The 284823-nt window shown below is 48.0% G+C and overlaps 4 protein-coding genes, 1 long non-coding RNA gene and 1 other non-coding gene across 16 annotated transcripts; 3 read left to right on the top strand and 3 right to left on the bottom strand.

Annotated features, from left to right (window-relative positions):
* The first annotated feature begins 1837 nt into the window (after positions 1-1837).
* Camkk2 (calcium/calmodulin dependent protein kinase kinase 2) lies at positions 1838-57692 on the top strand. Of its 6 annotated transcripts, none has more exons than XM_028885880.2 (17): positions 1839-1957; positions 18139-18664; positions 23675-23722; positions 25581-25634; positions 26264-26315; positions 29074-29207; positions 33783-33819; positions 37372-37393; positions 37530-37618; positions 39525-39724; positions 40629-40682; positions 42644-42717; positions 42836-42923; positions 44387-44515; positions 50757-50857; positions 51295-51337; positions 54468-54861. In XM_028885880.2, exons 2-17 carry the CDS (start codon positions 18197-18199, stop codon positions 54639-54641), a joined length of 1767 nt encoding a protein of 588 aa, XP_028741713.1. In that variant the 5' UTR covers positions 1839-1957; positions 18139-18196; the 3' UTR covers positions 54642-54861. The 6 variants fall into 6 exon arrangements, with proteins under 6 accessions (XP_037054589.1, XP_028741713.1, XP_037054590.1 ...); XM_028885883.2 differs by lacking the exon at positions 54468-54861 and adding an exon at positions 54943-57692 and having other exon boundaries at positions 1840-1957; XM_028885881.2 differs by lacking the exon at positions 1839-1957 and adding an exon at positions 2148-2278.
* Positions 57693-60915: 3223 nt separating this feature from the next.
* On the bottom strand, positions 60916-78767 carry P2rx4 (purinergic receptor P2X 4). 3 transcript variants are annotated; one of them, XM_028885884.2, is made up of 12 exons: positions 78534-78761; positions 73162-73309; positions 70644-70715; positions 70453-70525; positions 69800-69896; positions 65798-65878; positions 65552-65693; positions 65322-65458; positions 62473-62566; positions 62306-62371; positions 61918-62013; positions 60916-61148 (listed from the first exon to the last, which is right to left on the bottom strand). In XM_028885884.2, exons 1-12 carry the CDS (start codon positions 78665-78667, stop codon positions 61122-61124), a joined length of 1167 nt encoding a protein of 388 aa, XP_028741717.1. In that variant the 5' UTR covers positions 78668-78761; the 3' UTR covers positions 60916-61121. The 3 variants fall into 3 exon arrangements, with proteins under 3 accessions (XP_028741717.1, XP_037054592.1, XP_037054591.1); XM_037198697.1 differs by lacking the exon at positions 60916-61148 and having other exon boundaries at positions 61720-62013; positions 78534-78764; XM_037198696.1 differs by lacking the exons at positions 60916-61148; positions 61918-62013; positions 62306-62371; positions 62473-62566 and adding an exon at positions 65012-65215 and having other exon boundaries at positions 78534-78767.
* Positions 78768-103390: 24623 nt separating this feature from the next.
* Positions 103391-140957, bottom strand: P2rx7 (purinergic receptor P2X 7). Of its 2 annotated transcripts, none has more exons than XM_028885885.2 (13): positions 140663-140957; positions 129231-129399; positions 127911-127979; positions 124837-124909; positions 123086-123191; positions 121469-121549; positions 120665-120794; positions 119797-119933; positions 113964-114054; positions 112425-112490; positions 111867-112016; positions 108974-109075; positions 103391-104328 (listed from the first exon to the last, which is right to left on the bottom strand). In XM_028885885.2, exons 1-13 carry the CDS (start codon positions 140785-140787, stop codon positions 103831-103833), a joined length of 1797 nt encoding a protein of 598 aa, XP_028741718.1. In that variant the 5' UTR covers positions 140788-140957; the 3' UTR covers positions 103391-103830. The 2 variants fall into 2 exon arrangements, with proteins under 2 accessions (XP_028741718.1, XP_028741720.1); XM_028885887.2 differs by lacking the exon at positions 140663-140957 and adding an exon at positions 131897-133485.
* A 20749-nt stretch (positions 140958-161706) lies between these two features.
* On the top strand, positions 161707-163431 carry LOC119086558. Its single transcript, XR_005089864.1, has 2 exons — positions 161707-162387; positions 163331-163431. It is a non-coding gene; the product is annotated as an uncharacterized LOC119086558 (long non-coding RNA).
* Positions 163432-169927: 6496 nt separating this feature from the next.
* On the top strand, positions 169928-241277 carry Ift81 (intraflagellar transport 81). Of its 3 annotated transcripts, XM_037198693.1 has the most exons (20): positions 169938-170036; positions 171237-171330; positions 173537-173702; positions 174583-174686; positions 175391-175571; positions 178986-179075; positions 182752-182817; positions 183125-183235; positions 184894-184978; positions 190604-190767; positions 192011-192106; positions 194613-194759; positions 217931-218080; positions 221842-221970; positions 223842-223931; positions 229856-229942; positions 231504-231575; positions 232059-232144; positions 236593-236638; positions 240573-240755. In XM_037198693.1, the coding sequence occupies exons 3-20, from the start codon at positions 173559-173561 to the stop codon at positions 240753-240755; spliced, it is 2031 nt and encodes a 676-aa protein (XP_037054588.1). In that variant the 5' UTR covers positions 169938-170036; positions 171237-171330; positions 173537-173558. The 3 variants fall into 3 exon arrangements, with proteins under 3 accessions (XP_028741721.1, XP_037054588.1, XP_028741722.1); XM_028885888.1 differs by lacking the exon at positions 171237-171330 and having other exon boundaries at positions 169928-170036; positions 240573-241277; XM_028885889.2 differs by lacking the exons at positions 169938-170036; positions 171237-171330 and adding an exon at positions 170162-170313.
* Positions 241278-281035: 39758 nt separating this feature from the next.
* Positions 281036-281142, bottom strand: LOC114704574. The gene has a single exon (XR_003736291.1). It is a non-coding gene; the product is annotated as a U6 spliceosomal RNA (small nuclear RNA).
* Positions 281143-284823: the final 3681 nt, after the last annotated feature.

Here is a 284823-nt window from a genome sequence, read left to right as displayed (position 1 = left end):
AATGTCTGTCTGTGTGCCACATGCATGGACTGCCTAAGGCCAGAAGAGGGCGTCAGATCCCTGGGAACTGGAGTTCCAAAGGGTCACCACCTGTCATGTGGGTGCTTGGAATTGAACCCAGGTCCTCTGCAAGAGCAGCTGGTGCTCTTAACTACTGAGCCACCTCTCCAGCCCCCTCCCTTTATTTTTATACCATGCTGGTTGGTACCTCCTACATGTTAGGCAAGTGCTTTACCTCTGAGCTGCACCCTAGCTGCCTACTTCCTTCTTGGTGTCAGACTGTCATGAATCTAACATGAACCAACCCTCTCCGACTTTTATATCTTTTTGCATAAGCATGCGTCCATAAGCATACACCGTGTGGGCATCACAGAACATGCTGCTACCCTCTTGAAATCAGAGCGGCTTGTGCTTGCCTCTGCAAGAGCCCCTCACAACCCCCAGGCTATTATTAGACCTTCACCTGAGATTACAGTCACCCACTCCTTCCCTCTGGTGCCCGCCCCAAGCCGCACATGGCCCTGGGCGGTGCTAGAGTCTACAGGAGGGGGAGGCAAACGAAGGAGAACTCCATCCATGTCGCTTTTGGCAGGTCACCATCCATGCTGGAGATGAGTAAGCCCAATAAACTCATTGGTCCACCAAGCCGGGCTTGGACGGAACTGTGTCTTTGATCTGTTGTTGGCGTCCTATTTTGGGTGAATAGACGTTTGTTCATGTCTCCCCAGGCAGTCACTCAAGAGTGGGGCTTAAAAATACACACTGTGCGTGATACTGTATTTATCCCGCAGCTTGCTCTTTTACTCTACATGTCTCTGTGCTCTTTTCTTGTGGGTACAAGTAGATCTAACACAGCCCTTTTAACTATTGTGTACTATTCCACCACGTCTCGCTCTGTTTGCTATGACTAACAAATAAATGTGAGCGCATTGAGCAATATCAGGGGTGGCCATCTCATTAGAACGGTCATTGAGTTTATTTGTCCGGTCCCTGGAATTGTTTGTGAATGCCCCTGCCGCCTAGAAACACTGGAATAATTTACTAACGAGGGCTGGAAGTTGACAAAGAGCTTTGAATCCTCAGCGAGCTTGACGTCTCAACTCCGATTCCCTTTTGGCTGCTGGCAGGGACATAAGCGGACAGCCACTGGTGAACATCCAAGTCTGAGTTCAGTGACCCTCACTCACCCCGAAAGGCCACCGGGTCAGCGAGCCCTTGAAGTACCCTTTTCCGTCTCCGTTGTTAGCCAAATGGGAGACTAAAGGAGCTTAAGGCTCCTGCAAAGTAAAACGCCAAAAAGGGGAAGAGTGTTTGGCCAGAACAGGATGTATTTCATCACACGCATCTCAACAACCTTGTGGGGAGACCCAGAACTTCACTGGGCCGTACCGAGTAGATGCATTTCAGGGCGAGCCTGCAGCAGTGGTCAGCGGGGAGGCGGCTGCGGAAAGGGCTTCCCCATAAATGGGCGTTGCCCCGAAATCCAGGGAGGGAACCGCCAGACAGGCTCCTGGGTTTCCCGCCGCCTCGGGGGAACTTCCCCACGCTCAGCAACAAAGCGGCGTGGAGCAGCCGGCCGTGAACCGAGACCCACCCGCAAACTTGCGGCCTGGGCGCCCCTGTGCGGGCACCGGCCTCGCTTTCCTGCCGCCGATCGCCTCCTTCCCGTCCCGTCCCCCCCGACCTCGCCTCCGCCCCGGTGCTACTTAAGTCTCCGCGGGACCCGGCGCGCGGCCGAGGCTGCGGCGGGCACGCGCGCTCCACGCCGGGTGCCTGGCCAATCAGCGCGGAGCCCGAGGCGCCGCCGCCACCGCCGCCGCCGCCGCCGCCGCCGCCGCCGCCGCGCGCGAGCCGAAGCCCGGGCGGCTCCTCCCGCGGAGAGCCGAACCGGACCGAGCGGAGCCGAGCGGAGCCGAGCCGGGGCGCAGAGCGCGGGAGGTGGCGGCGCGGAGCCCAGGTGAGCTGGCCGGACGCGGGCCGGGGCTGAGCCGGGGTGTCGGGGGGGACACGCAAGCGCCCCGTGGGTCTCCGGGTCCCGGGGCGCGCGCGGCGCCGGCAGCCGACACAGCCCAGAGGCGGCCCCGAGGGGACCCCACGTGCGCCGCCCCGCGCCCCGCCACGTGGAGGGCTGCGCCCCCTTCCCCCGGGGCCTCCGGAGCGGGGCGGTGCTCGGGCCCGGGCGGTGATAGGGGCCGGCCTGGAGTTCCGCACGGAGATCGGCCGGCAGGGGCGGTCCCGGGTCCCCGCGAGGGCCTAGGCCACCGCTGGCGCTTGACAGGTGCGAAACCTGAGCGCGCGGGAGCGTCCCACCCCCGCAGCCTGCAGGGCACGGGGCGACCCCGGCCCTAAGGGTTTGGATACAGGTGCCAGGACCCCGAGTCTGCCCTCTGACCACCCGGACCTCGCAGGCCGGCTTGATCCTTTTGACCTAAATTTACCTCCGGGCTGCAGCGCGCGCCGTGCATGAAGGGTGCATGCTCCGGCCCTCCCCTGGCTCAGCCCTGGGGCTGGTGCCCCTGGGTCACCCGTGTTTTACCAAGGTTCTCCCCACCCCCTGGCTGCCCAGTTTAGGGGAACGGGGTGTTTTCACAGCTCTGCCAGCCTCCTTCCCGGGCTGCTCTCACTTGGAGATGAAGAGGTGGCACTTTGCAGAGGGATGGAGCTGGGGGTGGAGAACGTCGGAGGTGCCATGGGCAAAGAAGCAGCCTTCTGATCTGGGGGTGGGTCATGCCGCGCATTCATTACCCTAGATGCAACTTCCACCTTCCTCAGCCTGCGCTCTGATTTCTCCCAGTCCTGGAGTAGAAACTTCAGGTGCCCTGGGGCATTAACCATGTCTTTTGACTCCTTCCAACTCTGCCCCCACAGGACTGAGAGAGAGGAGGATGGCTCTGTGTGTGTCCCCACAGCTCCTTTGTTCTTTGGAAGTGGCAGGGGATGCGCTGTTCCCAAGCCGCCCCGCAGAAACCGTGCACTTTCAGAATAGGTGGTGCGGAAGCAGTTCAGTTCGCCACATCTTCCTTCTGTACGTTCAGCTGCTCTTAACCAGGGCGTCAAAGCGATCATTTGATGAACCCCTGCCTTGGGTGATCGTAGTGACTCTTTCCAGCCATGCGGGGGGGGGGGGGGATAGAACCCAGTGGCAGGAACATGCCAAGCGCACCCTCTACCACTGAACCACACTCCCACCCCCTAATGAACATTTATTGAGCTCTTGCTATGTGGCAGATACTGTTTTGTTGCCTGAGTTATCTCATTTAAGGCTTAGCCCCCAAATCCTGTGTGTCGGGGAGTTTTCTCACTATGGTCGAGGAGAGGAGGTTGAGGTTCCTAACACTCCTCAGTATTGAAAGACTCAGAGAGGTTGGTTAGCTCATCTGGGATCACGCAGACCAGCAAGGCTTCCCTCACCTTCTTGGGGGGAGCCCAGGCCTGTTTACTAAGCAGCGTATGAGGACACAGATCTAAGGAGGCCCCGCGGTCCTGTCTGAACCCAGGCCTGTCTTTAAAACCCCCCAGTTGTCGGTGGGCTAATAAGGATGCCGTCGTTCTCAGGGGGGCAGTCCCACCCTCCTGGCGGGCATTTGGAAACGTGTGGGAGTGACTTTTGGTTTGTCAAAATGAGACAAAACACTCTTGGCGTTTAGTGGGCAGGAGCTAGCGAGTGCCAATGGTCCTGTAAGAATGTCTCTACCCTAAATGCCAGTAGGGACTCGATGAGAAAAATGCCATAAGCCTCGAGTGCTGGGGAAATGGAGAGATACCCACCAGGGGCATTCTGGAGAATCTGTTCTGATGCAAGTGTACCCCAGAGGCTTCCTGAAGGGGGCATCGTTTGTGCCAAGCCTTTGAAGACGGCTGGAGAGGGGAAGGGGTAGGTAGAGGGAATGGAAGGGGGCCCAACTCCACAGAGGGAGCTTGTGCATTGGATGTAGACAGTGCCTAGGGCTGCTGTCTGGGAAGGGACAGCTGGGTGGGGCAGGCCACACTTCTGCTCCAGGTCTTCCCGCTCGGAACCTAGCGTGGCCAGTCACCCTCCTGCGGAAGGACTTGGACCGGCAGCTACTCAGCCACTCGGGAGCTCTTTTCCTTGACATGCCTCCTTCTGGTGGCTCCAGGGTCTTGTGGATCTCGTTTCTTCCCACTATCCTGGGGATTGGGGCACATGCTCTATCACATTGCTCCTTTGAGTCGGAGTCTTGGATTAGTAGGCAAGAGAGCCCCAAGGTGGCTTCATGCGGGTGGCTTTCCGATCACAACCGTGCGTCTTCCTTGGAAGGTGAGGGATTTCTCTTTGAAAATTGACTTCTCAGACGGGATGTGGCTCGCTCGGTGCTTGCCTGGTACCCATGAAACCCTTGGATCGGTCCCTGGCGGTCGGTCTAGAAGCTGGGTGTGGTGGTGCCTGCCTGTGATCCCAGCACTCGCGAGGCAGAATGGAAGCTAGATCAGAAGTTCAAGGTCGGGCTCGCCTGCATAGCAAGTTGGAGGTCTGCCTGGGCTACGTGAGACCCTGTCTCAAGATAAATTAAGTGAATAAATGATAGACTTCAGATGGTTTGTTGATAGGCATTGGTAAGGGTTTTGTTTTTTGCATTGCTAGCAAGCCCTCCACAAGTTACATCCCCAACCCTTAAAAAAAAAATCAAAGTGGAGTTCCCTCCTGCAGCGTTTAGGACACTGATGGTGGGTGGTGGGCATCTCTCTCCTCCACCTAGTTTCAGAGCACTTGCATTGCCTCAAAAGGAAGTCCTGTATCTAATAAACAGTCACTCCCTCCCTGTTCCCAGTATTCCTCCCTCCAGGCTCGGGCTCCGCACATCTGCCGTCCCTAGGATTAGTGTGCTGTGACTGCGTCCTGTGAGTTGCATCTTATGGAACAGGTGGTCTTTTGTGTACGGCTTCACTCAGTGTCAGGTCTTCTAGGCTTCATCCCTTTTTATGGCTGAATAATATTCCATGGTCTGAGTGGACTACATTCGGTTCATTTACCTAACGATGGACGTTTGTGGTGTTTCTAGTATAAGACTTCTCTGTCTTTCCTCTTTCTGGGAGACGGGGTCTCATTAGGTAGCCCAGTCGGGTCTTCATCTCTTGGTCTTCCTGTCTCTGCCTCCTGCATGTGCACACCACCAGACCTAGCTGATGAACATTTTAAGCAGAGAGAAATGCCTTAGTTTTGTTTTGTTTCGTTCGTTTGGACTGGCTTGTATTTCTGAAGGCAGGAAGGAGGCCCTGGGCGTGACAGGAACTGGTCAGGGTGCTGCCCTTTACTCAGCCTGGCTCTGCAACCTCCATCCCCCGTTTGGGGGCTCTGGGAACAGAGGTTGTACTCTGGGGAGCTGAGGGGCGCTGGGCCTGGCTGCCTATGGGAGCCTCTGAGCTGCTGGGGAGTCCTGTGGAACAGATGAACTCGATTCCAGCATACGTCTCCCTTTTGGAAAGGGAGGGAAGGAAAAAGAGAAGATTCTGTTGTGCCCCCACACCCACCCCATCCTGAAAGCTGCACAGGGACTATTTTTGTGTGCCTCTTTTTATCCTGGTGGCTGTAAATAGTTGAGAGATGGCGGTTACAGAGATAAAAATGCTAATTCCAACCTGGAAAGGAAAGATGGATGATCCCACAGGAAGTAGGGGTGAGGAGGGGAGGCCAGGATCTTGCCCTCTGCCCTGAGAGGCTTGCACAGGAGGTGGAGCGGAGGGAAGGTCAAAGTGCTTCTGTTAGGAAACACTTGAGGGAGTGGTTAGTAAGGGGGCAAGGCCGGGGCACCTTCCCGTCCCTGGTTTGTTTTTTGATTGTTTGTTTTGTTTGTTTTTTTTTGAGCACGGTTTCTTGGCATAGCCCTGGCTGTCCAGGAGCTCACTCTGTAGCCCAGGCTGACCTCCGACTCAGAGATCCGCCTGCCTCTGCCTCCCGAGTGCTGGCATTTAGCTGCCTCCCTGCCCAGCTCTGTTATGTTTTTAAATGTACACCGGAACAAGCTAGTGGTGGCACACGCCTTAATCCCAGCACTCCGGAGGCAGAGGCAGGCGGATCTCTGTGAGTTCAAGGCCAGCCTGGTCTACAGAGTGAGTTCCGGGAGAGCCAGGACTGTTTCACAGAGAAACATTGTCTTGAAAAACCAAAATAATAATAATAATAACAATAATAATAATAAAGTACATTGGAAATATTACCTTCAAAGCATCTGACAAAGAGAGATTGCCTTTAGGTTCATCTCAGACCTCGATACCCATTCTGGGTCCAGGTGTGAGGGACAGGTGGCCCTATACACCTGGTTTCCAGCCTTGTCCCTGCTTGGTGGGGGGGCATGTCTACTGGAGGAGGCTGGAGAGGATCGGAGGTGGATTAAACTGTCTCTAGACAAGCAGGGATGAGGGAGGGAGAGAGGTGTGGGTGGGTGAAACAGGGATGCCTGGGGTGCCAAGCTGGGGCTCCCACCCCTGCTTGGTCAGGCTGTGCATCCATGGAGCGGATCTCTTCCTTCCCCTGACAGATTGAAATTCGCCTCAGTGGAAGACCAGAAGGGAGTCAGTCGGAAAAGGAATAAGAGCTTCTCACCTCAAGTTCTGCTTCCCCGAGACACTCACCATAGTACTCCCTCACGTGTTTGTCCTTTCCTGTCTCTTCAAGGCCTTCAAAGCCTGACCACAGATAGGACTGTCCTGTTCTCTCAATGATATGTGACCCATCAGATCCCTAAAAGTGGCCCAGCAGGGACTCAGAAACTCCTTGGTCATTCAGGGTCTCGGTCCCTGGGCTGCAAAGGTCTGGACCTCTGGCTCTAGTCTGTGCCCAGCCACGGAGCTTGCTGGCCTGTCTTGACTCACCCGCTCTGGCTTTTAGCATCCTTACCTGCAGACACCACCCCCCTCCCACCACCCCCGGCCACTGAAGCAGGGGGCAGTGAGTAAACTCCTACAATATGTCAGTTTGGATATGAAATTATATTCACCTTTTTTTTTTTTTTTTAAATTTAGTAACAAATGATGCCTTGGACTACAGCTAACGTGGAAGGTGGAAAAAGTTTTAGTTATGGTGAGATTAGAAATTCTGATTTGAAGCCTTAGTGGTGGTGGCGCATGCCTTTAATCTCAGCATTCAGGAGGCAGAGGCAGGCAGATCCCTGTGAGTTCGAGGCCAGCCTGGTCTACAGAGTGAGTTCCAGGACAGCCAGGGCTACACAGAGAAACCCTGTCTTGAAACAAACAAACAAAATGAATGAAGTTCAACTTCGAGGCTGATTGTGGTGGTGCACGTCTTTAATCTCAGCACTCGGGAGGGAGGCAGAGGCAGAGGCAGGTGGATCTCTGACTTCAAGGACAACCTGGTCTACAGAGTGAGTTCCAGGACATCTAGGGCTATGTGAAGAGACCTTGTCTCAAAAGACCAAAAAAAGAAAGAAAGAAAAGAAAAATTCAAATTTGTTTTTAGTACAAGTTAAACCCTGTCAAGGAGTTTTTGTTTTCCTTTCTTTTTTTTTTTGGGGGGGGGGGTGGTAGTGGTGGTATTTCAATGTGTCAAGACAAGTTTTTTCTGTGTGGCCCTGGCTGTCTTGGACTCTCTCTGTAGACCAAAGATTAACCTGCCTCTGCCTCCCACACGGGGCTGAAAGGTGTATGCCACCACTGCCTGGCTTTTATTGTCTTAATTTGTGTGTATGTTTGCGTGGATAAATGCCATCTGTATGCCAGTGCCCACCGAGGCCAGAAGAGAACGCCGAATGCCCTGGAGCTGCCATGTGGGTGCTGGGATCAGAACCCAGGTCCTCTGTAAGAGCAGCCAGTGCTCTTAACTGCCGAGACATCTGTCTCTCTAGTCCGCAGTCAGGGAGTCTGGCTGCGTGGCCGCGGAAGAAGCCTTGCTTTGATTTTGTTTAGTTTTGCGTTCCCACTCGCGCCCTCCCTAAAACCCCCTAGCTCTGTAATTGTGGGCAAGTCAGTGAGACTCTCCGCACCTCAGTCTCCTCACTGGTGAAGTAGGGAATTATAAGGTTATCATGACTACTCATGAGTTGACATAGGCTTAGTAGGGATGCCAAGCAGCCCAGACAGCTCATCTCAGGAATCGCCGCAGCAGCAGCTCTTACGGCTGTGGCGATTGGGATGAGAGTCTGCAGCAGGCTTCTTCCAAGTTAGCCAGCTCCTCAGGTCTTCTCCATCGCCGAGGTTTTCTTTCTCTCTCTAAGGTGTTTTCTGCCCGCATCAGCGGGAAGGCTGCCTGGGTTACGAGGGACCGGGCAGCTGCGGAGCAGTCTGGCCTGCACGGGTGTGAGGAGCTGAACTTGGCGGAGGAGCTGTCCCGGCCGTCTGTTCTCTGTCCGAGTCTTTGGGAAGGGATGCGCTCTGTTGGCTCAGGTCGTCGAAAACGCTGGGGGACGTGGGCTGCAGGCACGGGTGGATCTGGGTGCCAAATCGGTTTTCCATCCTTCGTTCTTCTTTCTTGATGGACTTCATTCTTTGGCAGGGTTCTCCCCACACCCTCGCCGTGGATATTCTCACAGCCCTAAATTCGACAGAAAGAACCTTGCCCCCCCTTTTAACACTTAAACAAAATGGCAAAGTAAGACCCATAGACTGCATTGGGTCACGTATGTTCTCTTGAATCCATCACTTGACCAGAGTAGTTGATGCCTGAGTCGTGGACGAGGCCCTGAAAGTGGCGGTAGGGTCGGCCCCACGGGGGTGTCTCACGTGGAAGGAGGTGTTCCCAGACTGGAGGACTGCCCTTCTCAGCCTAAAGGAATGCAGACTCCAGGCCAGCCGAAGGCAGCATCTGACCTTCTGACTGGCCTTGGGATGTTTGAAATAGACAACCTCCAGCTTACATTTGTTGAATGCCAGCTGTCTTCTAGAAAGTTCTAGGCCCGAGAATTCAGTGGTGACTTCAAAGCCTCACTCTCCAGTTAGTCGAGCTGTGTTGTTCTGCCGAGTCTGGGCGTTTGTTCCTGGTACAGTTGGAGGCCGCCGCCTTTGGTCTCCCCTCGTACGGTTCCCAGGAAGGCAGCGACTTGGCCTGTGCACGCCTCTTTGAGAAGCTTTTGACCCGGCCTGTATTTTACTCAGGACTCAGTTTGTGACCTCTGCAAGGCTGTGCCCGTAACTTTTAGGTTTTGTTTGGTTTTGTTTTCTTGGAAAATGCAGACCAGGGCTGTTGGCTGTGGCACCATGGTTAAGTACTTGTTCTGCATGTACAGGGGCCCTGAGCTCCACCTCAGGCACGTTGGCAAAACAAAACAAAACAAAACTGGACCATCTTAGCTCTGCTTGAAACTACTGTGTGATTCTAGGTAAATCAGCAATTTTTAAAAAAATATGTATTTGTTGCCGGTTGGTTGGTGGTGGCGCACACCTTTAATCCCAGCACTCGGGAGGCAGAGGCAGGCGGATCTCTATGAGTTCGAGGCCAGCCTGGTCTACAGAGTGAGTTCCAGGACAGTCAAGGCTACACAGAGAAACCCTGTCTCGAAACAAACAAAATACACGTGTGTGTGTGCTCACGTGCTCATACCACAGTGTGAGTGTGGAAGTTAAAGGACAACTTGGGAGTTGGTTCTCTCCTTCTTCCATACGGGTTCTAGGAATCAAACTCAGGCCATCAGACTTGGCAGCAGGTCCCTACCCACTGAGCCATCATGCCATCTAAGCCTTTGTTTTCTGTTGGTAAAGTGAAGAATTAGGGCGGATGACCATGGAGGCGTGTGCCTAGACCGCAAACATCGCTCAACTCTTAACGCTGGGGTTGTAGGCTCAGACCCTTGGAATGGTGAAGCAGGTTGTGAAGTGAGTGAGGGATGTGGGGAAAGGAAGGTCATGGAACGTGGCCTGCAGCTTGACCTTGGCTGTTCACTGGTAACTGTTTCTCTTGACCAAAACCTCTGTGAGTTATTGCCTGGGTAATTTTGTTACCTTGTGTGTGTGTGTGTGTGTGTCTGTGTGTGTGTGTGTTTGTGTGTGTGTGTGTGTGTCTGTGTGTGTGTGTGTGTTTGTGTGTGTGTGTGTGTCTGTGTGTGTGTGTGTTTGTGTCTCTGTGTGTGTGTCTGTGTGTGTATGTGTCTGTGTGTATGTGTATGTGTGTGTGTGTATGTGTGTATGTGTCTGTGTGTGTGTATGTGTCTGTGTGTATGTGTCTGTGTGTATGTGTCTGTGTGTGTGTCTATAACCCAGAGGTTGACAGCGATGTCTTGGTCACTCTTCACCCTGATCATTTGAGACAGGGTCTTGGCAGTCACACCAGGCTTTATTTGTTTGTTTTTGATTTTTCGAGACAGGGTTTCTCTGTGTAGCTTTGCACCTTTCCTGGATCTCGCTCTGTAGCCCAGGCTGTCCTTGAACTCACAGAGATCCGCCTGGCTCTGCCTCCCAAGTGCTGGGATTAAAAGCGTGTGCCACCGCCACCTGGTTTCACACCAGGCTTTTTTTTAGGAGAGTGCTGTGGGGCTGACCTCTAGGTCTTCATGCTTGCACAGCAGGCATGGTACCGAGGGAGCCATCTCCCTAGTCTCCTCCTGTTTTTGTTTGTTTGCTTGATAGGATGGTTGTTGACTATCTGTGGTGGCACATGCCTATAATCCTAACAGTCAGGAGGCTGAGGCAGGAGGATCACAAATGTAGCCTGTGCCACACAGTGCCACATACTCGGTCTCATTTTTTTTTTTTTAATTTTAATTAAAAGGAAAAGGGAGCTGGGCGGTGGTGGTGGTGGTGGCGGCGGCGGCGGCGGCGGCCCACGCGTTTGATCCCCACACTGGCAGGTGGATCTCTGAGTTCAAGGCCAGCCTGGTCTACAAAGCGAGTTCCAGGACAGCCAGAGAAACCCTGTCTTGTAAAAACTGCTCCCCTCTCCAAAAAGAAATTTATTATGTAGCTGAGAATGAACCTTGAGATCTTGAACAGTTTCTAATGCTCCTGCCTCTACCTCCTGAGTATCACAGTGTGCACCACGATACCAGAGTATAGTGAGAATGTCTCTCATGCCCCTGCCTCTACCTCCAGAGCATCACCGCGTGCACCATGATTTGGCCGTGCTGGGGCCTGAACCCAGGACTTCTTGCATGCCTGGTCTGCATTTGAGCCTCAGCCCTAATTGCTTGTTACAAGAACAAATGAATGAATTTCCTTTAAGGGCCTTGGGCCTCAGTTTCCCCAGGGGAGAAGATGTGGCTGTTTAGGTCCTTTCCTGATTCCAGGGATGACATCATTCCTGGTCTCGGTAGGATCTGTGGAGCTTACTTGGTCCTTTTTTTATGTCCTGGAGTGCCAGGGAAGAAAGAGGGCCTGTAAGGACCCTGAGGGACTCAGAGGAAGATGTGTCCCTGATTTCGAGGCTCACCCGCTGCGTTGTCCTACAGCCCCATAGTGGCTCAGCTCAGCTCAGCATTTGGCAGGCAGTAGTTGCTGATTGGAAACGGCCCCCAGGAAATGGACATGGCCAGGCATTTCCTGTAGGCCTGTGCCGCTTGGCTTTTCTGGCACAGGAAGGAACATTCCTCTCATCCTGGCCCCACACGAGCTCCATCTGCTCCAGGAAGGGTCTGGTGGCTCCGCTGGGTGCCCTGGAGTGAGGAGGGCCTCCTGGGCGGGGCAGTGCTTGCGATCCATGGGGAACTGCGGGGCTAGGCCAGCCCAGCCCAGCCCAGGACTGCTGGCATGTTGTCAAACCGAGGCAGCGCCGTAAGAAGGTCCTCTTCCATCCTGTGTTCCGGTCCTGCCCCTCCTTGCAGAGGGCTTGTCCTGCGAGAATTACACAACCGAGCGGAGTTACTCCGTGCCTCGAGCTTGCTGGGCTTAGAGCAATTTCAGCACCGTCTTTTTATGCTAACCCACTGTCTCTACGTTCAGTTTTCTGCTGGAGACGTGTTGGTAGCTTCATTAGATCCTCCTAGGGTCCCTGGCCCCTAAACAATTCAGAACACTGGCTGAGATGGTAGGGACAGGGCAGGATCCTTCTACACAGCCCTCCTGGCCTTCCTTGGCCTCTTCCCTAGACCTGGACCCGCCTGTCTGCCCAGGCGGCCCTAGCCTGGGTCTGGGTGTTTCTCTTCTCCTCCTCCCTTCAGACCTTGAAGGCCAAGCCTGCGTCAGAGGCGGTGGCGAGGGAGGCCCGGGCCAGACACCGGCTGGCCAAGGAGACTTGATTAAAAGCAGCTTGGTTGGGGGTGGACGGCTTGGTGTCCTTGGCCTGGAGTAGAGATCGATAAGCAATTGTTTTTCTGTTGGCAAGGAAAAAATAAAAAAAAGCTCCATTGATTCTCACAGGCCCTGCCAAGTCTGGTTTTCTTTTCAGGAACACTTGTAACCCCAACAGAGGTGGTTCTGACAGGAAGGACTGTCTGTCCTCAGGGTGGCGGAATCCACACAAGAGCAGCTGGACTCACTGGGACAGTAGTCGCTCCGGAACGTTCTGGAACGCAGCCCCACTGTCCGTAGGCATTGTATTGAAGGGGCATAGCTTTTTACCACTTCAGGCGTGTGTTCTGACTGCAGGGCTCATCTGCTCCCCATGACCCATCTGGACGGTGTCCATCTTAAAGGTCAGAAGACTGAGGACAAGGGTAGGCCCAGGTCTTAAAGGTCAGGAGACTGAGGACAAGGGTAGCCCTAGGCAGGCCGTGTGGACTTGCAGCCAGGAAGAGGAGCGTCACAAAAGGATACGTAAAATAACAGCAGCCAGGCTGCCGAGAGTGTGGGACTCGGGTGGACTCGTCCGTCCATCGACAGGGACGCCAGGGCAGGGCCCCAGCTACTGGTGGCCTCTGTGTGCAGTTCGCTGTGGCATACCCTGTCTCTGCCCTGGCAGTGCTGGGGCTGCAGGTGCCCTGAGGTGACACCCAGCCCTTAAGGGGTGTGCTGGCATTGGAGTTTGGGCCCTCAGGCTGCGCTGCAGATACCTACCCACTGAACCACCCGCTCAGATCCTTGTTGGGGATTCTTTCTTTCTTAATGATAAATTCCATACAATCTATTTTTGTCAAACCGAGGCAGTGCCATAGGTTTTTTTTTTTTTAATCCCAGCGCTGGCAGGTGGATCTCTGAGTTCAAGGCCAGCCTGGTCTATAAAGTGAGTTCCAGGACAGCCAGAGAAACCCTGTCTTGTAAAAAAAAAAAAAAAAAAAAATTCCCCCCTCCCTCAATTCCTCCCAGGTCATCCCTGCCCACCTCCATGCTCTTTTTCTCTCTTAAAACAAATAAACAGCTGGGTGGTGGTGGCGCACACCTTTAATCCCAGCACTTGGGAGGCAGAGGCAGGCGGATCTCTGAGTTTTGAGGCCAGCCTGGCATACAGAGCGAGTTCCAGGACAGCCAGGGCTACACAGAGAAACGTCTTGAAAAAACAATAGATAGATAGATAGATAGATAGATAGATAGATAGATAGATAGATAGATAGATAGATGATAGATAAATAAGTATAAATAAAGCAAACAAACAAGAAAAACCCACCACTTTTTTTTTTTTTTTAAATCACGAGTGGGCACATGTCAGGCCTGGGAATGCCAAGGCTCTTCTGATTGGAGGATTCCCAGCCACCTTGCCTGACACAATAGATGTTTTGCAAGTAATTCTGAATGGATGGTTTCAAGAGGGCCAGGCAACGTTATCATGTCTCGGTGTGATCCTTGAGGGACCCCTGAGTGCGCGCCACTTTTACACCTTCCTCTCGAGGTTCTCTTCTACCCGGGTGACCCAGGAGGCCACTCTCTTCCCTCACATCTCTGCCAGCACCCACTGTTCGCACAGCACCCAGAGAGCGCCTCCTTGATTAGCACGCAGCTGCCGGCCCATCTGTGGATGCCCTTACTCAGCTCCAGCAGTGCCTGTGACATTTGTCCACCAGAATTTGTCAAACACACACGCGCCAAAGGTTAATATTCTGTCCCCGCACGCGTGATGCTGAGGATTGACAACCTGAAGCTGTGTGTCGGTCTCTCTCTCAAAGTGATATAAAAGTTCATGCGACATAAAATTGACTTTTTGCGGGGAGGAGGCACAGTGCTGGGGGTAGAGATCTTCTCAAATCCTGTCAAGCTGCAAGCTGCACCCCAGCCCTCTAATTAACCCCCCCTTTTTTTTCCTTTTAAATTTTGAGACGGTTCTCACTGTGTAGACCAGAATGGCCTGGAACTCCCAAAGTTCCTCCTGCCTCTGTCTCTGGAATGCCGGGAATCAAGGTATGCGCTACCCTGCCCGGCAGACGAACCCTCTTGAGATCAGCAGCTCAGTGCATTTCGTCCATGCATGGGGTAGTGAGATCACCACTTCCGTCTGGTTCCGAGACATCTTCACCAGGATGAAAACCTCCACCGCCTGGCCCCCGGAGCGCTCCGTCGTCTCCTCCCTGGATTTGCCTAGTATGGAAATTTCATTTCCACGGAATTAGGCAACACACAAGGGCCTCTTGGGACTGGCCTTGCCCTTGGCATGATGTGTTCAGCTTTGATGGGTGTTGCGGTCCCGGTCGGTGCTTCTGGCCCTTTTATGGCTTCGGAGTTTTCCATTGTATGGACCTCTCTTCATCTGCTGACTTCCTTCTCTGAGCTACAGTGACTAGTGCTGTTTGGGTGTGCTCTTAGGGATGGACCAGGTGGAAAGTTTCTTAACTTTTTGAGGACCCGCCCACAGGCAGGCAGCCATCTTGGTTTTTTAGGTGGTGCTGGGGATTTGAACTCAGGTTCTAGGGCTTGTAGGACAGTCGCACTTACCACTGAGCCGTCTCCTCAGCCTGTTTGTTTTGAGACAGAGTCTCAGTCTACAGCCTGAGCTGGCCTGGAGCCCCCACCCACTTACAGTACAGAGGTCTGATAGCACATCCGTGATGCTGTTTGTGACATCTCACTAGGCCGAGGGAGACGTCTGCCTCAGTCATGGAACAGTGCAGCATGGCAGATACAGGTGGAAAGGTTCATTTAGCCCATCTAGCATGTAAAAAATAGTCCAGATAATTGCTAATTCAAAAGACTGTGTGTGTGTGTGTGTGTGTGTGTGTGTAGCATGAATCTTAAAGAGTCTTATTAATAAAAACAAACTCAGGGCCAGGTATTGGGGTGAACGCTGGAAGATCAGAGAGGCAGAACAAGCCACAGCTACCTCACCTTGCCAATTCCTCAGCTGATCTTGTTTCCTCAGACAGAAAGCCTCTGAGTCCTCATCCCAATGGCTCTCAGCTGAACTGTGCTGCTTGAAAGCCTGAATGCTTAACCAGCCAAATGCTTCTAGTTTCTGGTCCTCACACCTTATATACCTTTCTGCTTTCTACCATCACTCCCTGGGATTAAAGGTTCGCTTTCTGGGATTAAAGGCATGAATCACCATGCTTGACTGTATCCTTGAACACATGGATTTCTGCCTCTGGAATGCTAGAATTAAAGGTGTGAGTGCCACCATTTTCTAGCCTTTGTATCTAGTGGCTGTTCTGTCTCTGACCCCAGATAAGTTTATTAGGGTGTACAATATTTTGGGGAACACAATACCACCGTGTGTGTGTGTGTGTGTGTGTGTGTGTGTGTGTGTGTGTGTGTGTGTGTGTGTGTCTTGTACCTGTGGCAGCCAGAGGCATCAAATCCCTTGGAACTGGAGTTAGAGACGTGGGTGCCGGGGAATCGAACCCGGGTCCTCTGCAGGAGCAGTAGGTGCTCTTAACTGCTGAGCCACCTCCTCAGCACCAGATAATTTTACTAGTGAAAGAGAAGTCAACAGGAGCTTTAGAGATACCGCAGTCAGCGATCCGAGCTTGAGCCCAAGACTCAGGGCAGCACATGCTCACAAGCCCGGAGCAGGGGAGACGGAGATCGGCTGGCTGGCTTTCAGGTTTTGCTCACCAGCCAGCCTGGTCTAATTGGAGACCCCAGGTTCTACTGAGAAACCGTGTTTCCAAAAACAAGGTTGGAGGGCTGGAGAGATGGCTCGTTGGTTAAGATGACCTGGCTGGGTTCAGTTCCCAGCAGTCACATGGTACCTCACAACCACCCATAATTCCAGTGCCTGTGATTTTAGTGCCCTTCTTTGGTCTCTTGGGAACCCATCAGACATGTGGTGCACATACAAATATATGCAAAACAGCCGTACACATAAAATAATTTAAAGCCAGGCGGTGGTGGCGCTATGCCTTTAATCCCAGTACTCGAGTAGAGGCAGGCAGATCTCGGTGAGGTTGAGGCCAGCCTGGTGTACAGATGGAGATCCAGGACAGCCAGGGCAACACAGAGACACCCAGACCCTGTCTCAAAAAACCAATAATAATAATCACAATGATTATTATTATTATTTTAAAAATTAAAAATTACCATCTCTACTACCAACAAAAAAAAAAAAAAACCAAGGTGGAGAGGTTTTTTCTTTGTTTATTTGGTTTCTTTTCTTTTCGAGACAGGTTTTCTCTGGGTGCTGGGATTAAAGGTGTGTGCCACACCACTGGCTAGGTAGAAAGGTTCTTTGACAACTGAGGTTGACCTCTGACCTCTGAACATACACGTATGCACATGTGAACTCATACACATTCCTACACATATCAAAGTATCAAGAGACCTCACTTAATATTCTCTCTCTCCTGAGACAGGATCTCTCTATGGCCTTGGCTGTCCTGGGACTTGCTGTGTAGACCAGTCTGGCTTCACACTCAGAGATCTGCCTGCCTCTGCCTCTGGAATTAAAGGTGTGAGCCACCATGCCTGGCTGTCTCTGTCTGTCTGTCTGTCTCTCTCTCTCTCTCTCTCTCTCTCAATGACAGAGTCTCATGTATTTCAAGCTGACCTAAAATTTCATTATGTAGTTTAAGTACAATGACATTGAATTTCTGATCTCCTGCCTCCACTTCCAAGTGCTGGAATTACAGGCTGTACCACCATGCTATTGTACGTGGTCCACCATGCTGTTGTACGTGGTCCACCATGCTGTTGTACGTGGTCCACCATGCTATTGTGTGTGGTCCACCATGCTGTTGTACGTGGTCCACCATGCTATTGTGTGTGGTCCACCATGCTATTGTGTGTGGTCCACCATGCTATTGTGTGTGGTCCACCATGCTATTGTGTGTGGTCCACCATGCTATTGTGTGTGGTCCACCATGCTATTGTGGGTGGTCCACCATGCTATTGTGTGTGGTCCACCATGCTGTTGTACGTGGTCCACCATGCTGTTGTACGTGGTCCACCATGCTGTTGTATGTGGTCCACCATGCTGTTGTACGTGGTGCTGGGGATCAAACCCAGGGGTTTGTGTATGCAAGGCCAGCTTGCCGCCACTGACTGAGCTACTGTTCAGCCCCTGTGGATTCTTGCTTGATGGAAAGTGGGGGGTGGGGAGCCAGGCAGCGGTAGACCCAGACCCCCGCTGAGCGGCACTTCAGGTAGCTGCCAATCCTACAAGGACCCATAGGGAATCTCTTGGGGCTCCTTATACTTGTTTCCTATGGGGAATTGAATTTGGGTTCCTTGTCATGGTGTGTGAGAAGGAATGCAAAGAGTACATTGCTTTTTTTTTTTTTTTTTTTTTTAATGTGTGTGAGTGCTTTTGCCTGCATATATGTCTGTACACCGTGTGTGTGCCTGATGTCCTTGGAGATCAGAAGAGGGTATCAGTTCCCCATGGAACTGGAGTTACCGAGTTTATAAGCCACCATATGGGTGTAGTATTGGGAACCAAACCCAGGTCTTCTCGAAGAGTAGCAAGTGTTCTTAATTCTTAATCATGGAACATTCTCTCCAACCTTCAAAGAACACATTTTTTTTTTTTTTTTTTTGCATGGACTGGGAGACCATATCACATTCTATTTTGCAATAGTTTCTTTTTTCAAACACAGCTCTTGTTGTATAGTCCAGGCAGATCTTGAACTCCTCTTCTCCTCCTCTTCTCACTTTCTGGGGGCTGGGATTATAGGAATGTACCACCACAACTGGCTGCACATTTATTTTTTTTTATTTTGAGACAGAGTCTTGCTCTGTAGCTCAGGCTAGCCTGGAGCATACTGTGTAGCCCAGGCTGGTCTTTAATTCCTGGTGGTATCCCTGCCTCAGCTTCCTAAGTGTTATACGGCCATGCTGGGCTGCCAGTTTCGAGGAGACACAAAGCAGACACTAGCCTGGTCCAGAGGAGTGACTCGCTTTCCTGTCCCTGCCAGGCTGACGCTTTCTCTCTTTCTACAGCAGCCGTTGCTGCCCATGGAAGTGCCCCGGCCTGGCGGATGAAGTCGGTACACACACCATGTCATCATGTGTCTCTAGCCAGCCCACCAGCGACCGGGCGGCCCCCCAGGATGAACTGGGAAGCGGGGGTCTCAGCCAGGAAAGCCAGAAGCCCTGCGAGGCCCTGCGAGGACTCTCGTCCTTAAGCATCCACTTGGGCATGGAATCCTTCATTGTGGTCACCGAGTGTGAGCCAGGCCAGGGTGTGGACCTCAGCCTGGCCCGGGATCAGCCTCTGGAGGCTGAGGGCCAGGAACTGCCCCTGGATGCCTCGGAAGCCGAGGCACGGCCCCTACTTTCCGGTCGCAAGATGTCCCTGCAGGAGCCGTCCCAGGGTGGGCCAGCCTCCGGCAGCAGCCTGGACATGAATGGACGCTGCGTCTGCCCATCCGTGTCCTACTCGCCAGCCACCTCCCCACAGTCCTCCCCCCGGATGCCCCGGCGGCCCACGGTGGAGTCTCACCACGTCTCCATCACAGGTTTGCAGGTCCGTGAGCTGTGATGGGGGGGAGGGGGGGATGGGAGGATGAGCTGAAGGGCAGTGGGGGCCACAGACCGGCATGGAGCCTCAAAAGAAACGGAACACACAACCCCTTCACATTTCAGCCTCGCAAACTGATTTTTCTCTTTGACCACTCCTGGGTAAGCTCCCCGCGGTCCAGGCCGAGGGAGGGTGTCTCCTGTAGGCTGAGGGAGGGGCCACCCTTCACTGTGATCTCACTATGTAGCCCAGGCTGGCTCCGAAATTTCCATGACCCTCTGTCCTCAGCCTCTCGAATGCTGAGGTTGTACAGGTGTGTGCCGCTACGCCTGGCATTCGGAGCCGCTTTTTTTTTTTTTTTTTTTAAATAATGTTTTAGATGAGCCGGGCGGTGGTGGCGCACGCCTTTAATTCCAGCACTCGGGAGGCAGAGGCAGGCGGATCTCTGTGAGTTCGAGGCCAGCCTGGTCTCCAAAGCGAGTTCCAGGAAAGGCGCAAAGCTACACAGAAAAACCCTGTCTCGAAAAACCAAAAAAAAAAAAATAATAATAATGTTTTAGATTAGTTTGCAAGTTCTAGGATTTTATGTCAGCAGGTTCATTGCCGGAGCGCTTTTTTTTTTTTTTTTTTTTTTTCTTTTTTTTTTTTAGCTCAGTTTTCTTCTCTGGCAAAATGATTTTGAGATTAATCCGTGCCATTGGGTATGCTCTTGGCCCCGATAGCTACAGATCCAGCCAACCTTGAAAATATTCAGAAGAAAAAAAAAATTGCAACTCTATGAGCCTGCGCGGGCTATTTCTTCTTGTCATTAAATGATAATTTAAATAGTTGCTGCCTCCGAGGCCTAGAAGCGAATGCCTTACATAACACTGACATTGCATTAAATGTATAAGTAACTTGGAAGTGGTTCAGAGTGTTTGGGAGCAGGAGAGATGATGGCTGCCCCTACAGAGGACCCGAGTTCTAGTCCCAGCACCCACATGGAGGCTCACAGTCACCTTTAACTCCGGAGGATCTGATGCCCTTTCCTGACCTGTGGGGACATCCTCCACAGACACACACAAACACAGATAAAATGGAAGAGTTAAGATGTCAGGGGAGAGGGCTGGGTGTGGTGGTGGGGTACACCTGTCATCCCAGAACTCCGGAGGCAGAGACAGGAGGATCATTGCAAGTTCAAGGCCAGCTTAATCTAGATCGTGAGCTCCAGGCCAGGAGGGCTGTCTCAACCTAATGCCTAATTGTAAGCGAGAGAGGCTGCATCAAGGTTCTCTTCTGTGCTCACACGGTGCCATGCCCTTGTCTCGAAGGGATTTGAGCTCTCGCGTGCCTGGTGTCTTCAGGGTTGTGCAGCCAGCCCCTACAGACGCCGAGGGACGTGTATTAGTGGTTGATTTATTTCACTTATTTATTTAAAAAATTTTTTTTGAGATGAGATCTCACTGTATCCCGGCTGGCCTCCGCCTCACCAGCCTCTGCCTCCTGCAGCCTAGATTAAAGGCTCATCCAGCATGCCTTGCTCTTATCAGCTCCTTTTTTTTTTTTTCATTTATTTATTTATTATGTATACAGAACAGGGTGCCAGATCTCATTACAGATGGTTGTGAGCCACCATGTGGTTGCTGGGAATTGAACTCAGGACCTCTGGAAGAGCAGTCGGTGCTCTTAACCTCTGAGCCATCTCTCCAGCCCCCCGTCAGTTCCTTCTTATGCCCAATCATTTTCATTTCTCGTGGGTAGTCCTAGGAGCAGAATGGCGGCTCCCGTGGAAGGTGTCTGTTAAGAAACAGCTGGTAGGCTGTGGCTCACTTGGCAGGGTACTCCCTTAGCGTGGGTGGGCAAAGCCCGGCGTTCAGCCTCTAGCACCTCACGGTGATGGACTTCTGTAATCCCAGGAGATGGAGGCAGGAGGACCAGCAGTTCAAGGTCAGCCCAGCCAAGTATCAGTCTGGTTTTTCTTTTTAAACTTATGCTTATTTTATGTTCATTAGTGTTCTGCGTACATGTATGTCTGTGTGAGGGTGCTGGATCCCCCGGAACTGGAGTTACAGACAGTTGTGAGCCACCATGTGGTTGCTGGGAATTGAACCTGGGGACCTCTGGAAGAACAGCCACTGCTCTTAACTGCTGAGCCATCTCTCCAGCCCGGTGTCAGATTTTTCTAACAGGATGTCTTTTATTTAATCTTTAACAGTTTCATACATGTCAACGTTGTATCTTAATCCTATCCACCCACTGTCCCCTCCCATTCCTTCCATACGTTCTCAACACATCCCCATCCCCTTCATCTCTCTCTCCTCTCTCTCTCTCTCGTAACCCATTAAGTCCCGTTAGTGATGCCATTTGGAATATTGACTGACCTTATTGGTTGGCTCTTGTGCAGCTACCCATACGTGCAAAGAGTTCATGAATACACGAATTCACATCCTGAAGACAGCATTTCGAAGTGGCCCTCTCTACCCTCCGGCTGTTCCATTGTTTTCTTTTTTAATTTTATTTATTTATATTTTATGTATGGGTGCTCTGCATGTGTCCCTGCAGGCCAGAAGAGGGCGCCAGATCTCATTACAGATGGTTGTGAGCCACCACCCTGTGGTTGCTGGGAATTGAACTCAGGACCTCTGGAAGAGCAGCCAGCGCTCTTAACCGCTGAGCCGCCTCTCCAGCCCCGTTCCATTGTTTTCTGTCCCCTTCCGAGACTTTCTCAGAGCCTTGGTGGAGAGGCCCGACGTGGAGGTCCCATTTAGGGCTGAGCTCTCATTCACTCAGTCTGGGCGCCGGACCAGTTATGAGTCTTTGCATTCGCTGCTGCCCACTGCAGGGAGAAGCGTCTCGGGCGGGCCAAGGCCGAGAACAGCGCTAACGTACAGGTAGAAACACAAGTATCAGGCAGCAGTTTGACAATGTGTCAAGGGAACAGCAGGAGTGGATCCCCTCATAGGGCTCATGACCTCCACCGCAGTGAGCTTTGGGCCGGCTTTACAGTCCGAAGCTTGAATTCCCTCCCATGGAGTGGGCCTCAGATCCAGTCAGAAAGCATCTGTGTCCTTCCTAACTTCGGTGCCGCTCTTGTGCCAATGGGCATGCCTTGCCAGACAGACAGCATTTTTGTTTTTGTTTTTGTTTATTTATTTTTTTTCCGAGACAGGGTTTCTCTGTGTAGTTTTGGCGCCTGTCCTGGATCTCACACTCAAGACCAGGCTGGCCTTGAACTCACAGAGCTCCGCCTGGCTTTGCCTCCCGAGTGCTGGGATTAAAGGTGTGCGCCGGTGCCGCCGCCGCCGCCTGGCGACAGTCAGTATTACAGCATGCAGGGTTGGTTTGCTGTTGGGTGACATCCTTGATGACGGTTCTCCCCCAGAGGCCTGCATGGCACCTTCAGGTGCTGCGAAAGCTAGCCAGTAGGGAGGAAGTTTCAGCTTGGTTTCTCTGGTTTTAACCAAGGTGGGCTGTGTCTTCAGCGGCAGTTTGCTGTATACTCATGGTGGGCAGTGGTGATGATAGCCCATGTTGTCTCAGGGGCCTGTGAGGCCTGGCCTCTCCGACCTGTAACTTGTAGGGAGGTAGCACTGAGCGTTCCATTCAATAATAACCCATGACTTCCGGGGTAAGTGTTGCCCACCAGGCAAGGCTACTTGTGTTCAAACTCTTTTTTGGAGGCAGGGTCTATGCATCTGTGTAGCGCTGACCGCCCTGGAGCTCTGTATGTAGCCCAGGCTGGCCTGGAACTCACAGAGATCCGCCTGCCTCTGCCTCCCGAGCGCTGGGATTAAAGGTGTGCGCCGCCACATTCTGGCACTAAATATCAGCTTTGAGGCCAGCCTGGCACACAGGAGACGCTGCCCACTCGCCCACTTTCCGTTCTGGCAGCCATGTGGGAGGTTGTGTGTGCCCTGCTTCTCCCCAGTGCCTGTCTTGATTAGCCGGCCTGGCGTGGCTTTCACATGCTTTTCCTCAGTGACTCTTCATACTTGTTGGCCGTTTATCCATCTTTAAGGAAACTTCTGTGCAGATCTTTTGCTCAATCTTGAATCATAACCTTTTGTGTTGTGAAATTATATCACGTCCCCCTTCCCTTCCCTCTCTCTAACCCCTCTCATGTACCCCCCCACCTTGTTCTCTCTCCAATTCATGGCTCTTTTTCTTTGGTTATTGTTACATATATACATATTCATAATTACATAAATACAACCTGCTCAGTCTGTGTAATATGTAATTTCTGAGTCTCCCCTCTCTCCTGTCCTCCCTCCCTCCCTCCCTCCTTCTCTCGCTCTCCCCCTCCCTCTCTCTCTCCCTCTGACACAGGACCTTAGCTGTGTAGCCCAGGGTGCAATTTAGTGGTAAAGTATTTGTCTAGCATGCACAAGGCCCTGGGTTTGATCCCTAGCGTGCCCTTATGATAACAAAAATAAAACATATATGTGTATACACACACACATACACACACACTCTTCATATGTTGGTGCTCATGTGTGCACTGGTGCGCGTGTGTGGGAATGCACGTGGAGACCAGAGATCACCTCCTGTAAAGTTACAGATGAGGGCCGTCTTGTTTTGTTAGTTAGGTTGGCTGGCCGTGAGCCCCGGGAATCCTCCTGTCTCCACCTCCCGACGGCTGGGACCGCAGACGTGTCTCACTATACCTGCCTTTTTTATGCCGGTTCTCGGGATCCGGTTCAGGGCCTCTTGCTTGTCTGGCAAGCACTGTACCACCTGGGCCGTCTCCCCCATTCCAATACGAACGAAGTTTTGGGCGGGAGCGTGGGGGTGTTTCTTGATTGTGTAGTCACTGCTCTTTTGGTTTTTGAAACAGGGTCTCGTATAGCTCAGGTCACCTTCAGGCTTGCTAAGTAGCCAACGCTGGCCTTGAAGTCTGGATTCTCCTGCCTCTGCCTCCCAACTCCTGGGACTCTCTGTGGACTCCGAGTCCTGGTTACATGTGTCCCTTTATTTGTGACACAGGCATCTTCAGCTCCTGTGAGAGTCACCTCACCTGTGCCCTGTCTTGTTTTCCAGGACTGTGTGCAGCTGAATCAGTATACGCTGAAGGATGAAATTGGAAAGGTAAGTGGCCCAGGAGTTGCGCTGCCTTTGTACCTTGACCAGGGGTGTCCCTGACACTCCAGAGGGAACCAGGAGGGCTGGGTAAGAAGAGGAGAGGGACCTTTGGAGGCAAGGTTGGTGGGGTGAAAGGGATTACAGTTCATGGTCTTGTGTGTGTGTGTGTGTGTGTGTGTGTGTGTGTGTGTGTGTGTGTGTATGCATGCGAGTGTGCATATGTGTGCATGTGTATGGGTGTGTGTGCATGTGTGTGTGTATGTGAGTGTGTGTGTGTGCATGTATGTGTGTGTATATGCATGCAAGTGTGCATGTGTGTGCATGTGTGTGTGTGCATGTATGTGTGTGTGTGCATGCGAATATGGGTGTATGTGCGTGTGTGTGTGTGTTTGTGAGTGTGTGTGTGCATGGGTGTGTGTGTGTGTGTATGTGTATAGGCTAAAGGTTGATGTCAGCATGTCTTTCCTCAGTATCTCTCCACCTTATTCTTTGAGACACGGTCTCTCACTGAACCTGATGCTCATAGATTGGGCAAGACTAGCTGGCCATCAGGTCCCAGATACTCTTCTGTGGTTACCCACTCCCCACCCAGCACTGGGATGATAGGTGTGCAATACCACACCTTGTTTTTTATGTCAGTGCTGGGATTTGAAGTCACGTTTGTGTGGCCAGCTTTTTAACTAGTGAGCCGTCTCACCAGCCTTATTTTAAAAAATACCTTTTTCGAGACATGGTCTCACTATGTAGTCCTGGCTACATTAGGACTTACTATGTAGACCAGGCTGGCCTCAGACTCACAGAGATCCACATGCCTCTACTTCCCAAGAGCTAGGACTAAAAGTGTGTACCACCACGCCAAACCTCATTTATTCACTTATTTTAAATTTAATGTTAAAATTAGATGTGTTTCTGCAAAAGTTCAGAAAACTTCCAGAGAAATCCTAAATTACCATGGTGACAGTGCCAGTCCCGTTAATGGTGCTCCCCTTCTCCCCCTCATCGAGAGACCTTACCATCTGTTTTTCGTTTATTTTTGTTAGCATTATTGCAGGGGCTAACATCTGAAGTGCTAACAGAGGATAAGTTAGTAATATCACTGGCCAAGGTAGACTGACCGTAGACCATAGGGAGTCGTAGTAAAGGCTGAAGCTAACTGCTAGGCTGTGGAGTGAGGTTCTGTGAGTGAAGCAGGCTGGATCTGAGAGCGGGGTGGCGTGATGAGTCTGTGATAAACTGTTTTTGTATGGAAATGAGGTCTGTGTTTGGCCACTTTCCCACTTTCCCAGGTCTGTCTGTCTTTCTCTCTCTCTCTTTTTTTTTTTTTTTTTTTTTTGGTTTTTTTTGAGACAGGGTTTCTCTGTGTAGCTTTGCGCCTTTCCTGGAACTCACTTGGTAGCCCAGGCTGGCCTCGAACTCACAGAGATCCGCCTGGCTCTGCTTCCCGAGTGCTGGGATTAAAGGCATGCACCACCACTGCCCGGCTCTTTTTCTTTCTTACTTAACAGGGTTTCTCTGTGTAGCCCTGGCTGTCCTGGGTCTCACTCTGTCGACCAGGTTGGCCTCAAACTCAGAGATCGCCTGGCTCTGCCTCCCAAGTGCTGGGATTAAAGGCGTGCGCCTCCACTGCCTGGGTATTTTGTTTTTCTTTTTCTTTCTTTCCCCCAGGTTTTTCAAACCTGGGTTTTTACATTAGTTCCTTCCATTTAAATGTTAGCAGCCGATTTAGACTGCAGAAATGGAAAGTCCGACAGAAGGCAGTCTCAGGGTCCCCTGGCCCAGGGAGCTGCAGTCTGTAGCCTGTCAGAGTCCTCAGGTCACAGAGCGCTGCTCTGGCTTCAGTGTCACAGGCCTCTCCTTTCTCCAGGGCTCCTATGGTGTGGTCAAGCTGGCTTACAATGAGAACGACAATACTTACTACGTGAGTATCCCCGTCCCCATCCGAGGCACAGCTCCGAGCGCGGTTAGGGTACGCATTCGCCCATTCTACTCAGGGCCTTTAGAAGGGAGCGATGCCCCCATTTTACAGATGGAGAAACGGGGCAGGGAAGGGATTGGCTGAGCAGGTGTCTTTCATGCCCTTGCTCTGAGCTGCCCTTTCTGCCTCTTCCATAGCCCCAAGAACAAGGCCGTCGATGGACATAGTGCCCTTGTAGCTGAGGCTAGTCCAGTGTAGGTTCAAACCCTGGTTCTAACATGCATTAACCATATGACTTTGGGCAAGCAGCCATCATAGCCCTTCTCGGCCCATCGCTCCGGCTCAGTTGTCTGACTCAGTGGCAGGAGTCATGAAGTTTAGGGGTTCCCAGCTGGGTCTGCTCACCAGGAACCTCCAGGGTTGGCCCTGGCACAACTCCAGGAGTCTTGTCTCCGCATAGCCCGGGACCAGCTTGCTCCGCTGGTCACTAGGCTCTCACTGCCTCGTCCTGAGGCCCCGAACCCTGGGGACTCAGTGGGAGGCTGGAGGAGGAGAGAGCCTCGTCGTCCTCGTCTCCCTCCCTGCTCCCTTTAACTGGACTTGGGGGGCGGGGGGGGTCTGTCCTTCTGCAGGCAATGAAAGTGCTGTCCAAAAAGAAGCTGATCCGACAGGCTGGCTTTCCACGTGAGTGTTGTGGGCTGTGTCCCAAGGTGTGGGGGGCTGAGATGAGATTGGACAGAGCGGGGTGAATGTGATGTCCCGCAGAGACACGACATCCCACACAGAGCTTCCCCCGAGAGAGAGCAGTGCTGAACTTCTTGCCGTGGGTCCTAATTCATTTTTATTTAAGAGTTTAAAAGGTGAATTTGAGGTCTAGAGAGGTGGCTCATCAGTAAAGGCCCTTGCCACCAAGCCTGATGACCGATCTGAGTTTAAATCCCAAGGGATCACAGGGTAGGAGAGAAGCGACACCTGCAAGGTGCCCTCTGACCTCCACGTTCATTCTGTGGCATATACATGCCAAAACAAGCAAATAAATAAATAAGCTGAGCATGGACATGAACAAAATAAATAAATAAAAAGCTTACCATGTCTTAGTTTCTTTTCCTGATGTTCTGATAAAAGGCCAACAAAACCAGCTTTAGGATGAAATCCTTCACTTTGGCTCATTCTTGGGATGGGAGCCTGAGGCAGCTGGTTACATTGTATCTACAGTCAGGAAGCAGAGAAGAATGAAGGGCAGTGTTTGGCTCCTTTTCTCCACTAACATAGCGCAGGATCCCAGCCAGGGATTGGTGCCACCCACAGTGGATCCGCCTTCCCACCTCATTAATGTAGTCAAGATAATCCTCCAGGGGCCATCTCTCAGCGGCTTCTAGACTCTTTCTAGTTAACAACGTTAATCATCACACTTTCGGACCCAGCCACTTCTCCATAGTATCCAAGAGAGAGAAAAAGAGACAAAAGCTTGTGCGTTCACGTGGCTAGCAGCGCTATTCACAATATCCGTTCAGGGGAAACATCCCTGGTGGCCCTGAACCGGATGAGTAAGTAAAATGTATGTGCATCTGGTGGGTTAGTATTCAGCCACCATAGGGCACTAATTTCTGATGTTACTTGGTTGAAAGCATATTAAGTGAAGGAGGCCAGACACAGACAGTCACTTACAATATAATGCCATTTCTATAAAATACCGGGATGCAAATCCATGAGAACAAAAGTAGATCAGCAAGAGGAGGGATGAGATTTTTGGAAAGAGCAACAAAAAATGTTCTGCAGTTATCTAGTGGTGATGGTCCTAAAAACTGCCAAAATAATCAGCACGCACGGAGCACGTGCCTGTAACCTAGCTCTCGGGAACTGGAGGGGGAGGATCGGGAATGCAGGGCGAGCCGCAGCTACATGGGACCCTGTTTCATAAAAGCACACCCATGAGAAAGAAGAATAATTTAAAAAAAAAGAAAGAAAGAAAGAAAGAAAAGAAAACCAGTTGAGCAATGGTCATGCACACCTTTTAATCCCAGCACTCAGGAGGCAGAGGCAGGTGGATCTCTGTGAGTTCGAGGCCAGCCTGGTCTACAGAGTGAGTTCCAGGACAGCCAGGGCTGTACAGAGAAATCTTGTCTCAAAAAACCAACCAACCAAACAGGGCCTCACACATTTAAAATGTTGATTTTTTTTTTTAATACATATTGGGCCTGACATGGTAGTGTACTTCTTTAAACCCAGCACTTGGCAGGCAGAAGTAGGTGGGACTGTGATTTCAAGGCTAGCCTGGTCTACATTAACAAGCTTCAGGAGAGCAAGACTCGCCTCAAAAATAAATAAATAAAATAATACCAGGAGTTGGGGAGATGGCTCAGTGGATAAAGAGCTTGCCATGTAAGCGTTAATATGGTGTTCGGATTCCCAGAACTCACGTAAAAGCCAGGCTGCAGGTGGGCGTGGCAGTCACCTGTAATCCCAGCTGCCACCATGTCTGGCCCTCACCTTTGTTTTTTGAGACAAGGCTGGTCACAGCCCGTGGATCCTCCAGCTCAGCCCCCGGAGTGATGGCTGACAGGTGTGGTACTACTCCGGCCCCCCGCTGTGGTTGGTCGCTTTACAGGCCGAGGCTTACCTCAGCTCCCTTCCTTACACACCCTTCCTTGCACACTCTTCCTTGCACACTCTTCCTTGCACACTCTTCCTTACACACCCCTTTCAACGGCCGGATCTGCACCTTGTCCTGGCCCAGGCTGGGTCACAGCTGCGTTCTGGGCCGCCTTAGCCCTACAGGCTTCCTCACACAGGATGTGGGGTACAGCGGTTTTCACAGTTGGGTTTCACATTCTTACAACTTACTGACTGAGTAACACGCCATCCTGGCAGAGCTGTCCTCACTTTTCTCTCATCGACTCATGTGTTTTTTGTTTTTTCTTCTCTCTGGCTTTCTGGTACATCTGTACCATTTTCTGCCTTGAGGAGAGGGATCGTGTTTACGTCTCTTTTATCCCAAAGAGGAGAAGTGATTGATTTACAGGAGGATTTGTTTTTGGTTTTTTGTTTGTTTGTTTTGTTTTGAGACAGCATCTGGAGTAACTCAGACTGGCCTTGTACTGTGTGTGTAGTCAAGGGTGACCTTGAACGTCTGGTCTTCTCGCCTCTCCCTCCCAAGTGCTAAGATTTCAGGGGTGCCTCACCACATCCTGGTTTATGCAGTCCTGGGATGTAGCTGAACCGAACTAGTGAGCCTTGGTCCTTTTGGGTTGGGCGTGTGACCAGAAAAAGGGATCGACGGGGTGAACAGGAGGAGGGCCGGGACTCCCCTCTCCCTGATTTCTAGTAGCGGGGGAAGCGTGAAGAGAAGGCTGCTCCCAGCTCCCAGAAGTCCTTTGCCCTTTGTCCCCTTAGCAGCTGCCCTCTGCAGAAGGTCTCTACCCTAACTCTGTGCTTCCTGCAGGCCGCCCCCCACCCCGAGGGACTCGCCCAGCTCCAGGGGGCTGTATCCAGCCCAGGGGCCCCATCGAGCAGGTGTACCAGGAAATCGCCATCCTCAAGAAGCTGGACCACCCCAACGTGGTGAAGCTGGTGGAGGTGAGGAGGGAGGGTGAGGCTGATGGCCTAGCCCCACCCACCCAGCTTTGTTACTATCTAAACACCTCATTGCTAAGATCCGTAGAGAGTCAGGGCACAGTAGACGGCTGCCTCAGAGAGGCTGAGGACCTTGTTGCCTCACATACCCTCACACTGTTGCTTCATGCTGCTGTCACTTCCTCCAGACTGCTTATCGCTCCCATTTTACAGATGTGAAGGTTGAGGCTGAGAGTTCCGAGGCTTGCTCTTTACCGACTTCTTTCTCTTTGAAGCTGGTGGGTTTTTCTACTAGATGCACAGGTAGTTGGAACACAGAAGTAGCTCCACATACAAACAAGTGAAACCCTGTGAGACCGCTCAGTGGGCCTCAGAGGCCCTTGATGCCTGATGAAGAAAGAAAGCCTGGTGATCTGAGTTCCAGCCCCGGAACCCACATAAAGGTGGAAGGAGAGAACTTTCTCCACAAAGTTGTCCTCCGATTCCCACGTCTGCACTGTGGTGGTATAAACACACACAGGACATAAATTAAACAGTAACAGTAATAACTTAAACAAAGCAAAACATCAGTGCTGGGTGTAGTGGAGCACACCTTTAATCCCAGCACTCAGAAGGCAGAGGATCAGATCTCTGTGAGTTCGAGGTCAACCCAGTAGAGAGAATGAATTCCAGGCCAGCCAGGGCTACATAGCTTGAGCCTGCCGCAAAAACAAACAAACAAACCATAAGAAGTCATGACTGTGCTCCAGTAAACCTTCGTTTATAAACACTGGAGGAGCTGAGTTCAGCCCTTACTATATTTAGTCAACCTCTCCTTCAGCTTAGCAGTTCTCATGATGGTTTTTTTTTTTGGTCTCAGGATGGCTCGATGCACTTTAAATTCTGGAAAACTTGTTGTTAGCTTTTAGTCACTGTAGCAAATACCTGGAAAAGAACTTCATAGGAAGAAAGGTTGATTTCAGCTCAAGGCTGTTTACAGTTCATGTTATTCCTGTGTCATTGTGTTGAGGCTGACGCAGAGCAGAAACATAGGAAGGAGATAGATGGATGGATGGATGGATGGATGGATGGATGGATGGATGGATGGATGGATGGATGGATGATAGAGATGGAGATAAATAAGAGATATAGATAGATAGATAGATAGATAGATAGATAGATAGATAGATACACACAGAGAGAGACAGACAGACAGACAGACAGACAGGGGGAAGCTATCTTTAAAGATGCATGCCTTTGAATTCACCTAGCTCTACCGCTACCCAGAACAATGTACCAGTTGGGGACTGGACCTTCCACACATGAGCCTGTAAGGGACATACTGGTTTTGACCTCAGCAGACTTCAGTGTGCTGCTGTTCATTGGTTACACTTATTCATATGTATCCCATTAAAATAGAAACCAGAGCTGGACACGGTGGTGCATACCTGTAATCCCAATGCTTGAGGTGGAGGCAAGAAAATCAGACATTCAAGGTCAGCCCGTGTTACAGACCCTGTCAAACAAACAAACAAAACCAAAAAACAAAAATGTAAATTGTCAAAATTTTATTCATTGAAAAGTAATAACCCGGGAGCGGGAGGAGGGATGAGAGTGAGATCTGTGGTTGGTATATAAAATGAATAAGGGGCTGGAGAGATGGCTCAGCGGTTAAGAGCACCGACTGCTCTTCCAGAGGTCCTGAGTTCAATTCCCAGTACCCACATGGTGACTCACAACCATCTCTAAGGGGATCTGATGCCCTCTTCTGGCATACAAGTATACATGCAAACAGAGCACTATATTAAAATTAAAATTAAAAAAAAAATGAATAAGAAAAAAAAATTAAATACAAAAAAAGAAAAATAATATATGTTATAAAGAATAATTTTGTTTTTTGTTTTTCGAGACAGAGTTTCACTGTGTAGCCCTGGCTGTCCTAGAACTCTCTCTGTAGACCAGGCTGGCCTCAAACTCAGAGATCTGCCTGCCTCTGCCTCCTGAGTGCTGGGATTAAAGGCGTGCACCACCACTGCCCAGCAAGAGTAATACATCTTTTATGAATAGTAACTATTTTGTTTGTGTGTGTGCATGAGCGTATGTATGTAGGTGAGTGTACGTGTGTGCATGCACGTGGAGATCAGAAGTCAGTCTTGGATGTCTGTTCTCAGGCAGTGCTGTCCACCTTGTTTATTTGAGGCAGGGCCTCTCACTAGCCTGGAGTTTGCCAACGAGGCTGTCTGGCCAGCAAGCCCCAGGCATCCACCTGTCTCTGTCCTCAGCACTGGAAATATAAGCATGTGCCACTGTGCTTCACTTTTTAAAAAAGACTTATTATTTTATTTTATTTATTTATTTTTGGTTTTTCGAGACAGGGTTTCTCTGTGTAGCTTTGCGCCTTTCCTGGAACTCACTCTGTAGCTCAGGCTGGCCTCGAACTCACAGAGATCCGCCTGCCTCTGCCTCCGAGTGCTGGGATTAAAGGCGTGCGCCACCACCGCCTGGCTTTTATTATTTTGTTTTTGATTATGTGTATGTGGTAGGATATGTGCACATGCTTGCTGGTGCCAGAGGTGTCAGAGCCCCTGGAACTGGAATTCGAGGTGGTTGTGAGCTGTATGATGTGGGTGCTGGGACCGGAGCTCCATCTTCTGCAAGAACCTTGTGTGCCCTTAATCCCTGTGCCATCCCTCTAGCCCTCACCAGCTTTCCTACATGGGCTCCGGGGACTGGAGTGACGTCCTTGTTTTTGTAAAGCAAGCACTTTACTGACTGAGTGGTCTGTTCTCGGAAACAAACAAAACAAAACATGAAGAAGAATTATTTTTACACTTTACTGCTGCTGGTTGTTATTATTCTTTCTTTCTTTCTCTCTCTCTCTCTCTTTCTTTCTTTCTTTTTTAACCATTTGGCTTACTAAAAGGCATCTGGATTCTAGGTCTGCTTTGGCCCTCAGCCCTCTGTGATACTATTTTGTGCCTTCTGGACACTGGATGCAAGTAGAGAAAGAGAGTGGGAAAAGCCCATGTTGTCTTAGTCTTTTTTTTTTTTTTTTAAATTTTAGTACTTATTATGTATACAGTGTTCTGTGTGTATGTAGACCTACATTCCAGAAGAAGGTACCAGATCTCATTATAGATGGTGTGGGTGCTGGGAATTGAACTCTCCTCTCAGGACCTTTGGAAGAGCAGCCAGTGCTCCTAACTACTGAGCCATCTCTCCAGCCCTGTAGTCTTAAAGTATAAATAGTTTCCATTTGATAGCCTCCCTGGAGGTGATTTGGGGATCTCCAAGAGGGGCAGATCCAGTCTGGAGCACCTCCGGCCCAGCTTGTCACTGACCCGGAAAAGGATGGTCTTGGCTCTCTGAATGGGGCTTGGAAGACGTGGTGGAGAAAGTGATCTTGAAAGTGGCCTCAGCCATTTCCTGGTCAGCAGAGACAACAGAGAAGGACATTGCAGGGAAAGGAACATCGTGTGTCAGGGCCCAGAGCCTCAATATTTGGGGAACGTATCTCTGCCTTTGGGAGATGGCCGATGCTGTTGCCAATCCTTGCCCAGGGCCCATGGCTCCAGAACTCTAGGTGGACCCAGGGTCTAACTTTCCCTTGAGATGGATTGCTCAGCTGTACCTGCAGTCTGGTGCATCTTGGGTAGCTGGGGAAGGTGAAGTCGTGTGGAAGAGATTGGAGGCCTAGTCTAGCCAGGGGTCCTGCCCAGGCCTCTCCTCAAAAGAGAGAGGGTGTTACCCTCTTTCCTGATGCCATTTCTGATCTCGATTCTCCGATGCTGGAGCTGGCCATCTTAGCAGAAGCCCCGGAGTGCATGGTCCGCAGGTAGCCCCGAGTCCTAGTGGATTTTTCTCCCCAGTACCCCATGCATCCGATCTTTCCACCCAGCTTAGCAAGACCAAGCAGCCATTCTGTTTGTTTATATATCAGGTGTTTCTTCGGTACCTACTATGTGCCCAGCATGTATGAGACATCACCAAGACAGTCAAGGTGGACATCTTGGGACCTGCCCATCAGACAGAGGCAGGAGCAGGCATGGAGACATGTCCTGCTAAGGTGGGGAGGTATGGGTCCACTTCATGGAGGGGCTGCTTGAGTTCAAGTAGGGTTGAGCTTTTTTTTGTTTTTGTTTTTTTTTGAGACGGAGTTTCTCTGTGTTGTTTTGGTACCTGTCCTGGATCTCACTCTGTAGACCAGGCTGGCCTCGAACTCACAGAGATCCGCCTGCCTCTGCCTCCCGAGTGCTGGGATTAAAGGCATGTGTCACCATCTCCCGGCAGGGTTGAACTTTTACCCCGAAACCAGGACCTGTTCCTTGGAGATGGGCTGGATTGGCATCCAGGTGTGGGACGTTTTGGGGAGGACTTCCTCCTTCCCGTTGTTCTTCTCTTCAGGGTGTTCCAGACCTTGAGGCTAGGTGGACTTGGCTATGACACTTCTGGGAATTTCTGTCTTCCTCGCTGACGAGGAAGAAGGATGGGAAGTGTGTGCCCCCTGTGGGCACACACCATCATACACTTCCACTTCCTCTTGCTCATGTCTATGTTCTTTCTCTCCTTGTTCCCGTCACTGGCCGGCTGTGCCATCAGGTCCTGGATGACCCCAACGAGGACCATCTGTACATGGGTAAGACTGCTTTCCTCCATCCACACTTGAGGTCGCTGCATTTGCTGATGCCCGGGTGTCCCCTCCACATAGCTGCAGCCCCGGAACCACCAAGGACAGGTGCCTCGTTCCTGGTCCAGCTGGTCCCCACAGGAGCCCGCCTACCTGGCTTAAAGCAGGGCCTGGGAGGGAGCTCTTGCTGGGACTTTGAACATCTGGATCTCCCGTGTCTTCATTTACAGCCCTTTCTCGAGCACCTGTTTTGTGTTCAGAACTGTTGCAGGCCCTGAGGATAGATAGCGTGATAAGAAAGAGACCTGTACGGCTGATATCCCAGACAGGAAAGACAGTGTTAATGAATACATGAGAACTTTAGATATTTTAAGGGTGATTAATTAAGGTGATGTCAGGGAAAGTGGACAGACCACTTCATACAGGAGATGACCATTTAATACCTGAATGTCAGGGTTTTGGCCGTGGTACATCTGGGGTAAGGCCTTGAGGCAGAGGGAAGAGCAGGTGGAAAGGCCCCAAGGCTTTAAGAACTCAAGGGGGGGGGCACTAGATAAGTAGGGGAGAGGACTCAGGGGTAAGAATGGTGAGTTCGGGAAGCCATGGAGGGGCGCCTGGAGCCTGGGGGGACACTCAGAGATCTGGGTACTGCCCACAGACAGAAGCTCAGGTGTATCTTCAGAGACCTCATTCATAAGTGGTGAGGACATCAGGAACAATGGCACGTGTCTTTAGTCCTAGCACTCAGGAGGCAGAGGCGGGAGGACCTATCTCTGTGATTTCCGGGCCAGCCTGGTCTACAGAGCAAGTGTCAGGTCAGCCAGAGGCTGTGTTGTGAGACCCTGTCTCAAAAAGGAAGGGACGGGGGAAAGAATTAGACACTTGAGTCAATTTAAAGGAAAACATGAGGCTAGCTCAGAGGCAGTGTGTTTGCCTCGGATGTGCAAGGTCTGGATATTCTGGATTCAGTTCCCAACAGCCCCCACCCCCGGGGTGTGTGTGGGTGTGGGTGTGGGTGTGTGTGGACGGGTGGGGTGCTGGGTTTGGAAATATGAAAATACTTAAAAAAGAAAACATTAAATAAATGCTAATTTGCATGGTTTGTAGATAGAGCCAAATCAAAGACATGGTCAGCAAGCAAGTGAAATCTAATGAAGTACAGCAGAAATCAGAAAATTCAAAAAGCTGTTTGGCCCCGCACTCAGGAGGCAGAGGCAGGCGGATCTCTGTGAGTTCGAGGCCAGCCTGGTCTACAGAGTGAGTTCCAGGAAAGGCGCAAAGCTACACAGAGAAACCCTGTCTCGAAAAACCAAAAAAAAAAAAAAAAAAAAAAAAAGTTATTTGGGCCCAGAATGGTACTCCTAGAGCAATTTTAAGGCTGTGCCCGAGCAGGTTGTTCACTTAACAAACCCTGCTGTATCCATGCCCCTTCTAGGTTTCTCAGGAAACATCTCGAAACATTCTCAGAGTAGCCCCCTAAGTGTACTGCAAAGGTGTTGGCGTATCAGCGCTGCACAAAAAGAAAATAAAAGTAATAGACCTCTCATGGCGAGAGAAGCTGGAGCTCTGGACTGGTGGAACAGGATGGCGAATCTGTACACTTTGCTGCCACAGCCGTGTGCTAAGGACAGAGAGGACTGGGAGGGTCAGCAAGAGTCTTCAAGAGCAGGCCAGCTGCTCCAGGGGTAGAGACGTCTCTATTCTAGAAATGAAAAACAGGTGCTAGAGACATGGCTCAGTCACAGGACCCAACTTGGGTCCTCAGTACTCATATCCGGTGGTGCACAAGTGCCTGGAAACTCCAGTTTCCTGTGATCTGATGCCTTCTGCCCTCCACAGGCTCCTACACATACACAGTGCACATCATCTCAGGTAGGGCCGGGCGGCAGTGGTGCACACCTTTAATCCCAGCACTCGGGAGGCAGAGGCAGGCGGATCTCTGTGAGTTCGAGGCCAGCCTGGGCTACAGAGTGAGATGATCCAGGACAGGCACCAAAACAACACAGAGAAACCCTGTCTCAAAAAAACCAAAATAACAATAATAATAATTAGCTGAAGCTCAGAGCACTTGGGTGGCATGTACGAGGCCAAAGTTCAGTTCCTAGTCACAAAAAACTAACAAATTTCCACCACCACTCAACTCCAAGAATGGCTGAACTGTCAGTGACTGAAATATAGACCCGTTTGAATAGGCCAGCTGCCTCCAGGGCTGGCGATTTATGGTGCTTGGGTGGGGAGAAGCAAGGTAGAGAAAATTTTAAGTTGCAAGCTAAGATATAAATAACCAAGGCAAGAAAAGCCAGTACTTGTAACCACAGCAAGAGCAGATCTGCTTGGGTCCTGGTGTGACTAGAGGGCTATATTAGTCAGGGGTCTCTAGAAGAATGGAATCCATAGACTGTGTGTGTGTGTGTGTGTGTGTACGTGTACACACACACATATACATGCATACATACATACATATCAATGGTAGATTTATCTATACTGTCAATGGCTTTCACACTGGAGAGGACCGTATAGTTGCTCAGCCTGTGAGGCTGGGTTCCTCAGCAGTACCAGTCTGACACCCACGGCCTGGGGGATTCCCGTAGGTCAGCTGGTCTTCCGTCTGTGTTGGAAGCCTGAAAAAGTTGGTTCTGATACCAGCAGAGGAATCAGCAGTGGCAGCGACAGGTAGATGAACTCACCATCAAGACTGTAAGCCAGGCCAGCAGAAGCGCGTAGCTCTCCTTCCTCTGTGTCCTGGTACCAAAAGTGCTGGCCACATTTAGGTCGGGTCTTCCCGTATCAATTAAAGCAGCCAAGACAGCGGGCCCCAGAAATGCCCACAGACCAGCTGGCTATAGGCAGCTCCTCACTGAGGTTCTCTCCCGGAGATTCTAGGCCAAGTCGAGCGCTAACTCATCACAAGGACATAGCTTAGCATCAGTCCTCTCCGGGTATGAGTGGCAGAGGAGAGGAGAGCCCAGGATCCAGCCTTCTTTCCTTCCCCCTGGCTTTATTTTCCTTCTTGCACCCTTGGCTGTGTGTGTATGTGTGTGTGTGTGTGTGTGTGTGTGTGTGTGTATGCATGCATGCGTGCGCACACATGAGTGTATGCATATGTGGTCATTCATTCCTGGGGCTCAAACCCAGGGCCTCATGTATGCTAGGCAAGTACTGTATCATTGAGCTATGTCCCCAGCCCCCCTTTTACTTTTTGAGGCAGGAGCTCACAGAGTTGGCCAGGCTAGTCTTGAACTTGCTCCGTAGCCCAGGCTGGCCTTGACTTTGTGAGCCTCCTGTAACAGTGGGGATTCCAAGCCTGTGCCACCAGGTACAGCTTCCCTTGGCTGTTTTGAGTTCTAGAAATAAAGTCCGGGTGTAGGGTCCTGTGGCTCTCGGGAGGTCCTTTGCCTCCTCAGCAGCACCTAGGTAGATTGTGTCTGTCTCCTCAGCCCCTCCCAGGATCCATTTCTGTGCTTGGAATGTGGCTGGAGCGGGGCATGGATGTGGAGGAGGGAGGCGGATTTTCAGTGTCTCGCTCGATATGACAGTTTTACCTCCTTCTCTTCCCCACAGTGTTCGAATTGGTCAACCAAGGGTGAGTGTTTATCTCCCAGGCACAATGCCAGGCTTCACCTTCAAGCTGAGTGAGGGGAGCTGGGCTCTGAGGGAGCGGGGGAGCCAGGGCTAGCTGGATCTGGTTTATGTTGTTTACCCGCGTGTCAACCTTTCAGGCCTGTGATGGAGGTGCCCACGCTCAAGCCACTCTCTGAAGACCAGGCCCGATTCTACTTCCAGGATCTGATCAAAGGCATTGAGTACTGTAAGCCAGGCCTGTGGGGGAGCTGCTCACCTCTGGGGTAGTTAGCGTCCCAGTTAGTGGGCCGTAAATGGAAAGTATTGCATTTCCCGCTAGAGCGGAGGAGGTGCCTGGGAACGCGGGAGTGTGTGAGCTGCAGAGGTCTCTCCCGCACGGTCCAGGGAATTGACGGGCTGTGCTTTGGCAATGGAAGCCCTTCTCCCTGCTGCAGAGAAAAATGAAGAACAGTGACATAGTGAGGTTTTGTAGATGCGGGCACACGTGTGCTCATGCGCGTGGAGGCCAGAGGACCTCAGTGTCTTCCCTCGGGAGCGCTCTACCTTGTTTCAACTTTTTTTTTTTTGGTTTTATCGAGACAGGGTTTCTCTGTGTAGCTTTGCACCTTTCCTGGAACTCACTTTGGAGACCAGGCTGGCCTCGAACTCACAGAGATCCGCCTGCCTCTGCCTCCCAAGTGCTGGGATCAAAGGCGTGCGCCACCACTGCCCAGCATTCTAACATTTTTTATTTGTTTTTATGATGAGGACAGCCCTTTTTATTAATACATTGTAATAGACTACAGAGACAGACAAAAAATAGTATCTTTTTTTTTTTTTTGAGACAGTCTTTCTTTGGTCTGGACCTCACCAAGAGGCCACGCTGGCTGGCCAGTTAGGCCTAGGGATTCACTCATTTCTGCTTCTCCATCTCTGGGATTATAAATGCATACCACCATGCCCAGCTTCCTTTTTTTCCCCAATTGGTGCCGGGGACCAAACTCACATCCTGGTGCCTGGGAGCGCACTTTACTGACGAGCTATCTCCCCAGACCAGTAGTGAGCATTAAAAATCCAGCGAAGGCTCTATTGGCTTCAACAGCCCGGGGTGGGGGATCCTCCTTCCTCCTGGCACCCTGGCTTCCTCATCTGTGACATAAAGTATCTCCCCAGGGATCAACCTGTAGCCGTCAGTGGCTCTGATGGGCGCCTGTTGGCCACTGTGACTTTTACCCGCTACCTATCTCGGGTGATGGTTGTGACAGTTAATTGGGAGAAATGAGAAACACATTTAACACAGAGTGAAGCCCTGAACTATTAGTCTTCTTTTTCTTTTTTCTTTTCCTTTTGGTTTTTCGAGACAGGGTTTCTCTGTGTAGTTTTGGAGCCTGTCCTGGATCTCGCTCAGTGACCAGGCTGGCCTCGAACTCACAAAGTTCTGCTTGGCTCTGCCTCCTGAGTGCTGGGATCAAAGGCGTGCGCCACCACCGCCTGGCCTCTATTAGTCTTTTTACACCACTAAGTTCATCATTACCCCAGAATCGGCACTTGGGACTTCCAGACCATAGGATTGTCTGCTTCTTATATCCCCTGAGAAGCCAAGTCCCTCCTTCTGCTTTGTGGTTCAAACTCCAGATGAGCCTGCTCTGGCTTGGTTGGCTTGCTGACCATGATGACCATTGGTAAATGAAACTGTGTTTGACGGTCACAAGTCTCAGTGTGCCTGGCTGGAAACCAGATTCAACAGAAATAGGCTGTGACAGACAGGTGGTTAAAAATTGCTGTTGGCCGGGCGGTGGTGGCGCACGCCTTTAATCCCAGCACTCGGGAGGCAGAGCCAGGCGGATCTCTGTGAGTTCGAGGCCAGCCTGGTTTACCAAGTGAGCTCCAGGAAAGGTGCAAAGCTACACAGAGAAACCCTGTCTCGGAAAAAAAAAAAAAAAAATTGCTGTAGACGGTTGGTGTTTTGAGACTAGTGTAGATGTCCTTAAACACACTTTCCCCTTATTTCCCAGAGTGTGTTTGGGGGGGGGGGCGGTATCTGGGGCTGGGGAGGTGAGGCATCAGGGGCATGCTGGGCTGAGTGGCCAAGCAGAGATTCTCATGGGCTTTTCCTGCCCGGTCTCTTCCATTGGTTGCCCCCCTCCATCTAGTACACTACCAGAAAATCATCCACCGGGACATCAAACCTTCCAACCTCCTGGTGGGGGAGGACGGGCACATCAAGATAGCAGACTTCGGCGTGAGCAATGAGTTCAAAGGCAGCGACGCCCTGCTCTCCAACACCGTAGGCACGCCTGCCTTCATGGCACCCGAGTCGCTCTCAGAGACCCGCAAGATCTTCTCGGGGAAGGTGAGTTTGGATCTGCTGAGTTCTGTCTGCCTCCATATCAGGGTCCTTCGGTTCTAAGTAGGAAAACCCAGTGCATGAGAGGTACAGAGAGCATGCCCACTGGGTCACGTGGCTGGTGAAGCTCATCAGGCAGATGCAGGAACTCAAACAAGGGTCGGTATCTCCCCATCTTTGTCTCTGTTCTCCTGAACTGGTTTCCCTGCAGGTAGGTTCAGGCACCAGTACCTCCAGGCTGCTTTCCATCCGGTAATCAGCTTCAGTAGCTAGACTTCCCGCTCTGAATAGCAACTGCAAATAAACTGACCATCCACTGTGGCTGGGGGAAGTTATGATTTCATTGGCTGTGCCAGTGTGTCGTGTCCCAACCGAGGAGGCTAGGAGACAGGGCATGCTTCACAAGAGTGTGGATTAAGAAAAGATGATTTAGCCTTTATTCCCAGCACTTTAGAGGCAGAGGCAGGCAGATCTCTGCATTCGAGGCCACCCTGGTCTACAAAGCAAGTTCCAGGACAGCTAGAGTGGTTATACAGAAACACCCTGTCTTGAAAAACTAATAAACGAACCAAAAAAGAGGGCTAGAGAGATGGCTCAGTGGTTAAGAGCACTGGCTGTTCTTCCAGACGTCCTGAGTTCAATACCCAGCAACCACATCATGGCTCACAACCAAATCTGTAGCGAGATCTGGCACCTTCTTCTGGCCTGCAGGTAGATGTGCAGACAGAGCACTGTATACATAGTAAATAAAAATTAAGGAGGAGGAGGAGGAGGAGGAGGAGGAGGAGGAGGAGGAGAAGAAGAAGAAGAAGAAGAAGAAGAAAAGGTGGTTCCCAAGGAGGTTGGAGACTTAGTTATCGGACCTGCAAAATCATGTTGTGTATCACACTGATCTCTCTTTTTCTTGCAGGCCTTGGATGTTTGGGCCATGGGTGTGACATTGTACTGCTTTGTCTTTGGCCAGGTAAGAGGGTGGCATGCCCTATCTTATGACTGCTGTGGGTGGCTGGTCCCCTTGCAAGGAGATAGTTTTATTTACAAATTGTATCTCCACAGCTGAATGAACAGCTAAAAACAGTCCTTTGTGATATCCATATCTGTGATGATGTTCTCATCGATATAAAAATGTTTGAATGAAACAGAAAGATCAACAGAGACTATGGAGACTCTAGAGAGTTGTTGAATTTAGGGCACAGACAACAAGCGCTCTACCTCTTTCCATTCCTGTGCCTGAGGCAGACAGCACTAATCAATCACTGCATTCTTTGCAGCCTTGCTTAGTACTGGTGTGATGTTCTTTCCATCAGAGTGTTCCTGGCCACTATTGCTGGGGATAGAATGGGAATGGGAATCATAGTTCGTAGGGCATTATTGATTAGGGAGTGGTGTTTTCTCTGCTTGTTGTGGTTCTTTTTTCTACCGTCTCAACATTATTCATGTTCAGAGGCAGCTCTTTTTTCTTGTGTCGTGTGTGTGTGTGTGTGTGTGTGTGTGTGTGTGTGTGTGTGTGTGTTTCCTAGACAGGGTTTCTCTGTGTAGCTCTGGTTGTCCTGGAACTCACTCTGTAGACCAGGCTGGCCTCAAACTCACAGAGATCCACCTGCCTCTGTCTGTGTCTGGTTTTGAAACAAGATTCTCACAGGATCAAACTCCAGTTGCAGGGAATCTTACTCCCTCTACTGGTCTCCAAGGGCACTGCATGCAAGTGACACATACTTACATGCAGATACATATATATAAAATACGATAAAGATATATCTTTAGAACAATTTTCAGTTCAGTATAAAGTTGAGGGAATTCTATGGCAAAACTCAGAACACTGCCACCTGGAATCTACCATTATAGTATCCATATATCTATTTATCATCATGCCCTGACCCCTTCAGCTAGCAGTCAAACCCAGGGCCTTGTACATACCAAACACCATTTGTACCACTGGACTGCACCCCCCAGTTCAATACTTACGTTTTACAATCCCTGAGAAGATAGACAGAACCAATTTCAGTTTTCCTTAGTTCAGCGGATCTTTACTGTGCCAAAGACATTCTAGGAATGCCAGCCAGGAAGCCCAGAGCTGGTGTTGAGGCTCCAGTAGAAAGGAGTTACCAATCAATGACTGTAAAGTCAGGATTAAGTGCCCAGCTGGGGGATGGTGTGCTTGGCAAGGAGGAGGTAGGTCTGCTGCAGGGAAGCCCAGGGGGGCCACTCAGGTAGATTTGGTCAGACGTGACTGGAGAGAACAAGCCATGCAGTTGATGATGGGGAGGGAGGTCATTCCCAGGTAGGGTACCATGGATTGGATGTCTAGTCACAGAGAGTCTCCTGTGGGACCTGTGCCAGGCTAAACTCTGATAATCACTTGCACGTATGCATACATGTACGCACGCACACATGTACGCATGCACACACGTATGCACGCACACATGTACGCACGCACGCACAAAGGCACGCACGCACACACGTACGCACGCACACATGTATGCATGCACACATGTACGCATGCACACACGTACGGACGCACACATGTACGCACGCACACATGTATGCATGTACACACATATGCATGCACACACGTACTCATGCACACACACATGCACGCACACATGTACGTACGCACACACACACACACACATGTACGCACGCACGCACACATGTATTCGTGCACACATGTACACATGCAACTTCCTTACTGCTCTCTGGGTAGGAAACCGCAGCTCAGCAACAGAGCAGGCCAGTGGTGCAGTTGGTAAGGGCTGGAGACCAGCTCGACATTCCTGTTACTTCACGGATTTGGGGATGGGGTGAAGGGCAGTTGGTTCCTGCTCCCTCTCTATTTGGGCCACTGCTCTTCGTTTCTCTGCTGTGGTCCCTGAGGAGGATGCAGGTGGCGGCCACTGACCACCACACTCCCTGGCCTCTCCGCAGTGCCCTTTCATGGATGAGCGGATCATGTGTTTGCACAGTAAGATCAAGAGCCAGGCCCTGGAGTTTCCAGACCAGTGAGTAGAGCCTGTCTGTCCACCATCTTCTGAATCCTTCTGAATCCTCAGCGGTCCGGTCCCTGAGTTTTCTGTGACCTACCCATGATGTGTCTCCACCCTCCCCCACCCCCCCCAGGCCTGATATAGCCGAAGACTTGAAAGATCTGATCACCCGAATGCTGGACAAGAACCCAGAGTCCAGGATTGTGGTGCCTGAAATCAAGGTACTTGACTGCTGCTGGCTATGAAGGGCTAGTACTTGAGGCCTGTGGCCTGTGCTTGGAAACGTTTGGCTCCGCCCTGTCCACAGTACCACACCCTCCTGGCATGGCTGCCTTCCCATGTCCTGGAGCCTCTGGGCTGCTGAGGGCTGCTGGGAGCAGGGACTAATGGCTGCTTCCACTGTGGGATCCGTGACCCATCACCTGGGCTGCCTGTGCTTCCTCCCAGTAGCTTGGACTGATGGCGTCCACCCTGAAAGCGTGGTCCGCCCGGGGCCTCTGTGTGCTCCATGTTCCGGCGGCTGAACCTCAAGTCCTTTCTTTAATATATATATTTTTAACTTTATTTTATGTGCATTGGGGTAAAGGGTGTCAGATCCCCTAGAACTGGAATTACAGACAGTTGTGAGCCGCCCTGTGGGTGCTGGGAATTGAACCCGGGTCCTCTGGAAGAGCAGCCAGTGCTCTTAACCGCTGGGCCATCTCTCTAGCCCCCTCTGGCCCTATCAAAGATGTAGGCCGGTCTCTATGAGGACCTGCAGAGAGGGCGGGAGGAAGTTATTGGGCAGTTCAACCTCCATCTGCTGAATTCTGCTCTGTAGTAGAAAGTGCTTCCAGCAAAAGAAGCCTTGTCCATCACTCCACACTCCCCTGTCAATGCCAAGTACACAACACATCTGGCCCTTAAAAAAAAAAAAAAAAATTCCCAAGATGGGCTGGGGATGTCATTCAGTTGGTAGAATCATTGACTGGCATGCATGAAGCCCCGGGGTTCAGTCACAGCATGTGTGGGGTGCGGAGGCAGGATCAGGTTTAAGGTCATCCTTGGTGACACACTGAGTTAGAGGCCAGCCCGAGAGATGTGAGACCGTGTCTTGAAAAAGAAAGAAAGACATCTCGAGATATGCTCCAGGGCTTCTGAGGTGCCTGGCTCGCTTGACCTGGAAGGGTGTCTTTAAGAGGGTCCAAAAGTCACAGAGAAGGACTTGGACCCCAGAGGGGGGGGCCGGGTGCTATTCGGAGTGTGCCCTTCCATCTGGGCCGCCCCGTAACTCCTTGTTTCCTGTCCCGTGGGATGGGAAAACGTGCTTGTTCGGAGCACGGCCTCTGTTGTCAGGGAGAGTTGCTGGCGACCAGCGGGTGTTCCTGGGGCAGCCGGGCAAGGCTGATGCCAGACTCTGGTCGTTGCTGCCGTGGCCAGGGACCAGATGGCGATCTGCCTCTGCACATAGCACAGCTCTGCAGCACCCCGCCCCACCCCCCATTCTCTGCCTCTGCTTTTCCTCATTTCCTCTCACCTCACCCACCCTCCCCCGCCTGGATCACCAGCTCTCCCGCATGCCTGACCCAGGCCCCGGCCTCTCCTTCCCGCATGCCCCCTTCCTGGCACTGCTCGCTGGCAGGGCCTTGTGGGAACCAGCGGCACCCCGTCTGTCCCTCACCCCTGCCGCTGTCATTCGTTGAAGCTGCACCCTTGGGTCACGAGGCACGGGGCCGAGCCGTTGCCGTCGGAGGACGAGAACTGCACTCTGGTGGAGGTGACCGAAGAGGAGGTCGAGAACTCAGTCAAACACATTCCCAGCCTGGCGACTGTGGTAAGGCGGGAAGGTCCCACTGACCCAGCGCAGGAACTGAGAGAGCCTGGGGCCGGGCTAGAGAGGGCCGGGCTGGGCACACGCCGCCGGATGCCCGGGAAGCGAGCAGACGTGGGAGCTGAGGATCAGCAGCCTGTTGGGAGTTACTCCTGAATCACAGCCCCTCTTTGGGCCCAGGTAGCCCTGGGGCCCCCAGGTTTCTATAGAGATGGGTAGCCCCCTGCGGGCATCGTCCGGCTCGCTCTTTTAGAAATCCTACTTTCAGAGCATGTTAGGGGAGAGGAGACAGGGAGATGGGGACGACCAGGCCAGAGTCAGCAGTGGACCTGGAGCCTCAGCGTCCGAGACAGGGTTCCCAGCTGGTAAGGGACTCCAGAGCGCCTACCTTGGCTGTCTCACATCCGCCACGCAGGTAGTTAGTTCTCAGTGCCAGGGGCTCCTACCTCACCCTACAGAAAGCTCTTCCCAGGATTTCGCTGGGGAGACACTGAGCTCCTTTTTGTGGCCTTGACTCTGGGTCCTGGCTCAGGGAGAAGGCAGCTTGAGGGAGCAGTCTTCAAGCCTCAGCTGGGAGACTGTAGGAGCCGTCCCATCGCCAGCCCCCTAGGAGGGTGTCTGGTTCCAGGAGGGAGACCCAGGGAGGCCCAGGGTTCAGGCTCTAAGCATCCATAGCCTTCTCAGAAGCCCCGGTTCTGTTTGGCCGGCCCCAGCCCCAGCGGACAAGCAGGCCCCAGGCTCTACAAAGCTAGCACCAGCCTCAGCAGTCCCTTCGGGGAGTCTGGGAATTGTCCCTTGCTCTTTTTACTCGCCTGCTTTACTCTTGCTTATCCCGCGCTGTGCCTCCTTCAGAACTTGGGCTCCCGGGCCGGGCACCCCTCCATGTTTCTTCTTCTCCCACCTGGGGCTCTGCATGACCTCTCTAGACTCACCCATACCCACTCACCTCCCCTAGTCCACCCTTCACCCACTCACCTCGTTCTGTGCCTCTAGTGGGAGAGGAAGCTGGGTCCGACTCTGTGCCACTGTCTTGAGGGAAAGCATCTGGCCTGGGGGGTCTGGGGTAGGTATATGTCACTGGAGTGATGCTTCCTGAACCATTTGTAACCATTTGTGCTCGGCCATGAGCACAACCCACGTGTTCTCTGCCTTCACCGGGAGGCAGGTGGTCATGCTGAGGAGTGCATGTCGGGTGTAATAACGGGACTGAAGGGGAAGTACCTGATAGAGGGACACTAGACCCTGTGATGGGTCCCAGGGGGCTTCCCTTAAGACGTGGATAAAGGGGCTGGAGAGAGGGCTCAGTGATTAAGAGCAACTGCTCTTCTTCCAGGGGACCCAGATTGGAGTCCCAGTAGTCAGAGCTTACAGCTGTCTGTAACTCCAGTTCCAGGGCATCTGCAACCTCTTGGCCTCTGCAGGTACCAGGCACGCAAGTGGTGCGCAGATATACATGTAGGCGAAACACTCAATCATGTAATATAAAAATTAGAGAAAAAAAAAAGAAATGGATGAACACAGAGTGGCAGGATATAACCTGCTGAGAGGAAGCAAAGGGGTAGACAGCTGAGCAAGAGGAACAGTACAGGCAACATCAAACAAGAAACTTCCAGGGGCTGGAGAGATGGCTCAGTGGTTAAGAGCACTGGCTACTCTTCCAGAGGTCCTGAGTTCAATTCCCAGCAACCACATGGGGGCTCACAACCATCTGTAATGAGACCTGGTGCCCTCTTCTGGCCTGCAGGGACACATGCGGGCAGAACACTGTATACATAATAAATAAATCTTTTTTTTTTTTTTTTTTGGTTTTTTTGAGACAGGGTTTCTCTGTGTAGCTTTGCGTCTTTCCTGGATCTTGCTCTGTAGCCCAGGCTGGCCTCGAACTCACCAAGATCTGCCTGGCTCTGCCTCCCGAGTGCTGGGATTAAAGGCATGTGCCACCACCGCCTGGCTATAAATCTTTTTTTTTTTAAAAAAAGTTTGAAACAAACAAAAAGGAAACTTCCAGAAAGCCCACATTGCTGAAGCGTAAGGAAAGTAGAGGTTTAAATCTCGACCCCAAGAGCACAGGAAGAGCCTGCAGGGTTGAGATTCTGGGAACGGGAGCAGCGGGGAGGGGCAGGTGCTGGGAAACAAGTGTCCGTGTGGGAGGTATGAGGTCTAAGCCCCTCTGCGTACCTTGTCATTCAGCAAATATTGAGTGCCATGCCGATCTTGAGATGACAGAGATGAGCTGGTATCGGTTCTCAGGGCTCCAACCTTTTGAGAAAGATGGACCCAGAGAGCAACCTTCCCATGGGATCAGAGGCCAGTGCAGGGCATAGGAGGACACCTACCAAAGCCCAGAGGAAAGGGGCTGTCAGTCACTGTAAACTCCCGGGGGACGTGGCTTTTATTCTCAAGTGGCTTTCCTGGCCTTTGACCATTTCAAAGGAAATGGACTGTTCATTGGCATTTGGGACATTTTCAGTGCTGTACAGTCATCTCCCTGCTGATGAGATGTTTTCATCACATCAGAAGAAACCCCGACTTCCCACCCCCCACCCCCAACGTAGGTGATCTGCCTTCTGCCTCTGTTGATCTGTGCCAGACACTCGGTGTCAGTGGACTCCTGCACTCTGTGGCCTTTTGTGTCTGGCTTCTGGCACTAGTGTCTCGTTTCCCGGGCTCACCCATGTGGAAGCGATAGCGTTGCTTCATTCCTTTGGTGACGAATACTCAGCTATACAGATGTGCTACCATTTTTACATTTTCCAGCCGATGGACATTTGAGTAGTTCTACCTTTTTCTAAGTCAGTGCTTATTTTTCCCCTAACATTTGAAGATTTTGAAAGAATCCTACGTATATGTGTGTGCGTGCAGGTGTGATTCTATGTAGATGCACATTCATGCACACGTGGAGGCCAGAAGAGGGCATCAGAACCCTCAGAGCTGGAGTTAGAGGCATGCTTGGAATGCCACATAAGCCCAGCAGCCAGAGTTCAGAGCCTCAGAACCCATGTAAAATGTCAGACTAATATCAGCACACCCTTACGAGGAGACGTGAGGCAGACAGGAGAATCCTCTGGAAGCTCCCTTGCCAGCTAGCCTGGCACACACAGCAGCGAACAGCTCGAGAGGTGGGAGGCGAGGCCCAACAGCAGGGGTTGACCTCTACCTCCGCACATGTGCACCCCCATATCCACACACCGCAAATAAAAACTCTTTAGGGGCTAGAAAGATGGCTCAGTCATCCACGCCCACATGTCAGCTCACAATTGTAACTCTAGTTCCAAGGAATCCACCGCCCTCTTCTGGTTTCTGCAGGCAAAACATCTATACATATATTTTAAAAACAAACTTCTTAAGGGGCTGGAGAGATGGCTCAGTGGTTAGGAATGCTTACTGCTCTTGCAGAGGGCCCCAGCACCCACGTGGCAGTCTACATTTATCCATAACTTCATTTCCATAGGAACTGGCACACTCTTCTCACCTCCAGGCATGTACACAGTGTACCTACTTATGTAGGCAGAGTTTCTCTGTGTCTCGGCAGCCGCTCCCAAATAACCATTCAGGGACTTCTTATTAATTATAAATGCTCAGCCAATAGCTTAGGCTTGTTACTAGCTAACTCTTTTTTTCCCCCTGAGACAGGGTTTCTCTGTGTAGTTTTGGTACCTGTCCTGGATCTCACTCTGTAGACCAGGCTGGCCTCGAATTCACAGAGATCCGCCTGGCTCTGCCGAGTGCTAGGATTAAGGGCATGAACCACTGCCACCCAGCTAGCTAACTCTTATATTTTAAATTAACCCATATTTCTTATCTACCCTCTGCCACATGGCGGTACCTTCTTTTAGCACGGCATGTTCATCTTGCTTCTCAATGCCTCTGCTCACGCTCCCAAGACTCCACCCTTCTTCCCAGCATTCTCTTTGCCCTGAAAATCCTACGTAGCTATCAGCCAATCAGCTTTTTATAAACAATGATAGTAACACATTTTCACAGTGTACAGAAGGATTATTCCATAACATTTCCCCCTTTTTGTCTAACTAAAAAAGTTTTAACTTTAACATAGTAAAATTATATATAACAAAAACCGTTATCAAGTATGAATTACAGTTACAAAAGCCGGTCCATTTGTATTTGGCAAAATTAGAGAAAATACTATCTATCTAATCTTTGTGAATCTAAAGTTTTATACCTAATTTACTTTCTTATGATTTCCTTAGTTCTGATACTAAGGAAAACTATAAGTTTAATTATTTAGTATTTAACTCCATCAATGACCCCTGAAGAGTGTAATGTTACCTAACGACAGGGACATCAGCTGCCTAGACAGTTGTCCAAAGTTCTTCTGTAACGTTGGGGCATCCAACTTTGGCCTACAGGCCTAGTATATCTGACAGACATTTCTAAGAAGCAGGGAATTTTGAAGGACTACCCTACCTTGTCTTGGCAAAGTTTGGCAGTCAATTTTTTGTGTCCTGCTGGTCCAGTTTGGACAGTATACTGTCAGTAATTGAGGCAAGGGCAGTTTCTTTGCCCAAATGACTAGCTTTTGCCATAAACAAATGAACCCCATATGGGGTTTCTTTGATGTCCATTATCTTCTCTAAATTAGATTGGTGCTGTCAGGAGCAGACATATCTCATTGTCATGAAAAGCCTTAGGTTATTAGACGTATTAAATGTCATATTCTGTAGGTCTTTGAAGTGTTTGAAGACCATATGTCTATCTAAATAGATCTGTGTATGATCTTTAAACATACCTAACGTGACTATAAGTTTGACTATTGTAGATGACTATTAATCTATATTTCTTTTTTTTTTTTTTTTTTTTTTTTGGTTTTTTTCGAGACAGGGTTTCTCTGTGTAGCTTTGCGCCTTTCCTGGAACTCGCTTTGGAGACCAGGCTGGCCTCGAACTCACAGAGATCCGCCTGGCTCTGCCTCCCGAGTGCTGGGATTAAAGGCGTGCGCCACCACCGCCCGGCTGTATTTCTTAATTATACATTATATTTTTTAAATGAGCTGCATAAACACAACACCCTAAACAAGAGTAGAAACATACATGCAGTATAACAAAATTAACTTTAAATTTCTATCAATAAACTAAATGCAAGGCAATATAAAACGTTTTGAGATTAATAGCTATTTTTTGGATTAAAGTATATTCAGTAATCTACTCTTTTATTTCATCATTTCTGTATCATATCCCCTTTTTTCCTTTACAAAGAGATCTTTGAATTTGACTGTTTACCTTTTTTTTTTCTGACTATGACCAATAACATACATGCACGCAGGTAAAGCATTCAAACACGTGACAATGTTTTAAAAACTGAATTTAGAAACAGTTAGACACAAAAGACTTGTAACATTATGGTTCTATTTACAGGAAGTACCCAGAATAGGGAAATCTATACAGACAGGGAGACTGGTGGTTGCTAAGGGCTGTGGGGGAAACAATGTGGGGTGACTACTGACAGGTATGGGGTCCTCTTTAGGGTAATGAAAACCTGAAACTGGACCCAGGTGATGTGGATATACTAAAAACCACTCCGCCGTATACAGTTGGTCTCCACATCTATAAACTCAACCAACCACTGATCAAAAATACATGAAAAAAGAAAATTGGTCTTGCACCAGACGTGTAAACCTGACTTGTCATGCCCTAACAGATTAGATTATGTTCTGTGTTCTAAGTTAGCTTGAGGTGGTTTCAGGTACACCGGGGAGCATGCAGATATTATATACAAATACCGAACGCCTTCCTCTAAGAGGCTTGAACATCCGTAGGTTTCGGTAGCCTCGGAGATTCTGGGTTCTTAAAATGGTGAGTTTAACTTGCGTGAACTTGGTTTCAATTTTGAAAACGTATCATCTCTTACCTAAGAATTATGATATAAATCGCTCATTTCTTGTTGGGATGGAGTAGAGTGGTCTCAGGTGACTTCCAGCAATGGCTCAGGGGACGCACAGCCAGCTCCTGAGGAGCACAGGATCTTGGGGCTGGGTAGGCTGGAACTGGATCACGATGAGCCACACATCTGAGCCTGGCTGGCTGGACCTTAGGGCAGCCAGGGAGTGGGATGCTTGAAGCTAGCTGCCCCCAGGCTCAGAATGGCTCTGGCTCGTGGCTCCTGGGTAGGAAGGGCCTGTGATAGTCATGAGCCCGGGGAGCTGGCGGGGACCAGAGAGGAAAAGTGGGTGCCTGGAAGCTCCCTCTGTGGCCCAGCCATGACGGCCCCCTTCCTTCTCCCTCCTCAGATCCTAGTAAAGACCATGATTCGGAAACGCTCCTTCGGGAACCCATTTGAGGGCAGCCGGCGGGAGGAACGTTCCTTGTCGGCACCTGGAAACCTGCTCACGTGAGTGACCCCTGCCTTCCTTCCAGTCCCCGGGGTGGTATACTAGAAACTAGGCCTGGGCCATCCCAGGAGAGACACACTGGGGACATCAGTAGGCCTTGGCTTGCTCAAGTAGCATCCTCAGCTCAGCCAGCATCCATCTTGTTGGCAGTACCCCCACCCTGAAGTTCTACATTCCTCTGAGGACTTACTCTTTCGATGGAGGATTCTGGGTGTATCCATCTGTGGCCCCAGAAACCAGGGGCATTGTGATGGATCAGTCACGTGGTCTTGCTCTGGGACTCCCTGTGCGAACATGCGTCCATTCACCGCCTCAAAAAGACCACCCTGGTTCGGGCTCTGTGTGGCAGATGCGGGTGTCTGCTGTCTCTGGGGTGTGGGGGGCATCCCCAGAGGTCCCTTCTCACTTCCCTTTTCCCTTCCTCTGGCCATTCCAGCAAAAAACCAACCAGGGAGTGGGAGCCCTTGTCTGAGCCCAAGGTAATGCCTGCCTGCCTGCCTGTGCCTTCCGCCTCCCCTCTGCTGGGACCTGGGGGCGGGCATCTGCAGAGCACGCGGCGGGCATCTTCCACCAGGCGGATGTGCCCTCGGCCTGAGCTGCTCTGCCTGGCTCCTGGAGGGCCTCTGGGTCTACAGTGAGGGCGCATCCAGGGGCTTGGCTCCATGGCGTGTCATGCATGTGAGCTGGGCTGCGTGCGGTGCATGGCGCTCCACCCGGAATGCCTTGTGGGCTCACCCGGGTCTTCAGAAGGCTGCGTACCATGCACCACGGCAGTGGCGCTGAAGGTCTCTCGTGCCCCCTCCCCCGGGGGGCTGTGCTGTAAGTGTGCACACAGCACGGATCGGGCCGGCTGCATTCTGTGGCTCTTCACTAGGGCTTCCTCTGCCACTCTGGTGGCTTAAAAAAAAAACCTAGACCTGAGTCCCGTTCTGTCTGTTGACCTTAGCGGGTTGGGGGCTTTCTCCCTCCTGCCTGCCCATGTCGGCCAGTGTTACTTACAACTCCCAGGGCAGATGAACACTTTTGTTGGGTGGACCTGTTTGGTAACCCTGCCCCCCTGGAGTGCCTGCATCAGGGCACTGACCCTGGTGAGGCTGCCGAACTCTGTTGGGATCTCCTGTCAGCCTCTTCTCTTGTTAAAAATGGCTTTTGTTTGTTTGTTTTGTTGTGTTTTTTGAGACAGGGTTTCTTTGTGTAGCACTGTGGCTATCCTGGATCTTACCCCAGGCTGGCCTTGAACTCACAGAGAGTTCCTCTGCCTCCCGAGTGCTGGGATTAAAGGCGCGTGCCACCACCACTCGGCCTCCTAAAAATAGCTTTATTGGGGCCAGATAGATCATTCAGTTGTTAAAGTTTTCCACACAAGCGCGAGTTCCATTTCCCAGGACCCATGTAAACGCCAGGGGAGGTAGTGTGAGTTTTCTGGGGAGGCAGAGACAAGCGGATCCCTAGACCTCACTGTCCAGTCAGCCTGGCTTCAAAAATCAAAGTGGCTGGTACCTGAGGAGAAGGCCTAGAGTTGACCTCTGGCTTCTGCACATGTGTGACCGTGTACATAAAACACACACGGTAACTTTATCCAAGGCTCAGGCTGTAGCTCTTTGGTAGAGTGCTTGCCTCGCATCCCCAGAGCTGTGGGTTCCATCCTCCCCAGCACTGCAAACAAATGAAATGCTCAGTTTTACTGGTAAGATAATTAACCCCCCATAGTTCCTCGTTGTAAAGTGTGCGGTAAAGTCAGTCACTTACACAGCCATCAGCACAGTTTCAGCCTTCAGAAGGAACCTTCCTCCTCCTCCTCTTCTGAGCTGTCTCCAGTCAGATCTCTCAGTTTCCAGCATCCACTGATGTCTGTTCAGTTTTCTACAGATTTGTCCATTCTGGAGGGTTTCTGTAAATGGGATAGTACGGTACCAGGCCTTTCATGTCTGGCTTCTGTCTCTCCGCATATATTTTCAAGGCTGATCCACAGCATAGCATGTGTTAGGACTTCCTTCCTGTTCATAACCAAGTATATTTAGATGGACAGTAATATTTGGATCCATTGATGGAAGGAATTTCTCTCTTGGCTGTCACAAACGAATGAGGCCGCTGTGAACATTTGTATGCAAGTGGGAACTATTTTCTCTTCACTGGGAATTGGTCTATACGAGGATGTTCGTTGGCCACCTGTATCCTCGGAGCCAGGGGCTCGTGGGATGTAAGAGAAGACCTGGGGGTTAGGGATTTAGCTCAGTGGTAGATCACTTGCCTAGCAAGCGCAAGGCCCTGGGTTCGGTCCTCAGCTCCGGAAAAAAAAAGGAAGAAAAAAAAAGAGAGAGAGAGAGACCTGTTGTTTGGGCACGGTGTTTTTGAGAGGAGAGCCAGGGAGGTGTGTCCAAATTAGCAGTTAGACGGTTGGCCACCTTGTTCCCAGATGACCTGTATCCTCACGTTTGTGTCATGAGAAATGGAAGCCTTTTGTGGGCCTTCTCTTTTCTCTGTGGTAAGGCCTACCAAAACCAAGGCTGCCTCCCGACTCTGAGCAGAGTCTGTTCTTTATTTCTCTTCTGTTTGTGTGTTTTCGGTGAGATCAAAACGGCAAGATACCGGCAGATGTAAGATTGCCTCCGTGCTAGATGCGCCTTTATTCCCTAGTCCGCGGACACAGCCTCACCCTAGGGCTCCCTGCCAGGGCTGGGACTTTGTAGAGCTTATTCATGGGAGCTCCTGGGCTGAGGCCTGGCTGCAGTGAGACCCAGCCCGCACCGGTCGGCAGCTTTGAGGGCAGGCCTCCTTTCCAGGAACCTCACCTCTGGAATATAAAAATAAAAGAGCAGAGAACGTCATTCCCAAACATAGGTGTTTCTTCCTGAGGGACACAACAGTTTACCTTCCCGGTGTGGGGACAGAGGCCCCTGTTTAGGTGGAGCCCAGGGATCATTGTTGAGGGTTAGAAAGTAGCCTTGAGTAGCGAGGCCAGTGGCTTCCTACAAGGGGACTCTGCTTGAAAGAAGCGTGGGGCTGGGTCCTCTCCTTAGAACTCGCCTTTCCATCTGCTGAAACTCCATCCGGGGCTGGCACACCAGGCAGGTTTAGTGGGGTATGAGGGGCTCTTCTGAGAAGGTAGTGGTCTTCCCTTCCCTCCTGGGTGGTGAGGATGGGCTGGCTGGCTGTTGCAGGCTTTTCCTGAAGGCTCCACGTGCCAGGCCGATTCATACAGGTCCAGCCACTGCCCCAGGGGCTCCCTGGGGAATGACCAAGGAAAAGTGTCCCAGCATCTGCCTTACAGGCACTTATAACCTAGAGCATAAAGATGGGCGCACAGTAGACCTCAGAGAGCACACCCCGCTTTGGGGTGTTCCATAAGTAGTCCGGTCCCCGTTTTATAGTTCCTCGCTCTTTGGGGGGTCCATCTTGCTTCTCCATTTACAGGGGAGGCAAAGTCGGCTTTGAAATATTTTAAGTGAGCAAGTAGAAATGGGGAGCACGTCTAAAAGAGGGGACGTGACCCACGGGAGCAGGAGTGAGCAGGAGCGTGCAGGAGCGTGCGGAGGTGGGAGACCGGCCAGGGCGCCGCCATCATTTATTCCTCCAAGCCTTAATGCTGGTTTTCTGTCCGGTGAGCAGGAAACAAGGCAGCGAAGACAGCCTCCGGGGCCCCGAGCCAGCCCCCGTGGGGGAGGAGGAAGCGCTCTTGTGAAAGGTGGTCCCTGCGTGGAAAGTTGGGGAGTTCCGGCCCCCGCCTCCCCCCCACGCATGCCTCCGCTGCAGCCCGAGGAGGAGGCGATGGAGCCGGAGTAACTGCCTGGACCGCCCGACCTCCTCGCATGCCTGGCTGCGTGGCCCTGGCCCTGCACGGGGCTGCTGCACCCTGCGTTTCCATAGCAGCATGTCCTACGGAAACCAAGCACGTGTGTACAGCCTTGACTGCCATCTCTGGTTACCTGGGTTTTTGTTTATTTGTTTTGGGATTTTTTTTTTCCTTTTTCTTTTTTTCTTTTTTGGTGTGTGTGTGTGTGTGTGTGTGTGTGTGTGTGTGTGTGTGTGTGTGTGTGTGTGTGTGGTTTTTCTTTTTTCTTTTTTTTTCCCTTTGTTGTCTAAGGGGACAAAGAAAAAAAAAAGGACTTGACTTCCATGACGTCGTCGACTTTGGCTGCTGGCTGGCCGGACCGGCGCGGGTGAGGAGTTGCAAACCCAAACCGGCATGCATTTTGGGACAATTGCTTTTTAAAACATTTCTATGCCAAAACAAAACAAAACAAAAACACCGTCATTGTGAATTCGGAACCATGCCAGATGAACCAAGTAAATGTGTGTGGGGTCTGAGCTGCGCCGAGAACCAAGTGGAGAAATTCCCGCTGTCTGGGGCTGCACTTCAGAGGGAAGGACAAGGTTCAGTGTGACCCGAATAAACTGAAGCCGGGGCACCTTCCAGAACCGTGGAAGGACAGGGCTAGCCCTCCGTAGCTGCAGGGAACTTCAGTGTATTTATTTGTAATGAGGACTTTTTAAACTTTTTTTTTTTTTTTTTAATGGGTAAAATTATAGTCTGGAAAACTAAAAGGGCTTGCAGTTGAAATGCTTGAGGGGCACTTTGCAACTTCCCGAAAGCATTCAGCAGCTGTTGGTGGCAAAGGCTTGTCTGGAGCGCCGAACACATTTTCTTCACGTGAGCTGCTCCGAGTGGGTCTCTGAGGTCACCCGCCAAGCTACTTCCCGTTGTCAAATGGCCAACGCCTCAGGGGGAGAGCCCACGCGTTCATGTACATTACATGGCTTAAGACTCGGCAGATGTTCCCAAAGTCTCTCACTAGCCTGGACTCGGGAGGAATTCAGAGGTCACAGAGCGGAGCTCCCGGGATCTGTCACAGCTTCCACCGAGATGGGGACTGAGCGCCCACGACACCGGGGCCTGTATATTAGCAGCTTTGCTTGCCCGCTGTTACCTGTGCATTCTAGAGGCTGTAAGGTTTCTTTCCTCTTAAGTACTGTCTGGTTGATAGCGTCAATGAAACACCACCTTCCTCGTGGGCCACTTCCCTGTGGGTAATACCGTCACTCAGCTTAGGCGCCATTGGCGATCCTTAGGAGCAAAGCTTTGGTGGGAACCCACACAGTGATATCAGGGTGCCATTGTAGAGAAAAGCAACAAAACCCAGGACGTTCCTCAGGGCAAAAGACCTTCTTGTTTTGTTTTGTTTTTCATAGCCAGGGGCCTAGAGAGCAAATGTGGACCTTTTTTTTTTTTGACTTCCAACCACTATTGGAACTTGGGGAGAGGTGTGAGTACCCAGGGCCACAGAGGAAAACATGAAGTTCAAGACTTCCAGACTCGGCTTTCCAGGGCTTTGGAATGACCTGGTCATGACTGTCTTGTCAGGAACGGAGCTCAGAAGGCTGCGTTCTGTAGTCTCTTGTCTGGTGATCCTCCATGTAGGGTCTTCCTGCAGAGACGGGCGTGAGGCCTGTTCCCCAGGGCCTGGCCGCATGCAGAGTCCGGGCGCTCCTGGCTTCCATAGGGTTTCTTAAGGCTCCTGACTGCATTTTAGCCAGACTTTTCCCTGCTGTCCCCTAAGCAATTAGAATTAGGGCAAAGACGCCAATGTGTGTGTGGGTCCCCTCACCTGCCTGCATTGTCTCTGTGACCAAGGACTTCCGGTCACTTTTCCCCTCTTAAACCGAAGCAGAAATAACCCAGTAGCTCTAACCCTTCTGGCCACAGATGCGGTTTTGGCTAGTTCGCAATAAGCACCTTGTGGTGGTTGAAGCCAACAGGTCCCGAGGCTCAGCCCCAGTCCGTCTGCCTGGCCCCTGGCCCGCCTGAGGAGGGCAGGCATTGGGCCGGGGCTCTGCAGAACTCTTCTTGTGTTTACACAACTCTACCGGGCAAGGCCCTTTCTCCCCACCACGGAACTTTCCAGCCAAGATGTCTGAAGTGGGTTGCCAAACCATCAGGTAGCACCTCGGGGGGGGGGGGGGGGTTGAGAGGTCCACATGGGTGACTTTTTTTTTTCTTAAACCATGAAACACCAAAGAAAGCTGTGGAAAGGAGCGACCCCTCTCTCCCATCCCGCCCGGCTGCCGTGGAAAGTGTGAGAGGTCCGGCCAAGACCGGGGCATTAGAGCACAAACAGTTTTCAAAAGCATCGTCAGGCCGGCCGGCTCGGCAGCGTCTCTGTGCGGGCCAACAGGATGCCCGCAGTCCCTTCCTGCTGGCTCATCCACGATCAACTAAGGGCAGCCTCGGCCTCACCTTGAAGGAAGCACAAGCCCCGCCCTCTTTTCCTCTGTCTTTTCTGCCTCCTCCCGAACATCCCACAGGCTACCGGTGGTCCCCAGGCACCTTACAGAGCCCCTCATTGTCACTTGGGGCTCCAGAGGCCACCCACTACTGGTCTGGCCTTTCCCGTGGGACAGAGCTCCTGTCCCCGGACCTTCCTAGAATTAGGAGAACCTCTGTACAAGTTGACACCAGGTTATGCCCGCAGCCCTCGTCCATCTTCCCGAGGGCATGCTTCACATTGCCAGTACAGAACCAGAACCTCCATTTGCTCCCAAGGTGCTAGGGAAGATTGCCGGTTTCCCCTCCTCTCCAGCCTCGTGGGCCCAGTTTCGTGGGACTTTGGACTTTTCTATTTGGTGACCGATGCCCTCTGCTTCTGTCTTATTGCCCCTCATCCTCTCTACTATGCATTTTCCTTTTATCGGGTGTACAGAGTTAAATACTGTGTATTTATCACTTACGAGTCCGTGAACCGAAGAGCAAAAGATAAGCTTGCGGTTGCTTTCTTTCCCACAGGTGGATAAGCTTCTCTGTAAACTTGAAATAAACAGACAGCAAAATGGTGCAAAGCCTGGGCCTCTTGGGGGTTCTTCTGTCTGTCTGTCCGTCCGTCCGTCCGTAGCTGTTCTTTTGTGATGTTTCTGCTTACGTTGGTCGTCCTTCCCTTAGGCTGACAGCGAGTCAGATGCCTAAGTCACAGTTAATGCAGCTGACAGATCCCCTGAAGTAGGCCATGTCCTACGGTGTCACTACTCAGCGTGATTCTGAGACCAGCCGTATGCACAGTTCTTGGAAGCAGGGCAGAATGCATATTCCAGGGCCCCATGTAAACTCCCAGGTTGAGCGTCTGGGAGGTCCAAGTCTGCAGGTGAGGGTAGGATTCTGCGAGGTTGGACAGGTGAGCAGCTATGAGACATGTCCTGTGGCTAGGCATTGTTTTCTTGGCTTTGAACTTCCCTTTGAAAAAGTCCCATCTCGTGCTACAGAAATACGGGCTGTTATCCCCATCCTCAGGAGGCCAAGGGCAGGAGAATTCCAAGTTCAAGGCCAGTCTGGGCTGCATAGTGAGAGTCTATCTAAAAGTAAGGCATAAAGGCTCTTGAGTCAAGAGGAGGTTCCTGGTTTTTTTTTTTTTTTTTTTAAAGCCACTGAGAATCTGAGGCTGTGGGAAAGCCGTTCTTCAGGGTTCGTCACTATGCAGATTTCAGGGAGTCCTGGAAACCCACTCATGCGTGTAAGGTGGAAGGATCCTGTTCCCAGCTCCCACTGAAGAGGTAGCGCCAGGGTGTGCCAGTGAGAAGAGATGCAGCTGAATGCAGGATGCTGCAGGTGAGTGGAGGAGTGTCCCAAACATCCACCCTCACACCCTAACCTGAGGAGGGAGCGTCACTGCGTAGCCTTTGGGATAGTGAACACAAACATTTGTTTTAGTCTGAGTATGTTGCTGGAGCAGAGCGCCCCCAAACTGCCTAATTTGCAAATAGAAATGCCCCAAATTTCCGGAGGCAGGGAAGTCCACGATCACCATTCCAGCAGATTCTGGGTCTGGTGAGGACCTGATCTACCAGGATGGTGTTCAGAACATGGGAAGAGCACCAAGATGTCAAGGCCTTTTGATGAGGGACTTCATCCCATCCATGATGGAAGGAGTGCTCCAGGAGGCCCTGCCTCCTCATCCTCACGTCAGGGATCCAGTTTCTAAAACATGAATTTGAGGGGGACATACTCTAACCATGTCACCATCCCTAAACCTTCCAGTTCCGTCTGATCTGTGTTTAAGTAGCACCTAAGAAATCATTCTTACGTGTGTCTCTATATGCACATGTCATGTGATTGCCTGTAAAGGAGAGAGGCTGATGTCAGCTCCTCCAGAGCTGGAGTTACAATCAGCTGTGACCCTCCCGATGTGGGTGCTGGAAGCTGAACTCAGGTCCTCCGCAAGGGCAGCAAAGGCTCTTAACCACCCAGCCATCTCCAGCCCTGATGCGAGCACTTAAAAAAAAAAAAAGCCACACAAGCCAGAGTTTTGTGAAAACCATTTCATAAATCTTATTTCTACCCCCTCTCCAAAGCAAAAACCCAGGTTGGCCATTTATGCAGGAGAAATAGAACGTTCCTAACCTGTCATACCCCTGAGTACTTGGAAGTGAATTGATTAGTGGCAAAGGGGAGGGACGAGCCACTTTTCACAGTACGGGAGGGGGCCAGTGTGAGGCTGTGAAAGCTGTGGGTCTGGAAATAGCCCCACTTTGTACCCGTAGGAAGACAGATGGACGCAGCTCTGCTTCAAGGTGCGAGTTTAGAAACTAATGAGGAGGGCGAGGGTAAGTCACGTCCCGGAAATTGTGTTCCCTATAGAACAGTAGTCATTTTATGATGATGGTAGCCGTTTTATGTGAACATATCAGCTATGGGAAAAATACGTAACACAACCTAAGGAGTTGTGTCAATGAGTTAATCACAGTCCTTAGGCAAAAGCAAGGCCTGGAGTTATAGCTCTGTAGACCCAGAGGCTAGTTCCTAGCACCGCAAAAAAAAATCCCAAAACTTGCCAGAAGCAAGCTGAGCCCTCTCCTGAGCGCGGGGCAACTGGCCCACAGAAGAATTCACTGTGCAGACTGTCCCCGTCAGAGGCCCAGGGGGCCTCTCCAAAGAAGAGTGTTTATTCAGAGATGGCGGAGGGCACAGTGCAGGGTGAGTGCTCTGAGGGCCAGGGCAGGATAGAGGTGGCATGTGTGGGGACAGGCAAGAAGGCTGAGGTCAGGGCTGTTGTGATGCGCATGCCCTTTGATCCCAGGTCTGCCATGGGCGGCGACCAAAGGGTGATTAGGAACTCTGGCTGCTCCTGGAGGTGACCTTTGCTGCAAGGTTGTGCTTAGGCATAAGCTTATTAGCGGGCAGCTACCACATGAGGACCTCCCACCCCAGCCCGACCCCTTCTCGTTTGGGGGCTCCATTTGGATGTTGACAACTTTCATAAATGTGAGCTCCAGCTCACATGCTGAGAGACCGCACGGACAAGGGTTTTAAAAAGCCATTTCTTTTAATGGTTGGTCCTCGGTCCTTTCAACATAGCCCTTCTGGAAGGGAAAGCCAGTTCTGTCTTGGTTACCAGGGACAAAGTCTCTAGGTCCAGGGAAGAGGGACAGTGGCCCAGGCCCGCTGGCAGCCTCTGGAGAACTCCTTTATAAAGTGCGTGGACAGAGCTGCTGGGCCGGTCCTGAGGGTCTAGAGACTGGGACTTCCAAGGGAGCCAGTCCTGGAGACCCTGGAGACCCTGGAGAAGACGGCGGTCCCACAGGCCACAGCGGTGTCTCTGTTCTCAGACTGTCACATTACCTCAGTAGGCTCACACTGTATAACACACGACAGGTGACCCGGCCAACACCACACCAGGAACCCACCGTGTGCGGCGAGCAAATGCACTCCTCACAAAAGGCGAGGTTAAAGGCTGTCTAGCGAGGAGGAATGTCTTGAGTTTGATGCCAGCCTGAGCTACATAGGGTGAAACTCTGTAAAATGTAAAAGGTTAAAAAAAAAAAAAATGCCCAAACCCACAAGGAGACGTGCTGTGGTGTTCCTCTGTTATCCCAGCACTTCTGGGGACGGAAGCAAGAAGATTCTGGGACTGAAGCCCGGCTGAGCTACGGAGCACAACCCAGGCTCAGAAACGACAAAACTGCTGGGCACACGCCTTTAATCCCAGCACTCGGGAGGCAGAGGCAGGTGGATCTCTGTGAGTTCGAGGCCAGCCTGGGCTACAGAGTGAGTTCCAGGACAGGCACCAAAACTACACAGAGAAACCCTGTCTCGAAAAAAACAAAAAAAAAAAAAAAAAAGAAAGACAAAACTAAAACAAGACCCGCTGGGCAACCCTGAGTGTTTGTGGAGTGGAGGAGACGGAATGAAACTCTGGGACCTTCTCTAGAGAGATGCGGCCGCCATTTCTCCCTTCTCACGGCTTCGGTGAGGGCGCTGTGGGGTTGAAGGGTCGGGCATCAGTGGTCCATCTCACCGGCGAGACCCTGCAAAGGAGGGGTAAACTTGTAGCCAGCCAGTGTGTGTTGCCACCACGAGTGACCCAGCCACCCAGAGCAGGAGGAGATCGGCGCTTCTCCTGAGGGTTTCTTAACAATGCAGACAGACGCCTCAAGTTGGTTCTGGAGGGGTCTCACGGTATGGCACAAAACCCTCATTCCGCAAGATTCCGTAAGTACCACGTGGGTGTAGGTACTGGCCTGCTGTCTTATCACAATCAAGGTTTGACTGATTAAAATAAAGCTGGGCTAGCCAGGTGTTGGTGGCACAAGCCTCTAATCCCAGCCCTCGGGAGGCAGAGGCAGGTGGATCTCTCCGAGTTCGAGGCCAGCCTGGTCTACGGAGCGAGTTCCAAGACATCCAGGGCTATACAGAGAAACCCTGTCTTGAAAAACAAAAATAGGGGCTGGAGAGGTGGCTCGGCGGTTAAGAGCACTTAGCTGCTCTTCCGGAGGTCCTGCGTTCCATTCCCAGCACCCACATGGTGGCTCACAACCATCTGTAGTGAGATCCGGCGCCCCCTTCTGGCCTGCAGACACACATGCAGGCAGAACACAGTATACGTAATAAATAAATAAATCTTAAAAAAAATAAATAAATAACAGCTGGGTTTTAAAGAGGGAGTCCATCTGAAGAAAAGTTGGAAATCAATGCTGCCACGGGTGGTCGGAGGGGCCTTGCCTGGTGTTCCCCACTGGGACAAGAGACGAGACAAGGTGCACAGACTTCTCGCCTGCCGGGCGCACAGCTGCCTACCTGCTCGTAGTCTTCCACATACTTGTATTTCTTGTCCCGGTAGTAGTATCTTTTCTTCATGCAGTAGAGGACTATGACGTCACAGAGCACAGTCGCCTGGTTTAGCACAGAACGAACCGGGATGCTTTGAGCTGCTGCGTTGTGCAGACCCCCTTCCTTTGGAACCCAATCTACCGAGGAGGAAAGGCACCTCCATGCCTCTGAATCAGACCACACCCCGACCAAGGGGCTTGGTCTCAAGAGGTGGGATGCCTAGGCCTTCCTTCCCTCGCCCCTAGACGCATCCAGCCTAGAGACAAGTTTGAGGCCCGGGGAAGGACAGCGTTCACTAAGATCTGCTTGCTAGCGGGAAAGGTCCAGTTCCCCAAAGGAACACCTTGCCACTTACCACCCCTAACAGCGCCAAGCCGGAGCCAACGTTGATCATGGTAGGGATGATGTCAAACTTCCCAGCCTGCGTCAGATCGGAAGAGAAAAGACATTCTGACGGGGGAAAGCGGAAAACAGGACGTTGGGAGGGCTCCCTCTCCCAGGGAGGTTCAACGGAGGGCCAACCTTTCCAAACACAATGATGTCAAAGCGGATGCCATATGCCTTGATGAGCGTACGCTGCTCGTTGCCAGTGAGGTCCCTGTAGTACTTGGCAAACCTGAAGGAGAAGGGGGTGGGTTAGGGAATTAGTGCAGATTCGGGATGCCAGGAGAAAGCTGCTAGGGAGGGACCCGAGTCCCCGGGCACAGCTGGTCTTGACTAGTGAGTTGCTCTGTGGGCTAAGCAGACACTCAGCACCCCGGGTCAGCCTCCCAGCTCAAGTGAGGCAGGTGGCAGGAGGGGCCAGGACCCCTCCTGGGGGAACAGAGTGACTGTCATCACCATCTCCCACGGGATGGCAGACGCCTCTCGCTCTGAATGGCCTTCCTGATACAGCCAAGACACCTGCCTCCCTCCAGGGGACCCTGGCTGCCAACAGAGAACTTGGGAGCTAGCAGGGATCCGCAAGGCTGCAATGCAGGCTGGGGGCCAAGCCAGCCAAGGCACTCGCCTCAGCCAGAGAGCTTGGCTGCGGGTGGGATATGCCACGCCTCAGTGGCTCTTCCTGCCCACCATCTGCTTTTTTTGTTGTTGTTGCTGTTATTGTTGTTTATATGGCTGGGTTGAGATAATACCATTGAGCTGAAATACAACCACACCGCTCACCCACCAAACTACAGAATTCAAGCCAGGAAGTCTGCAATCCCAGAGCTCCAGAAATTTAAAAGGTCAATCGGTTATTCTTAGGTATACAACCAGTCAATTTTAGAGTGTTAGCACCTCCAAAGGAAACCCTGCCTTTATCACTGTCCTACCAGACCCCGGCCTTAGCATCCTACCGGGATCTTAAGCCTGGGACGTATCTGGTCCACAATTTCTATGCTGTGGTCCAGGCTTGGGACTCTCACGTGAGATTGGTGTTGGCAGAAGGCAGGAGCTGGGTGTCCCGTGGGATCCATCGACTTCTCAGCTCTAGGATGCCAACTCAAGCTTGAGGTCTCTACAATGGTCTCTCTGTTTTTGTTTTGGTTTTTGTTTCTCTGTGTTTCTTTGGAGCCTGTCCTGGATCTCGCTCTGTAGACCAGGCTGGCCTCGAACTCACAGAGATCCACCTGGCTCTGCCTCCCGGGTGCTGGGATTAAAGGCGTGCACCACCACTGCCCGGCAATGGTCTCAATAAGAACTGTGCAGTAATAGAAACGGAATAATAGAAATCTGATTCCCAGGGGAGCGTTCAAATACCTGCCTAGTCTCAGTAAGCCTTAACAACCCAACACAAATTTGATACCACAAATTACCACTAGAGGGAGTCGAGGGCAACTTTTTAAAGACCCACCCAGCAAAGGCACTTTCAATGTGCACAGGATTTTGCGGCTTTAAGAAAATGGCAAAGGAGTTTCCAGGCCTCTCGTCAGATTCCCAGGTATCCTGGATTTAATGGTGCCCCCTCCCTAAGCTCATGTCCACCTCGGGCCTGCAAATGTGACGTTATTTGGAAATAAGGCTTTGCAGATGTACTTTAAAATGAGGTCATACGGGATTAAGGTCCTCCCTAAATCTAATGTTCAAGAAGAGGAGGAGAAACCGGGTCAGGTGTGGTGGTGCGTGCCTTTAAACCCAACCCTCAAGAGGCTAAGGCAGCCCTATTTCTGGAGGTCGAGACCGGCCTGGTCTACACAGCAAGTTCCCAGCTTGTCTTAAAAAAAAGGGAGAAGGTGGGTGTGATGGCGCACACCTCTAATCCCAGCACTTGGGGTCTGGCAGGGGGGTCAGGAGTTCCGGATCACCCTCAGCTGCACAGAGAAGAGAGATGCAGAGGGAAGAAAACCATATGACCACAGAGGTGCTGGCACACGCACAAGCTCAGGATTGCTGGGAGCCACCGAATGCTTGGAGAGGCCAAGACGAATCCGGCCACGGAGCTTGCGGCAGCGCAACCTGGCAGACACCCTGTTTTTAGACTTCTGGTTTCAGAACTACCCAAGGATAAAATTCTCCTTTTGAACCGTTCCGTTTTGTTAACCAGAGCCCAGGGAGGCCGAGATACCAGCATTTTCAGATCTGAGTGTGGCCCTTTCTTTTATTTTATTGAGACAGGCTCTCGAGATGCCGCTCAGGCTTGCCTCAAATTTGCGCTTCTCCGGCTGTGATCCCCCAGGTTCTGGGATTACAGATGTGTGTCACTCCGCCTGACTTGATCACGGGCCTCTCTTGAGTCTGTACCCCTGTAACCTCTGGGTGCTGGGGCAGGATCAATTGCTGAAAAACCAATTCCTGGACCAGATCCCATTGGCCTTGAACAGAGTCCACAGGCTCATCCGTTCCTCCCAATAGTGAGCAGGGATGTGGCAGAAGATGGCCCTCGGGAGCCTAAGCTACCAGTGCCTCTCCTCTACCCTGCAAACCTCAACACAATATATAAAAAAAAAAAAACAGATTTTATTTTTCTTTTATGAGTAAGAGTGTTTTGCCTACATGTAAGCGCACCATGTACATGCAGTGCCCAAGGAAGCCAGAAGAGGGTGTTGGATGCCTTGGATCGAGAGTTATGGACAGTTGTAAACTGCCAGGTGGGTGCTGGGAACCAAACCCTGGTCCTCCGTAAGAGCAACAAATGCTCTTAACTGCTCAGCACTTGTAGCACGAAAGAGGAGAGCTCTGGTGGGCCTGGAATCACATGAGCAAGGCCCTGCTGGGAGGATCCTCCCAGGTGCCGGGCCTTCTTGCCTCGAACCGGTGATACACAGCCTGGCCCATGGGCACTGGTCTTTGGGAGGGGTTGGGGGAGATATGAATAACCCCATAGGCATCTACAGTCACCAACCCCACCCCACCCCCACGACAGGTGAGGGGCAGGGCCCAGGCTCACATACCTGAAATTGTAGCCAGGAGACACATTGTGTTCCAGGTCCCGGGTGTCGAGGCGCCGGAAGGAATATCTGGGCAGGCAGAGGGAGGCCGCTCTGTCAAGGTTACAGTCCCACTTGATCTGGATGCCCATGATGCCTCCCTGTGGGGAAGCAAGAGAGACCCAGCCAGGCTTTTCAGAACTCGGGTCCGTGCTGAGGCCAAGGAGGTGTGAGAAAAGCCGTCAGGCACCCACCTCCACCGCCATCTCCTGGAAGCTGTGCCCGGCGTCCTCCACAATCCTGCCGAGACGGAATATGGGGCAGAAGGGATCCGTCCGAGCATCATAAACGCACGATTTGAGATAGGAAGTGGTGATGTTGGGGAGGATGTTCCTCCTGAAGTCAGGGAGGAAGCACAAAGTCTGAGCGAGGGGGACCTCGGGGAGAGCCAGAGGTTCTTTAAGAGGCTTGTGAACGCGCATGCCTGGGCCCCCACTTACTTGCTGAAATTAAACTTGGGGTACCAGATGTTGTTCTTTACCAAGAGGGTGAAGTTCTCCGCGGACTTTAAAAAAGCTGGCCTGGAAGAGAATTAACGGTTACTAAACACACACACACACACACACACACACACACACACACACACACACACACACACACGGCTCTGCAGCCTTTTTAACAGTTTGCCGTGTCTCTCTCGAGGAGAAAGGGGAGCATCTGGTATTTTCTACCCCCTTCTGTATTAACACTAGGTCATCAGGTCTTCTAATCTTTCCTCAGAAAAGGCGGGACTGCCTGCCCCAAGCACCAGGCAGTGAAGAACCTGAGCCTTGGCTGAGGCGGATGCTGGCTGTGGCCGCCATGATTCCTTAGCCATCTGCTGGCCTCAGGTTTGCCTTTTTGGGTGTTCATAGAGAATGGATCCATAGATGTGGTTTATTCGTTAGCGCACAGGGGCGTTCGCCTGCAGGTACATCCTGGCCTGGCTGAAAAGGGAGCCATACCGCCAGAGGGCTCTGAAAGGCGCCACGTCAACTTTTGGCTGAGCGTACGAGGTCTGTCCCCAAGGGGACTCATTTCTGGAGTGGATTTTTCTCAGTGAGAATCCAGAAATGCAGGGCTGACCCTCTTGTGGAGGAGGCCTCCCCCGAGGCAGACAAGACCTTTGAAGTTATAAGGGGAGTCACTCAGCCTTAACAGCAAAGCCGCTAGGACCACATGGGGGGGGCGCTGAACCCATCCCCTCTGCTGCTAAGTAAAGGCCTGGAGCTCTTTCAAGCTCAAGTCTCCAATCCTAATCAAGAGGACGGGATTATAAAGAATGGGGTTCCCCATTTTTATCATTTGCTGAGTATCACACGCCAATAACCTGTACACCCTATAGGCAATACTTTCCTTCAAGATTAGCTCACTGTTCTTTTCTTTCAAAAAAAAAAAAATGGCCGGGCGGTGGTGGCGCACGCCTTTGATCCCAGCACTCGGGAGGCAGAGGCAGGCGGATCTCTGAGTTTGAGGCCAGCCTGGTCTACACTGCAAGTTCCAGGATAGCCAGGGCGATTCAGAGAAACCCTGTCTTGAAAAATCAAAACAAACAAAAAACGTGTAGTCGATAATATTGTCTGTCCAGGGTGTGTGGTCTGGGGCTTGTTCTTTGTAAGAAATAACAAATCAGCAAGTGATAACCAACACACCCCAAGTCAGGGTTTCCTCCTTGATTTAAAGGGAGGGACTGAATAAGGTAATATCCATTTTCAGTGCCTGTGTGTGCATACAGATGTTGTGCCTGTGTGCACACCTGGAGTACAGCCGTAGGTGTCTTCCTCATGAACAGAGTCCACCTCCTCTGACACAAGGTCTCTTACTAGCCTGGAGTGAGCCCTGGAGATCCCTGTGTACACCTCCACAGCACAGGGATTACAAGCACGTGCCACATAACCCAACATTATCATGTGAATTTTCAGTGTAGATCAGGTCCTTGGGTTTCATCAACAGAGGCATCCCCCCCTACACCCCACCTCTGGCTCCAGCTGCAGGAATACCTTTCTCACTATGTGACCCAATGGTATGTTCTAGACCAGGGCCCCACCAGCTTAGACCCACAACAGTGCTGACTGATAGCAATACGTTGTCAAATATAGCTTTAGCCACGCTGTGGTTGACTTTGTTGACTCTGCAGATACAGTCTCCATCTATAACGCAGACTGCTCTGGGAGCCACCCTCCTCCTGCCCATGCTTCCTGAGTGCTAGGGATCACAGGTGTAACATCACTGTACGTAAGTTTTTACATTAAAGACGTCAATGCATGTGCACGCACAGAGGTCAGACGACCATGGGCAAGCCAGTTCTTTCCTTCCATCATGGGGGTTTTAGGGACAGAATGCAAGTGTTATTTTCTGCTGAACCATCTTACTGGCCTGGCAGCCACATTTAAAAGTCAAAGAAGGTGAACACTAAAATGACTGAGCATCTTGTATTGCTGTGGGATGTTCTGTATGTTAAATGTGTTGCTCTGATTGGTTACTAAAGAAAACACTGATGGGCCAGTAGCCAAGCAAGAAGTATAGGCGGGACAAGGAGAGAGGAGAATTCTGGAAAGTGGAAGGCTGAGGCAGAGAGATGCTGCCAGCCTCCGTGATGGGAAGCAACAGGTTAAGATGCCAGTAAGCCACGAGCCACATGGCAACTTATAGATGAATAGAAATGGGTTAATTTAAGATATAGGAACAGCTAGCTGGAAGCTAGAAGCCTGCCATGGCCATACAGTTTGTTTACTCTGTTGGGTCTGAGCGGCTGCAGGACTGGCAGGTAAGCGAGATTTGTCCTGACCATGGCCCAGGCAGGAAAAATCTAGTGTGTGTAATAACACAGAAAAGCAAAACATGAAGTCAAGAATTTGAGAAACAGTAGGGGTGAGGTTATATAGGCAGAGCCGGAGGGAAGGAGGGAAACGGTGTAATTATATTTTCATTTGAAAAACTTTTTTTTTTTTTTTAAATAAAAGGAGAGGGTGGGAGACAGCTGAGCTCAGCAGTAGAGGGGCTTTTTCACCTTAGGAAGGGTGGATCACAACTGCCTGTAACTCCCGCTCCAGAGGATCCAGCGCCCTCGACTGGCCTCATGGCAGACACTCGATGGACCTAAACATGTATTTATTTTTAATCTTTAAGAAATTTAAGAGGCAGGCAGATCTCTGTGAGTTCAAGGCCAGCCTGATCTACAAAGTGAGTTCCAGGAAAGGCGCAAAGCTACACAGAGAAACCCGGTCTCAAAAAACCACACTCAAAAAAATTAATTGATTAACTACTTGGGGTTTTTAATTAATTTTATATACATTGGTATTTTGCCTGCAGGTATGTCTGGGTGAGTGTGTCAGGTCCCCTGGAACTGGAATTACAGACAGATGTGAGCCAATATGTGGGTGCTGGGAATTGAACCTGGGTCCTCTGGTCGAGCAATCAGTGCTCTTTACCACTGAACCATCTCTCTATCCCTTTAATTTTTCTTTTTTTTGAGGCAAGGTTTCTCTAGATAGCCCTGGCTGTCCTGGAATTCACTATGTAAACCAGGCTGGCCTCGAACTCACAGAGATCCACCTGCCTCTGCCTCCCGAGTGCTGGGATTAAAGGATGCGCCACCATGCCTGGCTGCTTAGTCTTGTTTGTTTGTGGGACATGAAATATACTGATTGTGTGTGTGTTGAGGGTGGGTGTGCGTGTGCATGGTACTGTAGCCACCAAAGGCCAGGTACAATAGCTTATGCTGGTATCTCCCGATACTCGGAAAGCCGAAGCAGGAGGCCGGGAGGCCAGGGCTGGTGCCAGGGCTTTAGTGGGTCAAGGCACTCTCTGTATTACCTGAGGATTTGAGTCCCATTCCTGGGTCCCAAACAGTAGAAAGAGAGAGCTGACTCACAAGTTGTTTTCCAAGCTTCACGTGTGCCGTGGCACACTTACACACTTACACACACACAAATGTAATTAAAAATCGCTTAACAACAACAACAAAAAGAGTTTGGGCTATGGAACAGCATTAATTTAATGTGCCAGAAGTTATCAGAGGCAAGAATAACTCAATAGAACCTGCCAGAATGATTGTCAATGAACTTTTGGAAACGCTTAAACTTCAGCGCTCCTCATGAAACTGAGGGAAGAAAATGAAAATAGAGATATGGAATGAAAAAAAAAAAGAGTTCGGAGCCATCCCTGGCCACATAATGAGTCTCTTTCGAGGAAATCAAGACCAAAACCCAAGAACCGTTTCCCGTTGGTTACATGCAACAGACAGTGCTCGGTCACCCGTAAGTCACCTGACCCTTATCACAAGTGGCAACCCCTTGTGGTCTCCCTGCTCTGTGGCTGACAGCCACTCTGCCAGGGTACAGTGGCCCCACTCATTGACCAAGAGCGCACCAAAACATCGCCACACCCGAGCTCACCTCACCCTCTCTGTCACCTCCCTCCAGGCTGAAAACCAAGGCTAGGGGACCGTGGGTAGGACTCACGTTGGCACACCAGCGTCATTCTCCACTGGGCACCAAGCTGCCACCTCGCAGGTCTTCACGGACTCATTGAATGGTACACATTTTCCGGTCCCGATCCCTGGGAAGAGAGAATAGGTCCAGATCCATGAGGGGCTTGTCGCTAATCTTTTGCCTTTGCATAGTACCGTATGAGAGCCCTGAGGAGCCTGGGCAGCCCGTCTTTCGTAAATTATGGGATATAGACGGTGTCTAGAGGATGGAGGAAGGCTGCCTCGGAGTCGGCCACGTATCTGCCAACTTGATACTAAGTCACAGGGTGGGGCGACCTCTGAGGTGTCTGCCGCAACACAGGTGAATGCTAAGAGGGTCTCGGTTCTGCTATTATATGAGGTTCCCCTAGGTTCATGTAGCATTGGGACGGGGTGGGGGGGTGTCTTCTCTGATGATGGACTAGAACTGAACCCAGGTTCATCCAAGCCAAGCCTGTGTTCTACCATCGAGCAGTAACCCAGGTTGTGGGGGGGGAGGGGAGGCGGAAGGCAGATTTTTAGTTCTGCAATGTCTCTATCTCAGACGCGCCGCCACAGGAAGTGTGATGTCACCAGAAGCCACTTTCCCCAGGCTTAGCGCCGCCCCGCTGAGAGGTCCCCAGCTGCTCAGTCACTCCCTCCTACCGTTGCTGTGGGTGCCTGCTGAGCCAACGGTACAGTCCGAGTCCGAGTTACAAACGGTGGTCTGATCGGGAATCTGGAAAAGGAATGAATAGAAACCCGTTCCATGGGGTCTAACCCCCTCCCCGTCCTCCCCTCCCACAGTTTTCCAGGAGCGGATGTGAGTGTAAAGCCTGAGGGGCTTCCCCACCTACTTCTGGACAGGTGCTCTGCGTCTGGTTCACAGTGATGATCATGTTGGTCATGATGAAGAGCGAGTTTTCCTCCTGAGGAGGGGAGAGAACCCTGTTGAGTCACCCTCAGAAGAGGTGAGTGGGGCCGCAGAGAAAGCCAGATGGGGCTGGAGAGATGGCTCAGTGGTGGAGAGAACTGGCTGCTCTTCCAGAGAATCTGGGTTCAGTTCCCAGCACCTACATGGATGGTGACAATCATCTGCACCACCAGTTCCAGGGGATCTGATGCCCTCTTCTGACGACTGCTGGTACTGCATGCATGTGGTACACATACATTCTGCTGCACACATAGACACATAAATTTTTTTTTTTTTCTTTTCTGGAGTTGAGGGCCAAACCCAGGACCTCATGCTTGCTAGGCAAGTGCTCTACCACTGAGCTAAATCCCCAACCCTATTTTTTTTTAAAGCATGCTAAAGGCTGGATATGATAGCACATGCCCTTAATCCCAGTACATGAGAAACAGAGACAGAAGGATCCTTGTGAGTTCAAGGCCAATCTGGTTACATAGCAAGATCCAGGTCAATCAGGGCAGCATAGTGAGACTGTCTCACAAACAAACAAACAAACAAACAAACTAACCAACTAACTAAATGAATAACTATTCTAGGGAAGAGTCTGTCAGCCAGTAACAGACATTTCTCTCTTTGAAGTGGTTTTGTTTTCTCCTCATAGATACAAAGGTGCCAACCCAGAGTCTCTTAGAAAGCAATTCTCTGTTGATAGGAGAGAGGAATTGCTAATGATGACCCCCTCATACAAGGAATGACAGACAATGACCCCAGGAGATTCTAATTATATATCCCACCCCCAACCTCCACTGGGTGCATGGAATTTTAAAGAGCTACTAGAAGCTTCCAGCATTTCATACGTCCTCCCCCAAAAAGCAGAGTCAGCTCTGGGAGGCATTTTGGGGATCAGGTCTCTGTAGGCATCCCCACCCCAGCTCTGACAGGTGGTGAATGCTCTGGAAACAGCTGGAACAAACTATGCTGGGAGACAGGCCACAAGGGAGGTGCAGCAGGAGTCTCTCTCCTGACACCATGCCAACCTTCCAGCTTTTAACAGATGGACAACCCCTCAGCTGGTGTCAACATACGTCTTGCTTCTGAGTCCCACTCGCTTGCTCGAGTTAGGCGTGTCCAGCTCATGGTCGCCTACTTTCCTGTTGCTTATCTCTTTCATGGAGGGAAATGTCCATCTAGAGATGCATCACACCGATGTGGTGGTTATGTTCCAGTCATGGAGACGGCTCAGGAAGACAGAACACAGCGGCTGGCTGGCTGGTCCCTCCCGTTCAGTCCCAGGAGCAGGGCTTATGCCCTTCCTTGGCTGCAGCGGGTACGCTGGGTGTGACAGTCCCAAGCTTGTTAGGATGGGGCTGGAAGCCACCACCACTCAGCTGAGACTGGTACGTACCAAAAGAACACTCAGTCGCAACCACTTGCTCCAACTGGTTTAATTTTTTTTTTTTTTTAAGACAGGGTTTCGCTGCGTAGCTCTGAATGGCTTGGAACTCACTAACTCACTACATACACTAGGCATGTAGACAGAGATCTGCTGGGATTAAAGGCACGCACCCCCATGCCTGGCAGTCCATTTTATTTTTCTGTCTCTTTAGCTCTGGCTTTTCTCCCACCAAGTCCTTCTTCTCCGGAGAAGGCCAGGGAAATGAACACCCTGAAAGAGAGTATCTGAATCCTTGCTTTCTCTCTCCTAGCTCCAAGTCAAGTGCTCACAGCTTAACTAATTTGGCCACCAGACACACCCAGCCAGCACATCAACCATCTGGAGGAGAAGCTAGGCCAGAGTTTGGCCAAGGGGCACATAGCTGAAGAGTCAATGTTTAACTTGCAGCTTTGGGGCTGGAGGTTTGGCTCCACAGCAGAGCGTGAGCCTGGCATGCGTGAGCCCCTAGGCTCCATCTCCATGTCTAGAAAAAGAGACCCAAATGTCAACTTGCGTCTGTGTGCATTAACAGACAGTAGGTAGGTTAGGACGCGCCATGCAGCAATTTCTTCCTCTTTGTTCCGGATGGAATCTGACCATTTCCTTTTAGTTTGGGTGTGTGGTCTCTAACTGCTGCTGGTGTGTGTGTGTGTGTGTGTGTGTGTGTGTGTGTGTGTTTAATATGCCCTCTGATGAGCTTTACCTTGTGGGTGTAAGACAGGAAAGCAAACACAGAACGCGGAAGGTACTATTTCCAGCCCCACTCTGTCCAAGACCAAAGAAAGACCTTTGCTTTCTCACCCTCCAGAGCTTGGAGAGGTGGAGGTGTGGGAAAAGAGAGTCTGGGCTGCAGCCAGCCACACTTTAGAGCAGTTAGGAGAGCTCTCGAGGGCTCTCTGTTGGAAATGACATCTCAGAGATCTGGCTGCATTGCTGTGTCAGGCTAAAACAGCCTGGGCAGGGAGGTGGCGACCTCTGCGCGCGAAAGCAGGAAAGGGCTTCTTGTGCATGGAAGTCACGGGGCACATACCTGAGCTGGAATCACATAGTCCGCCACATCCCAGATCCGGAATCCAAGTTCAGAAGTGTTGGTCACAGCCACCCCTTTGGCCTTGGTTGTCACCGAGCTGACCACAGAGTCAGTTTCCTGGTAACCCTTTTCCCACACAAACACCCACCTAAAAAAAATACAGCAGGTGGTAGGAGTCAGTAAATTTGAACTGACACCAGGGAGTCTCCGAGAGCCCCCCCCCCCCCCCGAAGTGTGGCATTAACTAATCATGTGACTTGCAAAAGCTGCTCGACTACTACACTCCAGTGTGTAAAATGGGCAGAGTAGCCCCACTGATTCTTTTTTTCTGAGAACTAAACGATGTGGGTCGGCTAGCACAGTCATCAGCGCACAGGGAAGGAAGGCCCAGCAAATGCTGTCGTGATTACTGGATGTTTGAGGAGGCTCAAGACACTGTGATCTGTGGGAATCGCCAATAATAGGTTATTATAACAATAGCTTCCATTTGATTTCCATATAGTGACCATTTAATTCACGAGGCACACAGCATTCTTTTTACCCACAATTTACAGAGATAGGAATAGAGACAAAGAGTGGTTAAGTCACATACCCAAGGCTAGCAAGTGGTAGACTAGGGATTTGAACTCAAGCCAGAAGCCTTTGAAGCCTCTGATCTCTAGCCAAGAGAATCCTATCTTTTAGGCAACTTTGTCTCTTTAAGACTGGCTTTTACTACGTAGCCCTGGCTGGTCTGGTACGGGCTATGTAGCTCAGGCTGGGCTCCAATTCTGAGGTGACAATCCTCCCACTTCAGATTCCCAAGTGCTGGGATGATAGGTGTATGAGACACTACACCCAGCTGATGTGTGTGCGCTCATATGTGTGTATGCGTGAGATATTGTGTTTGTGTGTGTAAGTGTGGGCTCACATGTAAAAGCCAGAGGATAACTTTTAGAAGTTGGTTTTCTCCATCATAGACTCTGGGGTCAGATTCAAGCTGTTATGCTTACATAGCAAGCATTTTGTTGTTGTTGTTGCTGTTTTCGAGACAGGGCTCTCTGTGTAGCCTTAGCTGTTCTGGAACTCACTCTGTAAACCAGGCTGGCCTCAAACTCAGAGATCCGCCTCCCTCTGCCTCCTGAAGGCTGGGATAAAGGTGTGTGCCCCCACACCTGGCTAGCATACACTTTTGGAGACTCAGTCTTGCTATGTAGCTCCAGCTGGCATTCAATACGGAGCCCAGGCTGACCTTGAACTTAAGATGATGGCCTGCCTCATCCTCCCAAGCATTATGATCACAGGCATGCACCATGTTCTGCTCAGGGAATTCACGTTTGTGTTCTTGTGTGTATGTTTGCATATGAAGGCCAGAGGGCAGCCTCAGGGACCTTCCTCAGAAGACATCCATTTGGTTTGCTTTTGATACATGGTCTCACCATGGAGCCATGACTGACCTGGAACTTACTATGTAGACCAGGCTGGCCTTGAACTCAGAGATAGATCTACCTGCCTCTGCTTCCTAAATGCTGGGATTAAGGATGTATGTGTGCCACCCCCATGGCTGGCTCCCACCTCGTTTTTCTGAGACAGGATCTCACTGACCTGGGGCGAGATGATTAGGCTGGTCAGTGAGCTCCAGAGACCTACCCGAGTCTGCCCTCCCAGTGCTGGGATTACAATTATGTGATACTGCACCTAGTTCTGGGTCTCGAACTCTGGTCCTTGTGCATTGAGTACTTCACCTGCTATGTTCTCAGCCCCTCGGGGAAACTTTCTACAGTACTGTCTTACTTTTTCCTAGGAATTCGGGTCATCGAATTGCGCCTCTCCTTCTGAAGTAAGGGTGTTACTGCTGGGCTAAATAGTTACAGATCTAAAGACATCTGTGTGCTGGATACCGAACATGAACTGGAATGCTCAGTCCCTTTTCCTACCTTTCCATTGGAACAAAAGCAGAATGCCACAGGATTGCAGCAAGATAAAATAATAAGGCCAGAGCAATGTCCTAAGCACCACACAGCAGTCAGAACCCTGTCCCCAAGAGCTGCTGTTAAATTTCCAGAGGACACCAGTCTGCGGTCGCTGCAGCATCAAGAAATGCTAAGATCCATCTCTTTAGGAGACACCCCTCCTGACAAGACTTCAGTTCAGAAATTGGTGTTTTCCATTACTTTTTCATGCGTTTGTTTGATATGAACCATCTCCAAATCCTCCGCCCGTCCCAAATATGGGTTTCTCTCCCACCAAGTCCTCTTCTGCGGGGCTTCTAGGAACCCACTGGCACTAATGCTCCCTGTAATCCACTTTGACACAGAGCTTAGGGCAGACAGTCTAGGAGTTTTATGAGCCGGAACATTGAGTTGCTAAATTGAGGGGAGGGAGGGGGGAGATATGGTATCATCATCACATGAATAAGATCACTGGGGATTCTGAGGTCAGTGTTATTTTGAGGAAAGATCTGCTTTATGGAGAAAGAGATTACACTTTCACTAAGATTAATGAAGTCAGGAAGCTAACAAGGAAGTTGAAAACCAGGATGTGATGAATCGTCTTTATAATCCCAGCACTCAGGAAGCTAAGGCATGAAGATCGCTTGCAAATTCCTCTGCCAGCCTGGACTATGTAGCCAGTGAAAGGTTACCATGGGCTGCATAGTAAGGCCCTGTCTCAAACAAGGACAAAAGTTAAAACAAGTCCTGAATTTATATCCTAGGTTGATTTGGATCACAGTACGATGGGTGAGAGCAAAGCATTGTTTTTTGGTTTTTTGTTTGTTTTTTAAGAAATGATTGGGGCAGACATTTACTATATAAGGAGACTCCATCACTATGCTGCCCAATAGAAACAGAAGACAGTAGGGATGGCGAAGAGCAGTTTAGTGGTAAGACTCCATGATTAGACATACAGTGTAAGCCAGGCGTGGTGGTGCATGCCTTTACCTTTAGCATGTGGGAGGCAGAGCTCTATGAGTTCAAGACCAGCCTGAGTTACAGGCCAGATAGAGATCTTGTCTCATAAGAAAAAAAAATAGCACAGGAAAAATTAATGACATATTTTTATGTGGTCCAATATGGATAAACTATTTTAACATCGTCAGTGTCTAAGGCATCAGCCTGGGAACTGGACACGGTAGCGTACATCTGTCATCCCAGCACCTGGGAGGGAGAGGCAGGTTTGGGAGCCCAAAGTCATCATCCTTGGCCGCAGAGTGAACAGGACAGCCTGGGTTACACGAGACCCTGTCTAACCTAAGTCCCCCAACCCCCTCCCCAAATAAAGGCTTGTGAGGTGGTTCAGCAGGTAAAGGTGATTTCTGAGCAAGCCCAAGACCCTGAGTGTCATCCCCAGAACGGCCCGTGGAAAGAGAGAACTGACTCCCAAAAGTTGTCCTCTGACCTCATGGGCTATGGCATGTGTGTACCCACACTCATACACAGACACACACACACCAATAAATAAAATCAACATTTAAACAAAGGATCCAGCCCAATAGCACAAGTTTGCCTCGTATGCGTAAGGCCTTCGGTTTGATCTCGGGAAAAGGTACTGTTGTGATATTTTACTTTTTTTAAAAATACAATATCTAAAATATTTTCAAAATCTAGCATGCATTTTTCGGTTTGCGTGCGTTTTAATTTAGAAACAAGCTCGCGAAGTCGGTGGCTGCAGGTGGCCCTCTTAGGATGACAAGAGCCACAGACCCCTTCATAGTACATAACCTGAGCAGTGAACAGATGACCCCAGCAAAGCAAGAGCCAAGAGCCCAAAGCTCCGTAAGAGCTCCAGATTCCAGGTGTTTCTAACCCAAGCTACTTAGTCAGCTAGCAGCATGTCTGGGCACTGAGGAGTCCATGGTGAACACTGGAACACCTTTCACAAGTTCAAACCTGGATATGGACAAGGTGTTCTTCAGGCACTGTGGCGGAATCCAAGGCCTCGTGCATGCTAAACACACATCATATAAAAACTTTTCTGGAGACAGGGTCTCGTGTGGCCCAGACTGCCTTTCAACTCAATGTCCTCCGGTGTCAGCCTCCTGAATATTGGGATGGCAGACGTATTCATTACGACCACACCAGGCTTCGGCAAGTTACCTCTAGTGCCTGCTGCTTCTGGGCTGACATATGTGGGAAAGGAAACCTGCAATCTTGTGAATTCCCTTAGGCAGTCTGAACAGATTCCAAACTACACACCAAAGCAGGAGACCTGCTGCTTTGTTATTTACTTTATTTTTGAGACAGGATCTCACTTTAGAGGTCTGGCTGTCCTGAAACTCACTATGCACACCAGGCTGGCCTCAAACTCACAGAGATCCGCCTGCCTCTCCCTCCCCAGTGCTGGGATTAAAGGCTGTGCCTCAGGCCTTCTTCTTAACTACTGGGCTAGCTCTCCGCCACCTGTGTGCCTATTTTATTATATACCTGGGGTGGGGAGGTGTCCCAAAAATTTCTCAGCTAAGTATGGTCAGGCGCAGAAAGTTTAGCAAGCCCTGCTTTATGGCGCTATGCTATAAACGGAATCATCGGTCAGCTTGTGAACTGGCAATCAGTATTTTCCTAAGGCTTCCTAAATGGTTCCAAGGTGTAGATGAGGAATCCTTGCTGTAGGCCCTTTAGTCGGAACCAGAAAGCCGATCCACCTGCCAGACCAGCAGCTGTTGAAGCTAGAATACCTCGCAAGTGGGCCCACGAGGCAAGGTGACTCCCACCGGCTCTCCTGGGGTGTATGAAATTCTTACGGGTGCATTCAATTAAAATGAAACATTTAATAATACCTAGCGATGGCAGGGTGTATCTCAGCAGTCAACAGGGAGCAGAGGTTAGAATCCGAATAAGGCAGGTACCATATTGCAAACAACCCAACAACTCAAAGGAAGCGACCTTAGGGCACTTTTGGGAAGCGTGACATCTCCAGGGCACTGGGTTATCAGGAGGTTCTCAGAGGACGGGAAACCACAGACCCAGAAAGTACCGAGAAGATCACAAGCCTTGGTTTTGTTGTTGTTGTTGTTAGCAGATTTTGAAATGGAAACGACGAGAGAAGACTGTGACCTTTAGAGCAAAACCCTCCCTTGCCCAGTGTCTCCACCAAGTCAAAGGGCATCACGGAGCAAGCTGGAAGGTAAAAGGGCAAGAAAAGTGGGGTGGCAGTCTAGCCAAGGCTTAGCTCGCGGGACACCCCAGTGTCCCCCGTGTCCTGCACAAGCCGGTTCCAGGTGGCTAGAGCCCGCGGAGGGCGTGTCGCCGCCCCTTGGACTTGGGGTGGAGGTCCGGCTTAGCAGGTACCCCAGGCCCCGGAGGGGGGGGCGGGAGCTGGTGAGCCAGGGGCGCTGCCAAGTCCCGACCGTCCGGGTACCCCCAGCCGCGGCCCCCGCCCCCAGGCCCGCTCACCCGATGACGTAAGCCAGGATGAGCAGCTGCACCACGCGGTTCATGAGCCCCACTTTACGGCTGCGGATGAGCACGATGCGCGGCGTGTCGTACTCGAACAAGAAGGCCCCGAGCGCGGAGCAGCAGCCGGCCATGGCTCCGCGGGGTCGAGCACGCCGGGGTCGCCTCGTCGCCTCCTGCTGGGTCCCGGCCGCAGCCCCGCCCAGCAGCTCGGGCAGGCCCCGCGGCGGCGGCGGCGGCGGCGGCGACGCCCGGAAATAGGCGGCGCGCGGCCTGGGGTGCGCGTCTCCTCCCCGCCCTCCTAGCAACCCGAGGTCTCCAACGGGGAGGCTCGAACCCGTGAACCCCTCAAGGCGCTAGAGTTTGCAGAGTTTGCAGACAGTGGCTTTGCCCCGCAGGGATGAATCACCCCCCGGAGCGGGACAGGGGAGCACTGTCAACTTGAAAGTGACCAGGGTAATGACGCCCTCAGGCCTAGGCGGAGTGAAAGGCAGAGAGATGGGTTCCTCCACCTTGCAAAGGGCTGCTCAGCGAGGATGCAGGATAATGAGCCACTCCCCTGGGGGAACTTAGGTCAGAGTCGCAATCCGAGAGGACCTGAGCGTGGAGGAGAATAGCTACCCCTGAGGGAGCTGAACTTGCTCCACCAAGCTGCTTTCTGAACCTGTAGGGTGGGGTGGGTAGTGAGGGGTGGGTGTAAACATCTGGGGTCCTGGGATGTCTGTAGGAGTCAGCCACATGTGCCATCATATAATTGATGCCGTCCTAGAATTGAAGTCGGGCCATGTCCCTGCCCCATAACTGTGGAAGTTTGCATCTGGGAGGAGGTAGCAGGCAGCCAGGACCAGGAAGATGTTCCTGTAGCCATCGGGCCATTGAGAATGTCTTATCACAGGCTTAGGGAGAACTGGAAAAAATATAGCCATTTCCTTCAGCCATGTTTTCATAGGTGTTTTATATTTAGTGTAACCAATGCACCCAAGAAGTGTTAATGCGTACCTTCCTTACGCCAGGTGTCCAGTGAACACAGCCTTGTGCAGTGTAAATATGGCAGCTAATTTATACAAGATTTCAGGTTCTAATCCTACTCAATGGTTCTTTTCGTTTTCCCGCTTCACATTTTCTTTTATTCCATGTGCGTTAGCTTTCGGGCACTGTGACAGAAACCCGAGAGGAAACAAAAATCAAGAAAGACGTATGTGGGCTCACGGTTTCAGAGGTTTCCATGGTAGTCACTGGGCTCCGTGGATTTGTCTTGAGATGAGGCAAGACATCTTAGCAGAGAGGGCATGATTGGAGTAGACCTTCTCAGTCCATAGCAGCTGGGAACCAGATGTGGGAAGGCATGGGGACAAGATGTGTCTTTCCGGGACTAGCTCCCGATGAATGACTTATTTCAATTAGGCTTCACCTTCTACTTCCTACAACCTCCCAATATTGTGATTGGCTGTTGATGAGCTAGGTCCCTCAGGATGTTCCTGTCACCTCTCAGTGATGATGTCTACACTTTGGCTAAGACTCCATCAATACACAAATTGCAATGCCATATTACCACAGACTCGTGTTATCACCAAGTCGTAATCTGTGAACTGTTCTCAAAACATGACGGCCTGGTGTGGTGGCGCATGCCTAGACTGCCGGCACTCTGAAGGCAGAGCTGGGAGGATTGTTTAAAACCAGCCTGGTCTACATACCTAGTTCTAGTCCCACCTGGGCTAGTGAGTCAGATCCTGTTTCATTCTGTAGTCAGGGAGTAAGGTACTTGCTGCCAGATTTGACAACCGGAGTTCAATCCCTGGAACCCACATGGAGGAAGAAGAGAACAGACCCGCACAATTGTCTTTTGACCTCTCCACGTGCCACAGCAAATGCGTGCACTCCTTCCAATCAACTGTTAAAAAAAAATATAAAACACAGCTGGGCAGTGGTGGCGGGCAGTGATGGCACACTCGGATCTCTGTGAGTTCGAGGCCAGCCTGGTCTACAGAGTAAGATCCAGGACAGGGTCCAAAACTACACAGAGAAACCCTGTCTTGGAAAAACAAACAAATTCTAAAACACAAGAATAAATATAAGCAATGTGACTTTTCCTTGATTCCTCTTGTCTATTGTCTGTGTCTCCCTGGGTTTTAGATCCTGGGTTTCTCACATGCAGGACAAATGCCGAGTTACATCCCTGTTGCTTCTTATTTTGTCATACCTATTTGGTCTTTTTTTAAATTTTTTATTCATTTTTAAAGATTTTTTAAATTATAGGTACTTGTGTGAGTATGGAGTGTGTTATGAGCATGTGCAGGTAGGTGGACATTGGATCCTGTGGAACTGGAGCTCTACTTGATGTGGGTGCTGGAAACCAAACTTGGGACCTCAGGAAGAGCGGTCCACACTCTTAACTGCTAAGCCACCTTCTCCAGCCCGTTATTATTATTGTTGTTGTGCATGGTTGGGGTGTGGGGGGGAGCTTTGTGCATGTGCATACAGATGAGGCCAGATGAGGATGTCCGATCCCTAGGAGCTGGAATGTTGTGAGTCACCTGACCTGAGCGCTGGAACTGAACTTTGGTCCTCTGCATGAGCAGTGCTGGATCAACCCCTGAGCCATCTCTTCAGCCCTATAAACAGTCTTCCTTAACAGAACGTCTTAGTTTATTTCCTGGCTGTGAGATTCCTGAGATATACGACCTTGATTTCTCAAACAACAAAATGCTAGCTGAGCGTGATGGTCCACACCTTTAATCCCAGCTGAGGCAGAGACCGGCCAGCCCAGTCTACTTAGCAAGTTCCAGGTTAGCCAAGGTCTCAGCAGACCCTGTTTAAAAAAGAAATTCAGTAAGAAAATCTGCATCTGCCTCTAGAGATAGAATGAAGTCAGGAGGAGGAATAGCCCAGGAAAAGGAAGTGGTGTGTGTGGGGTGGTCTTACTCACGTGATGGGTATCTACTGAGGCCCGGCCTGCAGTGTTGTTGATGCTGGGGGGTGTGGGGGCTAGAGATAGGCCAGACAGAGCTCTGCTGAGATGCAGGCATTTGCAATTGGGAGGAAAGAATAGAAAAGAAAGCCCATAGGCCTTTTTGGATGTAACTTACAAATGCTTTTCCTGGAGAATGACAGTACATGTCCAGCCCTGGTTAACACTACCCCACCGTAATGAGTTAGCCCAGCCTTAGGAAGTCCTGAATGTCCACAATCTGCTCATGTTTTCTTGTTTTGTTTTGAGAGGGTTTCTCTGTGTAGCCCTGGCTGTCCTGGAACTTGCTCTGTAGACCAGGCTGGCCTCAAACTCACAGAGATCCGCCTGCCTCTGCTTCCCGAGGGCTGGGATTAAAGGCATGCACTATGCTGGTACGCTGCTCCTGTTTTCTATAAGAGCAGTTAAGAGCAGACCCAATCAGAGAAGCTAATTCTGAAAAATGATTAGGAAAAGAAAGTTTTGCATCTATGTTCTTGCCCTTAGTTGATCTTTCTTTCTGTAGACCAGGCTGGCCTTGAACTCAAAGAGATTCTCCTGACTATGGCTCCTGAGCGCTGAGACTAAAGGCATGAGCCACCATTGCCCAGGTTTATTTGACCTTTCTAAAACCAGCTTTAGGAGCTAGGGATGAACCCTGCGGAGGAGAGTGTGCTCCACGTGCACAAAACCCTGAGTTTGACCCCCAGTGTCATAAGGACAGATGTTACTGAGGGTGTATGTGTGTGCGGGTGTTTGCTTGACATGGTCTCTATGTAGTTGAGGTTGGCCTCAAATTTACCATCCAACTGCCTCAGCTCCTCGAGATACAAAGATACAGCACAGACTGCACCCGGCTCACATCTCAGATCTTAATCGAGTTCAGCTGCTTCCTGTGTCATGTGCTTGACTGGGTGTGGTTGGTATTGCGCAACCTGGGGACCTCAGTAAGGCTGTTGTTAAGGACAGGCGCCCACACAATCCAATGAGGGAAGGGTAGGGCTTCCAAAAATGACATGGGAGCCACGTGCAAAAGAATGAAGCTGAACAACGGCCGCTGCCAGGTATAAATTTTGTCTAGCAACTATAAAAGGCATAAATATCTGAGCTCAAATTACAGACCTCTTCAATAGAGTCCTAGGTACAGAGCTTTGAACCTTGAATTAGGTAGTAATTTTTTTTTTCAGATTTAATTTAAACACAGAAAACAAAAGGAAGAAAGTACTTGTACTTTGTCACAATTTTAAGTTTTGTCCTTTAAAGAAGCAGGTCTGTATAAAGACCCCCCCACAAAGTAGGGGAAGTGCTCACAAGTCACGTATCTCATAAAAGCCCAGAACCTGGAATATCTCAAGTACTGTTACTTAAAATGACAGCACAATATAGAAATAGGCAAAGGAAAACATTCAATAAGTTTTTCTTTTTTCTTTTTTGGTTTTTCGAGACAGGGTTTCTCTGTGTAGCTTTGCACCTTTCCTGGGACTCACTTGGTAGCCCAGGCTGGCCTCGAACTCACAGAGATCCGCCTGGCTCTGCCTCCCGAGTGCTGGGATTAAAGGCATGTAACACCACTGCCCAGCAAATAAGTTTTTCTTTATCCAGGTATGTATACCTGTAGTCTGAGCACTTGGAAAGTGGAGGCAGGAGGATCAGGAGGTCATCTTTGGCTATGTAGCAAGCTTGAGTCCAGCCAGGGTTACATGAGACCTCATCTCAGACCAAAATGGGGGGAGCACATTTTTTGAAACTATGTAAATGGTTAGTAAGGATCTGAAAAGATATCCAATGTGATTAGTTACTAGAGAGATAAAAACTTAGACTCAGTATCACAAAATGAGATACCATTTCATTCACATTAGCAAGACTCATGACAAAGATAATCGGGCTGGAGAGTTGGCTCAGCAGCAGATAGGAACATTGGCCACTTTGATTCCCAAGGCTACATAAGCATCTGTAACTCCAGTCCCACTGTATCTGACATCCTCTTCCAACCTCAGTGGGCACCAGGCATGCATGTGGCACACACATATAAAGGCAAAGCATTCAAACACATAATAAAATTTAATTTAAAAAAAAAATGGACAATAGCTGGGCAGTGTTGGCACACACCTTTAATCCCAGCACTCAGGAGCAGAGCCAGGCGGATCTCTGTGAGTTCAAGGCCAGCCTGGTCTACAGAGCAAGATCCAGGACAGCGAGGGTTACACAGAAAAACCTTATCTCCAAAAACTACACACACATATATGGATCTATAGTGTTAAACAGAATTACCATGGGACCCAACAAATTCAGTCCTAAGTATGTATTTCAGAGACATTTTGTTGTTTTGAAACTAGAATTCACACTAGAACTCCCAGACAGGCCTGGGATTTTCAGTAATCTTCCTCCTACACTTCCTGAGCACTGGGATTACAGATGCCACACCCTGCATCTCAGAGATTTAAAAAAAAAAAAAAAGATTGCTTGTAAAAGTCAGGAAGAAGATGACCTAAATGTCTCCCAAGAACTGAATAGAGTGGCTTCTACTGGAACCCACCTCCCTGCCACCACTGACTGATCCCTCTGCTCTGCATCCACCTCTCCACCCAGCCGGCTCTCTCACATCCTTCTCCAGGGTCGAACCCAGTGGATGTATGTAACTATGGAAGATCACACTGACTGAGGTAGGCTAGTCCCAGAAAGATAAGCATCACAAGTTCTCTATCAGCTGAGGCTTCTAGTTCCAAATCTTCAGATGTGAGTATATATTCACATGCCTCATCAAGGAATCTTCTCTTTGCAATGGACGGAGACCTTTATAGAAAGCCACAACCAACCAAAATGCAGAGCTCAAAAAAAAAAAAAAAAAAAAAAAAAAAGCCCAGTCGTCATGGATACATCTATAAAACAACCCCTGCACCCAAGACTCGGGGACATTGTAAGTGACAGGGCAGAAAGATTGTAAGAGCCAGACGATGGGGGAGTCTCTTGGTAATGTCAGAAGCTACCCATAAAGTCTCACCAACATGACTGCCCAAACATGAACTGAAAAAGTACAACAATAATAGACAGTGGAAATGGACAGGGGAAAGACCACGAGGCCTCAACCCTACACAAAGGAATGCAGGCAACTAAGGGATGTTGAGTGAGGGTGGGAGGAAAAGTCTTCCCTAGGAGGGATCACACCAATGGCCTATCCAGTAACAGATGGCTAGCCCTGAAAACGCACATATGAGTAACATTATACAGACTGACTAGGTTATATTTCAGAATATATATATTATTACATATGTACATATAATATACACATATTTCTCATTGTTATATTCATATATGTGTATATATATTGTGTGTGTGTGTGTGCGCGCGCGTGCGTGCATGTAACAGTGAGAAAAGAGGCCATGAAAGTCAGGCGGTGGTATCACACCACTTTAATCCCAGCACTCGGGAGGCAGAGGCAGGTAGATCTCTGTGAGTTCGAGGCGAGCCTGGGCTACAGAGTGAGTTCCAGGAAAGGCTCCAAAGCTACACACAGAAACCCTGTCTTGAAAAAAAAAAAGCCATGACCTTGAAAGATCTTGAGGAGGAGCATATGGGAAGGTTTGAAGGGAAGAAAGAAAAAGGGGCTACGATATAATTATACCACAATATCAAATACTAATAAAAAAGAAATTAATAGATAAAATTGAGTATATCCAGCCATGCACGGTGGCTCATGCTTTTAATTCCAGCACTCAGGAGGCAAAAGCAGGCAGATCTCTGTGAGTTCAAGGCTAGCCTAGTCTACAATGTGAGCTCCAGGTCAGCCAGGGCTACATCTGAAAAAAAAAGTGGCCTACCTACCTACCTATTAGGATAGTGCTCAGCTACAAAAGGATTGAACTACAGATGCATGGTACGCTGTGGATAATACTGGCAATAATTGAAGTAATCTAGATTCAAGCTCCAAATCATATAGTTCTCTTTATAAGTAGTCCCGGGCTAGGCTAAAGTATAGAAACTGGAAGTGGATTGTCGGTTGCCAGAGGCCAGGAGGAAGGAAGGACGGGCAGGGACTACTGCTGAGTAGAAAGTTTCCCTTTGGAGAGATGTAAATAGTCAGGAAACGAACTGGTGATGATGCTGAGTTGAACATTTGCTGGGTTTGATCGTGCCGGACTGTAATCCCAGCTCTTGGGAGGCTGGGGCAGGAGGATTACAAGTTATGGGACGTGTGTGTGTGTGTGTGTGTGTATGTGTGTGTTTAATACATGTCTGTACATTGTGTGTTTATACCAGTACTTGTATGTATATGTAGAAACCAGAAATCACCCCCAGGAGCCGTCCAGTTTATTTATTTATTTCAAGGCAGGGTTTCACTATGTAGCCCTGGCTGTCCTGGAACTCACTATGTAGACCAGGCTGACCTCAAACTTACACAGACATGCCTGCCTCTGCCTCTCAAGTACTGGGATTAAAAGCATGCGCCCCTACTCCAGGCTACTCCACTTTCGTGGTTTTTTTTTTGTTGTTGGTTTGGTTTGGTTTTGGTTTGGTTTTGAAATGAGGTCCTTTACTAGGACTAGAGGATTGCCAGTTTGGCTAAGCTAGCGGGCCAGTGAAGCCCGGAGACTCCCGCTGCCTCCATCTCTCAGTGCTAGCATGGGTGCATGCTGCCACATCTAATTTGCTATGTGTGCTCTGGGGACCAAACTCAGGTCCTTATGTTTTTCAGAGCAGCTACTTTACAAACTGAGCTCTCTCTCTCTCTCCCTCCAAAATAATTGTTCTCAAGGTCAATATTCCGTTTGAGACAGGATCTCACGTAGCCCAGGCTGGCCTTAAACTTGCTATATAGCTGAGGATGACTTTGACTTTCTGATCTTTCTGTCTCCACCTCCCACGTGTCAGGATTACGGGTACACACACCACCACCTTTGGCCCCGTGGTACACTTTAAAAGATCAAATGTCATGGCATTGGGTTATATCTGCCTAATAATAACAAAGGAATCGGGAGTAAACAGTCAAGACCTGAAGAAAAACAAAAGCAGGTAACAGAACTCTTGTTTGTTCACAGGGAGCACCCCGAAGGCCTCACATAGACTGTATTTATTTTAGATAAAAACAGTTGAAATAGTGTGATTACCTGGTTTCTATGTCAGTTGCTAAGCCGTTTCTTCCCTCCCTTTTCCCGTCTGTCCCTCTCCCATGGGTGGCCCAGCAGCCATTTTCACGCTGTTTGACCTCATTCCCCCAGCCACAGCTGATCGGACCCCAGATGGGGACCCCAGATGGCAGCCTGTCCCAGGCCTGACTAGGCTGAGTCCCTCCAGTATTGGGCATTGTGTCTAGGCAGCTCTTTGCTTTCTCCAGGCAACTGGAACCCAGTTGACATAAGCACCATCCACTTACGACGCTAGGCTAGAAAGGTCGATTACAGGGGCCAAAATGAACCGGATTAGCCAAGGAGCGGGAGGCTGAGAACAGGGTTTCCTCGGCTGAGGTGCTGCTTCCTGGCCATGAACTCTAGGTTCACTTTTGTCCTGCAGAGGATCTGCTTAGGGGCTGGAGAGATGACTCATAGATTAAGAGCAGGGACTGCTCTTCAGAGGACCTGGGTTCAATTCCCAGCACCCGCATGGTGGCTCACAGCTTCCAAGATCTGGCACCCTCACTCGGACATACATGTAGGCAAGACACAATGCACATAAAAGAAAATTAAGACTCTACTTATAGCCTTACAGCAAATGTTCCTGCTAAGTATCAAACCCAGGCACTGGCATGCTGAGCAAGCGGCACTCTACTGTTGAATATTTGTTTCTAAACCTAAACAAGAAGTCTTCTAAAATCTGGGATTGCGACAACATGGTGCTGTCCATTGTGGCACACATCTATGACCCTGACACTTAGGAGATAGAGGCAGGAGGGTCAGGAGTTCAGGGTCAGCCTTAGCTACATACAAAGTCTGAGGCTATATGAAACCTTGTCTCAAAAACAAACAAAAAACAGAAAAACCTGGCTGTGGTGCTAGGATTCAACAGATTGAACATGTCACCAGCGATGTAAGTGTTAGAACAAATGTTTGTACGAATGCAGAAAATTAGAGAGAAGTGGGAGGCATAGCCTGAGGCAGCTAATACGAAGTGGCAATAAATATGTTAGCAGTCCATAAAAAGAAATGAGTGTCTATAAAAAGCAGAGCCAAGAGCTCCAAAGAGCTCGTCAGTCTGGGATCATTTAGTCAGGAGACCAGCAGTGGCACACCCGGGTGTGCCTTAGGGTGTCGTTTGGTTATAGAGCGTGATAAGGCTGGCATTCACCGCAGTGGTATTCAGTCACAAGGGCCCATCAAATGAGATAATAGTCTTTGTCTGGAAGTATCTCTCACAAAATAATATCTAAATGTCTAGGCATTTAAAGATACAAGGTTCACTCACTTGGCACCAAGATGTTACATACATCGTCTCTGTGTGACACCAGACTGGTATTTGCGGTGTCGATGTGTGTCTGTGTACACACTCAGGACATCTAAACAAAGGCTAAGCTGAGAGCAAGGAGGAATACTCTACAATTTTGCTGTCTCTTCCCCCACGCAGTTGAAATTCAATCTCTAGTGAAACAAGCAAACCATGGCTCTTCTGTAATCCTAGTCTTGGTGGGGGTGGGGTGTGGCTCAGGGAGAAGATGGTGAGTTGGAGGATACCCTGGGCTACATAACAAGATCCTGGTCTCAAAGAGACCACAAAGAAAACAACTTAAAATGTCTGAGTCTTATTATACTGGCTATAGATAACTCTGTGTGTCACTGCCCCTCAACCTCTAATATCCGTTTAGTTGCCCTGAAGTAAATTAACATAACATAAACTACCAGTGCTTAGATATGTATGTGTGCACATGTTTGATTTGCATTTTCATAATGAATGGTGACATCATAGGACAGACACACATGGGGCTTCTTTTCATGTGCTGACTGGTCATGTGTACATGGTGGAAACATATGTTCAGATCTTTTGTTTATTTAAAAACCAGGTTGTCTTTTTGTGATGTAAAAGTCCCCTGTATACTGGAATCAGCCCTTGGATTTCTAATCTGCCAGTGTCCTCCTGTCTGGTAGGGGGGAATTACAGATGACAGTTCTGGAAAAAATGAAGCTCAGAGAGGGAGCAGCCCAGAGACAAAGGCCAAAAACCACAGAGACTCACCTTGAAAAGGTAGACTGCCAGTCCCGCTCAGCCTGCCGCTGTTGTGTGAAGTATAGCTGCAAGGGAGGCACGCACATTCTTGATAGCTGCAAGGGAGGCACGCACGTTCTTGGGTGATGAGCAGTCCAGTTTCCCCTGGGCTTGGGGGGTTTCTAGTGCCAGCAACTGGAGAGGCCAAGGACGAGGCAGGTGTGTGGTGTGTGCCTACAGTTCCAGGAACTTGCAGGCCGAGATTGGGAGTCAAAAGAAAACCTGAATGTAATGGGATTAATCGCTGATTTTTTTACTTAATCTAGCCAACGTCAGGAGAGCGCCTGGAAGCATGTGTGTTCTTTTTTGAGGGAGATAGGGGTTAAAGTCCAGGGTTTGGGGGGCTGGGGAGATGGCTTGGTAAAGTGCTTGTCTCAAAAAGATGACATCTTGCCGGGCGGTGGTGGCGCACGCCTTTAATCCTAGCACTCGGGAGGCAGAGGCAGGCGAATCTCTGTGAGTTCGAGGCCAGCCTGGGCTACCAAGTGAGTTCCAGGAAAGGCGCAAAGCTACACAGAGAAACCCTGTCTCGAAAAACCAAAAAAAAAAAAAAAAAAAGATGACATCTTGAGTTCAGGTCCCTAGCACTCATGTGTAAAGCCAAGCATGGGGCATGTCTGTAACCCCAGCTCTGGGAAGGCAGAGACAGGGGGACCCCTGGAGCTCACCAGCCACCCAAAGCAGCTCAGTGAGAGACCTGTGTCAAAAAATAAGGAGAGCAACTGAAGAGGACCCTCTGGCTTACACACATACACACACACACACACATACACACACACACACACACACACGCACACACACACATATACACAAACACATACATACACAAGCACACACAATACACAGAACCTAGGACTTTGTGCACTCACACATGCTAGGCAACCGCTCAGTCAACTGGGTGAGAAGCATGTATACTGAGCCAGTGTCCCACAGGCCCATGACACCCACCCCACCTCCTGCTTTTCCCTTCCCAAGCATTTGCATTTCCTGCCTTCCTTCTGGAAAGGGCAGCTAAACAGGGACCACTTAAAGGACTAGACTGCTGGAAATGAATGGCTGTTGGCAGGAAGCCACAGGAGATGGAGGCCCTAAAGCCAAACTGCTTGGGCTCTTTCTTGTACTGGACAACCTTAAACTTAGTGGGAGATTTGAATAAAAAAAGCAAAACAAGCCTGTCAGAGGTGTGCCTCTGTCACGGTTCATCTCCTTATAAAAACCCATTTGTTTTTTATCTGAAGACAAATAGAAATAGAGACTGTGATGTGTGACCTTTCGTGTTTGTCTTTTCATTCAACACCGTGTTTTGAGATTTATCCACAATTTAGCATGAGTTGATATTCTGCCCTTTTCATGGCTGAATAATATTCCAGTGGGTGGCTACATCACATGCTGTTTATCTGTTCATTCACCAGTAGACACTGGCCTGTTTTCCCCTTTGTGAGTAATGCTGCTATGAACACATCAGACAGGATCCCTTCAGTCTCTTTTCTGTTCTTTCCAGTATCTGCCTAGGCATATATTTACTGGATTATATGGTAATTTAGTGTTTAAACTTTTTCAGAATCCTATTTTCCTTCTTTTCTGACCTATGATATGTGCAGTTCTGGCACTCTCAGCCAGGCATTCAGAGTTCTTTGAGTGGCTCCACGCAATAACCAAGTTTGGTGACAAGGAGCCATTGATACCTCTGATCCCTTGACCTTTCCCAGGATCTGCTCTCTGTTCCAGCTGGGTAGAGCTGCCAGAAACAAACAGAAGCCTCTCCTTTAGGAAGAGCCTCCCCAGCTTCACTGTGTCAGCTCAGTAGAGACGGGCACACATGCATCCAGCGAACACACAGCAGAGGTCTGTGCTAGCTGTCTCTGGGGCCAAGGAAACAAAAGCCCTTGTCTTAGTGAGCTTGCACTCAAGTGCCAAGAGGCAGAGAGTGAACAATGCAGATAAGTCAGAGTAGCCAGGGGAAAACCATGAGTGTGTAATAGTCTTGGTACTTTAAAAATCTCCTGTGCGACTATACGTGGTTTTTTTCCTAGACACATCTCTACAAGCCTTCCATCTTAATAATCTTTTTATAAGACAGCCTTTAGTTTTGTTTTCTCAATTTTTCATTTCACTGATTTCTACCCTAGTATTTCCCTTTTATGTCTTATAGTTGGTCTTGTTATTCTCCAGTGTGTTAAGTTGAACATTTAGATCATTTTTTCATCTTTCTAGTTTCCTGGTGAATCATTTAGGGCTGTGCGTTTCTTTCTGTCTGAAGTATCGCTTTAGTGGTGTCTACCTGCTTTGACTTGTAGTGTTTTCATTATCTTTGATTCTGTAAGTTTCCAGGAATCATTTAGCAACCATTTATAGGGGTTCCAAGTAGTTGTTGAAACGCATCTTTTGAAAATTCATTTTGAGTTTTACTGAAATGTGCTTGAAGAAACTGTTCTGTGCTGTACTGAGCACTGGGGTGTAGATGGCCTGATGCATGTCTGCCTATTACTATAAATGTTCCATGGACCTCCTAGAAGAGAAAGTGCATTCTTGGCAGAGTGTCGAATTCTCTGTGTATCTGTTATCAGGGAAGAAGCGGGTTTGAGTCATTTATTCTGATAATCGTGTGCGTGCGTGCGTGCGTGCGTGCGTGCGTGCGTGCGTGTGTATAGGGGTGATATCCTAGGCAAAGAGAACAGCAAGAATGAAGGCCATGCGTAGGGATGAGCTTGCTATCCATGTCCCAGGGACACAGAGAGAATGAATTTGGCAGAATGGACTAGGAGGGAAGCGGTGGAGTTCAGGCTCTGGGGCGTCATCAGCGGCCAGAGGAGGTAGGGCCTTTGAAGCCATGGTGTGGACTTTTGCTGGCACAGCGGATTCTTGACCATTTACCAGGTGGTGTGCTGAGCACTTTGCATACACTTAATGTCAACTATAAATTGAAATTCATCTTATACAATGGAGAGAGCATTTTGAGATTAAGAGTACCCAAGAGGTCCTAGTCAGCCTAGTTGTTTCCTTTGCAAATAGGAAAACTAAGATGAATTCTGGACAAGTTTCTGTAGTTCAGAGCAGAGTTCTGGATACCCACCCCCTGTCTTTGAAGGAGTATTATAAGTTCAAGACCAGCCTGGACTACATAGCAAATTCCAGTCCAATCTGGGTTACATGGCAAGACCTTGTCTCAAAGGAAGGAAAAAGAAGAGTCAGTGTCCATAATTTTATTCACATGCTGTTGAAAGGGATCTGTCTCATGAACCCCATTGTAAAACAAAACCCACTCACCCATCCAGGTATTTATATTTTATAAATGTAAGTTTTTGTGCTGGCCAGTGGTGGTGCATGCCTTTGATCCCAGCACTCAGGAGGCAGAGCCAGGTGGATCTCTGTGAGTTCGAGCCAGCCTGATCTAAAAATCGAGATCCAGGACAGGCACTAAAACTACATAGAGAAATCCTGTCTCAAAAAACAAAACAACACACACACACACACACACACACACACACACACACACACACACACACACACAAAATGTAGTTTTTTGCAGATCCAAGTTAGTTTAAGTCAACTTCCCCAAAAGTATTCCCTTTCTTCTAAAATGTTCTGCTTGCTCTAATTTCACCCCTTTCTGCTTCATTTCCACGCGTGGGTCTGTTTCTGTGAGAGAGCCGCTTCAGCCTTCCCTGCGTTCCCCGAGGCACCACTTTGATTTTCAGGACAGCTTATCCCAGCCCTTTTTTAATGGGGCCTCTGTGCCCCATTCAGAAGTCTTCGAACCCACGGCACTGACGGCTGTGGCAGTTTTCCCAACCTGCCAAGACAGCATGCCAGGCGGGTGCCTGCAGGGGCCGCCTCTGGTGTTAAAGCACCTTCAAAGGAGTCTTTCCTATATCTCAGCTAAGACTTTCTCCCAGGGCCAGAGAGATGGGTCAGCGGGTAAAGGCACTTGTCACCAAGCCGGGCCACCGAGTTCTGCTCCCAGAACCAGCATGGTGGAAGTAGAGAGCTGGTCAGTGTGTTGTCTTCTGACCTCTGTATGTGTGTGTGCATTCACACCCAGTCACACACACACACACACACACACACACACACACACACACACACACACACACGCATGGGGGGGGGGAGAGAGAGAGAGAGAGAGAGAGAGAGAGAGAGAGAGAGAGAGAGAAAGAGAGTAAAATAAAACATGTTTAAAAACAAGCAAATCACCAAGAGGCCTCAGTAGTTAACAGAACATGCCGCTCTTCAGAGAACCCAGGTTTGGGTCCCAGCACCCACAAAGTGGCTGGAACTCCAGTTAGAGGGAATCCAGCCATGCTACTTCTGGACGCCCATTCTGCTTCCACAGGCGCCTGGCATGCACAAGGTGCATGGATATGCATGCAAAGCAAAATCCCTGCTTACGTTTAAAAAAAGTACAGGAGAACAAAAGCAGCAAAACCAAAAACAAGGCTAAATGGTTGAGAACACTTGCTATTTTTGCAGAGGACCTGGGTTCGGTTCCTAGCAACCACATGGTAGTTTACAACCATCTGTAACTCCAATTCCAGGACACCTGACCCCTTCTTCTGACATCTTATGACACCAGGTGTACACACACACACACACACACACACACACACACACACACACACACACAGGTGCAGGGAAAACAGTCATATATACAATATGAAGCAAACCAACCAACAACTTTGTGCTAGGCCAGAGCATGGCCAGAGGCATGTCTGTCCATCACTTTGATCTTTTACACGGGTTCTCCATGACATTGAAGCAAGTACACCCTAAAATCCTTCAACTGTCTTTTCTTTTTAAAATTACGACCTTACACTGAGCATCCTCAAGAAAGTACTCCTTAACTCAGCGTGCTCAGGAACAGACTCCTTAAGGGAGCATGCTCAGACATGGGCCCGACCAACCCTGTGTGAATGTGTATAAACCTCATGTTCTCTTTGCTCCGCAAGGTTATCGTTTTGGAAATGACCCTGTGGTCTCCTTGCCATCTTTCCTGCCTGGGCTGGGTTGGCTTGACTTGGCACTCACTCACTTGGGACTCCGTTAGGGTTGGTTACAGAGCCATTTTGCCCTTGTGGTGACACTGTGGCCAGGGCAGGTGAACCTGAGCAAGCCAATTTCTCCCGATGACACACAGGAGTCCTGGACGCTGCAGTGGGGACAGGGCCCGCCTGACACCTGCCTCCCGTTCAGGGAGCTGAACCCGGTGGACTTTACCCTCAGTGCCTTATTGGAGGAAGTGCTGGATGAAGACCAAATGGATGCTTCAGGCGAGGTCCAGCCTGTGATTCCACACCAACAAAGCCAAAAGGAAGAAAGAGTAGGGGGGAGGGTGGGAAGAGGAGGAGGAGGAGGCAGCAGTGACCTGTGAGTTGGGGGCCAGCCTGGGCTACATAGAGACACCCTGTCTCAACAAAAAGCAAATTCCCTCATCTGCAGAGTTTTTGTTTTTGTTTTGTTACCCCCCCCCACAAAGACAGGGTTTCTCTGTGTAGCTCTGGCTGTTCTGGAACTCACTCTGTAGACCAGGCTGGCCTTGAACTCAGAGATCCACCTGCCTCTGCTGGGATTAAAGGCGTTCACCACCACCGCCCTGCCAGGTTGTTTTTACTTAAAAAAAAAATTTTTTTTTTGTATTTATTCTGTGAGGACTTTATACAATATAAGATCATATTCTTTCCCTCCCCCCAACCCCTCCCAGATCCTGTTTGTTTTTAAGGATATTGCTGCTTCAAATGGTCATGAGTGCCCACCCGCCCACCTTCAACCCAGAGGGTGTGTACCGAGAAGCAGAACTGATGACTCATAAGATAATTCCATTTTCACTTCTTTAAGGAACTATTAAACACAAGCATTAGATTTTTGTATCCAGAATTATTTGTCACACCACATGATGGCACATGTCTGGAATCCCAACATTCAGGAGGCTGAGTCAGGAGGAGCCTGAATTCAAGGCTAGCCTGTGCTACCTAGCAAAACCTTGTCTCAAAAGGCTAAGGATTCAGGGCTGGAGAGATGGCCCAGCAGTTAAGAACACCGACTGCTCTTGCAGAGGTCCTGAGTTCAATCCCCAGCACCCACATGGCAGCTCACAACTGTCTGTAATTAATTCCAGTTCCAAGGGATGTGGCACCCTCAAACAAACATGCAGGCCAAAACACCAATGCACATAAAATAAAAATAAATAAGTCTTAAAAACAAAACAAACAAGGGCTGGAGAGATGGCTCAGAGGTTAAGAGCCCTGGCTGTTCTTCCAGAGGTCCTGAGTTCAATCCCCAGCAACCACATGGCGGCTCACAACCATCTGTAATGAGATCTGGCGCCCTCTTCTGGCCTACAGACACACATGCAGGCAGAATATTGTATATATAGTAAAAAAATAAATCTCAAAAACAAACAAACAAACAAAACCTACAAAGGACTGGGCACTGGGGGAAATGGCTCAGCAGCTCTGGGCTCTTTCTGAGCAAGTCTGAGCAAGTGTGAAGACCCGAGCTCCAATCTCCAAACCCATGTAAATAGCCAGGCTGTGGGTGTGGAGAGGAGGATCGCTGGGGTTGCTGGTAGCCAGCCTAAGTCTAGGCTCCCTGAGATACCCTGTCTCAAGGGACTACGGTGAAGAGATAGATGCCATGTCCTCACATAGCATCAGTCCTCTGGGCGCCACATACATGTACACCATACACATAAACACACACACAGAAAAACAACTGTGGGCTAAGGATGTAGCTCAGGAATAGAAGGCTTGCTCAGCACAAATCCATATAGGAAAACTTGAAAGAGAGCCTTTGCTTGATTTCTGGATACAAGAATCTACTAACCTTTTCTGGAATCTCTCAGTGATTGGATTTGTTCTTATCCACGATACATTCATATTCCAACGAAGAGCTAGGCTATTCTTTATCTACTTAAATGTGTATTCAGTGTTGTATTAGTCAAGGTTCTCTACAGTAACAGGACTTATAGAATGACTGTTTTATATATACATATATGTGTGTGTATATAATGAATATATATGTATATATAAATGAACGTGTGTGTGTGTGTGTGTGTGTGTATACATATGGGATTTATTAAAACGACTTACATGCTATGGGTCCAGCTAATCAACAATGGCTGGCTGTGAATGGAAAGTCCGAGAATCTAGTAGTTGCTCAGCTCATGAGGCTGGAAGTCTCAGCTGGCTTGTCAGTAGACACTGGAATCCCAAAGAGGTACACTGTACTGCCGGTGGAGGAATAGACTTGCTGGCAAGGTGAGGGCAAACAAGCAAAGAGCAAAAACCTCCTTCCATGTCCTTACAGAGGCTTCCAGTAGAACGTGTAGCCCAGATTGATTGACTGGCCTGGAGAGATGGAGAGCACTGGCTGCTGGAAATCCTGAGTTCAGTTTCCAGCAACCACATGGTGGCTCACAACTATCGATAATGAGATCTGGTGGACTCATCTGGGCTGCAGTCATACATGCAGGCAGAACACTGTATACAAAATAAATTAATAAATCTAAAAAAAAGAAGATTTGACCGATTGATTTCTCTTTGTTTTGTTTCTTTTTTTCTTTTTTTTTTTTTTTTTTTTTTTTTTTTTTGTTGTTGTTGTTGTTGTTGTTGAGAAAGGGCCTTATCCTTATTGCTTACTTTGTAGCTCTGGCCGTCTGAACTCACAGAGATCCACCTGCCTGGGCTGGGATTAAAGGTGTGCCCCGCCATGCCCAGCAAGAAATATTTTGAAAGTACTTTCAGATTCTTCTCTTTCTTTCTGTCGGGAGCACCAGGTGGCTTCTGGGTCATCCCATACGATCCCAGAGTTCTGAGTGATGTCTCCTCCCCAGGGTCCCCCCTTCTGCTAGTGTCTCCAGGGCTGTTATCTGCAGCGCCGCCAATTGAACTCAGGCCTTTGCACGTGGTAAGGATTTTCCCTCTCTTTCTCTTCCACTGAGCTACATCCCCGACCCAAGAGTGCTCTTGCCCCTCCCCCATCATTTATGTGTGTCTGTGTATTTTTGCACATTTGCATGTTTGTCAGCATGTGAGGGCATGTTCAAGCACAGGGAGGCCCAGGGTTGAAGTCAGGAATCATCCTTGATTTCTCTTCCATCTTAATTCACCGAGGCAGGGCCTCTCAGTCAAACCCAGAGCTCACTGGTAGAGTCTTTCCAGCCAGTTTGCTGTGGGGACCCGCGGTCCCTGCTTGCCGAGGCTGGAATCACAGACATCCCAGTCACCACCCTCCCCTTTCCCCTTGAGACAGGTCTACCTATGTACCTCAGGCTAGCCTTAAAGTCGAGATCCTCTGCCTGAGCCTCCTCGCACGCCTGGACTGCAGGGCTGTGCTACGGTACCTCACCCAAGGACACGTCAGTCACAGCTCTCGTGATCAGACAGCCCAGGAGTGGCTCTCGGTAGCTTTACAACTTGGTCAACAACCTCAGCCCTTTCTGTTTGAAGATTTTTCTCAGCTCATCCCCCCATGTGATCGTCGATTACTTTCTTCTCAGTCTGGGGGACGAGACAGGCAGGGCTCTGTGGGATCTCAGCCTGGCTCACACCGTGGGATCGATGGGAACGACTTTGTTTCTCCCAGGATGTGTCACTTTGCTTCAGCTGGTGAGGCCTCCTGCCCACATCTCACGGGTCTGTCAAGCTCTTAGGACGACATCTGAATCTACGTTGTCTGCCTCTCTTTGAGCTTCTGTTTTTGTGAAATGGGATCACATGGTCTGTGAGGTAAAACAGCCACACAACCCCGAGCGCTAAACAGCTAAGATCAGCAACAGTTTATTCCCCACAGCTCTGGAAAGGACAGCTCGCTTGCCACCAGAGCCGCTTCCAGCAGGTGAGCGAGAGGCTGGCTTTGCAGGGTCCGGAGGGTGAAGAGCTGTACCAGCTTCCTTTTCTTTTCTTTTTTTTTAAGATGTATTATGTATACAGTGTTCTGTCTGCATGTATCCCTGTAAGCCAGAAGAGGGCGCCAGATCTCACTACAGATGGTTGTGAGCCACCCTGTGGTTGCTGGGAATTGAACCCAGGACCTCTGGAAGAGCAGCCAGTGCTCTTAACCACTGAGCTTCATTCTTTTGCTGTGATAAAAACACTCTTGACTCAAAGTGGCTTGGGGAGGAAAGTGCTTATTTGGCTTACGCGTCCAGGTTGTGATCTGTCAAAAAGGGATGTCAGAGAAGAAACCTGAGCAGAATCCACGGAGGAACACTGGTCACTGACTTCTTATGTGGCTCACACATTCACAGGTGCATGCTTAGTTAACTTTCTTGTACAGCCCGGGACCACCTGCCTAGGGATGGTGCCGCCCACAGTGGCCTGGGCCCTCCTATATCAATTAGTAATCCAGACAATCCCCAAAGACATCCCCACAAACCAGTCTGATCTAGTCCGTTCCTAGACTGAGGCTTTCCTCTCAGGTGACTTTATGCCAGCTTGACAATTGGTGCTTCACTAGAACAGGACCCAATTCTGAAGGAGAATGAGATCGGCTTCTCTGGCCAATTCCATCAGTAAACAGGAAGTAGAGCTGATCTCTTGCATGAGGGAAGGTGTCTAACCAGACCTTTCCAAGGAGGGGCTGAGGAGGACCAGTGGTCAGGTCATTCTCAGGTACCTGACTTCCACCTTTGACCTTGTGACACAATGGCATCACCTATGAAATCCACTCTTGAGGACCACGCGATGGAATTACAATAAATAAATCCTCCAAAGCCTCACTGTTTGAAGTAGGTTTACAGTTAGGTGTAGGACCACATTCAGAGCTGTTCTGGGGCGCAGAGAGGCCATGGGCACTGTTGGAAGACTGCTTCAGACCGTCCATCACAGGAACTCGTCGGTGGGTTCTGATGACTGCTTTCCATTTCTCCATTTGATGCACACGTCTGTCCCTGGTCTAACACTCAGCATCCTCTGTTGCTGGAGGGCTTCTCTCCAGGTTCCCCAAGCCCCGCAGTCCCACAATCCACGTATAAAATAATCACTCAGGCATTTATATTGAAAGAACCCCCAGCGGAGATCTTCTTTCAGGAGAGACCCCAAACCCAAGGAACACACCGAAACCACCGATCAGATGCAAAAGCAAGAGGGTTTATTAGATACACAGGTACCTGGGGCGAAGTCTCTAGGAGGACTTGCGCCCCTTCCTAGGGCAAGGGGGACTTTTTATGGGATCCCAGGGGCAGAGGCGCGGTTACAGAAGCAAGAAGCATAGTTACAGGGTCCCTATTGGTTGTTTCAAAGAAGGCCAGGGTGAACTTGGGGTCGTATGTGTGTGGCTGATTTGGCCTTGCCCAGGGTATAGTGGGTGTTTTTCCAGCCCAGCTGCTTATTCCTCAAGGCCAGGGGGCCAGTCATAAAATATCCTGATTTGACTCAACTGTTTTTCTCTCAAGGCCGCCGACCACAGTTATCTCTCTCCCAAGGCTGGATGGCTGGCCATAGTTATCTCTCTCAAGGCCGGGTGGCTGGCTACGGCTGTGAACTCCTGTTTTTCTGATTCCTTCAGAATGGCGTTTCTTAGGCTAAGTTATTGGGACCGGGGAGGGGGGGGCATTTCATCGGCCCAACGCCCCATGTCCTCATAATGGAGCAGGGGTCTTTCAATATCACTTATAAACTGTATGGCCGTGGCAGGCTTCTTGCTAACTGTTCTTTTATCTTAAATTAACCCATTTTTATAAATCTATACCTTGCCACGGGGCTGGTGGCTTACCGGCGTCTTTACAGGCTGCTTATCCTGGCGGTGGCTGCAGTGTCTCTCCTCAGCCTTCCGCTTCCCAGAATTCTCCTCTCTCCTTGTCCCATCTACTTCCTGCCTGGCAACCTACTTCCTGCCTGGTCACTGGCCATCAGTGTTTTATTTATATAGGGCAATATCCACAGCAATCCTCCCCAGCCTGGGCTGGGGATGTTTCTAAAATCAAAGCACCCCAGAGCTGTTCCTCCTTGTCTCTCACTGCTTGTCTTTCTGTGACTCTGAGAGGAGGAAGGTAAGAGGAGAAAGAAGTTTCATAGCAGGAAAAGGTTGAAATTTAAAACCATATCTACCATCATCCATATTTTCTACATAGTGATTTTTTTTTTCTTTTTCAGTACTAAGTCTCGAACCTGGGGCCCCATACACACAAGTTTACCAGTGAGGTCTAGCCTCAGAATGACCCTTTTTTCCTTTCTTTCCTTCCTTTCTTTTCTTTCTCTCTCTCTCTCTCTCTCTCTCTCTCTCTCTCTCTCTCTCTCTCTCTCTCTCTTTCTCTGTTAAGATAGGGTTTCACTATATCCCCCTGGCTGCTCCAGCATTTTCTATGTAGACCAGGCTGGCCTCAAACTCAGAGATCGGCCTGCCTCTGTCTCTAACTGCTGGAAGCTGTGTGCCGCCATGCCTGGCTCAGAGTGACTTTTCCAATATTAAATGTGATCTTACCAGACTCCTGATTAAAACCCTTCATGGCTGCCTGTCTACTGATTTCAACATAAGAATATTCTCTTTATTAGATCTGTGACAACCCCCCTTCCCCTACCCCACCCCCCTACCTTACCGCCACCCCCCCACCCCCCCGCCCATGCAGGACACATGTTATAAGCACTACTTGGAATGCTCTACCCTGCCCCATTTAGAATTCTAGTTAACTAAGAGTTCCTCTGCATTTTTTTTTTAGCTTAATTGTTCCTTCCCCAGGTAGAACGCCTCTGATCTCTGCACATAGGTCAAATTCTCCCATTAAGGGACCTCAGAGCATCATTTGCCTTCAACATGATATATACCGCAGGTTGCAAGTTTTCATTGCTCAAATCATTTGATCCCTGTCTATGCTCATATATCTTTTTGAGAGGAATAACTTCATCTACTGGGAAAATGAATGAATTTATTGAGACTCAGGACTCTTCTGGGGGAAAAAAAATCAAAGAGAAGACTTAAATAAATGAATTTAAATCCATTTTTATTATTAAAATAGTTAAGAAAACTTACATTGCCAACCTGAAATTAGGAAATGTTTAGAAGATGGTTCCCGTTAAAGAGAGAAGTGAATCAATCCACCCTGAGTGCTGCATGAAGTCGGTCACCTGCATCAGGAAGCGTCTCTCCCTTCTCACTGAGGAAGCCATGAATACCGGGTAATGGACAGAACAGAATGTGGCTAACAGCAAAGAACTGATCCTGTACACTGGGCTGTTTACGACCTGGACCATGGCAATACCCACGCAGGAAGGATGCACAGACCACTGCAGCTGCAGAATAGCATGTCACCCTCACCACAGCACCAGTGACCAAGGCAAAAGAAAACACTAGAAGGATCCAGTGATCATTCACTATGTGAGGCCGCAACATGGAAATGTAAGCACACTAGGAAGGAGGCATCGAGATGAAGTTTCAAAGATTCTGAGGCCACAGGACAGGAAGCCTGTAGCTCTTACAAAGAATCCTTAGACTAAAAAGTTCAACTCTGAGGCCAAATACAGACCACTTAAAAAAAAAAATATCTCCAACCGGGCAGTGGTGGTGCACACTTTTAATCCCAGTACTCGGGAGGCAAAGCCAGGCAGATCTCTGTGAGTTCGAGGCCGGCTTGCTATAGAGAATGAGATCCAGGACAGACACCAAAACTGTACAGAGAAACCCTGTCTTGGAAAAAAAAAATCTCCAAAAAGATAGGAAAAAATAAAAATCAAAGCTGGTGCAACTAGTGTGATTCCTGAGTTTAAAGCTAGATAAAACTCTGGGCTTAAAAAAAAAATAGGTTTTATCCATGCTGTTTTCTATCACTACAGTAGAAGTCTCTGTTTATAAAAATGTATGATATTACATCATGTACTGGGGGCGGCCAGTGCTTGCGTGTGGAAGTCAGAGGACGCCTTGGGGAGTCGGCTCTCTCTTCCCATCATGTGGGTCAGGCCAGGCCATCCAGCCTGTCAGCATGCACTTTTCCATTAAGCCATCTCGGCCCCACCCTTCCAATCTATAGTTATGGCTTCTGGCTCTTAAAAGTCTCAAAATGGCAAGTCTCAGAGTAGATCATCAGTCACAGTAATACTCACAGTCTCTATTCTGCGGAAGAGTCTTTTAGAAACAAGCGGCCATGTCTAATGAAAAAAACCGTAAAAAGGAAATCTTGAGGCGGGACCCCCAACCTGTGACTGTCCACTCTTAGTGCTTAGCAGTTGCAGAAGACAGTGAAGGGTACTGGCTTTTTCTTTAAAAATTAAATTATTTTATTTATTATCAGTGTGCACGTATGGTGTATGGTGTGTGTGTGGGGGGGAGGGCACATGTGGAGGTCAGAGAACAACTTTTAGGAGCTGGTTCTCCACTTCCCCCCCAGATTTCAGGGGTTGAACTCAGGTCATGAGAATGGGTGGCAGGCTCCTTCACCCTCTGAACCAGCTCTTTATGTGGATGCTGTGATCCAAACTCAGGCCCTCTTGCTTGTGCAGAAAACGCCATTGCCCTCTGAACCATCTCTCTTCCCCCTTTTTTAATTATTATGATTATGATTGTTTTCTTTTCTTTGGTTTTTCGAGACAGGGTTTCTCTGTGTAGCTTTGCGCCTTTCCTGGAACTCACTTGGTAGCCCAGGCTGGCCTCGAACTCACAGAGATCCGCCTGCCTCTGCCTCCCGAGTGCTGGGATTAAAGGCGTGCACCACCACTGCCCGGCTGTGATTATTTTTCTTAAGGACATGGTTTTGAAGCTGGAGAGGTGGCTCAGTGGTTAAGGCCACTTGTTGCTCTTGCGGAGGACTCAGGTTCGGTTCCCAGCACCCACATGGTGGCTCACGACCATGTGCAACTCCAGGGCTCTGATACCCTCTTCCGACCCCCACAGGCACCAGGCATGCGTGGTGCACAGACATACATGCAGGCCAAACACTCCACCTTCCTGCCTCGGCCTTCTGGGCACTGGGATGGCTCTGCACCTGGCAGTTTGGGCTGCCTTTTAAAGTAGCACCCAGGTCCCTGGTTCGATCCTGGGTTTTGGCACCAAAAAAAAAAAAAAAAAAAAAAAAAAAAAAAAATTAAATAAAAAATAAAAAAAATTAAAAATTAAAAAAAAAAAATAAAGTAGCACTCAGATTGCCTCCACACTCATTGGCGGTAAAGTCCAGGATGTTAAAGGCACAGAGGTGGCTTTTACCAGTTTCTGACAATAGTCACTTAGAACCATAGGCTAGCAATGAGGACCAGACTCTATCTTGTATATGTTAGATGTCATGGCTTCTAGGCTGGGTTAAGGAATCCTCTTACAACTGCCCAGTAGAGTGTTACATTTTGCGGTGACCCCAGGCCTCCATGTCCACCTCTTGTCCCAGTTACCTATTGCTGTGTGCCAGCCCCTTTCCCCCAAATGTAATGACTTAGGACAGGAGGGCAGACCTCTGGATGGACTGGGCAGTTCGAGCTTTGGCCTGACTCCTGCAGTTCCAGTCACGTGTTAGTAGGGGCCAGAATCACCCAAGGCAGCCTCTCTCCCTGTGTGGTGACTGGGCTTCAAGGCGATGAGCTGGCAGCAGGTTGGGTACTTCTCCGTGGGGCTGCTCAGGCTTCCTTACAACAGAGAAGCCTCCTAGAGTCAGACTCTGAACTTGGGCTGGCTTCCCCTCAGCAAGAGTTCCAAGGACAGGAAGTGGAAGCCGTTAGCCTCTTAAAACACGGTCCTGAAATAGATGCAATGTCACATCCACTACTGGATAAAGCCACCAGAGCTGCCCATAATGGGGAGGGGGGAACAAATGTTTTTGGGTCTTGAGGGCTGTGGGGGTGGGTGTCAAAGAATCTGTGGCCATCTTTAATCTCTCAGGGCATTCTCAAATGCCAAAGGTTTCGTTTTCAGGGTTGGACCTTTGCATCCATGGAGCGATGTAAACATTTACAAGAGATCGCCTACACCATCTCAATCTGCTCTCAAGCTAATTCAGAGAAAGCAGGCTGGGAAATGAGGACCCTCTGTACACATTCAAGGTTGAGGGTGGCAGGCTCGGACTCCAGGCTCAGATCTGCATCTGGTTCTCATTCACGTGGCGAGGGCTGGTGCGCCTGTGGGTTGGTCTAATCAGGTCCTCAACACACAAAAGAGAGGGAAGCTAAGTTCCCTTTGTCTGAAAACGTGGCTCTAGGTCTTTACGAGGGAGGCTGTCCGAGGAGCCACCATAATGTGCCAGCTGTACCGTCAGTAGGGACACTTGAAGCCACTGTACTGCCCCTCAGTCTTGGGGAACTCCTTCCGGATCCGCCAGCGACAGCAGCTGGGCAGGATGGCAAAGTCAGCCATGTCCTGGGAGCCGAAGCGCCAGAGGGCATAGCACCCGTACGCGCAGTGCCGCAGCCTGCGGTTGCCGACCTCTTCCTCCAGCCCCAGCAAGGGCTCCTGGTAGAGCAGGAGGAGCTGCAGGGTCTGCCTGGACAGCACGAGCTTCCGGAAGAGCGCCGAGGTGGTGATGCAGGGGCCCCACTTCCTCCGGCAGCACAGCTCTTCCAGGGCCCTGCGATTCTCCGGTAGACGAGACGGGAGGCAGTTTCCACACTGGCACCAGCCTGGGCTGTCCCCGGACCTGGGGGCCACCTCTTCCCGGAGCAGCTGCATTTCCTCAGGTTGTCCGGGAACGGGAGGCGAGTCGTGGAGAGACAGGGACAGCCTAGACAGGCTCGTGATGTCCATCCGAGGCCTCTGAAAAAGTCAAGTTTCCAGACCCTTCATTTGGGATTTAGGCTCAGTAGCTGCATCAACCTATGTGATCACATGTAATTATTAGGCGAATGGAACAGCTATCACCTTTTTATCTGTATTGGGGTGGGGCAGCTGTTCTGCCATCAAGTTACGAACCTCTTGTAATGCAAATGCCTGTCTCCGCTGTACGTATTGGAAAATGAAATTCAGAAAAGCCAGGTATCAACGGGGACATGGCCTCTTGCCCTGGCTGCCTCCTCCTGGATGAGTCTCCCATCACATCAAGACAGTAGACTGCCCTCTTCATGGGGCTGACCTCTCAGGGAGGATCTTACTAGGTAATATGTTTCTTTGGTGACTGTTGTCTTTTAAGGGAGAGCAGCAACTATGTTTATTTGCTCCATATCTTGGTGCCTGGGGCAGTGCCCAGTACACAGCAGACGGTAGGCATTTGTTGACTCGTTCCTAATATTGCCGTGCCTGCCAGACTCTCTCTATTGGCATATCCATTTGTTATCTTCCTAAGTTGCCAGAATTGCCACGCCTAGTCTATGTGACATATGCCTTTATTCACTGCGTGAAGAGTATGTGAATGGTGCGCTATTTATGAAAGGCTGAACCACCCCAGGATCCCCCGACTAGTGGGTGGATGAACAACAGCTGACCTATCCAGGCAGTCTGTCTATCCACGAAGACTACTGAGCCATAAAACAGACCGGAACAGTGGCGGACCGAAACACAGAGCAACATAGATGAGCCTTGAAAACATGATGCTAAGTGAAAGAAACAAGACAGAAGGATCCCAAAGTGTATGACCCATCTTATGCAAATTTCTAGAGTAGACGGACCAATCGGAAGTCAGTGAATAGTTACCAGGGGCAACTGGAAATGGGAAGTGACGGCGTGATGGATTGGGGTTTCTTTTTGAGAAGGCACAAGAGTTCTGGAGTCGGTGGCATTGACTGAATAGCATTGTGACATATGAAACGTCACTGAATTATATGCCTTAAAATGGTAAATGTACACACTCTCAAATACTATATATATTTTTTGAGACAGAGTTTCTTATAGCCCAGGACGACCCCAAACATACTTTATAAGGCTGGTCTTGAACTCCTGATATCCCTGCCTGTACCAACGCACTCAGCTAAATAGTTCACTTCCCACCCAAATTCTGCAAGGACATTATAAGAAAGGAAAATTTTCATCAGTTTCTCCCAAGATGAGATAAAAAAGTTTTAAATATTAACCAAATCCATGAATAAACGCAAAGAACAGCACATCATAGTAAATTGGAAAGTTGTAAGATAAGGAAGTGGTTCAGCTGGCCAAGTACCTATCACTCGAGGATAAGGACCTGTGTCAGGTCCCTCCCACTCAGGTAAGAAGCCGAGCATGGTGCACCTCAAGTCCCAGTGCCAAGGACACAGAGACAGGAGGATTCCGGAGCTCACTGGCCAGCCAGTCATCAGAATTAGGGAGCTCCAGGTTCTGTGAGAGACTCTGTCTTGAAACAATAATGGAAGGTAGAGAGTGATTGGGGAAGACGAGTGATCTCAACTTCCGGTGTCCATACACACTTGCACACACATGCATTCACATGGACAAACATGCACACAAGCCTACACACATGCCTAGCTGTTGTGGAGTATTAGCTTAAGATGTGTTACATTTGTTTATGCTGTGGAATATTTGTTTAATGATGCAAAGATGTGTCGCCTTCTTTTATGTTGCATTTGTTTAACTCTGTGAAGCTGTGATACTTTGCCTGTCTAAAACACCTGATGGTCTAATAAAGAACTGGCCAATAGCAAGGCAGGAGAAAGGATAGGTGGGGCTGGCAGGCAGAGAGAATAAATAGGAGAAATCTGGGAAAGGAGATCTAGGAGCAAGAGAGAGAGAGGAGGAAAGGAGAACTCCAGGGGCCAGCCACCTAGCTACACAGCTAGCCACAGAGTAAGAAGTAAAGAAAGGTGCTGGGCGGTGGTGGTGCATGCCTTTAATCCCAGCACTCTGGAGGCAGAGCCAGGCGGATCTCTGTGAGTTCGAGGCCAGCCTGGGCTACCAAGTGAGCACCAGGAAAGGCACAAAGCTACGCAGAGAAACCCTGTCTCGAAAAAAAAAAAAAAACAAAAAACAAAAAAAACAAAAACAAAACAAAACAAAACACAAAGAAGTAAAGAAAGGTATAAGGTATACAGAAATAGAGAAAGATAAAAGGCAGAGGCAAAAAGTAGATGGGATAATTTAAGAAAAGCTGGCAAGAAACAAGCCAAGCTGAGGCCGGGCATTCATAAGAAAGAATAAGCCTGTGTGTGTGTGTGTGTGTGTGTGTGTGTGTGTGTATTTGGGAGCTGGGTAGCGGGCCCCCAAAAAGTAAAAGAGTAAAACAACAATACCCAGCCTTTGTAAATCAGTAAGTTCCAGCAGCTTGGAAGGCTGAGGATCATCCCTGGCAATTCACCAAGACTTTGTCCTGAAATAACACAGGGGTGTAGTACTCAGTAGTACTATATTTCCCTAGATATTCAAGGACCTCAGTGCAAGCCCTAGTATTCCCCAACTTAGACAAATCATTGAAATTCACCTCATAACAGGAAAAAGAAAACCTCACAGATTATTTAAAAAGTAGAAAAATTTTTTAAATTCCATATTCATTCATGATATATATATCACAAAAGAGAAATTCCTTGAATCTGATACCACATTTTTTTTTCTTTTTTAAGATTTATTTATTTATTATGTATACAGTGAGTGTTTAGCCTGCAGGCCAGAAGAGGGCACCAGATCTCGTTACAGATGGTTGTGAGCCACCATATGGTTGCTGGGAATTGAACTCAGGACCACTGGAAGAACAGCCAGTGCTCTTAACCTCTGAGCCATCTCTCCAGCCCTGATACCATATTCTTAAAAGCTCACCAAAAACCTCTGGCAGAGAATGAACTAGCCAAGCTGTCTGCTGAGAAGGGAAATGAGGTAGAAGCCTGTGCTTTCTACACTGGTGTGGAAGCCTGCTGGGGCCCAGCCGGTGGCAGGAGGATTCTTCCCTGAAGCCTCCAGGGGGATCCAGTGCCCTGCTGAGACCTTTAACCTCAGCCGGTTAGGTCCTGACTGGAGTGTAAACCTGCTGTTGAAGCCGTCTAGTTTGTGGTCGCTGGTTATGGCCACAGGAAATCAATACATCTAGTGCCAGCGGCCGGAACTGTGGGGAACACACATGATCCCAGCCACCTCGTAGCTGTTTGTTGGTGTCTTTTAACACAAAACATATGCTGGCCGTTACTCTCGGGAGTGACAGAATGCCATATGTTTGCCATCATGGCATGACTGACATTTGCCCCCATACTAGAAACTCCCCAAATGAACTTCCATGCTGAGTGGGTAAACAAAATGAATGTTTACAAAGCAGAAGTTATACAAAAATGAGCATGAACTATCACCATATGCAATGTCGGATAACTCACTAAAATAATGGATGATAGGAGTCAGACTTTTTGTTTTGTTTTTGATTTTTCAAGACAGGGTTTCTCTGTGCAGCTTTGCGCCTGTCCTGGAACTCACTCTGTAGCCCAGGCTGGTCTCGAACTCACAAGAGATCCACCTGCCTCTGCCTCCCGAGTGCTGGGATGAAAGGCATGCGCCACTTTCAACAGAGTGTGTTTTATGACAACGTCTCACTGGGTTTCCCAGCCTGGTCTGAACTCCTGGGTCCAAGCGATCTCCCTGCCTCAACCTTTCAAGTACTGGAGTTACAGGTCTAGACAGCTGTACCCAGCTTGTACAGTTCTTTTATACAATTCTAGAATCAAAACTAATCCTTAACCTCGGTGGTGGTAGCGCATGCCTTTAATCCCAGCCCTCGGGATCCAGAAGCAGGTCAATCTCTATGAATTCCAGGCCAACCTGGTCTCCATTAAAGTTCCAGTCCATCCAAGGCAGCATAATGAGACCTTGTCTCAAAAGAACAACAAAAACTAGATCCTAAGCCTTAGATGCAGGAAGACTATTTTTTAAGAGAAGATGGCAATTCAGGAGAGGCATAAAAAGAACTTCTGGAATATTCAGTTTCTTTCTGTCTTTCCTCCTCTGGATAAGTACTCTACTATTAAATCCCAGCACTTGAGAGGCAGAGGCAGGCGGATCTCTGTGAGTTCGAGGCCAGCCTGGTCTACAGAGCGAGTTCCAGCACAGCCAGGGCTACACAGAGAAACCCTGTCTCAAAAAACCAAAACCAAAAACCAAAAACAAACGAACAAAACCCCCAAACTCTACTATGAGCTATACAAAACATCTCATTTTATTAGATTTATTTGCACGTACATTTGTGTGTGTGTGTGTGTGCATTTGTGTGTGTGTGTGCACATGTATCATAGGAGATCAGAAGCTAACTTGCTGGAATTGGTTCTTTCCTTCCCCATGTGGATCCCAGGGATCCAACTCAGGTCATCAGCTTTGGCAGGCAAACACCTCCACCCTCTGAACACCCCATCAGCCCCGGAGCAGCTCATTTTTCAATCTGGGTGCTGGTCCCATGCGTATGTTTACTTGGCTAAAATTCATCAACTGTGATTTATATAAATATCTCCAAGTGTTTATATTTAAGAGCGACATCTCCTAAAAAAGAAGACTAAATGTTTTCACTTACTGGAACTTCTTGGCCTTTGACAACTTGCAGACTCTTCCCGAGCAGCTGCTGGTCCACCATCCGAATGTAGGGTTCGTCCACAAAGGACACATACTTTAATGTCTAGAAAAAGAAGGACAAAAGTCTGCTCTGGGGCTGGGCAGTGGTGGCGCACGCCTTAATCCCAGCACTCGGGAGGCAGAGGCAGGCAGATCTCTGTGAGTTCGAGGCCAGCCTGGTCTACAGAGTGAGATCCAGGACAGGCACCAAAACTACACAGAGAAACCCTGTCTAAAAAAAAAAAAAAAAGTCTGCTCTGTACGGAAGTTACAAGAATCTCCTGTTCACACGCATGTGAACTCCTCTGCTAATCGCACTGACCACACGACAAAGCAAGCTAGCCAAGACCTAAAGGGAAGTCAGACATGGAACCCCGCGCACCCTAACTGGGAGAGCCATCCTGGCCACAGTCCAGCGAGGCCCCAGCACAGTGTAATGGCCTGTGCTGAGTCTCCTGAGTCCAGTGTCCATGGGTGTAGTCTCTGGGGGGCTGTGGTGTTGTCCTTTATTTGTTTACATGTTTGTTAAATTTCACTCATCTGGGAGGGGCCATGTTGAGCTTTAGTTACAAAGGTGAACTAATCTTCCTCTTCCCCTCCCTCCCCCCTCCCCCCTCCCTCCGTCCCTTCCTCCATCCCTCTCCTTCCTCTCCCCTCTCTGTTCTTCTTCTCTCCTTATTTTCTTTTTTGAGTCGGGGTCTTATTCTCCAATCTGGACTAGCCTCAGATTCGACATCCTCCTGCCTCAGTCTACCTCCTGCTGGGACTGCAGGCCAGTGGCACCACACTGAGCTTGGCTGAACTTTCATTTCCGTCACCAGCACAAAGACAATAGACAATAAACAATGAACTGTGCTTTGGCCCCTGGGAAAGGGCAGTGATGTTCCCAGGGCAAAACAAAGTAACCCTCTTTGTGTTCAAGGAGCCAGAGGTTTCTCTGTGGGGAGCATGAAAGTGAGTGGAGTAGACCTGCCTCAGGGAGTCCAAAGTAGTAAAATCAAAACAGTGCAGGTACCTACCCTCCTGCCTTAGGCTCTTTGTCAGAAGCTACCAGCAACCACTGGTGTCAACACTCTCGTGTGGGTCCAGGACATACATATGCATATATACATGTACATTTGTGAAATGCATGTATAGAGAATGCATAGAAGTAGATTGTGTGTGTAGTTGCCTTTCGAACCTATAAATGGTGATATATAGTTCTCTTATTTACCTTTTTCCTCTCAACAAAACATCTTGGCTATTTGCTCAAGTTATCACCTGAACCTAAGTGGTTATAGCAGATTCTGAGGCCAGCTAGCCTCAGGTGGAATCCCAGCCCTGCCGTTTACTGTCTCTGTGACTGACACAGGAGTAGTTAATCTCTCTCTTCCCTCCCCCATCTCTGCTTCTCACTCCAGACCTATGAGGGTTTTTTTGTTTTGTTTTGTTTTGTTTTGTTTTGTTTTGTTTTGTTTGAGACAATGTCTTATTCTGTAGCCTAGACTAGCCTTGCACTCAAGGCAGTCCACCTGCCTTAGTATCTCCAGTGCCAGGATTATAGACATGAGGCTCCACATCCAACTTTCTGGGTTTATTTGTTGTTGTTGTTGTTGTTGTTTCAGGTTGATCTGGAACTCACATTCTTCTTGCCTCAGACTACTATGTAAGGGCCGGCATGTGCAAACATACCTGGTCCATCTACCTCATTCTAGTGAGTGGGGTGTGTGTGTGTGTGTGTGTGTGTGTGTGTGTGTGTGTGTGTGTAGCTAAAGGCTTTATTTTCTTTCTTGCTAATAATACTGACCTGAGTGGTAACTGGTATTGTTTACCATGGGTTTATCATGGCGTCTTTTGCCATTCACCCAGTAGACATTTGGATAGATGTTGTTTCTTCCTATTATTTATTCATTTATTTTGCAATACTGGGGATCGAACCCAGGCCTCACACATGCTGAGCAAATGTTGCATTACTAAACTATTGCTTGGCTATTAGTAATTTTTTTTTTTTTTTTTGGTTTTTCGAGACAGGGTTTCTCTGTGTAGCTTTGTGCCTTTCCTAGAACTCACTTGGTAGCCCAGGCTGGCCTCAAACTCACAGAGATCCGCCTGGCTCTGCCTCCCCAGTGCTGGGATTAAAGGCATGCGCCACCACTGCCCGGCTCGGCTATTAGTAATTTAACAAGCAGTGTTAATAATTTAACAGAATTTAGTGACCATCCTAAACACTGTATACATCTGCGTAAAGGTTTCTCTAGAAAGGTATGGAGAAATGGAAAAACCAGGACAAAACACTCCCATTGAAATATTATTAGTCACTGCCTTATGATTTGTTCTTGGAGGCCATTGTACTATATGGGGTCAGGGAGGGACTGTACCGATTTAATAAATGACCAAATCTGGACCGGAACGTAAAAATTCATCTTCCCGGACCGGCGGTGGTTGTGCACGCCTTTAATCCCAGCACTCGGGAGGCAGAGGCAGGCGGATCTCTGTGAGTTCGAGGCCCGTCTGGGCCACAGAGTGAGTTCCAGGAAAGGCACAAAGCTACACAGAGAAACCCTGTCTCAAAAAAAAAAACAACAACAAAAAAGTCTTCCTGTCTATGTTGCTTCTCCATTTTTGCTTCTTTTCTTTCTCAAAATCGAAGGATTCATCAGAGAGACAGTTGTTTCGGGTTGTCAAGGAACTGGCCCACTTAGAGATGAACCTGTGATTATGGCCTATTTCCACACACACACACACACACACACACACACACACACACACACACACTTTTTAGCCACCTAGAAGAATCTGTGTGTGTGTGTGTGTGTGTGTGTGTGTGTGTGTGTGTGTGTGTGTTGGGGGGATCTGACAGGGACAGCATGCCTTACCCGCTTCGGCTCCACCACCGACTCACACTTTTTCCTGTAGTAGTACTCGTTGACTGCACAAGGTTCGCAGCATGTACAATAGGGGTAAACGCTGGACCTGCAGAAGGCACTGGAGTAGGTGTTGATGAGCAAGTCAATGAAAACAGTGGCCTGTGGAAAAGCAGACACCGTGCCGGTGAGACGTCCCCTGCCACATCATGTCCTTCGGTGTTTTTGTGGCTGTTGTTTTTTCAAGCCTGGGTCTCACCATGGACACCGGGCTAGCCTCAAGCTCACAGAGATCCGCCTGCCTCTGTCTCCCGAGTGCTGGGGTTAAAGGCGTGCGCCACCGACACCCAGCCTGAATCACTTTCTTTCTTTCTTTTTTTTTGGTTTTTCGAGACAGGGTTTCTCTGTGTAGCTTTGCGCCTTTCCTGAAACTCACTTGGTAGCCCAGGCTGCCCTCGAACTCACAGCAATCCGCCTGGCTCTGCCTCCCAAGTGCTGGGGTTAAAGGCGTGCGCCACCACCGCCCGGCCTGAATCACTTTCTTAAATGGTGGGGAAGAGACTCTCTTACCAAGCCAAAGTAGGACAGTGTGGATCCAATGTACACAACCAGCTGGATGATGTCAAATTTTCCTCCCTGAAACAGAGCGGGGAGCATCACTCAGCTGAACTCTAAGTGGCGCCTTTTGTTTCTTGCCAACTTGCAGTTGCTGCATCTAGCATGTGCAGAAGCCGGCGATAGCATTGAGGCACACACCCGAGTACTCAACTGTCACAGAGACCGGGAGACATCATGCTTCCCCTTTCCGCCATCTAGAATGTTTTAGAGAGATGTGGTCGGTCCGTAAGGGGAGGACCTCTGAGACGAGGGTTTCTGACAAGCTCTCCCATAGTGTAGGATGACTGGGGGAGCAGACATGTCTACATCCATCTGCCTTTTTTTTTTTTTTTTTTTTTTTTTTTTTTGGTTTTTTGAGACAGGGTTTCTCCGTGTAGCCTTGGCTGTCCTGGAATTCAATCTTTAGACCAGGCTGGGCTTGAACTCACAGAGATCCGCCTGCCTCTGTCTCCCGGGAGCTGGGATTAAAGGCGTGAGCCACCACCACCCAGCCCATCTGTCTTCTTATTGGTCTCTTCAAGGTCTGCTCTCAGTGACCTTTCCATTCACTTATTTTATGGGTTCTTTTCTCTTCCTTCCTATTTATTTAACTTGAGACAGAGTCTTACTGGCCTGGAATTTGGTGTGTAGATCATGCTGCCCCAAACTCATAGATCATGTGCCTCTGCCTTCAGATTAAAAGTGTGTACCACCACACCTGACTTTGCATATGATTGATTCTTTTGTTACAATGTGGCATCAATCACATGCCGCCAAGCATGGTGTGCTTTACGTGGTGGAGATCAGACCCAGGCCTTCTTATCTCCCGTAGGCACACATTCTACCTGCTGAGCTACACCCCAGCTCAGTTTGAGATGCGGTTTATTTATTTATTTATTGTGCACTATCTGTTCCATGTGCGTGTGTATGTGTACAGGTGTGCTTGCCCATGCATACCTGTAGAGGAGGTTGATTTTGGAACATCTGCCCTCAATCTGTGTGATTGCTTTTGAGATGAGTTTCTCAGTGAACCTGGCTGGCCAGTGAGTCCCCGGAATCCTCCTATCTCTCCCTCCAGTGTTGGGTTCTGGGGGTCCGAACCCAGGTCCTCATGCCTGTCGGTAAACACTTTATTTACCCTCTGAGCCAGCTCTCCAGCTCCCCATTAAAGTATCTGAAAAGCTGAATATTAGAGCTAGGTGTATGGGGGCACACCTATAATCCCAGCCCTGAGAAGGATGAGGCAGGAGGATTGGGAATTCAAGGCCAGCTTGGCTACGGAGCAAAAGCCTGTCCCAGAAAAATAAAACAAAGGTTGGATATTTGGATTTTTTCCCCTCAGTCACATTTCATGTTCTTCAGATGGTTTGTTCATTGAACAGAGGCCCCAATACATCTCTCCCTCGTCTCATTCCGCAAGTGAATCGCACAGAGCCAGCTACTGAGTCCGGCCACCAGCAGTCACTCCTCGCTACGTTCATAATTAGACAGCCACAGGAAAGAGAGACTTACGGTGCCGAACACCAGGATGTCAAAACGGATCCCATAGGCTTTGATCAGAGTCCGCTTTTCCACGTTGTTTTCCTTGTAGTACTTGGCGTACCTGTGGGAGAAGAGCAGCCACATTTACAACACTCTCTCTGGAAGTGCTGCTGTCTTGTGGCGAGAAAGAGCAAACCAGTCGCCAGTCCAGTCTTTCTCACTGGCTTCTGATGCCTGCCACAGCTGGCAGAGGGAAGAGTACAGGTCCACCCCTCTGATTCCTCTCTGCCCGAAGAGTGACCCCAAGTTACCTCACCTGCTTCCATCATCCCTGAGTAACAGAAAGTTGGCTTTTAGTTTCCTATTAAAACATCTAACGTTTGCCAGGAGGTGGTGGCGCACGCCTTTAATCCCAGCACTCGAGAGGCAGAGGCAGGAGGATCTCTGTGAGTTCGAGGCCAGCCTGGTCTACAGAGCGAGTTTCAGGAAAGGCGCAAAGCTACACAGAGAAACAAACAAACAAACAAAAATCCAACATTTAAGGCAATATAAAGTCAACAATAAGCAAAGAAACTTTAAAGATCCCCAGCTGTCCTGGAATTCACTCTGTAGACCAGGCTGGCCTTGAACTCAGAAATCTGCCTGCCTCTGCCTCCTGAGTGCTAACAGGCATGGCTTCTAGAACAAAGCAGGGAAGGACAACGTGAGTCTCAGCTCTCTGTTGTCCACTGGGGGCAGCTGAAGGATCTGTCATAACTGTGCTTTCTCAGATTCTGCATGCATCTCTCTGCCAACCGTTAGCCCCAGAGCCGAACCAAAGGTCGGTCACCTTGTGGACAGCAGCCTGAAATTCATCTTTTGTGAGCCTGTGAAAGTCACGTTCCAAACCTTCAGGCCAGTTCTGGATACCCTGCCACCACCTCCTCTAATTCTCAGATCTGGCCAGAATTTCTCTATTCTCAGGCACACAGAGGCAGGTAGGGCCAGGGCCAGACATATAATTCATGAATGTCGGGGTGGAGGATTTAGCTCAGTGGTAGAACGCTAGGCCCTGGGTTCGGTCCTCAGCCCCGGAAAAAAAAAAATTCATGAATGTTCTTGTAGCACAGTGCCCTCTGGGGAGAGGGCAGCTCTCAGCCCTCTCCCCAGCCTGCCTCACCTTTCCTCACAATGCGGGCCTCACCCTCCCCTTGCTCTGTCTCTGACCAAAGCAGTGCTTCTCTTGAGCCCTGGGTGGGCTAGCCTGCTTCCATCCTCTGGGATATGTAGGCTTTAGGTTTAAGTCCAGTGATGTTGACTTCTCCATGTTATCATCCAACCACCTTTATGAAGTAACCTGACACAAAATCACAGCCACCCCAAACAGGTGCAACGGTTAAGTGTGTGTGTGTGTGTGTGTGTGTGTAACTTTATTTTTCATAAATAGTCAGGAAGACGTAAACCACATATGTTTAGCAGGGTATGGGACTATACACCTGTTATCTTGGCACTTGGAAGGCTGAAGCAGGAGGATTGCCTTGAGTTTAAGGATAGCCTGGGCTGCAGTAAGTTCAAGGCTAGCTTGGACTCTATGGTCAGACCCTGCCTCACAAAAGCAAACAAAACTGCCACCAAACAATGCAGTCCAATGCAGCACAAGACCACAAACCTCGTGAGGCTTTGGCACGATTCTCTCTACCCTCTGCGGGTTGTTTTTACATAAAAACATGGATTTTCTTTCTGAGTCGTTCACAGTCTATTTCCAGGTGAAGGAAGAGAAGAAAACAGAAGACAGATGCTCTGCCAGAATATCACCTGGAATAGTCCGGATCCTTTCTGTAAAAAGCCCTCAAATCCTGAGACTGAAGCCAGGCGGCGGCGGCGCACGCCTTTAATCCCAGCACTCGGGAGGCAGAGGCAATGTGGATCTCTGTGAGTTTTAGGCCAGCCTGGTCTACAGAGTGAGTTCCAGGAAAACCCTGTCTCAAAAAACCAAACCAATTAAACCAACCAAACAAGAAAAACAAAAAACCCTGAGACTGAATCAGGCAGTCTCTGGCACTTCAGTGTTTGGTTTTAGCCAGAGGGGTTCCCATTGCCTTGACTCTGTTTCATTCTGAGACAGTTCTCTCCTTCCCGCTCTGGCGAATGTTTCACCTTCTGGCACACAAGGCGGCATGCATCAGTACTCCACGCTTGTGGTTGGCTTGCCTGGGAAAATTAGTTTTGTAAGTACTTGAATTTCTGCTTCTGGGCTCTTGCAGTTCTAGGAGTCATCTCAGTACAGGCAGGTAGGGAGTGAGTCACTGAGGGACACTGGACCAGGATGCTTTTCTGACATAATGGATTAAATAGTGGACCCCAGAGATGACAGGTCCAAGTACTTAACCCCAGGCCAGCACAGTGATTATGACCTTATTTGGAAACATAGTTCTGCAAATGTATATAAGCATCTCACGGTGAGCGTCCCCTGACTTCCTGGCAGTCCTACATCCCATGATTAGCAGGCATCCTTATAAGCTAAAGGGGATGGGAATTTAGACTGGAGGACCATAGCGAAGCCACTCGGGACAAAAGCAGAGATTGGCCTGGTTCAGCCCCGAGGCAAGAGATTCCTGGAGCGGACAGAAGTAGGAGAGGCAAGAGAAGAAGACCCCCTCCCTAAGCCTTCAGAGAGAGCACGGCCCTCGGGTCTCAGACCTCCTGTCTCTATGAGAGAATTCACGTAGCAAGCATCCACTGTTCATGACAATCGCCTTAAGCCGTTTGTGGTCATCTGTTACAGTAGCCACAGGGAACTCATACTTATCCATACACGATCTGGACCCGAGAAATGCATCTTATACCCCAGTATCACACACATAAATCAGTGAGGTTAGGGTTAAGCTCACCAGAGGAGGACAGTCTTGCGTTGTCTTTATTTTCGTGTGTGTGTGTGTGTGTGTGTGTGTGTGTGTGTGTGTGTAGACAGGGGGTGGAGTGTCCACACCAGATAATCCTTCCCCATCACTCCCTGTCTTATTTTGTCAGACATGGTCTCTCCCTGAACCTGCCGCTCACTAGTTTGTCTGGACTGCCCAGCCAGCAAGTCCCATGGATCCCTGTCTCTGCTTGCCCGGCACTGGGATTCTAGGCACACACCACTAGGTCTGGCTTTTTACATGGATGCTAGGGAGCCGAGCTCATGGCCTCCTTGCTTACCCAGCAAGCTCCTTTCTGACTGAGCCATCTCTCCAGCCCCCATAGATCTTTTTCTTGAGGACCAAGTTACATAATGTGAACTTTTTAACTTCCTGTAAAAAGAGAAAGCTCTATTTCCCCAAATACCTCATGGAGCCTGTAATTTCCTTCTCTTTTGTGACGCTGTTTGAAAAGAACTTGTTCTCTTGCCTATCAGATCTCCACAATTTATTTTTGGCCAAAGAGTTCTCCTGGTGCTCATTCAACAACAAATCTGCTAACGCTTTAGTCTAAAAGAATACTGACGTCATAACCCCTCCTGGCTTCTAGAGAGTTCAGTCCCACCAGGAGCGGATGTTCTTAGGTTCAACTCAGAGAACAGGAGGCCGTTGGCCAGTGTCTGCGTGGTACATTACCCTGCATGCTTTGGCTGACTGCTAAATAAAAAATGCCCAGGAGAGTCAGGGGACCATTCTTCATGTCCTCTCTTTCTTGCTAACGGCCACAGCCTCTTCAGCACATCACCCTATTCAGTAAGGGTGATCACAAAGTTACCGGAGCTAAGAGCCTCTTCCTGAGCCAGGGATGAAACTCCACTGACCCAGAGGAGGCAAAAGGCCTCGGTCAGCTTGATGCTGAGTCAAGAGTCTCCAGCTCAGATCTCCACAGGGGCCAGGCATAAAGGATGCAGGTCACAGAGAAGGACATAAAGAGCTCGGCCAATGGGAGTGGATGGGGTGGGGGTGGGGGTGGGGTGAGGGGAGTGTGGTTGGTATGTAAAGTGAAAAAAAAAATTGAAATAAAATTGAGGGAGACCCGCTCCCTCTTATTCCCTTAGGGTACTTTTGATTAGGGAGAAAAAAGGAATTTGGAGATAGAAAGATATATGTAGAGAAAGAGACAGAAAACACAAGATAGTCTTGGGAGGGCCTGGGTCCAAATCCACCAGTCGCTTCTGTCTCTACTAAAGGGCTTTTTAAAGAAATGCCAAGGGGTGGAGCAAAAGACCTCCCCCAGCACAGTCAAGTGCAGACCATCCCAGACACCTGGTGACCTGGCACGTGGTCCAGCCATCCCCTAATGCAGCCCTGCTGTGTAAAGCAAGCTCAGATCTCACTAGGAAACGTCTGTGGGCTCCCACATAAATAAAATGTTAAAAAAAAAAAAAAAAAAGGACATGAAGAAGCGGTAAGAACAGTGTCAACGTACAAGCTATGTGCTCTTTCTCCAGGGCTCACACCCAACTCCAGCCAGAGCTGTCCTAGGGCATCTATCTAGGCCCAGTGTTACTTAAAGTGTATAAACTCTTCGTCAAGCACATTAGCTTTTCAGGAAAAAGAGGAAGCCCAAGTCTGTGTGTAGACTATCACAAGGTTTAAAACATTCCACAGGTGCAAAGGACTAAATGGAGTCTCCAGGGCTGGGTCCTATGCAGGTGTTTGCTAAGTCGGGGGTGGGGAGGTACTGTGTGTGATGCTCCGCACCATAGCAGGCACCCAGGTGAGGCCTCTGACCCAGGTTCCGGGATGGAGCTCTGAGGAGAGGCGTCTGCACCAAGCAGGGTTCAAATTCAAGGGAACATCAGAACCCCATGGAGACTTGTGAAAATGTAGATCACAGGCCCACCTCTGTACAGTCTGAACCAGGAGGTCTAGGCCGGGCCCAGGAATGCGCATTTTCGAGTCACTGTGTGATGCTGCTGCTGAGTGCTGCATTTTGAGAGTTGCTAGTCTAGACGGGATGTGAAAGGGATTCACAGACGTGACTTGGTTTCCCGAGTTCCCTCTCAGAGCCCAGGTTCCAGTCCTCCCTCATAACTAGAAAAGGGAGCCAGACCTGCAGGGCCCCCACCTCCTGCTTGGAGAGGCTTCCCTGGCCACATCTTCCCATCACATTATCTTGCTTGATTTCCTTCAGAGAACTTTACCATCATCAGAAATGCCCTAGTTAGATCTGTCTGTTGGTTCTATAGAGATATCATTTGCATGACTTACAATGCATAAGTCTCGGTTCAGCTTTTATCTTTTGTTTGTTTGTTTGTTTTGAGGTAAGGTTTCTCTAAATAGCTCTGGCTAGCTTGGGACTTGCTGTGTAGACCAGGCTGTCCTCAAACTCACTGAGATCCACCGGCCTGTGCTTCTGGCATGCTGGGATTAAAGAAACACACCACCATGCCTAGTCATGGGTGTTGACAAATGAATACCTTGTGTTTGCATCAAAATCCCAAAAACTCAGAGCACTGCATTTTCTCAGAAAAATTTTTCCCAGCCCACAACCCATTATTCTGTCTTCTCTCACCAAAGACGAGGCTTGCCTACTTTCTAAAAAAGAAATTATTTAGTGTGTGTGTGTGTGTGTATGTGTGTACATGCACACTCATGGCCTACATGTGGAGGTCAGAGGACAACTTGTGAGAGCCAGTTGTACCCTTCCACTGTGTGTTCTGAGGATCCAACTCAGGTCTCTGTGCTTAGCCGCAAGCACCCTTACCCAATGAGCCATTTCCGTGGCCCTACAATTTCATCTTAGTGTGGTTTTAATTTGCATTTCCCTAATGACTAGTAATGTTGATGAGCTGTAACGTTTTATTTGCTTACATTTTTGTCTATGTGTCCCTTATCAGAATACAGCAGCAACCATGACGTCGCAACCTTGTCTTTTCTGTTTGCTGACTCTGCCCCATTGGCACATTCTAAACTGGTACCTGAAGTTGTAGCCAGGGACCAAGGACTCGTTGGTGTACTTGTCATCCAGGCGGCGGAAGCTGTATCTGGGATAACAGTGATGGGACCAGCTGTCCAAGTTGCAGTCCCAGTAGATCTCAATGCCCATGATTCCTCCCTTGGGGGACAGTCAACAAGAAAAGTCACTGAAGTCTGTTGGGTGTGGGTCATGCACCATTATATCATTAGTAATGATATTGTAATATTATTGCGGGAAGGTTTTCTCTCTGCGGGGGGGGAAATGCTCATTAAAAGGTTTCAGTGCGCTGGGTGGTGGTGGCACATGCCTTTAATTCCAACCCTTGGGAAGCAGAGGCAGGCGGATCTCTGTGAGTTCGAGGCCAGCCTGTTCTACAGAGCGAGTTCCAGGACAGCCAGGGCTACACAGAGAAACCCCGTCTCAAAAAAAAGAGAGAGAGAGAAAGAAAAAAGAAAAAAAAAGATGGAGGAAGGGATGGCCAACTAACAAATAAACACCAGGAGCACAGCGGGGAGGTAAAGCAGACATGCATTCTCCCCTGGAGCCTCCAGAGGGCGTGCGCTGCTGTTGACACCTGAGCTCAGCTCAGATTCTGGTCTGCTACTCCAGGCACAGAAGAAAACATTAAGCCGCACATCAGTGGTGATTTGTTACTGCAACCACAGGAAAAAATACACCAAGTAACTCACTCAGGATTGTGGGAGTCCCTGAAGGAATGCAGGCAAAACCCTTGGCACTGGGTATGATTTACCAAATGCAAACAAATGTGAGCCAGGATGCGAGCCTCTACCATCAGACACTGCCATATGACATTTGACATCCTCTACCTCCCGACACGTATACAACCGCTGTGCAAAAACCCCACCAACCTGGACTGCCACCTCTGAAAAGTTCTCTCCTGCTTCCTGGAAGATGTCCCCGAGTCGGAAAATGGGACACTGAGGGTTGTGAATCTTATGAAAGGTGCAAAGGATGCCGGTATCTGGCAAGATGTTTCTCCTGTGAAGAAATGCAAACGAACAGATGTTTTACCAACCATCTCTCTAAAGGGAAAACCGGCCTGATTACCGTGGTGTAAATGCTCCCACCACCAATGGGACATTGTTGAACTTGACGTTGATCTGCTACAAACAGATCCATCGCTCATTGGTGTGAGCTGGGTGGCAGCTCCCTTGTCTCCTCAGGACCCTTGTAGCATGCCCTCTTACATTGTGCTAGGAACAGTCTTTGTGACCAACAGCACATTGCAGAACTGGTTGGGTATCACGCCCAGAGATTGGGGCTTCCATCTCAGCGACCCTTGCTCATCTGCGGTGCAGACTGCTTGCTCTGGTGAAGCAGCTACCGCATCCTAAGGAGACTCAAACAGTCCTTGGGTGAGAGGAGGAACTTAGCCCTGCTGCCTCAGGCACATGGGTAAGGCTGGAAAAGGACTCAGCTCTGACCAAACCTAGAGCTAACAGAAGCTCTGACTGACAGCTCTGGAAAGAGCATGAGCCAGAGACACCCAGCAAAGACATTTCTGGATTCCTGATCCACAGATGAGAGAGAGAGAGAAAAAAAAAAGCTCCTGTTAATTTTTAGGCTCCCTAGGTTTGGGATCATTCGTTCCACGGCCTTGATAACTGATGCATACAAACTGACCCACGCAGCCCGGCATCTGAGATGCTTACGTCGTATAGTTGTGGCCGGGGAAGTCGATGTTGTTCTTGATGAGTACAGTGAAGTTTTCAGCACTCCTCAGGAGTGCAGGCCTGGGAGAGGGAAAGGAGAGGAAAACCAGGATCAGTGACCTCAGGGACCAAGAGTTCACGGGACCAGAGGGTGATGGCTTTGAGTGAAGAGAAATGAATACAGCCACTTCCCAGCGTTCTCCACAAGGCCTGTAGCTCCTCCCAGAGGCCTTCTACCTTCTCAAGACCCCCATGGCGAGGACAATGTCACGTCCAACCCTGATACAATTGCATGCTTGGCTGTAGTGCGGGGATGTGTTAACATCTGACAACTAGCTCTCCAAGGGACAGACAGGAAAGAGCCTCTCAGGTAGCACTTGCTGATGACCATGCTGTAAGTCTTCCCACCGCGGCTGGAGTCAAGCCCCCATCCACCAGCAAACCTGAAACTGAGGCAGACTAAGCATAATTAGCTTTGAGCCAGCGCCCGTTAGCACTTGAGCAGCCATGTTTGAGGCTTCCTGGATAGGCTTGAAGTCCCTGCCAGGCTGAATGATAATTTTATTTTGGTATGTATGCCCAGCCTTTATCACAGGACCACAGACAGAATTGTCTATCATTCATTCATTCATTCATTCTTCCATCAGAGGCTCTGGGTAGCATGTAGTTCTATACTGAGTTAGAGGAATCAAAATTCCAGGCCGCAGGAAGGCCACCTACCCACTAGCCAGCCAGCCAGCCACTCATTAGCAAATAATTATGGTACGGGACGTAGAGCCGGGGCACCGGGGTACGGTGATGAACAAGACCATTAGCAGTTGATAATCTATGAAAGATGGAGTCTGGCTGAAGGTTAAAATGCCGAGTGGTGGTGGCACACGCCTTTAATCCCAACACTCGGGAGGCAGAGGCAGGTGGATCTGAGTTATAGACCAGCCTGTTCTACAGAGCAAGATCCAGGATCCAAGATCTGTGTGTGTGTGTGTGTGTGTGTGTGTGTGTGTGTGTGTGTGTGTGTGTGTGTGATGCATGTGTATACAGGTGTGCAGGCCTCAGAATGCTCACTTGTGGAGGCTAGCAGTTGGTATCAGATATCTTCCTCCATCACCTTACATTTTCGAAGCAGTGTCTCTCACTGAACCTAGAGCTCACCTATTTGGTGAGCTAGACTGGCTGGCCAGCAGCCCCTGCCTGGCTCTGCAGCCATCTGCTGCCACACTTGGCTATTCACGTCAGTACTTGGGATGCAAAGCCAGGTCCCCAGGCTGGCTGGGCAGGCCCTTCACTTACTGAGCCACCTCCACAGTCCTGCTTCCTCATATTCTTTGTCATTTAATGAGCACGGATGGATCAGAGGCAACCCTGCTCTTCCAGAGCAGCCATGATAGGCAGGGTCACCTAAGGGTGGTCACGGCTACATGCCAGCTGGTTCAGGACTTCTATAATATGTTAAGAGCAGGCAGGGCCTTCCTAGAGATGGCTAGAGGTCTCCAAACCAGCACTTTGCAGCCAGGACTATGCTGATCAGATAAGCTCAGGAGCCAGGGAAAGGCCTCACCGGGCGCTGCCAAGACCATTGTTTGTGCCCCCCCAACACACACACACCACGCGACTCACCGGGGGGCTTCTTTCCCCTCCTCAGTGGGACACCAGGCAAAGACTTCACAGGTCTTCTCCTTCTTGTTCTTATCGTCATAGGGTATACACTTGCCAGTCTGGATTCCTACAAGTTTTAAGGGGTTGAAGAACCACAGATGTGATTGTACTCGAAGAGGAATATCTCTAAGGGGCACCATGTACTCAGCCCACACAGACATGATACTACACTCTTGTTTGTTTGTTTGTTTGTTTTGTTTGTTTTTTGTTTGTTTGTTTTGGTTTTTCGAGACAGGGTTTCTCTGTGTGTTTTGGTGCCTTTCTTGGAACTCGCTCTGTAGACCAGGCTGGCCTCGAACTCACAGAAATCCACCTGCCTCTGCCTCCTGAGTGCTGGGATTAAAGGCATGCACCACCACCACTTGGCTCACTCTTTTTTTTTTTTTAAGTTTGTTTATTTATGATGTATACAGTGTTCTGTCTGCATGAATGCCTGCAGGCCAGAAGAGGGCACCAGATCTCATTGTAGATGGTTGTGAGCCACCATGTGGTTGCTGGGAATTGAACTCAGGACCTCTGGAAGAGCAGCCAGTGCTCTTAACCTCTGAGCCATCTCTCCAGCCCTGATGCCTCACTCTTAAACCCAAGCAGCTCCCCTCTTCCATGAACCCCACCCTCCTCACATATGCACTCCAAGCCAAACAGAACACTTGACAAGACATCTTTACAAAGGCCCGGAGATGATAGCACAGGGAGATGCTGGAGTTTTGTTAATTTTTTTTTTTTTTCAGAGCTGAGGACTAAACCCAGGGCCTTGGGCACTGAGCTAATCACACAGCCCTTGTTTGTTAAATTTTTGCAGGGAGAGATGCCTGCGGAGAGTTCTGTATACAATGTATCCTATCCATGGACTGAAGTATGGCTTTTCATGTGGCATCTGAGTGCCTCCATAGGTACACAGCTCATCTGGGAATGTGTGAAGCCACATGATGAACTTGGGGAGCATCTTTCTGAAGTGTCAGGAAGGGAGAGAACTGATAAAAGGCCAGCCACATTACAATGATCTCCCTGGCAACTCCGGTACACATGTTGTGGAATGGACGGCAGCACTCAGGTGCTTTTCTGTGAGCATGAGTATGTACACTGTAACCACTGGTGGCTCTTACTTCCTTGTTTTGAGACAGGGTCTCTCTATTTAAGCTCCGGCTGGCCTGGAACTTGCTATGTAGACAAGGCTGGCCTTGAACTCACAGAGATCCACCTGCCTCTACCTCTGCCCCAGGAATGCTGGGATTAAAGACTTGCACTACCACACGAGAGTCTTACGCCTTTTAAAGTTAAAACATGAGGCAATGTCTTTTTGCAAGGTTGGGACTATAACTCAGTGGTAGAGTGCTTACCCAGCCTGCAAGAAGCCCTGGAAAGAGAAGAAAAGGAAAAAAGGAGGGAGGGAGGGAGGGAGGGAAGGAAGGAAAAATAAAATTAAAAGGCTAAACTCCCAGGTTTGGAGGTTCAAGTCCCTCCACCCTTGGGGAAGTTCTCCAACAATTAGACCCTGAACCTACATCTCTCCCCAGGGCACTCAAGCCACGCTTACAGGCTTCAGCTGGTCTATTGGGGACAAATCAGGGGACAGACAGCCTGACCTGTGATCTGGTGGAAGAAAAGGCAACTGAAAGGCGGAGGCTGAGGACTGGAAGCTGGACATCAGGAATCACAGAGACGCCAGACCGCCCCGCCTCAGCAGTTCAGGGAAAGGCAGAGAAAAGTACCTTTACTTTGCGGGTCCATCCACCCCTCTCTACAGTCCTTGTTAGAATCACACTGCACACCTCGGCGGGGATACTGCAGGAAGGAGGGCAGGAGAACAGAGAGTGAGCACTGTACCCCCAAGACCCCACAAACCCCTGCTCACCACTGTTCACTACAGCCACTGCGCCCAGTGGTCAGAAAGTGAAAACGGACCAAATCATCGGGGTGAGACAGGACAAATTAAAGGGGGTTCATCCATAAGTGGAGCGAGTGCGTGCGTGTGTGCGTGTATGTGCGTGCATGCACGTACGCGTATAAGCCAGAGGTCAATGTCAGGTGCCTTTCTGTCACTCTCCACCTTATTTTCTGAGACAAGGCCTCCCATCATAAGACGGTCGCTCACCGATTTGGCTGCGCTGGCTAGCCTCCCATCAAGCCCTGGGGATCCACCTGTCTGCCCACCTAGCAATACGATCACAAGTGAGTACAGCTACATGGATGCAGAGAATCAAACTCAGATCCTCCTGTGCGAATGGCAAGTACTTTAATGGCTGGCCCATTTTTTCAGCCCCACACGTGGAGGCTTGTTCAGCCAGGTCCTGACACATGCTATGTCACGGACTGACTTCAAAACAGGATGCCATGTGAAAGGGGACAGACACAGGAGGCCACATCCTGTATGGGTCTGTGTATAGGAAACGGCCTGGACAGCCAAATCCACAGAGGGAGAGCAGATGGGTTGTCAATGGCTGTGGAGACAGGGAAGAGATTGGTCACTAGTGGGGACAATTTGTTTGGGGAGTCAAAGTTTCCTGGGGAGGGGGTGTGGAAAATTTTCTGGAATTAGGTCATTATGGTGATGGTTTACCTGATGTTGAAAAAAAAAAAAATCACCAAATTGTGTACTTGGAAGTCAGAGGTTTTTAAAGTGTATGAATTATATCTCAAAAATAAAAATGTAAACAGCAGGTGTCAGGGCAGCCAGGAGGCACTTTCAGGGATGGCCTTTGGGGTAGAGAGCAGGTGGCGAGGTTGAGGTTGTAGTGGCCGCCACTGGACGGAGAAGCTGCCAGGTACCAAGGCACAGCAGATCAGGTGGGAAGAAAGGACATCGCCAGCACCCTCCTGGCCGGAGAGGATGGGTCGGCTGTGTCCGGGGCTGAAGGATGGAGCAAGGGAAGAGAAAAGAGGGGGATTGGTGGATGTTTGACTTCATGCAGCAGGTCCAATGGCCAGTCTCAGGAGAGACAGAAGAAACACAGATGTGCAATAACCTCTGCTCAGGGTCACCTGGGCACTTGGTGGGTTTTTGTTTGTTTGTTTTTTGAGACAGGGTTTCTCTGTGTAGCCCTGGCTGTCCTGGAACTCACTCTGTAGACCAGGCTGGCCTCGAACTCACAGAGATCCGGCTGCCTCTGCCTCCCAAGTGCTGGGATTGAAGGCGTGCGCCACCACCGCCCAGCTCATTTGTGTCTTTTTATGAGATCAGGGCAAGGATCTAGGCCTTGAGTCCAGGTACTCCTGTGTTCTGTGAGAGTACCTTCCTCCGTGGGTTGTGTTACCTTGGCCAAGTCATTTCACTTCCTCTAGGCTGTGTTTGACTCATCTGCTAGAGGAGGGTAAAGCGCTTTGACTTGTAGGGATGCTCTGAAGATGGAAGTAATTTTGGAAAGAGGGCTTAGCATGTAGTCCTTGCTCAATAAATAGTTCTATGTTTTCAGACTCATTTTCTCTTTACTACCTGGATTGCTTTCTTTCTATGGCCCACCAGGTCCCTGGGTTCTCCTCTTGGTAACCCCTAAATTCAACTATGAATCTTTTACCTGTAAAGCCTTGGTCACATCTCTATAGCCTAACTACCTGCCCGACTCATAACAGGTCTTGATCATTGTAGTGGGAATGAATGAATGAGTGAATGAATGAATGATTATATACTATGGCTTTTGGGCAGTTGTGATTTTCATTATCAACTATAAGGAACTCCTGAGAAAAAAAGATACACTAATTCTGTTCTTGTCTGTAAAAGAAACTCTAACATTAGTTTTGTGTTGGTTGCATGGGTTGGAGAGAGTCCCGGTCACTCTCCTGACCGATAGATCAAGTATTTCCCTCCCTTTGGAACTGGGCCTGTGTGTGATCACAGAACTCACAGAACTAACGCGGTGCCGGCTCCAGGCTTAGACCTTCCTCGGCCCTTCTTGGCTACTCTTGTGGAGGAAGCATGTGGAAAGACTCCAAAAGAGAAAAGCCCTCGAGAGTCCCCGGAAGTGAAGAGGTGCCCAGCACTTTAGCTGCCAAATGATGCTTAAGGGCAGCGGCTTTGCAACCACAGCTCTGTGAGAGACTCTGTGAGAGACTCTGTGAGAGACTCTGTGAGAGACTCTGTGAGAGACTCTGTGAGAGACTCTGTGAGAGACAACGAGCCAAACCAACAGAAAGCCAGTCACCCAGCTGAGCCCAGCCCACGACGGAACTGAGACTAAACCAAGCTGTGTGAACCCCTTCAGGTGCACACGAGTTTGAAGAGCTGGAAGAAGCCATACATGTTCAGGTGTACATTAGGGCCTGGCCGCGTTTATTGAGATGACCAGAGACAGTGTGAATACTGACAAGCAAAGAGAAGAGGCACATGTCCAGGTGGAATGACCCAGGCCAGACTGCAGGTCGGCTAAACTCCCCTCCCCAGAGTCATGTGGTACCCTCCAGGCTGGCAGTACCACACACACACCCACACCACACCCCCCCCACCCCCCCCCCCCCCCCCCCGTGGAGGGAGGCCTTGGGTTTCATCTGCTCTGGGTGATTATTTTTGTTCCACAAGCAGCACATTTTCTGAGGTCTTGTAGTGTACCATGAAATGTTTTAAGTGTTTTCTTGTGTAAAACAGGACCTAGGAGTTATCCTCCTGAATTTGTGAGGCTCTGAGGAAATGTGAAATAACACACATGCCTGGAGTCATGTTGTTGTGAGCTGCACAGAGAGCCTGGGAAGGTAAGAGCTGGTGTTCACACAGGCCCCTAGACTAAGGAGAGCAAAGATCTCTTTCCCAGAATGCATCTCCCTCTCGGCCTCTCTGAGAGGGTTCCCTACTTACCTCAGGACACCGCTTTTGTTCTTGGCCTTCTGACTTGAGAAAATTGGTCATTACGAAGAACGAGTTCCCCTGCAGAGAGAGATGGAGGGGTAAAGGCAAGACCTTGGGGAGCAGAACTCCTTAGGCAGCATATGTTCCCCTAAGTGCCGGGGGCGAGCCTTTGTACTCTGAGAAGCCTCGAGAAATCAGCCGTGGGCAGCATGGACTTTGCCAAGGGCTTAACATCAAAGCTGCAGGAATTGTCTCACCGGGCAGAGGGGGGGGGCAGGGGGGCTTTCAAATGTGGGGAGCCGTCATTTTCCGAGTCAGCCTCAAAAAGCAGCTGTGTTATTTTCCTGACACAGTAAAATCCCATTAAATTGAGGCTCTGGAGAGCTGGGGAAGCGGAGGTGGGGTGTGGGCCGCACCCTGGGCAAGCTGTTCAGATTTCTCCGGGCTTTAATGGAAGGCTGTGGGGGCTTCCCACTACCTGGGCAATCAGTGGCTTTTATGGTTTCTAGCTAGAAACTAATAGCAGCCTGGGCCTGATGGCTTTGTCAAGTGCTCCGGCTCCCCAGGGTTGCGCATGGGTTCTTTTGTTCCTCCCACCCCCATCTGTTCCTAACTCCCTGGCCTCGCTTTTATTTCTCCTTTTTTGGTGAATCGCTTTCATTTCTCCCGCGCTGCAGCCTCAGCCGGCCGGTGCGACCTCCACCCTTTCTCTCTCTCTCCGTCACCACATCCTTTCTTGAGAAAGACTCGAGAACCTTCTCCCGGAGGCCTTTTCAGTGATAGAAGGTCACCACACAAGCAGATGCAATCGACAAGCTCTCTGCCCTTCTGCATCCTGGCTGAGCTGGCCCTGCTTCTAAAGCCGCTCGCCCTCGCTCGCATGCCGCATGCGCATGGGCGCGCCGCCGCCGCGAGTGAATCAGATCCCATTTGGACTGCGCCAGGACCAGGATGCGCTATTTCCAGCAGCCCTCCCTGTAGGGCTCGATAAAGCCAAGACGCATCTTCTTTGAGCTGCTGGCTGTGACCCAGTTTGGCAATTTTTAGGTTTTCTCAGTTGGGATTTTCATAGGCTCTAAATAGAGCCGACGTTTTTCTTTTCTACTGAGACAAGGTCTTACGTATTCCAGATTGGCCTCAAACTCACTGTGCCGCTGAGGGTGACCTTGAACTCCCAGTTCTCCATCCTTGACCTCCTGGGGCTACAGGCTTATACTCCCACTGGTTTTATGGGGTGCCAGGGATTGAACCTAGGTTTCATTTCATGAATGCTAGCCAAGCATTCTACCAGTTGAGTTAGATCCCTGGCGCCAGCTGCCTGGTGCTCACCTGCAAAGGGAAGGTGTAGTCTGCGGTATCAAAGACGCTGTGCAGTGACTTCAGCACCCCACCCTCCGTGACATTCTCCGTCACCTCTGCGATCCCTTTGACCTTGGTGTGCACCGAGCTGATAACAGATTCTTTCCGCTGATACAGCTTGTCACTCACCAAAGCAAAGCTGAGGACAGATGAAAAAGTGTCAGTGGTTTTCTCACAACCCAGGGCGGTGGTGTGGGCTGCAGACTCTGTGGTCGTGGGAACTGCTTCTGCCCAGCAACCTGCTTCCTTGTGACGCTCTGTCTCTGCAAACTGGGACCAGCAGCTGTACCCCGTCCCGCCCCTTAGTATAACCTATGATGGACAGAATTTCAACTCAGTCCCGTTCCTGGTGGGTTGACTGGCTCCGTCCCAGGGTTCAGGAACACCTCAGCTCTGCTTGCTCTTATTTCAGCTCTTTAGATTTTTTTTGTTCTGTCTGTTTGAAACAGGGTCTCTCTATGTAGTCCTGGTTGTCCTGGTGTAGACCAGGATGACCTTTGAATTCACAGAGATCCTCCTGCTTCTGCCTCTCCAATGCTGGGATTAAAGGCGTGCGCCACCACACCCAGCAGGTCATTTCATTTATTAGAAATAGGCAAAATAAATCTATAGGGGCAGAAGATGGATAGTGGCAGGAGAGAAGAAATGGGGAATGACAGTTAATGAGTATATTATTTTCTTTTAAGATGACAAAAATAGCGAGGTGGTGGTAGTGGTGGTGGCGGCACATGCCTTTAATCCCAGCACTCGGGAGGCAGAGCCAGGTGGATCTCTGTGAGTTCGAGGCCAGCTTGGGCTACAGAGTGAGATCCAGGACAGGCTCCAAAGCTACACAGAGAAACCCTGTCTCGAAAAACAAAACAACAACAAAAGACAAAATATACTGGTAGATAAAGGCATTTATTATATAATACCAAGCATATGTTAAATGCCACCTGTGTGTTCACTTTAAAATAATCCTTTATTTCCCCCCCAAGTGGTCAGTTTTATGCTATATGAATTTTACCTTGATAGGTAAGATAAAAATTGCACATGCCTTTAAATCCAGCACTCAGGACGCAGAGGCAGGTGGATCTCTGAGTTCGAGGCCAGCCTGGTCTACAGAGTAAGTTCCAGGACAACCAGAGCTACATAGAGAAAACTTATCTAAGAAAAAAAAATCGTACATTTTTATAGATATAGACATATGTCTATAGAAATATCAAAACAAAGGGACAAACATCAAATTCACGATGATGTTTACCAGGGGAAAGAGAATGGGATGAAGGATGAGTTTCCAGGGAGCAAAGCTGGATTAGTATGCTTAAGTTTCTAAAGTTGCACAGTAGCACGTAGGGATTACATTATTCATAGCACATTTTTGTGTCTCTTCAACAGCGATGGAAGAAGAAAGACACTGGTCCAGTGAGATGGCTCAGTGAGTTAAGGCACTTGCCAACAAGACTGGCGACCTGGGTTCGATCCCCAGAACCACACACATGATGAGGGACGGAGAGAACTGACTTCCAAAAGTTGTTCTCTGACCTCCACACGCACACCACGGCACATGAGCATGCACACTGTGGCATATGAACACAAAATGGGAACAGTTTATTTTAAGGTGTGGGTGCTAGAAATCCAGGTTCAGGACCCACTCAACATGTATTGATACACAGCTTGATAGAACCCTGTAGACAAATACAGTTATCAGTGTTCGGTCTCACTTTGGTCTCAAAACACATACAAAATACTTGCAATGTTCTTTCAGGTTATCCCTTGCAACATCCCTCCAGAACAACACATGTTCTACCATTTGGGAAGCTCAGTCTGATGCATCATTTCCATTCTAGAATGTGCAACACATGATTATCTTTAATAGAATCCAGCCCTGTCAAAATCATAAAGGCTTTGAAAAAATCGTAAAGGCTTTGCAAATATAATGGGCTTTTGTATCGTAATGAACATGAAATCCTTCCCCCCCCTCCCCACCGAAACAGGGTTTCTCTGTGTAGCCCTAGCTGTCCTGGAACTCACTCTGTAGACCAGGCTGGTCTTGAACTCACAGAGATCTGCCTACCTCTGCCTCCTGCCTGAACAGATGCTGGGATTAAAGGTGTGCACCACCACCAGCCAGTGAGCATGAAAATTCTATTAACACATCCTAGAGATGCATCAAAGGAGAAAAGAGAGTTTGCAGTCTCTTGCCCGTTAGAAAGAACAGTCTAATGATCAATCCAGTCACGAACTCTTGACCTTGTGTGATGATTCAAGAGAAACCAAGCTTCCTCTCTGGGCCATGGGCTCAGTCCTTGAATGAGGTCACAATTCTCTGATCTCTAATCCTGGTGACTATTAGCTCTAAGAAATTGATGTTCAATGCATCCAGGCACACACAAGTCACCAGGCCCTGGAGCAAGCACAGTGTTAAGGAGCCAGGTATCTAGCTGTGCCTGGTAGAATGGGTAAGATGGAGAGGTGGGAAGGGAAAGAGCTGGAGAACCTGGCCGGCACAAGAGACCTGAAACAGGGGAAGCTAGAGTCACCCACAGACCCTTGAAGACCCGTCTGGCCCAAGAGAAGGTAGCCAGGAGGTGAAGCCAGAGGTGAAGAGGGAGGTTTGATCCTGAAGCCCTGGCACTGGCTCTGGCCTGACTCACCAAATGTAGAGGCAGATGGCCACTAGAAAGATTTTCTTCAGAGTCCCAACCCAGACGCTTTGGATATGAAGGACTTTCACCGATGTGTAGCTACAGAGCTGGTCCGCAGACAGCATGATGAGAAAGAAGGTCCTCTCTCTCAGCTCCCCGGGCAGGAAGTGCCTCTCAGCAAAGTCTGCCTGCCTCTTAGAAGGAACCCTGAGCTCTGAGCAAAGGTAACTCTAAGTGAAAGACAAACCCAGAGAGAGGCCTGCCTTCACGTTGGTTTACTCCACAGCTAGCCCCGGGACCTGGCTCCCGCCTTTGCGGCCTCTACCCCCTCTCATGTTGCCAGGAGCATTTGACACTTCTCTGAGCAAAGACACTCCTCCTGAGGTGAACCGCCAGGTCAAAGGGCATGCACATTTATGTCTCAATTCCTTGGGTCAAACTACAGAAGGCGGCGTTGTCTCGTGCAAAGCAAAAGCATGCACCTGGCCTTTCACAAAGGTCTTGACAGACAAGGGCATGGTTGCATGGGGGTGGCCGAGGCGGTGAAGGGTCTGGGTGGCACCCTGGGCATCGGTATGGCGATGAGGATAGATGTAGGTAGCAGTAGCGAGAAGCCCTCTGAAGGAGAAGGGCACAGAACGGAGCTGTAACGTGATCACAGAAAGAAGGGGGCCCGGCAAGCTTGCCTTGGGGTTGCTAGCTGGTGCCAGTGAAGGTGACAATGACCGGGGTGGTTTGTCATTTACGCCACCCCTTTCCCTCTTTCCCCCCATCTCTTTCCCATCTGCACTTAAGTATGATTCCTCATCTTAAAAATACAGGCTTCCTCCTCTCCACATTCTTCCACCACGTGCAGGGCCTGGTTCCTCCCGTGCAGCCCAGTCTTTTGAAAGAGTGAGTCACCACATCCATTTCCGCATCTCCATTCACTCCTCCACCCACTCCAGTCTGGCTCCCACCCCCACCGATTCTCCGATGCCTCCTTTGCCAGCTCACTCCCTTCCCGGTCCGGCAGACATGCTACAGATGCCATGATGGGCTCTGGTGGCCATGGACCACTTCCTTCTCCTTCTTCCCTCAGCCTCGAGGAGACTACATTCTCCTGACCTCCTTGGCTCTCTCTGGCCTCGCCATCTCTGAATCCCTTGGGAACTTCTGCATCTCCTTGCCCCTTGGATGTTAGCACCACACAGGGCTCTGGTCCAAGCTTCTTGCTTTCGTTTTCTTGCTGGTCAGCTGAAGATGTCCATGGCTCCGATTACCATCTATAGGCTGGTGATATATAATCTATCTTAAAGCTCTGAAAGCAAATGTCTACACAATCAAAATGCACAGCTAGGAGCCTCATATACCATTCAAACTCAAAGCCTTAAGCTCAGAACTTAGCCTTTGACCCCAATTGCTTTTCCTCCTGGACATACTAACTCCAGGATGTATTCCACCAACTTCTTATCAGCTGCCCAAGTCAGAAATGCAACACATTCTTGACCCATTCTCTCCGTAAGGGTCATACATTGCTCATTTATGGAAGCTGCTCCATTGTGCCACAGCAAAGGCTTCTGGGTAGACTGGTGTATACCCAAGGCTTCTGGTGTCCACTCCAGCCAAGCCTTCCCGGCTGCTAACACAGCACTGGACCATGAGTCGACCCATCGGGCTGGTGTGACAGTGTCTCAGAGGGGAGGCCCAGGGTAGGCCTCATCCATCCTCCTCCTCACAGATCCTTTCAACTGCAAATTCTATCGTTTGAGCTGGGCAAGCATGCCACTTGGGTGGTAGCGGCAGCAGGTGGGCTGAATTCGAAGTTACTTGAAACCCTGTCTCTGATACGGCTGATGTTGCTCAACTCCACTTGTCCCCTGTCGCCTCCTCAGTTCAGATCACCCTCAGTTCACAGCTACATGATCCAATACCGTTTGACCTCCCGCCAGGCCTGGTCCTGTTGCCTCCACTCTCTAATCTGAGCATGAAGTCTGGATAAGATGTTCAAAGTTCAGTCTCAGCTCTGCCCCTGACTGTCTCTGTGACTTTGGTCACCAAAGAGATTTGTAAAGGTTGTTGGACAATTCCAAACCAACAGTCCTTCTCAGTGGGAACCAGGCACCAGGGCCTCGGCTGCCGCTGCCCCCCTACAAGAGCTGGATCCTATCAGTAATCCTTCCTGTTGCATGTCGTCAAGGATTTGCCGATCCTGATCTCTAGCAATGGTACCTTATCCGGGAAGAGTCGAGACACATGGAATGAGGACTTTGAGATGGGGGATTACTTCGGTTACTTGGGCGAGTTCCAAATGCCCACGTGTCCCCGTCAAAGAGGCAGAGGGCAGCCTAACACCCACGCAGGAAAAAAAGGAGGCATTATGAAAACACAGCAGATAGAGAACCGAAGAGGCGGCCTCCTCTTCATGTTTTCCAGCACCCTCAAGATAAAGCTCAATTCTGGCCAGAGTCTGGGCCCTGCTGGTTTCTGCAGTTCCCTGGGGCCTCCCCTCTGAGACACTGTCACACCAGCCCAAGACAGTTAACTCATGGTCCAGTGCTGTGTTAGCAGCCGGGAAGGCTGGGCTGGAGTGGACACCAGAAGCCCTGGGTGAGCACCAGTCTACCCAGAAACCTCTGCTGTGGTACGATGGAGCAGAAGAGCTGGCTGCCCCAACAGCTTCCATAAAGCTAAAGAGAAAGGGATTGTGCTTGTTTTCTTTCTTTCTTTCTTTCTTTCTTTCTTTCTTTCTTTCTTTCTTTCTTTCTTTCTTTCTTTCTTTCTTTCTTTCCTCTCTCTCTCTCCCTTCCTTCCTTTTTTTTTTTTTTTGAGATTATATGTTTCAGAATTTTTTTTTTTTTAACATTTTGGGGCTAGACATGAATTAAAGGACCTCACGGTGCAAGTAGTCAGAACGTTTTAGCCGCTTGCCCAGTATCTCTACCAGTCCTGACCAGTGAGTCAGCGAGCATGCCTCCCTTTGGTCTGGCATGGGTCGGACAAAGGCATCCCCATCCACCGGATGCCTGAGCCATCTCTCCCCAGAGCAGGTCCATCTCAACTTGGTCCGCATCTCTCCAACTCCACCGCCCGCTCTAGCCCATTTGGGTGGCTCCAGCAGTCTCTCAGGGGCACGCTTGTACCCCATTCTGGTCCTGCTACATGCACAGTCCCCTTCTCTCTGCACAGTGGCACTGGAGCCTTTAGGTACACCGGTCAGATGGTTCTGCTCCCCAGTGACAGATAGGTTCTTCAGAGGATCACAGTCCAGCTCTTATCCACCCTGGCTCCTGATCCTCCTTCCCTCTGTCCTTGCTGTCCTTCTTATTTGCTTCCTCAATCTTTGCAGGTACTGGCCTTTGGGCCCCATGTGTCACGTGACTGGATTCTTCTCCTACAGGGGTCTACTTCTCAGTGGCCCTTGTCTAATCCTCCAGCTGCCCGAACTCCATCATATCACCCAGGGCCAAGGTGATGAATGGCACATTTCACTTCCCCTGAGGCCATCCAGCGGGGCCTGGGTTGGTTGGGTTTGGTATCCGGTATCTTCTCCACCTCTAAGGCAGCGTCACAGAAGAGGCCCAGCCTTCCAGGTATGAGGCCACCCTTTGGGGAACAGCCAGTCAGTCTGGGACTGCATTTTAAAAGCCATACATAAGCACAGACACACCCTCTCCCCAGCAAAAGACAGCCTGAGGCTTCAAAGGACAACACTGCTTGCTGGTAGTGGAGGATGGCTGGGCCAGGAGAATCTGCTGCCAGTGAGATCATTCTTTGGCCACTGAAGCATTTCTGAGATCAGTCTCCAGGAAAGGGGGGGGGCGGGGATTCACAACAGAAAGCAAATATCTCTTACCTCTCAGCACCAAAGCATCCTGTGGCTTCTCAGCTCGTGGAATAAAATTAAAGACGGTGACATTACAGGTGGCTTGGTTCAAACAGTAGCCCCTGGTCACAGCAAACCAAATAGGAGCACAGCACCAGTGGGAATCAGCAGTTGCTGTGGACTCCTGTTGGGACTGAGGAAGGGGCTAGCCTTGGCAACAGCTGGAAGCATAGTCTCCACAGCTGTTTCGGGGCTGAGATGATATAGACAAACCATGACTACAAGCAGGCCCCAGACTCCCCTGAGATCTCTTACTTGTTTATTATTTTTATGTATGTGTGTGTGCCTGTGTGAGTTTGTGTGCAGCATGTATGTACAGAAGCCTGCTAAGGCCACAACGTTTCAGATCTCCTGGAACCGGAGTTACAGGCTATTATGAACCATTATATGTGTGCTGGGAACTGAACCCAGGTCCTCTGTAAGAGCAGCCAGTGTTCTTAATCCCCAAATCATCTCTCCACCAATCTCTGGCTTTTGAAATGACCTTATAGCCGGGCGGTGGTGGCATACGCCTTTAATCCCAGCACTCGGGAGGCAGAGCCAGGCATATCTCTGTGAGTTCGAGGCCAGCCTGGTCTACAGAGCAAGATCCAGGATAGGCACCAAAGCTACACAGAGAAACCCTGTCTCAAAAAAACCAAAAAAGAAAAAAAAAAAAAAAAAAAAAAAAAAAAGAAAGAAAGAAAAAGAAAAGAAAATATAATAAACGTTTTGTTTTTGCTTGCCAACTTTCCTCCTTTCTCTTTCTTTTTTTCTTTCTTCCTTTCTTTCCTTTCTTCCATTTATTTTGGTAACAGATTTTTTTTTTTTCCATTGAGATAGGGTTTCACACAGCCCAGACTGGCCTCAAATTCAATTATGTAGCTGAGGCCGCCTTTGTTACTTTGATGAAACCCTTAAATTGTCCAGAAAGCAGACCCAAAAGAGCCGTCCCAGCTTCCAGTGGAGCTCTCCCAGCTCTGAGGAAAGCTGCCGTTCTTCCCGTTCATCTCAAGGTAGAGGTAGTTGACTCATTAGGAGCCCTCCTGGGGTTTACATCTTGGTGAGCAGGTGGGACAGTAAGACATTCACCCTGAGAGGCAGAGAGAGTGAAGGTTGATAGAGGGGTCCCTAGACCAGCTAACTCCTCATGTTTATGACAGGCACCTAACTGAGGGGTCATTACACTATTGAAATTGCTCTCTCCTGCCGAATCTGCGTAACTGAATTTGGGGGTATTCAACACACATAAGGCTTGATTCCACCACATGAACGGATCTAGTTATTATTTTTAAAGATTTATTTGTTTGTCGTTGTTTTTAAGTTTTTGAGACAGGGTCTCACTATGTAGCCCTGACTGACCTGAAACTCACTCTGTAGACCAGGCTGTCTTTGAACTCACAGAGATCCGTCTGCCTCTGCCTCCCCAGTGCTGGGATTAAAGGCGTGTGCCATAACACTTGGCTGATTTATTTATTGTTATTTTGTATGTGTGGTGTTTTGCCTGCACTTATATATGTATACCATGTGTGTGCAGCGCCCACGGAGGCATTGGATTTCTCTAGAACTGGAGTCACAGGTGGTTATTAGCCACCATGTGGGTGCTGGGAACAGAACCTAGGTTCTTAACCATTGAGCCATCTCTCCAGGTCTGGAACTAAGTGTTCTAAGGAGTTTTCATAGTTATCTGTTTGATCTGCTGTAAGAAACCGTGTGTTGGACAGGTGTAGTGGCATACACCTTTCATCCCATCATTAAGAAGGCAGAGGCAGGTTAGTTCCAGGCAAGCCAAGGCCACACAGTGAGACCCTATTGCTAAATAAATAAAACAAGAAATCCTCCACTGGACCTAATAATGCCACAAAGTCACACTGCTGGGAGAACTGGGACACCATCCATATATTAACACAAAATGAGCATTTCCTGGGCTGGAGAGATGGCTCAGCAGTTAAGAGCACTGGCTGTTCTGAAAGAGGTCCTGAGTTCGATTCCCAGCAACCACATGGTGGCTCACAACCATCTGTAATGAGATCTGGCACGCAGATAGAACACTGTATACATAATAAATAAATAAATCTTTAAAAAAAAATGAGCATTTCCTAACCAGTATTCTTGGCCACTGGTCCTTTGCCAGCTGGTCAAAGGAGCATCTTATTTTTTAATTTTGACATATATGTTTGTCATCGATATTTATTGGATAGTAAATACACAGACCAAAAGTAACACTCCTAATGTTACTTTTTAACGAAAGCCAAACGAGGGTTTGCCAAATGCCATAGAGTTCTCTAATAGCTTTGTTATTAGCTCATTTAGTAGTCCCAGTGATTGGACCCATTTTATAGATGAGAAAAACTAAGACCCAAAGAGGCAGAGGACATTGGGGAAATGGCTCAGTCGGTGAACTGCTCGTCACCAGAGCATGAAGGCCCGAGTTCTCACATGAAGGCCAGGTTTGGTGGCAGATGCCTATCATGACCGTGCTGGCAGATCAGAGAGAAGGAATTCCCTGGAGCTCACTGGCTGCCAGCCTAGCCAAATGGGTAAGCCTCGGGCTCAGGGAGAGACCCTGTCTCCAAACAGTAAGGTGGAGATCAAAGAACCCATGTAAACATCTACGCACATGTTTGTGCACATGCACATACAGATGGACACCTCCAAAAACATGGGGGGGGGTGGAGTCCACATTTCAACATCTTAAACCCAAGCATGGTTGTGGTTACTGTGAGGCTCAAAATAGAGGATGGATCTAAAAAATATCCATTCTGCTCACAAAGACGATTTCTTAGAAAGAGCTACCAGTTGTGGATGGCTCCCCTCAAAACCATGATAAGAGGTGGACTTTTTCTTCTTTGGCTATCCAGATATTGCACGAACGGACACAGAAACAGCGGCGTGCTGGTTAAAGTGACTTGGCCAAGAAAATGTATCCAGGACCAGGACTATAACAGAGGCCACCTTGGAGCTTGAGCAATGGCTCCGGGGGCTGTTTGCTGTGCAAGCGTAAAGACCCACATCCAACCTGCGGCAACCATGTACAAGTTGACCATAGCAGAAGGTGCCTGGAATCCCAGCACCAGGGAGGCAGAGCCTGTAGGATCCTGCCGCTCAGTGGCCAGCCAATCTGGCTGAATTGGTAAGCTTCAGGGCTTCTGATTTGCTTTGTTTTTTGTTTTGGTTTTTTGAGACAGGGTTTCTCTGTGTATAGTTCTGGTGCCTGTCCTGGATCTCACTCTGTAGACCAGGCTGGCCTCGAACTCACAGAGATCCGCCTGGCTCTGCCTCCTGAGTGCTGGGATTAAAGGCGTGCGCCACCACTGCCCAGCTTCAGGTTTTGTGAAAGACACTGTCTGAAAAAATAAATAAATAAATAAATAAATAAATAAGGAGGAGAGCTACCGAGGAAGTTGACCTCTGGCCTCCACATACACACTTACCCTCACAAACAAGTTCACACACACACACAGAGGCCACTCTCGATCTTAATAAACCACAGCACCTCCGCATGTCGTGTCAAAAGCACCATGGTTACCATAGTCTGAGAAACACAAGGCAAAGCCACAGGAGAGATCACATCACACCTGTGAGGTTAGTTATGATGAGAAAGCCACAGTATCGCGTGTTGGTGAGGAGGCAGGACCAGAGCCCTCACGATCCGGTGCTGTGGAAAGGGGAACCTTCCCTGCAAAGCAGCCCATCCGTGCCTCCGAGAGTGACATGCAGCTGCCCCGTGACCCAACAAGTCCCCTTCTAGGTAAACCCAGGAGAAATTAGGGCCTAGGTCCGGATGACAAGGATAGCAACAATCCCACATCCATCACCTGACAAATGAAGTAGTTTACACACAGTGGGCTGTTATCCAGTCATAGAATCTGGACAGCATTATTAACACACGTGACAATGTAAGTGAACACTGAAAACATGCTAAGAGGAAGAGCCAGTCACAAAGGACCGGATGCTGTATGGCGCTGTTGATATGAAATGTGAGAAACAGATAAATCCATGGAAACTAAGGGACAGTGGCGAGGTCGAAATGATGGCTAGAGGGTGGGGAGATTCATTTTAGGAAAATGCTTTTGTTGTTGTTGTTTGGGTTTGGTTTTTTGAAGACAGGGTTTCTCTGTGTTGCCTTGGCTGTCCTGGAACCCACTCTGTAGACCAGGCTGGCCTTGAACTCAGAGATCCACCTGCCTCTGCCTCCATGATCGGCTGGAAATGTTCTAAACTTTCTTTTTCTTTGTTTGTTTGTTTGGTTTTTTGAGACAGGGTTTCTCTGTGTAGTTTTGCGCCTTTCCTGGAGCTCACTTGGTAGCCCAGGCTGGCCTCGAACTCACAGCGATCCGCCTGGCTCTGCCTCCCGAGTGCTGGGATTAAAGGCGTGCGCCACCACCACCCGGCCTGTTTGTTTTTTTTTTAACCACCATATAGCTCAATGAAGACACTGAAAACCAGGAACAAGGACACTGTAAATCGGTGAAAGTCCAAGGTACACACTGTAACTTCCTAAGCTGTTTTAAAGGGGCCCCCTCGATGCTCCAAAACAACATTTCCAAACCTGGTCCTATACCTCCTAAGCTCCAGGATGACTCAGACTCCCCAGGGGAAATCCCCACCTCCACTCTGGGAGCCCGGGATGTTGGCCTGTGTCTCCAGGTTCCTCAGGCACGCCCTGCCCTGCTCAGCCTGGCCTCCCTGGGCTGCAGTTGAAAAGGCTGAAGGGAGGCACATGGCCCCGCCACCCTTTCTTTGTGGCTTGCTCCAGCTGCAGCCAAGGGCCGCTTCCTCCTCCCGTTTCCTCTAAGCCAGCTATGAGAGCTGTGTGTCTCGGATTTAATCCACCACGTGGAATCCAGCAAGCGCACCTGCAGCTGCACCCTGGGAGCGTTGGTGCTGTCCAGGGCTGCAGAGATCTGCCCGTCCCACGCCCCACTTACCTCACGTAAGAAAAGACAATCACGTGCAGGAGCCACTTGATGGTGCCATAATTCATGCTCTGGATCCGGGTGACTTTGTTCGTCTCATACTGCAAGACGTCACTCCAGCTGCAGCAAGCCGGCATGGCGACGACGGGCTGGCTCTCAGTTCAGGCTGGACCTTGGCTAGACCCCTCCCAGGCTAGACCTCAGCAAACACCCAGCTAGGAGCAGCCAAAAGAAAACGCACCAAGTCTTAGCAGGAACACTGGACTTCCAGTTCTTCCAGTGACTGCAGAGGGGGCGGGTCCTGGCAGCTGCCCCAAATGTGAGTGGAATAAACAAGAACCGAGTCCTACAGGCTTGGCTGACAGATGACCCCGCCTTGCCATCCTCCCCCAGACACCCGCACAAAGATGGTGTTCAGGAAATGGGCATTTTTTAAATTCCCCCTCCCCCTTTCCTTTTGCTCTTTTGAACCCATTTCACTTGGGAGAAAGGGGCTGCCCCTTCAAATGTCATAAGACCCTGTGTGACTCAGAGAGGGGCCTAGATACTGCCATTGCCTCTAGCCCCGTGAAGACGCATCCGCTTTGTTTTCTTTTGCTGTTTTTGTTCGTTGGAGACGGGTTCTCAAGCATCCAGGCTGGCCTCTGATTTGTTATTTACCTGAGGCTGGCCTTGAACTTCTGATCCTCCCGCCTCCACCTCCTGAGTGCTGGGATTATTGGAGCGCGCCACTACAAACCACAGAAATTACCCGTTCATTTTCCACAACTCTGTGTTCAGTCCACACGTACAGATGCGCGGGGTGAATGAATGGCGACTTTTGTCCTTCTCTGCTCCCGGCAATATGCTGGTCTGCAGATGACGGTGGGCGGGATCAGATTCATTATGGGATGGGAAGACTATATCCACACTGCTTCTTACTTACTCGATCCTCTAGATTCTGTCCTGCTCCATACCCTGGGAGGTCAACCCATGACTTGGGCCAGTCAGCTGCCAGCCACCAAGAACAAAGCTACCATCCAGAAGTAACCCTCTTGAGCATGCCTGAGGCAGACTATCTGCTGGAGGACCAAGGATGTCCCCAGACAGGAGAGGAGTAGGGTTCCGAGGAAGGTGGAGATGGCATCTTGTTTGATTTTTTGACTTGGGTTTTTTTTGTTTTGTTTTGGGACAGGGTCTTATGTAGCTAACTCAGGCTTCTTTTGAACTTCCCGAGTAGCTGAGACTGGACTCCTCATCTCCCTGCCTCCACCTATCAAGTTCTGGGGTTACAGTTGTGAGTTGCCACGCCCGGGGTGAAACCCCACTGAGCAGGCTGATGGAAGGCAGGGTGTATAAAATGGGCAGCTTCCGACATGGGTAACACAGCAGACCCAGGGCCCTGTGTGATAAAGACATGGTTGGCATCGAACGGGAGGCACTCGCAGACCCCTGTGTCTGAGGCTCTGCACTAACGTGGGTATGGTGGCTATTTCTCTGCATCAAGACTTAGGACCCTCCACAAGTGGAATGTTTGATGCTGAGAGTCTGATTTCAGAGGACAGTGCTCCTCCCTAAGAAAGAAAGAAGGCAAGAATCACTCACTAGCCAGAAAGAGTAGGAAAGAGTCTTCTCTTTTGCAACTGGCTCAACCCACTGCTCTCTCTCTCTTTCCGGCCCGATTACTGGCCAGGCAGATTTGCACATTTCCCATCTGAGTTTGTGTACTTTCTCTTCCCTATGATCTCCATCAAGGCTGCTGTCCCCAACTCTGCTAGCTCCAGTTCAAGAGACCAGGGAGGGGACAGGGAGGCTGGATGAGTCTCCCAGCCCTCTCTGTTCAGATTCCTACTTGGGAACTCTGGCTTTGTCCTTTAGGCTCGGGAGTGATAAGGGTTTTTCTCTGTTGCCAGCCACAGACAGCACACTCTGCTTTCTCTTAATCCTGCCCCCAACTTTGTACCACCACTGGTTTCTTTGCTCGAGGAGGTCATGGCTTTCCCAAAACTCAGGAATACGGTAATCATCTGTAAACAGAATAGATGGGGCCACTGAGATGGTAATAGTGCTTACCATCAAGCTTGATGACCTGAGTTCAATACCCAGGACCCAAATAATAGGAGAGAAATAACTCCATTGAACTGTACACACACACACACACACACACACACACCCCAAAGATGAATGTAACAACAAATATTTAAATAGCAGATATACAGGGTTCCCATTAGGGCAGTCAAGTCTGGTGGTTAGAACTAGAGGGCTAGCTGCCTGATTTCCAATCCTGGCTTTGTATTGTATCAACTATGGCTTTGGACAGCTCTTCATGCCGTTCATTCATTTATTCATCCCCAGGAATACAAGGAACTAGTAGATATAGCAATGAATAGGTGTGCAAGTCCAAAAATGTCCATTCACTAAAGAACGGATCAAGAAAACATGGCATATGTGTATGATGAAATAGTATTCGGTCATAAAAAAAGGAATAAAGAACATATAGATGCTATAACTTGGATGAACCTTTGGAGATGTGAAAGGAAACAGAACATCTGATAATTCAATTTCCAGAAATGCCCAGAGCAGGCAAATCATTCTGCTATTTTCTTTGCACCACCTACTGAATATCTCCCATGGATATGCATGTCATGGTCTTTCTTTCCTGTATTTTCACCACCCTATCACTCCATGAATGCTGTTGTCTAGGTTAGTTATTGCTATGAAAAGACATCATGACCATGGCAACTCTTATGAAGGAAAACATTTCATTGGGGCTGGCTTACAGTTCAGAGGTTCAGTGCATTATCATCATGGCGGGAAGCACGGTGGTGTGCAGGCAGACATGGTGCTAGAGAAAGATCCGAAAGTTCCACATCTGGATCAGCAGGGGCAGCAGGAAAAGAGAGAAACACTGGGCCTGTCTTGAGATGTGAAATCTTAAAGCCCGCCTCCCGTGACTCACTTCCTCTGAGAAGGCCACACCTCCAATCGTGCTACTCCCTGGCGACTAAGCTTTCAACTCTGTGAGCCTATGGGACATTCCTATTCAAGCCACCGCAGCTGTTCTCAGGAAGATTACCAACACTTCTCAGCGGCCGGATTTACCGAACATACATACATTCCTTATTTCGCTTGACCTCTTGGACTCATTCAACAGCATGGCCACTTACTCTGTACTTCTTGTGATAACTCCTCCCTTGATTCCCCCCAACCCCAGCTGAGGACCGAACCCAGGGCCTTGCGCTTGCTAGGCAAGTGCTCTACCACTGAGCTAAATCCCCGACCCCCTCCCTTGATTTCTGTGACACCCCTGGTCTCATGCTGTCCTGTGGGGCTCTTCTCGTTCTATGACTCCCTTCTCCTCACACATATCAGCTCCGGCAATTCCTTCTCAGCACTCCTGTGTTCCCGTCGGTCAGCACAGGACAGACGATGCAGCCATTCCCAGGCACCCTCGCGGCTTCAAGTAATGGTTTCGCTCTCATCCGCGCTACCCACCCAACACTAACGGAGCAGCCTCATCTTGAACTTTGGAAGGAGAACTCGGGAGATCTCATAGCAGCAATTAAACACAGACCCAGAAACAAAGCACTTACTAGTGCTTGTCACTCATTGGCCAAAGTAATCACGTGGTCCCGCCCATCCACTAGAGAGCCTGGGAGCTCAGTGCCTCAGTGTACCCCGAAAGAGAAGCAGCAGAACTATTTGGTGAATAGTGTTGGTGGCTATAACCCACCTTCCCTCCCTCGCTCCCTCCCTCCCTCCTTCCCTCCATATATGCTGTTCTAAGTATTAAAAAATCAAATCAAATCAAAAACAGGGCCTGGAGCCGGGCGGTGGTGGCGCATGCCTTTAATCCCAGCACTCGGGAGGCAGAGCCAGGCGGATCTCTGTGAGTTCGAGGCCAGCCTGGTTTACAGAGCGAGATCCAGGAAAGGCACCAAAACTACACAGAGAAACCCTGTCTCGAAAAACAAACAAACAACAAAAAAAAAAAAAAAAAAAAAAAAAAACAGGGCCTGGAGAGACAATCCCACAGTTAAGAGCACTTGCTGCTTTTCCAGACAACACAAGTTCAGTTCTCCCAAACCATGTCGGGTGGCTCTCCACCGTCTGTAACTTCAGCTGCAAGGGATCTGACGCCCTCTTCTGGCCTCTGCAGGCACCTGCATGTACATGTGTGTACATACAAGCAGACATACATAAAAAAAAATAATAAACCTTTAATTAAAAAAAAAAATCACCAGGGGTTGGGGATTTAGCTCAGTGGTAGAGCGCTTGCCTAGCAAGCACAAGGCCCTGGGTTCGGTCCTCAGCTCTGGGGGAAAAAAAATCACCAAAATCTGTAGCTGGGCTGTGGCTCAGTGGTAAAGTTCTTAAATAGCATGTGCAAGTCCTTGAGTTCTAATCCCAGCGTGCTTTCTTATTTCTTTTTTTTTTGGGGGGGGGGTGTGAGACAGGGTTTCACTGGGTGGTCGTGGTTGTCCTCAAACTTGCTCTGTAGCCCAGGCTGGCCTTGAACTCACCGAGATCCCCCTGCCTCTGCTTCCCGAGTGCTGGGATCAAAGGCCACCACCGCCCGGCTATAGGAGTTGATCTAATGGAGCTATGGTGTCAAGGGAAAATTGCAGGAGGGGGAATTAAAGATGTGAGCATTGGATGCTTTCAAAGAAGAAGTAAGCTAGCTAGAGAGGAACGCTGCTGTCGGTGTCTGTCTCTTTGTGAAGTGGGAAGCCAGCTTGTGATGTGAACAGGGATTGTAGGATTTGAAGGGTGACTTTCTTGGAAAAGTGTGTGTGTGTGTGTGTGTGTGTGTGTGTGTGTGTGTGTAGGTGTCTTAGGTGTCTGGTTACAAGTTCCTGAAGGCCCGGTTTCTTTAGGGGAAACTGGGCGTTTTCTTTGAGAAACAGATAAAGCTGACTGCAGTGGTAACAGGAGTCAGCATTTCCCTGTAACTATGAGAGGATCTGAAAGGTGGCTCGAGCTCCTGAGAACCTAGAATCCGAGGCTGAAATCTCCCTGTGCTGAGGTTGCTCTTTCAATTCTACTCATCTGAGCCACGTGGTTCTGTCTCTCTGGACACCCACTGGGTGTCTCTGTAATGTGTGATTTCTCTGAAATCATCATCCACCCGCCCCCCTACCCCCCCACCCCCAGCCACCACCACCACCACTGGGCTCTTACTCAAGTACAAATCCAGACCCACTGGATCCAGGATCCAAGGAGAATAAATCTGATTGGTTCTGCCACTTCTCCCTGATCCATCAGCCACGCCTGTGGGCGGGGCCACAGGAAGACGTCATCTGGATCAACCTTCCAAAAGAGGGAGACTGAGAGGTGGAGGCATGGGGGTGTGCTTCTCAGAATAGACCCGAGGCCAGGGGACCCACTTCCTCTCTCGGATAGGACCGCTCTGTGGGCTGCCTAGGCCATCTCCCAGGGCAGCAAGCCCGGAAGCAGGGACTGGCCCTTGACTGCTTCTGCTTTCCTTCCTCCCAGCCCCGTCCCACTTCTCCAAGGTCTTTCCCCAAGCAAACTACTGATTGTAAAACGCCTTTAATCCCAGCACTCGGGAGGCAGAGCCAGGCAGATCTCTGAGTTCGAGGCCAGCCTGGACTACAGAGCGAGATCTAGGACAGGCACCAAAGCTACAGAGAAATCCTGTCTTGAAAAACAAAACAACAACAAAAGAAAGATATATAGAATAAAGAAAGATTTTTTTTTTTCCTTTTGCACTGAACATGTGGCCTGAGGATTCACGCGATCATTGCCGGTCTCCTTAGGACATCGCTAGCAATTCTCTTCACGTAGATTCCCTCATGTTTACTGTCCTGCAATGCGTATTCCGAGTCACATTTTTTTGTTGTTGTTGTTTTGTTTTTAAATGTTTGTGTTGTGGGAGATTACCCCATCATCATGCCACCTAGAGGGGAGGTTTACAAAAATAAAGCACCAAGTCTCTGAGGGCAGCATCAGCCACTGACCACCAATTGTCATGGAAGTCTCAAGAGTTCCCGGGGCTCAGGAAGCCCTGCTTTGGTGGCCCTTGGTGACTCAGGAAAGAAGGGAGCTTCTCTTTCCATACAGAACCCGGGTTTGGCCTCGGGGGCCTTGGGGAACTAACAGACCATAGAAAGTTTCTGCAGTCTCAAGAGGGAGGTGAGACCTGCGGGTGGTGCCTCAAGGGCGCCCCCTGAAGGCAGTGGTGAGAAGTTTTCTACAAACCCATGGGACCAGAGCAGGAGAGGGCATCTCTGTGGATGGCCGGCTGACTACATTTGAGAAGCCCCGTTCCTGAAGTTTCCAAGTAGATGAAAGTGAGATTAGGCAGGCAGAAGAGTCCCGCCAAACCCGTCTGTGCATTCTGGGGACACAGAGCAGGTGCTCTCTGCAGGGGTTTCTGATAGGCTAGTTTCTTTAGAAAAGTAGACGTTTGTGATCAATTTTTGGTTCTGTTGTGGTTACTGAAATTAGAAGTGGTTGAATCTTAGCCTGCATAAGACTGTGGGACTGAAGACCTTAACATCTAAAACAAACAGGTCCTTCCATTTGTATTAAGTTACCTGGCTTTATTTTATTTTATTTTTTTCCATCTGTTCAGAGAGCTATATTTTACTTAAGTTGTGTAAGTGAGATTCCTATCCATCTTCCCCTTCACTGTTTGATTTACGGCGGACATTTTTCTATAGGCTAATCCATAATCTAAAAAGATTTTAGCCTCCCCTCCTGAAAGTACAGCAGGCATATCCTTTTATCAGCTTGAGGCGGAACAAATTCTTATCCTAATAGTGAAATGTTTCACTAAAGCTTGCCCAGTGATTGGGCAAAACCAAAACTTACTATAAGCCACAGTCATTCTAGGGTCCTCCCTGCTTGGTAGTCTCCCTGGATCTGTGGAGGAAAGAGAGATATACAGAATAAAGAAAGATAAAAAGCCCAGAGGCAAAAAGTAGTTAAAGCAGCCGGGCAGTGGTGGCGCACGCCTTTAATCCCAGCACTCGGGAGGCAGAGCCAGGCGGATCTCTGTGAGTTCGAGGCCAGCCTGGTCTACCAAGTGAGTTCCAGGAAAGGCGCAAAGCTACACAGAGAAACCCTGTCTCGAAAAACTAAAAAAAAAAAAAAAGTAGTTAAAGCAAACTGGGACAACTTAAATTAGAAAAGCTGGCTAGAAACAAGCCAAGCTAAGGCTGGGCATTCATAAGGAAGAGTAGGTCTCCATGTATTTATTTGGGAGCTGGAAGGTGGCAGGCTCCCAAAGAGTGGGAAAAAAAAAAACTACAGGAGTTCTATGGACCCAAGCATCCAGCATCTGAGGAGGAAGAATTTTCTTCCAGTAGAGTCTGGGAAACACTGGCCAGCCAAATGGTGTGGACGTGGCAGAGATGGGGACTGTGGTCCTTGAACTCATCCGGTTTGAGATGTTTAGCTGTAGGAAACGGGGCTGGAGCCACCGGAAGCGAACCGGATCAGCTACACCAGACGGGTTTCCTTCTCTTTCGATTGCTTGCGTTTGGCACCAAGGAGAAAATCTACCTGGTCCTCCTTCGCAGGAGCTCACCAGTGACATCATCTCTGGCGCATCCCTCCCTGGCTAGTGTTGGAGTCTTCCTCCTCCCAGGTCAGGTTCTTTGTTCCTGTGGACGCTGTCGTGGCTTTGCATCAATGACGAAAGCCTCTCTCTGTCCTTAGGTGTGTCCTCTTCCGGCACAGTTCACCGTGGTTGTGCAAACAATGCCAAGTGGGACTTTCCCCTCCCCAGGGCTCCATGGCACCTGGTAGTGGCACCCTGTGCCCTCTTGGCCTTCCCTCTCCTCACCCCTACTCCAGGTGAATTAGAGCCTGCTGCTCTGTGGTGGCAGAGGTTAGGAGGACACTCTGGATTTAAACACGCTGTTCCCTAAATAAATAAATAGCCCCCCCCCAGCTCCAAGCCTCTCCCACAAGCAGCTGTTTTTAAAATTAATTTAAATAAAATAAATTTAAATAAAATAAAACTTGAAGCATCCAATTACACTAGCCCCCCCCCCCCCGCCGCCCCTTTAGACAGTGAAGATACAGAAGCTTTTTTTTTTAAAGTATTTATTTATTTATTTATGCAGTGTTCTGCCTGCATCCCTGCAGGCTAGAAGAGGGTACCAGGTTTCACTAAAGATGGTTGTGAGCCACCATGTAGTTGCTGGGAATTGAACTCAGGACCTCTGGAAGAACAGCCAGTTCTCTTAACCTCTGAGCCACCTCTCCAGCCCGATATAGAAGCTTCTGCCTCTGTCAGTTGGGAGAGAGGGAGAGGAGAGTGTGTTAGCAGGTCAGTGATGAAGGGGAAGGCGGTCCCCTTGTAGCAGCAGGAATCTTAAAAGTTCTTATCAATAAAAACAAACCCAGAGCCAGGTATTGGGGTGAACACTGGAAGATCAGAGAAACAGAACAAGCCACAGCTAACCTCACCTTGCCAATTCCTCAGTTGATCCTGTTTCCTCAGACTGGTTGCTTCTGAGTCCTCATCCAAATGAATCTCAGCTGAACTGCTTCTCGAAAGCCTGAATGCTTAAGCAGCTAAAAGCTTCTAGTTCCTGGTCCTCACGCCTTATATACCTTTCTGCTTTCTGCCATCACTCCCTGGGATTAAAGGCTCACTTTCTGGGATTAAAGGCGAGAGTCACCACGCTTGACTGTATCCTTGAACACACACAGGTAGATCTCTGCCTCTAGAATGCTAGAATTAAAGGCGTGTGCTACCACCGCCTATCCTCTATGTTTAATGTTGTGGCTGTTCTGTTCTCTGACCTCAGATAAGTTTATTAGCGTGCACAATATTTCGGGGAACACAATACCACCACAAGGGAAGGGGAAGAGCCAGGGTTCAGTGGTGGGAGGACAGTGCAGAAAATTCACAGTTGTTGCTATGGTGACCAGGGCGAAAGAGCCAGCAGGAAAAACAAGAATTCCAGGGTGGTGGTGAAACCGGAGACCATGAATTGGCTATCTCAACCGTCTGCGTGGCTGCGCATGTGACAGGTTTGGGCCTTACCCCAATACAGCCCAGCAACCCATCATCGCTGGCCAAAGGGCTGAGCGTCTCTCAGGACTTGTAACCATTGGTGCCATCAGTGTACCATGGGCATCAACGGTGGCTCCTGAAGCTGCAAGCAGGCTCCCAAGACACAGGAGCAGAAGGCTGACACTATTTCTGTCTATACAGCCCCTGGCTGTCCTGGAACCCCTGTGTAGACCAGACTGGCCTTGAACTCACAGAGATCCGCCTGCCTCTGCCTCCTGAGTGCTGGGATTAAAGGTGTGTGCCTCCATGCCTAGTTGTTGTTCGAATCTTAGATGGTCTTATAATAAAAACCTGGTACCAGATGTTGGGGTCAAAGCTGAAAGATCAGAGAAGCAGAGCAGGCCACAGCCTCCACCTATGACCTCACAAACTCCACGAATCCTCTGACTGAAATCCTCTGAGTCTTCACCCAAAAGGGTCTCAACTGAACTGCCTTAGTTCCTGTTTCCTCACACCTTATAGACCTTTCTCCGCCCTACCGTCACTTCCTGGGATTAAAGGTGTGTGTGCTTCCCAGTACTAGGATTAAAGTCATGTGCCACCACTGCCTGGCTCTGTTCCCAGTGTGGCCTTGAACTCACAGAGATCCAGATGGATCCCTGCCTCCCGAGTGATAGGTTTAAGGCTGTGTGCCACCACTGCCTGGCCTCTATGTCTGATCTTGTGGCTGGCTCTGTCCTCTGATCCTCAGGCAAGTTTATTAGGGTACACAATATATCACCACGCCTAGTTTTTCTTTTTACTTAAATTTCAGACAGGATCTCAAGTAGCTTGGCCTACCCTCAAACTCCCTATGAAACTGAGGATAACCTCAAAATTGTGATCCTCTGAGGTCATGCCTCCCAACTGCTAGAATTCTAGGCACGTGCCCCCATGTGAAGCTTGAATTTATTTTTGTGGGTGTGTGTAGATGTGTGTCACTGCCTGTGTGTAGAGGACAACTTGTGGGAGTTCTTTATTTCCTTCTGCCATATGGGTCCTGGGGGACAAACGCAGGTCATCAGGCTTGGTAGCAGATTCCTTTACCCACTGAGCCATCTTGCCTTGAATTATTGTTCAAGTATCCAGTTCAGCAGCACTAAGTACACGCACTTTGCTATGCAACCATTGCCAACACCTGTCTTAGGCTGTTACTGTTGCAATAGATAAAAATACCCGGGATCAGGCAATTGATAAAGAAAAGAAGTCCTAGAGCATGGTGCTGACATCTGCTTGGCGTCTCCTGAGGGCCTTCTGCTGCGTCAAAACGTGGCGGGAGGCGTCACATGGTGGAAAGGCAAGTGTATGTCTTAGCTCTCTCTCTCTCTCTCTCTCTCTCTCTCTCTCTCTCTCTCTCTCTCTCTCTCTCTGACTCTTTTGTTATCAGGATCTTTCCTCCTAGGCAAGCTGGCCTTGGCTCCTGACCCTCCTGTCTCAGCCTGGTAAATGCTGAGATGACAAGTAGGAGCCACCATGCTTTTGTGTGTGTGTGTGTGTGTGTGTGTGTGTGTGTGTATGTGTCTGTCTGTCCTGGATCTCGCTCTGTAGCCCAGGCTGGCCTCGAACTCACAGAGATCCTCCTGGCTCTGCCTCCCGAGTGCTGGGATTAAAGGCATACGCCGCCGCCGCCACCGCCGCCGCCGCCGCCACCACCACCACCACCACCCAGCCTAACAGTTTTGTTTTAAGACAAAGTCTCACTCTGTAGTCTACCTTGGCCTCACTGTGTAGCCCAGGCCGGCTTTGAACTTGAGGCAGTCCTGTCTCTGCCTCCTGAGTGCTGGGATGACAGGTGTGGGTCCACACACCCAGCTCCAGCTTTTAATTCTCCTGGGTATAAATAGCTCCCAGAGGAATTGCTGGACCATATGGGAATTCTATATTTAAGCTCCTGTGGACCGGTGGTGGTGTTTTTTGTTTAATCTACCAGAATATCCACGCAGGCCTGACAGCGGCTCCTTTTTAACCCCAAGGCTGCACTCTCAGGGGAGGAGACACTCTTACGTTGGTTTGATTCCAGCAGGGCATTCCACCTCCTAGAACACAGAGGAAGACAGAATGAAGTTATCCTGGATAGAGAAAGTTCACAGTGGGAGAGGAGAGAGGGAATGATTAAAAGAGGGAAGAAGAAGAGGAAGGAGAGAGGAGAGGCTGTGATGTGAGGAGGCATCAGCTTCCATCTTGTTGGAATATCCCCAACAGAGACGTGCTCACAAGCAAGCCTGACCTAATTGAGACTTCCGGTGAAGTCCCGTTTCCCACCATTCTTCCTTAGCATAATAAACCCTTATTGTGTGACATAGGATTACTGTCAACTACTTACAATCAAACAACACCAACTCATTCTGTATAGACAGGCAGCACCTTTATGCCAGTGCCTTGACTCTCTTGGGCCTATGTTGTGGGCCTGCATCACAGGAGGGCCACATCTCAGGAGGGCCAGAGCAAAGGGAGAAGAAGCCAGTGGAACTGGCTGGAGCTAGGGGCAAGTTCCTGGGCCATGGTACTGTAGGAAAAGGCAGGGTCAGCACACAGGAAGGGAGGTGAGAGCCAAGGACTAGGAGAGAGGGCTAAGCTCAGGATCTCTTGGGCCGAGTCAGGGGTAAAAGGGGGAGAGAACCCCTTATTTCTGCCTCCTGCTGAAGAGGGTAAGGCGTGGCTGTGGCTGCAGAGCCCGGGACACCAGGCTCTCCCATCCAACTCGTTGCTCTCATTAAAACCTTTCTTCTCACTGCCCATCTTATCAACTCAAGTCGTTCCCTTGGTGCTTACACTCCCCCAATAACAGTCGTCATCCCCCTCCCATCCCCCATCCTCCATCCCCGCCCCCCCCCCAGCGTCTGCATGCCCCTGTCCCTTGCCTCCCCTTACAGCTCCACCCACCAGACCTCTGATTAAGTGCAAGCTGAACATCGGTACTTGTTCCCCTGAAATGCACATTTTACATCTCAAATGTCCCTGGGGCTGCAGTTCACAAAGAAAGAGCTCTGATTGCCTAATTCTCATTAAGGGAATTGTGAGATTGCTAAGAATAAGCACCATACTTGAAGTCCAATGAACCACAACGGTTAACATGACGATGATGGTGATGATGATGGTGGTGGTGGTGATGATGATGGTGATGATGCTGATGATAGTGATGATGATGGTGTTGGTGATGCTGATGATAGTGATGATGATGATGATGATGGTGACAGGCTATAAGTTCTTAGAAGACAAGGATCATGGCCTGGTTCAGAATCACAATATTTAAATGTATAATTGTTGCAAAAATTAATATATTTTCTCTACCATGGATGCCTGTGGTGGGATGAATCAGAATGACCCCTATAGGCTCATATATTTGAATGCTTAGTCACCAGGAAGTGATAGGATTCCTTTGAATGTGTCACTGGGGGTGGGCTTTGAGGTTTCAAAAGCTCATGCTAGGCTCAGTCTCTCTCTCCTCTTTCTCTCTCTCTCTCTCTCTCTCTCTCTCTCTCTCTCTCTCTCTCTCTCTCTCTCTCTCTCTGCTTTTGGATCAGGATGGAGCTCTCAGCTACTTCTCCAGCACCATGTCTGCCTGCCTTCCACCACGCTCCCCTCCATGATGATAATGGACTAAGCCTCTGAAACTGTAAGTGAGCCTCTAACTAAATGCTTTCTTTTTTTTTTTAAATGAGTTGACTTGGTCACGCTATCTCTTCACAGCAAAAGAACAGTGCTTCCCTTTCCAGCTTCAATCTGAAATCAAATGTCCTTTGTGTCCTTAGCTGTGGCTCATTAGACCAAGGAAGGGCTCCACCCAGGAGAGTCAGACCATTGGCTGGCTAGTGGCTCATCATGGCTGCTCCATCGTGAATATGAATGAGGGAGTTGGAAAGATGGCTCAGTGTTTAGGAGCACTGGCTCCATCTTCGGGTCATTGGGCATGGCGCTGCTCTAGGCCAATTCTCTCTTGCAAGGGCTTGTCTGAGTGCAGGTTTTCAATTCTTTGGGGGTAAAAAAAAAAATCCAAGAGAATTTGCTGCACCATAATGCCACCAGCACACAGTAGGTGTTCTAGAGACCTCTCTCCACTGTTGCGTCATCACAGTTTGCCCAGCAGATACCATTTTGGGCATTTAGGCATTCAAAACACACACTAATTTAAATAGTATTTTTTTCTTCATTTTCTTTACTTTTTTTTTTTTTTTTTTTTTGGTTTTTCTAGACAGGGTTTCTCTGTGTAGCTTTGCGCCTTTCCTGGATCGCGCTCTGTAGACCAGGCTAGCCTCGAACTCACAAAGATCCACCTGCCTCTGCCTCCCGAGTGCTGGGATTCAAGGCGTGCGCCACCACCGCCCGGCTTTTTCATTTTCTTTACTTTATTTACAGGGTCTACCTATCTAGCCCTGGCTGTCCTAGAACTTGCTATATAGACCAGGCTGATCTTTCTTCATTTTAAAAAATTACTACATTTATTCACATGAGTGCACGTGGGTGTGTGCCTGTGTGCTGTAGTGTGCAAGTAGAGGTCAGAGAATAATTTGTGGGTGCCATTTCTCTGCCCCTACCATATGGGGATCTAGGGATTGAACTAGGTCTTCGGGCTTGCTGGCATGTGCCTGTGGTCATTGAGCTATCTCAACCAGTGCTTGTATAATATTTTCAATACAAGTCACCATCATGGCTTGCTTCATTTTTGTATTTTGGTGGTAGAATGTTTACTCTGGGGGCTGAACTTGAGAGTTCAAGTCGGGCATCTGTGTTTATTGACTGTTGGACCCCAGACATGTGTCTTAACCTCTCTGAGCTTTGTTTTCTTAGCCTACCTTACAAAAAGATCCCTGATAAATAAGCACCTGACACTCAACAGAGCTTAGGGCCTCTGGCCTGCAAGCAGCTAGTGTAAGTAAAATGAAAAGAATGCCAGAAAGGGGGGAGGGTCCTTTTCTCTAACAAAAGCAACTCAAGGGAGAGAGGGTTTATCCTGGATCACAATTAGAAGGTGAAGTCCACAGTGACAGAGGAAGTCAAGGCCACAGGAGCTTGCGGCAGCTGGTCACGCCGCATCCACACTCAGAAAGCAGAGCCAGAAGAGTGCTCAGCTCCCTCTCCCTTTACATGGACCATGAGCCCGGCCCTGGGAATAGGTGCCACCCACAGCCGGAGAGTGTTCCCACATCAGGGAGCCAGATCAAGAGCCTCCTCCTCCCCCAGCCCCCGGGATGTGCGCAAATACATCTCTTCCAGGTGAGTCTAGATTCTGTCAGGTTGACAATTAACACTTACCATCACAAGTGGCAAAGGAGGAGGCGGGGGAGAGATCCCAGACTGTTTGGAAAACTCCGAGAGCATGAGAAGCTATAACACACGAGTTTCCGGTCCTTTTTTCTCTCTTTACTCAGTAGCCCCCGAGTCAACATACTGTCCCCTCTGTCTGTCCAGGATAGCTCTGTGCCCTCAGACAAGTCCCTCCCCCTTGAAGTGCCTGTGGTCCAGGGGCCGGGGACATGACCAGCAGGGGGCAGTAGTGCACCAACATTGCATCAGTGCTGCTTCTTGGCTGACCCTGGACAGGAAACCGGGTGAAATAATGCAGTACGTCACTCTTTTCTAAGACGGTTATTTTACCCTCCGTGCACAGTCGGAACAAGGTCTTCCCACTGGGTACGGATGAAAAAAAAAAAAAGTTGAGTCTCCAAAGCGTAAGAAGTGTAACAAGGTTATGTATAAACAGTAGACTAAGAGTTGGGGTCACAAGTGTCCTAAATTTAGACTGTGGAGAAGAGGTGTGACTGCTGTGTGTCTGGGCTGCAGAGCGCTGATGACCTTTCCCTGGCTTTATGCTTCACAGAGCTCTTTCTGAGCCTCGATATGAGAGAATTCTCATCTTAATCCCCCAGTTTGCAGGTGAGCAAACTGTGACCTCTAAAACTCATTTGGTTTGGCACTTGGCTTAATCTTATAGGCTAATAGTAGACTCTCAGGAATAGTAGCCGCGAAACGACACAGTCTAGGTGTTCTGCCGTGTTGTTATTTTTAAATTTAACTTCACAGGTGCACGTACCTGTGTAAGTTCACGTGCACAGTGTCTGTGTGTACCACGCGTCTGGGCAAGTGCCTGGGAAGTCCAGAGAGCATAAGATCCCCTGGAGGTGGAGGTGAAGTTGTAGATGGTTGTGAGCTGCCTGATGGGCATGTTGGGTATTGGACTCAGGTTGTCTGCAAGAGCAGTCACTGCTTTGAACTATTCCCAGCCTGTTTGTCTTTTAGTTGTGTGTGTGTGTGTGTGTGTGTGTGTGTGTGTGTGTGTGTGTCCATTTGTGCATGTGTGAGTGCAAGTGCCCTCAGAGGCCAGAAGGCGGCGTGGGATCCCCTAGAGCTGGAGTTACAGGTGGTGAGCCACCCAGTGTGGGTGCTGGGAACTGCTCTCGGGTCTTCTGTAAGAGCAGAAAGCATTCTTATCCATTGAGTGGTCTCAGCCCGGTTTTGGTGCGATAATGCAGGACGATTTCTAGCCCACGTGATCCGCCTTGACTTCAGACAGTAAGGCAAGCTGCTCCTCTGGCTTAGGGCATCTGGTGTTAGCGAATCCTTCTAGACCTGGGATGGCTTCTGATCAGCAACAGTCCTCAAAGGACTATCAGAGAAACCCCGCGGCAGGTGCTGCTGCCCACCCTCTGCTGCCCACTCACGGGTGCTGATGGCTGTTTGGCCAGTTGGCATGTGCAGTGCCTACAACAGACGCTTGGGCTGGCTACGATGATGTAATAGGAGTGCACGGCTCAAATTAGCTTCAACATAAGGAACATGTAACTTGGATTTAACAAGCAAATCGCAAGGTGGTGCGGGCAGCCGTTCACCAACTTCCAAGGGTCTCTGATGTCTTACTGTCGTCCGTGGCCTTTGCCTGAGCACCTTTCTCTGCTAGGTACTGTATTCCCAAACACGGGGCTGCAAGACCCCGAGAACAGTGACTTGGGGCCACCAGTTGTCTCGTTTGAAAAGAAACCACCCTCCACCCATTTGCTCTCTCATTTCATTGGCCAGAAGCGGATCACATGGCCCCGCCTAAACCAATCCCAAACCGGGGCAGTGAGATTGCCGTATAGGTTTAGACCAGGTTAGCAACCAGAGACTTGGCTTTGTGGGAAGGCAATTAGCGATGTTTGTGGTGATCCCCGGTGTGGTTACTCTAGCTCACAGGGAACAATGACCAGCTCTGACACCGTGGTCCCTGCATTTAGGAGCGAGGAACTACGAGAGACCATGCATGGGTCCTGGTGTCCCATTGCCCAGCCCTGGCTGTTCGTACCACTTTATTTCCTTTATGTTGTGGCCACTTCTGTCTCTTTCTCGTGGTGGAAAATATGACGAGGAAGAAAAAAAGCACAATCCTGATTGCCCATGACCCCACCACTCGGAGATGGCTGCTACCGACGGTTTTCCTCCCATCCCGGGAACTCTTCCTAAAGATGGAAATCCAAGCGCAGTGTCTCCCCCAGACTTCAGCCTCAATGCTGTGGCATGCCACTCGGATTCTCTATGACCCAGGAATCCTCACACAGTTTCCATGAGGCCCAGGGAGCTTGAATCCAGGAGGCACAACGTGGACACCAAAGTCCAGTTAAAGGCGGGAAGGGTAAAGGTTTAAGGGCGGCCTTTGCCCAAAAAGAGGGCAAGCTTCAGGAACATTGTAAGTGGGGCAAACGCCTTTTTTCGTGGGAGGAGGGGTCACCCAGCATTCATTCCCTTTTCTGATAACAGAACCCATCTGTCCTTGAGAGGAGTCACTGTTAACCTTCCCTCCTTTCCTCTGGTTCCAGCCTGTTCCCTGATCCCCCGTGATTGGTTCTCAGAAGGGTGGGCACATGACCAGATCAGGCCAATCAGGACCAGTGAGGCTCAATTCCCGAGGTTAGGACAGTCTGGTTAGATTTGACAGCTGGCAGTTACCTTGCCATGACGGATGTAGAGGTTGCTTAAAAATAGAACCAAGGAGATGGAGGTGTGGCTCAGTCAGTAGAGCACTTGCCTAGCACGCACAAAGCCCTGGGTTTGTTCCCTAGCACGGAATAAACCCGGTGTGGTGGTGCATGCCTGTAATCCCTGCACTTGGGAAGTACGATAGGGGTATCGGAAGTTCAGGACTGTACTCAGCTACATAGTGAATTCAACACCTGCCTACATGAGGCTCTGCCTTAGAATAAAATAAAGCCAATATGGTAAAGAGTGGATGTAAGAGACAGAGAGAGGACAACCCAAGAGCAACCTTGCAGCTCCTCCATCTTTGCGCTGAAATCCACGGCCTCTTTGGACTTTAAATTACACAAACAAGCCGATTGCCGTTCGTTCTATATATGTGTGTATTTCTGAGATGGGGCTTGCTATGTAGCTCATACGGCATTGGACTCATGATCCTCTTGCCTCAGCCTGCTGGGTGCTGGGATTACATACGTGCCCCGTGACTAGTCAATTGCCTATACAAGTTTTAGTTCATTTCTGTCACCTGGGTTGGCAAGGCGCTCAGTGGGGAGAATTGCTCGCTGCACACTGACCTTAATTCCATCCTCCCAAAGCCACAGTGGAAGGACAGAGCCGACTCCCAAAAGCTAGACTCCGGCCCCACACACATGGTGTGGCATGCCGGCACTCAAACGCACCGCACACACAATAATTATAAAAGTGACCTAAACATTTCTGTCTTGTGTAACAAAAGTGCGAATCCATTTTGTTGCTAAAAGTAAGGGGAAAGTCTCAGGACTGAGGGTGTGTGTGTGTGTTGGGGGGGACTTTGCTGTGCCAAACTGCCAACCAGCTCTGCGGTCGGATACGTCAGCTCACCTCTCCGGACTCAATGCCGGGAAGGAGTGGAAGTAATCTGTACCCTTTTGGGGGAGGGGTGGGAGAAGTGATGGACTCTTTGGAGCTGACAAGTGCTTCATGGATGTGATGAGAAATAAAAATGTAAAGGATTCTTCTGAAATGTCAGGGATAATTTTAGAGACTCCAGAAGGGCTTAGAAGGGTGGCACATTGCGAAGTAAACACATATGCTACCGGAGCTAAATGGCCTCGAGGAGGAAGGAGGTGATGGTTGGGATAAGGGAGCTCCCGGAGCTGGGCATGGTGGGGGCGCACGCCTTTAACCCCAGCACAGAGGCAGAGGCGGGTGGATCTCCGAGCATTCAAGGCCAGCCTGGTCTACATAGGGAGTTCAAGGCTATCGAGAGCTACATAATAGAGAAACTCTGTCTCAAAAACAAAAACAAAGAAAGATACTGGGCCTTCTGGTCTACCCGTCCTTTCCCTTTTTAATAGATACGAGTGGCAAAGGACTAGTAAATGCCCTAAGAACATGGCAACAGAGTCTGGAGATGTGGTTCAGTTGGAAGATTACATGTCTAGCATCCCGGAGGCCCTGGGTTCAATCCCTAGCACCACGTAAACCAGATGTGGTGGTGCATGCCTATAAACCAGATGTGGTGGTGCATGCCTATAAACCAGATGTGGTGGTGCATGCCTATAAGCTCATCGCTTAAGAAGTAGAGGCAGGGGGGTCAGAAGTTCAAGGCTATCCTCAGCTGCATATGGACTTTGATGGCAAGCGGGATACATGAAACCCTGTCTCAAAAAAGGGTAGGAGGAAGCGGGGCAGACGGTAAAGTGTCTGAAATGCATGGATGGGAATCTGTGTTCTTATCTCGAGGACGCACATGACAGCCTTCCCTGTAACCTCAGTGCTAGCGCTGAGGTGAGCCGGGCCAGAGACAAGTGTTCCCGGGAGCTCACTGGCCAGCAGCCTAGCCAGATCACTGAGCTCCATGCTCAGTGAGAGGCCTAGACCAGTTGGTAGAGTGCTTGCCTAGCATGTGGGAGCTTCTAGGTTCAAGTCTCAGTACTATAAAAACAAACATTTGAGAGCCAGTTGGAATCTGCCACCTGCCTTTGCCGAAAGGTCTTCACAGAGGCCAGTGAGTGAGGGTGGGCTTCTCTATCATGGAGCTGGAGAAAGCAAGGCTCATGGAGAGCCTACATCCACAGCTGCTAACCAGAGGTACCTGAGGGGAGGAACTCAGCTCCTCATGGGTTGTACTGGAGATAGAGGTGGCTTTGATGATCACTCAGAACAAAGGAATGAAAATACCTTTGCCTGCCGGGCGGTGGTGGCGCACGCCTTTAATCCCAGCACTCGGGAGGCAGAGCCAGGCGGATCTCTGTGAGTTCGAGGCCAGCCGGGGCTACCAAGTGAGCTCCAGGAAAGGCGCAAAGCTACACAGAGAAACCCTGTCTCGGGAGAAAAAAAAAAAAAAAAAAAAAAAAAAGAAAAGAAAAGAAAATACCTTTGCCTAAACTAAGGTATGACCCCTGCCCTTTTCGTCCACTGCATTGCTGATATCTTGGTTCTGGGAACCAAATCCAGGGCTGCCTGCATGCACTCTGCTTACCCACACCCCTCCTTCCTTATGGTCCCTTTTTGATCCCTCCCCCTTCCAGTGACTGTAACCACTGGGCAATGCTTTATGACATGTAGCTCATGTTTCCTCCCGGGATTCTGCCTCTGAGAGCACTGTGGCCTCCAAGTTCATGCGAAGGCCAACCTTCCTCTCTCTTGGGGGCCAACCATCCTGGCGTCTCTGTGCCAGCTCTGCTGCTCACAGACAGTTGATCCCTTTTTCCTGTGCCTTAAGCGGGTTCCCCTAGCAAGGAGGCCACATGTCTTTGACAAACTGATGACTGAGTTCCCACCCACTCTCCCCTTGCACTGCCCACTACTCCTTCCTTCTTGGCTTCGTATGTTTGAATCCTTGATCCCTAAGCTGGACCTGTTTGGGGAAGGTTCTGGAACATCGAGGAGGTGGAGCATGACTTGAGGAAGTGCGTCACTGGGGGCGGGCCTTGCGATTTGACAGGCAGGCTCCACTTTCTAGCCTCTTTCTGCCTGATTGAAGGTGCAATATGACCCGCTGCCTCACGTTCTTGCCGCCGAAATGAACTCTACCTCCCTTAAGTTCTCTTCTTGTAAGGTATTTTGGTCACGGTGACAAGGAAAGGAAAGAATATGACTTCCATCCCTTCTCTGCTCCCTTCCAAATTCCCTCCTTCCTTGGTGTTTGGCTTCTCAGAGGATCCAAATGGCCAGAGGTCTTCGTGAAGTGAGCTGGGGAGGGGGGGAGCGGGAGGGGATGTTTCGGACATCCAAACTCATGGCCGTGTTGCCAAGGAGACAGGGTTCCACTCTGCTGTGGTTAGGACCACAGGTTAGGACCGGGCAAGCCAGAGCGTGGGTTCTACTCACAGCCTCTCCACTCACTCTGCTCCCTCCTCTTCCCCCGCCCGCCCCGCCCCCATCAGGGATTCTCAGCCAGGAGTAACCCCGCCATTTTTCCATCCCCAGGACGTTTGCCATCCACGTTTTGTCGTGACTGGTCAAAAAGGCGGTAGCTGCTGCTGGCTGCTAGCAGAGGTCTGAGATACTGCCGAATGTCTAGCGGTAAAGACACAGCCCTCTGCGACAGTCCAGTGTCTACCATGGCAAGGTTGACATGCCCTTTGTTAAATGGAGGTATTCCTGGGAACTACTCTGAAGAGCTGACTTCAGAACCTAGGGAGCATTAGGGCGTCATTTCTGCCTCCTTTCAACCTCCATGGCAGAGGCCGGATGACTCTCAACAGTGTTCTGTGTCATCGGTGATGAAATGCACGCTTAGGCAAATGATTATTAATTGTGGAGACATTTGTCAAGCCTTTGCAGCCCTGGTTCAGTGCCCGAGGCATAAATGAATCTCGGTATTTGCTGAATGGCTGAGTGACCGATGCCAGGCTTTTTCAGCCCACTCATTTATGTGCTTTGGGAAGGTTACTGGAGACCCTTGAGAGACAGGCCTGCTCTTCCTGTGTTCTTCAACAAGGGATATGGTTCGTCAAAGAAATGACTTCAAAAGACTGGGACCTCTGTTAGCCAAACTTGGAGCAGGGAGCCGGGACCAAAGTCATGGAGAAATTTGGATGGAAGTCTTACTCCATTTAGGCAAAAAAAAAAAAAAAAAAAGGAAACCAGGCCAGACTTTGTGCAGCCTCGCTGAGGAACAAGAGCTGTTTTCTGGGCCCAGAACCTGCTCTGTCCCATGTTTAATTTCTTCCATCTGTCTGGTATCTGACCTCTGCTGCCCCCGAAGCCATTGCCACACATTGTCTGCCTGTGTTCCCATATAAGGCCATCTCTCTCTCTCCCTCCCTCTCGTCCTCTCCCTCTCTCCCTCTCTTTCTCAGGGTTGGATAGCAACACCACTCGCTTCCTCCACCCTGCTTTCCCTCCCTCCCTCCGCCTGCCCTGGCATCCTCTGCTGCCAGGATGGACAGCGGCTGAGAGCGGGAAGGGGCAGGGGGCTGCCAAAGAATGCAGCAGGTTTATTTTTATTCAAGCTGCATTCTTCGCCTGCCCTGCAGGCCTCAGCCACTTGGGGATGTCACATGCCGATAAGCCGGGGCTGAGGGGTGGGGGGATGGTGCACGAGTGAGATCCCTCGATCAAATCTACCACACCCCAGGTGTGAGCCATCGTCATGGAGTTGGGGTGGAGGGAAGGGAGCAAGCAGGGACACTGAGGTCATGGGATTCGCCTGTTCCAGTTGCTCTGCCTCCGGTTCCCAGAAGTTTGGTTTTTCTGAGAAGCAAAGGCAGGGACTGAGATCGCAACCACCACCGAGGCCCAACTCTGGGCAAAACTCAGCACCTGCCAGGACACGGGGTGAATCCAGGTATCTGAGTGAACTCAATAGTCTGTGATCCTTTGTGACCTTGCTATCAGTTTCCTTCTCTATCAAAATAGTAACATCTGTTTGATACTATTCTGTTGTCCTAGAGAAGGCACGGACCTACCAGGCAGGATTTTGAGTCTGTCTTGTTCCCTATTGTGGCAGTGGCATTTGTACTAAGGCCTGGCACACAGTAGGTGGTCAAATCTGTATAGAGCAACTCGATGAAATAATACTTCTCAGTTTTCGGCACCCAAGAACCGATAGCTGGGTTGACCATTGTCTATTTCATGCCCACAGGCATCTGGTAGATATGAGCAAGTGCCAGGTCATTTTAGGTGCTGGAAAATGTAACAGAGAACCCCACAGAGAGGGTTGTGGGGAGGCTCAGTCATTAGAATGCTTGCCCGTTCAGTCTGTGTCCTGTGGGATGGATTCTTCCCCTCAGTACAAAGTTCTCCAGGGTCATCCATGGTGCAGCGTGTATCAGTACTACATTATTTCCGTGTGTGTACGTGTGCGTGTGTGCGTGTGTGCGTGTGTGTGTGTGTGTGTGTGTGTGTGTGTGTGTGTGTGTGTGTGTGTGTACACAGATGTGTGCAGGTTCATCCATGGTGCAGCATACATCAGTATTTCATTTCTGTGTGTATATGTGTGTGTTTGTATACACAAATGTGTGCAGGTTCATCCATGGTGCAACATGCATCGGTATTTCATTTCTGTGTGTGTGTGTATGTGTGTGTGTGTGTGTGTGTGTGTGTGTGTGTACAGATGTGTGCAGGTTCATCCATGGTGCAGCATACATCAGTATTTCATTTCTGTGTGTGTGTGTGTGTATACAGATGTGTACAGGTTCATATGTGTGCCCATGCTAATGTCCAGTGTCTTTCTCAATCACTTTCTACCTTTTATTTATTTATTTTTTTCTTAATATGTTCTCTTACAGATCTGGTGCTCACCCTTTTGGCCTAGACTTTTGTCTTAGAGTTTCTGTTGCTGTGAAGAGACACCATGACCATGGCAACTCTTATAAAGGAAAACATTTCATTGTGGTGGCTTGCTTAGAGTTCAGAGGTTCAGTCCATCATGGCAGGAGCATGGCGGTGCGCAGGCAGATCTTGACTTGGAGGCAACAGGAAGTTGGTCGACTGACATACTGAGTGCTGCTAGAGAAAAAGATCTCAAAGCCCGCCCCTACAGTGACACACTTCCAACAGGTGTGGCCCAGATTAAAGGAGTGCCCTCCAGCCTCAAGGTCTGGATTAAAGACATGTGTCACCCATCCTCCTCCAAGACCACACTTCTTCCACCAAGGCCACACCTAATAATGCCACTCGCTATGAGCCTATGGGGGCCAAATACATTCCAACTACCACCACTGACTAACCAAGCATCCTCCTGACTCTGCTTCCTGATTCACCCTCACCATGCCTGACATTTCCGCACCGATTCTGAGGATCTAAATCAGGTCCTCAGGCCTGTACAGCAAGCTCTTTACTGACTGAGGCATCCCTCCAGCCCCTAAAGTCTTTGTTTCTTTTTTAAGGCAGACTCACATTTTACCGCACACATACACCACGGTTCCTTGTTCATTCCTCAGCTCACCCATCATTGGGGTTCTGCCATCCCATCTGTGACCCTATCAAAGACCTTGACGTGACGTCATCAGTTCCTGGGAGCTAAGAAGATCTTGGCCAAGTGAAGGGTGAAGTCCCTCTGTGTCCTTCTGCTCTCCGTCTTTTCTCACCCCCTCCAACCCTATCTACCTTTTCCTGCATGGTTCTGAGTTTTCTGATGGCCTCAAATGCAGCTCTATCACTGGCTACCCTTAAATACTCCCCCTGAATTCTATAAATACACCAAACATTCAGCTCAGGAAAAGAAGATGGAAAAAAAAAAAAAAAAGAAAGCAGCCGAGAAGCATCCAAAACAAAAATACACTTTTTCTTTTCCATCATTGGCCAAGGGTTTTTGATCCATCTTCCTCTGCTTTGACTCTGAGGTATGTGCTTGGATTATTTTTCAACCATTCCCCCCACGTGGGTAGGAGACTAGGCGGCTTGGGCTGGTCGTAGCAACACACACCTATAATCCAGTGCTCAACAAGATCATGAGTTCAAGGTCAGCCTGGATTCTGGGGTTCCATCTCAGAAAAGGAGGGGAAGCTCGGCAGGTAAACGTGCGCGCCACACAAGGCGGATGACCTCAGTTCAATCCCCAGAGCCCACCAAGGGTTGGATGTGGTGGCTCTTGTCTGTAATCCCAGGACTCCTACTTTGGGATGGGAGGTGCAGACAGGAAAGTTGCCCCCAAATCCACAGGTCAAGCAGCCTGGAGTATGAAGAAACAAGAGAGACACTGACTGCCTAATAAGGTGGAAGGAGGGACTGACTTCTCCGTGTTGGTATCTGACCTCCACATGATGATGCGGCATATCTGCATGCACACACATATGCACATAAAATAATAACAATAAAATTAGAATAAAGGAAAGAGTGAGAGTCCCCAAAAGCAAAGAAAGCCCCACACTGTGTTAATGCCAACCCTTGCGGGGACCTTTGGCCACCTACCTTGGTAGCCTGACTGTGGCCTTTTCTTCCAACTCTTCTATGCCGGTGTGAGGTGGTTTAGTGGACGGTGAATATGGCTTTGGGATCGTGTAGACTGGTGTCTGAAGTTTGGCTCCACCAGCCATTAACGACGTGACTGTGGGCCCTCCATTAACTCAGCAGGCCTCCATTTCTTTCATCATAAAATGACATGAGGGTGAATGCCTGGCCTCAAAATGCCTTTTTGCTCATCATTTGGTTTCAGAATTCAACCTGCAGAGACTCAGTCTGCCCATCCAGGTCCCCCTCTACAATCCAAGGAGGATGAGCTATATGGATGTGGGAACTTCTCCCCCTTTGGCTACCTGTCGGGCTCAGCCTGATGGGAGATCAGGCAGGAGATGAGAGGGTGGGAAAACATAGGATCTGGCTGCCTATAGACAATCCCTGGATTAGCAGCTCCCTCTGGCTTTGTAGGATTCTGGTCCTTTCTTGAACTTCCTGCGTTCAGCTCAGGGAACCTATGTCACCCTTGTTGCTGGTCCCCTGTTGGGCCACTTAAATCCTGCTCACACCTTTATATACAGCCCTGGGTTACACTCTCCTCAGTTGCTCAGAGTGGGCAGTCTCTCTACCTTGATGGGCTCGCTCACTGGTAGAGGTCATTATCGGCCTTAGGCCGGGACTCAGGTCTGCTAGAAGGATTTTATTTTGTAATCTGCTGAAGTCTGAGCCCCTCTTCTCTTAGGCTGGAAGGAAATGCAATCTCATGATTGAGTGTCCTCCCATTGGTACGCATGCTGGGGGGTGGGGGCAGCTCCCCGGACTTTTCTGCAGTGATGAGGTTTTGGGGTACCTTATGACCACTTGCTCACTCATCACCTCACCCTGCAGCTCCGTTCTCAGGCGCGACTGCCTTCATGTGACTTGCCTCCTTGCACAAGGAAAGTGTCATTCAGACCGGAAGCCCCAGGACTCCTGGTGCGGCCTCTTTGGAGTACTTTCATCTCCTCTAGGGCTCTGTCCCTGCCCTGGGATTCCTCACAGCCCCTCTGTGTCTGCTGGTCCCCTCTTCTCCCCGCAAAGACTGAACAGCTTATGCAGCAAGTGCAGATTTGCTATGGGAATTGCCGCCTGCTAGCGACAATTGGAATTGCTTGCAGAGGAGGGGACATAGGACCGCACCCCACACATTAATATCGGAGTCAGTTCTGACCCAATCTGAGCTATTTCTCAATGCTGCTGATAAATAGTAAACTCTCAGCAAATGATGACTTGGTGGTTTGAGCCCCTGGGGGAATGTCCGGTGAGGACTGTATTTCAATCCAAATGGATAACCAAGGAGTCTACATAAATTGTAATAGAAGTTTGGATACTTTATATAGCCCATTAATCTCACTGGTGATTTTCAGGCTTTGCAAACTGTAGTCCATTTGCAAACACAAAATCCATTACCAGGAAAGCCTGAGAAAAATGTAGTACCAGGCATGCATTTAATTAGGCCTCTGGAATCTCATCCATTTAGCCCAATGTTTCACAGGATATTTATCTTTCTGCCTTTTAAGAAAGCACATCCTGCTACCAAATGTGCCCACAAGATCCAACTGCCAGAGCAGAGAGTGCTTGGGGTATCTCCAAACCTCAATTCAGGTTTCCACTTAAACTTAATGACTTTCATCTCCATGTAACCCAATGGCAAAGGTGTTAAATGACAATCAATGGGTAATAAAATGACCCACTTGCAGGCATGTTCCGGCGTCTGGGTCATTTTCCCCCTGTTTTCAAAGGATAAGATAATGTGGGCAGCGGGCAGAGCTACCCCAGATGGGATGGCATCTTGGAAACTGGCGTTCACTGAATGCTCGTTCAGGCTCCAGAAATATCTCCTGGTCAGGATGATAGGTCTAAATTTAATACCCCAAACAGAAAATTGGCTTGGATTCCTTGGATTCTGCACAGGAAAGTTTTTGTTTGGAAGTTCTGAGCTGAAAAAGGGGGCTGGAGACGTTGTGTTTGTGGCATCCCTCAGATGTCTGTGAAGACCTATCCCGGCCCACAGTAGGGGCCTGCCCTAGAGGCAGATAATTCCTTGGGAGGAAACAGAGGAGAGAGTTCCCACTGATACAGACACTCCACACAAGGTATACCTGTGCATTTCTCTTTGGTTTTGAATTATTTTTCATTTGTGTATGTGTGTGTGTGTACGTATGTATATATGTGCATTCCATGTGCCCATGTGTGAAGGTCAGAGGACAAGTTTCAGGAGCCTGTTTTCTCCTTCTACTCTGTGAATTCTAGGAACCAAACTCAGGTCATCAGGCTTGGCAACAAGGCGTCATCTCCCCTCCCATTCCCCCCCCTTTTTTTGAGGTAGTGTTCTACCTAGCACAGGCTGGCCTCAAACTCACAATGTAGCTAAGGATGACCTAGAACTCCTGGTACTCTTGTCTCTGCCTCCCCAGTGCTGAGATAATGGGCATGTACTACCATGCTGGTTTACGTGGTACCGGGGATCAAACCCAGGGCTTTGTGCGTGCGAGGCAAGCCCTCGACTGATGGAGCCACATTCACAGCTTTCAAGATGAAACAGCCTCTCCCATCACAACTGCCCTGTGTGGCTCTTGGCACAGCATCTCTCCCACAGCTAACAGGCCCAGCCCTTCCTTCTGGAGAACCACCCTCACCCACTCCATTAGAAAAGAACCAGGAGATTCAAGAATGGTTTGAACTGGGTGTGGTGCACATGCCTACGGAAAGTGGAGGCAAGGCAGAGTTTGAGGCCAGCCCGGGCCACACAATGAGTTCCAGACCGGTCTGGGCTACATATTAAAGACCCTGTTTCAAAAAAAAAAAAAAAAAAAAAAAAAAAAAAAACAAGCAAACAGAATGGAGTATGGCATGGTGGTGCACACCTTTAATCCCAGTTATTCAGGATGCTGAGACAGGAGGATTGCAAAATTTAAGGCCAGCTCGGGTGACTTAGCAAGACTGTCTCAAAATCCCGTATGACCACCGAAAGAATTTTTTAAACATTTAGAAAGGAAATTGTCTGGGGGCTGTAGAAATGGCTCAGCAGTTAAGAACACTTGCTGCTCTTCCAGAGAATCCAAGTTTGATACCCATCACACACATTACAACCACCTGCAACTCCAAGAGTCTGATGTCCCTCCAGTCTCCGTGGGCGCTGCATGCATGTGGTGTGCACACACGCAGGCCAAAACACCTGTACACATAAACTAAAAACGGAGATGGGCGTGTGTAGCTAGTCAGTCATAGTCTGTGCCAATGAGAGTCTGCTCTGGGAGTTTCCTGAACACCAGGCTGGCAGGATGTAAGCCTGTCACCGCTAACAGCCCGTTCTGAGCAAAGTGGAGAGGAGACAGGGAGAGAAGGAGGGAGGAAGTCAGGATGACCGTGAGCTCTTCGATGAAGTCACACCTGAAGGTGGTGAGATCCTTGAACTTGACAGTACCCAGTATCTAATCAGCGGTTCTAGTTTGCTTTTCTGTGGCTGTGATACAATGCCACGACCCAAAACAAACTGGAGAGGAGAGGTTTTGGAGAGATCACAGCCCATCCTCCGGGAGTAAAGGCAGGAGTTCAAGGCAGGAAGTTGAAGCAGGAACCGCAAAGCAACACTTCTGACCGGCTTGCTCCTCCTGGCCCGCAGTGGGCTGGGCTCTCCTACGCACAATAAGTAAATGATATAATAAAGATAAAAGGGAAGATTGAAGAGGTAACTCAGTGGTAGAGTGCTTTCCTAGCGTGGGGGAAGGTTAGCAGGAAGAGATAGAGGAAGAAGAGGAGGAGGAAGAGTGGGAGGAGAGGAGGCAGAGGAAGGGAGGGGGTGAATTAGAAGTGACAAGCTTTCAGAACTACTGTCACATAGGGTTAGAATCTATTAAAAATCTCAAATACAGTTCAGTTAAAAGGTATTATTGAGAGGTTACCTGCAAGACTTGACCTGGAGGCAGGTTGTGGGGGGTGTGGGTGAGTGGGGGGCGTGCTACCCACGCATAGCTTGCTCCAGACAGAATCAACAATGCCTCTCTGTTGTGAAACTGTTACCGGGAATGTCTCCTTCGACTCCTCAATGAGTCCCGTCAAGGTTTTAATCTTAAGGAGTCACAGGCAGGAATCAATTCTCCCTTTGGCCCGTCAACCTGCAGTCTGTCTCCGTCTCTGTGGAACCTGACATTAGGTGTGTGCACCAAGCACCTTTACCAGCTGAGCCATCCCACCAGATTCTTTTCACTGGTCCGTAAACGTGGCTCTTTGGGATGGAGGCTTGACAGTATGAATCCTTCAGCCCTCCCTGTCCCCCAGTAAACGCGGGGCTTCATCATCACTGGAACATTTTGTTACATCTCTCTCAGTCCCGGCCTGTTTAATTGTGTTCTCTGTCTTACCCTCCCCCTGCCCCACCTCCCCGGGGGACAGATCCCCGCTGGATCTTGCTCTCTATTGCATTTTCTAATTGCAGCAGCCAGCAGCATGGGGCATGTAAGAAAGGTCTGATTTGTCATTTGTTAGTTTTAGGTTGTGGTTAAGTCTGATGTTAAAGTCACCGTTTCTTCAAGAATGTCTGAGCAACTAACCCAGTTTTCAGAGTAGGACTCCATTTGTCTGTCTGTCTGTCTCTCTCCCTCCATGTATGTCGTGTCTCTTAATCTACACTCTAATTGTTCCCAAGAACGTTTTACTCTGGAGATACTTATGTCGAAAACCTAAACTTGAAAACCACGCCCAATGCTTCCTGACCCCAAACCCCATCTAGTCCTGCCTCAAAGAAGTAGTCGAATCAAATTTGGTAAATAAATGAATGAATGAAACAGCACATGCCGAGTACTTTGTCAAGGGAGAACTGTAAACGGTTCACAAAGATTATTAATCGCCCTAGGCTTTCTGCAGTGGCTCGGAACCCCAGGCGCGGGGTCCAGCTTCCCAGCCCGAGGCCCCACCCCCGGTGCGCGCCCTGAGCCCGAGGAAGTGACATCAGCGCATGGCAACCGTTGCCAAGGAGCCGTCTCTAGGAACCCGCGTGCGCCCGGGTGCCTCCCGTGGGGCGGGGGTGGGGAGGTGGTTTCGCGAGGAGGATTTGAGGTAACCCCGCCAACTCGCGGTGGGGAACTCGGCGAACCCCGAGTTCCCTCGAACTGCGCCCGCTCCCGGCCGGCGGCGGCGGCGGCGCCAGGGCCTGCTCGGGTCGGGGGGTGGTCGGCCGCGCGGGGCCTGGCGGGAGCGGGGTCCCTGGTCTGTCCTCCCCTCGACCCGGGCCGCTGCGGGAGCCAGTGGGCCTGCGCGCGCCGCCCCGACTTGTGCCAGATAAACGCGCGCCCTGGTTTTAATTCTTGCCCCGGCCCCCTGGGTGCTGCTGTGGGTGAGTTAGCTGGTGAATTAGCGCGGCCAGCAGTTGCGCTGGAAGAGGGAGAGTAAATTGCTTTTGCTAATTTTAGCGCGCAGCGCCCGCCGGGCACCGACCGCCTACCTGTTCGAGAACATCTTTGTCCTCTGAAAGCTGGTGGGCGACCCGGGGTGCGGGAACCCCAACGGATTCCTTTCTTTTAAAAAGTTTTTTTTCTTTTTAAATTGGCACATATTAGTTATGCCTAATGGGTGCCATTATGCTGTCTTCATGCCTATAGTGTATTTTGATTATTCCACTTCGATTTCTCTCTTATAACCACCTTCCCACTCCCACTGAATCCCTTTTCATTTCCCAGCTCGTCTCCCTTCGACTTTAATGCCCCTCTCCCTTCCTTTTTGGTGGCCCAATGAGTTTACTTATGGTTTCTTTCAGGGGCGTGGATTACTTATCAGTGGCACACCACTGAAGAAAACGCCTTTCCCTCTCCTAGCAACCATTACCTGCCTGGAAATACTCCCAGAAATACTCTCTAGAATCCCGCTTTTATTCTCTTCCTAGCAGTGTATTACTCGTTTATCCAGATATTTGGTTTAATTTTGTGGGTTTTTTTGTTTTTCGAGACAGGGTTTCTCTGTGTAGCTTTGCGCCTTTCCTGGATCTCACTCTGTAGACCAGGCTGGCCTCGAACTCAGAGATCTGCCTGCTTCTGCCTCCTAGTACTGAGATTAAAGTCTCACACTACTATCCCTGGCTAGGATATTCTTTTGGTATAAGCTTAAAAGAAACCTTAAGGTTAGAAGCTATTCTGGTTATATCACTTTGTTTTTGTGTTTGTTTGTTTTTTCTTTTTACTACTTTATTTATTTACTCATAATTTTATTATTATGAAATAATATCTTTAGTTTTGTTTTGTTTTTATGTTTTCTAAATGTAAGCTTCACCTACCCAGTTAAGAAACGCATTTCATACCAACTTGGTGGCCCTTGATTTTCATCCGAGCACTCAGGAGGCAGAGGCCTGGTCTACATGGTGAGTCCCAGGCTAGCCAGGGCTACACATGGAGATGTTTCAAAAGGAAAAAAAAAACAACAAAAACATTTTTTCTGTTTTAGAGCAAGATGCTTATGCCCTCACTGTATGTCTTGAGTGAAATAGTATCTATTTCATAGTTTTAACTGAGAAAGCATTGAGATAACCTTTTCTTCCTTTGTCTCACTCATCTTTTCTAGTTTAATAGAGTCTTATGTAGCCCAGGCTGGCCTCAAACTCGGGCTTCTTCTTTCTCTCTCCAGTCCTGAGGTTACAGTCGTGTGGCATCATACATGGGAGAGGCAGTTCAGCTTTGTGGTGATTTTGACAAGGTCTCAAGTGGCCCAGGCTGCTTTCAGCTCACTAAGTAGCCGAGGATCACCTTGCACTTCCGATCATCCTGCTTCTGTGTGCAGCCACATCCAGTTTATTCAGGGCTGGGAATCGAACCCAGGGCTTCGTACATTTTAGGCAAGCCCTCTACCAACCAAGCTACATCCCCAGCCCAGCAGTTCATTTTAGTAAAGCGATTTCCCTTGGTAAAACATAAAGCCTTTACAGTGGTTGAATCAGATATACTATTTTAATTAAAAATTTAAAAAGTAATTTAAAAATATTTATTTATTTTAGGTGAGTGTTTTGCCTGCATGCATGTATGTGCACCACATGCATGCCTGATGCCCGTGATGTTTAAAAGAGGATGTTAGATTCCCTGGCAATGAAGTTAGGGATGGTTGTGAATCACAATGTGGGTGCCGGGAACCCCCAGTCTTCTGCAAGAGCAACCAGTGTCCTTAACTGCTAAGCGCTCTCTCCAGTCCCAGACGCTCAGTTTTTTAAGGTTATGGCTTTTCATAACAGCCTTATTTCCTTTAGACTTTGGCTTCTGTGTTTTTTATTTGTTTTGATTTTTGGCTTGAGGCCTATGAACAAGTTCATTCAGCCTAGTAGAACTCAGTGTTTTCAGCTCAATGTGTATTCAAAATGGAGTTGGATAGATTGCTCATGGAATGTACAGTTTTGCAAAGCAAGAAATAATGTGCACCTAAGAAGCTAGAACAAGATAAAAAGTAGACTAAGGAAAGCGGTGTGGACGGTATGGTGGGGGTAGAGGGCAGGCTCTGTTCCTTTGCCGCAAAACTTGAGGGTTTCCTGAGAAAACTTGCACCTGAGCCCGGGCCTGATGGTGTGAGATTTACACCTCCAAACAAGGGTAGAGGAGGCAGAGAAAAGTAGGTGAATCAGGGAGCAGTGACAGCTGGTTTCAGAGTGAAAGGTTGAGGTAGATCACAAAGGTCATAAGATGTCAGGGTTAGCCTTTATTTCATAAGAAGCAAGAAGCTTACCAGGGATTTGGGGTGGGAGGTGGAGGCCAGAAAGCCGGAACGGTTTCCTCATTGAAGGGAAAAGGAAGCTAAGGCCTGAGTTGCTCAGAGTTGAGGTCTCCCAGGCTAATCCAGTAATAGAAATGGGTGGAGAGTGTTTGGCAGAGACCTAAACAGCCCTAAAGGATGTGCCTGGGCTGAAGTGTGTGGGCCCTACTTGCGTTCTGTGCTTGAGGCTAAGCACAGATATGGGCACTGGGCTGCCAGATCTGATTTTCAAAAGGAACAAGATCTGGATTTTACCATAAAAATCTGATGTTTTCAATGTGAGTTACCAATAAAAAAAAAAAAAAGCTGGTCTGTAGCTCTGCCTTTAAGCCAGGTTCTTGAAAACTTTGTGGCTCTATTGAAGAGGCTTCACTGTAGGATGTTATTCATTTGCCGGGTTCAGGTGATTGCTGCCAGAGTGGATGGATGTACAAATGCAGTCCATAGTGAATATTAACAGCATAAATAGATTGCATAATAAAGTTTCATACTCTGATTTCTTCGGACAAAACTGGTCTTTTCACAGCATTCTGTATGCTGTGCAGACATATACCGCCTCTCTGCCTACTTCTTACGATCTTTTTGTTTTTTGTTTTTTGTTTTTTGAGACAGGGTTTCTCTGTGTAGCTTTGTGCTTTTCCTGGAACTCACTCTGTAGACCAGGCTGGCCTCGAACTCACAGAGATCTGCCTGGCTCTGCCTCCCGAGTGTTGGGATTAAAGGCCTGTGCCACCACCACCCGGCTACTTCCTACGATCTTAATCCTGATTTTCTCTCAACACTTTTTTTAGCTATCAAGATTGAGGAATACTCTTTTTTTTTTTCCTCTTTAGTTTTAAGCTATAAGACTTAATCATGAGTGACCAAATCAAATTCATCGTGGACAGCCTCAATAAGGAGCCTTTTAAGAAGAACTATAATTTAATCACATTTGATTCTCTGGGACCAATGCAACTATTACAAGTTCTCAATGACGTTCTGGCTGAGATCGACCCCAAGGTAAGTTTTTTTCTTTCTTTCTTTTTTTTTATTTCCTTTGACACAGGTTTCTGTGTGTGGCCCTGGCTGTCCTGGAATTCACTCTGTAGACGAGGCTGGCCTCAAACTCACAGCAATCCACCTGCCTCTGCCTCCTAAGTGTTGGGATTGAAGGTGCGGCTAAATTTTCTCCTTTGTAATGAAAAATGTGTTAGGACAGTCCACCTTTGCCTCTAAATAACTATCGTAGGTCTGCAAAGCCCTTCCTGGGCCTTCTTTACTGTGTTGTAAAGGGGTAGTTAATGATCTTTTAGGCCTCTCTAGTAACTCACATTTCAGTTATCTGCTAAAAAAAAAAATTTCTTTTTACCTTTTATTTATTTTGTGTGCATGTGTGTGGGCATGTCCATGCTTTTCCAAACCATGAAAGAGGACAGCTTTCAGGCATCAGTTCTCTGCTTCTACCATGTGGGTCCCTGGGGTCAAACTGGGTCGCCAGGCTTGGTAGCAGACCCATTTACCCAGTGAGCCACTGCTCTGGCCCCTCAAGTTTCTACTCAAGCCTTATTTAGACATTATTTCTCTACTTCTAGACACAAAAAGCTTGGGTCCTGGAATAAAGAGGCATTTGACAAAAGGTTCGATTGTATTGCAAGTTAGTTCATGTCTTTTATGCACGTTCCCATTGGAGACTTGTTTTGAAGCTTGACATTCTGAAGGTGAATCCTGATCTGACTCGTGTGCTCCCTCACTTGGAATCTGGGCCCTGGACTTAATCTGTTCTATGAAGAGACCATTGTGCCTGCTCTGCTCCAGCAGAACAAGCTTGTCAATGAATTTAAATGTTTTCCTTTGTTAAATATACAACAATGACATATTTTTCAATTTCTTTGTTTATTAGCAAGATGTTGATATCAGAGAGGAGATGCCAGAGCAGACAGCCAAACGGATGTTGAACCTTCTTGGTATCCTTAAATACAAACCTCCCGGAAATGCCACAGACATGTAAGAATCTGCTCATGTATCATGCTTTCTTAAAGCCATGGTTTCAAACTCCAGCCTCCGGATGCTACAGTTAGTCTTTTTAGGCAACCTGGTCTGTCCTCATTTGATTGCCTTAGGACATAACAGAATTTGAAGTTTTAATCCTTCTAATGCTGTTCTGTCACGTAGACATCTTAAGTGGGTCAGTTCTTCTCCTCTGGCCAAAACAGTCAGACAAATACCATTTTATGATTTATGCCATTCTAGATAAAAACAACTCTGGGGCTGGAGAAACGGCTCTCTGGTTAATAACAGCGTTTGCTGCTCCTCCAGAGGACCTGAGTTTGGTGGCTCACAACCACCTACAACTCCAGCTCCAGGCGCGCGCGCACTCACGCACGCATGCACGCACGCAGGCAGGCACACAAATATACACATGCATATAAATAAAAACAAATCTTAAGAAACCAAAACAACTTAAAAGCTGCCCAGCCAATAAAGAATTAAGGTTTACTCTGCCAATGAATAGTTTCAAGACAACTTCATGGATAGTTTAGTAATACATGGAGGATCCAGTTTTCTGACTAATGTAAGGCTGACTGTAGCCTTGGATCTATATTTTAAAAGTAGTTGTGTAGAGCAATAAGGACCCTGTATGTCCCGCTTTGAACACAGGCTGTCTTCCCCGCTCTGCTGACTGCGCCTGCGCTGTGTGTCCTTTGCAGGAGTACTTTCCGTCAGGGCCTGGTGATCGGGAGTAAGCCTGTCATTTACCCAGTGCTGCACTGGCTCCTTCAGAGGAGCAATGAGCTGAAGAAGAGGGCGTACTTAGCTCGGTTTCTAATAAAACTGGACGTGCCGAGTGAGTTCCTACAGGATGAGACTGTGGCCGACACCAATAAACAGGTACCTCGTAGAGAACAAAGCTGCTCATCTGCAGCGTTAATCTTTCTCTACCTGTGACTTTAGGGTTCCAAGTGACATTTAAAGGAAAATAGTGTCAGCTGACGGTCAGTGACTTCCTTTTTTTTTTAAATTGTCTTTTTAAAGATTTATTTATTATTATGTATATATGTATATATACATATGTTATTATTATGTATATTATGTATATATATATATGCCTGCAGGCCAGAAGAGGGCACCAGATCTCGTTATAGATGGTTGTGAGCCACCATGTGGGTGATGGGAATTGAACTCAGGACCTTTGGAAGAACAAGCAGTGCTCTTAACCTCTGAGCCATCTCTCCAGCCCAGGTCAGTGACTTTCACACTCAAATACTGTTGGGTGATAGGACCGTATGGATAGGAAATGGAGATGTGCAAATACTTCCTGTACTTAGTAATTCTGGGTAGATGGACTCCTGGGCTTGAGATGCGGAGCACTGTGCTGATCAGCGAGGCAGTTATGCAGTTTGTCATCCAGATGAGAGAGAAGCCGGCTATCATCGTCAGTACACCAGGACAAATGATAGACGTTCGATCTGCCTCTGTCCGGTTGGAACATGTGAGCCCCTGCAGCTGATCCAGGCTTGCCTGCTCTTCCAGGGCAGAGAGAGTAGTGGGAGTCTGCAGTGCATTTCCCTCACCAGCATTGGCTCCTGTGCTCTGGCTCCTGGGTCCTCTTGTCTCAAAGTACCAGGCTCAGGCGGTGGTGGCGCACGCCTTTAACCCCCAGCATTCGGGAAGCAGAGCAGGCGGAGCTCTGTGAGTTTGAGGCCAGCCTGGTCTACAGAGGGAGATCCAGGAAAGGCTGCAAAGCTACAGAGAGAAACCCTGTCTCGAAAAAACCAAACCAAACAAACAAGCAAAAAGAAAAAGAAATAGAGAAACCAGGCTGGATTTCAAAGAATTTTAGTTTTTTTATACTTTTATTTCATAGTAGTTAGGCTGATTTGGGTCAGTTTGTTATGAAGTTTGTCATTTTCTGGTAGACTGTGAGGTCCATGGAGACAGGTGTCGAGTTTATACTATCCGTCTTTGTTTTCTTCCAAGATTTGGTGTAGAAGCTTTCTGTATGTTGGTTGCTCAGTATTTGGACTGTATCAAAACAACTGAATGCTTTTATCTTCCATTTGTGTATTGTTATAGCTGTCATTAAAAGTAAAGTTAATATTGATCTTATATATAATGTTGATTATAAGCCACAGCTATAAAAGTACATAGGTCAGATACCATAGTAGGCATTTATATGATACAGAAAACGGATGTGTAAGTGTGGAGTATTCTACCCCTCCCCACCCTCTTCATAAGTGGGTTCATATGCAGTACATAGATCACAACCAGGGACTTTAAAAGATTACATTTTGGATATTTATTTGATAGTGTAAATAATTCCTCTAGAGGAAGTTTATTAATAGTACCTCTTAATATGCTCAGCTAATTAAGGGGATAAAAGGTAATAAAGATGCTCTTGAAGCATGTCTGCGAGGTATGTGTATTTAAAAAGAGACACATTTAGCAAAAACACTAGTAAAAATTGTATGTTGTTGTCAGGTAGTAGTGGTGCACACCTTTAATCCCAGCACTTAGAAACAGAGGCAGGTGGATCTCTGGGAGTTCGAGGCCAGCCTAGTCTACAAAGCAAGTTCGAAGACAGCTAGGGCTGTTAAACAGAGAAACCTTGTCTCGAAACACACACACACACACACACACACGTAGAGAAAGAGGGAATGTTGTCTTTCTGAATGAAAAGTTTTAGAATGAATAATTTGTAGATTTATAGCATATGATCAGTCAAAAATATTAATTTTCTGATATTGTCATTTAAAACATATTGTGGTGTGTGTGTGGTGCTAGAAATTGAACCTAGGATCATTTAAAAAAATTATTTGTCTTTATTTTATGTGTATCAGTGTTTTCCTTGCATGTATGTCTGAGAGTGTCAGATCTTGGAGTTATAGACAGTTGTGAGCCGCCACGTGGGTGCTGGGAATTGAACCCGGGTCCTCTGGAAGAGCAGTCAGTGCTCTTAAACCATTGAGCCATCTCTCCAGCCCCTGAACCCAGTGTCTTAGGCATGTTAGGCACATGTTCTACCACTGAGCTGTATTTTCAGACTTTAGACTGCCATTCATTTAAAATTCAGGATAACAGCTATGGTCTTTTCATTCATCTGACCACTCTTTATTGCATACCTGTGAGGCTTACGGCCTGCAGTAAACCCTGGGGTTATGAAGGTACTCATAGAAAATGCAATTCTGGCTCTCCTGGCTATGGCTGCTTCCTGGAGGGAGGCAGACAAGAAGGTACTCTGGTATAACATGGTCTCTACTCCGATAGACGAGGGGCCGGAGCAGGCCTGGCTGAGAACAGTGGTAACTATGCTGAGACTGTTGGAATCATCTGTTAGCCAGGTTAGCAGGGAGGGCATCATGAAGGTCCCCAGAGGGATAGGACAGGTAACCTACAGGTGGGGGCCAAGGGCTGTTCCAGCGCCTTGTAGCTCCAGTTGAGATTGTGAGAAAGAAAGTGGCCAGAGCAGTGTTCAGTGAGCAGACCATGCAGATCTTGGTTTATATCCCGCATGGATTGTAAGAATGTGCAGGATTACATTTTGTTTTTGAGACAAGGCCTTGAGAGGTAGCCCATGCTGACCTCACACCCTTGATCATTCTGCCTCAGCTCTCCAAGGCCTAGAATTACATTCATGTGCCATTGTGACTGTTTTTTTTACATTAATTAATTAATTAATTAATTAATTGGTTTTTCTTTTTTTTATGATTTACTTATTTATTTATTGTGTATACAGTGTTCTACCTACATTTATGCTTGCAGGCCAGAAGAGGGCACCGGATCTCATTACGGATGGTTGTGAGCCACCATATGGTTGTGAACCACTATATGGTTGCTGGGAATTGAACTCAGGACCTCTGGAAGAACAGCCAGTGCTCTTAACTGCTGAGCCATCTCTCCAGCCCCTATTTTTTGGTTTTTTCGAGACGGGGTTTCTCAGTGTAGCTTTGGTGCCTGTCCTGGAACTTGCTCTGTAGACCAGACTGGCCTCGAACTCACAGAGATCCGCCTGGCTCTGCCTCCTGAGTGCTGGGATTAAAGGCATGTGTCACCACCACCCGGTGTGACTGCTTTTTTTTTTTTTTTTTTTTTTTTGGAGCTGAGGATCGAACCCAGGGCCTTGAGCTTGCTAGGCAAGCGCTCTACCACTGAGCTAAATCCCCAACCCCGTGACTGCTTTTTAAAAACATGTTTTTAATGTTGTTCTTGTAAGGATTGAAGTGATTGCTGCAAGTTAGTGGGCAGCTTGATGACGAGCACACTAGATGTAGTCATAACTGGTAACCTGCTGACCTCCTCTTTCAGTATGAAGAGCTGATGGAAGCCTTTAAAACTCTGCATAAAGAATGTGAGCAGCTCAAAACATCTGGATTTTCTACAGCAGAAATAAGACGGGTAAAGAAATATCCATTTGGACTTGAATAACACCGTATTCATATTGTTTGATTTTGGTTAATTCAGCATGAATTTTAACTGTATGGAAACTAGTGTTGGTAAATGTCTGCTTTTGTGGGACCTTTAATATTGGTGTGTATATGTGTTGGTGGTGTAGACATATAAATCTATGCATGTAGAGGTCAAAGGACATCTGGAGTCTTCCTTTGCTTACTACATTGATTTTTGAGGCAGAATCTCTCACTGAACCTGAAGCTTAGTCAGAACCTGTCGGACTGGCCAGCCATATCCGTCTGTCTCCAGATCCAGCACTGGAATTACAGGCACACTCAGCCATGCCCAGCTTTTCCTTTGTAGTTCTTTACTGAAGAAATCAGGACAGTAAGTTCATGTTTCATGTTGGCAACTTGCAGGTATTTAGAAGTACTTCATTTTGAATCTTTATTTGGTATGTATTCCATATATGATATAGAAAATGCAGAGGAGAAGAACAAAGAAGAAAAAGTTGCATTGTGTGTATATGAGATCATGCAATACATGATTACCCCATCTTGCTTTCTTCATGAAGGCTAGAAGACGCCTTCAGGTGTCATCCTCAGGATGCCATCATCCTCCTTAGCGACGGGTTTCTCGTTGGCCTGAAGCTCACCCATTAGCTGAGACTTTCTGGCCAGCAAGGCTCGGAGAGCCTCTTAGTTCCACCTCCCTAGTGCTGGGGTTCCAAGTATGTGCCCCGGTGTTCACTTCTTATGTAGGTGCTGGAGCGTGAGACTGAGCTCGGGGCCTGGCTCTTGTTTGCTAGGCAAGCAAGCTGAGCCACTCCCACAGTCTCAGGGCTTTTTCCAGATTTGTTTGTATTTTAAAACACGTGTCCACATGTGTTTCTGTGTGGGAGAATGTGCATGTAAGTGCAGGTGCCTGCAGAGCCCAGAGGAGGATGTTAGATCCCCCCAGAGCTAGAGTCACAAGCTGTTAAGAGTCATCCAAAGCCGGGCGGGTGGGGCGCACACCTTTAATTCCAGCACTCGGGAGGCAGAGGCAGGCGGATCTCTGTGAGTTCGAGGCCAGCCTGGACTACCAAGTGAGTTCCAGGAAAGGCGCAAAGCTACACAGAGAAACCCTGTCTCGAAAAACCAAAAATAAAAAGAGTCATCCAACATGGATGCTGGCAACTTAACTCAGGCATACATGCTGCTAACCACAGATCATCTCTCCAGCCCCTTGCTGCTTTTTAATTATTACATTGTGAGTGTATTTTCATTGCTGTCTTTCTACAAAATTATAGCAATGACCGAAGTTGTTATACCTTAATCATATTTAGATTTTGGCTTCTTTTTTTTTGCAATTATAAATAATGCCATGATTATCAACCTAATTTTGGTATGGCTGTGATAGTTTATTTGCAATATTTTTTAGATACAGAATTGCTTATTAACTCACATACATTATTTTAGGGCTTTTAATGCATGTTCTCCAGAAAATACCTTTACATTCTGCCTAGGCGTTCAGGTCCTTCCCTTAAAGACTTGTTATTCTGACTTGCATGAATCTTGTATTTTTAGAATTCCCGAGTTAGGAGTGCTATCTTTATATTCTCATTAAATCAGGGACATCAAAGTTTCTTCCTCAGGGAAGCCGTCCCTGACTCCCTAAATAGATCACGTTCCCTAGTTCTTTTCCTGTTATGGCATTCATTGCCCTTTAATTGCCTTAATATCTGTCTTCCTAAATGCGTGAAGCGCTAAGAAGGCACGGGCTGTGTCTGTGCATCTTCACCCTGTATCCCCAATGCCGACGCGGTGTTGGGTGTCAGCAGGCCCTCAGGAGGAGGTGGTTGATTAGAAATGGAAGGTGAGCTCAGCTCTGGCAGATAAGAAGGACCAGTGAGAGATCCTCCATTCATCCGCTGTGTCCTGTGAATGAATTGCAGGTGATGACTCAGAGAACGCAGAGTCTGACTGTAATTTCATTCATTCTTACTCAATAGTCTTCGACCTCTTCTCTGCAGTCAGTTTAGAAAACACGGTTAGAGAAGAAACAGAAAAGAACGCACTCACATCACGCGCTCTTGAGGTACCTACTGTTGACAGTTTTCCTTGGAACTGAACTATATATAACTAACTATTGTAATTTGCTTCTTTCAAGGAATGTCATTTCATAACTTTTCTCATGTCATTAAACACTCTTTGGCACCATTTTAATGACTTTCATTTTGTTACCTTCTAGTTAATCTTTGTCAGACATTTAGATTCTTTCAAATCTGAGCTTCGTTGGCATCAGTAAGAATCTTTAAAGAAAAGTAGGACTTTAAGTGAACATTTTTATTACATTTATTTGTGTGTGTGTGTGTGTCTGTGTGTGTGTATGTGCGTACCACAGTGTACATGTGGAGGAAGGTCAGAGGACAACTTAGGGGAGTTATTCCCTCTTCTACCATGTAGGCCCTGGAATTGATCTCAGGTTTTCAGGCTGACACCAGGCACCCTTACCCACTGAGCCATCTTGCTGGCCTTAGTGAACATTTTATTAGCACACCTCCAGTGCAGAGTTCCTGGCCTGAAGGGATGCATGTTTATTTTATGACTTCTTGAATTATTCTTTAACACAACACTATCAGTACTGAAGAAGAGTGTCCATTTCCTGAAATCCTACCAGTAATGGCTGCCATTGTTTAGGTTACCCTATAGTATTATTACGTAGTTTTTGTTTTTGTTTTTTTGTTTAGGAAGGATATTTGTTTGTTTCTCTGTTTTCATTACAAACTATTGTAGAGATGATTTAAAAGAAGGAAGTTTGGCCGGGCAGTGGTGGCACACGCCTTTAATCCCAGCACTCAGAAGGCAGAGGCAGGCGGATCTCTGTGAGTTACAGGCCAGCCTGGACTACCAAGTGAGTTCCGGAAAAAGGTGCAAAGCTACACAGAGAAACCCTGTCTTGAAAAGCCAAAAAAAAAAAAAAAAAAAAAAAAAAAGAAGAAGAAGAAGAAGGAAGAAGGAAGTTTATTTTTATTTTTTTCATAGGAAAAATTGGTTAATTAACAAAACCATACATATTTTTACATCTCAAGAACACCACATGGGCCAGGCATGGTGGCGCACACCTTTAATCCCAGCACTTGGAAAGCAGAAGCAGGTAGATCTCTGGAGTTTGATGCCAGTCTGGTCTACAGAGTGAGATCCAAGACATTCAGGGCTGTCTAGGGAGACCTTGTCTCAAAAACAAAACAAAACAAAAACAAACAAAAGCCCACCATAACCTTAAAATTTTGATAATTTTGATAGGAAATCAGCAGGATACATGGTTTGGTATTCAACAAAGCACTTGGGATGTCAGCAGCTATTCATGTATTTAGGCCTGCATACATTTCATTATGGAAAATTTTTGAAGAATCATGTAGCCATATTTGGAATCAGAACACAAGTGTGCTGGCTGGCAGCTTTTACCTTGCTGTGCCGTAACCTGCTTTAGTTGCTTTTCTAGATGAATGCCAAGCTGCCAAAAAAATTCTCTTGCATAAAGAAGCCTGGGGGAAATGGAAATGCCCTTAAATCAAAAGAGGATCTTTGCTACTTGCTGCTCTGGTTATGATGGGATGGTAGATGGCAGGGCTTGTGCACAACTCACCTCAGTCCTGTAGGTTGAGAGCATTTTTAATGGCCTCTTTATTGCTTTTTAGGACATCAGTGCAATGGAAGAAGAAAAAGACCAGCTCATGAAGAGAGTTGAGCGTTTGAAGAAAAGGGTGAGTCGAGAATTAGCCCAGTAGACTTTAGCGAGTCCTGAGGACTGGCAGAGATTTAGGAATGCAAACAAAGATGAAGCCAGGCTTGGGTATTCAGTGGAGGATGGGACTCAAGTAGCACTGGGGAAAGGGAATCTCCAGGCAGGAGCCCAAAACTTTCAAGGACCTGGAGTTGAAAGCTTGGCTGTCGTCTCTGGGGAGTACTGTTTACCAAAAGGAAATGATAAGTGGATGACGGAGTCACATGACCTGCTAATGCCTTTCTCAAATGTGACAGTAACATGTACTACTTATTCCCTTACTGTAGGTGGAGACTGTTCAGAATCATCAGCGGATGCTTAAAATAGCAAGACAGCTTCGGGTTGAGAAAGAGAGAGAAGAGTTTCTTGCACAGCAGAAACAGGAACAAAAGAATCAGGTATCCACAGAACGTTTATACTCAGGACCACAGAAGTAGCTCCTCTTGGTAATTAAAAAATATATATGAAAAATGAATCGTAGAATTTCACATTTCCCTTTGGCAGCATGAGGGACCTACTCTTTTTCTGTAGGAGTGTGTGTGTGTGTGTGTGTGTGTGTGTGTGTGTGTGTGTGTTGCTGGGAATCAGACCAGGGCCTTGCTCATGCTGCACAAGTACTGTAGGACTGAACTTTATCCCTAGTCAAGACTGTTTTTTCTTTCTTTCCATTTTTTTTTCCTTTTTGGCAGTATTTGAGGATTGAATCTAAGGCACATGCTAGACAAGCACTCTACAGCTGAGCTATATTCCCAGCTTTCTTTTTACTTATTATTTTGAGACATGATTTGCTTCTTTGCCACTGAAATAATATGTCTAGGGCTCTGTGATCAATGAAACCAAAAGAACATTCTTCCTCCCTTAGATGTAGGGTGCCCTGTAAAGATTCTGTTCTATCCATTAACAGCTAATCTTGCTGCTACACAGTAAAATGATCCTCTGCTCTGTATAAACAACATGAGCCAACTGAAGTCCAAAACACAGTACTTACACACATAGTATGGAGCCCCAAAAAAGGTGTTGCTGCTGTTGACAATGTCACAAAATACTCTTAATTAAAAATAGTCTGGGGCCTCAGAATCACCCACACTGCTGTGTTTTTAAACTTCACCCTAAAGAAGAAATTATTTGGCTTGAAAGTATTACTTTAATTTATTAAAAATCAGTCTTAAACTTTAAAGACATATTTCAAATCAGTGTAATTTCTAAGTGGCCACTTGAAGCTGGCAGCTGAGCTGTTTAGCTCCATGGGAGCTTGACTTGGCACCTCAGCAGTGAGTTCCATCTCCTGAGCCTCAATGGTTATTCAGTGTCAGTTTCTGATGCTGAAGCGTTACTGAGAATGTTCACGTTTCCTTGGGTTAAGGAAACCTTGTTACACAAGGAAAGGCTGCTGCATGTGTCTCTCCAATGAATAGTATTCATTCATTCATTCATTCATTCATTCATTTATGGAGACAGGATCTTTCTATGTAGTCCTGGCTGTCCTGGAGCTGGCTATGTAGGCTGGCCTTGAACTCAGAGAGGTCCTCCTGCCTTTCTATCCCAAGTGCTGGGATTAAAAGCAAATGCCACCACACCAGCCACAAAGATCTTTCTTTAGTCACTAACTGAAACAGTAACTAAAGAAAAATGTTCCGGAAGCATGTTTTAAATTTTGCATGGGGGACTAGGTAAATGGTTCAGGAGACAGGAACCCCTGCTGCTCTTGCAGAAGGTCTGTGTTTGGTTCCCAGCACCCACACAGGATGGCTTACACCTTCCTGTAACTAATTCCATAGGATCTGACACCCGCTTCTGACCTCTGTGGGCACCTGCATGCAGTGGCACACATGCGTACACTCAGGCACACACACACTCACACATAAAATAAATAAAAATTTAAATTTACATGAATACATAGTGAGAAAACTAATTCCATTTTTGGTTTAGTGAACTTCTTTTCTTAGTGTCTACCTGTTTCTTCTGTAGTGTAGGAATCCCACAATTCCCATCGCTTGCCTATGTGAGTGGTGTTTCTCTTGACTGAGCACGTAGTGAATGACATTGTTGTTTACAGCTGTTTCACGCGGTGCAGAGATTACAAAGAGTGCAAAGCCAGCTGAAAAGTATGCGGCATGCTGCAGCGGACGCCAAACCTGAAAGTAAGTGAAGGTATTACATGACGAAGATGATTAGAGAATGGTCATTTTCACCAGGGTACTCCTTAAGATGACTGGTGGGCATTCATTACCTCAGCATTTTGGAGCCTTTTTTCTTACCTGGTCAATGGGAATCCTGATAAAAACATCCATGGGTTTTCAAAAACATTTTTCCATGTCCTATTTCCCGTCAAGGGGGTGAAAGAAATGTTAACTGTGAAAGTAGGCTCTTCCTGGTGTGCTTAGGATGGGGGTTCTGAAAAAGCTGGATGGAAGAAACATGAGTCCTTGTCAAGGCTATAAAGGAAAAGAATCAAATACTGGACTTACATTTGAATGTTTTCTATGGCTTGGTTTCTAGACTAACAGGTTAATAATGTGGGTGTCCCGGCTGAGTTCTGTGTAGTGTTACACAGTGATGAACTGTTCTCATAACCCACTTAAATCCATCCCAGGCATGTTGAAAGTGTTCTTGAATGCCAGAAAGGAGATTACCCAAGCAAAAAACAATATAAAGTTCTTACTTGTGTTAGAGAAATATTACAATATAATATCTAGCTAAGGGAGGGATGGTAAACTATAGATAGAACACGAAACATAGAATGACAATAATGAAAGAAGCAGACAATTGCAAGTGTTGGGCAAAGATGTACAGAAATTAGGACCCTCATTTTTGTTTCTGGAAATATAAAAGGATATAATTGCTTTGAAAAACAGTTCAGAAATTCTTCAAAATGCTAAAAATTGTCACCATTGGCCATCTATTTCTTTCTTTTCAACATTTATTTGTAAGAGGACACGTGCCACAGTATGAATATGGAAGTCAGAAGACAACTTGTGGGAGTTGGTGATTCCTTCTATCATACGGGTTCCAGAGGTCAAACTCAGGTCATCAGACCTGGAAACAACCACCTTTGCTTGATGAGCCAGCTCACCAACTCCTGAACCACTGTTTCTAATCTTTGGCATGTAATTAAGAGATCTAAAACATTTATTCATACAAAAACTTGAACATACATGTCCATAGTAGCATTATTTGTGATAAACAAGTGTTGAAGCAACCACATGTTCCTAAAGTGATACATAGACTAACAAAATATGGCATACATTGGAATATTATTCTGTCACCAAGTGAATGAAGTACTAATACCTACTTATGATATACATGAACCACAAAAACATGTCTGTAAGAAACTAGCCATAAAAGACCACATATTGTACAGTACTATTTATAAGAAATATCTAAAATAAGAAAATTCATAGAGATAGAAATCAACTCAGTGGTTATCTAGGGCTGGGAAGAAACTGGTTAGGGGAAATCCAAGTAAGTGCTTGCAGATGAGTTCAGAGACTTCTTTGGGAGCTGATAATAATGACCCAATGGACACCCGTTCATGTACTGAAACTATGCAGTTATACCTGTAAATGGTCGAACTTCGTGGCAGGTAAATGATAGCTCAATAAAACGATTAAAAGAGATAATACAGGGACTGGCGTCATAACGGCTCAGTAGTTCAAATGGCTTAGCACTTGTAGCTCTTGCAGGTGACCCGGGTTGGTTCCCAGAACCACATGACAGCCTACAACCATCTGTAACTCTAGCTCCGGGGGATCTGACGTCCTTCCCTGACATCCATGGTCACTGCACACATGTGGTGCGCAGACATAGAATGCAGGCAAAACACCCAGACACGTAAAATAAAGCCTTAGAAAAAAAGAAATGAATACGAAACTGCTGTTTACAAGATGAGTAGCTAATACATCCGCCTCTCACTCGTCTCAGTCTGAATTCCAGATTAATCAGTGAGTGTGCATTTAGGTGCTGGTGTTCTTTAATTCTTCGTTTCCTAAATGTTACTTTTCCAGAGGCTAATTGTCAGCAGGAAGAGTTTTACCTTCATGTGTAGGACATGTTCTTTGTATGCTTCTATTATAAAAGGAAGAGAATGTTCAAAAGTCTCCATTAAATTACAGCTATTTAACGATTAATATCAAAAAGTAATTTGTGTGTCAAAAATTACTAAATATTCTGCTTTAGTAGTTGGGAGGGTTGTGTCATAAAATTTTACCTGGAGAGCGGCAACACATGTCTACTCACCCCAGATAGGGAGCCCACAACAGACCAAAATAGGGAAAGTCTAGCCTGGTGAACCATGAGTTTTATTGGGGTTACTTAAAAGGAATATGAGTGAGGGGTTACTTATAGGAGCAGAAATGACTCAACGAGAGCTGCATCACCAAAGCCCACCCCAGCATGGGTGACAGCTCATAAAAACTGGGAACCTGAGCGCACTGCACAGCCTACAGGCAGCTCAACAGGTTGGAGAGTGTCCTTTCCAAGTGTCTCTGGCCTAAACCTCTTCCAGGAAGCTAGGATACTTTCTCCTTCCAGGCAGCTGGTCTGTTTCAGTTGTCTTTACAGCTTGGCCAGTGTATTAGTTAGGGTTCTCTAGAGCAGTGGTTCTCAACCTTCCTAATGCTGCGACCTTTTAATACAGTTCCTCATGTTGTGGTGACCCCCCCAACCATAAGATTATTTTGTTGCTCCTTCATAACTGTAATGTTGCTACTGTTATGAATTGTAATATAAATATCTGATATGCAGTATATCTGATATGGGACTCCTCAAAAAGGGTTGCAACCTATAGGTTGAGAACCACTGCTCTAGAGTAATAGAATGAATGTGTGTGTGTATGTGTTTTTAGAAAAGAGATTTATTAGAATGACTTACAGGCTGCAGTCCAGCTGTGAATGGAAATTCCAAGAATCTGTTAGTTGCTCAGTTCACAAGGCTGATGTCTCAGCTGGTCTTCACTATATGCTGGAATCCCAAAGAAGTAGGCGAAAGAATGGGTTTGCTATTGTTGTACTCAGAGTCCCCCAAAGACCACCAAGAAACCAAATTTGGTACAAAAGCAAGGACTCTTTTTACTCTTCTGAGTTAACTCGGGCCTCTCCGTCAGTCTGACGCAGGAGCAGAGCAGAAGAGCCCCTGAGTCGCAACGGGGCAGGGTTTTTATAATGGTTAGGGCAGGGGATCTGGGAGAATTCCAACTCTGTAGTTACAGGCTTAGGATTGGTGTTTACTTCAGGTTAGAGACGCTTGGTCTGAACTGATTGGAGAGTTGCAGCTGCAAGGAAATGTCGCTAGCAGTTCATGTCATCACATCTATATCATCAGCAGACCCTTTCCTCTGGTAGTTAGACATCCCATTTTTATCTGCAGGAAATTGATTCCCACTGACAGCTATGGTATACAATCCATAACAGTAGAAAACACCCCACAGGACATATCTGGTGCTTTGTTTATTCTGCCCGTTATGTTATATCATATCCTTTAGGTTATGGCAGGAAATGTCTGGAACTCATTTTTGTGTACCTCCTAATTGTTAGGGGCAAAGGGGCAGCACATCCTCTGGTGGGTTTTTAACAACAATTTGTCCAAGGGCCTACAATCCCCTCTTTGACCCTTCTCTAAGATGACTGCAACCCTAACCTCCTCTCACTAGCACTGTGAGGGCAAGCAGGCAAAGAGCAAAGACCTCCTTCTTATATAGTCCTTACACAGGCTTCCAGCAGAATGAGTGGCCCAGATCAGAGGCGGGGTTTCCCAGCTCAAAAGATCTGGAATAAAGGCATGCCTTCCTACCTCAACGATCCAGATTAGACGTGGATCTTCCTACTTCAAATTAAACTAAAATCCCCAGCAGGTGTGCCCTCCATTTTTGGGTTCTAGTTAATTCCAGATGTAGTTAGGTTGGCAACAAAGATGACCCATCACAGCTAGTCTGAGAGTAACTCTCAGCAGCTTTATTGCTTGCTTTGGAAGGATGAGGCCTCCCAAATCTGGTCAGTTTCAGGAACTTCCTGAAGCTAATTTGAGTTGTTTATCCTTCCTGCTTAAGGAGTCTTCCTGCAGGATGTAGTGCTTCAATGTACAGTTTCTAGGAAACCTTTAAGCAACAGGAAATGGGAGTTGAGCTTTAGCTTGGATGAAAAAAAAAAAAAAAAAAAAAAGCAAAACCAAAAACCACAGTCTTTTCCGTAGACAGGAAGGGAAAAATCAAGTCAGGAAAAATTGGCTGAAATGGAGATAAAAATAAAATATTATATGTAGGGCTGGAGAGATGGCTCAGAGGTTAAGAGCACTGGCTGCTCTTGCAAAGGTCCTGAGTTCAATTCCCAGCAACCACATGGCGGCTCACAACCATCTACAATGAGATCTGGTGCCCTCTTCTGGCTTGCTGGCATACATGCAGACAGAAACTGTATACATAATAAATAAATAAATAAATAGATTTAAAAAAAATATGTAATGCATACATTGTGTGAGTGGGCAGGAACTGGGGCCTAGGATTCCCTTCTCATTGCTCATGGGTGCTGGACAGACACTCTGTCTTACTTTTGAGCTCTATTCCCAGACTGCTATCAGCCTTTGATCAAGATCGCAGACATGCCCCTACTCTGAACTTTTTTTGTGGCCTTTGTGATGTCTCCCTCAGGGCCCTTCCTCTTCTCCAAGCAATCATCGATCTACTTTTTGTCACTGTATGGTTAGTTTGTGTTTTCAAAACTTTTTAAAATAGAAAACTAATCCTTAAGAATTTTCCATTCAAATAATATTTTAGGCTTTGATTCCATGCACCTTTGCTTATAGGAAGTGTGAAGTACCTGGAGATAAGAAGGCTGGGTCCCCACAGAGCCAAAGCGTTAGTGAGAAAATGCTTGGGAATGAGTACCTAGTAGACTGTGATTCATTAAACCTTCCTTTCTCCAGGCCTCAAAAGGGGCGGGGATGGGGGACATTGAAAGAATGAATGGAAAACTTGCATGTTCTATTTGTACAAGAGAACTAAAAATAATTTTAAGGCTTTGAGCAATATTTATTATGCAATCTTTGTACATAGATTACTTAAGCTGGAAACTCATGGTTTTTAAAAGTCAAGCCAGAGCCGGGCGGTGATGGTACACATCTTTAATCCCAGCACTCAGGAGGCAGAGGCAGGCAGATCTTTGTGAGTTCAAGGCCAGCTTGGTCTATAGAATGAGTTCCAAGGCAGGCAGGACTATATAGAGACACTGTCTCAAAAAACAAACAAACAGCAAAAAAGAAAAAGAACAAAGAAAAGGAAGAAAGACTTAAGATGTCTTTTGTGTAGAAGAGGACCTGGGTAGATTTCATTTGGCTCACTGGCTTCTTAAATACTTAGAAGACAGAGTAGAAAACTGAGAGATCTGATTCTGTAACAGTCACTTGTGCATAGTTTGTAATTAGGAATTAGGTTACAAAGTTAAAATGATCATAACATCACTTTTACTATAATTATCTAAATATTCTTCTATGTAAATTGTGATTTCGACTCATCCTGATGGACTAATTTAGACTCATCACTAATTTCCGTGATCTTTATGGTGCTGTATAGATGCTGCTTTAACACACAGCCCCGCTGCCCGTGCCTTACCTCTAAAGCAGAGTGCAGAGTATCATAGCGCTTACGCTTTTGAACTAAACTTTCTTCTTTTTCTTCTCCCCCGCCCCCCCCTCTTCTTTTTGGTTTTTCAAGACAGGGATTCTCTGTGTAGGTCTGGCTGGAACTAAACTTTCATTTACTTGGGTTTTTTTTAAAGGTTTAATGAAGAGGCTAGAGGAGGAGATAAAATTTAATTCCTATATGGTCACTGAAAAATTCCCGAAAGAATTAGAAAGCAAGAAAAAGGAATTGCATTTTTTACAAAAAGTGGTTTCTGAGCCAGCTATGGGCCAATCTGACCTTCTCGAACTGGAGTCCAAAGTAAGTGACAATCACCTTCTAGTTCCCAGCTCTGTCTGTCCTGTGAAGAGTACTTGCATGGTTCCTACTCGTGACTCTAGAGCTAGCCTGGGCTAAGGGCTGACAGCTCTGCTGATGAGTTGTCCTTGTGAAAATTCTAGAATGCCGTGTTCTTACTTCAGAATAACCATAATAGAATATCAGATTTTGGGTTAGTTTTAATAGGGAAGTTTTACATTTAAAGCTTTTCATGTGTGCTTTGACTAGACTTGATTTCAGTGCTTGCTGGCTCTGGTAACGTGTTACAACATTTTGTTCCCTGTAAACAAAACACTGCTCACTTGTGCATTTTTAAAAGTTATGAAAGTTGATTGAAAGGTTTTTATTTGCTGGTTCCTTAATTTATTTAATAGTCTCTATAATTAAATGTCTAATTCTAACCATATCGCTCTGTTAATTTACTTAGACAACATAGACGTCCAAGTCAGATATGACTTAAATTTAAGGTCACAGGTTAAAGGAGAGCCTCGTCTTGGAAGGATGGATATACTGGGAGCCATGTTTTATTTTGTTTCCTTGTTGAGAGGCTGGTGTTAGTCAGTTTTATTACTTTAGAAAGGGTTAATGATCAGTGTAAATAATACCCATCAAAGGGCCACAGACCCTTAGGATAGTAGGAGTTTTGGATGTTCAGGTTAGCTTTCAGCTGGGTTCATGAACCCCCTGTACTCTGCCTCTGGGGAATGTCTGTCTGGATTTACATGGTGACTTAGTGACTTGTAAGTCAGAGCCGAGGTGTATGGGTAACTTTAGGTCTGTAGAAGGTACCTTCCACATAACAATGTAAGAATAGTTCCTATAAATACTTCAGGGTCATGTAGGCACGTCGGATTCAATCTGTAGAAGTAATCAAATTGTACAAATATTGCTATTAAATTTAGTTGTTTCTAAAAGTGCTCATAAAAGTCCACTCCTACAGTAATTGGAACTCGGCTCCTCCGGACTTCAGAAATGGTGAGAACTGTAAACTCCAGCTGAGTGTGGCCTGGGGTCACTACTGAGTTCACTAGTGTACATGATCCCGGGGAGAGCTGTATGCTTGTCTGCTTGTTTGATCGGTTGGTCGGTGTTTTTGAGAGAATTTCCACTGTATAGCAGAATCTGACTTTGAACTATCTATCCTCCTGCCTCAGCCTCCCTAGTGCACTGCCACTCCAGGCTCTCACGGGGGGAGTTTTAACATGTCTCACTCTTATCCTCTTAGGTCAATGAAGTAAACACGGAGATCAACCAGTTGATTGAGAAGAAAATGATGAGAAATGAGCCGATTGAAGGCAAACTCTCGCTGTATCGGCAGCAGGTAGGGCCTCTGTCTCGGCGCACTTACTTCAGTCTGTAGGTTGTGGGGAAGGCCGCGCTGTCTGTAAGGTGAGGAGGAAGTACAGAACAAAGGCTTTCTGTCATCGCTAACCTCCATGTGAGAACAGAAGTAGCAGAGACTCCGGGAGGGCAGCAGTGTGCCGCTTTCTGTGAATATGCAATTCTGTCTTCTAAACGACACGTTTATGTGAGGTGGTGTGAGTCAAAACATACGGACACTCTCAGATTAAAGTATTGATTTGTTACCTGTAACTTTGCTGTCCATTTTTCAAGAGATGTAATTATATGTTATACAGCTTCCAACTTTCAAATTCTTCTGCTTCTTGTCTGTTGGAGTTAACTAATAGCTTCAACACTGTTGGATATAGTGAGATGCTGGGCACTTTGATCTGAAGGGATACTCGTGTTTCTCCATTCTGTGAGCTCTGCGGCTTGGGCTGAAGTTTCTCTTTCTATTACCTGCCTCCACCACAGATCCCAGAGTGCTACTTCCCTTCCTTGTCTTTGAACATGGAGTGCTTGCATGTGGGGAAACACTCCTTCATTGCCTCTCTTTTTAGTTATTTTTTAATAAAAAAAATAGATTTTTTGTTTGTTTGTTTTGTTTTGTTTTTTTCGAGACAGGGTTTCTCTGTGTAGCTTTGCGCCTTTCCTGGAGCTCACTTGGTAGCCCAGGCTGGCCTCGAACTCACAGAGATCCGCCTGGCTGTGCCTCCCGAGTGCTGGGATTAAAGGCGTGCGCCACCACGCCCGGCCTAAAAAATAGATTTTTTAAAGGGTTTGTACTAGACAGTACCCTTCTGTCACATTTGTTTTACCCTATGATATTTGTACTGTGCCACAATTGGCTGATATCCTCAGAAACATGAATATTGTGATTCAGCTAAGAAAATTCCCCAGGGCTGGGTATAATGGTATCGGCCCACACCTTTAATCCCAGCACTCAGAAGGCAATGGCAGGAGGATCTCTGTGAGTTCAAGGCCAGCCGTAGTGAGCTTCAGGATAGCTAGGACTACATACAGAAACCCGTTTCAATCGATCAATAAAAGGGAGGGAGGGAGAAAGGAAAAGAAAGAGAAAGAAGTAATTTTCCAGAGTTCTAGCTCACATAAATGCTCATTTACCTTTAAGAGCAGCCATTTGGATTATGTAAACACATGCACAATTCTGATGATTCTGATGTTTAAACTTAAAAAATATATTGATTTATTATACATATAGTGTTCTGTCTATATGCATCAGAAAAGGGCATCAGATCTAGTTGCTGGGAGTTGAACTCAGGACCTCTGGAAGAGCTGCTGGTGCTCTTAACCTCTGCGCCATCTCTCAGCCTCCTGGTGTTTAACTTTTAACCTATATCTTATTTATTAAAAGGCTGGAGAGGTGGCTCTGCAGTGAAGAGCAATTGCTGCTCTTGCAGGGGACCCCAGATATGTTCCCAGCATCCAGGTCAGGCAGCTCACAGTCGCCTGTGACTTCAGCTCCAGGGGATTTAAATTGAACGCTTTCCGGTCTCCGTGGGTGTCTACATACACAGGGCACTCGAGCACACATGCTCGCTCGCTCTCTCTCTCTCTCTCTCTCTCTCTCTCTCTCTCTCTCTCTCACACACACACACACACACACACACACACACACATGCACACACGCACGCACAATACAAATAAAAATAAATAAATCTTGGGCTGGGAAGATGGCCCAGTGGTGAAGAGCACTTACTGCTCTCCTGGAAGACCTGAGTTCAGTTCCCAGCACCCACATAGCAACTGACAGCCTCCTGTAACTCTGTGTCAGTGCCCTCTTCTGACCTCCATGACCTTATGTACACACGTGGCCATGCACACACTGAGACAGACACACACATGCATGACAAATATTTTTTAAATCTTTTTTATTTTTTTTCCAGAGCTGAGGACCAAACCCAGGGCCTTGTGCTTGCTAGGCAAGCGCTCTACCACTGAGCTAAATTCCCAACCCCTTAAATCTTTTTAATATATATCATGTGTAGTAGATATTTTGGCTTTTTATTTTTAAAATATTGGTATTGACTTTAGTGAGCTGAACTGCCTTGTAGTTCTGAAAATAGATGTTCTTATTTGCTTCCAGTGAGTGGAAACCTACCATGCAGAGAAACAATAGATGGGGTCTTATTCTGGATACTTCCCTAGAAGGGGTTTTCATTGCCCTTCAGAGCTACTGAAGAAGGCTTGAATATTTTTACTGCTGCATATTTGGATTTTAGTGTTTTTTTTTTTTTTTCTGGGCATTTGTCTTTCAAAATGTTTTGAGTTTGACAATGCACATTTTGCTCATGGTAAACACTAACTGATGAGAATGGACAGTAGAGCCAGCAGTGTTGGTCAGGAGCAGCAGAGCTGATACGGACAATTTACATTGATGAAAATCCCAAGACTAGATCATTTCACAAGGTACCAGGAAACTGAATGTGTTTCTTACTTTATTTTCATATTCAATACTCAAATAGGCATCCATCATTTCTCGTAAAAAAGAAGCCAAAGCCGAGGAACTTCAGGAGACCAAGGAGAAGTTAGCCAGCCTAGAGAGAGAAGTGTCGGTGAAGACCAACCAGACCCGGGAATTCGATGGAGCTGAGGTTCTGAAGGGAGACGAGGTCAGTTGAGACATCTCATGGATCTACGTTATGACAGTGAGGTTTTGTTTGAAATCACTAACGTGTTTAGTTTTCTTAAGTGTATGTTGATGAGAAGTTAATCTCATTTTGTAAAACTTACTGAAAGCTGAAGGATTAAATATTAAGCCCGGGAGGCAGAGGCAGGCAAATCTCTCTGAGTTCAGGCCCTGTCTCAAAAAACAAAAACAAACAATATATATATATATATATATAAAGTCTTTTGAGGTAATATTGAAACATTCTGGATATAAGACGTGAAAGACTGATGTTTTGTGAGATAGTATTCTGGAGTTTCACTTAGCTTTTTAAGTTGTGTGTGTGTGTGTGTGTGTGTGTGTGTGTGTGTACACATGTGAACGCAGTAGAGGTGGTTGGGAACCACCTGATGGGTGCTGGAATTGAACTCAGGGCCTTTGGAAGAGCAGTACATGCTCTGAGCCATCTCTCCAGCCCCAGTACTTTCACATTTTAGGGAAGTGGATTTACTTATATTGGATTTATTTAAGTATTAAATTATAAAAGCAAAGCGAAACTAGTAGAATCAAATAGATGATAAAACTTGATCTTTGTTGATAAATGTGTTTCCATAAGAAACTAAGAAAATAGCACTAAATTACTCTGTCAGTGGTATGTGTTTGACTAGCGCCTGTCAAAATGACCTCAAATGACATGCTTACAAGTTTTTAAATATGCATTTCTCTGTTCTTTAAGTTTTGAGCAATGCTCTAATGGTTGCATTTATTGCATCAGTCTTGTAAGTTAGCGGGACAAATAATACTGATTACTGATAGCTGAACTCAAGTAGCAAAAGTTCCGTTCTTCATCATTTTTCCTCAAGTTAACTCAAGAGCCCCAAAGGGTCAAGGCAGACATCTTGGATAAAGGAGTGACTGAAGCCTGGAGTCCTGTCTCAGCCCAGTGCTTTCTTACTCCGAGGTCACGTGACAGGCCACAGCTGGATCCCCACACCGTGCCTGTGCTCCTCACTCTAACAAGCTGTTACATTTTTTATCTCAGCTCCTGCTCCTCAGCAGAGGCTGCTCGTGGCCAGACCTCATGTTGGACTTGGAGAAGTTCTTGAGTTCATACTGTGAAAAACTGGCCGTGTCCCCTCACTGTGCCAAACACTGGATTGTTCCCTGCTGCAGATGTTTCCTCCAGTGCTTCCGAGTGTAACCATCCAGTGTGATTTTTGGTCTGAAGGGAAAGTAGTGACTTTGAGAAGGCGACATTTGGTTGAAAAAATTCCCTTTGAGAGTCAGATGTGAGGCTCGAGCCTATCATCACGGCACTCACTGAGGGCCCCAGGCAGCAGGGATGATGGAACTCTTAGGCTAGCCCAGGCTACAGTATCTCAAAACAACAACCACAACAACAAAAAACCCTCAAAAACTAAATTTCTTTGGCTTTTAGCATCTACTTCCAGATGGTTATCAGACACAGCATATTTTAAATGGTACTTGGAAGCTGAGTGTGTGCTTCATGGCGTCTTTGATGTCCAAGAAACAGAAAGGTTAATTATGCAGCAGTTTTGCTTACAGAGACCCATGCTACTTTCTAGCGTTTTTTATCTAAGTGAAGGCCCAGTGACAGGAGAATCTAACTGCTGTGATCACAGTGCCGTGAATCATGCCTTGAATTCTCTCCATGCAAATGTGTAGGGAAAGAACCCAGTGACAAACTGTGATCCTTTCATTTTGAGACATCATGTTGTGTTGAGGTAGCTTATGGCAGATCAAGAATATTTTTAAGTGGAAAAGATAGCTTTGGAAATGCTATGGTCAACTTAATTTTGCATTATGTCTGATCAAAACTAGAACAAATCAAGTAAATTATTTGGCAATTACCTAAAAGAACAGAAGGTATTGGGGAACATTATGCATAATTTTATAAAGAACAAATCTTGGTAGACCAATTTTATTTTCAACTTTGATAGAGTGATAGGCCATATGGGCAAAAAGAAGGAAGTTTGTTCTGCTTAAAATTATGTAAGATAGCTGGCCTTCACTGAAGTTTCTTATTTGATATCAAGTGGTAGTCACCCCCCACAACACACCTCATATTTAAAAATTTATCTGTCAAAGCACTTGTGAGAAGGTGTTAAGAAATAGTAGTATGCCAGGCGTGGTTGCACATGTCTTTAATCCCAGCACTGGGGTGGTAGAGGCAAGTTGATCTCTGGGCATTCAAGGCCAGCCTGGTCTATAGATTGAGTTCCAGGACAGTCAGGGCTGCACAGAGAAACCCTGTCTTTAAATAAGAAGAAGGAGGAGGAGGAGGAGGAGGAGGAGGAGGAGGAGGAGGAGGAGGAGAAGAGGAGGAAAAAATGAAAAAGAAATAGTGGCACAAAGCTGGGTGGTGGCTAGATCATGTCTGTAATCATAGCACTCAGGAGTTTGAGGCAGGGGGATAGCCAAAAGTTTGAGGCCAGCCTGGGCTACATAGTGCCAGGCCAGCTGGGACTATATAGTCTCTGTCTTAGAGAGACAGAGAGAATGTGTGTTTGTGAAGAGTACCATGACTGAACCACATGCAGAGTGAAGAAGTGGGGCTGACGTTTTTGAGAGCTTCTCATGCAGAGCTTTGTGCTAGATGTTTTACACATAACTTGTTTTCTTATTATAAGAACATTGTTATCATTTTTACTGTACAGTTTCATGACACTCAGGGAAATGATAGCATTGCACAGCTAAGACTTGTGCAAAGTAGAATCTGTGTTTCTGTTTTCCTTGAATGGATTCATTGGCTTGTCTGAGGAGTTTCTATCTGCAAAATGAAGATGATTATCTCTAGGGAAAGCACATTAAATAATTGATATCAAAGCTTCTGACAGCTCACAGGTGCAGTTACCACATAGCATGTGGAGTAGTCGTTCCGTGGGGTGCAGAAGCATTTGCTTATATTGTTCTATTATTAAATAAAACTCAGGAATCAGATATCAGGATAAAAACCTGATTGATCAGAGAAGCAGCCAGTGAGTTCCTCTCTCTCTCATTCCCTGATCCAAAAAGGCCCACAAATCTTTCTAAGCCCCTCCCTACTAATTCCTGTGTCTATCTATTTGTATCCTGGGTCCTCTAACACATGTATGGATAATTTTGGTCAGCTAGTCACTAACTCTGCCCTCTGATTCAAAGTAAACTGTATTGTCTGTCTTGGAGTGTCAGTGTGAACAAATGTCCCACAACATTTCCCCCTTTTTGTCTAAATAAAAAGGAAAGGTTTTAACTTTAACAAAGTAAAACTATATACAGTAAGAACAATTATCAAGTAAGAATTGCATTCACAATGTCCAGTCCATTTGTATTTGGCAAATTTGGAGAAAATACTCCATTATCTATCCAATCTTAGTAAGTGCAAAGTTTTGTACCTAATTTACTTTCTATCATAACTTGTATTATCAACCTAGAAATATCTTTTTAGAAGACCTTAAAACATTTTCTTAGATTATGACTTAAGCATTTATGTCTCTCAACCTTGTACACTTTACATCACTCTTGTGAGTTTCTTTTCTAAATTTGGTAACAAGGAAAATTGTAACTATAACTATCTAGTCTTTAACCCATCAGACCAGAGAAGATATAATATTACCTGAGTAAACAGAAAGTACCAAGCAAACAGCTTCTCAAACTATAGAAATGACAGAGACATCTGGCTACCTGGAAAGTCCTCCAAGGTTCCTCTGTAACATGGGGGCATCCATCTTCAGCCTACAGGCCTAGAATATTTGACAGACTTTTATTTGAAGCAGGAATTTTGAAAGACTGTCCTACCTTGTCTTGGCAAAGTTCGGCAGTTGCCTTCTTCTGTGTCACACTTGTCCAATTTGGACAGCAGACTGTCAGCAAGTCGAGGAAAAGGCAGTTTCTTGCCCAGTGGCTAACTTTTCCACAATGAAAGCAAACTCCATATGGGGGTTCTTCAATGCCTATCATCCCTATTTGAAGTAAATTGGTGCTGCCAGGAACAGATGTGTCTCACTGTCATGAAAAGCCTTATGTTATTAAAACATCTTAAATGACATATTCTGTAGGTCTCTGAAGTGTTTGAAGACCACCTGTCTATCTAAACTATATCTGTTTGACTTTGAAAACATACATCACATGGGTACAAATTTGATTGATATAGATAACTAACTACTAACCTGCATTTCTTTATTATTCTAAATAGTTTGTAATAATAATTTTTAAGGACTAGAACTTTAAATTACTTTGTTAAATGAGCTGTATAGGTACAATACCTTAAACAAGAATACAAGTATATACAGTATAACAAAAAGAACCTTAAGTTTGTATTAATTTACAAAAATTCATACCAATGTAAAACATGAGACTACTAGTTGTTTTTTTTTTTGTTTTAGTTTAAAAGTAAATTCAATAATCTATCCTTTTATCCTATCATTCCTATATCTGTCCTTTTGCTTTTCAGAATGAGATCCCTGAATTTAATCTCCTTTGCTTAGTTTCCTTCCTTCCTTCCTGACTATAACCAGTAACTTGCAAGCAACCACTGAATGACCAAAAGCCACCTACCCCACCTGTTTGGAATGTGGGTGTCATGGTTTTTTTGTTTGTTTGTTTGTTTTGTTTTGTTTTGTTTTTTCAAGACAGGGTTTCTCTGTGTAGCTTTGGAGCCTATCCTGGAACTCACTCTGTAGACCAGGCTAGCCTCGAACTCACAAGAGATCCATCTGGCTCTGCCTCCCGAGTACTGGGATTAAAGGCATACACCACCACTGCCTGGCGGGTGTCATGTTCTTAAAATTACTTTCTGTTGCCTGGGGGTGATGGCATCTTTAGGGGACCCTGAAATTTTTGAGATAATGATCAATTCCTGGAAGAACTAGCTGTTGTCCAGTCCCAGTGTGATGGGAATGTGCTGGGCTCATCTGAAGTCCTGACTGGAGTAGTCTATGAGACTGGACCATCTTATCTAACCACTTTGAAGTTGTCCTGAGCAGTTTTTAGTCCAAAGCTGACCTTTGGGTGGTGTTTGTCAGCTTAGTGACATTACCATCATGCAGGTGGATTTATTTTTATTTATTTATTTTTGAGGTTTTTTTGAGACAGGGTTTCTCTGTGTAGTTTTGGTGCCTATCCTAGATCTCACTCTGTAGACAGGCTGGCCTTAAACTCACAGAGATCTGCCTTGCTCTGCCTCCTGAGTGCTGGGATTATAGGCATGTGCCACTGCAGCCCAGCCCAAGGGGATTTATTGTTGGAGGGCCCCACGTCATCTTTAGGTCACTGCCTGGAATGGTCACAGTTCACTGCAGAAAACTTAAACATTTAAAATGTCATATGCAGCAGTTCATCAAGAGGTTAAAGGACCACAATTTGTTAAGTACATCTAGGGTACACAAACTTAGTTACTAGCTACCTGCTTCAGACTCAAGCCTGAAATCATGTACAGGAAGCTAAATGAAGCCTATTTCTAGAATTAGTTAGTACTCTGTATGACCATTAATATTACAACAGAAATTTTATATATTTTGAGATGATATTAAAACTTTTCTTAAGTTTTAAAGAGTCAAAATAGAACCAAGAATTGAGATTAGTGGTAATAAAATAGTCCCTTAATCTTGGCTTTTCTTCTGTCCCATATCAGGTGACTCTTCTGACATGAGACAGATTTTAGATTTCTCTTGTAACAAGCATGCTTGGGTTTAGAGAAGGAGAGAGCCACTCTCCAGCTCCAAAGCCAGCTTTAATTTTTAATTGAACTTGGACTGCAAAAAGACAATTAGCATTTTATGTCTGTAGAGAACAGCAGAAACAAACATTCGGGAAGACTTATGAAATTTTATTCTGCTGTATTAGGGCAAACAAATGTCCCACAACACAGTGCCACTACTCATGGCATGTGGAATAGTCATTCCGTGGGGTGCCACTACTCATAGCATGTGGAGTAGTCATTCCGTGGGGTGCCACTACTCATAGCATGTGGAGTAGTCATTCCGTGGGATGCCACTACTCATAGCATGTGGAGTAGTCATTCCGTGGGGTGCCACTACTCATAGCATGTGGAGTAGTCATTCCGTGGGGTACCACTACTCATAGCATGTGGAGTAGTCATTCCGTGGGGTACCACTACCTATAGCATGTGGAGTAGTCATTCCGTGGGGTACCACTACTCATAGCATGTGGAGTAGTCATTCCGTGGGGTGCCACTACTCATAGCATGTGGAGTGGTCATTCCGTGGGGTACCACTACTCATGGCATGTGGAATAGTCATTCCGTGGGGTGCCACTACTCATAGCATGTGGAGTAGTCATTCCGTGGGGTACCACTACTCATAGCATGTGGAGTAGTCATTCCGTGGGGTACCACTACTCATAGCATGTGGAGTAGTCATTCCGTGGGGTACCACTACTCATAGCATGTGGAGTAGTCATTCCGTGGGGTACCACTACATGTGGGAGGAACATACGGTGTGCTGGAGGAGTTCAGAACACAGAGTCTGGGATTCGGTCATTTGAGTGCCACTCATCAACGGCCTTGGGCAAATGTCCGCATCTCTTCACACTGAGCTGTAGAATGTACAGAATGTACAGGATGTACAGAATGTACAGAATGTACAGGATGTACAGAATATACAGGATGTGTAGAATGATTAGAGCAGGGACTAACAGTCCTTCACGTCTGAGGACTGACTGCATGAGCACCTGCAGAGTTCCCAGAACCCCAGTGGCCGCATGACAAGCTCTAGTGTGGTGGCTCCTGACGCTCTCAGGTTTTTGTTGTCACTCGGGTGGAGAATTTGAAAGCTAGAACTGTACTTTACAGCTTAAACTTTGAAACCTGTGTTACTCAGACTGGAGCTATTAGAAATAAATATGAAATATTTTCTACTTCTAAATATCCTAGATTCGGATGAAGTAAGGAAGTGCTGGGAAGAATTATTTTAGTTCACTGAGCAGTTAGCGTGTGCTGTCTTTTTTTTTTTTTTTTTTAAATTTTATTTTTTGCCGAATGCCATTTATTGAAGGAGGGAGGAGGCCTTAAATACAGGCTTACAGCACAATGGGAGAACCTCAGAGGGCAGAAGTTCGGTACCGATGTTTTACAATCTTGTATCTGAGCTGTTAATGCCCATTATGCAGGATACACAGACAAGGAACTTCCCTTAAGCATTCAGGAGGGTGGAACCCGGCAGGGAATTAGCATAGGGAGGATATCAAGGTCAAGGTCAGCAGGCAAGGCAACAGTTACCCAAAATGGGAGGCCAAGGACCTACAGGTCCCCCTTTTACTAGAAAATGAGCTTTTGACTTAGGTTGCATGGGATGTCAGCAGGTCACAATACCCATCATGGAGACGCCTGCCCAGGCCACACAGGCGCTCTGTCTTAGGTTGGTGAGCGCCCCCCAGGCATTACCCATCTCATTATCATACAGGCTCAATCGTGTGTGAGCTGCAGAGTTAAGTGCTGCCAAAGATCTCAAAGTGGCACTGGGCTTGCAATCTGTGTGTTTGACACAGAAAAGACCCACAGAAGTCCTAAACCACCCATAGCCGGTAGGCTAAAGGCAACTGAGCCATTCCCTTCCTTAACGAGCCTTACTGCAAATTGGAGTCCTTGTAAGATGGTATCCCAAAAGCAAATGGAACTTGAGTTTATAAATTTATAATTTTCAAAGCCAATCGAGATGTATGTAACTACTGAATTAAATTTATCATGCCCAATAGAATGAAAGATTAACTGTGGTAGCTACTTTTGCTGCTAGGGTCTCCACTGTGCTAGCTGTAGTAAGCAATTATGAAATGATAATCCCAGAAACAGTAGCAGCAGTGGCCGCCACTGCTATAACGGCAACAATGGCAGCAGCGATGTCAAATTCTCTTCTGGAGCGTATGGGCATCCACTGGCATGGATACAACTCCAGGAACACGAACCGCCAAGACCCATTTTTCTTGATCCCAGCACGACTTAAGCTGGTAGCTCTGCAAAAGAACAACTAAGAACCATAAAGAAGAAATAGGCAGCTCACAAGGAGCATAGCTAATAGTCTCATAATGGCTACATTCAGGCTCATAAATTTTAAGGTATCTTCAAAGGGAGCTAAATGAATTTTAGGAGGCCAATAAATGTTGCACAGAGTGTGCCCAGTCTTTAAAAACGTAGTTTTTGGTAATGGTTGTCCACAGTAGGAATGTATTGTAATGGTTAACACAGTTAGAATAAGAGACATGTAGAAGATCAGTGAAGCACCTATGAGCATGGATGTGATGGTACCACGCCCAGCTAAAACTTTTTATGTGTATGGGTATTTTGTCTACATGTACATCTGTGTGCCATGTACATGCCTGGTGTCTGTGGAGACCAGAGGGAGGAGTTGGAGCCCCTGGAGTTACAGAGACTTGTTAGCCACCGTGTGGGTGCTGGGAATTGAATCCAGGTCATCCGGAAGAATGGCCAGTGCTCTTAACTCTAGAGCTGAGACATCTCTGAAGCCCCCTGAAAAGATTCTTGTAGCATGAAAATTGGACTGTTTACTGTTGGACTGTTGGCTATCCCCAGTCCAACCCTTCCAGAGAGAACAACTGACAAGAGGTCCTTAGATCATTGTAGGTCTGTCTCTAAAGACGGAAACAGAAACAGTGCTGTTCTGTGAGTCTGAGAAATCTGAGAAGCATCATACCTTGTTTATTGTGCACTTGCTTCTGGAAACATGTCTTGCAGATGTTTCCAAGTCAGTACAGAAGAGAGGCCAAAGAATGTCCCAGAACACCTGTGTGCAGATTCTAAAAATAATAATTGCATGTGTTTCTGACACATTGTAATGGAGCTGTGTTTGTTCTAACAATGGAAACAGTTTGATCTATTAATTCTTTGAAATTAAAAGTTCCTTTATGGTGTTACCTTTTGTTTTTTTCTCCAATGTTTTATAATTTAGATTATATTCACATTTTCTTTTGTTACTTTTAAGGGTTTTGCATGGCTTAGGGTTTCTGGGGTGTGTGTACAGTCTTTGTTCAAGCTCAGAATTGTTGTTAGTGTTTTTCACACTCCAGCAGAGCAGTGGCTGGAGGCTGAAGAAGTGCCTCAGCAGACAGTAGGGGCATGCTCTCCTCCCCTCCTCAGCAGACAGTAGGGGCATGCTCTCCTCCCCTCCTCAGCAGACAGTAGGGACATGCTCTCCTCCCCTCCTCTGCCCTCAGCAGACAGTAGGGGCATGCTCTCCTCCCCTCCTCAGCAGACAGTAGGGGCATGCTCTCCTCCCCTCCTCAGCAGACAGTAGGGACATGCTCTCCTCCCCTCCTCTGCCCTCAGCAGACAGTAGGGGCATGCTCTCCTCCCCTCCTCAGCAGACAGTAGGGGCATGCTCTCCTCCCCTCCTCAGCAGACAGTAGGGACATGCTCTCCTCCCCTCCTCTGCCCTCAGCAGACAGTAGGGGCATGCTCTCCTCCCCTCCTCAGCAGACAGTAGGGGCATGCTCTCCTCCTCTGCCCTCAGCAGACAGTAGGGGCATGCTCTCCTCCCCTCCTCAGCAGACAGTAGGGGCATGCTCTCCTCCCCTCCTCAGCAGACAGTAGGGGCATGCTCTCCTCCCCTCCTCTGCCCTCAGCTGTCCCAGTTCTGGGTTCATCTGAATGGTATATCGGGCCTTCAAGTAATGAGAATAAAATCCCACTATTAAAAAAGACTTGAAAATCAGTGAGTTAAATAATCAATGAGTTAGAAACCATTGAGTTAAATATGTGCCTCAAGGAACATATGAGGATTTCCCAGTGTGACTTTGCTAAATTTTATCACTTATAAGAGAAACCACATTTTAATTTGTAAGTTAATTTGTTATTAGATTCTAGTTCATATCTTCATATGGAGGCTGGAGAGATGGCTCAGTGATTAAGAGCACTGGCTGCTCTTGCAGAGGTCCCAGGTTCAGTTCCCAGCACCCACATGGAGATGCTTTATCTCCAGGGGATCCAACACCTTCTTCTGGTCTCCGTGAACACCACACACATGTGGCGCATAGACACATTCAGGCAGACACTCCACACATGAAATAAAAATAAAGTTTTAATCTAGAAGAACAGTTTACCTTCTCATATGGTTGTACCTTAGGACTAGGTTTAAAGTCCAAAGTGCTGCCGTTATTCCAAGTTCAGACAGCTTCAGATACTGGAACAAGATCTTAAGATTACATGATCTTCCTTTTCTTTTTTTTTTTTGGGGGGGGGGGGGGGGTGGGAGTGGGGGCGGTGGTTTGAGACAGGGTTTCTCTGTAGCTTTGGAGCCTGTCCTGGACCTCACTCTGTAGACCAGGCTAGCCCAAACTTACAAAGATCCTCCTGTCTCTGCCTCCCGATTTCTGGGATTAAAGGCATGCACCACCACCGCCACCTGGCACAATTTTTTTTTACATAGAATATCTCTTTGTGGGTGGAGCCTGAGCAGCAACACAGCACGCTGCAGTCGTCAGAAGTCAGGTCTGTGACCGGCGTCATCGCCAACAGGCTGCCGTAGTGAGAAGTCAGGTCTATGACCAGCGTCATCGCCGACAGGCTACAGTAGTCAGAAGTCAGGTCTGTGACCGGCGTCATCACAGACAGGCTGCAGTAGTCAGAAGTCAGGTCTGTGACCGGCGTCATCACAGACAGGCTGCCGTAGTCAGAAGTCAGGTCTGTGACCGGCGTCATCACAGACAGGCTGCCATAGTCAGAAGTCAGGTCTGTGACCGGCGTCATCAACGACAGGCTGCAGTAGTCGGAAGTCAGGTCTGTGACCGGCGTCATCGCTGATAGGGTGCTGCTTGCTGTCAGTGTGCTTTTCTAGAAGCAGCTTAAGTAGAACGTCTTCTAGGATGCCCTCCCTAATACTGTCTCCTGTTTAACTCTGTCACTGTGGTTCTCCAGGACATGTTCCGACAGCGCTTTTTCTTGATGTTACAACATGCAGCACTCTTGAGGTCACTTGTTCAATTTCTGCCTTCCTAAGAAACCAGTACTGGCCAAAGATATGTCTTAGGTACCAGACCACCCTCCCTCCCTCCTTCTTACCTCCCTCTCTCCCTCCCTCCCTTCCTTTCCTTTCTATCTACATGGTCTCAACTATGATCCTGGCTGCCCTAGAACTCAATATGTAGACCAGAGTGGTCTCAAACTCAGAGATCTGCCTATCTGGTCAAAGTTGTTTTTGTTTGTTTGTTTGTTTGTTTTTAAATTGGGATATTCATATTAAATGTCTTGGCACTATTTTTCAAGCTTCAGTTAATGAGAAAACTAATCATATGTAACTCTTCACTCTGACCTTGGCTGTTTACTTCCTCACATAATTTTATGTGCCTGATCAGAAACTGAAATTTGCTATTTCATGTGGTAGCCTGTAGCCAAGTCTTTTTCTATGATTTCTGCCATTTCTTAGTCAACAACCTACGCTTCTAGACTGTGTTCCCAGGGTTTTCATTCAGAGTGATGTACGTCTTTTGGGTCTGAATTTTTTCAGAGCCACTAACAAGCCTCTGGCTCCAGTTCCCGTGGTCCATGGGTGGAGAGGTCACCGCTGGTTTGCAGCCGGTTGCCCTTTCTCCCTTCGCCATCACAGGAAGCTTAGCAACTTGGAAAATGTGCTTAGTCAAATACTATTATAAGTGGCTTTAGACACAGCCAAGCATCGCATTCTGCAGCTACCACCAGAAATCCTAGAGCTAAATAGGGAAGATTATGAAATCTCTTTAACGACTTCAAAGGGAAGCGGCGCAGAGATAAGGGAATCCTGGCAAGAGCGGCCGCAGCTGTCAGTTCCCGGAGACTCAGGAACCACATTTTGACACTTGTAGTTGAATCATCCACCGTTTCAAGGGAGCCTAGGCAAACCTGAGGTATTTTTAGAACCTTTCAAATCACATTGTGCTCTTTATCATGGCAGGGCCTGCGGCTCCTAAAATTTCCCAAGAGATAGAACAAAACAGGACCAAATAAATTTGGCTCAGCTTACAGTAATAGAAATAGTATATGATGCATGCAATTTTAGATGTAAAACTCTTCATCTCTTTCCTGGCGCATTAAAACCACTGGGACAGCAGCTGAAGCCTTCATTAGAACAGTGACAGCTGTGAGGTGGTCTGATCCCTAATAGACTCCCAGAGACTTGGGAGGGTGTGATCAACCCTCTTACAGATGGTCCTGGGCCAGCATGTCACTTAAGGCTGATTGCTACAGCATATATCCCATTGTTCATCATAGACTGCAAAGACAATGCGGTTAACTAGTCACTACCGTATGCACAGAATCACGTTGTTCATGCTTGGCTGCTGAGCCTTTCTCATTTAAAGTTAAAAATGGAATACTAACAGGTTGGGAAAGGTTGGGATGGAATTTGTGTACATGTTTATGTCACACTAGTTCTGCTGAGTGTTGTAAACAGGCAGCCATTGTAGCAGAAAACAAGGTTGCTTGGAAACATTGTCTTTTTGCTTAGAACAGGTAGCCGCTCCGAGAGCACACTTCCGAGCCTGTGGGTGATCTGCAGAAGTAGACAGCCTGAATTCATACAGAACAGCAGACGCTGACCAGTGGGGGATGCTGCCTCTGGACGCAGTCATGCTGCTTGTAGATGGTGGCGTCTTATCTCCTTCCTCCTTCGCTCCCTCAAGCCTGTAGAGTCCTATAGAATATAAATAAATAAAGAAGTCATACGTGTCAGTTGGCAAGGCAATTGACAAAGATATGATTTAATTAAGACATGGAAAATGGCATGGATGTTGCACTAATAGGATTTGAGAACAAAAAGTACTCATTCTGGTCCAGTTGTTCCAAAAAGATATTGGAGAGTTTGGTGGAATTTTAAAGTATGCGTAGCTAGCTCTTTATAGTCTTGAGCAGCAGAAAGTACTTCTTGTGTAGTTGTCTTGTAAAACTCTTCCAGCTAATTAACTTAGAAAATAATTTTCATGCCAGATCTTGAAGCAGAAAGTTTTCAGCAGGGGCAGATTCATGTTTTCATGTAAGTGTGCACAGTGAGGTTGAGAATCCGGTAACTCTTTTGTGGTTCCTAATAAGCTTGGAAGGTGTCAGGGAAATAGGTTAGCCCAGACGCGGATCATTCCTGTAAAAGGTTAGAAACACAGTGAGTAGATAAAAGGAGAAGAACATTTGTCACGTTCCATTTTAATCACAAAGGAGCTGAGTCTGTAATGTTGGTCCTAAAGGCAGAGCTAACACTGTAAATCATTAATCCATTACCCACATCCAATGCATGCAGATAGATGAGAGTGCTCACTTAGCACCTACTGGCCTAAACCATAAAGCATTATTCCTGCTGATCTAGGCCTGGAGAATGAGGGCCGATCTGTCAGAAATGACAGTGTTGGATTCCATATGGAGAGGGGTACATATGATTACTGCTAGCTGCTCTAATGCATTTTTCCACCCAGTGGCAAGCTTTGTATTTTACTTTAATGATGGCACATTTGTTTGAGTGACCATCACCGTGCATAAAGAGAAGCTTTTATCTTAATCTTGCAAAGATTTGTTGCTTATATCCTTTACCTTAAAAACTCCCTTTAGCCGGTGACGGTGGCGCACGCCTTTAATCCCAGCACTCGGGAGGCACAGCCAGGCGGATCTCTGTGAGTTCGAGGCCAGCCTGGTCTACAGAGCAAGATCTAGGAAAGGCACAAAGCTACACAGAAACCCTGTCTCGAAAAACCAAAAAAAAAAAAAAAAAAAAAAAACCTCCCTTTAAAATGACTACTTTTTTTTTTTTTTTCAAACTCCTGTAGACTGGAGAAATGACTCATCAGTTAAGAGCATCTGCTGCTCTTTCGGAGGACCAGAGTTCCCAGAGTCCACATCAGGCAGCTCACAACTGCCCATAACTCCAGCCTCAAGGAACCCGATGCTCTCTTCTGGCCTCTGGGCACCAGCACACATAATCATAATCATAATAATAAAGTAAATATTTTTTTTAAAGCCTGGAGCTGGAGAGATGGCTCTAAGGTTAAGCACACTTGCTGCTCTTACAAAAGACCCAGGTTCAGTTCCCAGCATCCACATAGTGGTTCAAAACTATAACTCCAGTTCTCAGGGATCTGCCTCCTTCTGCTGACCTCCTCCTCAGGCACAGGCACACCTTTAAAAGTATTTCTGTGGCTGAGAAAGTGAATCAGTAGTGCTTGCTGCTTAAACGTAAGGGCCCGAATCAGTGTGATATAACCACACACATGTGCAAGTTCACACACAACACAACACTTCATCTTTTAAAATATTTTTAAATTGTTCCTTTTGAAGTCACTCTTTTAATTTTAAATTTAAATTTACATTTTTTCCTCTTTTGTAGCTCTTTTTTTTTTATTTAAATTTTTTTTCATTTTACATACTAACTCCTGTTCTCCCTCTCTCCCCTTCTCCCACTACCCCCCAATCCTACCCCCTCCTCATGGGGGGTAAGGCTTCCCTTGGGTAGTCAACACAGGCTGGCATAAATTGACATTTTTGTTTATTCACACGTATGTATATTTGTGTGCCACGGTGCACTATTGGAGGTCGGGGGATAGCACGAGGGAGTTGGTTCTCTCCATTCACTCTTGGGTCCCAGGGTTCGAACTCAGGTTGTCAGGAATGGCTGCACGTGCCTCTACCCACTGAGAAGTCTCACTAGCACAGAACTGATTTCTTTTCATGAAAGATTTATGTATCTATGTATTATGTGTCCAAGTGCAAGTATGCACGTGCCTAGCACTCATGTGCAAGTCACAAGACAACTTTTGGGAGTTGGTTCTCTCTTGCCTTGTTCTTACATAAGGGTCTCTTGTCTTTGTACTGCATACACCAGTGTAGCTTAGGGTCTTCCTGCTGATTCTTCTGTCTCTGTTTCCCATCACTTTGCAGGAATGCTAGGATTACAGATGTGCACGGACACATCTGGCTTTCTGCATGGGTTCTTGGAACTGAACTCAGGTCATCAGGCTCGCACAGCAAGGACTTCCGCCTCCTAAGCTGTCCCCCACCCGCTCAAAATTATTCTTGTAAATAGCTAGTTCAATTTTTAAAGATTATTTATTTAATGTGTATAAGTGTTTTGCCTACTTGTATGTATGTGGAGCACATACACACACACACACACACACACACATACACACACACACACACACACACATATGCCTGATGCCCTCAGAAGTCAGAAGAGAGCCACAGATCCCCTAGAACCAGATCTGTAGATGGTTGTGAACCACCACTTGACTCCTAGGAACCCGGGTCCTCTGCAAGAACAGCAAGCGTTCTTTCTTCACTTCTGAGCTGTCTCTCCAGCCCCTCCCTGAAACGTTTTTAAAAACTTTCACAAGCAGAGAACACTCAGGGTTTTTTGGGGGGCTGTTTGTTCCTGTTGTCTTTGTTTTAGACACAGGGTCTCTGTGCAGGCCAGCTGTCCTGAAGCTCACTGTGTAGACCAGTCTGGCTTCAAATTCAGAGATCCTCCTGCCTCTGCCTCACCAGTGTGGGAGTAAAAACATGGGCCGCCTGGCCTAGGTTTTATCTTTCAGACATAACCTATGAATAAAATTCTCAACTACTGTTTTAAATTAAGATGCTTTATTACCTGGATGTAGCAGCACATGCCTTTGATTCCAGCACTTGGGAGGCAGAGGCAGGCAGATCTCTGAGTTCAAGGCCAGCCTGGTCTATAAAACGAGTTCTAGGACAGCCAGGACTACACAGAGAAACCTTGTCTCAAAACCCAATGAAACACCAACAACAAAAGATCATTTATTTACAATAATCAACTTAAAAATATCAGCCTTTTCATTTAGGACCAAGGTGTTCTTGTTTAAACACGGGATTACACTGTTGATATTTTAACCTATGTTTGATGATATAGAGATAAATATTATAAGAGTCATATAACTTTCATTACCACCTTTCCTCCAGAGTTCATTTCTTACCTCCTTGGTCAGTCTGAGACTTGTAAAATTCAATTCCATTTTGAAATGAGTCTGGGGTTACTTTAATGAGAACAACTTTAAAGCAAATTATTTTCTAAGTGCTCGCAGATGCAGAACAGCGGTGATAACAGTGACTATAGACAGAACCGTGGTGATCAGCCCACCTTCACCCACTTTCCAGCCCAGAAGTGGGAGGGTCATGGTCCAGCAAGCGGGAGGAGAGAGCAGTTTAGAGCCCGTCAACAGACCTGAGGGAGGAAGGCAGACCCAGGTGCACAGATTATGTACAGGGACTGGAGCTCGGACCAGGGCGCCAGGCCAGACAGGGTATGGGGTCTCACTCGTTTTCTAGCCAGCCATCCTCATAGAAGAATCTGTTAATGACTTCCTTCATGGCTGAGTTGGAGATGAGCTATTCCTGGGTCAGAGGGCTCCAGGTCTCGGTGGCTCCCACCTACAATTGCTCCCCAGCATCCTTCGCCAGCATAGTGATGCCGATGGGTGTGTTGCGGGCTTCCCACATCAGTTCAGAGCTGGTCTTGCCACACCAGTGTTCAGGGATCTCTTCCTTGTTTCCCTGCTTGTCCCCCCGAGAGAAGAGCTCGTCTCTGTCTGCCATGTATTTGTTGTACTCGGCCTCCATGTCGGCCTGCTGGGCCTGAATGTGGCCATCACTCTTGCCTCCCTCCCTCGTGGTTCCGAGGATGTATCAGTGCCCTCTCGGTCTCCGCAGCACCGAGCCTGGGGAGATGGGATTGCAGCTCACTCTCCTGGTGGATGTGCCTTGCCTCAGTCCTGTTCCGGTGCTGCTGCTGATGCCAGGGAGCTAAGGGATGTCATCTGCAAGCTGAGCTGCTGCCCCTTGGCCGAGGTATAGGCTCGCTGCAGACTGGCAGTGGCCTCACCCTCACCGGGCACATCCGGCTAGCACTGCCCCAGGAAGAAGTGTGCCTTCACAGACTGCCAGGCACGCTCCAGGGCGTACTGGCAGTCAGCACAAGCCTGTTACGGCTGTTACTGAATCTTCAGGTAGTAGAGGGCCCAGTTGCTAGGGTACACAACCGCTTGGGTGTTGCGGGCAATGCTGCAGCCACAGCAGGCCCCTGCCTCTGGGTACCTTCAGTGCCCAGCATTGGCACCTCTATCCTTTTCCTCCTGGCCCAGTTCCCACAGCCTGGAGAAGCAATTCTTATAGAAAGCAAACACCTTAAGATAATGTTGGGTGTATTCAATAGTAAAAGTTATAACGAAGGTGAGAAATAACATACAGGAATCATAGGGTTCCTAGTGTAAAGAAACCATCCAGATAAAACATTCTCGCTCAGTCCTGCCTGTCACTAGTTCCTCCTGAATTATTTGCAGAGGTGGATTATGGGGAGCAGAGTGTACCGGGCTTTGGTTCTCAGTTTCCTCAGTTGCAGCTGCCAGTTTAAAAGTTTCTGACTAGAAATATAAAACGAGATATGCTGGGGCTGGAGAGTTGGCCCTGTAGTTAAGAGCACCTGTTCTTCCAGAGGATGTGGGTTCGATTCCCAGCACCCACTTAGCAGCCATAATTCCTGTTCCAGGGGACCAGGTCCCTCTTCTGGCCCACAGACAGTACGCATATATATGTGCAACAAACCAGTCATGCAAATAAAATTAAAATTGTTTTTGTTTGTTTATTTTTCGAGACAGGATTTCTCTGTGTAGCCCTGGCTGTCCTAGAACTCGTTTTATAGACCAGTGTGGCCTCAAACTCACAGAGATCTGCCTGCCTCTGCCTCCCAAGTGCTGATATTAAAGGCGGGTGCCACCACTACCTGGCACCAATAAAATTTTAAAAAAGAATTTTTTTAGCTCCTCAGTTCATTCCCCATCCTTGGAATTCAGCCTACTGGTCTCACTTGCATAAATACTCCAAGCACCTCATACTGCTCCACCTCTACACAGTTCCCCGCTCCTCTGTTTCCCTTTGGTCTCTGGGCCCTCTGGCCATGCCACTTTGCTGCTGAGTCATCGTCACTGGCCATCCCTCTAGGGACCACTGTCGTTCTTCTGAACCAGGAAAGGGAGGTAGTTCTTCCTCTGACCTTCTCATGACTACATGACAGAGTTTATAGATGCTTCCTACGTGAGCATACCATTGCTGTGGGGGCTAACAGAGTATGTGCTTGCTTTTTCTTGTGTTCTAGAATGTGTGGTATACCACGCTGCTGATTTCCATTTCTAGTATGGTAACTATGGATAGATAAGATTGTAAACCAGGCAGTGGCAGCTCATGCCTTTAATCCCAGCACTCGGTAGGCAGAGGCAGGCAGATCTCTGTGAGTTCAAGGCCAGCCTGGTCCAGAGCAAGATCCAGGACAGGCTCAAAGCTACACAGAGAAACCCTGTCTCGAAAAACCAAAAAAAAAAAGACTGTAAGACAAATTACTAAATGGTCTTATTAATAAAAACCTGGAGCCAGATATTGGGGTTAAAACTGAGAGATCAGAGGAATAGGACCAGCCACAGCCAATCTCACCTCACCAGCTCCTCAGTCTCCAAAGACCTACTTCCTGTATACCCACACCTATATGCCTTCCTGCCCGCCATCTCACTTCTTCTCTCCACCCAGCTACATCACTTCCTTTCCCCGCCCAGCTCTGTCACTTCCTGCCCGTCTGTACAGACCTCCAGATCTTTATGGTTAACTAGTGTTGGAATTCAAAGCGTGTGCCACCATGCCTGGCTCTGTTCCCAGTGTAGCCTTGAACTCACAGAGATCTGGATGGATCTCTGCCTCCCAAATGCTAGGATTAAAGGCGTGTGCTATCATTGCCTGACTTCTATGTGTATTATAGTGGCTGGCTTTTTCCTCTGATCCTCAGATAAGCGTTATTAGGGGGCACAATACATTGGGGGACACAATTTATCACCACATAAGAGCTACATAAAATCTTGAGATCTTTGATCATTTTAAGAGGGTTGCTGGGCATGATGGTGCACTTCTGTAATCTCAGTTCTTGGAAGGAGTCAAGAGGATGATGAGTTCAAGACCAGCCTGGGCAAAATAAAAAAGATTACATAAAGGGTATTTGAGAGCAGAAGGTTTGAGAATCCCTGTTCCAGATGCACAAGGCAGTAACACAACAGGCCAGTGACAGAGTGAAGCAGAGACAAGCAGGCTGTTCCGGAAGATCCCTGCAGGTGCTCAAGAAACAATGAAAAACCGAGCTTCCTAATGGAGACGTGCAGGGTTAAGAGGATGCTTGCTTCACTTTCAGATCAACTGTAAAAGTATTATAAATAGCCTTCTGCAGAGCACTTTGGCAGAATATCAGAAATGCATGTTCCTTTTGACCATTTCTGGAAAAATACCCTACAGAAATCGTGAAGTGTGTATTTAAGGCTAGCGTGGCGACACAAGGCTGTAATCCCAGCACTCAGAAGGCAGGAAGATCTGGAATTGCAGGCCAACCTGTGTCACATAGCAAGATCCTTGTTTCAAAAAAAATAAAGTGAAGAATCAGTGTGTTTGTATTGTTTTGTATGATATTTAAAAGCCCAGAAATAACCTAAAGCCCAAGTGGTAATTAGAAGGAATGTACAGTGGACTGAAAACATTGGTGATGTGTTTCTTTCTCCTTAATTAGCCAGAAGCAGTAGAGTACTTAGATGCTAAATGGCCACCTATTGCTTCTTTGTGTGGAACTGTGACTCATGTGACCCTGGCTGTACCCTTCCCCTGGGTAGACGGTACAATGAATGCCAAATAATAACCAGTTCTTGTATAGTATGGTGAGTAATATGTGGAATTGTTCTTCCTCCAAAGCATTTCTAGCTTTTAGCTTTTAAAAATAGTTGTGGAGCAGAGCAAGATAGAGAAGGGAAGTTGGCCTAGATGTTACACAGGATGAGAGCAGATGAGCAGGGCTGATTTCATTTTGGGCGCTTTGCCCAGGACACTTTTAATAGAATGTATAGTTAGTTACTCTAGGGATTCTGAGTCGGTTATATCAGGCTTCCACATTTATGCTTTAAAAGGAAAATTAGCAAGTTATTAGACTAGGTACTTTGCTATGGCTCAGATTTTTTCGAGCCACTTTTATAATCCATCCATTGAAAATTCACTGTGTGGGGGCTGGATTCCAGAGTAGCAAGACTAACTCATTATAGAGAAATACTTGGAGAGCCAGGCATGGTGGTGCATGCTTGTGATCCTAGCCTGGGAAGTGGAGGCAAGAGAATCAGTTCAAGGCCAGCCTTGGCTGCCTTGTGAATTTGAGGCCAGCCTGGCTACAAGAGACACTGAGACAGTCAGTCTTCCCACTCCCCAGTACATAATTAACCCCAGTGTGGTGTCACATGCCTGTAATACCAACACTCAGGATGCCAAGGCCAGAGTGTCATGTTCAGGTTCAGTCTAGCCTGGACTGCAGAGGGAGACCCTATCTCAAAAATCTGTGAAGAAAAAGAAGGAAAAGTATTCTGAACTTCCATCATCTACATCTCATTTTCTGAAACTGTGGATGCTAAGTTCATGGGGTGATGTAGCAGAGCTTGGGGGTCACAAAAAATTTGACAGCAGCAAAATCTTTTTGAACATGCAATAACCGAAATGAATTCAAAATCAAATATGTCCAAACATGATGCATCTGCAGTGTTTTGGGCAGCGCTGACCCTCGTTGTGTTGCAGGACCTCTCTGCAGCCCTGTTTGCAACACAATACACACTGCACTTCACACACCGTCACACCATGGCTCACATGGTAATGTTGGGGGCTGGAGAGATGGCTCAGCGGTTAAGAGCACTGACTGTTCTTCCAGAGGACCTGGGTTCAATTCCCAGCACCCACATGGCAGCTCACAACTGTCTGTAACTCCAGTTCCAGAGAACCCTCACACAGACATACATGCAGACAAAACAGCAATGCACATAAAATAAAAATAAATAATTAAAAAAAATAATGGTAATGTTTTTACTGTCCATACAAAAGTTTCTGCTGTTATAGAAACATAGTGTCTGATTATAGAAAACACAGACTTCATATTTTCCCACCATTGTTCCTCAGTGTGTAAGTATCAAATCAGTTTATCTTTGGATTGGATTGGATTACAGTTATTGATCTTATAAATGGCTGAGTGAGTTACGGTCTTGAATTTCATTGAAAAATATTGGTAAATTAACTTTAGCCTAGGATTAAGAGAAATTTTTCAATAATTCTGAGAGATGGCCATAAACATACTGTTGACATTTTGTCCTGTGTGTTTATGTGAAGCAACATTTTCAACATTACTGAGTATGAAATAAAAATATTGTGGGGCCGGAGAGATGGCTCAGTGGTTAAGACCACGAGCTGTACTTACAGAGGACATGAGTTCAATTCCCATGGTGGTCACAACCATTTATAACTCCAGTTCCAGGTGATCCAACGCCCTCTCTGGCCTTCACCAGCAGCAGGCACACACATGGTACACAGACATCCATGCAGGCTACACAGCCATACACATAAAGTTTTTAAAAAGCAAATATTTAAGTAGTGCATGGTGGCACACCTCACACCTTCACTCCCAGCACTCAGGAGGCAGAGACAGGCAGATCTCTGAGTTCGAGGCCAGCCTGGTCTATAGAGTGAGTTCCAAGACAGCTAGGGCTACACAGAGAGAAACCCTGTCTCAAAACACCAGCAACAAAATAAAACAAAAAAGCAGTGTGCTTTCTCTGCAGTTGCTAACGAGCTGTCTCACGTTGAGTAATACAGGAGCTTGCTGTTCTATGGAAGTGGTTTATGGCAGACGGGTCCTTACGATAGGATTTCATCATATATTCAATGAAATGCTGCCTATGGTGGAAGGAACACACACTTAGAAAAGAAGAAGTGGTCCATCACAGGAGTGGGTGTTAGAAGTGTTCCTCTTCAGTAGTTTCTCATGCAGTATTTTTTAAAGATTTATTTATTATGTATACAGCATTCTGCCTGCATGTGTCCCTGCAGGCCAGAAGAGGGCACCAGATCTCATTACAGGTAGTTGTGAGCCACCCTGTGGTTGCTGGGAACTGAACTCATGACCTTTGGAAGAGCAGTTGGTGTTCTTAACCACTGAGCCATCTCTCCAGCCCTTATGCAGTATTCTTAACTTCTTAAATTTTAGGATGAGTCCCTATCCTGTGTCTGAGATGCTTCCTAAGGAAATGGCCACAGTCTACTCCTCAGGTGACAGTAGTCACTGTGGCCGACCCTGGTTTTCTGTATTGAGCCCAGAAAATCGAGTAAACTTCTAGCAGAACACAGTCATTCATGAAACTCCATGATGAGACCAGGCCAGAGCTACTCATGGCCTCTTCCTTCTCTAGGCCTTTGTACTGTTAGAGAGTTGAATTTCTGTTTTGTTTGTTTGGTTGGTTAGTTGATTGTTTTTTCCTTATTTATAAAGTTGTGTTTTGTTTTTGTTTTGTTTTTTGGTGAGTTTTTGTTTGTTTGTTGTTTTTCAAGACAGGGTTTCTCTGTGTAGTTTTAGTGCCTGTCCGGGATCTCGCTCTGTAGACCAAGCTGGCCTCGAACTCACAGAGATCCGCTTGGCTCTGCCTCCCGAGTGCTGGGATTAAAGGTGTGTGCCACTACTGCCTGATTTATTTATGAAGTTTTAAGTGAAAAGCTTCTATATAAGAATTCAGGGGGTTGGGGATTTATCTCAGTGGTAGAGCGCTTGCCTAGCAAGCACAAGGCCCTGGGTTCGGTCCTCAGCTCCAAAAAAAGAATTCAGAATATTTGAGTTCGAAAATGAAGACACACACACACACACACACACACACACACAGAGAGAGAGAGAGAGAGAGAGAGAGAGAGAGAGTTTAATTAAGCAGTTAGTCTTGATTCTGGAGAGATGACTCAGTGATTAAGAGCACTTGTTGCTCTTACAGAGGAACCAGGTTCATAGCTGGGCATGGTGGCACATGCCTGGCTAGCCTGGTCTACATAACAAGTTCTAGGACAGCCAGGACTTCATGGAGAAACAAAGACGAACCAGGGTCAGTTCACAGCACCAATGTGGCGGCTCACACCAACAGTCACTGTAGTTCCAAGGAGTCTGTTACCCTCTCCTGACTGCTCTGTCTCCTGCCTGCATGTGGTACATACAAACACACATTAAATGCATAAATATTAAGCAATCCGTCTGTATGAGTTTTCTAAGAAAACTAGGTTATTGTGTATTTGTGATGCATGGACTGCTAAGTAGAGAGGAGAAACTTTCTAATAAAATGTGTTTATTTATAATGCTTGGGTACTTTTTTTTGCAGTTCAAGAGATATGTCAGTAAACTTCGAAGCAAGAGTACAGTTTTCAAAAAGAAGCATCAGATAATAGCTGAATTTAAGGCTGAATTTGGTCTCTTGCAAAGGACAGAAGAACTTCTTAAGCAACGTCAGGAAACCATTCAGCATCAACTGGTAATACTGTTTTATCTTGGCTGCTAAAAATACAAATGTCAAGAGGTTTATGACTTGTAACTTTATGCTGAGGTCATTGTTTTTACTGGAAAATCATATAATTATTAATTTTCTTTGACTAATTACAGAGATGTCATATAAGCTGATTCATTTATTTTTTAATGCAGCAGTAAGCACTGCCTTTTAAAAATATGTGTGCTAACTTTGGGGTTATTAATAGATGTTGGAAGCCCAAGTTGGTTTTTCTTTTGGTTAGCTAGTTAATATGAGTAAAATTATCATTCCAAGAAAGTGATTGTAAAACATTATTTATCATGGCCTACACATGCACTTCCAAGGAGCTTTGGAAAGAAATCCCCAGGGAAGGCGCTGTGGGGAAGTTTGCCTGCAGCCTTGCCCTCATGTTTGGGTTATGTGGTTGGCAGGTGAGAGTTGAAACCCTGCCGTGGAGCTCCTCTGAATGCCAGGTCCCTGCCGTTCTCCTGTGGGACACTTTCCCTCTCTGTCCCGTGGGGAAGCTATTTCATCAGGATGCTGCTGTGACCGAGCAGTGCTGGCAGAGGTCAAGGGCATTTCACACGTCGTTGACAATATGAACTTTGCCCTTCGTGATGATTTGCATGGTCTGCTTCCCGAGAACTTAGGACTGAAAATTTACCATGAACCAAACATGGATCCCGACAGCACTCGCTTCAGGACCGACAGTAATAGTTGCATTTTTGTTGAGATTGTTTCCTAATTCCCATGGCCTTGACTTACAATCAAACATCTGGGGATGTTTCAGGTTCCTCTTGTGCTCTGGATGTCTAATTCCACTGTATCTGTCCCGGTCATTAGTGTTTCTCTTCCCTTTACTTGAACTCCACTTACTTCTATGGTAGACTTCGTCGCCATTCCCCATGGCCATTCTTATTGATACTACATTTGTCTGTCAGTCATGTTTGTTCATGTGTGTGTGTGTGTGTCACGGCATGTGTGGAGGTCAGAGGACAACCTCTAGGAGTCTGTTTTCTCCTTCCACCACGTGGGTCCCAGGGATCATACTCGCCAGGCTTTGCAGCAGGTGCCCTCACCCCTGAGCCATCTCATCAGCCCCTTTTTGTCTTATTGATTATGTGTTTCACTTTTTCCTTTCTTTTTTTTTTTCATTCCCTATTACTGTTTCTCATAGTGAGTTACTTTGGATTGTTGATTGTTTTGTGTTTTGCTACCTTCTTTTATTTTTTTAGATTTATTGTATTTTTTATGTGTATAAGTCTTTAGCCTGTATATATGTATGTGTACCACGTGTGTACCTGGTGTCCACAGGGTTCAGAAGAGAACATCAGATCCCCTGGAACTAGAGTTACAAATGGTTGTGAGCTGCCACGTGGGTGCTGGGAACCAAACTTGGGTCCTCTATAAGAGCAGCCAGTGCTTTTAACTTCTGAGCCATCTTTCCAGGCCTGGTTTGCTACCTTTCTTTATTTATCTGTAATTTTTATTGGCTGTCAGGCTCCATGTGTTTATATTTTCATGGCCCTGGCTATAATTTTCCTTCCAACGGAGTTGGTTTTTGTCTTTGTTTTTGTTTTTTATATTTCTGTGTAACAGCTCTGGCTGTCCTCGAACTCACTTCATAGATCAGACTGGCTTCAAAGTCACAGAAATGCACCTGCCTCTGCCTCCCGAGTGCTGGGATTAAAGGTGTGCGCCATCACCGCCTTGCAGGATTTAAATTTTTTTTCCCTTTCAGATCACTTTAATCCAATTGAAGGATGTCATTAGAGCTGATATTTGTCTAGTTTTCAGTATTCATAAGGATACAGTCCTTATGCCTCTATCAGGGACTTTATTCCTTGGAATTGGTTGTTACTGTTGGGCCCAGATCTGACTGTGAGGTTATACCTGTACTTCTGAGATGCAGCCCTTCTGAGGCATTGGCTGGAGGACGGGGCACTTACCAGCACCCCAGATGTTGACAAGTCTGAGCTGCTCCCTCTGTCTCCCTCGTATGGTGAAAATGTTGACATCTGTGTCCCTCTCTTAAGCAGTCATATCCGGTTTCTGAGTATCTTCCTCAGGTGTGCACAGCTTAGGGTTTGATTTTGCCTGTCCACGGATTGTGTACAGAACTGTAAGCTTTTTCTCTGTGATTCCTTCTTCTCTTTATGTCTAGTCCTGTTGGCAGCCCAGAAATCCAACCCTTTGGAATGAATTTATTTACTTATTTTTGTTTTTTGAGACAGGGCTTCTCCGTGTAGTTTTGGTGTCTGTCCTGGATCTCACTCTGTAGACCAGGATGGCCTTGAACTCACAGAGATCCTCCTGTCTCTGCCTCCCAAGTGCTGGGATTAAAGGCATGCGCCGCCAGCCACCACCTGTTTGGAATATTCTCCAATGGTATTTTTTATTCTTCTTTGAGATGAGGTCTTCTGTGTAGACTAGGCTGCCCTAAAACTCACTATGTAGTCAGAGCTAGCCTTGAACTCCTGATCCCCCTGCCTCGGTCTTCTGAGCTCTGGAACTACAGTCATGTGCCACCATGCCTGGCTTCCAGTAAGGTTTTGGGGTTTTTGTTGTTGTTGTTGTTGTTGTTGTTTTCGAGACAGGGTTTCTCTGTGTGGTTTTGGTGCGTGTCCTGGAACTCACTCTGTAGACCAGGCTGGCCTTGAACTCACAGAGATCCACCTGCCTCTACCTCCCAAGTGCTGGGATTAAAGGCATGCGCCACCACTGCTCTGCCTCCAATAAGGTTTTAAAACTTACCATGCCACCGAAACTTCTCATTAGATCACAAGTACCTTCAATTGTGAGTCCTTTTCTTTATCAACCTTTTAGCAGCATGTAACGTAGCTGAGCATCCCCTCTTCCCTGGAACGTTTTCAGGCACTCGGGAGATGACTCAGTCAGTCAACTGCTTGCCCTGTGAGCAGGAGAACCCGAGTCAAAGTCACGTGCACCAGTCCAAGCCCGTGACCCTGGCACCAGGGAGGCAGAGACCAGACCACCACTGGGGCTCCCTGGCAAGCCAGGCTAGCCAAATGGCTGAGCTCTAGGTTCAGCGAGAAACACTGTCTCACGAAACTATGGTGGACAACTGGGGTCAACCTCTGGTCTCCACACAAATGCAACCTCGCATACACGTGCATATGCAACACATTTTTCCTCTCGTCTTCCAGGATGTTACCTTCACATGTTTTCTTCCAAACTCCATAGTGGGGAGGGGGGGGTCCCACTTCTGTACTTCCTCATAGCTTTACTCAGATGTCATACACTTTCTCTAATAACCTTATGATTTAAGTCTTCACCTTGAATATGGTCTACTTACTGATCTTTGTATTGTGTACTTATTTCCACTAGAAATAAGCTTTTTGAGGGAGGAGTCTCTCTCTTTTTTGTTGCTGCTCTCCACTGGAGCCTAGAACCAAAGCTAGTATATCAGAAGTGCCAGATAAGTGAATGAATGCAACTTGTCACTTAGGAATGCATGCCTTCACCAAATACTTACTGAGTACACCATGTGGCTCAGGTTCCACACTAAGAATATAGTGTTATTTGAGAGTCTGAAATTAGATATACTTCCTGTGCTTCTGAAGAGAGCGTGGCATCTGTGAATGTAGGTTTAGAGTGAATAAAGACGTGTTCCTGGATGAAATAATAAGTGAGGTGAGGGCAGATTGTCTCTCTGCAAACTTATCATTCACAACTTTTCAACAGAAATAGAAAGCGCTTCTCATGGGAAAAAGATGTCAACACTCATGGCCCTTCATTTCTTCCAGCGAACCATTGAAGAGAAGAAGGGTGTATCTGGGTACAGTTACACCCAAGAAGAGCTAGAAAGGGTGTCGGCCCTCAAGAGTGAGGTTGATGAGATGAAAGGCCGAACCCTGGACGACATGTCTGAAATGGTAAAGACACCTCTGTCTTGTTTATTTTATTGACTTATATGGTTAGAAGGCAGGTTTTTTATGTCTAATCTTCAGTTAAACATTTAAATATTAGTCTTCATACAGTGTTTACTTTATACTCTTTTGCCACATGCTTGCATGGCTCCAGGGGTTGAGCTAGCTGGGGCGGTGAGGGAGTGAAGACAGACACACAGGCACGTGGGCAGAAAAGGGGGGCAGGTGGTCTGAGCTCGTGGGTAGGGAGGCTGCAGCCCCCACACCACGCCTAGCTGTTGACTATATGCCGCTGCACCGGGGGTGGGTCAAGCCAATAGGAGCAGGTCCCTGCAGGGCAGCAGTCTTCAGACTGTAAACAGCCACAGGGAGAAAGCCATGGTGGACATGTTCGGCACACACTGTCGACTTTCCCACTTAGACCAGAGGAAGGTTTTGTCCCTCCCTGGGGACTCAGGCGTCGGTCCTTGGCTCATGTCAGCAACACACATTTATTCAAGACTTCACTCTCTTCCTACATTCTTTCATCTATTTTTTTAAAATCAATCTCTTGAATTTTTCCATTGCAATATGATTGTTCAGCTTAAACAGTGTATACCGCCGGGCGGTGGTGGCGCACACCTTTAATCCCAGCACTCGAGAGGCAGAGGCAAGCAGATCTTTGTGAGTTTGAGGCTAGCCTGGTCTACAAAGTGAGATCCAGGAAACCAAAAAAAAAAAAAAAAAAAAAAAAAAAAAAGTGTATACCTTGTATCTTACTATAGCATTAAAGAAGGATTTATGGTAAAAATAAGTCCTAGAATTACTCGTCACTGTGGATGCCCATGATGTTCCAATTCAGGGCCGCTGTCCTCCAGATGCGCTGGGACATTTTCATCAGGTGTCATAATTTTGACATCTTTCACTATTGGTAAATGGTTGCTGCCCCCAAACTCAGAGACTATCCTGGGTATTATCCTAGAACTTTCTGGTTTTGCCCAAGTCTAGTTCCTAAAAAAAAGATTAGTATTTAGTATAGAGGAGGCCTTCAGGACCCCTGCTCTTAATTCGGGTTAAGTATATTGGACTCACCCATGCATATTTATGTGTATTTTACATGACCTCCTGGGGTGCATGTGTCTTAACACTGTATCACTATAGTGGCATACAGGTAACTTTGTAGTTTCTTTATGCAATCAGTGTTAGATTACAAACATTTCCTCATCATGTTTTGCAATCGTGATCATTGACATTTGGAACCAGTAAGTGGCATTTCACCTTGCTAAGAAGTTAACATCTGGGCTGGAGAGATGGCTCAGGGGTTAAGAGCACTGACTGCTCTTCTGGAGGTCCTGAGTTCAATTCCCAGCAACCACATGGTGGCTCACAACCACCTGTAATGAGATCTGGTGCCCTCTTCTGGCCTGCAGGGATACATGCAGGCAGAATACTGTATACTTAATAAATAAATAAATAAATAAATAAATCTTAAAAAAAAAAAAAAAAGAAGTTAACATCTACTAGCCAGGCGTAGTAGCACACACTTTTAGTTCCAGCACTTGGGAGGCAGAGGCGAAAGGATCTCTCTGAGTTCGAGGCCAGCCTGGTCTACATAGTGAGTTCTAGGACAGCCAGAGCTACATAATGACACCCTGTCTCCTGCCTCCCACCCCCCACCCCACCACCACACCACACCACCCCGCAAAAAGAAAACAAACAAACAAAAAAGAAAGAAAAAGGAAATTAACATTTACTAAATCCCTTTCCTGTAGTTCGCACTGAGGTGATTGACAGGTTTTATTTTCTTTAAGTCTTTATTTAACTGCAATAGTATTTTTATGTATGTAGCATTTTTTTTTCATTTTTGTAGATGTCATGTTTTTTGTTTTGAATGACAGGTGAAGAAACTGAATTCCCTGGTGTCAGAAAAGAAGTCAGCTCTGGCCCCGGTTATAAAAGAACTTCGACAGCTGCGGGAGAGGTGCCAGGTAAGTTTGACTCCGAAGTGTGTGTAGCTCTGCCCTGCTTAGATGGACTGGGGGACTCGGAGTATTTTATTGGGAGAAAATGGAAAGGAAATTATTGTTCCTGCGTTGCTGTGACATAAGCCAGTGATTATGTGGCCCACAAAGGTTTTACTGAATTGATGCTACTTACTTTGTCTTAAATTAATGAGGGTTGGGGAGGAGGAGGAATTCAAATAGAAATACAGACTGCAGCCAGATGAAAATTTTCTTTTAAATCATTTGCGTTTGAGAGCTGTAAGAATTAAGCCCGATTCTCTGTGGCCCGGTCAAGGCAGGGCATCACTAAAGTCAGCCATCGATGGCAGGCTTACTGTCCTGGCAGGCCTGGGGAGGCAGAAGACAGCAGGGTAAGTCCAGGTGCCGTTACTTGGATGCTGAGTGTAGCCACTGCTTTAAAGATGGACGGTCAGAAGATAAGCCCTCCACAGCGGGATCCAGCGGCCTCTGCCATTTGCCGTTAGCAATTACTCCCTCATCATTCTCTGTGGTAATTGTACATCTGAGTGGGAGCCATTTTTTTTTTTTTTTTTTTTTTTTGGTTTTTCGAGACAGGGTTTCTCTGCGTAGCTTTGCGCCTTTCCTGGAGCTCACTTGGTAGCCCAGGCTGGCCTCGAACTCACAGAGATCCGCCTGGCTCTGCCTCCCGAGTGCTGGGATTAAAGGCGTGCGCCACCACCGCCCGGCAGAGTGGGAGCCATTTTGCCTGTGCCTGAGGATGGAACTAGAAAACCAGCTCTACGTGAACACCATCTGTCAGCGTCAGCGCCGGAGTGGAAAATCACAGAGACTTTGGAATCCGTTAGACAGACTTTGCTTCTTACAGAAAAGGCCATGCAGTCGGAGATAGGTTTAGTAGCTTAGCAGAGAGACAAATGGGAGATGAAAGTAGGGTCTGACTCTAGCCTGGGAATTGTCTTCTTCTTTTTTTTAAGACATGGTCTTTCTCTTCTATTGTGTAGTATTTGTATAGCCGTCACATCATGCCTGGTGACACTATCATATGTTTAAAGACCAAGAGTATTTTAAAATATTGTAAACTTCTAACTTTAATGGGCTACCCTCAAGTATTTAGGGAATTCTACAACTACCTATTACATTTAGAATGCATTCTAAAATTGAATATTACAACTATTTAAAATCAAGTGTATCATCAATTCAAGATTTACAACTACAATTTATCTAGATTTTTATAATCTGTAACTATGGGCAGCTGGTGGCGCACGCCTTTAATCCCAGCACTCGGGAGGCAGAGTCAGGTAGATCTCTGTGAGTTCGAGGCCAGCCTGGTCCAGGACAGGCACCAAAACTACACAGAGAAACATTGTCTTGAAACACCAATAAATAAATAAATAAATAAATAAATAAATAAATAAATAAATAAATAAGTAAATAAATAAATAAATGTCATCTGTAACTAGAACAGCGTCTTGAAAAGTTTATTCTCTTAGAGGCAATTGTATAGCTGTGTAATTAAATGAAATAATTACATGTAATTGCTAATATATCAGTTTAAAGTATATAAGCTGATAATTTAGTTTTCTTGAAATACTTTTTACTGATTCGTTGCTTTTTTTCTCTTAAAAGTAAAGCTAAGCTGAATGTGGTAGAGCTAGAAGGACCAGAGGTCCAAGGTCATCCTTGGTTGTAGCTACATCTTGAGCTGGAAGCCAGCATGGGCTCCAGGAGATCCTGTCTCAAAAAACTACAAAAACCCAAAACTATACATAGGTCAAGCCGCACAGAATTGTTTAAGGGAAAGAAAATGGAGTAGGGATGCAGATCTCAGTTGGTAGAGTGCTTGCCTGGCCTGCACAGAACCCCAGGTTCAGTCCCCAGCACCGAATGGAACTGGGCCTGTGGCAGACACCTGCAACCCAGCCCTTGAAGCAGCCTGGGGTGGAAGGGAATTGAGGTCACCTTGGACCACAGAGGCTGCTGCTATAGAGGGGCAGCCACGCCCCTCTGCAGCTTTCTCTCCATCCCAGGCCTAAGGCCCGGCCTCGTGTCCCATCCAGTTCCTTCACTAAGCTGCTAAATCCCCAGTCTACAGAAGCCCTGTTACCTTGCGGTAAGGCCTTCTCCCCTTTAAAAGCTGTGACTGTGTGTTCTAGCTTGTGGTTTTGTCTTAGCCATTCTGTGTCTAGCTGTGTTAATCACTCATTTCCTCAGATAGCATCTATTAACTCCCACCTTGAAAAGTGAGGAAACTGGTTTGGTTTGGTCTTACTAACTTCTTCTCACCGTTTTTAACTTGTTCGCCTCCTCTGGCAGCAGAGTTTGTTACTATAGTGTTGTCTTTCAGTGTGTGCCTGTGTGCTTTGATTATGTCACACTGTTGTAGCTGGGAGAGACACCCTTGACATTCTCCCACTTGCTCCTAGCAACGTTTTTTTAAAACAAGAAAATTGCCAGGTGGTGGTGGCGCACACCTTTAACCCCAGCACTCAGGAGCAGAGGCAGGCGGATCTGAGTTCGAGGCCAGCCTGGGCTACAGAGCAAATTTAAGGCCAGCCAGGGCTACACAGAGAAACCCTGTCTTGAAAAACAAAAACCACCACCATCACCAAGATAATAAACTCCATGTGTGGTGTGTTTTACCACACCTAAAAACTGCTCACAAAATCAAACAGACAGAAATCCTTTCCTGGTGAGCTATGTCTTCTCTTTCTGGTTTCTGATTACTGGTTTCTGGTTACTCTTGATGCTTTTCCTGGGGCGGTTTTGCTCACGAAGCTGGTGAGACAGGTTCCATGTTGCTTTGGTGTGCATCCTTTAGTTCTTCTCCCTCAGCCTTCTGTGCCCTTGTGATGTGCTGTGTGTCCTGCACACAGGGAGCTGGCCTTTGTGTGACTGTGCTGCCCTGCGTCTACTCGGATCGTGGGTGTCTGCACTTTCCCTCTCGTGTATCCTGCGTACCATGCTGGTTCTTTGCTTAAGTTCTTCCTGTCCCCTTCCATTCCAGGAGCCGATTTTTCTTCCTTTATTTCCTTCCTTTCTGTCCTCTTTTGTCTTCTACTTTAATTATAATTTCCACCTTTTCAAACTTATTCTTGACTTAATAAACACTAAGGTTAAGTAGCATCATTTACCAATACACAGACTTTTTAGAATAATTGAACACCCCAGTCCTCCCCACACACAGGTGGTGGTGCCCTCTGGCATTCTATTTTCTTCTTATCTCTCCATCTCTGAGAGTAGCTGTCATGGGGTTTTTACTGTCTTAATTCCTACTTTATAGGCCATGTCTGGTTTAGATTCACCTCATGGTTACCAGTGCTCACCATTGCTCCCTATATTTCACACCTTCCTTTCAAGCAGTCACGCTCCCTGAAGGTCATTCGTTTGTTTGTACGTTCATTCATTCATCCATCCATTCATTCATTCATTCATTTGTTTGTATGGGGGCGCATAAAGGTCAGAAGAGGGCATAGATGGAGTTCAGAGAGGTTGTGGGCCTCCTGACATGGTGCTGGTAACCACACTCAAGCCCTCTGGCTGTGAGCCTCGCCTTCGACCCATCTCTCCAGCCCTCAAATTCTGTTTTTTGGTTCATTCATTTTATTTGTGTGTGTGTGTGTGTGTGTGTGTGTGTACTAATGTCTGTCTCTTATTGTGTGAAACAGAGTATGACTGACTCACACCCCTCCTCTTCTCTCAACCTCCTAAAAGCCAGGATTACAGGCATGTGCCACCATGCCCCATGGATTGTGTGTCTCTTGAATCCCGGCAGCAGGTGGCGGTCATTCAGTTATCTGGTCTAATGTTTTGGAATCGTCATAAGCGAGGAGCTAGTTTGGGGCTAATACCTCGGCTTGCAAGTTGTTAGCCCATGTGGGTGGAGAGACCTAAACCTCCAGTCAGCCTGAGTTCAGGCACCCATGGCAGTCATGCTGTGTCTTGATTGATTTGGATTTCAAATTCACAGACTAAGGGAAAAAAAGCTGTCATCGGTCAGTCATTGGGATACAGGTCTTTAATCTCAGCACTCCAGAGGCAGAGGCAGGCAGGCAGATCTCTGAGTTTGAGACCAGACTGGTCTACATAGTAAGTTTAAGTTCCAGACCAGCCAGAACTACATAGTAATACCCTGTTTGTTTGGGGTTTTTGTTTGTTTGTTTGTTTGGGCTTTTTTTTTTTTTTTTTTTTTTCCGAGACAGGGTTTCTCTGTGTAGCTTTGCGCCTTTCCTGGAACTCACTTGGTAGCCCAGGCTGGCCTCGAACTCACAGAGATCTGCCTGGCTCTGCCTCCCGAGTGCTGGGATTAAGGGAGTGTGCCACCACCGCCCGGCTGTTTGTTCGTTTTTAAAGGAAGCTGTCATCAACTGTAGCAAGCTCATCTTATTGAGAAGCTGTTGAAGTATACACAGCTGCTGCCCTTTTTCCTACTTAGGGGACAGATGATTGTTACATCCATTTATTTTGGGGTGTGTGTGTGTGTGTGTGTGTGTGTGTGTGTGTGTGTGTGTGTGTACACATGTACATACGTGGGAGTTGGAGGACAACTTGTGGGAGTCGGTATTCCGCCCCCCATACATGGGATTGAATTTGGAGGTCAGGCTTGTCTCCAAGTGCTGGTACCCACTGAGCCAGCTCACTGGCCTCCCTCAGCTCGTTTTGATACACACAGATCCTCTCAGTCTTTCTGCTGTTGTGGAAATGTACCCAAGCCATATGGAGTCCACACTACAGAGACAGCACGTACCACACGACTCCTCCACGGCGGTGCTCGCTCATATCCAAGAATGCTACTGTGTGGAACCAAGGTCGTTTTCAGGCTGACTTGACCCTTACTCTTTAACCCCTGACCCTTTGGAAGTTCCCACATTGAGATCAGCTTGGGTCTGCCATGGGGTCCTCAGTCCCAGCTCCTCACCCTCGTGTTCCCAGTGGTTTCTTCTACCCTGTGCATATCTCTACCCCTCTGCTGTCCAGACTCATTTCCCGAAGAGAGCCACTGTCCATCTCTTGTTTCTAGTTGTGATGATCCCGCTTCCTTGGCAATTCAGCTTAGCTCTGGGTTTTAGCAAGTATTTACAGATACTTAGCATACCTGTGTATTTGCAGCAGATTTTTAGATTATCTCCCTCAAAATATGTGACTACATTTGGAAACTCCTAAAGAAGCCTGAGCTCATGCTGACTCTGCCCTTCATAGCAGTGGAGTCATTCTGAATCTTCTCTGAGCATCGTGTAGAAGTAACAGTCAGTGCCTCCTTCAGGATGTTGTAAGGTTTCATTATTGTCCAGGGCCCAGTTCCTGGGCCCTAATAGGGTTCAGAAAGTTCTTATCATGCTCTCTGTACCTCTTCATCCTCTTCTGGATATTCTCAGACCCACTCTGACAATGGACGGCTCATCCGTTCCAGAGTTTTCCTCCTCCTTTGCTTCCAACCCTTCACACACGATATTCCATTTGTTTTTGTTTTAAAAGTATTTCCTCCCCCTTGCTCACCTTACCCTACCCATTCTCACTAATCCCTCCTTCTGAGTGTAGCTATCAGTTTCTCCAGGAAGTCGGGCCCACTGACCCCCAAGCCTGGGTCAGGGCTGAGGGTCCTATGTGCGCCTGTCCAGGCTGCCTCTGTCCACTGAAGCTCTTGGAACCTGTGTGCTCTGAGCATTACGTAGGGGAATGCTGTTTTGTTCACTGTTGTATTCCCGGCTCCTAAGCAAGAGCCTGGCACACAGATGAGGACATGGTAGCTATTATTCTTATCAGCACCTCCATCTGTCATAATTCTCAAATGTCCGATTGTTGTCTAAATAACTCGTCAGTCTGCCAAGGTGCTTAGAGTTGAGTGACGAGACTGACAAGGACGTGCATTGTTTCGGAGCCACGTTTTATGCGTTTGTTCTTCACTTCATCATTTGCCCTTTTCAAACTAGGAACTGACCCAGGAGTGTGACGAGAAGAAAGCCCAGTATGATAGCTGCGCGGCAGGCCTGGAAAGCAATCGGTCCAAATTGGAACAGGTAAGAAGGGAGTTTTTATTTCAATGCTTTAGCACAAGCTACCCATGTGTGACGTTCTCACACCCTCAGTTCTTACATTCTTTATCGTCATCTCCTAGCCCGCCTCCAAAGCATCAGAAATCTTGATTCCTTTAAACTCTATATTCATACACTGAATTTTTCCATCCGTACCATATTCTCTTGCCCTGACTCTGTAGTAACCATCTATCCGATGCTCTTGTCTTCCTACATTTGATCTCCCAGAGCAGACAAAGAAACTAGTTTCAAATATAGGCCACCCTCCATTGACTTCCCACCGCGCTAGAGTGAAAGTTAACCTCCGGATTCTGTGGTGCGGGCTCCGCCTGCCTTGTCAAGGTCATTCCGGTGTCCTGCGGTCCTCCTTGTCCGGCACTCCAGACTGGCCAAGCTCGGTCCCACCTCCAGGCTTTTGTGTGTACTCTTCTCTCTGCAGGGACACTCTGTCTTCTCTCCCTTTATTTCCATCACATGGACCTCAGCCTGAAAGTCATTGCCTCCTCAAAGACTCTTCTTTCTTTCTTTCTTTCTTTCTTTCTTTCTTTCTTTCTTTCTTTCTTTCTTTCTTTCTTTCTTTCTCTCTTTCTCTCTTTCTCTCTTTCTCTCTTTCTCTCTTTCTCTCTCTCTCTCTTTCTTTCTTTCTTTCTCTCTCTCTCTTTCTTTCTTTCTTTCTTTCTTTCTTTCTCTCTTTCTCTCTTTCTCTCTCTCTCTCTCTCTCTTTCTCTCTTTCTCTCTCTTTCTTTCTTTCTTTCTTTCTCTCTCTCTCTCTCTCTCTTTCTTTCTTTCTTTCTCTCTTTCTCTCTTTCTCTCTTTCTTTCTCTCTTTCTCTCTCTCTCTCTCTTTCTCTCTTTCTTTCTTTCTTTCTTTCTTTCTCTCTCTCTCTCTCTCTCTTTCTCTCTCTCTCTCTCTTCTTTCTTTCTTTCTTTCTTTCTTTCTTTCTTTCTTTCTTTCTTTCTTTCTTTCTTTCTTTCTTTCTTTCTAGATTTATTTGTTCTTGTTTATGAGTGTTCTGTCTTCATGCACACCGGGAAGAATCTGATCCCACTATCCATGGTTGTAAGCTACAATGTGGTCACTGGGAATTGAACTCAGAACCTCTGAAAGAGCAGTCAAGTGCTCTTAACTGCTGAGCCATCTCTCCAGCCCCTCAAAGACTTTCCTGATCACTCTCCCTAGCGTTTCCCATCTCCTCATCAGCCTGGTGCACCTTTCTGTGCCATGGACCCCACATTAACACCTGTACTCATCGGAAATATCCTTCATTCCTATTTCCTTGTTTAGGAGAGCAGAGACCTGACTGTTTTCCTCAGTGCTGTGTCCCTAGCTCTTAGCAGAATGCTGGGCACAGTAGAGCGTAGAGTAACTGCAGCTGCTGGTTAGAAAGTGCTGGGAGCAGTCTGGGACCCGTGGTACCCACGCCGTTACTGTGGCCGAGCTTGTGCTGAGAGATGATTCTGATGCTCACTCTTCTGTTGTGCACGTAAAGCCACCTTCTCTTGTATCCTTTCAATAATCGCTGCCCATTTAACATTCTATATTGCAGGAAGTGCGAGCGCTCCGTGAAGAATGTATTCAGGAGGAAAGTAAATACCATTATACGAACTGTGTGATTAAGGTAAGCCAAAGAATGTGCATCAGAAGCCTTCCTGAAAATTTTAAATATTGTCATTTGTTTGCTTGTTTGTTTTTGTTTTTCAAGATGGGGTCTCTCGATCTAGTCTTGACTGATCTAAAGCTCACTATGTAGACCAGGCTGGGCTCGAACTCAAAGAGGTCTGCCTGCCTCTGCTTTCTGAGGGCTGGGATCAAAGACACGCATCACCAGGCCTGGCTAAAACTTATTCCATTGGTTGATGGATTGATGGATTGATTGATTGGGTCTGTGTGTGCCCGTGAACACCATGTGCCCGGGTGCAGCTGTGGAGGTTGGAGAACAGCTTGCGGGATTTGGGTCTCTCCTCCAGCTGTGTTGGTCCTGGTGCTGGAACTCGGGTTGTTGGACTTTGTGGCAGGTACCTTTACCTGCTGAGCCATTTTGGAGGCCCCTTCTGAGGTCCCCCAGCAAAAGAGACTTCCTGAAGCCTGTCTTTGCCTTTAGAACCTGGAAGTTCAGCTTCGTCGGGCGACTGATGAGATGAAGGCGTACGTCTCTTCCGATCAACAGGAAAAAAGGAAAGCAATCAGGCAAGTCATTTTTATGTTTGTACCGACTCACTCAGTGTTTTCACCTGTGAGGTTTATAACTAAGATAGAAACATACAGAGCGTTACAGCTATCACATGCTAAGCTACCACTGAAGACTGAACCTTAGGCTCTTCTAGCCCTCCTAACGGAGTAGGAATACATATAATTGTATTGCTTGCTTGCTTTTTCTCATGTAGTAAATATTTATATAAAATGTAAAATTTACACTTTGGCTGCCTCTAAGCATGCAGTTAGTGGCCCTGATTTTATTTGCAGTGCTGAGCCATGAGCGTTACCTGGCTCCAAACCCTTTCAAGTTCCATTAAATCGTTAACCCCCACTCCCACCTCCGAGGACACGTGCTCTTGTCTGTTTGCTCTTCATAAGCATTAAGGTTTTAATGTTGTCTCTCTAAGCGCCCGTGGCTGGCACTCTGGACATCTGCTTGTTAATTGTGCAGGGTGACGACTGCCTTTTAGCTGGAAACCATGTGACTGCAGCACTGTCAGCCTTTGAAAAGAGAACGGGGTGTAAATGCTGCCTCGTCCTTAAATGGTGACGAAAGTCTCAACTTGTGGCCCACTGTAATGAATCAGCGCTTGCCTTCAAAAATACATTTATAGCTAAATTGCAAGTTGTAATAAAACGCAGTAATGGAAGATAAGCCTTCTTCGCCCATCATCACAGTTCAGATGTTCTTTTTTTTACTGTCCAGGAAGAAGACAAAAGGGTAGGGGTCACATTTGAAGCTGCAGTGCATATTTTGAGGGGCTGTGCATTGGTGTTACCGGAAGGAACCTAGGAAGTAGTCTGTAGCAGTCTATGTAGTACACTGGAGGGCAAGCCAGAGTGGAGCTCCCCTGTGAAGAGAGTGATTTTAATACTTGCTGTCACATATGAAACTCTACAAGTCCTTATTCAGGTCCTTCCAAGGAGTGTAAACTTTGCTCTTATGGTCTGGTCTATATTGTCAGTGGTAAGAAATGAGAATAGTTGATTTGTTCTTGAAAATTAGACATTTTAGAAATTTAATTCACTTCTTCAAGGTTATCAGTCTAAAAAGGAAGAAAGAAATAATTGCTTCTGAACTGTTAAATGACTGATCATTTTCTGACAGGGTGTGTGTACTTCATCACTAAAAAATCAGTATGGGGCCAGCAGGGTTCATTAGTGGGTAAGGGCGCGTACTGCCAACCCTGATGACCTGGGTTTAACCCCCAGAACCCACATAGCAAAAGAAGAGAACCGAGTCCCACAAGTTATTCTCTGACCTCCACACGTGCTGTGGCACAGGTGTTTGAATGTGCATACACATACGAAATAAATAAATGCCAAATGTTTTTTTCTTCTTTTTGTTTTTCAAGACAGGGTTTCTCTGTATAGCTTTGCTCATTTCCTGGAACTCGCTTTGGAGACCAGGCTGGCTTCAAACTCACAGAGATCCGCCTGGCTCTGCCTCCCGAGTGCTGGGATTAAAGGCGTGCGCCACCACCGCCCGGCCATAATTCTTATTTAAAACAAAATCAAAAAGTTGGTGAGGAGGCTCCATGGGTGAGGTGCTCACTGTACAGAAATGAGGACCTGAATGGGAGTCTCCAGAGCCCACATAAAGAACAGATACGGTTGCCAGGCAGTGATGGCACACGCCTCTAATCCCAGCACTTGGGAGGCAGAGGCAGGCAGATCTGAGAGTTGGAGGCCAGCCTGGTCTACAGAGTGAGTTCCAGGACAGCCAGACAGCCAGGGCTACACAGAGAAACCCTGTCTCAAAAAAAAAAAAAAACAAAAAAAAAAAAAAACACAAAGGACAGATGTGGTGGCATGTGCTTATAACCCCAGCACTGAGCTCAGAGACAGGCGTGTGCCATGGGGTTCACTGGCCAACCGGTCCATCCAAACACACGGTCTGGGTTCGGTACGAGAGACTGCTTTAGACATAAGGAAGGGAAGCACGTGAGAAAGGCTGAAATCCACCTCTGGCTTCTCCACAGCGTGCGTGCGTGCGTGCGTGCGTGCGTGCGTGCGTGCGTGCGTGCGTGCGTAGACCAGTCTTACCGACTGCCATCTTCCCTAGGTGTTGAATGGAAAAGCACTGTGCCGTGACTACAGCGTCCGGTCAAATGTTATAGAAAGGAGCCAGCAAAATGAGTGGGAGGGAGGAGGTGCTTGCCACCAAGCCTGACAACCTGACTAAGGCCCCTGGGACCCCCTACAGTGTGGCAGATGAGGACACACTCCTGCAGGTGTCCACTGATGCACGTGTGCAGATGGGAGTGCACACACGGGCACAACTAAATTCAAAAATTGTAATGAAAAAATAATTCTGAGGAATAATGTGAAAAACTAGTGTTGGTTACATTGTAAATTCATGGATAAATGTCCAAAAATATTACTACAGAGACAAAAACTTACTGTCATTCCATTTTCAATATTCTGGTTCTTTTTAATTAACCTCAAGGTTTAAGAAACAGCCTGGGTTTGATATTGTTGTTGTTGTTGTTGTTGTTTTTAACCCCACCCCCAACTGCCATCTCACCAGGGTCCCGGGTACAAACTAGAGCCTGTACGTGCCAGGTTGGGGCTAGCATACTACTACAATAAGCCTGTTGGTGTCCTGAGAAATTTTATATAAATGAGAATGCCAGTACAATTTGGACAGGTCTCAGACCTAAGATACTGGTGAATTCGTGAGGTCCTTAAAGTCATCTGAGCTGTGGCCATACTTTGTCCCACCCTGGGACAGGGTCTCTCTGTGTAGCCCTGGCTGTCCTGGAACTCACTCTGTAGCCCAGGCTGGCCTTGAACTCAGAGATCCACCTGCCTCTGCCTCCCGAGTGCTGGATTAAAAGTGTGTACCACTGGGGGTGGAGGGGGGTTGGCGCACACCTTTAATCCCAGCATGCATTCTTCTTGGGTTACTACGGCACTTAACTCGTCCTAGCAGTCATCTGGGGAATGTGGAAAGCAAGCAGCTGGACCTTGTTTCATGAATTTCAAGGGCAAAATCGAGGCTCATGGGATTGTTGAGGGTCTCCACCCTTGTTCCTGTGTGCAGACGCCACCTGTGCTTCCCCACAAGGACACGCGTGCTTTCTCTGCCACTCTCCTTGGCTTAGTGACTCTCGTTCCTCTGCTGCAGAGGCATGATCGTTCGCTGCTGCTGCTGCTGCTGCTGCTGCTGCTGCTGCTGCTGGATTTTCCCTTTTGTGGTTTATGATATCTTAGATTCTCCATCTTATCTTGCTTTATTCTTCTAATAGTACAATCTAAGTTTGCACAGAGAGATAAAAAAACAATGTTTGCCTTTAAATCTAGCCAGGCATGGTAGTACAGGCCTTTAATCCCTGCACTCAGGAGGCAGAGGCAGGTGGATCACTGTAAGTTCAAGACCAGGGCTTTTACACAGAAAAACCGTGTCTGGAAACATCCCTCCCCGCAAGTAAACAAACAAACAATTACAAGATCTAAAGTCTCCTTCCATATCCCTTATTTAGTTAGGTTTTTTATTGCTGTGATAAAACACCATTGACCAAAATCAATTTAGGGAGGAAAAGGTTTATGTCAGATTCTAAGTATTGGGAAGTCAGGACAGGAACTCGAGCAGGGCAGGAACCTGGAGGCAGGCGCTGAAGCGGAGGCCATGGAGGGGTGCTGCTCACTGGCTTGCTCCTCATGGCTTGTGCAGCCTGCTTTCTTATACCCAAGACCATCAGCTCTGGAGTGGCATCGCCCACAGTGACCAGGGCCCTTTTACCTTCATTACTGATTAGAAAATGCCTTGCAGCCTTACCTCTAGCCCGGTCTTGTGGAGGCATTTTCTCAGTGGAGAGTCCCTTTTCCTAATGACTTCCGCTTGTGTCAAGTTGGCATAAACTAGTCTGGACACTCGCCATCTGTTCCTTAATCTTTACCCTTCAGTCTGTGACATTAACATGTCACCTACTTTAAATCTTGCTTTTTTTCTTATGCAGCATTAAAATATGATTGTACTTTGATTTTTAAATACATTTATTGTTTTACTTTAAATTGAGTTTTTTATCTTATAAAAACATTTTTAAAACCAAAAACTATTCATTATGGAGTAGCCTATATGGATATTGAGTGCTTTCAAGATGAGCATGTTGACATACACCTGTTTCCTTCACACTTGGCAAGGCAATGTGACATTTAAACAAATTGTTTGCCTTTGTTTTAAGGGTAGATTAACCAAAAATAGTACTTAACATCTTAATTTTCTCAACTTAATTTCCCATATAATGCTGCGCCCTCCCCCTTTACATTACTGTTTACTAGAAGAAATGACTAAACCTGAAGAAAAACAAAGTATCTGAGGAGCTTCATTCTGATTCTGCCCTGGCTGTACATGGATATCGATATGCTCATTTATAATTTAGTTGTGTGTTTGAATGAACTCAAGTTGAAGTTAAATCATTGTGTTGACTCCCTAGGGAACAGTACACCAAAAATATTACTGAACAAGAAAACCTTGGTAAGGTAAGAATGATTTTTTTAGTCTTTCTAATTCAGACTGTTGCAGAGCTCTGACATTGTCATTCTTTTGGAAGGCTCCAGTTTCAGGGGTGTTAATTCCTTTCTTAAGAATTGAAGGGGACCAGTGAGATAGCACTGAGTGTTAGTGTGGTTAGCCTGGTGACCTGAGTTTGTTCTCCAGGACTCCTACACTAGAAGTGTAGGATAACCAACTCCCTTAGAGGTCCTCTGACCTCCAGACACATCTCGTTCGTGCGTGCGGTGGCACTTTTAATCCTAGTACTTGGAGGCAGAGGCAGGTGGATCTCTGTGAGTTCAAGGCCAGCCTGGTCTACAGAGTGAATTCCAGGACAGCCAGGGCTACACAGAGAAACCCTATTTTAAAAAACCATTTAAAAAAATAAATAAATAAGTAGAAAGAAAGGAAGAAAGAAAGAAAGTAAGAAAGAAAGAGAAAATAAATTAATGTATTTGAATTAGTTTATATAAACATTCATTTGTAAAATACATTAACAATAGCTGTTTAGATTTTTAGAAGTTAGCATAATTGTCAATAAACTTTCATCTAAAGAGTTCATGTTATGTTAATATGAAACTATTCCCCTGTTTCTCTTATTTAGCGAAGTCCTGGGGGGCTGGAGAGATGGCTCAGTGGTTAAGAGCACTGGCTGCTCTTCTAGAGGACCAGGGTCAGTTCCCATCACCCACATGGTGACTCACGACTGTCTATAACTACAATTCCAGAAGTTCCAAAGTCCCCTTCTGGCCTCTGGGGGCACAAGGCATGCATGTGGTATAAACATTCATGCAGACAAAACACTCCTCTCTCTCTCTCTCTCTCTCCCTCCCTCCCTCTCCCCCTCCCTCCCCCCCCCCTCACACACACACCACAATCTTTTAATTAGGAAAAGTGTCTGGATGGATGTTAATGTGTACAGAAATGTTTATGAAATCTTAAATCCCTTTACAAACTTAATTTCTAAGTCATTGACAGCTTAACCTTGGGCTGGGTGAAGCTCGGTGGTAATTCACATGCTGACCATGTACAAGAGCCTGGTTCCAGTCTGTAGCACCAAGAAGAAGTTCCTGCTCCTTCCAGTGTGGTGTTTTACTTCAGCAGGATCTCGGGGAAGCTGTGGGAGCAGGGGGATATAAAGTAGTATTTTGAAGCAGAATGAGCGGGACTGAGCCATACCACAACCTCAGCTCCCTACTCCTCACGTGGGGAGAGGATCTCAACTGCCATGGCAGCCCAGAGTAAAGCTAGTGTTTCCAAGAGTGTGTTGTACACACATGCAGAGGCCAGAGACCTCCAAGTGCCCTCTTGTACTGCTCTCTCCCCATTCCCTTGAGACAGGGGCTGGCATTGGACTGTGAGAGCTGAGGTCGTCCCTGTCTCTGAACCCACTCTGAGGTTCCGGGTGGAGGTGCTGGGATCCCAAACCAGGTCCTCACGCTGGAGCAGCAAACACTCTTTCCCACTGAGCGTCTCCTCCACCCGGAGTCGGCTCTTTAAATAATCTTTAGAGGTTGCTAGCATTTTTGCCAAAGAAATTATTTCAGTAATACAAGAAAAGTTATAGTTTAGGTTTACCATATCTGAAAAAGTCATGCTCAGAACTCGTAAAATTCTTAGTCAATTCTTAGACTTGATGGTCTTTCCAAATACTTCTAATCTGTGAACATAAACATGTTTGTGGTGAGATACATCACTCACAACATAAATTTTCACATGCTAATCATGTGCTTTTCTGTATTATATAAAAAAAATGGTTGGTTGCGTTACAATTTTATCTGAAATCCTCCTGTGTGTTCTCTCCCTGTTTCCTGTTGTATTTGCTTTTAGTATCCATAACTGGGGTGGGCAGTATTTAATCAGTGGTTTAAATCTCGCCTCCATCCTGGTTCATCCTCTTATTTGGGCAAGCCTCAGCCCCCGGCACTGTCATGTGTCCTGCGTGGTGACGAGCTGTGGCCTAAGAGAGGAAAGATGAGTGTGTTCCTGTGCGCGGCTGCTGTGAGTTCACTTGTCTCCTCACACCGTGGTCCGCTGCTCTTCTGTCACACTCTTTCCATGTCTGTACACTGCCAGCCCCACCCCTCTTCCTCGCTGGCTCTTCTTTCTGGCTGCTCTTTTCAGTCAGCCTTCCTCAGTTTCCAGAACCAAAGCATATTTTTGCAATTAGTCGAAAACATTTTGTACTTCTCTTTATAGTTATAGTCAGTGAGTAAAACAGTTTTAGCAGGTGGAACTATCCAGGCTGTTAGTAACAAAAATAATTCTGGGGGCTGCAGAGATGGCTCGGTGGTTAAAAGCACTGTCTGCTTTCCCCCAGGACCCTGGTTCAAATCCCAGCACCTACATGGCAGCTCACATGTATCTGTAACTCTAGTTCCAGGGGATCCAATGCCCTCTTCTGGCCTTCATAGGGACCATACATGCACATGGTGCACAGGCATACATACATACATACAGGCAAAACACCCATACATATAAAGCAAAAAGAAACAAGTCTTTCTTTCTTTCTTTCTTTTTTTGAGACAGAGTTTCTCTGTGTAGCCCTGGAGTCCTGTAATTCACTTTGTAGACCAGGCTGGCCTAGAACTCAGAGATCCTCCTGTCTCTGGTCTTATTTATAAAAAATATTTCTCATAAAAATTTTGGCTTTTTAAATGGTAAACACCTTTTTATAAAATCACTGCTGTCTCTGAAGAAGATATGCATGTGGTTTGATCATTTGAACTTACATAGACTGTACATGATTTCAGGGTCAAATCTAGCATCTAACGATAACATACACAACACAATACAGGTTATCAAGTGTTTCCATCTGTGTTAGCACATGAAGAAGAAGAGTCTAAGGCACATAGTTTTATTATTCCGTTACTAGCTGCAGTTGGCAGTTGAGAAAGCTGAGTCCAGGGACCCGAGACTTTGCTTCCAACTGGTGACAGAGCCACAGCTGAACCTCAGACCAGACTCTTCCCCATTCCTTTGTCTCCCCCTCCCCTCCCCTCCCTCCCCTCCCCTTCCATCCTGTACCCTCCCTCCCTTCCTTCCCTCCCCTTCCATCCTGTACCCTCCCCTCCTTTTCCTTCCCCTCCCTTCCATCCTGTACCCTCCCCTCCCCTCCCCCTCCCTCCCCTTCCCATCCTGTACCCTCCCCTCCCCTCCCCTTCCATCCCCTTCCATCCTGTACCCTCCCCTCCCTCCCCCTCCCCTCCCCTTCCATCCTGTACCCTCCCCTCCCCTCTGTTCCCCTCCCCTCTCTTCCCTTCCCCTTCCATCCTGTACCCTCCCCTCCCCTCTGTTCCCCTCCCCTCTCTTCCCTTCCCCTTCCATCCTGTACCCTCCCCTCCCCTCTCTTCCCTTCCTCTTCCATCCTGTACCCTCCCTTCCCCTCTCCTCACTTCCCCTCCCCTCCTCTCCTTCCCCCCCTCTCCTCATCTCCCCCTCCCCTCCCCTCCTTTTGTTTTCTCCTGATTTTGTTTGTTTGTTTCTTACACATGACCTTAGCCCAAAGGCTGAGAAGCAATATGTCTGTTTGTTTGGTGTGTGGCCGTTGCCTGCATGTACATAACTGTACCACACGCGTGTATCAGAGCCCTGGACTGGAGTTCCAGATGGTTGTGAGGCACCATGTAGGTGCTGGGACTCAGACCTGAGTCTTCTGCAAGAATAGCAAGTGTTCTTAACCCCCAAGTCATCGCTCCAGCTCCCTTTTCTGATCCTTTTAACTTCAGGTTATCCTTCAGGTACCTTAAGTTTAGTTAACTTTTTAAATATTCTTAGTGAAAATGTCTTAGAGGAGCACATAGTTGCTTTGTTATCACTTATGAAATGTACAAAACATGCCATACTCCTCTGCCTCATGATGACAGAAGTCAGTCTCTTTAACCAATAATTTATTATTACTGTTTTTGTTTTTAATGGTAGAAACTCCGGGAAAAGCAAAAGGCTGTACGAGAAAGCCATGGTCCAAATATGAAGCAAGCAAAGATGTGGCGTGATCTCGAGCAGCTGATGGAATGTAAAAAGCAGTGCTTTCTAAAGCAACAAAACCAAGTTTCCATCGGTCAGGTCATTCAGGAGGGCGGAGAGGACCGCCTGGTGCTCTGAGCCCGGTGTGGATGGCCGATGGCCGTGAGGGCGTCACCCGCACAATGCGCTTCCTTCTTGGAAGGGATTTATTTGTTCATCCTTTGCTTTTTCAGACTCCTTCCTCCTAAAATTGTCTTGGAAAATGAAGCGAAAGCAGATTGGGTCTTTTTACCACGGAGTTGTTTGTTTAGTTTAGACGTCAAGTGGTATCCTGAGTTTTATGAGAAAGGGACTAAGCTTGCTATCTGTAATGTAAACATGTGTCCATTAAGGACCATCTAGTTTTTAAAGCTGTAATAACCGGTGGATTAATGTTTTCTCGATCTTTTTCCCGACTTCAGAGGACTCTTTTAGGAACTAGTATCTCTTGTTTTGAAGAAACGTTTGTCTGAAGTCAGCAGCCCCTAGGGTTTCACATCAGTTTCTTCCTCTTCTATAAATGCAAGCCTGTTTAACATTTGGAAAAGTGTTGCTTCTCTCCATGTGATTTAAAAGCAAATAAAGCCTGGACCATGGCATGGCTGTTGATCTGAAATAATATACTGGTGTCAGTTTTTTCTTTTACAAGTATTTTATAATATTCACTTCTCATCTTACAGGATTATTACTCATTTTCACCAAACATTGAATGGAGAGCTAGTAATACAATCATACGATTGTACTGAGGACTGCTATTATAAATATAAAAATTGTCATAAAATTTGGATGTGACGTGGACTAGAAAGCTAACACAAGATTCCTGGTGAAATTTAGGAGTCCAAAGTGCTTCCGGCCTCTGCTTCATTTGGCTAGATACTTAAAGATTGCTTTGGTTTTCCTTAAAGAAAGATAGTAAACTCGTATGTTCTCTTTTGCTTCATTTTGGTTTCAATCTGTTTTTCAAAATTCTTGCCTTTAGATTTGAAAACTCAGGTTTTTAAATTGTTAGTCTGTCCTTCATAGGCTAGTTCTTTGTAGCTGCCCTTTAAAGAAAAGGAATGAAAATTTGTGTTGTGTAAAATATACAGACATGCATCTCTTTGTCCCAAGTTTGATCTGCTCTTAATACTGAAAGCTCATTAGTAATCAGAATCACAGTGTCAGCCTCTGTTCCACACATGACTACACACTCAAATGCATTCACAGACAGATGTGCACATGGGCACTTACACACACACACACACACACACACACACACACACACACACACACACACGCCCACAAAGAAGAGGAAGGGAGGAAGGAGAAGATGAGCGTTCCAGTGTGGAGGGGTGAGTCTGGCCCTCAGTTCATTCACCCTCTCACCTGGGCAAGGGTCAGCTACCAGCACTCTCGTTCCTTCCTTTGAGATCAGAAGCTAAAGAGGCAGGGCTGTGCATTAGTGTGTGGAGGGAAACCCTCCCTAATTCAGTCGTCATTTCTGGACACTGAGGCAGATGATATTTATGCCAGATTAGCTGTAGGCTTGGTATGTCTTCAGTACTATATGATGCTTCGTTAGCCAGAGTGTGAATTCAGTAACCACCACTTGAAAGACTAGATGACTTTGACAGAAACCTCATTTTATCCCCCCGGAGAAACTCTCACCAGATGACTAAACCTAGAGGCTGATCTGCTTTATCACTACACTCCCTCTGCTTCTCCCCTGAAGCTTTGGGGCCGTGAACAGCAGCCCGCAGGCCTGCTCAGGGCTCTGATTGATTATTACCTGCCATCTTTCCTCTGCACAGAACAAGTGTGCCGATTACACACAAAGGCAGCCCCGAAATCGCTTTATTAATTGAGACAGAACATCGTTATTACTTCAAGAAAAGCAAATTGGAAAAAAAAAAACAACAACCCTAAAAGAACAAGTTATTTATAGCTTTTATGTAACATTGGACACTTAGTAATGCGACTTAATGGGTTTCATGCAGACTTCCTTCCAGTCGTCCATGGTTTGATTGAACAGTAACGAGCTTTGACTAACCCTGACAGCTTCTGACAGCTGGCACTTCGTAAAGAAGAGCTTGCTTCATTTTTTTCCTCTAAGGTTAATATTCTAGCTGGCTAATTGATGAGAGTACTTAATCATTTTAGAAAATGATGTGTCTTTCACGTGGTGGCCCAAATAAAGGAGAAGAATGTAGCCTGTGCGTCTGCCTTTGCAGTCAGCTTTCCTTCCTGGGGCTGCTGTTGCCAGCTGTTGTGGGGACCGACCGACTGTCAACGGCAGCTCCCTCTCCCTCACTATTGGTTCAGGAAACAATCCTGTAGAGGTTGCCCTTCACGAAGAATCCAGAAGGAGGGTGTGCTTCTTGTTCCGATCAGCTGAATTCAAGGTCACGTTTTCCAGAGCTGGGGAGCGGCTAGAGGACCTCAGAACACTGGAGAGTGAAGGGAATTCAAACCAGAACCCGTTAACCCTCGACCTGGCCCTTTAGGCTGATGGCTCCTGCCATATTGCTTTAATTCGGCAGGCAGCAGTTCTAAAAGAAGCCGTTGAATCACATCTGCCTTGATTTGAAGCTTGCCATTCTGCCGAATTCTTAGCATGCATGACATTTATACATCTTGGGGAAAATTTTAAGCTCTGTGCACTTTCCAAATGTGTTTCTTAAGTTTTTAATGCTAAAATGATACCAAGCATTTTTTAAAAATAATTTGAGTAAAATAAGAGGCTGTGTATGCACTCCAACTAAAAATGTGTAAATTGGCAGGATTCTTGGGATTTGAATTTGAAAAAAAAAAAATGCATCATGAGTAACGCAGACAAAGCTGTCTTTTACAAAGGCAAAGTTTATATTGAAAAATAACTGTGGAGGTGTGTGTGTCAGACAGGCCCTCATCTTACGCAGGTACTCGCCCAGCGCTGGTGCCTGATGAGTGTGAATAAGAGGCTTGTTTCTACATGCCTCTTGCTTGGCAGGGAGGAGTTGGCCTCCGGGAGCAGGTAATGGGCACCCATGCTGATTAGCCTGCCCCGAGCTTGCTTGCCCACAGCTTGGCCATACTGTGGTAAGGTAGGTCTGGAGCATATGTACCGCCCCGTCTTCCAGACAGTCTACAGCAGCCAGAAAGGCGATAGATCTGCACCTTTTTCACAGGCATAATTATCTCCCTACTTACGCCGAATCCTTCCTCCCTTCCCACTAAATGAGGCCGGTCTAATTAGAGCTGTTTGCCGTGGCAGCCAGGCATGAGGTGAGTGTTTTGTCTGGGGAGGTAGAGAAGGATCATTAAAGGTGATCCGTGTGTTTTGATGTCTGACTCTTCTGTCTTAAGACAGTCTTTAAAAAAAAAAGTTCATGTGTGAGAATATAGTTTATTCTTACCCAGGCCTTGCAAAAGAAATAAAAAAATAAAGCCAAGAGTCCAAATAAGTAGTTTTTGAGAGGCCTGGACAAACACGTGCCTTCTGCTCCCAGGCTCCCTCTTTTGGCAAACTGGAAGTACTTTCTCAGTCGCTGGTAATTTCACAATTTCCTTTCTAGAACCAGGGAGCCTTGCCTCACCGAGCTGGTTACTGTTATGGAAATTCACTTTGAGAACTTAGAAATGAAGGATTTCTGTTTCCCGGTGAGCTCCTGAGGTGCAGGATGTAGCGGCTGCTCTCGAGGAGGAGCTGCTTAGGCTGCGCTTGGCAGATAGCAGAGAACTCAGCAGAGTTCAGGCTCTCGCTTCACCGGAGCCTAAGGATGACTCACACGGTCCTCTGTTCGGACCTCAGAGGGAGGGAGCCCTGCCAGTCAGCGCACAGCCGGCTCGCTCTGCCCTTGCAGCGGATTGCTCTACAGCTCTGTGGAGTGACCGCAGTGCAGCTCACACCTCTCAGGGGAACCTGCTCCCCTCTTAAAGAGCTCAGGCACATTCCCGTGTCAGAGGTCGGACTTGGTTAACACAGGAATGCAACAAATTAGCAGATTTTATCTCCCAAAGCTCTATAATCAGGACGATAAAGCAGAAAGTACTTGAAACATTACTGAGTGCCAGGTCTGTGCCAGGCAGAGTTCGAGAAGCTTCGGTGCGGGAACCAAGGTGACTCTCAGTGAAGTAGGATAGTTACCTCTGTTTATTGATGGGGAGGCTGGGGTACAGAGACTTCCCTAGTATGACCCAGGTAATAAGTGGCAGAGCTGGCATTCAAAACCTGTGCTCTCAACTGCTGCCTCGGCATGGGACCCATTGTATAGACAAGGTGTTTATTTGTAAACAAGTTGTCTCTGAACTATCACGTGCATTAAATTCTGTTTAGTGCTGCTTATAAACTTAGAGTACCTTTTTAAAGAATGGATTTGGGGACCGAAGAGATGGCTCAGTAGTTAATAGCACTGGCTGCTCTTGTAGAGGACCTGGGTTCAATTCCCAGCACCCACATGACAGCTCACAACTCTCTACAACTCCAGTTCCAGGGCATCTGACGCCCTCTTCTGGCCTCCTCAGGCATCACACACATGGTGCACAGACACACATGCAGGCAAAACTCCCATATGTATAAAATTATTTAAAATAAAAGCTGAATGCTGGGTGGTGGCAGCGCACGCCTTTAATCCCAGCACTCGGGAGGCAGAGCCAGGCAGATCTCTGTGAGTTCGAGGCCATCCTGGTCTACAGAGTGAGTTCCAGGAAAGGCACCAAAACTACACAGAGAAACCCTGTCTCAAACACACACACACACACAACGACTGCTGAAATGGTAAAGTTAGATAGTTGGGCAAGGCCAATTTTTTTTTTATAAAAATTCGGCGAAACAAAAACTTAAATACAAAAAAAATATTAGCAAGACTACAAAATATATTTAAATTTATTAAATCCAAAATGATGTTGACCAGTTTATAAACATCTTCTTTCTATAAAATTGCTAAGACACGGCTGCTTCATTTGTTTACAGGCAAGTATTGTCTTCTGCATGTAGGACACTGTACTAAGTTTCGAAATGTAAGATCTACACGAGCTGAGTTTTGCTCTAAAAACCTCCTAGGCAGACAGGTGAGGCGGCTTAGCAGGTAAAGGTGCTCACCACCAAGCCTGGTGATGTGAGTGGCCCGTTGAAACCCATACGGAAATAAAAGCTGTCCTCTGACCACACACATCTACACAATCAACAGAATTTTCAAAACTCACAGACTCAAGTATTATAGAGAAAAGTGATGTTATATGTGCAGTTATTTTGAAATGAGTTGAGGAATGATTTAAAGAAAAACGAGCCATGTCTAGATTTGCAAGGACAAGTTAAGATTTTACAGACACAGAAAAAAAAAAGGAAGATATAAAGACATGTCAGGCTGGAGAGATGCTCAGTGGTTAAGAGCACTGGCTGCTCTTGCAGAGGACCTGGATTGGGGTTCCAACACCCACATGGTGGCTCACAAACTGCCTGGAACTCCAGCTCCATGGGAACTGATTTCTTCTTTCTCGTCTCGTGGAGTACTACATCTACACAACCCACATACAAACAAGCAGGAATTCTCGTGTGCACACATTCACACACACACACACACACACACACACACACACACACACACACACATTAGATAATTAAGTTTCAAAATCACTTAAGGACATGGTATGTTCAGGAAGAGACAGGAGGTCTCAATGAGTGGCCCAGTTGCATGGGGGAGGGGGGTGGCACCATGACGTGTTAAACTCCTATGCTTTGCACATCTGTCCCTCCTGACCCACAGGTTTGCTTTCTGATGCTTCAGCTACCTGTACTCCAAAAAGGAGAAATGAAAAATGTCATCATAAATCATAAGCTCGAAACAACTTCTATCACAGCCTAGGATTTTAAATGTATCTTATTGTTTCTGCTATTAAGTTAAAACGTATCATAAGTATGAATATACAGAAAAAACGGAGTGTACAATGAAAAGAATGATTTGGTACTGTCTTTGGCTTCAAGTATCTGCTGGGGGCCCTCGGCTAGACTTTATGAAAAAGCACATGAAAATACAGTAAGCAACAGTAAACATGCAGAGCTAATAACCAGGTGTTAGAGATGCTGGTGCGGTGGAGGGCTAGCAAAGCAGTGATTTCGGGGGTCCTTCCCTACACCCCTCCCACTCTGGGGAGTTCTTTCTCACTTTTCCTAAATAAATCTATGCTCATTCTACTCAAAAAAAACAAAAAACAAAAACAAACCTGGGATCTGGATCTAGCACAGTGGCTCATGCCTACTGTCCTGGTTCTTGAGAGCTGAAACAAGTGAAGGAAGAGGATCCCCAGCTCGAGAGTTCAATGCCAGCCTGGGAAGTGATGAGTTAAAAGCAGGTGGAGATGAGGCGGGAAGTGAAAAGAACAGAACAAAAGCTAGGGATATAGGAAAGACCAGAAGGTGAACGAAAAGTCAAGGAGGCTTCATGGGAGAGGTGGGAATTGACTTGGGCCCGGAGGATGAGGAAGATGAAGCCAGAGAGGCCACCTGGGGCTAGGGTGCTATGGTGCTTCCTGCCCCAGTGAGGCCGCAGGAGCTGGAGAAGCATGACGTCACCGATCTGAGCAGCGTAACCAACAATAGACGCGATTTTAGTGCCCGCTCAGCCAGTAAGCAGAACTACCCCAGATTTTCTGAAAGTTTCAGTATTTCAAGATAGCCAAGTTTATTACGAAGAGCAGAACTCTATTGGCCTTCCAGACCCTTGTTTTATGACTTAGTTGATTTCCTTTATGTTGTGTGGAGGGTGTTGCAATCCGTTAGGGGTTTAAGATCTCTAAGGGACCAATTCAGAATTTAAAAGGAAGAAAGCCCATTCAGCTGAGCGACCTAGGCCGGCCCAAGGAGGAGCAACTCCTGGGTCTCCACCTCATCTGGAAGCATGTGTAGAATCTAGCTTGGAGAGGAGCAGGGACTCCATGGGGAGCATGAACGCTCCAGAAGAGAATGCCCTGGGGTACAAGGCGGCACCCACTGGGGATGAGGGAGGGGCTGCTGGAAAGCAGATTGTGAACGTCCTGTGAACTGCTGGGACCATGAGCAGTTGTCAGAGTCTAATGGTCTTGGTTCTCCATACTGTCCAGCTTCTGTGTGAACTGTTGATAAACGAGACAGAGGTTCACTATGTAGAGAACACAGGATCATCTGTGGGCTTTACAGGGGGTGGGGAGTCGGCCAGTTCACTTATTATATTGGGGGATAATTTCATACCCAGACAAAGATCCAGCCTTTCAGGAGGTAGCATCTACACTTAACAAAAAAAATTATATGTAACAGTTTTGGATTTGTGAAAAAAGATTTGATCATTCTAAAGAAGTTAGCTGAGGAACAGAATATCCTAAAGGGATATTTTTGTTGGGAGAGATTTTTATAAGTTTATATGATTTCCTGTGTTTAAAAAAAAAAATCAAAGCTGGTGTTTCACAGTGCTTGATTTCTTTCCCTTGAGAGCCAGGAGAATTTTTGTTGGAACAGTTGCCCGGGTTGCCAGGGAGAGCCTCAGCCATCAAGAAGACCACTTGCCAGGAACTTGGCCATGTCAAACAAATGGTCAGCTTTTATTCTGACACTTCTTGAAGAATTTGATTGAAACTATATATGTCCAGATAACACTCAGCAAAGTGCCCTTCTTACATTTGTTTCAAGATATATTTGGAAACAAGAGAGATGACCTTGGGCTCAGCTGCTTTTCCAATTTTGGACTTTGCTCTGGGTCTACTGAACGATACTCCCCAACACAGCAAATTCACCGAATGGAAAAACATTTTAGTTACGCCGTGCCATAAGTCCTGGGATGGAGGACATTTCCCCCCAGCAATATGTTCTGCCTTTAAAGGAGGGCTATATTTAGCCACAAACTCTATATTAGCTTTCTAACCATCTACTTCAAAATACAGTCAGGCGCACATTCGCTTCTCATCAGAGAGCTTTTCTGTAATCTAAATTGAGCTGTCCTTGGTTTTTAAAATCTTTTAGCTTTTTCGAAGAAATGAAAGACAGACAACCTTAACCCTTTGCCTTTGCTTCTTGGCATTCAAAATTTGGTTTGAAGCCAGAGTTCACTGCAGCTTGATGTGAGGTCTAAAAGAAGATTTGGGTAGTACCAGTGTTCCCTTCTGAGGTTGGCACCACCTGTCCCAGATGACGGTAGAAGTCCTACTGGTCCAGCCTCCAGCCTGAATGCCAAAGTTAGCTTCCAGCTGTATCTATACCATAGAGGTGGGTGGTGTATACCGTCATGATGGTGATATCCTTTCAGATGCTACTTTGCATATTCCAAAGGCAATTCCGTTTTTAGTTTGTTGTCTTGGCCTTTAAAAATTTTTTTTAGACTTAATTATTTTTTTATTTTATGTGTTTTAGTATTTTGTGTGCATGTATGTCTGTGTATCGCATCCGTGTCTGGTGCCTACAGTGGTCAGATGAGATTGTTGGGTCCCCTGGTACTGTAAACCTCCATGTAAGCGCTGGGAACTGAACCCGGGTCCTCTATAAGAGCAGTCAGTGCTCTTAGCCACGGAGCCATTTCTCCAGGACCCCCATCGTGGTTTTATTCCATGATGTAGACAGCCTCCTTGATAAGGTGTATGTACTTTTAAGCAAATAAGAATTACGGTTTGATTATTGTTTAATCGTACTTAGCAGATCACCAGGGATAGTATCATCTATTTTCATATGGTTTCCAATGTGATACAGGCAAGCAGAGCATTTACAGAGACGGTTCTGTTGTGAGCAACAGTCTCCAGCACATACATTCATTTCTACTAAGATGCTGTGTACACCCTTACCACACATGGAAATAAAGGCGCCACACTGTAATACTTTAAGGATAACTCGTACTTAGCAATTCCTTGTTGTTTGCTTTGGGAATCAAGCTTTACGTCAATTGTTAGCCACAAGGTAAATGATCTCGACCGGATATAAAGTCGACACAAAAACTCATACCTAAGATATTTTTAAAGATGACGCCTGCCGTCTGATGACGGGCTCATCCGAAATGTTTAATTATTACAGATGGTTACGCCAGCAGTACTTGGTAATTTCCTAACTCAAAAGCTGAAAACATTTCTTTAATCCTTTACTCCTTTATAAAAACAGGCTCTGCATGATGGCAGCCCTGTGTACATTTCCATTATTGTGTTGATGTTGAACCGGGGCAGTTGCTGAAGTCACTGCACTGACCCGATTAAGCAAATAAAGGCTCGTGGTGCCCAAGCTGATTGATTTGTACAGGGTGAGCAGTAAAGTTTGCTTGTCCTGGTTCGAGAGACTCCTCCGGTTGCATAACTTTTGAACTGTGATTTTAGCGATATGGAAAAGAAAATAAAGAGATGGTCTACAAAATGTTCCCAAGATCTGGAGTGCTTAAAGGAAAATTTTCATAAAGAGAATGCCCCCAGAGGAGGGGTAAAATTTAATCTTCAGTAAGAAAAATGTGAATTTGCCAAAAGTTTTCGGAAAACATTGTTTTCAAAAATATGTATTTTCTCACCCAACCCAGGGCCTCACATCTGCTAAGCAAGTGCTCTATCTACGGTGTGAGCCACATCCTCAGTCCTTCTCATCCTTTCTCCAAAAAACCAACACAGGGCTGAGAATGTGGCTCACTCGTGGGGTGCTTGTTCTGCATGCGCAGGGCCTGGGTTCCATCCCCAGGAATGAAATCAACAAAAACACACAACTTTAAGCCTAAGACTTAGAACATGCCCGGGTAGTTTGCGCTTGTGAAGTTCGTTCGTTTCCAGAGCCCTTTTCTCCAGCTCTCCTCTGTCTTCAGATTCTCTTGGCCAAGAAGGTATTCTCAGTCTTCAGCAAGTACTTGTGGTTTGAGAATAAGCCCCTCCCTCTCTGTCACCCTTCTTCCGGTGGGAGATTTGAGAAAGCGGGGATTAGCGCGTTTCTCTCAACTCTTGATCTGCGTCTCCCAGAGATGGAACCCACCCAGTCGTCTGCAGACTGATGGAGAATCTGGTTCGCCTAAACATTCAAAGCCCTGCCTAATGGATGGTTTCTGAAACTTTCTTTTAGATTGACGTGCTTTGTTTTATGTGTATGAGTGTTTTACTTGCATATGTGTGCATCGTGTGTGTGTGTGTCTGGTGCCGCCTTCAGAGGTCAGAGCGGGTGTTGAATGGTTGTGAGCTGCCATGACTGGGTGCTGGGAGCCAGAACCAGGTCCTCTGGAAGAGCAGCAGGAACTATTTCTACAGCCCAAATGGTTCTTTTTCTTTTCCTCATCGTGCCTGTATATCTTATCTCAATCTTTCGATACAAAGTCCACATTTGTTTATTTAAGGAGGCAGACATAGCTTGTTCATTTAAAAATCTTATTTTTTCTGGCCCTTTCCATCTTTTTTTCTTTAATTGTTTGGGTGGATTCAGGTGTGGTCATGTGGGGGGGGTACACATGAGTGTTAAGTGTACCCGCTCCTCTGCATCTGAGTTGAGGCTGGAAGTCAACCTTGGATGTCTCCTAGGGTACCATCTACCTTATTTTTTGAAGTAGGAATTTCTTTTTGTGGGCGGGGAGGGTTGAGACATGGTTTCTCCGTGTATCAGCCTTGGCTGTCCTGGAACTTGCTCTGTAGCCCAGGCTGGCCTTGAACTCCCAGAGATCCGACTGCCTCTACCTCCCCAAGTGCCAGGATTAAAGGCGTGCGCCGCCGCCGCCGCCGCCGCCGCCGCCGCCGCCGCCGCCGCCGCCGCCGCCGCCGCCGCCACCACCACCGCCCGGCTGATAGGGGTTTCTTGACAGGACCTTCGATTCCCCATTTTCAGGCTGGGCTGACTGGCCAGCAGGCCCCAAGGATCTGCCTCCCAGTCCCCAGGTGCCGACTTTACAAGTGTGTGCCGCCATGCCCTCCCGGCTATCTACATGAGTGCTACAGGCCAGACTCCAGTCCTCATGTTTGTGGGGTGATCTCCCAGTCAGGGCATCTGGTGGTGGTGGGTTTTGTTGTTGGTGGTGGTGGTGGTGTTTACTCTTGTGTTTTTTGCTCCCTGTTCATGGGTATCAGATGATTCTTATTCAGACTTTCCCAATCATCTCTCATGTATACAGCTTCTTACCATTACTAAGTAGCTTTGGACCATCTCTCAGAAACATTTTCTAGCCGGGCGGTGGTGGCGCACACCTTTAATCCCAGCACTCTGGATGCAGAACCAGGCGGATCTCTGTGAGTTCAAGGCCAGCCTCATCTACAGAGCAAGTTCTAGGACAGCTAGGGCTACACAGAGAAACCCTGTCTCAAAAAAAAAAAAAAAAAAAAAAAAAAAAAAATCCCCAAAAACAAAATCCTGAGCCAGCCACATGGCTGAGTGTGTAAGAAGTGTTTGCCATACAAGCCTGGCAACCTGAGTTGGATCAGCACAACCAATGACACTATGGGAGAGCATGACTCTTTAAAGTTGTCTTCCGATTGCCACACTGTGTCACAGCACGTATGTACACACACACACACACACACACACACACACACACACCAAATTAAAATTCAAAATGAATACAGTTCTAACAGAAATTGAGCATGGTGGTTCACGCCTTTAATGGAGAGGTGAGGCAGGTGGATTGAACATAGGTTCGAGAGCATCCTGTTGGGAAGGGAAGGGGAGGTGGAGCTGGGTAGGGTTGGGGGAGGGGTAATATGATCAAAACAGGTACGCAGTTCCCAAAGAACTAATAAAAATATTTTGAAAGGAGCATCCTGCCTCAAAAATAATAAACAAATAAATAATAATAGAGGGCCAAATTGCCGCTCAGAAACTGGTACCAATTTGCATTTCCATCAACCGAGTACAACAATTGCCTCCTTTGCTGTCAGCCTGCCTCAGCAAGGTGTGTTAATGATACAGTATCTTTGTTAGTATCACAGGTTTAAAGAATTTGTGATTAGTCAAGTGTGATAATGCATGCCTTTAATCCCAGCTCTGAAGAGCCAGATGCCAGCCTAGTCTACGTAGCCAGCCAGGGCAATACAGTGAGACCCTGTCTCAAAAAAAAATAAAAAAAAAAAAAAATACCCAAATAAACCATTTTATAATCTCACTCAGAGATTCTCATTATTTGAGGCTTTGCTCCCAGGATTCTTTCTAGGAAATTCATCTTTAATAAATAATGAAAGTAGGTAGAGGTATTGTTTTTCTAAATGTATTCTTATAATAAAGCGAACAGGCTGAGGGCAAAGCTGCCAGTGATAACACGTGCTTAGCATGTGTGAGGCCCTACATTTGATCCCAAGCACCCAAGGGAGAACAAAAAGATCACCACTGAGCTACTTGGTGAGCCCTTCTAATCAGGGCGCTACATAAATATTCAGTGGGCTCAGCTCCCTCTGCCAAGCTTTTGAGATCCGGCTGCTGGAAAAAGCTTTCACCTTCTTTCCTGACACTGTCCTTCACTCCCAGGTCTCAAACTGGATGAGATTTCCGGGGAGCCAGTCGGTCCCTCGAGGGGGTGGCGCTGGGACCTGTGAGTACATGGAAGACCGAGGACTCTGTACCTCACCACATGCTTCCTGTGGGGTGTTGTCCAGGTGTGACCTTCATAGACAGTCGTCGCTGTCATCTACACACACTGAAGTGCAGGACAGCAGATGTGTGAGCCAGGACTGCGTCATCCGTTTCTGCTGTAACCGAGGAAACAATCAGCGAGTGTGAGCAGCTCAGCCATTCCAAGTCCCGGCCCCGGCGGTGACTGCTTTTCCTCGTCTGACCCTCCTCTTGAGTTATAAGCACATCAAAAGCAGAATTGAGTCCCTGGGCCTGTACAGGCAGAAGGGCCACTTTGGTCAACAAATATTGGTAAAATGAAAGGACACAGCCTTTTGTTGTTGTTGCTTTTGAGACAGGGTTTCTCAGTGTCGCTTTGCGCCTGTCCTGGAGCTCACTCTGTAGACCAGGCTGGCCTTGAACTCACAGAGATCCGCCTGGCTCTGCCTCCCGAGTGTTGGGATTAAAGGCATGCGCTGCTGCCGCCGCCGCCGCCACCACCACCACCACCACCACCACCACCCCACCCCCACCACCCCCGGCTGGACACAGCCTTCTTGAGCAAATCCCCTCATTGTCTCTTTCTATGACCAACAGTCACTGACAGGATTGAAGCAGGGAGCATATGATGCTGGGAGAGGAGGCTGGGAGCCCTGTCCAAGCAAACTCATTATTCCCGCATAGCTGAATGCAGTTCCTACCCTACTGGGGCCCCAGTCAGTGACATCTTCCTGTAACACTCCCTACCAAGCAGTTTCTTGGCTCGCTTGATGGAAAATGTAAGGTAGCTTTATAATTAAAAATAATCATCTCGGCTCAGTGGTTAAGAGCACTGGCTGCTCTTCCAGAGGACCTGGGTTCAATTCCCAAGCACCCTCATGGCAGCTCTAATTCCAGTTCCAGGGGATCTGACACCCATGGCAAAACACCCATGCACATAAAATAAAAATAAATAAAAAATAATAATTATCTCTAGGACCGGGCAGTGGTGGTGCACGCCTTTAATCCCAGCGCTTGGGAGGCAGAAGCAAGTGGATCTCTGTGAGTTCAAGGACAGCCAAGGCTACACAGATGCTGTCTCAAAAAAAAAAAAAAATCCCAAACAACAACCAACAACAAAAAAAAATTTGTCTCTGTTTTTGTTTTTTTTTTCTTTTTTTCTTTTTTTCTTTTTTTCCAGGCAGGTGGGACACTGATGTAGCCTTGAACCCACTGAGACCTTGAGCTGTTCCTCTTTCCTCTGCCTCCTGAATGCTTAGATCACAGGCATGTTGATCACCATGCCTGGTTTCCATGGTGCTGGAGATGCGACCTGGGACTTCCTGCATGCTAGGTAAGCACTCTGTCACCTGAGCTACAGGCCCAGCCCAGTCAACCCCTGGTCTTTATAGGGAGTTTACATCTGACATGGAAACACATACCTGCCTGCTTCCATAAAGAGGCAGCCAGTGATCTTACCACAAAACTTACCAGAAAACAAATGGAAGAGACTGTGATTGCCGTGGTGGTAAAAGTTGATAGAGCAGTGGTCCTCAACTTTTGTAACGCTTCAGATCTTTAATACAGGTCCCCATCTTGTGGTGGCCCCCAACCATAAAATTATTTTATTGCCACTTGATAACTATAATCTGCTACTGTTATGAATTATAATGTAAATACCTGTGTTTTCCGATGATCTTAGGTGACCCCTGTGAAACGGTCACTCGATCCCCTCCCCCCCCAAGGGGTCTTGAATCACAGGTTGAGAACCGCTGTGATAGTCCTGTGAACTTTGAACTCTTAGTAACTGGCCCTTAGTATCCAAGAATATATAAATCTGGAGCTGGAGGGACGGTTCGATGGTTAAGGGCCCGTATGTCTCTGCAGAGGAACCAGTTTGGTTCCCAGCACCCACATCAGGTTGTTCACAACCTTGCTATGGCTCCAGGGCTGAAAGATCCTGTGCCCTCTTCTGGCCTCTGCAGACACCTTCACACGCGTGCACATGCAGACATGTGAACATACACATAGCTAAAAGTAAAATATCTTTTTTTCGGGGGGGGGGGGTTAAGACAGGGTTTCTCCGTGTAACTTTGGAGCCTGTCCTGGAACTCACTCTGTAGACCAGGCTGGCCTTGAACTCACCGAGATCCGCTTGCCTCTGCCTCCCGAGTGCTGGGATCAAAGGCGTGTGCCACCACCGCCCGGCTAAAGTATCTTAAAAATATGTGTAAATCACTAGAACACCCACTAGGCTTAGGAGGAAGTGTTAAGAACACGGATCTTACTGTGTCTTTAAGACACTCAGCAATGTGTAGATGGTTATCGTTCAAAGGCAGAGATAACTCAGAAGTCACACGGTGTGTGTAGGAGACAGTGAGTGGCTGTTCCCAGAGTTCACCTTCTGCCCGCTCCTGAATACCTGTCCTTTTATATTTGTCTTGAATCAAGGACTTGGGGGAAATGGTTCCATTGTGGAGTCAATGTGACAATTTTTTTTTTTTTTTAATCTCAGCAAGATTTTGTGTGTTACTCAAGATGGATTCTGTGACCTTTTAGATTTATCGAAAGAGTAAAGTATATATAAGATCAGTTCCAGGGGCTGGAGAGATGACTCAGCCGTTAAGAGCACTGACTGTTCTTCCAGAGGACCTGGGTTCAATTCCCAGCACCTACATGGAGGCTCACAACTATCTATAACTCTAGTTTCAGGAGATCTGATGCCCTCACAGACATACAGGCAGGCAAAACACCAATGCACATAAAATAAACCAATAAAATATTTAAAAAGAACAGTTCGAATAATACATCTGAATTACAGTAAGAAAGCGTCTACTCTCAAGTCTGAAAGAAGACATCATACCAAGTTATGAATCCTCCCCAGATTCAAATCTACTAAAAGAGAATTTTTTTTAATGGAAGCATCACATAGACCTGAGTGTGGTGGTATTCACCTATAATCCCAGAACCTCAGAGACTGAGGCAGGAGGATCGATGGACTCAGCTTCTAGTCCTGCCTGGGCTATGGAAGGCCAGTCAGATTGCATAGGGAGAATTTGTCAAAAATGACCTTGGGGTGGGAACTGGAAACATGGTTCTTGCAGAGGATCTGAGTTTGGTTCCCAGAAGGCACATCAGGTGGCTTACTGCTGCATGGACTCCAGTCTCAGGGCATCCGATGGCCTTTGGCCTCCAGGGGCTCCTGCACACTTGGTGCGTATTACCTCAGGAAAGCACAGGCACACGTAAGTATTTTTTTTTTAATCTTGATGCAAGTGGAAACATTTCTCATTCCTCTTTAGTGCAATACCATGAAAACAACAGGCTGGCACACGAGCTTTTCCCTTTTTTCCATTTGTAACCCCCAGAATTGCATAATCAGGCAGGAATCAGGAAGTAAAAACAATCAAAATTAAACCAAGCGGCCTGTTTCCATAACTCTATCACGAGTTAAAAAAATATATATTTAAAAAGATAAACACATCAGCAGGTTCATCACACTTAAGAATTCTTTCCATGGCAGTCACAATGACAAGTGAAGTCATTACTCAGGCTTTTAACTCAGGGCTGTACTTGACATCTTTTTAAAAATGTGGCAGAAACAAAATATCCCAGGCTGGCCTCAAACTCTACCTCCCAAGTGCTGAGATGATGAGCCCGGGGCTCTCTGGCATCTCCCCTGTCCTTCCCTGTCCACCGTAGCAGCGTCCGCACGGTCAACCCTGCAAACCTTCCGTCTGAGATCTGTCCAGCAGCGATGGCCCGCTCTCCTTCGCTCCTGGCACCTACCCTGCTGGTTTCTGTCATTGACCGCAGGCGCCTTGCCACTGGCATCGCATGTCTTTTCCTTCTTTCAACATCCTCCGGGTTCATCCGCGTTCCTCCGTGAGGCCGGACACTGTTCGTTCCCACCTGCCCTCTCTGGGGCTGTTCTATCTGCAAACTCCTTTACGATCAAGCCTGGCGCTCCGAAAGTAAACGTTCTGAAGATTGTATCTATCCTAGCGCCCCAGCAGTTATGGAAAAAACGAATCAAGAGGCACATTCGGTTCTCTAAAATGCCCAGAAATCAAGAGAGATTTATAAAGTGACTGCACAATGTAGAACTTCCTCATCTCACAGCCATCAGGCCTGAGCAGCCTTTGGGTGTCGTCCCCCTCCCTCCCCAGTAAAGGCTTCCCGGTGCTTTCTGCACGGTGCTGGGCCTACTCAACCGGTTCGGAGGCTCCTCGGCTCTGGCCCCGGGCGCCCTCCCTTCTGCAAGTCATTCTCGGAGCACTTCAGTTGAGGTGGCTTTACTCCTGTGTGTGGAGAGCACGCCTCCCCTCTCTGTCATGGTAACAGCCTCGTCTCCCATCCTTCATCCGAGAGGGAAAAGTACCAGCCTAATAGTAACAACGGTTTACAAGAAACAGGCTCCGTTCTTCTCTGGGCCTCCTGCTTGAAGCGCGTGATTCAACAGGACTCCCCGCCCCCCATGTATTTATTTATTTATTTATTTATTGTAAGGGATGGGCCCGTGTATGACGGCCCTCCTGTGGGGGCCAGAGGACAATTTCAGCTCTCTTCTACCGTGTGGTCTCCGGGGGTCCCGCGTGAGTTTAGCCGCAAGCACTCTGACCTGCTGAGGCCCCCATGTGTTGAACGCTGTGCGACCACCACTACATTTGTTTCTAGAATATTTCAGCACCCCCAAAAGGAGCCCCATGCCCAGTAGCAATCGCTCCTGCTTTTCCCAGTTCCCCCCAGTGTTAAACAACCCCTAACATACCTTCTGTCTGTATAGATCGGCCTACCCTAAACATTTAAATACTAGAACTATACGAGGTATGTGAGTTAGTACAGGTGTGCACATGCCTCGGTGTGTGTTTGGAGGTTAGGGTAGCTGTGTGGGGTCAGTTCTCTCCTTCCTCCACTGAAACTCAGGTCTTCAAGCCTCTTGACCAATTTTTTATTTTATGTTATTCTTGGAGACACAGTCTCACTATGTAGCCCTGGCTGGCCTTCAGCTCACCAAGACCCTCCTGCCTGTGCCTCCTGATTAATCCTGTGCTGGGATTAAAGGTGTGCACCACCAGGCCTGGCCCCTTAGCTACTTTGAAGTATCCATTTCAGGGAAGTACTTGGGCTTTGTTGTGCGAGCCAGACCTCTTCCCCTCTTGCAGAAACTGTGTAGCCATTGAATAATCAATCCCCTGCTGCCTTCTCTTCTGGCTGTGTAAGCGTGGTTGCCCTAGGTACCTGCCCTGAGTGCGCTCTCATAGCATCTGCTCTTTTCCGAATGGCTTATTGCACTTAGCGGGTTGCCCTCCAGAACATCTATGTCACGCATGCTCTAGGACGCGCCAGGGCTTCCTTCCCGGCCCTTCCATGGGTCAAACGTGCCTTTGAGTGGTTTCACTAGAGTTTGTCTCTCCGTGGCAAATGACAGGCAGTTAAGTTGTTGCTATTTTTTGACCATCCATGAAGAGCGTTGCTGGGAACACTCAGTCTGTGCGGCTGTTTTCAGTTCTCTTGAGTCTGTGCTCCGGGTGGGGCATTTGAGTCATATGATAACTCTGTGTTCAACTTCTCCAAGAATTGAGACCTGTTTTCAAAGCCACCCTCTCACCAGGGAAGCATTGTATAAAGATTGCCATTTCTGCACATTGTTGCCGGCATGCCTTGTGTTTTGTTTATGTTTGTTTGGTGTTGGGTGGTGGTGGTGATGTTTTGACTTGAGTTTCTGGTTTTTTGTTTTGTTTTATTTTGAAACAAGGTCTCATTTCATGCTGGTTAGCTTTGAACTGACCTTGGATGTTGGATCTTCCTGCCTCTACCTTCCCATCACAGGCTTGGGCCACCAACCCAGGCTGCCAACACTTGTAGTTTATTTTTCTTGCCGAGGCTAGAACCTGCAGAACAATGTCAAACAGAAGCTTTGAGCTTGGGTATCTTTGCTCATCTTTCACCATTAACTCTGATGTGCGCCCAGCGTGTTTGGTAGACATCTTGTCTCAGACTGAGAAGCTCCCTTCTATTCCTTGGGTGTCCCTCTCCTAAAAGGGTGTGTTGTGTTTTTTCTGCATCTATTGAGATTGGGTCTTGTTGTCATTTATTCTGTTTTTGCGTGTGTGCATGTGTGGGATGTGTGTGTGTGTGTGTGTGTGTGTGTGTGTGTGTGTGTGTGTATCATACATCGGTTACTGATTTCCACCTCTGCCCGGTGAGACTCAGTCTAGTTCTCCCCACTCTGAGCCCTTAAGGGTGGGTGGCACCTGACAGAACTTTGCACATCCACGTGTGCACAGCAGCCCCCTGGGGAGACTGGTACCGGTGTAAATACTTATGACCCACAGTGCCACTTGAAATGAAGTCATTCCATTCTCTTGCTTTTGCAGGAAACAAAGGGGCGTCCTTTCGTGAGAGTCAGAAATGAGCGTGTCCCCGAAGGGCCGGTCTCTGTGAAAGGTCAGCAGCCTGGTGGCCTTGAGCTGGCCCGCTCCGCCTCTGTGCCCGGCTGTGGCGCCGGTTGCTCCGGTAGCAGAAGCCTGGGCAGCCATTCACCCTTAGGCAGCGCAGTCCTTGGCAATGACTCTGGGGAGTCGATTAGCATTGCTTCTGAAGTGAGAGTCCAGGATCTCTCAAAAGAATAGTAGTAGAGAAGGAAAAGCCAGGAGATGCTGAGAGAGAAAGGGGGGGGGGTACATCGACAGAGGTGGGGCGCTCTCTGTGGGCTTGTGTACAGAGCACACATGCCTTGACCTGACGGTAGTTTAGTGCTCAACCTTCTCCCCTGACTACCTTCCAAATACACACAGAGAGAGAGAGAGAGAGAGAGAGAGAGAGAGAGAGAGAGAGAGAGAGAGAGAGCGCAATGTAGAGCCCTCCCAAGTCTGGAAAATCTTTTCTGCTGGGTCATCAGTTGCCTGCTTTGTAATGACAGGTTTAATGATTTTTTTATAACTCTGAATTCCACGGGGACCACCTATCCAGAGGCCACACCCCACTGACCTGTAGGACCAAAGCCCGAAAACCAAGCCTGAGAAGCCCGGCCGGGCCTGAGGAGCTGGGCGAGCTGCCTTCTGCTCTGGCCCAGTCTGACTTTGCTGTGTGTCTCTGGCCATGCTACTCACCCTCTCCATAACTCAGGGCTCCAAATTCTAAAACAGGCCCTGATGGTTCTCGTCTCCTAGCAATGTAAGGAGAACAAAGTAAATTATGGTCTTCAAGGGCTTACGCAGCCGGGAGACGGGGGCTCCAGAAATCCGGTGTTTTCCTCTTGCTTGGGCGTAGATGGTGAGGGTTTTATGGGCTCTCTTATGCAAGTCCTTAGGAGGCATTTAATCAGAGAACAGACTGGGGAGAAGGCGAGCCTGCTTACAAAGGAGAGGGGCCTGGGAGAGTCTCCCTTCCATGGCTCCTTCCAGAAAGCCGGGCCGAATCTGCGGTGACTCCTGGCTGGCAGCCTGCAGCGGAGGTGGAGCTGATTAGGTGACTTGTTTTGCTAACTTTGGTGTCCCTTTCCAGGCCGATCTTTTTTTTTCTGGGTCACTAGTTGGACGGGTCACAAGTTATGGGAGAAAAGACAACATCCCGGCTGCCGAAGGCTGGCAGCTGGACAGTCTATTGACCAGCCTGCCCTGGCAGCAGGTGAGAGGAGAACCGTGAGGAGGTGGGGAGGGAGGAGGAAGAAAGAGCATGGCCTTTTTATTACTACTGTAGGTCACTATTAAACCATGATTGGCCAGATCCGGTCCCTGTGGGCCTGCCCTCTGGGAGACAAGGTAGAGGGCAAGTTTCAGCTTCCCAGTCTGTCTCCCCCCGTGGTCCTGGAGTATCAGGTGCTGAAGAATGGACTCTGGGTTTCTTGTCTTCACCAGAGTGCCTCGGGTTGGGCTTTGAACACTGTATTTTTCTCCTGATGCCGCTGTACAAATTACATCAAACTCAATAGCCTGACACATGTTACATTTCTAAGGCCAGAAATCCAAAGTGGTCTTACCAGCCAAGAGTCAAGGTGTCTGCTTGGCTGTGTTTCTTCTCGGGGCTCCGAAGGGCATCCGTCTTGCTTTTCTAGCTTCCAGAAGCTATCATATTCTTGAGGTCCCTTCCTCTATTCTCAGAATACCAGGATTCCTCCCTGACTTGGGGCCTCCTGCCTTGGCCATGTGATGAGTCACGTTGAGGTTTGGCCACAGCCTGTTCTATCCTTTGTTCTCCGTCCAGTATTTCTTCCCTGTACTACTTCTTCTCGAACTTTCTATTTTGCTTTGTTTTTACCTGTATGGGTCTCAGTGTAACTCCAGGCCAGCCTCGAAGTGGTGTTCCTCCTTCCCAAGATTACAGGCATGTGTCCCCATGCTCAGCTTCCTTCTTAGTCCCTCCAAGGGACTTCCTGGGGATGGGAGATCATGTCAGGGCAAGAGCCTCAGGACAAGTCCATAGACTCTTAGTCTTGGGAACTTTTCCCTAGAACAGAGAAGCATCTAAGGATGGAGGACTGTGGTCACTGGAAAGGCAAACCGTCCAGGAGTGTGAAGAAGAGGAACCCAGTGTGTGGGGGCTGTAAGAGACACAAGAATAAGGGCACAAACGGCTCACACGCTGATGTGACCTAGGCGTGTACTTGACGGCCCTCCCCTCCGCCTTGACTGCAAGGGTGACGTCACCAGAGCACCACCGCGCTTCCCATGCCTTCATGCTCTTATTTTTAGTTTGGGGTATTTTCTATTGTTTGAAGGTTGCCTTGCAACCCAAAGTTTGCCTGGAGGCTTTAAACAATATAGAGTTTCTTCGGGGAGCAGCAACAGTAACCAAGTAGCCAAGAGAGACCGAATATAAACTTTTAAGTCTTATTTTCTCAGAGTTTGTGCACCAGCGATGGCTTACACAGAGGAGGGTGCGCGCGCGCGCGCACGGGCCCCCAGCTCGCCTCTCCTGGGGGAGGGCCGAAGGGTGGCTGGTGGAACACTGTGCGTTCTTATCGTCTGTACTAGCGCGGTAGAAAAACAAAACATCTGCTATTAATACACCCCAGTCCTCCAGCACATGGGCTGGATTTGATTATTTGTGAAGGGGAGAGATGCCCCACTCTGACCTTCCAGAGCTCTCCTGCCAGCCGAGACAGAGCTGCCAGAGGCGGTACCCTCCGTGATAGGAAGGGGATGGGAACCAGGGCCTAGCTTTGGACAGGAAAGAGGAGCCTTCAGACTTCTCCCGAGAGAAGTAAGTGGTTTGCTGGGGTCGATGTGTCTGAAGCTGTGCAGCTTCATTCAGAATTAAGAAAGAGCCGGGCGGTGGCGACGCACGCCTTTAATCCCAGCACTCGGGAGGCAGAGGCAGGCGGATCTCTGTGAGTTCGAGGCCAGCCTGGGCTACCAAGTGAGTCCCAGGAAAGGCGCAAAGCTACACAGAGAAACCCTGTCTCGAAAAAACCAAAAAAAAAAAAAGGAAAGAAAGAAAGAAGAGAAGAAAAAAAAAAAAAAAAACAGGCTCCCGCAGAAAGCTAGACAGGGAAGAGCCAGAGAACCCCACCTCCCCAGCAGACAGGCATCACCACGGCCATGTTTGTGTCCAGCTCCAGGAACCAGAGACCCAGGCAGCCTCACCAGGATCCTCAACCGAACTTACTTCCTTGGCAGTGAGCAAGGCCAAAAAGAGGACCGAGCTGGTCACGAATGCTGTGCAGAACAGATGCAAGGTCCCCTCAGCCCTCACTCCTCCCAGTGACAGCGTCCAGGCTGGCAAGGGCTGCCACGATGACTGGTTAATGATCAGCCTTCAGCTGGCACAGAGCCGGGAGGGGGGGGGAAGGGATCTGGTGTGGGGGCAGGAGCACACGAACCTAGACCCCTCCTCCCTTCTGTGACACCGCAGAAGTTCGTTCCATGGTGCCCTAACTGCCTGAAGCAGTCTCTGCTTGTCACCCGCCAGAGTCAGGCTGCTGCCTCAGGCTCAGAGAACATTTGACCAGCCAGGAGCTCCCCGGCAGACACTAGAAGAACAGGGCAGTGCTAGCGGGGCCCAGCCCTCTTCCAAGAGCAAACAGGACAAAGGTCGCTGTACTCACAGCCGCCTCTCCCATCCTGCCTGGCTCCGGTGCCACATGCCTCAGGTTGTCCCCGGCATTGCCACACCAGGTAGAAACGTTGCCCGTTGCTCACCCCAGATCTCATTCCCCAGTGGGACGCAGTGCCGTCCCTAGTGGAAGCGAGGGCGTCCAATCATCTTAAAATGGGGAGGCCATCCTGTCTGGACATGTTTAGTTGGGGAGCCACACTTATGTGGGAGTATGGATGAGAGGGAAGAGTTTTTATGGAAAGCCTGTGCTCTGGCCTGCCAGCAAAAGTAGCTCTCTGTGGGAACAGGGCTCGCTGGGCACTCTTGAACTGACTGACAGTCTTCCATTGCCATCCAAGCTTGGCTTTGTCTCTCCTCCCGCAGGTCCAAGTATCCACTGGGCCTCTCTCTGAGAATTCAAATAAGTTGGAGGCCACAGAGTCTGCCAGGAGTAGGCAGGCCTGGCACTAGTTAGCCGGAGACAGAGCAAGAGAGAGCAGGCTTCGGCATTATGAATCGCCGAGGTCCTGGCCCACAGCCTTCTCGCTGGGATGGGGTGGGTATAGGGAGAGCTGTTGCTATTTCTTCTTTGTCTGAGGATGGCTTTCAGCCCCTGAAATGGTGGGCATCTGGCCACGAGTACTCACCAGAGACTACACAGAGCACACCATGTGAATTCTCTCTTTGTTTGGTGGTGTTGTTGTTTGTGTTTGTGTTTTGGGGACAGGGTCTCATGGAGCCCAGGCTGGCCTCAAACTCACTAGGTAGCGCCCAGGTTGACCTTGAACTCCTGGTCTTCCTGTCTCCATCTCCCGAGTGTTGGAATTACGGATGTGTCCCATCATGCCGAGGGTGTCACCTTGTTTAACTTCCCCCCGGGTGCCTATGAGTTAGGCACAGCACTGACCCACTCAGTAGTGAGGACGGAGGCGGCTCAGAGAAGTTCATCGGTTGTGTGTGAGCGTGTGCACCCTGGTGACTGTGACTGTGACCTGCGAGGTCAGGAGGGAAGAATTGGAGGACAAGTCTCATTGAGGGCCATGGTCGTGCACAGGCTCCTTAGAAGCTACGGCTCCTGATTTCCTGATTTACGCTCCTCGACCCTGTCTGAGGAAGTTGTTTAGCTTCCGAGGTGATAGATGAGGGGCGGGTCTCCTGTTTGCAGAGCGTAGGTTGGAGGATAAGTCAGGACAGTTTCTCTCCTCTGGTCCCCGATGGCTGGGGCCGTGTTTACATCATCCTTTTGAAGGCACTGGTACCAGCACAGCCACTGGAAGCTCTCCCTTCCTCCAGCCACCCTCCCCGTGGAGAGAAGCCAGATGGGAGCGTTTCCCATCCATTTCCCTTGACACAGCCGGTACCCGCTAGAAACCCAAGACCCAGTTGAAGCCTGGCTCAGGCATGTTTCTGTAGACGCAGACACCTCCTGTGGCCACACCACCTCAGGCACAGGGGTGCCGTGCATCTCTGATGTCACACACACACACACACACACACACACACACACACACACACACACACACGGAGCCAGCTGCCTGAAACACTTACTCTACAGATTGGGATGGGCGCAGCAGCTGGATGGGAGAGTGGGAGAGGATGCCTGGGGCTGGAGCATTTGTGTTCAGGGCTTTTTCTTTAAAAGTCTCTTAGAGATGGAGGAGGGGGGGGGGCAGGACGGCTTCAGTGTTTTTACAGATGGGGAAGAGCCTCCCTCACATGCAGCTCTGAAAGGGTAATGTCAGCACCTCATCCCTGACAGTGAGTGTGCCACCAGCTAGCTGCCCCAGAGCCACTTAGGGTGGGCTTGTCCCTTCTGTGGAGGACCCTGGTTCCCCTAGCCGTCCCCAGGAGCCACAAGACCACAGTCCAATGCCCCAGCTGTCAGCCTCACCCACACTGCTCCTGAATTATACTCACTGGCCGTGGGCCCCAGCTCTCCTGTCCCTGTGCCCCGACGTCCTCTGGTTAATAAGCAGCTCAAATAAAGACACCGAGGACTCTTTGGAGAGGCAGAGAAAGTCTGCGGCTCCCTGAGTGCAGGCCAGGGAGCCCTGGACTCAGCCCAGGATCTCGGGGGCCCGTTTGTGTTCTCTGCCCTTTGTCGCCTTCCTTGTGGGCTGCAGAGGATCCCCACCCAAAAGCCACAGTAGACAGCTAGGTGAGGCAGTGAGGTAGTTATTAATCATAGGAGGCATGCTGAAGCCTGAGGTCCCTTCCTGGAAGAGCCTTAGCTCTCCTTTCCGAGAGACCAGATCCACGAGGTCCCTCCAATTCCAGCAAAGCCCTGGAAACCGTCCTGGTGGCTGTCTTCCCGCTCCCACCCATCTCCTGCACCGTGTAACCCCAGGACTTTTGGGTATGACCTTGCGATGTCCCCACAGAAGGAAGCACTGGAACTGTGTGTCAGACAACCTCCTCGTCACCTCTTGGTCTACATCCAACGCCGTAAGGAGGGTCAGAGCCCCTCCTAGGACTTGCCCATTTTCAAGGTCGTGGTCACCTTTGACACCGCCTACAGGGATCCCCGTTGCCAGCGGGACTGTTTTGTCGAAGCCCAGCAACATGACAGGTTGAACTTGAGCTCTCTAGACAAATGTTTCTCGCTTAATCCTCCCCTGGGTTGGCCTCAGGTGGCTTTAGCCAAATTTATCGGACACCACTAGAGCCTGGAGGAAACATTGCCTTTGTTCCAGGCATTGTGTTGGATGTTGGAGTCCAGGGTAAACAAGGTGAAGTCCCTGTCCTTGAGGATAGACTACCAGAGAAATAGTATAAAACAGAGGACCCCGATGGGCGGTGGTGGCATACGCCTTTAATCCCAGCACTCAGGAGGCAGAGCTAGGTGGATCTCTGTGAGTTCGAGGCCAGCCTGGTCTACAGAGCAAGATCCGGGACAGGTACCAAAACTACACAGAGAAACCCTGTCTCAGGGGGGGGAAAAACAAAAAACAGAGGATCCACTCTTTCCTTCCAGACACCACCATCCACCCCTGCTCTCCACATCCCTCCTCGCCACTGCCACTTGTAATTTCTAGACTAGTTGCAAATCTCCAAGAGGGGGTTATTAGAGTCAGAGGTGGTAACTCAGGCCTGGAAACTCAGTACTGTGGAAGCTGAGGAAGGCAGGCCATGAGTTCAAGCCCAGCCTGAGCTAGAGAGCAGAGACAGTGAGCCCTTGCTGCAAAATTGAATAGAAAGAGGCTGGCAAGATGTTCCCCAGTAGACAGACACCTGCTGCCAAGCCTGATGGCCTGAGTTTGACTCCCCCGGGCCCACAGGTTGGAAGGAGAGAACTGACTCCTAAGAGCTGTCTTCTCTCTCCATGCTCTTCATGCTCTGTGGCATATGCACATCCAAACACATCCACAAGAAATTAAAAAGGAGGAGGAGGAAGAAAAGGAGGAGGAGGCCTGGGGAGATGGCTCAGTGGTTAGGAGCACTGGCTGCTCTTCCAGAGGACCCAGGCTCGATTCCCAGCACCCACTTGGTGACTCACAACCATCTGTAACTCCAGTAACAAGGGGATCCAACACATGTCTTCGAAGCTCCACACATGCACCGTGGCACATGTGTGGACATAAACACATGTACAAGTGAATGTAATAAGAAAAAAAAATTACAGGCCTGGATTTGATACCCCACACTGCATACACTGGATGTGGTAGCCCATACCTATAATCCCAGCACTCAGGAGATAAAGGCAGGGAGGTCAGGAGTTCAAGATCATTCTCAGCTACATATCAAGGCAGAGGCCAATGTAGGATCTATTAGGCATTGTCTATAAATATATAAATAAATTTTATAAGAATAGGGTTGTGGCTCAGTAGTACAGCACTGATCTACAATGCATGAGGCTCTGAATCCCATCCCAGCACCACAGATGGATTCATGGATAGATAGATAGATACATACATACATACATACATACATACATAGATACATAGATAGATACATAGATGTATAGATACATAGATAGACCAACAAACAGAAAGAAAGATAGATGATAGATAGCCAGATATCGATGATAGATAGATGGACAGACAGATGATAGATAAGTTGATAGCTATTAAAGCTCCCAGACTCATAGCAAGAGCTCAAAAAGGGAAGTCTCTGGGAAGCCTTGAAGCCTGAAGACTCTGAAGCTCCAGGAAGGCAGAGGGAACTGGGAAAGAAGCAAGCATGCCCTTTATTAGCGAGGGCCCCTGTTCTCTCTGTTAATCCTTGACGCTTGACCTCCCTGCTTTGGTTCACATTCTCCCGGAGAAGAGCGTTCCCTGATAAAATGTTCCCTCCCTTGGTCCTCTGTGCCTCTTTATGGAGCACCAGGAGGCACAGGAGCTGTCCACACTTAAGCCTCACCTGCCCAAGATGGGCATTCCACTGCCCTAATCACTCTCCACAGCTCACCCACCCGATCCCGACCCCTCCCATCCCATCCACCCCCATCTCGAGTTCTGTTCCCTCAGCTCCTTAATCAAATTAAGGGAAAGGAGAGGGTTTAGATAGGGTTGCTAAATATATTTCTGTTTAGGGGATGGGGCGGGGGAGAAGAAGAGCTGGAGAGGAAGGAGAGTGTGAAATTCCTTAATGGAATGTGTCCTGAGCCTCCTTTCCCTAGAGTGAGCCCGCCCCGGATCACCTCCCTGTGGTTAAGTGCTTGTACGGACATTATCTCCCGGAGATATGGCCCGTGGCATTGCGCCCACCCAGGGAAAGGTCTGCTGAGGCCATTGGGCCCTGTGAGCTGGTCTGACCCTGGTCTATATATTTCACAGGACACCCTGGCCCCACAGAGGTGACTGGGCTTTCTGTAGAGCGTGACACCAGCAGAGAAACTGTTCACAGTTGGAGGGCACAGTTCACTGGGTACGCTCTCCACATCAGGGCTTTAGGAAACTTTTTTATCCCCCACTATTTCAAATGCACTAAAGTTTAAAGGGGAAAAGAAAAGCCACTGTGATCTATTCGTAGGCTCTGACAGTCTTTCAAGGTTGGACCTTTAACTGTCTGTGAAATACCTGTATATGCTTATTGGAAAGTGGGTTCAGACACACAACGACTATATATTTCTTTTATATTTACCTTATGACTTTAGTGTTTCAGTTTACCAATGTTTCTTCAGAAATATCTCTAATTTCTTTTTACATTGATTTGGGGGCGGGTGGGTAAATGTATAGAGCCACAATGAATATGTAAGGGTCAGAGAACAATTTGAGGGGTCAGGTCTCTTTTCCACCATGAGGGTTCAGGGTGTCAAACTCAAGCTTGGTAGCAAGTGTTTTCATCTGCTGATCGGCGTTGCCTGGCCCCGGAAATCATTTCTTAAAAAAACATAATTTGGGAGCCAGGTGGCAGTGGTGCACGCCTTGAATCCCAGCACTCCGAAGGCAGAGGCGGGTGGATCTCTGTGAGTTCGAGGCCAGCCTGGTCTATAGAGCGAGCTCCAGGATAGTCACCAAAAACTACACAGAGAAACCCTGTTTCAAAAAACCAAAGCAAAACACATAATTTGGATTTGTTGTTTATTTAAAAAGGTATATTAACAACTATTGCTTACACAGTCTAGTCTCAGAAGCCAGGGACTCCAAGGATGTTGGGTACCATGTGACATTAATTCTTGTTACAGGTAAGGCTGGCAAGGCCCAGTGAGGTAAAAGAACGTGGCCTCAGTCCCTAGGATCCTGCAACCTGGGCACAAACATTAGTTTTGTTTTGCTTCCCCCTCCACCCCACCCCCCACCCCGTGCTGGGAATGGAACCCAGGACCTCATGCATGTCGGGTCGGCATGGAGCTGTGTCCCCAGCTTCTGGTGGCCTTTTTTTTTGTTGTTTATTTTTTATTTTCTGGAGCTGAGGACTGAACCCAGGGCCTTGTGCTTACTAGGCAAGCGCTCTACCACTGAGCTAAATCCCCAACCCCTGGTGGCCTTTTTTAACATCTAAGTAAAATTCTCCATGAATCTGTCATGGTGAGTAATTCTCCTTTCCTTGGCCATCCAAGGACCCCACCCCACCCCATCCCCCATTATTATGACTATCTTAGCTTTGAGCCACCTCGGTTCACATCTCTTGCTATTTCTTCACAGAATCATTTCCTGGAAGTGAAATGACTGAATCATCCTCGTTACGTATCACCGAGTGGCTTTCCAGAAAGCCAACGCTGCTCTCCCACTCCTGCGTGCGGAGGAGATGCCCTCTTGAAAAGCATGCCTGCCCATTTGGTAGGTGGAAGCTCTCTCCTGCCGTTATTTGCATTTCCTTGATCACTGGTGAAGCTGAACTTGCCTTTGCGTGCTCGTGAGTCAGTCGTGTGTCCACGAGGACTTGACACCGGGCAGCTTTGTCACTCTTGCCTGGCTCTCCCTCCTCCCAGTCTGCACCCGGTCGCTCCAGGGAGGCCTCCCTGAGGAGAATCTGTTTGCACATTCGCTCTACCCTGCGGAACTTTGGTCGTCATCGTTTCATGGACTCGCGCCACTGTTTAGACTCCTATTTCCCCCTTCCCTCGGCCACACCTACCTCACTTTGGGCTCCTAAAACACTGCCACACCTCAGAGACTAAAAGGTCAGAGTGCAAGATTTCCCCTCGACCTAATCGGCCATCTCAGGCCGTTCTAGAGGGAGGATCTCTCTCTACAGGAAGTAACCAGGCTAGAGCCAGCAGGCCGGTGCCCTTGGCTTTCTCTTCCCAGGAAACTTAAATTCCTCTTGCTCTCTGGGGAGGTGAGAGAGCCATGAGGCCAAAGAAAGGACCTCAGTTTCTCATGAGCCTGTGGCCTCAGCTGCCCAGCCTCCCTTCTGAGGTTCTGATGGGCTGTCCTGATCTTTGAAGAGGCCTGTCATCCTTGGCACTAAAGGGGCATGTGCCATCGTCTCCCTTGGGTGTGTGAGCCCCTTCCTCTGGCTGGAGCCCAGTGGGTACAGAAGATGTCACCCAGAGCTGGGTGAGGCAGGTGCTGACATTCTCAGGGTCCCGAAGAATAGAGGCATGAATCCCCGCTCCAGGCTCCAGCTGCATGTCTGGCAGTGTGTCCCTATGGGTGTGACTCCTATGAGCCTGGGATTAGCTAGCCTCAAGATTGGACAATATGACCTCCTCAACCTCTGCCGGCTACTAGATATATATATATATATATATATATATATATATATATATATATATATATATATATATATATCTTCTGCTACCCTAACATGTCCCAGCTTCAGAAGATGCAGGGGGTAGGGGATGCTACATGCCATAAAAACATGGGGGGGGGCGGGGCGGGCAGGAAGTATAGCATGACTCAGAAAGCTCACGATGCCACTATTATGCCATCACGGCACCAATAGCATCCAACATCTGAGTCCGTTCTCTGGCAAAGCGGCAGCTACACATTAAAGAAACGAAGGGCCAGATGTCCTCACATGGCCAAGAACAGAGTCTCAAAGATGGAAATGCAACCACTGAAGGCAGGGATCGCTGGATCCTTTGGGCTACTAAAGAACATCTATGTGCAAGGGGCCAGAGATGAGCAGGAACCGACCAGAGACAGGAGGTCAGGAATTATGGCACACCATTGGCTTATGCAATGGTGAGGGTTAGCTGGGAAAATCCCATCCACGGGCTAGCTTGGAAGCTCCCAGAAGCTGCATCACAGGTAAAGTGTCTTCCACAGGGAAGCCTTGGCTGGATGTCAGATTATCTAGAATAAACTCCTTAAAGTCAAGTGCTTCTAGACATTAATCATCTACAAAATAACAGCACAGCCAGAGCGGAGCCGCAGTTGGAGGCTAACTTGGACTATGGAAATCTTGGAAGGGACAAGGGAGGAAGAAGGAAAGAAAATTTTACATAAAGAAAGTTGGAGCCGGGCGGCAGTGGCGCATGCCTTTGATCCCAGCACTCGGGAGGCAGAGGCAGGCGGATCTCTGTGAGTTCGAGGCCAGCCTGGGCTACAGAGCGAGATCCAGGACAGGCTCCAAAGCTACCCAGAGAGACCCTGTCTCGGGGAGGGGGGAGGTGAGGGGATTGGTAGTAGGACACAACAGGTGAGTCAAGTGCAGAGGCCGAGGAAGGAAGCGACAAGCCAGGGCAGGAAGACAGGACACAACTGAGGAGAGCCACACAGCACAAAGTCGCATAGACATAAATGGAGGTCATTTTAGTATCCGTTTCCACTTTGGTTATGTGTGAGGGTTTCTAATGATAGGTACTTCTTTTTTTAATTGAGGTGAAGCTGTAGGATGTGAATAGGATAAATCAGGGAAGGAAACCCAGTCCGTGGGTTCGAACTGTATGGCGCAGTCATCCTGTTGTGACCTGGCCATATTCCCACAGTGCTTGCCTGCCTGGCATGCACAGAGCCAGGTTTGATACCCCCACCCCCACCCCCAGCACCACGGAAACGTGCACAAATGTCTAGAAGCACTTGACTTTAAGGAGTTTATTCTAGATAATCTGACATCCAGCACAAGTATATAACTGTCATCCCGGCAGTCTGGAGATACAGGCTGGAGGATCCGCAATTCAAGGTCATCCTGAGCTACAAAAAAAAAATAGAGTGCACCAACTCTCCAACTGAATGTCTCTTTGTTTTAACCTTGGGGGAGCCAGGGAGGAAAACAGGTTTGTCATAAATTTCTTTTGGGGTGACACCTCATTTTCCCAAGGCTGATTCAGGACAGGTCAGTTTGTTGACAGGTCCCTGCTCGCCCTTGTTTCCAGCAGACGCAGCCTGAGACTTCTTGGACTGAGAGGAAGGCTGAGGTTTCTAGAACTTCCTTTCTCCTTCTCCTCCTCCTCCTCCTCCATTCTATCCATCACTGAAACTATAAGGTAAAGTTCCGGAGGAAGAAGAGTAATGGCGGGCATTCATTCTCTGTGGCTCCTTCAGTGCCTGCCTCCATTCCAGCAAGCCCCAGTGGACCCCAGAATACCCATATGTCTGATCCCTGGATCAATGGATGAAGCCGGTTGAGGCTGGGAGGCTGCAGGCGCTGGCCTGACCCCAGCAGAAGATGAGTCAGGAGCACCAGACCAGGCCTAGCAATGAGCCAGCTTGCCTATCCGTGGAGACACTGGAAAGGAAAGGGTCTCCAGCCTTCTGGTCTGACGTGACACAAAGGGGCAAGTCCGACCCTGTCCTGTGACTTGGAGCATTGTGTGACCGACCCTGTTTAGACCTTTCCCTGGAAGAGTGGGACACTGACCGACTCAGAGTCACAGGCGACCCCAAGGCTCAAGGCAAAACAAAACCCACCACCAACAAAACCAAGAGGAAGTTTCCACACAAGATCTAGATTCTGTGCACCTGCTCCCGGCAGCTTCATCCCTCCAGTGGCCCCAAGAACAGAATGACAGAATGAGGTCGATGACTCCTCCTGACAGTCAAATCTCCCTCTGCCTCCCGAGGAGAAAGAGGAGGGGGGGGAACGTGGCAAGACTTCTCAGTTCTAAGTTGAAAACAGCCAGCACAGAATTGGAGGTGGTTCAGACGGAACCATTCCACCCTGAGTCTGAGCCCGACTCTATCTAGAAACAGCTTGACAAGGCTAACCAACGGGATGAGCAGAGTGGGGCTGCCAGGCCCAGGGCACCCTAAGGAGTCAGAGTTGAATTGCAGCAAAAATGAGCTCACCCAGGTGGTGGGGATAAAGGTTAGGGGCAAGGCTTATAGCCAAGGGTGGAGTACCATGGTAGAGACTGAAATGTCGGCCTGGTGGCTCAGGCCTGTAATCCCAGCTGCTTAGAGGCTGAGCCTGAGGACCACAAGTGTAAGGTTAGCCTGGGCTAACCTAAGGTTAGTCTCCAAACATTAAAGGACGGGGTTGGGCTATAGCTCAGTGCAAGAGCACTTGTCTAATACATATGAGAAGTAAGATTCAGTATCCAGTAATAAAATATTAAATATATACACATACACATACATGGAACATCTGATCTAGCCATCCCATTACTGCGTGTCTGGACAGGGAACCCTAAAGAATTGCAAGCTGTCTTGGAGAGGTGTCTGCTCTACCCTGTTCGTTATAGCACTGTTTACAATAGCTCAGAGGCGAAGCAGTGTAAATGCCCATCAACAGATGGTCAAAAAACAGACACAGGAGATTCCCTGAGGTACCCCAGGAAAGCTTGAAACTGATTCTATTAGCCAGGTTTTGGGGGAAGGTGCTGAGGGTGAAACCCAGAGCCATACCCCCAACTTTTCATTATCTTACTTTCTTTTTCTTTTTGGTTTTTTTCGAGATAGGGTTTCTCTGTGTAGTTTTGGTGCCCGTCCTGGATCTCACCCTGTAGACCAGGCTGGCCTCGAACTCACAGAGATCCACCTGCCTTTGCCCCCCCCCCCAGTAATGGGATCAAACAAAGGCATGTGTCACCACCGCCCAGCTCTTATTTATGTATATATGTATTATATGTATGTATATATGTATTATATGTATGTATATATGTATTATATGTATGTATATATGTATTATATGTATGTATATATGTATTATATGTATGTATATATGTTTATTGTGAGACAGAGTCTCTCTATGTAGCGCAGGCTGTCCTTGAACTCCTTGTGTAGACCAGGCTAGCCTCAAAGTCACAGAGGTCTGCCTGCCTCTGCCTCCCTAGCACTGAAATTAAAGGTATGTGCCACCGTACTGGGCTTAAAAGATTTATTTGTACCTATTTTTTTTTTTTTGTGTGTGTGTGTATGTGTGACACACGTGAAGGTCAGGGGAGAATTTTTCAGTAGTCAGCTCTCTTCCCACACTGTTTTTGGGTCAGGCTCTCTTATTTCGGGTGCTATCCTGCATACTCCAGCTTTCTCATACTCCTGTCCTGTCTCACTTTAGGAGTGCTGATATTAAAGACACAAGCTACCACTTCTGGCTCTTTGCGCAGGCTCAGGGCATCGCTGGAACTGAGGTGGGCCCTCGGGGTTGCTCCACACGTGTTTTTTTTTTTTTTTTCCTGTTTGTTTGTTTGTTTGTTTGGAGTTGTTTGGTTTTCATCCGCTGAGCTGTCTCACTATATCCACAGTTGACACACAAGAAAGTGTGAACAAGGTTTAAGTAGCTTCGCTGGAGATCATACTGTCAATATCCAGCGTTTGTAACTCTTTATTTCTCTAGCTCGCAAAAGGTGACAGTTTGACGTTAAACCACGCAACTGAGGAGCAGGCACACCACAAGATCGAACACCCCTTCGTGTAAGGGGGATGTCCTCTCTGGAGGCTCTCATTAGCCCTTTCTTGTTCTGATGCACGAAGTCTTCCCCCTTTCCACACTTGCTTTCTGGTTGACATTTAGCTGTCTGCGGCCGTCTTTCTTCGGATCGCTTGTACTTAGGGCCCCTGATCTGGGGTCTGGAGGAGGTGGGCCTCTCCTTTCTTGGATTTCTACCAGTTTCTCATTAAGGTATTGTGCCTGCGTACAATGGGCTCCGCAATCACACCTTGGTGCACTTCCCTTTTCGTGTGCACACGGAGCTTGCAAGGCATTCATCATTGCCTCTTTTCCATTGTCCCCGGAGAGGGAGGTAATCACACGCTCGACTTTAAACCTTGGGTGAGCCAAGGTCAGTAAGATGTGTGGCACTGAGATGCCACCCCACGAAGGAAAATGACTTCGTGGTGGCTCACCTTGTTTGGGGCTTTTGTTTGTGTTGCTGGGCCGTCGCAATGGAAAACGAGTAAAAATAAAAATCCCAGGGCCCTTTTTGGCCAGCGCTTGGGAAGTTAATCCCATTGTCCTGGCCAAACGCCAGTTCAGGTCCCTGCCTTCTGTTGGCCTCTTCTTGCAGTTCGCTGGGGATGTCACTTGCCCCTTTCCCATCCCCACCCCCAAGCTGTGACTAGACCAGCTGTCCCTGCCCCACCCGGCAAGAGGCTGCATGCATTTCAGCAGGATTCAAGGGGCCCTCTCTCCCTCTGAGAGGGGGGACGGACCTGGGATCAAGAAACCGCTGTTGGCTGCAGAGGACATCTGTGTACATACAGCCTTTCACACGCCACAGAGTCCCTGGCTTCTGTCGTAAAAGTGGTTTTCAGAAATTGCTAATGTCTTCCCAGAACTCTGCATAGAATGCCTCCATTTGTTTCGGGCAGATTTAAAATGTTTTTGTATCTAAAGTACTTCAAATTTATCTCCCCTCAGCACCAGCAGGCTGCTGTTCCTTCTCCTAATTGCTTCCCCTAAAGCTTAGCACTCTTTCCTCTACAAGATTTAGAGCGGTTTGTGATAAGAGGAATGAATCCGTACAAATTCCATACAAATAAGCCTCGCGTCTTCCCGACAGTGGAACAGCCGTGGATGAATAGTGAATAGAGAAATATTTTTCTCTCTAAAAAATATTTACTTTTTTATTTTATGTGTGTGAGTTTTTGCTGGCATGTATGTCTGGGTACCACACACTGGCTTGGTGCCTGCAGAGGCCAGAAGAGGGCATGGGATCCCCTGGAACTGAAATTAAAGATGGATGTAAGTCACCATGGGGGTGCTGGGAATCGAACCCGGGTCCTCTGCAAAGAGCAGTAAGTGCCCTTAACCACTGAGCCATCTCTCTCTGCAGCACCAGCCCTCCTCCCAGTTTGAAAACAGGGTCTCACTCTGTAGCCCAGGATGGCTCAGAACCCAGTGAGCAGTAGCCTAGGCTGGCCTCGAGCTCACTACAGCGTCCTGCCTCGTGTCCCTTTGAGCGTGTGACTGCAAGTGTGTACCACGCCACCACTCTTGTCTCTTGTAAAGTGTGTGACTTCAACAAATGGCAGCCCCTCTGGGAACTAGTTACCAGATTCTGACAATCACCGGTTAGCAGAAATGACAATGGCGCCTGACAGGCAGGCTTGTCCTAAGGACGGAAGGAGGCGACGTGACCCCCAGAACACTGCCTGCATGGCAAGTTTCTCAAAGACAGCTCTGTCTTCCATTTTTTCCTTCTCCCTTCTGATCTGAATTAGCCTGATTTTATGTGTGTGTGGTTTGGTTTTTTTTTTTTTTCCGAGACAGGGCTTCTCTGTGTAGTTTTGGTGCCTGTCCTGGATCTCGCTCTGTAGACCAGGCTGGCCTCGAACTCACAGAGATCCGCCTGACTCTGCCTCCCGAGTGCTGGGATTAAAGGCGTGTGCCAACAACCGCCCTGAGGTGGTGCATGCTTGTCATCCCAGCCCTGGGGAGATGGAAGCTAGGGGACCAGAAGTTAAGGGTTATCCTCAACTACATAGCAAATTCAAGGCCAACCTGGGCTACATGAGAGCTTGTGTCAAAAAGGGAAAAAATAAAGAAATATATAAATAAAATAGGGCTGGGCAAGAGATAAGGGGGCAGGTATTTTTCTGGAAAACACTCCTCACGTCTGCACATGCTTGTGAATGCTCAGCTGTACCTCCAGCCTCTTCTTGCCTTTCCTTGGGTCAGAGAAGCCTCTTCCGGGCTGTTCTGTGGCCTCAAAATGTCCCCTCTCTCAAGATGCCGTGGCTGATCTTTGGGGGTGATATCTGAGTTTTGAAGCGAAAGCTCTAAGTGAGGGCTGTTTACTTTTTGGGGTGTGTGGTGGGGGTTGGAGCTGGCCTTGTGCTTGCTGCCTTCCAGGAAGAAGGAGGGACTCCACTCTCTTCTGATGAGTCATGGAGAGAGAAACTTCCAATGTTTGCAAACATGTCAGCCAAGCCTCGGCTTCCTGGGGCTCTCTGCCCTGTCCCTACCAGGGCTCAGTGAGCCCACCTGAGAAGCCTTGGTGGTGGTGGTGGTGGGGCCATCGGGATGGTGGGGTCTGCCACCACCTGAGGTGAAAAGCGGTCAAGAGCAGGGCACAGTTGTGTATCTCGGGACTCCAGCAAGGGAGGCGCCGGAGAGGACCTCCTGCCCGCTGGGAGCTCTGTCTACAAACCAGGCCCTGCTCTATGTGATGTAAGAAGGTCAGGGACAGGAAGTGGGCTTTTGAAGCTCCAAGGCAGCTCGGGTGGTGAAGCACCGAGCTGGCTCCCCAGAACCATAAATCAGACCTGCAAATGACCCTGTGCTTTCCCAAGAGGCCTGCCCTCTGCAGAGGGTCTCCAGTGAACCTCCGACCCCAAGGGGGACACCCAGACCCGTGGGTGAAGGGTATTGCAGGAAAGACGGCAGGGCCTGGGTGAGGAGACGTTTGCAGGGGTCTTCCTCTCCAGGAAGACGAAGGAGGAGCGGGCTGGAGAGGGTTGGAGCTGCTGGCGGCTTGCTGGGGATCCGCTCGCTGCTCCTCAGCTCAGACTGCTGGAGCCAGATGGGACTCATGACGCTCCCAGATGGAACGGATCAGGCATGTCAGACACACTTCTCTCAGGATACACAGTGTTCCCCTCCTTCCCCCTCGCCAAAATGAGGAACCGCAAGGTGACTCCAGCGGGCAGCCAGACCCCGGGGGGATCTGGGGAGAGCTATCAGGTGGCCAGAGCGGGATCACAATAGACGTCTCACCGTGCCCGCCGGCTGCCAATCACCCTCTCCGCTATTGTGGGACATCAAGGGACCGAGCGATCCTGTTCTAGGAATTTGTCCACGGCAACCCTATCTGCGGCTTGCTCTGTCTGTCCTTGGATTCCCGCCAACCTGAAACTCTACCTGTCCACTGCTGCTACCCCGACTGGGGAGCAGGGCCTTGGCATTAGCCGGGCCCTGAGCCTCGAGCTTGCCTCGGAGAGTCTCATCATTGTCTAGTGAGAATGTGTTCCATCACTCAGGGTTTTGGTTGGGCTAGGAGACCCAATGAGTCCTCCCTGTGATTAGGAATGTCGCCGTTTAAGGTTTAAACACCTTGGGGGAGCTGGTGGGGGGAAGAAACGAGCAGAGAGATGTTTCCACAAAAATCAAAGAGCAAGCCGCTGGGTGGGAGGGGGGATCGCTGCTATATTTAAAGTGCATTCCTTGGGGTCGAGGATTTAGCTCAGTAGTAGAGCGTTTGTTTGCCTAGCAAGCTCAAGGCCCTGGGTTCAGTCCTCAGCTCCGGAAAAATGAAATAAAATAAAAAAATAAAAATAAAGTGCATTCCTCCTTCAAGGAGCCACAGCTTTGAAAAACATCCCACAATACTCCGCTTAGCACTGCTATACGGCTTTCTGTCAGTCTGTCTCTCTTTCCTTTTTTCTTTCTTCCTGAAGATGGTAACACTTTGGTCTCCCCCACCCATGTGCCCCCCCGCCAGCAACAACTGCAAAGAAAGAAGAGGGTTTGGTTCATTAATTGGATTGATATGTGCTGGCACCAGCAGCAGCACCCTGGGCACTATGCTAGATGCTGGGGATACCAATTCGGAGGGCCAAAGGGTCTCGGAGCAAGTGATTATCACAAGATTAATCTAGTCACTTGTTGTTTCTTGAGGGTCCCCGATCTCCTGGGGCTTATAATTTGTTGTAGGAAGAGAGATGACTGAGAGTGATTCGCCGTGTTGTGATTTGTGGGTGAGTTTGCCCATTTGTTATTCCTTCCGCCCTGAGCCTGAACTTCTTGGTCCTGGGTATTGCTGTATTATTTATGGCTCTCTTCTCCAAAGGACGTGACCACGCACTGACCCTCCTCTGGTTACTGTCACACGGGAACCCGTGGCTTGGGTAGGCGGGGATGTAGACTGGCCGCTGAGTTCGGTTAGTCGGCATGTGGGAATGTGTGTGCCATGCGCGTGTGGGTGGGGCTACAGAATGGGAGAGATTGGAGATAGGGAAGCATGGCAAGGTCTGGGCCTTGGTACACCCAAGATTCAGAGTTATGCAGAGAGAGAGGGGCCCAGGAGGAGGTCGGAAAGGACAGAAGGGAAGCCGAGTTACTGCGGTGATGTGAGGAGAGGACCAAGCTGCAACATCTAGTGCTGTGCAGGCAGATCTCTGCCAGTTCCAGGACAGCCAGGGCTACATAAGGAGACCCTGTCTCAAAAAAATAAAAATAAAGGGGTTGGGGATTTAGCTCAGTGATAGAGTGCTTGCCTAGCAAGCGCAAGGCCCTGGGTTCGGGTCCTCAGCGCCAGAAAAAAAAAAGTAAATAAATAAATGAAATCAGCCTGCTAAACTGGTGAGTTACTGGCTGGAGTGGCTGGGAACGGCATCTGCCACCACCTGGGACAGTTGGGAGGTGGAGGTGACTCATAGCTGATCAGCCATTGTTAGTCTGGAGTCGACTCCCAGGAAGTTCCTCCTTCTTAAGCATCAGCTAAGAGTTGGAGTTTTGCACAGTCAGTCAGCCAGCCACAGGCAGGGGGAGAAAGATTCTAGAAAAGATGCTCTGTGACGTCGCTCCGATTTCTCAGATGTTACTCTTGCGGCACGTAGAAACAGTGATGGTCGCAAAGTGCTAGGGTGTTTGTGTGTTCAGAGACACGAGTTATGCTGGAGTGAATTTGTCTTCACACGAAGACTGACAGAATGGCAATTTGGGGCCGTGGGCAAGGACTCCAGAACATAGCTCTCCCATTCAATTCTTTTTTTTCCCCCCAAGACAGGGTTTCTCTGTGTAGCTTTGGAGCCTGTCCTGGAACTCACTCTGTAGTCCAGGCGGCCTCGAACTCACAGAGATCCGCCTGGCTCTGCCTCCTGAGTGCTGGGATCAAAGGCGTGCGCCACCACCGCCTGGCTTCCCATTCAATTCTTATGGACAGCCAAGAGTACTTGGGGCACACCTATGATCCTAGCCTTCAGGAGCCTGGGGCAGAAGGATCTCGAATTTGCAGTCATCATCTCACCCAACGAGCACACATCCAGAGCAAGCAAGAGGTGGCAGATGGGATCCTGTCAGAGGTCTTGGCTCCTGGCCTCTCGGTGTAAGCATTTCGTGATGCCAAGTCTGGTCCTGTTGCTTAAATGGGTATTTCTTGCGGTACATGACCTTCAAGTCAGCTGACTACATCAACCAGAGGAAGGGTGATGTTCCAACACTGTATGTCAAACTGTCAGGGGGATAAGTAGGCAGGAGCACCCTTCAGGATCTTTCCTTTTTGACCTTGGAACCTCTGGTCATAAGATTTATAAAGGGCTGGAGAGATGGCTCAGCAGTTAAGAGCACTGGCTGCTCTTCCAGAGGTCCTGAGTTCAATTCCCAGCACCCACATGGTGGCTCACAACCATCTGTAGTTGGATCTGAGGCTCTCTTCTGGCATAAAGGCATACACACACAGACAGAGCACTCATATGCATAAAATCAACCAATCTAAAAAAAAAAAAAAGATTTTTAACAATTGAAGAATCACATGCAGCCAATTAGTTATTTTTAACCTGGGATGAGTCACTAAAAGGCCTGTTGGCTAGTGACATAGACATCCTGCCTGTAAACTGTGTAAATCAAATCTGGGATGGATCACTAAAACGGTTTGGGGGCGGGGCTGGAGAGATAGCCCAGTGGCAGAGAGCACTTGGTACAGAGGACCTGGGATTTGTTCCCAGCACCCACATTGTGTAACCATCTGTAATTCCAGTTCCAGGAGGTCCGAAGCCTTCTTTTGGCCTCCAAGGGCACTAGGCATATAAATATGAAGCGAGACACTCATACATACAAATACATTTAAATCTTTTTCATTTTTTCCCTGTTATTAAAAACAGATTCTTGCCGGGCGGTGGTGGCGCACGCCTTTAATCCCAGCACTCTGGAGGCAGAGCCAGGCGGATCTCTGTGAGTTCGAGGCCAGCCTGGGCTACCAAGTGAGCTCTTGGAAAGGCGCAAAACTACGCAGAGAAACCAAAAAAAAAAAAAAAAAAAAAAAAAAAAAAAAAAAAAAAAGATTCTTTTCTCATATAATATATCCTGATTATAGTTTCCCTTCCCTCTGCTCCTTCCAGTTCCTTCCCGTCTCCCCTGCCCTCCAGATCCACTCCCTTTTTGTCTCTCATTAGGAAAGAACAGGCTTCTAAGAGATAACCAAACATGACAAAACAAAATATAATAGGATGAAGCAAAAACTACCATAAAAATAATAGAATGCTTCACAAATTTGCATATCATTCTTTCACACAGCCCATGCTAATCTTTTCTGTATTGTTCCAATTTTAGTATATGTGCTGCCAAAGTAAGCATAAGTTGAAAAAAGTTTTTTTTTTTTTTGTGAGAGAGAGAGAGAGAGATTGAGAGATTGAGAGAGAGAACATAATGCTCTTGCAGAGGACTGGAGTTTTTTTTCCCCCAGCAACCATATTGGATTGCTCACAAGCTATAACTCCAGTTCCAGGGGATCTGATGCCCCTTTCTGGCCCCCTCAGGCACCTACACTCATGTGCACATACCCCCACACAGATACACACACAAATACACAGTTAAAATAAAATAAATCTGGGGAGCTGGAGAAATGTCTCAGTGGTTAAGAGCACTGGGCTGCTCTTCCAGAGGACCCAGGTTCTATTCTCAGCATCTACTTGGTGGCTCACAATCATCTGTGACTCCAGTCCCAAGGGATCTGATGCCTTCTTCTGGCCTCCAAGGGTACCTGGTAGGCACACAGTGGCGCACAGGCATACATGCAAGCAGAGCACTCATTCACATTAAAAAAAAAAATCTTTTATAAAAGGCTTGGAGGGCTGGAGAGATGTCTCAGAGGTTAAGAGCTTTAGCTGCTCTTCCTGAGGTCCTGAGTTCAAGTCCCAGCAACCACATGGTGACTCACTACCATCAATAATGAGATCTGGTGACCTCTTCTAACATGCAGGCAGAACACTATATAATAATAAAGAAATAAAATCTTTAAAAAAAAAAAGACTTGGGGATGAAAACTCAAAAGATCATAATAAGTACAAAAACATTCATTTATAGACAGGCTCCATGCCTGGGGTGCACAAAAATCAACAAGCTAAGTATACCATAAATAGATTTAACAGGACTATGGTTTGCATGTAAAGGACTTGGTTTGAGCTCGCTGGTAACACTACGGTGTGTGAGCGGAAGGCTTCAGACAGAGGTGGGTCATGCTCAGAGTTGTGCGCTCAGTACTGGGCGTGTCCAGAGGGGCTGAGACCTGGGCTATAGGAAAACAGCATGAATGCCCCGCTGCTCTTTATGGTTAGGAAACGAGACACTGACGCAATAAAGATCTTGCCATACTCAAAGGGGTCACCTACTCGGGGGATTAAGCTTGTTCAGGGTGTTTTCCTAGAGCTAAATAAGAAAGAATGTAGCTAAGAGAAGGTGGATTCTGCCCAGGATGGAGCTGCTTTAATGGTTAGAGCTGTCCAAATATGGAGCAGACTGCCTCTTGTGGCCTCCGCCACTTCACAGGAGGCCTGCAGAGGACTGAAAACTGGCCAGGCCTCTTTTGCAAGTCACCTCCTGGCTTTTTTTTTTTTTTTTTTTTTAATCTGAATAGCTTTTTAAACTAACCTGCCTTTTATTAGCTAATGCCCTCCTTTATTGATGCCTCGGACAGTCTTCGATCTCACTTCATCTTTGTGCATCCCACTCTCTCTTCTTTCCCTTTTCCTGTGTCCTCAAGTGATTAAGTACGTGGCTAGGAGCCTTGCTGGAAGGCAGGGTAACCTTTCTTATTAAAGCCTTGCAAACAAGGAGTGAGAACAGCGCTGTGCATAGAACAAACTGAGGCCAATTTTCTCTTTTTTAAAAAGGCAGGTTCTCACTATGTAGCCTTGGCTGGCCTGGAACTTGCTCTGTAGACCAGGCTGGCCTTGAACTCACAGAGATCTGCCTGCCTCTGCCTCCTGAGTGCTGGGATTAAAGGTGTGCACCACTATGTCCTTTCTATTTCTTCTTCCTGTTTTAAAAAAATTTTTTTATTTTTGGCTGGGTGGTGGTGGCACACCCCTTTAATCCCATCACTTGGGAGGCAGAGCCAGGTGGATCTCTGTGAGTTCGAGGCCAGCCTGGACTACCAAGTGAGTCCCAGGAAAGGCGCAAAACTACACAGAGAAACCTGTCTTGAAAAAAAAAAAAAAAAAAAAAAAAAAAAGAACATTCCAGAAGGGCAATGGAATGTGGTAGCGGTGCCTATGAGAATATAGACCACGCTCATCTCTGACAGCCCTGTAAAGTCGTTTCACCTTCTTTTTTTGTTTTAAACCTGTTTCGAGTAGCCATGCTCATAAAGGCAAGTGGCTTAGAGGCGGTTGCTGAGGCCTCCATGCTGGTACAGCCCTTTGCAGGTTACTGATGGGTAGGGAAGGGTGAGGATTCTCATTCACTTAAACTGCAGGTACTCAATAAATGATGAGCGGATGATGCCGGGGAATGACAAGACCGACCAGCTGTCATGGAGCTCATATCTGGGTGGCCCACTAGGAGACGAGCAGTAAGCAACTAAACAAAAAACACAGCGTCTTTTCCATGGGCAGGTGCTTGGGGGAAGTGGACCTTGAATAATGTGATAGAGGGTGCCCTGGGGAAGGGAGCTGCTTCAGATAATAAGGCATCTCACAGGAGGGGACATATGAATGAAGAAGATAGCCTGAGGGAAGTACTGGGAACTCCTGTTGTAAGATGCAATTGCCGCCCTGACAAAGGGGCTACAAGAAAAAAAAAGAAAGAAAGAAAGACAACCTAGACCCAGTGAACATCTCGGGCAATTTCCAAACTGAGACAGGGCACGAGCTTCCTGCCCTCGGTGCCTCTTGCTGTTGGTGTGAAAAACACCAGGAGGCCGGAGACCCACAGGCCCTCCATCACCACACCCCCACCTAGCAGGCAGTCACCTGATCCTTCCGAAGAGGCTGTGACCTAACCAGTTTCCACCTTGCTTCTAGGGAGTGCATTGCTATACACTAGAATTTGTGTTTGTTTGTTTCGTGTAGGGTTCTGTTGGCCCTTTCCCAAGTATCAATCAGAACTGCATGCCAGCCTCCACTCCTTGGAAATAATTAAATGAAATGACGTACTTGATTTCTTTTTTCAGTCGGGTAATGCACCGCGATTTGCATCTGTTGAAGGAATCTCTCAAGTCTTAAGGCCCAGCCCTGTGGGACGACTCAAGTGATTTTTGGGGGTGGGGGGCGTTGCTAAACACTCGAGTGGACGAAATGCTTTATTTTGCAACCGATTCCCTTCAGGAAGCTGCTCTTTGTGAGAATATTCGTGAAATTCAAATGCAGCGGTCCCCCGCCCCCTGTTTGGTATGGCTTCCCACCTTCCTCTGCTTTTTAAATTTATTATTATTATTATTATTATTATTATTTTAAGACAAGGTGCAACATCGCGGGCTGGTTCTAAACTCATTAAGTGTCCGAGGACGACCTTGAACTCCCGATTCTATTGCCTCCACGTCTGCGTGCAGAGATCACTGGCGGACAGCACATCACTTGATTCAGTATGACCTCTTTATATTGGCAAAATTGCATCTGGTGCTAGGCTCTGATCAGACCTCACCGACAGAGCCGATGATCTGTGGTTTAAGAATAGGTTTGAGATTGAAAGCTCCTTCTCTCCCATTGGGGGAAGTGGACGTCTGTCTGGCAGCCTTCATTTTAAAGCCAAAGTCAAGCACCTCGGAGACGCACAGCTGCCACAGCATAACCTGTGACTTCTATGCAGACGTGTGTCAAAGGCTGTGTGGGCTACTAAAAAACGAAATGAAACTTCCTCCTTCCTCCCCCAAGAGTGGGATTCCCTGTCGGGGTACAGAACCCGCAGGGGAAGGAAGGGCTGGTGTTGGCGTGCCATGGAGATGGGGCTCTCAGCTGGGGGTGTGGGATGCGGTGTTCCCGAGGCGACAGCTGAGCGATTTTGGCTGTGTGGGAAGGGAACTGCGGAATTCCTCCCCTC

Source organism: Peromyscus leucopus, chromosome 23 (genome assembly GCF_004664715.2).
Source record: "Peromyscus leucopus breed LL Stock chromosome 23, UCI_PerLeu_2.1, whole genome shotgun sequence".
NCBI classification, from domain to species: domain Eukaryota; kingdom Metazoa; phylum Chordata; class Mammalia; order Rodentia; family Cricetidae; genus Peromyscus; species Peromyscus leucopus.
This window is presented reverse-complemented; position numbering and strand designations above follow the sequence as displayed.

Coding starts and splice junctions, on each gene's coding strand:
- P2rx4 (XM_037198697.1), bottom strand. CDS start 78,667: ATGGCCGGCTGCTGCTCCGCGCTCGGGGCCTTCTTGTTCGAGTACGAC. Junction 70,526..70,643: donor CGCAGAGCACCTGTCCAGAA/GTAGGTGGGGAA, acceptor TTCCTTTTCCAG/ATTCCCGATCAGACCACCGT. Junction 65,694..65,797: donor CCCAAGTTTAATTTCAGCAA/GTAAGTGGGGGC, acceptor CCCTGACTTCAG/GAGGAACATCCTCCCCAACA.
- Ift81 (XM_028885888.1), top strand. CDS start 173,559: ATGAGTGACCAAATCAAATTCATCGTGGACAGCCTCAATAAGGAGCCT. Junction 183,236..184,893: donor AACAGGAACAAAAGAATCAG/GTATCCACAGAA, acceptor TGTTGTTTACAG/CTGTTTCACGCGGTGCAGAG. Junction 232,145..236,592: donor GAAAAAAGGAAAGCAATCAG/GCAAGTCATTTT, acceptor TTGACTCCCTAG/GGAACAGTACACCAAAAATA.
- P2rx7 (XM_028885885.2), bottom strand. CDS start 140,787: ATGCCGGCTTGCTGCAGCTGGAGTGACGTCTTGCAGTATGAGACGAAC. Junction 114,055..119,796: donor GTCCCTGGCTACAACTTCAG/GTACCAGTTTAG, acceptor CTTCTCCCACAG/GTACGCCAAGTACTACAAGG. Junction 104,329..108,973: donor TCAAAGGCCAAGAAGTTCCA/GTAAGTGAAAAC, acceptor TGACTTTTTCAG/AGGCCTCGGATGGACATCAC.
- Camkk2 (XM_028885880.2), top strand. CDS start 18,197: ATGTCATCATGTGTCTCTAGCCAGCCCACCAGCGACCGGGCGGCCCCC. Junction 42,924..44,386: donor TTGTGGTGCCTGAAATCAAG/GTACTTGACTGC, acceptor CATTCGTTGAAG/CTGCACCCTTGGGTCACGAG. Junction 50,858..51,294: donor GCACCTGGAAACCTGCTCAC/GTGAGTGACCCC, acceptor TGGCCATTCCAG/CAAAAAACCAACCAGGGAGT.